The 276,930-nt window shown below is 49.0% G+C and overlaps 17 protein-coding genes and 2 pseudogenes across 37 annotated transcripts; 13 read left to right on the top strand and 6 right to left on the bottom strand.

Moving 5' to 3' along the window:
- Positions 1 to 15,779: 15,779 nt before the first annotated feature.
- Positions 15,780 to 16,915, top strand: LOC127225685 (glyceraldehyde-3-phosphate dehydrogenase-like; annotated as a pseudogene).
- Positions 16,916 to 28,206: 11,291 nt separating this feature from the next.
- On the top strand, positions 28,207 to 34,360 carry LOC127225680 (uncharacterized). The gene is given in 17 exon segments (XM_051189181.1): positions 28,207 to 28,504; positions 28,578 to 28,705; positions 28,950 to 29,078; positions 29,148 to 29,298; positions 29,367 to 29,409; positions 29,412 to 29,450; positions 29,693 to 29,901; positions 30,066 to 30,160; positions 30,291 to 30,451; positions 30,454 to 30,476; positions 32,289 to 32,432; positions 32,509 to 32,610; positions 32,895 to 33,188; positions 33,384 to 33,599; positions 33,702 to 33,786; positions 33,890 to 34,023; positions 34,126 to 34,360. Coding segments are annotated over 17 exon segments (2,295 nt in total). The 5' UTR covers positions 28,207 to 28,249; the 3' UTR covers positions 34,213 to 34,360.
- Positions 34,361 to 41,528: 7,168 nt separating this feature from the next.
- On the top strand, positions 41,529 to 57,124 carry Eppk1 (epiplakin 1). The gene is given in 4 exon segments (XM_051189178.1): positions 41,529 to 48,419; positions 48,421 to 49,362; positions 55,546 to 55,893; positions 55,895 to 57,124. Coding segments are annotated over 4 exon segments (8,838 nt in total). The 3' UTR covers positions 56,552 to 57,124.
- A 13,335-nt stretch (positions 57,125 to 70,459) lies between these two features.
- On the top strand, positions 70,460 to 76,224 carry Nrbp2 (nuclear receptor binding protein 2). Of its 2 annotated transcripts, none has more exons than XM_051189192.1 (18): positions 70,460 to 70,609; positions 71,062 to 71,184; positions 71,253 to 71,354; positions 71,450 to 71,539; positions 71,706 to 71,746; positions 71,846 to 71,940; positions 72,059 to 72,082; positions 72,158 to 72,241; positions 72,323 to 72,378; positions 72,457 to 72,552; positions 72,905 to 73,037; positions 73,150 to 73,252; positions 73,342 to 73,392; positions 73,467 to 73,602; positions 74,229 to 74,282; positions 74,366 to 74,429; positions 74,515 to 74,570; positions 74,662 to 76,224. In XM_051189192.1, exons 1-18 carry the CDS (start codon positions 70,487 to 70,489, stop codon positions 74,728 to 74,730), a joined length of 1,500 nt encoding a protein of 499 aa, XP_051045149.1. In that variant the 5' UTR covers positions 70,460 to 70,486; the 3' UTR covers positions 74,731 to 76,224. The 2 variants fall into 2 exon arrangements, with proteins under 2 accessions (XP_051045149.1, XP_051045148.1); XM_051189191.1 differs by having other exon boundaries at positions 72,140 to 72,241.
- A 4,817-nt stretch (positions 76,225 to 81,041) lies between these two features.
- On the top strand, positions 81,042 to 92,043 carry Puf60 (poly(U) binding splicing factor 60). Of its 8 annotated transcripts, XM_051189188.1 has the most exons (13): positions 81,107 to 81,194; positions 82,533 to 82,652; positions 84,439 to 84,540; positions 86,657 to 86,752; positions 86,858 to 86,947; positions 87,828 to 87,878; positions 89,912 to 90,073; positions 90,156 to 90,248; positions 90,384 to 90,597; positions 90,681 to 90,871; positions 91,007 to 91,142; positions 91,272 to 91,507; positions 91,599 to 92,043. In XM_051189188.1, exons 2-13 carry the CDS (start codon positions 82,650 to 82,652, stop codon positions 91,896 to 91,898), a joined length of 1,674 nt encoding a protein of 557 aa, XP_051045145.1. In that variant the 5' UTR covers positions 81,107 to 81,194; positions 82,533 to 82,649; the 3' UTR covers positions 91,899 to 92,043. The 8 variants fall into 8 exon arrangements, with proteins under 8 accessions (XP_051045141.1, XP_051045146.1, XP_051045145.1 ...); XM_051189184.1 differs by lacking the exon at positions 82,533 to 82,652 and having other exon boundaries at positions 81,042 to 81,194; XM_051189185.1 differs by lacking the exon at positions 82,533 to 82,652 and having other exon boundaries at positions 81,113 to 81,194; positions 84,442 to 84,540.
- A 350-nt stretch (positions 92,044 to 92,393) lies between these two features.
- On the top strand, positions 92,394 to 114,806 carry Scrib (scribble planar cell polarity protein). Its single transcript, XM_051189195.1, has 37 exons — positions 92,394 to 92,992; positions 94,160 to 94,277; positions 94,371 to 94,449; positions 94,545 to 94,634; positions 94,724 to 94,780; positions 94,856 to 94,919; positions 95,004 to 95,078; positions 95,147 to 95,291; positions 95,687 to 95,805; positions 96,628 to 96,827; positions 96,901 to 97,067; positions 97,152 to 97,282; positions 97,378 to 97,503; positions 98,247 to 98,411; positions 98,932 to 99,300; positions 100,237 to 100,299; positions 100,817 to 100,906; positions 101,416 to 101,493; positions 102,316 to 102,639; positions 102,743 to 102,823; positions 102,904 to 103,161; positions 103,546 to 103,656; positions 103,752 to 104,045; positions 104,115 to 104,303; positions 110,138 to 110,248; positions 110,325 to 110,381; positions 110,530 to 110,604; positions 111,908 to 111,970; positions 112,693 to 112,791; positions 112,904 to 113,063; positions 113,138 to 113,285; positions 113,367 to 113,552; positions 113,634 to 113,776; positions 113,852 to 113,889; positions 114,014 to 114,088; positions 114,289 to 114,340; positions 114,430 to 114,806. Exons 1-37 carry the CDS (start codon positions 92,834 to 92,836, stop codon positions 114,573 to 114,575), a joined length of 4,905 nt encoding a protein of 1,634 aa, XP_051045152.1. The 5' UTR covers positions 92,394 to 92,833; the 3' UTR covers positions 114,576 to 114,806.
- Positions 114,807 to 114,992: 186 nt separating this feature from the next.
- Iqank1 (IQ motif and ankyrin repeat containing 1) lies at positions 114,993 to 153,000 on the bottom strand. Its single transcript, XM_051189161.1, has 13 exons — positions 152,886 to 153,000; positions 149,903 to 149,989; positions 128,294 to 128,427; positions 127,915 to 128,079; positions 127,657 to 127,848; positions 127,463 to 127,588; positions 116,533 to 116,672; positions 116,390 to 116,444; positions 116,201 to 116,293; positions 115,818 to 115,926; positions 115,610 to 115,706; positions 115,400 to 115,534; positions 114,993 to 115,329 (listed from the first exon to the last, which is right to left on the bottom strand). The coding sequence occupies exons 1-13, from the start codon at positions 152,968 to 152,970 to the stop codon at positions 115,026 to 115,028; spliced, it is 1,722 nt and encodes a 573-aa protein (XP_051045118.1). The 5' UTR covers positions 152,971 to 153,000; the 3' UTR covers positions 114,993 to 115,025.
- LOC127226235 (uncharacterized) lies at positions 125,632 to 125,777 on the bottom strand (annotated as a pseudogene).
- On the top strand, positions 151,067 to 162,674 carry Fam83h (family with sequence similarity 83 member H). Of its 2 annotated transcripts, none has more exons than XM_051189159.1 (5): positions 151,067 to 152,030; positions 157,371 to 157,832; positions 158,630 to 158,794; positions 158,865 to 158,989; positions 159,170 to 162,674. In XM_051189159.1, the coding sequence occupies exons 1-5, from the start codon at positions 151,401 to 151,403 to the stop codon at positions 161,952 to 161,954; spliced, it is 4,167 nt and encodes a 1,388-aa protein (XP_051045116.1). In that variant the 5' UTR covers positions 151,067 to 151,400; the 3' UTR covers positions 161,955 to 162,674. The 2 variants fall into 2 exon arrangements, with proteins under 2 accessions (XP_051045116.1, XP_051045117.1); XM_051189160.1 differs by lacking the exon at positions 151,067 to 152,030 and adding an exon at positions 154,728 to 154,873.
- A 1,988-nt stretch (positions 162,675 to 164,662) lies between these two features.
- Mapk15 (mitogen-activated protein kinase 15) lies at positions 164,663 to 169,997 on the bottom strand. 6 transcript variants are annotated; one of them, XM_051189156.1, is made up of 14 exons: positions 169,890 to 169,997; positions 168,599 to 168,697; positions 168,457 to 168,486; positions 168,250 to 168,340; positions 167,670 to 167,800; positions 167,424 to 167,587; positions 167,111 to 167,250; positions 166,517 to 166,574; positions 166,064 to 166,201; positions 165,866 to 165,971; positions 165,543 to 165,747; positions 165,345 to 165,448; positions 165,141 to 165,269; positions 164,728 to 165,058 (listed from the first exon to the last, which is right to left on the bottom strand). In XM_051189156.1, the coding sequence occupies exons 1-14, from the start codon at positions 169,956 to 169,958 to the stop codon at positions 164,855 to 164,857; spliced, it is 1,668 nt and encodes a 555-aa protein (XP_051045113.1). In that variant the 5' UTR covers positions 169,959 to 169,997; the 3' UTR covers positions 164,728 to 164,854. The 6 variants fall into 6 exon arrangements, with proteins under 6 accessions (XP_051045110.1, XP_051045111.1, XP_051045112.1 ...); XM_051189157.1 differs by having other exon boundaries at positions 164,728 to 165,040; XM_051189153.1 differs by having other exon boundaries at positions 164,663 to 165,269.
- A 5,336-nt stretch (positions 169,998 to 175,333) lies between these two features.
- Ccdc166 (coiled-coil domain containing 166) lies at positions 175,334 to 176,818 on the top strand. The gene is made up of 2 exons (XM_051189152.1): positions 175,334 to 175,771; positions 175,859 to 176,818. The coding sequence occupies exons 1-2, from the start codon at positions 175,337 to 175,339 to the stop codon at positions 176,816 to 176,818; spliced, it is 1,395 nt and encodes a 464-aa protein (XP_051045109.1). The 5' UTR covers positions 175,334 to 175,336.
- A 9,240-nt stretch (positions 176,819 to 186,058) lies between these two features.
- Positions 186,059 to 196,786, bottom strand: Znf707 (zinc finger protein 707). Of its 2 annotated transcripts, none has more exons than XM_051189150.1 (4): positions 196,602 to 196,786; positions 189,031 to 189,187; positions 188,573 to 188,686; positions 186,059 to 187,623 (listed from the first exon to the last, which is right to left on the bottom strand). In XM_051189150.1, the coding sequence occupies exons 1-4, from the start codon at positions 196,704 to 196,706 to the stop codon at positions 186,788 to 186,790; spliced, it is 1,212 nt and encodes a 403-aa protein (XP_051045107.1). In that variant the 5' UTR covers positions 196,707 to 196,786; the 3' UTR covers positions 186,059 to 186,787. The 2 variants fall into 2 exon arrangements, with proteins under 2 accessions (XP_051045107.1, XP_051045108.1); XM_051189151.1 differs by having other exon boundaries at positions 189,031 to 189,190; positions 196,602 to 196,659.
- A 9,591-nt stretch (positions 196,787 to 206,377) lies between these two features.
- Positions 206,378 to 209,134, bottom strand: Znf623 (zinc finger protein 623). Its single transcript, XM_051189096.1, has 4 exons — positions 209,103 to 209,134; positions 208,855 to 208,861; positions 208,590 to 208,616; positions 206,378 to 208,215 (listed from the first exon to the last, which is right to left on the bottom strand). Exons 1-4 carry the CDS (start codon positions 209,132 to 209,134, stop codon positions 207,046 to 207,048), a joined length of 1,236 nt encoding a protein of 411 aa, XP_051045053.1. The 3' UTR covers positions 206,378 to 207,045.
- Positions 209,135 to 221,533: 12,399 nt separating this feature from the next.
- Gfus (GDP-L-fucose synthase) lies at positions 221,534 to 226,236 on the top strand. Of its 3 annotated transcripts, none has more exons than XM_051189148.1 (10): positions 221,534 to 221,711; positions 222,058 to 222,172; positions 223,602 to 223,730; positions 223,816 to 223,889; positions 224,048 to 224,181; positions 224,307 to 224,371; positions 224,612 to 224,678; positions 224,810 to 224,889; positions 225,100 to 225,199; positions 225,911 to 226,236. In XM_051189148.1, exons 1-10 carry the CDS (start codon positions 221,566 to 221,568, stop codon positions 225,964 to 225,966), a joined length of 966 nt encoding a protein of 321 aa, XP_051045105.1. In that variant the 5' UTR covers positions 221,534 to 221,565; the 3' UTR covers positions 225,967 to 226,236. The 3 variants fall into 3 exon arrangements, with proteins under 3 accessions (XP_051045105.1, XP_051045104.1, XP_051045106.1); XM_051189147.1 differs by having other exon boundaries at positions 224,810 to 224,918; positions 225,081 to 225,199; XM_051189149.1 differs by having other exon boundaries at positions 221,562 to 221,711; positions 222,021 to 222,172; positions 224,810 to 224,918; positions 225,081 to 225,199.
- A 3,153-nt stretch (positions 226,237 to 229,389) lies between these two features.
- Pycr3 (pyrroline-5-carboxylate reductase 3) lies at positions 229,390 to 233,698 on the top strand. Its single transcript, XM_051189145.1, has 6 exons — positions 229,390 to 229,490; positions 231,284 to 231,348; positions 231,691 to 231,870; positions 232,113 to 232,325; positions 232,845 to 232,937; positions 233,089 to 233,698. The coding sequence occupies exons 1-6, from the start codon at positions 229,400 to 229,402 to the stop codon at positions 233,269 to 233,271; spliced, it is 825 nt and encodes a 274-aa protein (XP_051045102.1). The 5' UTR covers positions 229,390 to 229,399; the 3' UTR covers positions 233,272 to 233,698.
- Positions 233,699 to 238,192: 4,494 nt separating this feature from the next.
- Positions 238,193 to 240,539, bottom strand: Tigd5 (tigger transposable element derived 5). Its single transcript, XM_051189144.1, has one exon. The coding sequence runs from the start codon at positions 240,500 to 240,502 to the stop codon at positions 238,577 to 238,579; it is 1,926 nt and encodes a 641-aa protein (XP_051045101.1). The 5' UTR covers positions 240,503 to 240,539; the 3' UTR covers positions 238,193 to 238,576.
- Positions 240,540 to 246,224: 5,685 nt separating this feature from the next.
- Positions 246,225 to 253,532, top strand: Eef1d (eukaryotic translation elongation factor 1 delta). 4 transcript variants are annotated; one of them, XM_051189140.1, is made up of 9 exons: positions 246,225 to 247,321; positions 248,823 to 248,946; positions 249,371 to 249,442; positions 251,777 to 251,833; positions 252,158 to 252,257; positions 252,331 to 252,431; positions 252,548 to 252,769; positions 253,069 to 253,263; positions 253,432 to 253,532. In XM_051189140.1, the coding sequence occupies exons 1-9, from the start codon at positions 246,225 to 246,227 to the stop codon at positions 253,468 to 253,470; spliced, it is 2,007 nt and encodes a 668-aa protein (XP_051045097.1). In that variant the 3' UTR covers positions 253,471 to 253,532. The 4 variants fall into 4 exon arrangements, with proteins under 4 accessions (XP_051045097.1, XP_051045099.1, XP_051045098.1 ...); XM_051189142.1 differs by lacking the exon at positions 249,371 to 249,442; XM_051189141.1 differs by lacking the exon at positions 251,777 to 251,833.
- A 1,328-nt stretch (positions 253,533 to 254,860) lies between these two features.
- Positions 254,861 to 258,070, top strand: Naprt (nicotinate phosphoribosyltransferase). The gene is made up of 13 exons (XM_051189138.1): positions 254,861 to 255,120; positions 255,280 to 255,407; positions 255,493 to 255,575; positions 255,670 to 255,800; positions 255,886 to 256,001; positions 256,359 to 256,555; positions 256,629 to 256,769; positions 257,000 to 257,084; positions 257,179 to 257,259; positions 257,335 to 257,437; positions 257,513 to 257,667; positions 257,753 to 257,860; positions 257,955 to 258,070. Exons 1-13 carry the CDS (start codon positions 254,901 to 254,903, stop codon positions 258,015 to 258,017), a joined length of 1,611 nt encoding a protein of 536 aa, XP_051045095.1. The 5' UTR covers positions 254,861 to 254,900; the 3' UTR covers positions 258,018 to 258,070.
- A 97-nt stretch (positions 258,071 to 258,167) lies between these two features.
- Positions 258,168 to 266,745, top strand: Mroh6 (maestro heat like repeat family member 6). Its single transcript, XM_051189139.1, has 14 exons — positions 258,168 to 260,256; positions 260,490 to 260,642; positions 260,805 to 260,959; positions 261,538 to 261,655; positions 261,835 to 262,019; positions 262,106 to 262,243; positions 262,374 to 262,488; positions 262,570 to 262,713; positions 262,793 to 262,966; positions 263,193 to 263,360; positions 263,602 to 263,721; positions 263,929 to 264,031; positions 264,127 to 264,192; positions 264,320 to 266,745. Exons 1-14 carry the CDS (start codon positions 259,969 to 259,971, stop codon positions 264,547 to 264,549), a joined length of 2,157 nt encoding a protein of 718 aa, XP_051045096.1. The 5' UTR covers positions 258,168 to 259,968; the 3' UTR covers positions 264,550 to 266,745.
- The last annotated feature ends 10,185 nt before the right edge of the window (positions 266,746 to 276,930 follow it).

Below are 276,930 nucleotides of genomic sequence, written 5' to 3'. Positions count from 1 at the left end.
ACACAAATAAATGAATATTAAAGAAAAGAATATTTAACTGAGCCAGGCCTGGTAGTACAGGCTTATAATCCCAGCTACTTGAGAAGCTGAGGCAAGAAGATCTCAAGTTCAAGATCCTGTCTCAAAAAAAAATGAAAAAAAGATTAGGGGTGTGGTCCAGTGGTCAAGAGATTAGCTAGCAAGTACAAAGCCTCTAGCACAGGAAAGAAGGTGTTTGCAAAGCTCTTTAGGTATCACCCTGGAGGTTAATCTTAGTGAAACAAATATACTTGAATTGTTTTCATTGCTCAAACATTGTTGTTCTGAAACAAGTTGATGTTAATTAGCTGAATTTGGTCCCTAATAGCTTGACATGGGTTTCTCTTCTGCAACAGTGTCAAGATGTTAGAGTTTTGTTGTCTTTTAGAAAGTTCATGGAGGCCAGGCATGGTGATCCACAACTTAAATCCCAGCATCTGGGAGGCTGAGGCTGGCAGAGCTCTTTGAGTTTGAGGCCAGCCTGGTTGAGTTCCAGGACACCAGGGGGTATATAGCGTGACCCCATCTTGAAATCCCACTTGCACTCCCAGAAAAAAGGAAAAAGAAAGCTCAGTTGGTAGAGGATTTGCCTAGCATTCAGGAAGCCCCTGGGGTTTGATCCCTAGCAAGGTACAAGTCAAGCATGGTGAAAGACACCTGTAGTCCCTACACTTGGAAGGTGGGAACAGAAATAAAAAAAGAAGTTCAAGAGCATCCTCAGCTACATAGGGAGTTTGAGGTCAGCCAATGACACATGAGACTTTGAAAACAAAAGCAACAGCAGCCATAAAATAAGATTAAAAATATAGTGGTGAACACCTTTAGTCCCAGCACTCAGGAGGCAGAGGCAGGCAGATCTCTGTGAGTTCAAGTCCAGCCTGGTCTAAAGAGCTAGTCCTGGGACAGGCTCCAAAGCAATACAGAGAAAAAACCAAAAATAAAAAGAAAGAAAAAGGAAAAGAAAGCATGTGGCATGATCATTGTATATTAATTTGTATCTTAAACATATTTTAATGGGACATGGAACTTTATACAAATACTTATTGATTTAGGTGCCACAATCCCTGAATTGCTTAGATTACATGTGTTTTGAGAACTTGTGTTAAAAATTGTAGAGAATAAAAGGTTGGATTTTTTTTTTAAGTGGGAGGTAGGTAGGATGGGGAAATGTCATTATTCTTGTGGATAATACCAGGAAAATGTGTATTTGACCTTTGCTAAATATGAGTTACATCATTTGGTAATTATTTATTTGAAGTAACTTTTTGTTAAGAGACAAAACTTACTGAAGAAAACCCGCAACAAGCTCATATTTTAAACAACCTCTGTAAGCCGGCTTTTGACAGTTATGTCTCCTTTAGAGTAGTCTTATAGACATAGGTGAGATGTGCCTGCACTTGCTGCATTCCTGGGATATGGAGTAAAGCTGGAACGAACTCCTAGAGCCTGTGTAGCTTGGTGGTTTCCAGCAGGTGAGCTGTTCCCACAGGACTAGGCAGGGGTTCTGATGAAGACAGGATCTGGGTTGAGCACACAAATGCATGTGAATTTTTTTTTTTTTTTTTTTTTTTTTTTGAGGCACAGAAAGTTTCTGGTCAACTCTGGATTTCGTTAAACGTTCATGTGAAAAATATGAAAGTAACCTTTACAAGAATGAAAGGACAATATGCCAGTCAAGCCAGGAAGCAACTAGCTGAGCTCAAACAAAGGCAGCATTATAAAGCCATGGGCAGGCAAGGCAAGCTCTGGGGAGGGTGGTGTTCCAGACCTGCCAGCACTTGTAATTGTTACATCAGGCAGATGGAGTGGAAAATGCCCATCCCTGCCAGGGTGGGGTACCTTTCTCTTTTCTCTGTTTCCAAGGGTGTTTTATCTGCTGTTTATTTTCCTGGTTCTATAAAGGCCTCAAGTGACAACTTAACATTTCAAACTTGATCGCCCAAATGAATGTGTGGTGCCTGAAGTTCTGAAGACCTGGGGCTGTCTTCCTCATGCTGTGGCTGTGGCTTCTGCACTCTCTGGGCTGTGAGGAAGGTGATATTCAGTGTTGCAGATAGATGTACTGTGCTCTGGGATAGGCAAGTGGCCATGGTTCAGGGACAGTCTCTGGTGTCCTGGTCTGAGGCCTGTTATGTTCCATGTCTGCTGTGGGTAGGAGGTGGCTTCCTATGCCTGCTGAGCACTAGCCCTGCCCTTGGAAGACTGGCTTAGCACATATTACTGCAGCCCTGTTGTTCACATGCAAGCCAGCAAGCTCACAATCCCTCCTCGGGCTTCACATGGATGGCCTGACCTTGATCTTCTGGTGCCTTGTTGGACCCTGGCTGGACATCCCACAGCCCTGGAAACCTTCCTGGAACCATGCTTCTCCACAATCAGCTGCACTTGTAGGCCTCAGACAGATGGATGGAGTATAGTAGAACAAGCAGAGGCTGGCCTGCTGGAGTAGGGATGGGAGGTGTCAGGCCAGCCACTAGGGAAGATTTTGAGGCAGTAGAGCCTCTCAGCCTCAGTGTGTCTCAGTGTCTGACACAGTAGGGTGTCTTGGAGGCCTCCATCTCCTGGAGTAAAAAGGACCCAGTGTAACTCAGGAAGCTCCCCAGTTCAAGGAACACCCATGGCCTCATTAGAGTGTCAGTCAATGGTTAGTTTCTACTTTATTTTTTATTTTTTTGGGCTAAGGTTTCTCTCACCATATAGCCCTGGTGGTCCTGGAACTCACTGCGTAGACCAGGCTGAATTTGAACTCAGAGATCTGTCTGCCTCTGTGGAGTGCTGGAGTTAAAGGGGGCTATTTCCCATGGACATCTCAGGAGGATGGCATTTCTTGCTCTTGTGTTCTCCTAGAATGGAAGCTTTATAGTGTGGAAATACACCTGCAAGATGGGACTTGAGCAGTCCTCAGCCCAACCTCTTAGATCTGAGTTTCAAAGACAACTGCTCATCTTCAGGACTCTTGGAAGCCAACCTGAATCTGCAAGCTGGCAAACAAGAAAAGAACAAGTCATTTATGCTTCTTCTTCTTCCTCCTCCTCCTTCTTCTTGTCTTTCCAGGTTGGCCTTGAACTTAATCCTTCTGTATCAACTCTCCTGGGGCTGGGATTATAGTCTTTTGTCACCAAACCTGGTTCATACTTCATGTTCCCTTCACTAACTGGGCCTCTAGTACCCAAATACTCTGACAGGAACATTTCTCTCCGTGAGAAGGTAACAGGGAATGTCAGGCATATGTTGCAGAGTTGGTGGATGATCCCTGTTTCCATGGGAACCCTGCCTGCTAAATTCACCGGCCTTGATTCTTTTTCACACACTCCAAAGGCTGTCAGGGGAAAGTATGAACACTGCCCTACCATGACAAGAGTCAGTAGGATGTCCAGGAAGGTGAGACATCATCAAGAGGGGGGACTTGCTAGGGATGATGATGGGACTTTTTAAAGGACTTGGTCAGAAATAATGGATGGGAGTCATCAAGGGCCCTAGGCTTTTCTTCCCCTCTCTGGGCTCCTCTTTCAGACTGTGTCAGAGGATGTGGGTCATGGGGCAGTGGGGACAGTGGATGACCAGGACTGCTGTCTATGTCCGTCTTCACCCTCACTTTCCCTCAGCTGAAGCACTGCGTGACCCTTCTCAAGGACAGAACTGTGTGGGGCAGATCCCTGGCCATCTCAGAGCCATTTCAGCAAGGAACGCTGGGCTGCAGAGCCACTCCTAAGAGGCACTGTTGTATCATGACTTCTCTCTTAAGACAGTTATTTCATGTGTTCATGCGTGGATTTTAACGAAGCAGCAATGGGCTGTTATGAGATTCTTCCAGCAGATGGCACCATAGGGTCTTGTTTTCACAAGATCAGAGCTCATTCCTGTTGCAAGAGAAAAAAGAGGGTATTGTGTTGGATCTGAGAGCAGCCACCTCAGCCCCTGCAGGACCAAAGGCCTGGGCAGCCTGACATCATCTCAAACAACCCATGCCCTTGACACTTGAGCACACAGCTGACCAGGGCCTCTGAAGAGACATCGCTGTCTTGGTCCCAGAACTTAACCACCCCAAATGAAGAGTACTAATCTCCAAAACTGTAGCCACAGCGAGAAAGCTTTAGGAAAATCATTGAATATGAGTTCTTCTAATTAAGGATTTTTCTTTTTGAAGACAGGATGTCACTGTGAAGATCAGACTGGCCTTGAAATCACCTGCCCCTGCCTCTTGAGTGCTGGGAATCAAAGGCATGCACCACCACACCACACTGCCACACACACTCTCTTTTAAAATATTTTTTTAGATTTATTTTTCTTTTGTGTGTATGAGTGTTTTACCTGCATGTATGTCTTTGTATCACATGTGCACCTGGTGCCTATGGAGGCCCAAGGAGAGTTGTCAGGTCCTCTGGAACTGGAGTTAAAGATGGTGCAAGCCTCCATGTGGGTGCTAGGAGTCAAGCAGTCAGTGCTCTTACCATAAGCCATCCCTCCCACACTGAGGATTTTTTAAAAAGTTGATCCTGGCCAGGTGGTGGCAGAGACAGGTGGATCTCTGTGAGTTTGAGGCCAGCCTGATCTACAGAGTGAGTTCCAGGACAGGCTCTAAGGCTGCATAGAGAAACCCTGTCTCAACACCCCCCCCACACACACAAAATAGATCCTGGTTACTTTATGTAATATATAAAAGAAAGGATTATGCATTTTGTTTTTGTTCCAATTTCTTTGTAGAGACCAAATGGTGAGAGAAGACAAGTGAAAATCCTGGCATCAGTGGGTGCCTCCAAGTCTCAGCCAACAGGCCAGATTTGCATGTCATAGCAAGATTAAACAGGGGAAATGGCAGGGAGAGATGGCAGCTTGCAGTGTAGAGCACACTCCAGGCAGGATGGGGGCCTTGCTGCTCTATGTCCTTTTCACACCTGACCCCTTAGTGCCAGGTCCTGCCTCTCACGGATCAGCCATTTCCCTTTGCCAGTGGTTGTCAACAGCCCTAATGCTGAGAACTTTACTACAGTTCCTCATGTTGTGGTGACCCCCAACCATAAAGCTATTTTGTTGCTGCTTCATAGCTGTAGCTTTGTTAGCATTATGAATGTAATATTGGGGGGTTTTCTGATGGCCTTAGGCCTCCCATGTGAAAGGTGTTCAACCATCAAGAAGGTCGTGACCCACAGGTTGAGAACCACTGCCCAGTGCTGTCATCTGTTGAGAATATTTCAGATGAGAGAATTTATGTGACTAAGCCCGTGAAAATGCTTGAACGTGAATTGTGAACTTCACATGTGCTGCCTTTGAGCACCTAGCCTCAGCCCCTGCCCTGCTCACCCAAGCACTCCTTTGTCTCCCTCTGGCTATGCAAAACTGCCTTGTGCTATCATGACAGTGTAATCTTTGTTTTCAGAAGGTAACAGAAGGCTTTCCACCACGTGGTCTTATTAAAATTATTTTATTGATCTGTGTGAATATAGAACTAAAATGTCCCTATGGAAATTCTGCTAAGACATGTGCTGAGACACACACACATTTCCTGAAGTTTGAATGCAGGAGAACTAACTCTCTTGAAGGTGCATGAAGTGAGGGGTGGTCACTGGGACTATTCACCAGTGCCTCTGCATCCCTGGCTCATGGCAGAGGGAAGTATGGCCTTGTCCTCCAGTAGTCCGAGAGGCTGTGTAACCAGTATTAGCCAGTGAGGTACAAAGGAAGTAACATTTAGTGCCAGAATATGTCATTGCCAGGCTAAGCTCCCCACCCCACATTCAGCCAGGATGAACTACGATGTTCTAGATAGTTGACTAGGTCCTGGAGGAAGGATGGCAGAGCCCAGTCTCAGCCAACCCCTGCAGGCAACATGAATGACTTCAGTCTCAGGGACACTGGGCATGATGGTTAGTTCTGTCAACTTGGCACAAGGAGCAATCACTGGGACGAAAGGCTCAATGAGGGGATTGTCTCTATTCGGTTGTCCTGATCTTTAATTGGTGTGGGAAGGTGCAGCCCATTGTGAGTGGCACCGTATAGAGATCTGAGTACTAACAGGTATACAATTGTTTGTTTCTCCCTGTTTTTGACTGTGAAGATAATATGACTACCTGCCATCTGGATTTCCCCACAGTAATGGATTGTAACCTGGAACAGTGAGCTAAAAGTAACCTTGCCCTCCCCTAAGGCTCTTTTGTCAAAGGCTTTTACAAAGGCAACAGAAATGAAACTACAATGGTGGGGTTGTTGGTGAGTATGGGACAGGCTTCTTGTCCCAGTATGATGGAGATTAGTACCCGACATGTGACACTGCAGCAACCAACCCCATATGACTTTGACATCAGGATTTATCTCCAGGCACCTATCTTCAGCAGTTAGAGGGAGGGGATTCATGTAACGCAAAACACTTGGCAAGATAGCAAGGAAGTGGGCTGAATATCTCAAGACGTTGTGACCCAGGAAAAAAAGAGTCTGTGTTTATCTGCTGGGCACTGGCAGGGAGAGCTGTGCTCGATTATAGTGAATGCTAGCAATGACAAGCCTTGGGATGGTGTAGTCTTATTGTTAAAATCACTGTACTTAGCTGGTCAGTGATGGCTGTACTTAGCTGGTCAGTGATGGCGCATGCCTTTAATGCCAGCACTTGGGAGGCAGAGGCAGATGGATATTCTGTGAGTTTGAGGCCAGCCTGGTTTACAAAGCAAGTTCTAGGATAGCCAGGGCACTGTACTATATTATCTTAAATATCTAGTTTTGGGGCTAGGGGGGTGGCTCACTGGGTAAAACTTAGTTGCTACAGAAGCATTGCAACTTTGTTTAGACCCCAGCACCTTTGTAAACAGCAGGACAGTGCATTGCTCACCTGCAACCCTGATGGCTTAGGAGGGAGACTTGGGGTCCCCAGAACAAGCTGGCTGGATTGACTAGCCATATCTGTAAGTTATTTTCACTCTTTTTTTTTCCTTTCCTTTTTTTTTTTTTTTTTTTTTTTTTTTGAGACAGGTTTTCTCTGTGTAGACCTACCTGTCCCAGAACTAGCTCTTGTAGACTAGGCTGGCCTTAAACTCGCAGAGATCCATGTGCCTCTGCCTCCCGAGTTCTGGGATTAAAGGCATGTGCTGCTACCATCTGGCTATATCTGTAAGTTCCAGTGAGAGATGTAAGTGTATAAGGTATATAAGATAAGAGAGTGAGAAATATCCACTATCAACATCTGGTCTCCACATGTTGCCATATACCCACACATGTACTCCCCACATGTGTACACACATACACATATTTGAACATACCATAAACATATACATAAAATACTTACTTTTCCTTTATTGTTTTTTGGGACAGGGTCTTACTATGAATTTATCTAGTGTGCTGGCCAGTTTTTATGTCAACTTGACATAAGCTAGGACCATATGGGTTGAAGGAATCTTAATTGAGAAAAATGCCTTCATAGAATTGGCTTGTAGGTAAGTCTTTGGGCATTTTCTCAATTGATGATTTTGATGTGGGAGGGTCCAACTCACTATGGGTGGTGCCACCAATTGCCTGATGGTCCTGGTTGTTATAAGGATTAGGCTGAGCAAGTCCTGAGGAGCAAGCCAGTAAGCAGAACTCCTCCATGGCCTCTGCATCAACTCCTGCCTCCAGATTCCCAGCCTGCTTAAATTTCTGCCCTGACTTCCTTTGATGAAGGACTGTGTTGTGGAAATGTAAGCAAACTTTGTCCCTATTCCCTGTCCTCACCTCGATGTGTTCTGACTGCAAATCACAATGTCTTGAGCCTTCTGTGAATGGGCAGCTACAGGCTCTTCTTAGCAGGCTTGGGGCCAAGCCTGGGCCTGAAACATTTCTAGGCACTAACAAAATTATCTAAGCCATCACTCAGGGAACTGAAAGAACCAGCTGTGTCCTGACTCATGTTCTTAAGCCTTCATATAAATGTCATCCCCCTGTCCCATTCCTTACTGGGGACATGCCAGGTAGGAGATCTTTTCTTTGTGTTGTCATTACAAGGGTAAAACAGCTAAAGGTGTGGGTACCTCTGGTATATGCTTGGGCTCATCAGCTAGTGGTTGTTTAATGAATTTTCCTTTGATTCCCACTTGGCCCCATTTTAGGTTGATTGGGGGCCCTCAGTTATGGGGTTTACCTGCTGCACCTTTTGGGAAAACTTGTAATGTGGGAATGACAGGAAAAATACCGAAATGTTCAATATAAGGAAAAGAAAAAAAAATGCAAGTGAATGGAACCTTCAGAACCTGTGATGCGCCTGTACACACAACATGTTCGAAGTGAGTGCCGCAGAGGCAAGGAGACAGTGATAGGAAAGGTACTAGACGAGCCAATAGACAGAAAAGTCTTGACCAGGCAGTGATGGCACATGCCTTTAATCCCTGCACTCAGGAGGCAGAAGTAGGCAGATATCTGTGAGTTCAAAGCCAGCTAAGACTACTACACCAAGGCTATGAAACCTTGTCTCAAAAAATGAACAAACAAAAAAAAATCGAGAAAAGTCTCAAATTTTGATACACTACATTAATCCACACATCCAAAAAGCTCAGCTCCAAATAGGGATAAATTCAAAGGCTGCTGCAGCAAAGGTAATCACCATAAGCACATCTTTTTCCTTTCTGGTTTGATACTTTGAGACGGTTTCTCTGTGTGGCTTTGGAGCCTGTCCCAGGCTGGAAGCAAACTGGTACATAGCCCAAGATGATCTTGAACTTCTGTTTGCCCTGCCCCTACCTCCTGAGTGCTGGGATTATAGGAATGCCTGTTAGCTTTGATTCTTTATCTACAGTATCATACCTTGTATAAGCATGATGTTCTGCCTAGCCAAGGTCAAAGTGTCTACTGCCTATTTGATTTAAAAGGCAATTGCATAATAAGTAATTATAAAACTGTGTTGATGACATTACGATGTGTGTACGATTTGTGACAATGATTACATAGAAGAGGTGGAAATAAAGCTGCATATGAGTGAATTTTTTGTTTATTATTTAAGTACAGTTGGTTCAAATAATAATCCGAAGTAAATTTTTTTTGAGACAGGATTTCTCTGTATTGCTTTGGAGCCTGTCCTGAAACTCACTGTGTAGACCAGGCTGGCCCTGAAGTAAATTCTTATCAGTTAAGATACTAATTGTAAGTCCCATGGCAACTAATAAGAAAATATTTCTTTGAAAAGGAGAGCTGAGATTCAGCTTGATGTTAGAGCACTTACCTAAACTATGCAAGACCCTGGGGTCTATCCTCTAGCAACACACACACACACACACACACACACACACACACACACACACACGCCAGGGTGGCACATGCCTAGAATCCTAGCACTTGGAGGTGCAGGCAGAAAAAGCAAGAGTTTAGGGTTATTCTTGCCTATATAATGACTTTGAGGGCCAGCCTGGGTTACATTAGACCCTGTCTCAAAAAAAAACATCCATCCATCCATCTATCCATCCATCCATCCAACCAACCAAGAAACCAGACACAATAGCTGTGTGTCATATACTTCTATTAATATGGAATGCTCAGAGAAGGCAGAGCTATGGGGACAGGGCATAGATCTCTGGTTTTCAGGGGTAGAGAGTTACAGTTAAAAGGTATGGGAGTGCTGGGCACAGTGGCCCCACTTAGTCTTTGGTGACTGAGGTAGGAGGCTCAGCTGAGGTCAGCCTGGGCAGTTCAGCAAGACCCATTTTAAAAAACAAAAGTATAGAGTTTCTTTTTGGGCAATGAAAATGTTTTGAAATTAGATAGGGATTTGTGGTTGCACAACCTTATCATTGTACAAAAAACCATGGAGTGGTACACTTTAAAAGGGTGAATTGAATGATACCTGGAGAGTGGAGGAGGGAAAAAGAGAAAGAGCCAGGGTCTCAAGAAAGAATGGGTTGGGCACTGGAACAAAGAGAAGGGAGCCAATATATAACGTCAGTGGCATAAACTTGGAAGAGACAAATGAGTCTCATTCCCAGGCACGGATGTGTTGAGTGAGAGCACCCTGTTGTATCCTAGCCCTAAATCAAGATCTAACCAGAACAGGCAGCACACCCATGGCTAAGTCTCTGCAGGCTTTCTTTGGTGGATTAGGGAGGCACCTGGGTAATCCTTCCAAGAACCAAAATGGCTCAAGGAAAGGAGACTAAAGGTCCCGGAGTGACTGAAGTATTTAGGATTAAGTCAAGAAAAAGAACTGTGAATGTGCTAAGACCAGATCTGTACATTCTCTCTGAAAAAGAGCTGAGGCATGGCTGTTGGCATGCTGAACTCTGTTGGAACAGATGGATGAGAAGCCATCTTTCTTAGAAAGTTTTCTAGTGGAAAACTGAAACACAGACTATAGATGGCTCAGTAGTTGAGAACACTGGCTGTTTTCCCAGAGGACTGGAGTTCAGTTCCCAGCATACACACAATGGCTCCCGACCATCTGTAACTACAATTCCAGGGATCCAATACATTCTTCTGGCCTCCTGGGCACTGCATGCATGCAATGTACATACATGCAGACAAAAAACTCATACAAATAAAATAAAAATAAATAAGTTTTTAAGCAATGAATACAGACTTCTCCCTGGCCAGCAGCTTCATGATTAGGGGTTTTGGTTGCTTATATTGTACTGTAGACTGAAGACATTAGGTGGGAAATTTCAGAAACAGAAGTCTCCTGGGTTTTAAATTGTATAGTATTCTGAATAACAGGTTGAAATTTCATACCATCATACCCTGTCCTGTCATGATAATAAACAGTTCTCACTTTATAAGTGTACTGGAGACTGTAAGTAGTGAACTTGAGGCAGTCTGTTTTATAATTGTGCTTAGGCAGGCACCAGCCTAGAATGGCAGGTTTGTTGGTTGAGCAGAGTCATCTTCTCTGTTTTGGGTAGTCAGGAGGGTGTACTCTTATGTGCCATCTAGGTCATAGCTCCCTATCACTTGTGTTTGTTCTTTTCTCAGCAAAAACATACATGGATCCATGCTAAATTTATGTGTATGGATATTCTGCCTGCATGTATGTCTGTGTGCCACTTGTGTGCCTGGTGCACATAGAAGAGGATGTTGGATCCTCTGGGGCTGGAGTCACAGACAGTTAATAACACCATGTGGGTGCTGGGAATCGAACCCAGGTCCTTTGCAAGAACAGCCAGTGCTATCTTAACCTGTGATCTGTCCTTCCAGGTAGCTTCATGTTTCCTTTTAAGTTTTCTTTTATTTTTAATTATATACATCTGGGTATTTGTGTTTATGGGTGTGTGCACATGATGGCAGTGCCTGCAGAGGCCAGAGGTATCATCAGTTCCCCTGGACCTAGAGTTACAGGCAGTCATGATTTGCCTCATGTAGAACTCAGGTCCCCTGCAAGAGCAAGTATGTGCTTTAACCTCTGACCCATCTCTCCAGTCCATCATCTCTGGGTTCTAAACCCTGTTTATTTTAAGCTCATTAGACACTTGACCTTGCAGAAAATCTTGACTGTTTTAAACTTTTAGTTTGGGGGCCTGGGGGTATCTTAGCAGAGAGACAGGTGTGCGTATGTGTTAGTGGATATGTGTGGGTGCCTGTGGAAGTCAACTTTGCAGTGTCTTCTTCAATCACTCTTTTGTTTGTTTGTCTTTTGGAGACTGGGTTTCTCTGTAGCTTTGGAGCCTGTCCTGGAACTCACTCTGTAGATCAGGTTGGCCTTGAACTCACAGAGATCTGCCTGTCTCTGCCTCCTGAATGCTGGGATTAAAGGCATGTACCACCACCATCCTATTGCATGGGAAATAAGATTTTGGGACACAATATAGGCTGATGAATGTTATTTGGGGAGAAATCCCCCCCAGAAACAGATGACCACTGCAGGTTTCAGCTCAAGGATGCCTCTGGATGCTCTCTGTCTCCGATCAGGAGGTAAGAGAGCAAGCTGGGCCCAGACCTAGCCCCCACCAGTCACTTAAGCATCTGTCCCCAATGGGTGTGGTCATTGCAACAGGAGCAATTGGGGTAGATATCTCAGTATCCCAGCCTTCAATCACTCTCTACTTTGTTTTTTGAAACAGGCTCTGTCTCTGTCTTTCCCTCTCTTTTCCATACTCATACCACAAAACCTTGTAGTTTCCATTTTAAATGATCCGAGCCTAGAGTTTTTAAAGAGAGAACTGTTTTATTATTTTAAACCCTCTAGTTCTTTTTTAAAATTTATTTTTTGTATATCTCTAGAAATGTGTCCATTGCCTCTAGAATGATGTTTGAATGTCTTATCTAAAAAGTCTTGTTTTCAGACCCCATGCCCTCAGACCTAAAGGGCATGCTGTCTACCCATTTGATGTCTATATTTGAGTACCTGGTACTGCATGATGAAGGGGCAGCCAGATCATCTAGCCGTCTACCAACCAGAGCCGAAATCCAGCCACTACCAACCAGAAAGAATTTGAGCATGTCTTCTGAGGCAGGTACTAGGGCTCTTAGGTTGGTGGTAGATTGCTTCCTCTGCTATGTGACTTGCATGTGACATGTGACATGATGGGATGTTTGAGATTTTTCTCCTCCTGTACATATTTACTCCCCACCCTGGACACTGGGAGCAGCTGCCTGAGTGAACTTGAGTGGCGTATCGAGTGTGAGACATGAAGGGTGCCAAGGCCAGCCTTCCTGCCCCTCTCTGGAGGGTCTCAGCTTGGACAGGAAGTGAGGTGGGAGAGGCTTACCCACTGTGACTTTCTAAGAACTCCTTGCACAATGGAAGGAGGGCACAGGCCCTTCACCATTTCCAGCCCTGCCCGGAGATGAGAAATTTGAGAGGCAGAGGCACCTCAGAAATGGGCTACTTTTGGCATAGACCTTGAGCATGGGGCTGGTGAGAACTCTAGGTTTCTTCAAAAGGAGAATTTTATTGTGTTTGTTTAGTTCAGAGACATCCCTGAATGCAGTTTGATTGATTAAAATTAAAACATTTTTTCCAGTTAAAAAAATCTTTATACTCACTCTTGCTCCCCGATTTTATTGTTCTTAGATTTGATTTTTATAATTTATTTTTTACTTTATGTGCATCCATGTTTGGCCTGTACATATGTCTGTGTGAAGGTGTCAGGTCTCCTGGAACTGGAGTTACAGACAGTTGTGAGCTGTCATGTGGGTGCTGGGAATTAAACTAGGTCCTCTGGAAGAGCAGCCAGTGCTCTTAACTGCTGAGCCATCTCTCCAGCCCCTCTAATTTTTATAATCCTTCTTGCCAACCATTTTCTGGTTAACCTCCAAAGAATTAGCTTTTGGTTTAGTCATTCACTTTGGCTTTGAGGTCATGTTTCTTTGGCTTCCATCCCTGTTCCTGTTTTATCTTTGTTTAGTTTGCTCCATGTCGCTTTTATCTGTCATTAGTTTTTGCTTTTAACTTCTCTTGTTTCCTGATAATATGTTTCTAAATCACCTGTACCTCATAAAATACATGCGATATTTTCATTATTTGGTCCTTAGTATTTAAAATTTTGCTTGCGATTGTCTCAAAAATAAATTAATAAAAATTGCTTTATAATTGCTATGATAATGCAAGAATTATCTAGTGAGATTGTGTCTAGTTAATTTTTTTTTTGAGACAGGGTCTTGCTATATATCACTGACTGATCTAGAATTTTATGTATAGACCAGGCTGTCCTTGAACTCACAGAAATCCATCTGGCTGCCTCTGCCTCCCGAATGCTGAGATTAAAGGTGTGCACCACCACTGCCCTACTGGTGGCTAGCATGTGATATGTGGGAGGGGGATGGGCTGCACTGATGATACAATGAGACTCTGAGTGTAGGAACCAAGTCTATTCCTCTATCATGAAGCCTTCAAAACAGGTGTGTAAGGAAGTGGGGCTGCCCCTGGAGTACCTCAGAATCCCGGCCTCTGTTCTGTTGCCCACTCCCTCACTGAGTTGCTCTCCTCCTGACACACTTAAAGCATTGGCCACTGCTGTGCTAGTGTCTTAATTAATGGGCTGGTGAGAAAGAGTCTGAGGAAAGTGGGTGGCAAGCGAGAGTTTGACTCACACCTAGTTGTATTTCTACAGTTTACCATGGGAAGTGTGTGCCCACACACTCAGGCTGCCACTCCTACTAATGAGGGAAGAAGAGATATGTGAATGCCATCATTGCTCTACAGGTTTTCTTCTTAGAGGTTATTCAGATTAATGTAACTCGGCTGCTGTCTTTTTGTTGAAGGTCAGTCAATGGTATTCACCCTGTGTTCTAGCTGGCCTGAAACTCACTATGTAAAGCAAGCTGGCCTCAAACTCACAGAAATCTGTCTGAGTGCTAGGATTAAATGTGTACTTCCTTCCCTCAGTTGGTTGTGACCTGTTGCGACTGAAATGTCCTCATGACCTAACAAATGCGCAGAGGCAGCAGCATGCGTGCTGTGCCTATGGAGTGTCTTGTTGGTCCATTGGCATCTGGGAAATCCCATGATTCTCCCAAAGCTCAAGTGATCAGTGTGGCTCTACTTTTACATCCTGAGAGAGCGGGCTGTGAGTACTGCTCTTTTATCAGCCATATGATACCTCTCCTTTCCTTTAAGACCCCTGGATCAAATACATACCAGTCTCTGAAGAAAATGAGGTTAGTCGGGAGGGTGGTACCTGCACATCCTGGATGATTACCATGAAGTCACAGAGCATGGGCAGAGGATGGGGCAAGGAGCTGCCTTTAAAGCCAGGAAGGAGCTGTCTGTGAACAGCTCTGAAACAAAGCTCCTTAGTCCATTTCAGGACCCCATGGCCACTCATCACTGACAGCTTGTTGCTGAGAGCTGTCTCCAGGGAACTGCCTGGCTGGAGTTTCTCTTGTTTTCAGTTTGCATAGTAGGTTCTCAGCAGAACACAGACGCATCAGGACCCACAGGGTCTGTGATAGCCAGAAGTTTGAGCCCCCGTCTTGTTCTTGTGGATCCCCCCTCTCTCTCTCCCCCTCCCTCCCCCTCTGTCTCTCTCCTCTTTCTGGCTGCTCAGCAAGCCCTTCTCTCCTCCTGGGATCCTTCTGTCCCTGCCTCCCTGAACTGGCATTCTCTGTGGGTACTGGAGATCAAAACTCAGGCTTACACTGCAGGTGGTTTGTTGAGTGAGTCTTCTCTCCAACCCTATTATTTTTCTTTGTTTGCCTTCTTATTTATTTTGAGTCAGGGTCTCACTATGTTCCTCTGGCTGACCTAGAAATATATATTAGTCCAGGCTGGCCCAGAACTTACACTTACAGAGATCCATCTGCCTCTGCCTCTGCCTCTTGAGTGCTATGATTAAATATGTGAACCACCATAACCACTTTTTAAGTTTGATTCCAATAACTCTCAAATCTAATTGATCAGAATTAGCTAAGGGGACAGGAGAGATGACTCAGCAGTTAAGAGAACTTACTCTTCTTTCAGAGGACCTGGGTTCAGTCCCCAGCAACCACATGGTTGTTCACAATTATTTGTAACTCTAGTTCAAGGGGGTATGAGGCCCTCTTCTGACCTCCATGGGCACCAGGTATGTACATGGTACACATACATACATGTGAGCAAAACAGGCATACATATAAAATAAATCATTGGGCAGTGGTGGCATACACCTTTAATCCTAACCCATGGAAGGCAGAGGCAGAGGCAGAAGCAGGCAGATCTCTGTGAGTTTGAGGCCAGCCTGTCTACAGAATGAGTTCCAGGACAGTAAAGGCTGTTATACAGCATGTTGTGTTATACAACACAACATATGCTGTGTTGAAAATCCAACAAATAAGGCTCTCTGCTCCTCCCTGTTCTAGAGACAGCCACATCTTTTCATGCATTGCCAGCCTCATTTCTGAGACACAATGGTGAAGGTCGGAGTGAATGGATTTGGCCGTATTGGACGCCTGGTTACCAGGGCTGCCATCAATTCTGGCAAAGTGGCAAAGTGTTGCCATCAATGACCCCTTCATTGACCTCAACTACATGGTCTATATGTTCCAGTATGACTCTCCCACAGCAAGTTCAAGGGCACAGTCAAGGCTGAGAATGGGAAGCTTGTCATCATCTTCCAGGAGCGAGATCCCGCCAACATCAAATGGGGTGATGCTGGTGCCGAGTATGTTGTGGAGTCTACTGGCATCTTCACCACCATGGAGTAGGCTGGGGCCCACTTGAAGGGTGGGGCCAAGAGGGTCATCATCTCCGCCCCTTCTGCTGATGCCCCCATGTTTGTGATGGGTGTGAACCATGAGAAATATGACAACTCCCTCAAGATTGTCAGCAATGCTTCCTGCACTACCAATTGCTTAGCCCCCTTGGCCAAGGTCATCCATGACAACTTTGGCATTGTGGAAGGACTCATGACCACAGTCCATGCCATCACTGCCACCCAGAAGACTGTGGATGGCCCCTCCGGGAAGCTGTGGCGTGATGGACGTGGGCTGCCCAGAACATCATCCCTGCATCCACTGGTGCTGCCAAAGCTGTGGGCATGGTCATCCCAGAGCTGAACGGAAAGCTCACTGGCATGGCCTTCCGCATTCCTACCCTCAATGTGTCCGTCGTGGATCTGACATGCCGCCTGGAGAAAGCTGCCAAGTATGACGACATCAAGAAGGTGATGAAGCAGGCATCCGAGCGCCCACTGAAGGGCATCCTGGGCTACACCGAGGACCAGGTTGTCTCCTGGGACTTCAACAGTGACTCCCACTGTTCCACCTTTGATGCTGGGGCTGGCATCGCTCTCAATGACAACTTTGTAAAGCTCATTTCCTGGTATGACAATGAATTCGGCTACAGCAACAGGGTGGTGGACCTCATGGCCTACATGGCCTCCAAGGAGTAAGCGCCCATCCTGGACCATCCACCCCCAGCAAGGACATGAGCAAGAGAGAGGCCCTGGCTGCTGAGCAGTCCCTGTCCAACAACCCCCGACACTAATCTCCCTCACAGTTTCCATCCAAGACCCCCAGAATTAAGGGGCTTAGGAGCCCTGCTCTCTTGAGTACCATTAATAAAGTTCACTGCACCTGTAAAAAAAAATCCAACAAATAAATCTTTAAAAATACATTTTAAAAGATGTAAGGCCATTTCCTTTCTGTTCATATGCCTTTTTTTCATTTTAAAGGTGTTTTTGGGACTGGATATGTAGCTCAGTTGGAAGAATGCTTGCTTACTCTGCAAGGCCCTGAGTTTGATTCTCAGCACCACATAAAGCAGGCATGTAGCTAGGGAGGCAGTAAAATAAATCTCTTGCCACACACACTGGAGTTCACATCCCCAGAACCAACACATAGCAGGCTGCTGTACTATCTGTCTACAGTATACACACACACACACACACACACACACACACACACACACACACAAACTAGCACAAGGTCATCCTTGAAACCAGCTTGGGCTACAAGTGATATTGTCTCAAAATAAACAAGTAAATAGAAGTAGGCAACATGTTGAAGGGTATTATAAATCATTTTTCTTGACTCGGCTCTACAACCTTACTGTGTGATTTTACTTCCTCCCCACTTTCCTTCCCTGTGGATTTATCTTATTTTCTCTTTCTAGTTTAGTAATGTATCACCTTCTGCTTGACTGCCCCTAAGGCTCATTCATATACCTATATGTTTCTCTATCTTCACCTCTCACCTATGTTTATGTCTCATGTTTCCCTAGAGAGGAAGATGGCCACCAAACTTAAGGCTAGTCTGTGTGAACACTCATTTCTGCTGTTCAGTTTCTCTGTCTCTTTTCCCTCCAGTCCTATGAGGACCCATCCCCAGAGTCTCTCATGTCTGCCTTTTTCTCCTCTTGTCACCTCTACAATGCTCTCACCATGGGAGGACTTGGAGTCTGGGGGTATTGTCATTATCCCGACCTTGCATTGAATGATGTCTGAATGGCTGTGTATAGATGGCTAAGGCTGGAGTTCTTTCCTGTCTGTGCCTCAGAACAGCACTCTATTGTCTCCCACGCTCAGTGCTGTTGCTGTGAAGCCCTCCATGGAGCCTGCCCTGGCTTTCTTCCTTTGACATCAGTGCCCATACAATTTCCCCCTTGTCCTCGATGCTTTTCAGCTTCACCATGGGCTCAGGGTGCAGCTTCATCTTTCCTGATCCTCCCAAGACTTCCTCCAATGCTGGGAAGCAGGGTTCCATCCTTTGCCACTCTTTGGGGCCGTGTGTTCTTGTCTCTGTGACACCTCTCACCTGGATGTAACACAATAAAAGACCCAGAGACTGATACTGTGGTTTAAGCCTCAAGCTGAATATCAGAAAAGCAAAGCAGCCAGCCACTAGCTTCTTACTCTACCTCAGGCTGATCCTGTCTCCAGGAGCTCTCACCAAGCCTCAGATTATAACCTCTCCTCAGTGTGGCTGGAGAATGAATGCCCCACTGAGACCTTGCTTCTGTCTTATATATATAATGTTGGGATTAAAGGTGTGATCTATAATTCTCTTTTAGATTGATTCACTCTTGGGTGAGGCAGGACTTTGCAGCTGGGCAGGACACTGCAGGGGAGGCAGGACTCTGCAGCTGGGCCAGGGCACTGCAGGTGAGCCCAGTGGTTTCACTGAACAATCAACATTCAGCTACCTTGTCTTCAGCAAATCTGAGGATTGGGTTCAAAAGCAAATGACACATTGGAGCTTTTAAAAATGAACACTTGTTTGTATTTCCTCCTTGCAGTGAGTGGTCTGAATGTTGACTCCAGGTACGTGGGGATGTTGTCTTACTTAGGAGAAGTGTCTTTATAATTATAATTCGTGGGTAGCAGATGAAGTCCTGAGTGAATGTGTGTTACTGACACAAGTAAGGCCATGTTAAGGACTCCAGTACCTTAGACCCATGGGAACAACAAGGCTTCTGCCGGTCTGTGAATGTTGACAGTGTGTACTATCAACTTCAGCTTCCTCCTCCTAAATGACAGCATCCTGAGACTGCTCCCCTACACAGGCCCCCTACTGAGATGAACTAAGCCAACAACTCCTTGTTCATGCTGTATATAATCAATAAGATGAGTTTGCTGGTGTGACTCCATCAGAGCCTTACCGCCCAACCCATCCCAGCTTTTCCATATGTGTGTCTGTCTGTCCTCTCTTCATTCCCCATAGTCCCAGTCCGGTCAATGCTTAAGTGGTACAGGTTGCAGAAGTAATTAGATATCATGTAGAAAACTGTGACTTACCAAAGGACACTGGTGGAAGAGAATTGTGAGGATGTGGAGCCCGGACTGGAGCTAGGCTCCCATATCCCAGGAACTTTTAGATCCACTAGGAGCCAGAAAAAAAAGCAAAGAGGTGTCCCACCTCAGAGATTTGAAGGGAATATAGCCAAGGACACCTTGATTTTGAGCTGCTGGCTTCCAGAGACATCAAAGAATATATTTCAGTTATCCAAGGTTATGGCATTTTAGCATCCACAGTGAAGAAAAGTGCATTTCCTTTCCCAGAACTGTACAAAACATGACAGTTCTGTCCTCTTTTTCTTTAAGGATCCAAAACTTGGCCAGCATTCTTAAGCTGCTTTTAAGAGCCCTTTCTCCCTCTGGCAGTTGCCTAGAGTTTGGCTATGTGGCGGCTTCTACTACTACTACTACTACTACTACTACTACTACTACTACTACTACTACTTCTCCTCCTCCTCCTTCACCTTCTTCTCTTCTTCCTCTTTTTTTCTACACAGGGTTTCCCTATGCAGCCTCGGCTGTCCTGGAACTCACTCTGTAGACCAGGCTGGCCTAGACCTCAGAAATCCACCTGCCTCTGCCTCCCAAGTGCTGGGATTAAAGGCATGTACCACCACTGCCTAGTGAGTTATGTTGGTGTCGGTGTGGGTTGTTTCTAGTTTCCTTTACCAACCAGGATGCCTTGATAAGCCATGCTGCAATTTTGCTAGCTTAGTGGTCTGAATGCTGATCTCTGAACTCGCTGAATTTTCATCAGTCCTGCCAAGTTATACCCTATGTTGTTTCCCTACCTCACACAGCTGGAGGGAGGTTTCTTTTCTTCCCATCTGATGTATTGACATGACAAGAAGGCATGTGTGGAGCCTTCTTTTGACCAATAGCATTGAAGCTAAACTAAGAATGGCAGATGAGGAGCACAGACAGGGGAAACTCCTAAGCACCCCCCCCCACACACACTTCATCTAAAGGTAGGGAACACCTTATACAGAGCCCTTGAGTCACATGGGGAGTGCCCTCAGAGAAATCACTGCTCCATAAGAACGCTTAGGCTGCAGCCTCTGAATAGAGTCCAGGTGAACAGTTCTCATAGTGCTCTGGTGTCCTGCAGAGAAGGGTCTGTGTGGGGCTCCTAACGCTTTTCAGGTAGGAGCCTAGAATGTCCATCTCCTGCTCCTGGACCTCCGTAGAGATGAAGGAGATAGCCGGGAAGCTAGGTCAGGCTTCTCAAGCCACCTGTCACAACCTTGTGTTTATAAAGTTGGGTGGGGTCAGGCAACAGAACTCTAGTATATACAGAAATCAGCACTGTGGGCACCAGTAAGTCCTAGGGAGCTTACCCATTTAGATAAGTGGTTTTGCTGTCCTTTCTGAACTTTCACTGGAGACTCAGGGCATAGACACACCACCAGGTGATGAAAGATGCCAGTTCAAGATGTCTCAGCCCAAGGTATCATTCCCAGATGGAAGGATGGCCCCTATTATCCCAACAGGGGCCACCAAGCACATTCACCCAACCAGCCAGCAGCATCTGAAGCAGTGTGTCTGGGTGTCCGCCATGGCTGCAGTGTGTGCTCAGAAAGAGTACAGAGAGGATGGGACAAGTGTGCAGGGGTTGGGAGGGCAAGAGGCTTGTAACAGTGAACACTTCAGTGGACACAAGTGTCCTATGCTCTAGTTCCAAGGAGCTAGAGACAAATTTCCATGACAGGCTATTACCCAGTGGTTGCTTATGAGATAATGAAACGGGTAGCTGTGGTGCCAAGGATCCAGGCAGGGACCTGTTGTTGAGTTTGCTGGGCCTGCTTCTGCTCTGGCAGAAACTGAGAAGACCCAATACAGCACCCTGCCAGGACCAAGCAGCACCCTCTCATGGCATATAGGATGGAGGCCTGAGGGGAAGCTGTTGTTTCTGAGGCTCTGAGCCCAAGAACTGTGTTTATTGACTTTGAGAAACCTCAGGAGCCCATGGAGATTCCTCAGCCCTTGCCCCAGGACCTGTATCTGGGGCAGTGTTGAGGATGGGGAAGGTCTAAAGGAGGTTAAGGCCTGGCCTATACTGATGAGATTTCTGCCACTGACTGAAAAACCTGGTCCAGAATTTCAAGTTCATGGTCTCATGCTGGTAGAATCAGGCAGCTAGACCCAAAGTTGGGCCCTGCTTGTTCAGGTACTCGAATCTTACTCTTGTCTCCTTGGAGTCTCCTGGAAGTGATCTGGTTCTATTGGTGTGGAAGAACATCAGCCTCCCTGCCTGACTTGGGCTCTGGTCCTCAGGGACCATTTAAGGAAACAGAAGAAAAAACAAGAGATCCTTGGTCTTGTGAGCAGCTCAACTCTCCTCATTGTTTGCTGGTCTGAGGAGGACACAGGAATGGCAGAAGAAGCATGTCCCATGCTCTTTGATTATTTGCTAACTGGAGTAAACTAACAGTCACTACTCACAGGATTTAGCTCACCACTGGGTTTGACTGTTTCTTGTGATTTTTCCCACCTCCAAGTGTCAGCTCTAGCCAAGGGTTTGGATCTATCTGTCATGGTCAGCTGCAGCTCTAGCCCTCTTCTCTGGATCTCCAGTGCTATTCTGAGGCCCATGAGAACCTTGGAGCCCAGGTGCTCTTGGAGCCTTGTCCCAGGAGAAATTCTCCCTATCTTTTGGCTCGCCCTTGGAGCCTTGTCCCAGGAGAAATTCTCCCTACCTTTTGGCTCAGCAGCCTCATCTTGGGGAGGAGGCTCACCAGGTATGTGGGACTTGGTCCTGCTGTGGGATACCTAGGCAGTGCAGCATCTCCATGTAGTGGGTATCTCCCCAGGGAGGCTGAAACCACAACTTCACAGACAGGAAGCTGAAGCTTTGATGGGAACCTCTCCAAAGCCAGAATATTAGTGGTTTATTTGTTTGTTTGTTTTTTGTTTTGTTTTGTTTTTTTGAGATAGTATCCAAGCTATTCTGGAACTTTCTCCTCCTCCTCTTCTCTTATTTATTTATGTTTTACATTCCAATCCCAGTCCCCACTCCCTTCTCTTCTCCTGCTTCCCCCACTTCTCCTCCACCCCACATCCCATCTAAGCCTCTCCTAGGAAGTTACTAAATCTGTCCCATCATCTAGTTGCACCCACTTCCCATGCCTAGGCTGAGTAGGGTATCTCTCCATAGAGAATGTAGCCTGGAATTTTCTATGTCACCCAGAACCGCCTCAAACTTGTTACCGTCCTGCCTTATTGTCCCAATTATTGGGGTTACAAGTATGTACCACTATAATCAGCTCAAGGTTTTTTCCCTTTCTTTTGTTGGGCTAAAGACTGGACCTAGGTCCCTGTGGATGCTGAACAAGGGTTTTGCCTTTGAGCTACAGAGAGAGAGAGAGAGAGAGAGAGAGAGAGAGAGAGAGAGAGAGAGAGAACCTTTTTGTTTTGAGATAGGCTTTCCATAAATTGTCCAGGCTGGCCTTGAACTTGCAGTCTACTTGCTTCTGCCTCTTGAGTATTATGACAGGTCTGTGACAATATGCCTAGCATGTTTCTGTCTCCATGGAGCCTCTCTGAAGTGGGGGTGGGTGGGTGTGTTTTAGCCAAAGTGCTGTACAATTGGGGTAAAGGCGCCTCCCACAAAGCAAGTAACCCCTGAGCATCTGGCACCACTGGGGTGGAGGTGACCTGAAGAGCTGGATCTCAGTGAAAGCTCTTAGGAAGTGAAACCAGAAAGGCAGTGTCAGGGTGGGGACAAGGGCAGGGAGGCACAGGAGGGGTGGGGAAGAGAAGACAACTCAAAGCACCTGTTGGTTGAATCAGCTCCAGTCCAGGGCTGGGCAGGACTGGTAAATTCACAATCATGAGCTCTTTACCAATTGCCCCAGGGGACTTCCTTTTTTAAAAAAATTAAATAATTTTAAATGTTTAATTACTGTCTTTATTGTTGTATGTGTCAGTGGTTTTGCCTGCATGTATGTCTGTGTACCATGTGCATGCTAGTGCCCACATAGGCCAGAGATGCATGAGATCTCTTGGAAGTGGAGTTACAGATGGTTGTAAGCAACCACGTAGGTGCTGGATATCGAACCCAGGGTCTCTGAAAGAGCAGCCAATGCTCTTTCTCTCCAGCCCCTATTATTTATTATTATTGTTGTTGGTTTGAAAATATCTCACTACTTAGTCCTGATTGGTCTTGAATTACCTGCATAGACCAAGCTGTCCTCAAACTCATAGAGATCCTCCTACCTCTGCTCTCAAGTGCTGGGATTAAAGGCATATGCCACCACACCCATCTTTCTTCTTTTTAACTTAAATTTTAAAGTATTTGTTTATGTACAGTGTTTGCACATTTGTGTGGGTGACGTATGTGCACATGTTTGTTAAGGTCAAATGTGGACATCAGATGTCTTCATCAGATTTTCTGACCACCTTAGTTTTTGAGACAAGGTATTTTATTAAACCTGAAGCTTATCAATTCATCTAGATTGGCTGGCCATCAAGAGACCCAGGGTCCTCCTGTCTCTGCCTCCCCAGTGCTGGATTTTTTTTTTCAGGGCAGTAGGGGTAGTAGAGAAGGAGGGTACTGGGATTGAACTCAAGAACTTGTGCTTGTTTGAAAGCACTGTCCTAAACTCTATTATCCCCCAGGGACTTAAACTTTCTCGCACACTTTGTTACATCTGTATTCACCTGCCAAGCAAATCTCCAGGGCCTGTGGGTGTTATGGGGGGGTAGGTGTACCAGGAGACAGTGTGCACAACTCCCTGGATGGGAGAGTTGCTGCAGTGGTGTCCTGGCAATATTGGCAGGAGTTTATGCAGTACCCTCAGATCTAACTAATGATCACTGATTCTCCAGAACTGTGGCTACCATGATTTCTAGAAAAATAAAATTGACTTGTAAGTGCATGCAGGGGTGTGAGTGGGGGTGTGGTGTAGGGTGGGAAGAAATGGAGCTACAGGGACGTGTTGCAGCCACAGAGCTGCAAATGGGCTGGGTATTGCTAGCACACTTACCTTCTGTGCTCCAGCTCTCTCATTGTTGGAAGCTTATGTGCTGGTCATTGAGCTGGTTTGGAGCCTTGGGCCCTGACCTGCCAGGTGTCTGTGTCCCTGAGTACTGCCTTTACTTGGCTTTTTCTGGGGACCTCTCTCCTCTACCTGCAAATGAGCTGTATGAGGTGATTGTGGTGTCATACCAACCCCAAGTATGGCCTGACTTGGGCTAAGTCATCAGAATGTCACCTGTCTGTCCATCGTGACTGGCTCACAGCTATGCAGTCAGACTGTCTGAGGCTACCATAACGAAGAACCACAGGATGGGGGCTCAAAGCAAACAGTTCCTCACTTCTGGTGGTTAGTGCACGACCTCCCTGAACTCCAAGTTGAATACTTTCCACTCCAACTCTGGCAGTCACTTCCAAACCTGAGGCACCTTGCCAAAGCCTGCAGGTCCTCCCATCTCTGCTACTTCGTGGAATCATTTCTTACCAGTGTGTCTTATATTGACACAGCATTCTCTTACAAGGTCACATTCATATTGGATGGCAGCCCATTCTGATGACCTCAACTTGATGACAAATGCAAAAACCCCATTTCCAAATAAGGTCACGCTCCCAGATTAGGAGTTGAACATGGATAGCTTTTAGGACAGAGTTCAACCTGTAACAGCAGGTGCCCCAGCCAAAATTACTGAGGGAACATGAGAATTTTCTAGAACTTCTGGGTAAAGGTGATAACTATCTAGCATCTTGGTCAGCGTGGTCCTGGGGATCACCAGACTGAAGGCTGGGCTACTGCACCTGGGTCCTCATGCCTCCCTTTCCCTTAGGACTGAACATTCTAAGCTTCCCCTTTGTTTTTTCTTTTTCTTTTTCATTTTATAGCCTTGCTTGTTTCTATGACCAGTCAAAGCCTATGTCCTGCTTACCCCTCATGGGTCCACAGCACTTAAGACTTACCATCTGGCCAGCTATTTGTCCCTAACATGAAGAACTAAGGAGTCTCTGCTGCCCAGGTTGGATGTAAACCCCTGGGATTGAGTTTCCCCAAGCAGCCCAGGCTTTTCTATCATGAAACATATCCACTGATAGATATAGAAACTTTGCTCTTTGTCTTAGTCTATTGCTGTGAAGGCACACCATGGCCAAGGCATCCCTTAGGGAAAAAAGCATTTAATTGGGGGTTTGTTTACAGGGTTAGAGGCTTAGTTCATCATCATCATCATATTGGGGAGCATGGTGACACTTATTGTGCTGGAATGGTAGCTGAGAGCTACATCTTGATCCACACAGGTCAAGAGAGAGAGCTAATTGGTCCTGGGCATGGGCTTTTGAAACCTCAAAGCCCACTCCGAGTGACACACTTCCTCCAGCAAGGCCACGCCTCCTAATCCTTCTAATCCTTTCACACAGTTCCATTCCCTGGTGACTGAGCATTCAAATATATGAGCCTATGGGGACATTCTCATTCGAACCATTGCACTCTTTTATTTACTTTCTTTCCCAGAAGCTTTGTATCTTGCAAAGCCACTCCATGTACACTCTTGTCAAGAGGAACCTCCAAGTCAGCTCTGCTAGGGCTCTCTCCGTGCTCCTCCTCCTGATACCTGATACCTTGCATAGGACAGCTCCTGTGACATCCATCCCTGGGCCACAGTCCCTGGCTCAACTCCCCTGGCTGCCTCAGCCTTCTTGCCTAGCAGAGACTCTTCCCCCATGCCCCCCAAGCCCATCATCACTATTCACTAAATCCATGGTCCCGTTAGTGTATGGAAGATAGCTTATCCATATTGATTCTGTTCAGGCTGACCTCTGGCCACCATTAGAAGTACCATGAGTGTCCATCTGTGGGAAGTGGTCTGACCAGGACCAGTTTGGGCTGTATTGCAGACCTGCTACAGCCTGTGTTCCTCTCTGTAGTCTGGATCTATCTGAACTTCACCCCAGGTTCAGCCCGCAGTAAGGCCCTTTGTGCATCCCTGTGCTTGTGTCTGCTTGTCTTAGTGACAGGGCCATAGTCTCCCAAGGGCTGGTACTAGCAGGGCAGGGGGCACTATTTAGGGGGACCCTGGATGGGGTACTATGATCTCAGTGTGAATATACAAGGGAAGAGGGAGGCCCCAGAGGCAGTACCAAGGAGAGGCTCCAAGTCACACAGCTATGGGCTTTTGAGAGCCAGCTATCCTTGCTTAGATGTTCAGGGATATGGGCAACTTGGTCAGCACTACTTCTGCCTGGTTATCCACTTACCTGCTGCAATTTAGGAACTTCATGTACAAAGGAGGTCATGTGACCACTAAGCTGCCAGGATCTTTAGAATGTGGCCTTTGATTCAGAGTAGGGGTGACAAGAATGGAGGGACCTACTGAGGAGGTTGCCCACCATTGTTCAGCAGGTCCAAGCTCAGCATAGGACCCTGACCTGGGGCAAGGAGAAAGGTGGAGGCTATATCAAAAAGGCTTTAGAACATCCCCACACTTGGGCCTCTACTATCCCAGCCATGGGCAGTTACAGAGAGGATTGTACAGAGATTGACCTAGTTCTTCTGTTTTGAGTGGCAGAACAAGCCAGAGGCCAGGTATCAGAGTCAGGGGTCACCCTAGCTCCTCTTAGCTATGGAGGCCCCAGGATGAGTTCAGAGAGGGGGAGAGAAGCATTCCAGACTATGCACCCTATCTGGGGTAAGACCCAGAGACTGGATGGAGCAGCTGTTCCTAGTAAATCCACAGTCCCTTAAAGAAGCAGGGTAGACAGAAAGGAGTGAAGTCTGCATGCCAAGCGTGGGCAGACTTGTGCCAGGACATACCTTTCCAGCCCACTGAAGCTGCCCCCAGGAATGCACATACTTGATGCCTGGCCTGGTGTGGGGGCTGAGAAAAGAGATCAGGCAGGGTGTGAGACAGACAAGCCCTCCTGGGAGAGGCGTCCATCAGCCATCCACCCACTGTGCATCTATGGCCTGCCCTGGCCTGCCAGCCTGCCCACCTCACCCAACATTTTCCATGGAAAGTTCCCAAGGTAACAGCAACACAAACTTATGACAAAGATGAACCCAGGCAGGGGCAGGTCTCAGGGTGGGGTGGGGGTGGTCACAGGCCTGGGGTGGGTGGATAGGGCAGGGCTAGCTTTAGGCCCCAGTGCTCCCAAGCCACCTCTGTTGGCAGAGAGGGAGGGGCCTGGGACCAACATGACCATGGGCAGGTGAAGGCTTTTGGCTTGTCTGTTGAGCACAAATTCCACTCCTTGGTAGAAGAATCAATGATGGTGGAGTAGAGGGTGAGCAAATGGACTCACACTGAAGACCACAGTCCATGAAACATACCAGGCCCCTGCGGAAACCCCTGAGAGTCCACACCCTCTTGCTCTTCTATCTAGTGGGTATTCCAGGTTAGATGAAGGGCTAGCTCATTCCAGGCTCAGGTGGGGAATATGTGGCAAGTGTGAGGTTCCTGGAAACAGAGCCGACCAGTCTAGAGTGCCAGGAAGTCTTGGGTGGGGGTTGGCTGAGTCCCATGGAGTGGCCATGTGACTGGGAGAGGGTGTAGTCAAGTACTCCCTGGGGGCCACATGGCTGTGGAAATTCCTGTGACTCTCCAATCCCCTCCTAAAGTGAGTGTTGAGGCCCTCATTTCCTATAATTCCTAGCCATCCCCAGGGCAGGCCTGGTACCCATTATAGTAGCCCCCTTTCTTTGGCTTCCTAACCCAAGGGAATGCCAGCCCTATGTGAGCGGCCTATTTGGGGCTTGGATGAGAAGTGAGCTCCCTGAAACCCCCCTTCTCTCCCCCATACAGAAACTGAGGGGGAGGGGCCAGAAACTCCAGCTAGAAGCCCCTTGCTTTTCACAGCCCTTCCCCCTCCCAGATGACTGAGGATGGGCACTGGGTTTCCCAGGAAACAGTAGGAAGAAAAGTGCTGAGGCCAGCCTGGCTGGGGCTGGTGGAGCAGTGGCTTGAGGTAGGGTGGCTAGAGCTAGACAGAGCTGAGAGCTGTTTCCCTCTAGTCCCCTAGACCGTGGAGTCTACCGAGTCCCAGAGGGTGTCCCCAGCACCAGCCTGAGCAAGGGTAGGGTAGGTAGGCCTGTGGATCTCTTGGTCCTCACTTGGGTCCTTCTGCCCTTGTAGGGCTGCCCTTGCTATTCTGGACATCCTGCAACTGCTCAGCATCTACCATGGGGAACCCCGCTTCGAGGCTTGGCTGCTTGGGGGAGAGGAGGAGCCATTCACACACCAGCCCTAGAACCCACACTAGCCCCAGGACCCAAGGGGATCTCTCTCCATCTGCAGCTCCTCAGGGCCCACTTCCACCAGGGATCCCCTGGGCCTGGTGGAGCTCCCATGCTGTGCAGGTAACAGAGGTCACAGAGACAGTAGTGACAGAGGCTGTGGAGATGGGGCCCTGTAGGCCAAGAAAGCAGCCAGCCCAGGTGAGAAAGGACAGCTCTAGAGTGTGGGAAGTCCAAGTGGAGGCCAGATGAGGTGAGTACATCCTTCTTGCAGGCATCCCTAGCAACCCTGGACACATTGTGCAGCTGGCTGGATGGCATGGAGGAACTACAGGCCTCACAGGGACCCCTGGCTGCAGATGCCACTTTGGCTGCTTCCCAGTTGTGGGAACAAGAGGTACAGTGCCAGGTGATAGGGACAGGGGCAGGGGCGGGGGGGGGGTGGTGTCACTTTTGTCCTTTGAGCCTCAGGTCAAGCCACTGGCAAATAGTGGTGGTTACCATGTGCTTGAATACAATAGATCTGGTCTCTAAGGGTGGGCTGCATGCATATACCTGCTAATGTTCCCATGGCCAGTGATTCCCCTTGATAAAAAATGGGGACAGTGGTGGGAAGGTGGCCAGGGATCCCAGAACCCTGCACAAGCCTCCCCTCCAACCTCATGCGCTTGCTGAGGGAATGTGCACCTCACATGGAGCCAAGATTGCAAGAGGCTGGGAGCCCAGCAGCAATGTACACACAATGGTACCACCTGATACAACAGGCAGAAGCCAGGTAAAGCCACAGGTGGGAGGCTCTAGGGCAGGAAGGACACCACCGATAGCTCTTCCATCTCTGCCCAAGGTGGAGGCTCCTGGAGCAGCTTGTCCTGGCAGCACAGAGTTTTGAAACAGCCTACAAGGCTCTGCTGATGCAGCTGAGCCCGAGTGAACAGCTCATGGCTGAGCTGGAGCTGGGGCCCAAGTGCTCTGAGGAATCTTTGCAGGACTTGCAAGTACGGCCTAGGCTTGGGGTGGGAGTCTGTGGGCTATCACAGGCTCAGTGTCTTGTGTGTGTCCATAGGAGGTATTCAGAGGGGTTGTGGCAAGTGCCAAGGACCTGGAAAGGTTTTGGAGACTGGCCAGAGGCTGGCAGAGGTCCTCACAAGTAAGTGGACCTTAGTCCTGTCACCCCAGCCAACATGGGCTCATGGAGCCCATAGAAAACCCTATCCTCAGCCCCGGGTAGACATCTGTACCATTTCCCATGTCCCCAAGTCCAAGGCCTCAATGTCTTTGTCCTCGTTGATGGCTTCCAAGGACCCTTCGAATGTCCTCATCATGCTACTGGTCTCCCAATTCCCCTTGAATGTCAGTGTTTCCTCCCTGGCCTCTTGCCTTTGGCTGCAGACGACCAAGCTCAGCTGGTACGGCTACAGCTGGATCACTTCCAAGAGCGTGTGAGGTTGACTGAGTCACAAGTCGCCCGTGCCCAGCAGAAGCTGCTGTCTGCTCAAAGAACAGTGTCCCCCAAGTCCTCACCAACAGCAGGCTTGGAGGCCCAGCTTGAACTGGAGGGGTCTGCCTCAGCACATCCAGGGCTCAAGGATCAGAAGCAGGTGTTTGTACCCCCTCAACCTTACATAGAAGAAAGACCTCCAACCTACCTCATGCCCTCTGAGCAGACTACAGCCCACTGTACTAAGGAGCTAGAGTGGCTGGGAGTATGTACTCTCTGTCCCTGGCTAGGGCTGTCTGGAACATTGCTGGTTTCCTCCCGCAGCTGAATGTCCAGCTGGCCCAGCTAGCAGAGTGTCTTGAACAGTTGGCACAGTTGGCCACCCACAGTGACCATCTGGGATCAGAGGCCCTCGTCAGGTACACCAGGGCCTTGGGGGTACATGAGAGTCTTTGGGAAACCACTTCCAGCCCTGGGGCAGGATCAGGCCCATGCTCAAGGAATCAAGATGGGGTGAATGTGAAGGTCTTGCCAAGACTGGACTCTCAGTTGGTCATGTTTCTCCCTAGCTGTGTTTCAGGTGGACACGAAGCCCCTGGAAGGGCATTGGTTAGAGACTCAAGAGCAAGACACTGGGCTGAAGGCCATTTGGAAGCCAGCTGTGCAGATCTTGTGTGGCCTCATGGAGCAGGCAGCCATTGAAGAGCTGAGGGTGACTGGAATTCAGCCTTGCAGGTGCCTTGAAAAAATAGGGGAGGAAGGTATCACCAAGAGTCCCTTGGGAGGAGAGGTGACCACAGGGACACTGGACAGCTAGTCTGAACAGCTGTTTGCTGATAGGAGGAACTGAGGCAGAGGCCTCTGGAAATGAAGAGACTGTAGCATCAGGGAAGGGAAGTGGGGGCTGTGATCCTGCTGGAGAGATTTCTGGTGATGACTTCATGGCTCAGTTGCTTCCAACAGGCCCAAACCTCCATTTAAGGCCGCAGCTCTCCCAGTGGGGTCAGGGCCTGAGATCAGACCATCCCTGACTGCTAGGCAAGGACAACTCCTCTGACCAGCACTGTCAAGCCTCCAGGCTGTTTGGGTAGGGGTAGGAGCTGACAGATCTACATGCCTTTTTTAGCAAGTAGAGAGCTCTTAATTAAGATCGAAACACTGCTATGAATAAGTTCCATTTATGCAACAGCTGGAAAGGAAGTATGTCAGGAGCAAAATAGAAAGAAGTCGGCTTACTTCTGACACACAATGATGGTCCAGCATTTATTGCAACAAAGAGGCAAGGGTGGGCTCTGCCCCCCCCTTGGCCCCTTTTCTATAACGCATGAGACCCTTCTTGAGCTTTGCTGTTTGCCCAGAAGTTCTAGGTTCCTTCATTTGCTCTCAGATATTTCTCATTCTTGGGACTCTGATGGTTCCCTGGGTGGCTGGAACCAGTTGTCTCCAGCGGGGAAGTTGAAACTGTGGTTATACCCTAACTCAAAGTTCTGAGGGCTGCAAGTTTGAAGTGGATGGGGATGGCTCCTAAGAGCTGTGAGGAAGGGTCTGATTTGCCTCTTTCCTTGCCATGTACACAGTGTCTTCTTCCTGTGCCCTTGGTGTATTCTGTGTCCAGATTTCACTCCCCTTTTGTATGTATATTCGTGTGCACACACCTGTGTGTAGGCCAGAAGCATCTGATGTCTTTCTCAAACACTCTCTACCTTATTGGTTTTGAAGGTTTATTTTGTTTTTAATTATGCATGTTTGTGTGTATGTATGTACATATGTGTGAGTACCTACAGAGACTAGAAGGCCCTAGTTCCACTGGAGTTAGAGTTATAGGCAGTTGTGAGTTGTCTGATTTAAGTATTGGAACCTGAACTAGGTCCTCTGCATCAAGGGCTCTTAACTGCTGAGCTATCTCTCTGGCCTCCCACCTTATTTTATGAGTTGGGGTCTCTCTCCCTGAACCTAAAGTTCTTATTTGTCCCAGGAATCTTACCTCTGCCTGCCTGGTATTCGGATTACTGGCCAGTGTGCCATCATACTGATTTGTTTTGATGCTAGGAATCAAACTCAGGTCCTCATGCTTTGCAGCAAATACCTTACCAACTGAGCCATCTTTCCAGTCCCAAAATCGCCTCCTTCTTAAGGGCAGCACTCACAGGTGCCTATATTCTACTGTTATCTCCCCCTGAAGTTAGTTATACCTGCATCTGCCTCCGTCTAAGTAAAGGCTGGGACTTCAACATGGAAATGGGTGCTGATGGTGATGGCAGTAAATACAGTTCACCCACAGGGAGGATCTTGCTGGCTTTCTTCACCTTGCCCTGAACAGGGGCATAGTGCTGTGTATGGCTGCCCTCCTCTTATTGAAGAAGCCCAGGGGTAGAAGGGCTGGGCCAGCATGTGAGATCTTCTTGCTAATGTGGTTGGTAGTACATACAGGGTGAATGAAGTAAGAAAGAGGGCTCAAGATGTGAGGTACATAGAGGAAAACAGAGTCCACCCTTTAGCTTTTCCCACTGGGAGAGGCAACAGTCCACCAGGTTATTCTGATGGCAGGAGTTCCTGTGGGGAGAGCAAACCCTGGTGGTGTCATGGCTAAGGAGAGGAGACATTGTCTGTGGGAGCACCCACCACTTGGGCTTGCTGATGGACCTCCTGGGCTGCCAGGATGCCGTGTTTAGCTCCTCCTGTGAGAGGTGAGCCTGCTTGCCAGCTGCCCCCACCCTATTGGCACTGGCCCTATACCCTGCTCATATCTGTCCATCTCTTCTCCAAGATACATACCCTGGAAGGGATGCTGCTGCTTGTGGGCCACCTTGTAGAGAAGCTGGTCTTGTGCTCTCAAAGGCTGACCCAGGCTGAACACTTGGGGACCAAGGTGGGACCTGTGGCCAGAGGCTTTGACTTGCACAGTAACTATGGACCAATCCAGGGTTAGCCCAATGACACTGGCTCTAGTGCCACAGACCCTCTGTCCTTGAGCCACACCCTCTATGAGACCATTGGATCTCTAGGAGGAGCTAGTGGAAGGCCTGAAGTGCTGACAGGACTGCTGAGAGGCACTAGAGGGTGGAGACATTGGCTCAGGGGAGATGGTGGAGCAGTGGGCAATTTTGGGGTATGGGTTTCTCCAGTTCCCTAACATTTCTCCCTAACACATAGGTGGTAGAAGCCCAGAGCTGGGTGCTAGAGGAGCTGCCTGGGGTCCTGAGCCTAAAGTGCTGGACTCAAGCCCCAAGGCAGACTCTGAGGAGTCTTGACCAGGGGACACCTGGGTATCTTGGGAGTAGAGCTAAGGCTTGCCTCCTGGGGAAGATTTCAGAAGAACAGAGCTGGAGGCCTTGGTGGGCAGATATCATCATGGAGAGTTGGAGTCATAAGAAGCCAGAGCATAGCAAGAGGAACCAGGAGAAAAGCGACCAGTGGGTACAGATGGAACAGGGCCACCAAGAGCAGGTACGGGCAGACAGATACATACTCTGTTCATTCCTGGACACACAAGAGGGACTTGGCTTCACCTCACAGCAAGAAGCCAACATACACTTGGCTCTTGTGGGGGCACTACCTATATTGCCTTGGTCATAGAATAAAGTGGTGTAGGGTGTACTTCATACCCCAAGCCACGGACTACATTGAAACATTCCCCAATAGGACCTTGTGGACAGCTTCCTGGCAGATGAGGAGCAGGGCAGGGACGGACAAGGCTGGTCTGGCTATACCTGGGAGAAATGTGGGTCTGACTGCAAGCATCCTGCCGTGTTGGAGCCAGGGCTTCCCAACAGCCAACACGGTGTGGTCAAAACAAGGAACACAGAAGGGACAAGTACACCAGTGGCCAGAGGCAGGCCCAAAGTCCAAGGAGCCTTGGTGAGCAGGTGTGAGTGTGGGCCTGTGACAGTGGGGAGGACAGAGCCTCAGGAACTGCCCCCAACCCCTACATAGAAGGCCAGACACCCCTGTGTTCTGCAGGCTACAAGAGGAACCCTGATGGTTCATGTTGGAGGTGGTTGGGCAGCTCTAGAGGAATTTCTGGTCAAAAACAACTCAGTCAGAGGTGAGAGCGGGGTAAGAAAGGACCAGGGCCTGGGGGGGGGGAGGGGGAGGTAGGAGAGGTTTGGCATCTGCTTTGGGCTCAGCAACCTGGGATCTCTGAGCAGCAAAGGGCAGGACCAGCCAGGAGATCCATGAGAGGTTCCTATGCTGGACTCCTAGTGTGCCGGCCCCTGAAGTCATCACCCTGGGGCTCTGGACCTCTATCCAAATGGGCTCTAGCTGGCCCCTGTCACAGAAGGTGAGAGTCAGCCAGGGGTCAGCCCTTCAGATGGACTGAGGACCTTCTTTGAGTCAGGTGGAGGAACTGAATGGTGAGGTGAAGACTGGCCACTCTTTTCAGACAGGAAGGCAAACTGGCAAAGAACACAGAGACCCCAGCTCCTACAAGGTCAGAACCCCGGAGCAGCCCACTGAGGAGAAACCATGAAGACTCCAAGATCCAGCAGACAGGGACAAGAAACAGAAGCAGAACTTGCTCAGGGACTGAGCAGGAGCTGTGGCCACATAGTCCCTGCAGACAAGGTGGGGTTGTGGCTTCCACTCTGAGCAATAAAGAGGGGTTAGGGGAACAGAAACTCTCTCTGGTGGGTCTTCATTTCCCATGCAAACTCCATTCAAAAGCCACAGGGCTGAATGAAGCAGGTTGTTCCCCACCCCACCCCCCACCCAGTGCCTGCCCCACATTCTTTTTCAGTGACTTACAGTTGGGAGGGAAGAAGGGAGGGACTTTGCAATTCAGCAGCCTCTCCCAGCTTGAGTTGTTCAGAGGTAGCACTGCCAGGTGCCATAGTCTGCGCTCTCCTGCTCACTCCACCTGTCTTGTCTGTGTCCAACCTAGCCTTAGCCCCGCCTACCGCCCTCAATGGGGAAGGGACTTGGATCACCATAAGGAGGGGCCATGCAGATTTAAATACTTGTGGCGAGGGGCTCTGGTGCGGAGGGAGCAGAGAGATCTTGGACGCTGCACCAGCCCTTGTCACAGCAGGTGGGGAAATAAGGGCAGGTTGGGAAAACGAAACCGAAACACCTGTGGGAGCCAAAGGCCAATGGCCCCAGGTGGACATAGTCAGGGGCCCAGGGCCATTTACCACCCTGGGCAGTCTGAGCTCAGAATTGGAGGTGGGAAGTCCCTGAGCCCTTGGGATGGTGGAGAAACTGAGGCCCTTGCCAGGCTGCTGTGCAGTTGGTGAGTGAGTGAGTGTGTGTGTGTGTGTGTGTGTGTGTGTGTGTGTGTGCACGCTCACACGCTCGAGTCTAGTGGTTCCAGCAGGATATGTGGTGTGCTGTTTGGCCCTGCAGGTAGGATATACCTTGTACCCGTTGCTAGAAGTGAGGTTAGTGGTGAGAAATCCTATGACAGAGGCAACTGGGCTGACAATCAAGAGGCTCCTGGCAGCCCTGATTGGTTGAGGAAGGGACCTAATGAGGAGTTACCAGCTATCCAGGGCAAGTAGCCATAGAGATGGTCCCTTGGGTGGGATTAGGGCCCTTGGAAAGAAGAGGAAGAGAGCAGGACTGTGTCCCTACACCCACTTGTTTATCATGCCAAGCTTGTACAGGGTCACTGACTTCTGTCTTTTGGGCAAGGTACAGCTGATGCCCTCCTTCGTGCTGCCCACTATAGGGCAGAGGCCAAGTTTTCCGTCTCCATGTGCGTTTGGCTGAGTCTGTCTGGTCTTCTCGTTCTGTTCTGATCTACCTTAGTGCAGTAGCAGCAGTGGCTGCAGCGGGCCCTTGTGCCCATCTTTGTCACAGGCTTGGGTGGGGGCCCACCCTTCAATGTGGTGACAGGTAGTGTCTGATGCCCCAGGTATGCTGACCCACCTGGCTCAGAAATGACCCTCTTTCCTCTTGGCAGATAGGACAGCCTGTTGTGGGTCTCTAGGGAGGCAGGAAGCCTATAGCTCTCTACCAGGGAGTATGTACTGCCTGCCTTCGCCAACCCCTTCATGGATGACTTAGACTATGGTCTCAGACCTGGAACCCTGATCCTTTATTGATACTTCCTGGATCTCCTGCCCTCCTTGATAGAGCTCTGTATACCCCTCAAATTCATTTATGTATTTATTTCTATTTTATGTACATTGGTGTTTTGCCATGGGTGTTGGGTCCCTTGAAACTGGAGTTATAAACAGTTGTTAGCCACTATGTAGGTGCTGGAAATTGAACCTAGGTCCTCCGGATGAGTGGTCAGTGCCCTTAACCACTGAGCAATCTCTCCAGTCCCACCCTCAAATTCTTGACCCATGTGTTTGGTTGTCTTCCTAGGTGACTGCAGTCACCAAGTGTCTACTCCTCTACCCTCCTGGAAAGGGGCACAGCCCAGGGAGAGTCATACCAGGTCCAAGGTCACCCACAAGCCAACAGGGAGTGGCTGCCAACCACAGGCTGCATCTCACAGAACTCAGTCTCTCAGCCCCACCCCTTCCCCAGTGTCCCTGCTCTCTGGACCTTTGTCAGTGACTTCCCACCCTGAATCTCTCCTTTGTTCAGGGAACTTGAACAGCTACCTTAAGCTTGTGTTGGCTTCTGACTCTGGCCTTGCCGTTCTGTACAAAGCATGCCTGTTAAGCCTGGCTATCCATGACTAGCTCAGGAGCCACTCCAGACCATACCTTTCTGGCAGTCTCCGTCCCTACTGTAGTCCCATGTTTGCTGGGCAGTGAACTGCTTGTCCTGGATCCCACCCTCATCCAGCCATATGTCAAGGGACAGCTACCAAGCCTCCACCCTAGGGCCTCTCCCCTGTGCTTTGCCCTGTTCTGGGGTTCGAGAGACTGCTTGGTAGGTGGGCAACAAAGGTGCCTAAAGCAATGTTGGGAAGCAGAGTCTGGTATGAGTCATTAAGGGTGTTCTTAGAACACTCACGGTCATGGAGGGGACAGGTTGGTGGGAGAGGCTGGTCTGCCATGCTGTCTAACTTGTCCTTGAAAATAGACAAGTCCAGGCAGCCCTGTGTCTACCACAGTCACACTGTGCCTCAGAACCAGTCTCTTGTATGCCATTGTGTACCTTCTTGAGGAAGTGCAGGAGGAAAAAGTCTATGGGACAGACCGGGTCCTGTTGTGGCTTTCAGCTCATGCTGGTCATTTGTTACCTCTTCCAGTCATCTAGAAAAAAAATACCATTGGCTTACTACAACTGTTGGCTGGGGCCACAGGGGTGTGACCAGACCCTTTCCCTAGGAGTCTTCTTTTTTGGCCAGAGTAGTTGTACACTCTGTGTCAGCTGCCACATGGCTACGAGGACCGCTATGTAGGTGGCATAGTGGTTCCTCTCCCCTTGCCAGTCAGGTCTGCCTTCACAAGTGTTTCTTCTTCTGTGGATCCTGGCACTCACTCTCCCAGTGTGTAGGCTACTGCTCTTAGGCCTGAGAAGCTCTTCTGGGACTCAGAAATGTATGTTTTAGAATAGAAATACTATGTTCTAGGGATGATGCCTAGACTGCAGGCTGGGAGCCGAAGTCTAGGCCATGCCTTTAGCAGTTGTCCTACACCCTATCTACCAGCAACTTCTGTTGGACAGTGAAAAGGGCCATGGCCAGTTTCACTGACCTCTTGGCCTTCCCCCAGTGCATATCTCATCCTCCATGGCCAAGGAACTCCTTAATTTGTTCTCCCTAAAGACACGAGACAACCATAAATTAGCCCTGTGACCACACCAAGCTGATACAGAAGCCCAGTAACTCTTAGGCTGTAGGAGCTGGTTGGTATTCCTAGGGTCCATGTCATTGTCAAAGCATGGTTAGTGAGTGGCTGAACAGAGCTCTCCTCCACTAGAGTTGGGTTACCCTTGCTTTCTTCCTTGGACCTATTTCACATGACATCCATTCTTGCTCAGAAGTTCGAGACGGTGGCACCTGTACCCCAGGCACTGGGTTTGAGCAAGAGCCAAGGGCCTATCAATAGCCCTGCACCTGTTTTAGGGATACCTAATCTTCTAATTCTTTATGGGGCTCTGTGTGGCTAGACCCATCTAAGTGCCCCTCCAAAGGCTCTACGGGTCATCATCAGCACCTGGATTCTGCTGTTGTGTGTGGCCCTCACCACTCCTAATGGATAAGTCATGACTAGCCTGGGAGCCCTGGGATCAGTCCATGCCACAAGCAAACTGCCAATGCCTGGGCTGCTTTCTTTGGAGAGGCACAGCTGTCCACAACTTCAACATCAGCCTGGTAAAGGGTTATGTGTCCAAGGGTCCTTACTGCTGTATTCTTTCTGTCTTTTATTCTGAGAATGCCTTCCCTAGTCAACTTGCCTAGTCCCTGCCACCTTCTTGCATTGTTTTCTGATCTCCTTCCTGACCTCTAGGCTAAATTGTGGTAGACAAGAGGCACTGGCCTCTACAACATCTAGGTTGACTGTGAGGAGAAACCTTTTCACAGGTACAGGGGCAGCAAGAGGACCTATGGATTTGACAGTTTGGGGTGTTTTAATCAAGATGTTCACCCCAAGTTACAGTCCTAGCCACCCTGACTTAGGACTCAGCCTTGGCAAAGCATACTTCCTGCTCCATGTTGAGATTAATTCTGGTTTGGGGCTTCTAGTGTAGCTGCCTGGGCCTTCCCCCACAACTGTCCAGCTGGTCATTCCTGTCTTTTGTGTTAGCATGTGTCCTATATTCTTTTTTTTTTTTCCATGCTCCACACTGCCCTCTGGAAGCAGCTCCCACCCCTGAAGAACTGAGTGGTGGTCCTGATGCTGGGAGCCTGGGCTCTGGCTGCTTTGCTGCAGGTTGATGGTGGACACTACTCACCCTGTCCAGATGTCTGCCTGGTTGTAGGCCTGAGGCCTGAGACTCTGAGCAGCAAGTTAGCAGTAGGATACCTCAGAAGGCTCAGGATCAGCCTGAAGGCTCAGGATCAGCCTGAGGGAGGGGATAAAGGGTGACATTTTACCAAAGCTATGGCTATAATGCCATTTCAGTAGTATCCCTAAGGACCGTGACTTAGCCTGCAGAGTCTCCCCCAAATCATGTCAAGAGGCTGAATCTGTCACAGGCCCTCAGGTAGCACAATTTTTGAAGGGGTTGGTGGGACTATCTGCCCATAACCCTCCCTAAGTTGGACAGTGTCTATTCTAACAAATAATGTGCTTATCATCCACAGGACAGGCTATGAACCTGCCTTGACCATGCTACCCAACCAGCCAACCTCACTCTCATTTCTCTGCCTTCACATTCCACATGTGGTGTAGGCAATGGTGAGGACCCTTGAAGGTAGCTGATGATGTACATTGTTCAGAAGCCTAGGCCACAGGAGCAGGAAATCTGCCTGAGAAGTGACAGGATGAGCTTTGAGGTACCACAGCAAAGCCATGAAGACTTAGATGAGTGTGAAATGGACCAGTGGAGAGCCAGCATGCAGCTGTACCCATTGAAGCACCTTTAAGCACAGAATGTAAACTAGGCATCTGTAGAGCATGCCTTTAATCCCAGTACTTGGGAGGCAGAAGCAGGTGGATCTCTGTGAGTTCAAGGCCAGCCTGGTCTACAGAGTGAGTTCCAGGACAGCCATGGTAGTTACAAAGAAAAACCCTGTCTTGAAAAACTAAAGAAAGGAAATGAAGGAAAAAGAGCAGAACATAAGGGGGAATGTTATGTGTAAGGACACTAGATGATCTGTATCCAGAAAGACATAGAACATGTTATGACTTCAAGACTGGCTGGCTCAAACTGCAGGTGCAGAGATCTGAGGACAAGCCAAGAATCTCTTGATTCATTGGACGCATGAAGACAGAAAAATCCTGTTACAGAAAGAACCTGTCCTTGGGGACCAGATTCAAAGTCTGTCTGTTAAGTTCCACAATACAAATATATGCTCGGGAGGGGTAGGCAGGCCCCTCCCAAAGTTCATTCGAAGGCCAGCCTGGATGAACTTCTGGGTAGAGAGAATGTTTTGGCAATGCTGAGGCTATGGACTGAGAAGACACAGTGTGCAGGCTCAGTTTACAGGATGGTTGTCTTCTCCTTGAGCAGTCTGCCATCTTCTAGAGATGCCAGGTGCACTGGATTGGAGCCAGCAGTGTTCCAGGATGATCTCATCTTAATTATATTCACAGAGATCCTGCTTCCAAATAAGGTTACAGTCAATCCTGCAGGTTAGGACTTTGAGTTGCCTTTCTGGGCAATCAATTCAGCCTAGCTCAAAAGCTCCAAGCCTTGGCAGAAGCTTAGAGGCCTGAAACCAAGTGACCCAGGACCCATACAAGCTTGAAGACCCCACACACATCTGAGTCTAAGGCAGGACTGGGGGAAAGGGGTACCCAGAAAGGCCCCAAGGTTCACTAACTAGAACCCTGAAGGCTTAGAGTAGAGGCCAAATGATCCGCAGGGAGTCCTGAGAGTAACTTCTTGCTGGTTCAGGTTCCTGTATGTTATGAGTATGCTATGCCAGAAATGTGGACAAACATGTTTGTGTCTTTCTACAATGTCAGAATATATTGAATGATAACAAATTCACAAGGTTCAGCAGTTTCAAAATGCAAAGAATTTGTCACATAATCCCACTGACTCCAGTAATCTGGCCAAGGTGGAGGCAATCAAGATATTCTAATCTTAATTACTAAAGCAATCTTTATCACCTATCGCACAGCACACTGTAAATCTCCTTATATATTTTATGTATATGTGTTATTTATTCATTCATGTAAAGAATGAATACAAGTTAAAGAGACTGCAGCTGGATCCAGAGAGAGGTACTCAGAGTTCTGAGAGTCCTATTGATAAGATGCCAGATGCTACCAGGAAAGAGAGCTGCAGTCAGGGCTGTAGAGTCTGCAGGGGGAGCGGCCAAAGCAGGCTCCAAAATCAGGACATGGCGGATTCAGGTCCAGGTCCAGAGGGACAAACAGATGGGTGGGCATGGAGTCAAGTAGGGTGCATCAACAAGAGGACAGAGTCAAGCTAAAGCTTCAACAACAGTTGGGGAATCCTCTGCTTGCTGGACCTTGATTCATACACCAGGGATCAGGTGACTGTTTGATGTAAGGCCAAGCCATTGTGCAGGGTTAGGTGTCTGTGACTTTACAGGACCCACATGAGGGAGTTATACCCTTTTCTCAGATTGGTGTGTCTGATAAATTCTTCAGCCTGGTTTCCCTGGTATGGTTTTTTTTTTTTTAATGCACCCATGTGTACCTACAGGTATAAAGGTAACTTTATAAGATGCCTTCCTTTCTACTCTCAGGAATAAATCCTTTCCATCTGTGCAGAAGCTGGTACCTGACAGATGGTGCTGTTTGTGGATCTACCTGGGGCCTGCAATCTGCTTCCCTCAAAATGGCAAAAGCCACATTGTAAAATGGAGTCTCCTAGGGCAAGGCATGGCCTGAAAAAAACAAAAAACAAAAAACAAAAAAAACCAAAACACTGTTTTCTACAATATGCTGTAACTTAAAGTAGGGCACAGCCTGATCTCAAGATTGTGACCGTGCTGTCTCTTGTATTGTCTGTGTTCTTTGGGCAGCCTGTCTTAAATCCCTCTTGAAGGGACTTGCAGGTCCCCCAACAATGAGATTTGCTCATGCCCTTGGAGGGTCCTTGGCTACCATGAACCTCTGTGGTCCTCCTTCCTCACATCTGGATGTGGATTCAGGACTTTCTCAGCTTAGATGGGTCTGCGTCTGAACCCCATGATCATATCTTTCCCCCTGCCCAGCCACTCAGGGTCCCTGACTGAGTCTTTCTGTTCCCTACAGGTCACACGTGAATCTTGAGCAAATTCTGTGCTACCAGTTGTCCATGATGAATGGCCAACCACCTCCTGGTGATGTTTCGGTTGCCAATGGCACTGAACAGTCCATTGTTCCTAAAATCATGAAGCATCAGTTGGGAGCCAGCACCTGTTCCAGATCCCAAGCAGAGGCTGCCCCATCTACCACAGCCAGAAGTATTGCTGGGGTGTATGTGGAGGCCTCAGGGCAGACCCAGAGCTTCTATGCTGCCATGAAGCAGGGTCTCCTGCCTACTGGACTTGGGCTGGCTTTGCTTGAGTCCCAGGCAGCCACTGGGGGCCTTGTGGACCTTGCCCAAGGCCAGATGTTTTCTGTGTCTGAGGCTCTGAGGCAGGGTCTGGTGGGACTGGAACTAAAGGAGAAATTGTTGGCTGCTGAACGTGCAGTTACTGGCTATCCTGACCCCTATGGGGATGGAAAGCTGGCCCTCTTCCAGGCCATCAGGAAGGAAATTGTGGACAGGACCCTGGGGATGAGATGGCTGGAGGCCCAATTAGCTACTGGAGGCCCCGTGAACCCAACTCAAGGTGTGCGAGTGGCCCCAGAGGTAGCTTGCCAGCAGGGCCTTTTAGACCAGGAGACATGGCTCATCCTAGTGGAATCAGAGGCCGGCATGGGTGCCCCAGGGTTTTTTGACCCCAATACACTGGAACAGCTGCCATACTGCATGTTGTTAGATAGGTGTGTGCAAGACCCCAGCTCAGGCCTGCCCCTATTGCCCTTGAAGACCACCTTTCATACCCTGGGTGGAGCAGCCAGCGCCTCAATGCTGCTGGAGGCAGGAGTACTGGATGAGGAGACAGTTCAAGGCCTGCAGGAGGGCACACTGGTGGTATCAGATGTGGCCACTCGCCCTGAGGTGCAACGTTATTTGGAGGGTGTTGGAGGGTTGGCAGGGGTTGTCCTGTTGCCTGGAGGCCACAAGAAGAGCTTCTTCCAGGCTACAGTTGAACACTTGCTCTCTAAGGGCATTGCACTACAACTCTTGGAGGCTCAGGCTGCCACCCGCACCCTTGTGCACCCAGCCACAGGTCAGCGACTATGGGTGGAGGAGGCAGTCAGAGAAGGTCTGGTTGGCCCAGAACTCCATGAGCAGCTCCTGGTTGCAGAGCAAGCAGTGACTGGGTATTATGACCCCTTCAGCAGCTCCCGCATCCCCCTTTTTCAGGCAATGAAGAAGAAGCTTGTGGACCAGCCACTGGCTCTGCGCCTCCTAGATGCTCAGCTGGCCACAGGTGGGCTTATATGCCCAGCCCGCAGATTCCGGTTGCCTCTGGAGGCTGCCCTGCGCTTTGGCTGCCTGGATGCAGAGACTCAGCAACATCTCTCTCAGGCAATGAGCTTTTCAGATCCCACCACACATGATAGCCTTCACTATGAACAGCTGCTGGCCTACTCTGTCACTGACTCAGAGACAGGGCTTGCTTTCCTGCCTCTTCCTGGAGGACCCCATGCAAAAGAGTCCCAAGGACCCACATTTATTGACCACTGTACTCGGCAGGCCTTGAGCAAGGCCACAACCTCTGTCTCTCTAGGGAAGTTCCGAGGCCGGCCTGTATCCCTCTGGGAATTGTTCTTTTCTGAGGCAGTGCCTGTTAAACAGAGGGCAATGCTTGCCCAGCAGCACCAGAAAGGGGCCCTATCAGTGAATGAGCTTGCAGCTGAGCTGAAGGCCATTGTTGAGCAGGCTGCAGCCACTGCCAAAGTCACCTTTGCTGGGTTGAGGGACACTGTGACATCAGGAGAACTGCTGAAGGCTAAGATAATCAACCAGGACCTGTTTGAGCAGCTGGAACGTGGACAGACCTCAGCCCAGGATGTGGGCAGCCTGGACTCAGTGCAAAGGTACCTGCAGGGCACAGGTTGCATTGCAGGCCTACTGATGCCTGACTCCCAGGAACGCCTCAGTATTTATGAGGCCCGTAGCAAGGGGCTTCTCAGGCCTGGTACTGCCCTGATCTTGCTTGAGGCCCAGGCTGCCACAGGCTTTATCATTGACCCAAAAGAAAATAAGAGATACTCTGTGGAGGAAGCACTGAGGGCTGGTGTCATTGGGCCTGATGTCTATTCAAAGCTACTGTCAGCAGAACGTGCAGTCACAGGCTACACAGACCCTTACTCTGGGGAGCAGATCTCCCTCTTTCAAGCCATGCAGAGGGACCTTATTGTTAGAGACCATGGCATCCGCCTGCTGGAGGCCCAGATTGCCACGGGTGGGGTAATTGACCCTGTGCACAGCCACCGTGTGCCCGTGGACGTGGCCTATCAGCGTGGCTACTTTGACCAGATGTTGAACTCTATCTTGTTGGACCCATCTGACGATACCAAGGGATTCTTTGACCCCAACACACATGAAAATCTCACCTACCTGCAGCTTCTGGAGCACTGTATACACGACTCTGAGACAGGCTTGCACCTCCTGCCACTTAGTGGTACACGACCCCAGCTGGTAGACTGCTCCACTCGGCAGGCCTTTCAGAATCTACTGCTGTCCGTGAGGTATGGACGGTTCCAGGGGCAGAGAGTTTCTGCATGGGAGCTGATTAATTCAGAATACTTCAGAGAGGACTGGAGGAGGCAGCTGCTGCAGCATTATCAGCAGCGCAAGGTCACACTGGAACAGGTCACTCGGCTGCTGGAGGAAGAGATGAAGAAGTGGGCAGACATCACACTGCCTGCACTATGCGGCCAGGTCACTGCCTACCAGCTCTTAGAGGCACACATCATCAACCAGGAGCTCCTGGACCGTGTGCTGATGGGGACGGTCAGCCCAGATTCCCTTCTTCACATGGGTGATATTCACAGGTACCTTCAGGGCTCAGGCACTGTGGGTGGTGTGGTACTACAGCCCTCCAACCAGCGAATCAGTCTCTACCAGGCCATGAAGCAGAAGCTTCTGGCGCCAGGTGTAGCCCTGGCCTTGCTGGAGGCCCAGGCAGCCACTGGAGCCATTACAGACCCCTGTAGTATGGAGACCCTGTCAGTAGATGAGGCTGTGTGCAGGGGAGTGGTGGGAGCAGAAGTATATGGCAAGCTAAAACGAGCAGAGCATTCTATCACTGGCTACAGAGACCCCTTTTCTGGAAAAAAAGTGTCCCTGTTCAGGGCTATGAAGAAGGGCCTTGTCCCTTTGGAGCAGGGAACCCGCCTATTAGAGGCCCAGGTGTCCACAGGAGGTGTCATTGATCCCATAACCCACCTCCACCTCCCCATGCCTGTGGCAGTCCAGCGTGGCTGCATTGACCATGACATGGAGGTGGTCTTGTCCAGCTCTCCTAAGACCTTTCCCACACCTGATGGCCAGGGACACACCAGCTATGCCCAGATTCTGGAGCAATGTCTCCAGGACAAAGCCTCTGGGCTTTACCTCCTGCCCCTGACAGAAGATGCTCCTGCTATTCCCACTGATACCCAGATCCAGGAGACCCTACAAGCATCAGCTGCCACTGAGGATGGTGTATCCCTCTGGGATCTGCTCACCTCTTGCCACTTTACTGAGGAGCAGCGCAGGGGCTTCCTTGAGGATGTGAGGGTTGGGAAGATTTCAGTGCCAGAGCTCCAGGACACTGTGTGTAGCTGGGTGCACGCAGCTAAGCTCCTGGCCCTGGCCCACATCACTGTTCCAGGCCCACGGGGTGAAGTCCCTGCTGTTTGGCTACGAGATGCTGGTATTATTACCCAAGAGACACTGGAAGCATTGGCACAGGGCACACAGTCACCTGTCGAGGTAGCTAAACAGCCTGCTGTAAAGGCCTGCCTCTGGGGCACAGGCTGTGTGGCTGGTGTGCTTCTGCAGCCCTCGGGGACTAAGTTGAGCATTGCCCAGGCCGTAAAGAATGGCCTCCTGCCCACAGGCCTGGGCCAGCAGCTTCTGGAAGCCCAGGTAGCATCTGGCTTCCTTGTCAATCCATTAACCAACCAAAGATTGTCGGTGGAGGGTGCAGTGAAGGCCGGCCTGGTGGGCAGGGAGCTGAGTGAACAGCTGCGGCTGGTGGAGCTGGCAGTCACAGGATATTCAGACCCTTATTCAGGAGGCTCCCTTTCTCTATGGCAGGCCATGGAGAAGGGGCTTGTAACCAAGAGTGAGGCCTTTCCTCTCCTCCAAGTCCAGCTGGCTACTGGTGGTGTTGTGGACCCTGCTCATGGAGTGCGCCTGCCCCAGGCAGTGGCCTGCAGGCTTGGCCTCCTGGACGAGCAGACAAGCCAGTTGCTGACTGCCACTGAGAAGGAAAGCAAGCTCTTCTTTGACCCAAACTCCCATGAAAAGATGACATACCAGCAGCTCAAAGAACTCTGCGTTATGGATGCTGCCACTGGCCTGTGGCTGCTGCCACTGCCCCAGGACACTGTGCTTGAGGTGGATGACCACACTGCAGTGGCACTGAGGGCTATGAAGGTGCCCATCAGCATGGGGAGGTACCAAGGACACAATGTGTCACTCTGGGATCTGCTACACTCTGAGTATGTTGGACCTGAGAAACGGCGAGAGCTGGTGGCACTTTGTTGTTCCGGGCGGGCTGCTGCCCTGCGGCAGGTCATCAGTATGGTCACCACCCTGGTGGAAGCCACAGAAAAGCAGCCCCCACAGGCCACCTTCAAAGGACTCAGGAAGCAGGTTTCAGCTGGGGACTTGTTTAGGTCCCAGCTGATCAACAAGCAGACACTGGATGAACTCAATCAGGGGAAGAGGACAGTCCAGGAAGTAACAGAGATGGACAGTGTGAGGAGGTCCCTGGAAGGAGGCAACTTCATCGCTGGGGTCCTTATTCAGGGTACAAAAGAGAAGATGAGTATCCCAGAGGCCTTGAGAAGGCACATTCTGAGGCCAGGCACAGCTCTGGTATTGCTGGAGGCACAGGCAGCCACCGGTTTCATCATCGACCCCGTGGAGAACAGGAAGCTAACTGTAGAGCAAGCCTTCCAAGCAGGGATGTTTGGCAAGGAAACCTATATGAAGCTGTTATCAGCTGAGCGTGCTGTCACTGGTTACACAGACCCCTACACAGGGGAACAGATCTCCCTCTTCCAGGCCATGCAGAGGGACCTCATCGTCAGGGACCATGGCATCCGTCTGCTGGAGGCCCAGATCGCCACGGGTGGCATCATCGACCCTGTACTCAGCCACCGTGTGCCTGTGGACGTGGCCTACCAGCGCGGCTATTTTGATGAGGAGATGAACCGTGTATTGGCTGACCCCAGTGATGACACCAAGGGATTCTTCGACCCTAACACACATGAGAATCTCACCTACCTGCAGCTGTTGGAGCGCTGTGTGGAAGACCCTGAGACAGGCCTGTACATGTTGGAAATTGTAAAGAAGGGACAGACCTACATGCATATTGATGAGGCCACAAGGCAAGCTCTGAGATCCAGAACTATGAAAATGTACATAGGGAAGTTTTCAGGCCAGACAGTGTCCATGTGGGACCTGCTCTCTTCTCAGTACTTCACAGAAGGAAGGAAAAGAAAGCTTTTGCAGGAGTACAGAGCCCAGAAGATAGGCCTAGAGAAACTGGTAGAGGTTATCATCTCCACTGTGGAAGAAACAGAGAAGCAAAACCAAAGATTCAAGATGGCAGGCATCCGTGGTGACGTGACTGCTGCAGAACTGTTCAACTCTGGGATCCTTGATAAGAAAACCCTGGATATGCTTCACAGTGGGGAGAGAGGGTGCCAGGATCTCTGCCAGCTGGGGCATGTCAACATCTACCTGGAAGGGAGCAATTGCATTGCTGGGGTGACTGTACCACTCACCCAGGAGGTAATGAGCTTCTATGAGGCCAGCAAGGAAGGACTAATCCCAGCAGGGTTTGCAGCTCAGTTGCTGGAGGCACAGGCTGCCACTGGGTACCTAATGGACCCCCATACCCACCAGAGACTACATGTGGATGAGGCCATAGCAGCCGGGCTGGTGGGTGAAGACCTGAGAGAAAGACTTGTGAATGCAGAGAGGGCAGCAAAGAGCTACAGAGACCCAGTCACAGGAGAGACCATCCCACTATTCCAGGCCATGGAGAAGAAGTTAGTCAGGAAGGAGGAAGCACTGAGGTTGCTGGAGGTACAGGTGGCCACAGGTGGAATCATTGACCCACTGCACCACCACCGAGTTCCCCTGGAAACAGCCTGCAGGCGTGGCTGTCTCAGTGATGACACAGTTGTACTCGTTGCTGATCAGAAGCATATGAGGAAAAGGTTTGTGGATCCCAACACACAGGAGAAGGTCACATACCAGGAGCTGCAGGACAGGTGCCAGAGGGAGGAGAAGTCAGGCTGGGCTCTGTTCCCAGTGGTAAAGGACAAAAAGGACATGGAGTATGTTGATGAGGCCACCAAAAGGGCTCTGGAGGCAGAGCAGGTGGAGGTGACTATGGGGAGGTACAGCGGCCAGAGGAGATCTGTGTGGGAGCTGCTGAACTCAGAGTATGTGACAGAGGAGAAAAAGATTGAGTTAGTGAGGATATACAAAGGTGACACATACCGGGCACTAAAAAGAGTGGTAAAAGTTATTCTACAAATGATAGCAGAAAAGGAAGGAAAACACAGACAACTATGGTTCAGAGGATTGCGGACACAAGTCACTGCGGAGGAATTAGTAAACTCAGCTATTATTACAAGACAGACACTGAAAGATCTGGAAGAAGGCAGAACCACTGTAGATAAAATTGAAAGCAATGAAGACGTGAAAAGATATCTCCAGGGCACCGGATGCATTGCGGGTGTCCTGGTGCCCGTGCAGGGGGAGCCCGGCCGGCAGGAGAAGATGAGCATCTACCAGGCCATGTGGAAGGGCGTGCTGAGGCCCGGCACAGCCCTGGTGCTGCTGGAGGCGCAGGCGGCCACCGGCTTCATCATCGACCCGGTGCACAACCGCAGGCTGTCGGTGGAGGAGGCCGTGGCAGCGGGGCGTGGTGGGAGGCGAGGTCCAAGAGAAGCTGCTGTCTGCTGAGCGGGCCGTCACTGGCTACACGGACCCCTACACTGGCGAGCAGATCTCCCTCTTCCAGGCCATGCAGAGGGACCTCATCGTCAAGGACCACGGCATTCGGCTGCTGGAGGCCCAGATTGCCACGGGTGGGGTCATTGACCCCACGCACAGCCACCGTGTGCCCGTGGACGTGGCCTACCAACGCGGCTACTTTGATGAGGAGATGAACAGCATTCTGGCAGATCCTGGCGACGACACCAAGGGCTTCTTCGACCCCAACACACACGAGAACCTCACCTATCTGCAGCTGCTTCGTCGCTGTGTGCGGGACCCAGAGACTGGCTTCTACATGCTGCAGCTGGCGGGAAAGGGCTCCACCGTGCACCACCTGAGCGAGGAACTGAGACGTGCCCTCCGAGAAGCCCGAGTGACGCCAGGCACGGGCGACTTCCAGGGCCAGAGCATCTCTGTCTGGGAGCTTCTCTTCTACCGTGAGGTGCCCGAGAGCCTGCGCCAGGACCTGCTGCGACGGTACCAGGCTGGCGGGCTGACCCTTCAGGACGTGAGCTCTACCCTCACCTCCCTGCTGGCCCGAACCAGGGATGGGAGCCCAAGTGTAGACGCCCAGGGGACCCTGGGGAAGGCCACCATGGAAGTGAAAGTGGGCCGTCTCCGGGGCCAAGAGGTGCCGGTTTGGGACGTTCTGTCATCCAGCTACGTGAGCAGGGACACGAGGAAGGAGCTGCTGGCCCAGTTCAGCTCTGGGACGCTGACTCTGCCCATGCTGACCCGGAGACTGACCACCATCATCGAGGAAGCCGAGGAGACCCAGGAGTCCACGCCAAAGCTGACTGTTGCCTCCCTCGACCAACAGGAGACCCGGGGCAGAAGCTCGGGGACCCTCGCGGACAAGGGCAAGGTTGAGGACGATGCCGCAACTGCCAGGCAGAATCAGGAGCAGGCTCTGCGTGCTGCCACCATGCGGGTCCAGCGTGGGCAGTTCCGGGGCGAGCCAGTTTCCGTGTGGCAAGTCCTGTTCTCCCCGTACCTCAGTGAGACCCGCCGAGAGGAGCTCCTTGCCCAGCACTTGGCTGGCACCCTGGGTCAGCGTGAGCTCATCACCATCCTCACGCAGGTCGTCGAGGAGACGGAAGAAAGGCTCAGCAAGGTGTCTTTCCCCGGGCTGAGGCGCCAGGTAACTGCATCTGAGCTGCACACATCCGGGATCATAGACCCCGAGACTCTGCGGGATCTGGCACAGGGGACCAAGACCCTGCGGGAGGTGACGGAGATGGACTCTGTCAAGCGGTATCTGGAGGGCACCAGCTGCATTGCGGGTGTCCTGGTGCCCGTGCAGGGGGAGCCCGGCCGGCAGGAGAAGATGAGCATCTACCAGGCCATGTGGAAGGGCGTGCTGAGGCCCGGCACAGCCCTGGTGCTGCTGGAGGCGCAGGCGGCCACCGGCTTCATCATCGACCCGGTGCACAACCGCAGGCTGTCGGTGGAGGAGGCCGTGGCAGCGGGCGTGGTGGGAGGCGAGGTCCAAGAGAAGCTGCTGTCTGCTGAGCGGGCCGTCACTGGCTACACGGACCCCTACACTGGCGAGCAGATCTCCCTCTTCCAGGCCATGCAGAGGGACCTCATCGTCAAGGACCACGGCATTCGGCTGCTGGAGGCCCAGATTGCCACGGGTGGGGTCATTGACCCCACGCACAGCCACCGTGTGCCCGTGGACGTGGCCTACCAACGCGGCTACTTTGATGAGGAGATGAACAGCATTCTGGCAGATCCTGGCGACGACACCAAGGGCTTCTTCGACCCCAACACACACGAGAACCTCACCTATCTGCAGCTGCTTCGTCGCTGTGTGCGGGACCCAGAGACTGGCTTCTACATGCTGCAGCTGGCGGGAAAGGGCTCCACCGTGCACCACCTGAGCGAGGAACTGAGACGTGCCCTCCGAGAAGCCCGAGTGACGCCAGGCACGGGCGACTTCCAGGGCCAGAGCATCTCTGTCTGGGAGCTTCTCTTCTACCGTGAGGTGCCCGAGAGCCTGCGCCAGGACCTGCTGCGACGGTACCAGGCTGGCGGGCTGACCCTTCAGGACGTGAGCTCTACCCTCACCTCCCTGCTGGCCCGAACCAGGGATGGGAGCCCAAGTGTAGACGCCCAGGGGACCCTGGGGAAGGCCACCATGGAAGTGAAAGTGGGCCGTCTCCGGGGCCAAGAGGTGCCGGTTTGGGACGTTCTGTCATCCAGCTACGTGAGCAGGGACACGAGGAAGGAGCTGCTGGCCCAGTTCAGCTCTGGGACGCTGACTCTGCCCATGCTGACCCGGAGACTGACCACCATCATCGAGGAAGCCGAGGAGACCCAGGAGTCCACGCCAAAGCTGACTGTTGCCTCCCTCGACCAACAGGAGACCCGGGGGCAGAAGCTCGGGGACCCTCGCGGACAAGGGCAAGGTTGAGGACGATGCCGCAACTGCCAGGCAGAATCAGGAGCAGGCTCTGCGTGCTGCCACCATGCGGGTCCAGCGTGGGCAGTTCCGGGGGCGAGCCAGTTTCCGTGTGGCAAGTCCTGTTCTCCCCGTACCTCAGTGAGACCCGCCGAGAGGAGCTCCTTGCCCAGCACTTGGCTGGCACCCTGGGTCAGCGTGAGCTCATCACCATCCTCACGCAGGTCGTCGAGGAGACGGAAGAAAGGCTCAGCAAGGTGTCTTTCCCCGGGCTGAGGTGCCAGGTAACTGCATCTGAGCTGCACACATCCGGGATCATAGACCCCGAGACTCTGCGGGATCTGGCACAGGGGACCAAGACCCTGCGGGAGGTGACGGAGATGGACTCTGTCAAGCGGTATCTGGAGGGCACCAGCTGCATTGCGGGTGTCCTGGTGCCCGTGCAGGGGGAGCCCGGCCGGCAGGAGAAGATGAGCATCTACCAGGCCATGTGGAAGGGCGTGCTGAGGCCCGGCACAGCCCTGGTGCTGCTGGAGGCGCAGGCGGCCACCGGCTTCATCATCGACCCGGTGCACAACCGCAGGCTGTCGGTGGAGGAGGCCGTGGCAGCGGGCGTGGTGGGAGGCGAGGTCCAAGAGAAGCTGCTGTCTGCTGAGCGGGCCGTCACTGGCTACACGGACCCCTACACTGGCGAGCAGATCTCCCTCTTCCAGGCCATGCAGAGGGACCTCATCGTCAAGGACCACGGCATTCGGCTGCTGGAGGCCCAGATTGCCACGGGTGGGGTCATTGACCCCACGCACAGCCACCGTGTGCCCGTGGACGTGGCCTACCAACGCGGCTACTTTGATGAGGAGATGAACAGCATTCTGGCAGATCCTGGCGACGACACCAAGGGCTTCTTCGACCCCAACACACACGAGAACCTCACCTATCTGCAGCTGCTTCGTCGCTGTGTGCGGGACCCAGAGACTGGCTTCTACATGCTGCAGCTGGCGGGAAAGGGCTCCACCGTGCACCACCTGAGCGAGGAACTGAGACGTGCCCTCCGAGAAGCCCGAGTGACGCCAGGCACGGGCGACTTCCAGGGCCAGAGCATCTCTGTCTGGGAGCTTCTCTTCTACCGTGAGGTGCCCGAGAGCCTGCGCCAGGACCTGCTGCGACGGTACCAGGCTGGCGGGCTGACCCTTCAGGACGTGAGCTCTACCCTCACCTCCCTGCTGGCCCGAACCAGGGATGGGAGCCCAAGTGTAGACGCCCAGGGGACCCTGGGGAAGGCCACCATGGAAGTGAAAGTGGGCCGTCTCCGGGGCCAAGAGGTGCCGGTTTGGGACGTTCTGTCATCCAGCTACGTGAGCAGGGACACGAGGAAGGAGCTGCTGGCCCAGTTCAGCTCTGGGACGCTGACTCTGCCCATGCTGACCCGGAGACTGACCACCATCATCGAGGAAGCCGAGGAGACCCAGGAGTCCACGCCAAAGCTGACTGTTGCCTCCCTCGACCAACAGGAGACCCGGGGGCAGAAGCTCGGGGACCCTCGCGGACAAGGGCAAGGTTGAGGACGATGCCGCAACTGCCAGGCAGAATCAGGAGCAGGCTCTGCGTGCTGCCACCATGCGGGTCCAGCGTGGGCAGTTCCGGGGGCGAGCCAGTTTCCGTGTGGCAAGTCCTGTTCTCCCCGTACCTCAGTGAGACCCGCCGAGAGGAGCTCCTTGCCCAGCACTTGGCTGGCACCCTGGGTCAGCGTGAGCTCATCACCATCCTCACGCAGGTCGTCGAGGAGACGGAAGAAAGGCTCAGCAAGGTGTCTTTCCCCGGGCTGAGGCGCCAGGTAACTGCATCTGAGCTGCACACATCCGGGGATCATAGACCCCGAGACTCTGCGGGATCTGGCACAGGGGGACCAAGACCCTGCGGGAGGTGACGGAGATGGACTCTGTCAAGCGGTATCTGGAGGGCACCAGCTGCATTGCGGGTGTCCTGGTGCCCGTGCAGGGGGAGCCCGGCCGGCAGGAGAAGATGAGCATCTACCAGGCCATGTGGAAGGGCGTGCTGAGGCCCGGCACAGCCCTGGTGCTGCTGGAGGCGCAGGCGGCCACCGGCTTCATCATCGACCCGGTGCACAACCGCAGGCTGTCGGTGGAGGAGGCCGTGGCAGCGGGCGTGGTGGGAGGCGAGGTCCAAGAGAAGCTGCTGTCTGCTGAGCGGGCCGTCACTGGCTACACGGACCCCTACACTGGCGAGCAGATCTCCCTCTTCCAGGCCATGCAGAGGGACCTCATCGTCAAGGACCACGGCATTCGGCTGCTGGAGGCCCAGATTGCCACGGGTGGGGTCATTGACCCCACGCACAGCCACCGTGTGCCCGTGGACGTGGCCTACCAACGCGGCTACTTTGATGAGGAGATGAACAGCATTCTGGCAGATCCTGGCGACGACACCAAGGGCTTCTTCGACCCCAACACACACGAGAACCTCACCTATCTGCAGCTGCTTCGTCGCTGTGTGCGGGACCCAGAGACTGGCTTCTACATGCTGCAGCTGGCGGGAAAGGGCTCCACCGTGCACCACCTGAGCGAGGAACTGAGACGTGCCCTCCGAGAAGCCCGAGTGACGCCAGGCACGGGCGACTTCCAGGGCCAGAGCATCTCTGTCTGGGAGCTTCTCTTCTACCGTGAGGTGCCCGAGAGCCTGCGCCAGGACCTGCTGCGACGGTACCAGGCTGGCGGGCTGACCCTTCAGGACGTGAGCTCTACCCTCACCTCCCTGCTGGCCCGAACCAGGGATGGGAGCCCAAGTGTAGACGCCCAGGGGACCCTGGGGAAGGCCACCATGGAAGTGAAAGTGGGCCGTCTCCGGGGCCAAGAGGTGCCGGTTTGGGACGTTCTGTCATCCAGCTACGTGAGCAGGGACACGAGGAAGGAGCTGCTGGCCCAGTTCAGCTCTGGGACGCTGACTCTGCCCATGCTGACCCGGAGACTGACCACCATCATCGAGGAAGCCGAGGAGACCCAGGAGTCCACGCCAAAGCTGACTGTTGCCTCCCTCGACCAACAGGAGACCCGGGGGCAGAAGCTCGGGGACCCTCGCGGACAAGGGCAAGGTTGAGGACGATGCCGCAACTGCCAGGCAGAATCAGGAGCAGGCTCTGCGTGCTGCCACCATGCGGGTCCAGCGTGGGCAGTTCCGGGGGCGAGCCAGTTTCCGTGTGGCAAGTCCTGTTCTCCCCGTACCTCAGTGAGACCCGCCGAGAGGAGCTCCTTGCCCAGCACTTGGCTGGCACCCTGGGTCAGCGTGAGCTCATCACCATCCTCACGCAGGTCGTCGAGGAGACGGAAGAAAGGCTCAGCAAGGTGTCTTTCCCCGGGCTGAGGCGCCAGGTAACTGCATCTGAGCTGCACACATCCGGGATCATAGACCCCGAGACTCTGCGGGATCTGGCACAGGGGGACCAAGACCCTGCGGGAGGTGACGGAGATGGACTCTGTCAAGCGGTATCTGGAGGGCACCAGCTGCATTGCGGGTGTCCTGGTGCCCGTGCAGGGGGAGCCCGGCCGGCAGGAGAAGATGAGCATCTACCAGGCCATGTGGAAGGGCGTGCTGAGGCCCGGCACAGCCCTGGTGCTGCTGGAGGCGCAGGCGGCCACCGGCTTCATCATCGACCCGGTGCACAACCGCAGGCTGTCGGTGGAGGAGGCCGTGGCAGCGGGCGTGGTGGGAGGCGAGGTCCAAGAGAAGCTGCTGTCTGCTGAGCGGGCCGTCACTGGCTACACGGACCCCTACACTGGCGAGCAGATCTCCCTCTTCCAGGCCATGCAGAGGGACCTCATCGTCAAGGACCACGGCATTCGGCTGCTGGAGGCCCAGATTGCCACGGGTGGGGTCATTGACCCCACGCACAGCCACCGTGTGCCCGTGGACGTGGCCTACCAACGCGGCTACTTTGATGAGGAGATGAACAGCATTCTGGCAGATCCTGGCGACGACACCAAGGGCTTCTTCGACCCCAACACACACGAGAACCTCACCTATCTGCAGCTGCTTCGTCGCTGTGTGCGGGACCCAGAGACTGGCTTCTACATGCTGCAGCTGGCGGGAAAGGGCTCCACCGTGCACCACCTGAGCGAGGAACTGAGACGTGCCCTCCGAGAAGCCCGAGTGACGCCAGGCACGGGCGACTTCCAGGGCCAGAGCATCTCTGTCTGGGAGCTTCTCTTCTACCGTGAGGTGCCCGAGAGCCTGCGCCAGGACCTGCTGCGACGGTACCAGGCTGGCGGGCTGACCCTTCAGGACGTGAGCTCTACCCTCACCTCCCTGCTGGCCCGAACCAGGGATGGGAGCCCAAGTGTAGACGCCCAGGGGACCCTGGGGAAGGCCACCATGGAAGTGAAAGTGGGCCGTCTCCGGGGCCAAGAGGTGCCGGTTTGGGACGTTCTGTCATCCAGCTACGTGAGCAGGGACACGAGGAAGGAGCTGCTGGCCCAGTTCAGCTCTGGGACGCTGACTCTGCCCATGCTGACCCGGAGACTGACCACCATCATCGAGGAAGCCGAGGAGACCCAGGAGTCCACGCCAAAGCTGACTGTTGCCTCCCTCGACCAACAGGAGACCCGGGGCAGAAGCTCGGGGACCCTCGCGGACAAGGGCAAGGTTGAGGACGATGCCGCAACTGCCAGGCAGAATCAGGAGCAGGCTCTGCGTGCTGCCACCATGCGGGTCCAGCGTGGGCAGTTCCGGGGCGAGCCAGTTTCCGTGTGGCAAGTCCTGTTCTCCCCGTACCTCAGTGAGACCCGCCGAGAGGAGCTCCTTGCCCAGCACTTGGCTGGCACCCTGGGTCAGCGTGAGCTCATCACCATCCTCACGCAGGTCGTCGAGGAGACGGAAGAAAGGCTCAGCAAGGTGTCTTTCCCCGGGCTGAGGCGCCAGGTAACTGCATCTGAGCTGCACACATCCGGGATCATAGACCCCGAGACTCTGCGGGATCTGGCACAGGGGGACCAAGACCCTGCGGGAGGTGACGGAGATGGACTCTGTCAAGCGGTATCTGGAGGGCACCAGCTGCATTGCGGGTGTCCTGGTGCCCGTGCAGGGGGAGCCCGGCCGGCAGGAGAAGATGAGCATCTACCAGGCCATGTGGAAGGGCGTGCTGAGGCCCGGCACAGCCCTGGTGCTGCTGGAGGCGCAGGCGGCCACCGGCTTCATCATCGACCCGGTGCACAACCGCAGGCTGTCGGTGGAGGAGGCCGTGGCAGCGGGCGTGGTGGGAGGCGAGGTCCAAGAGAAGCTGCTGTCTGCTGAGCGGGCCGTCACTGGCTACACGGACCCCTACACTGGCGAGCAGATCTCCCTCTTCCAGGCCATGCAGAGGGACCTCATCGTCAAGGACCACGGCATTCGGCTGCTGGAGGCCCAGATTGCCACGGGTGGGGTCATTGACCCCACGCACAGCCACCGTGTGCCCGTGGACGTGGCCTACCAACGCGGCTACTTTGATGAGGAGATGAACAGCATTCTGGCAGATCCTGGCGACGACACCAAGGGCTTCTTCGACCCCAACACACACGAGAACCTCACCTACTTTCAGCTTTTGCAGAGAGCCTCTGTTGAGCCAGAGAGTGGATTGCTGTTTCTCACCGTGTCTGAATGCTGATTGTTTAATTTAGGTTTTGATAGGTCCTACAGGGCTTGCACTCTTCATGATTTCGATTGTTATACTCTCTTTATAGAGATAATCTGAGTTGTCTTTTCAGGTTTCAAGTTTGGTTTATGTTTTCTTTTTCCTATCCTAAGTGCTTTTATTTTGATCATTGTTTTACCATTTATGTCTTCTGTTTCTTTTTTTTCTGCATAAATTTTTCATTTTGTTTTGTTTTACTATATTCAGTTGTTGTTTTGGTGCAAACCTGGACGTGGAAGGAGTGATGTTTTCATATGGCCTCTAACTCTATTCCATACAATGCCATGTTTACTCACCATGGTGTCCACACTGCTCCTAAATCCACTGGTGATCTTCCTTCCTTTGTCTCCTAAGCTCTGGTTTATAGGTGTAAGCCACCATGCTTGGCAAAATACTTCAACATTTGAAATATGGACACTTTTCACCGATGTGTATCAATTTCCCTTGTGCATTTAGCATAGTGTTTCTTTTTCCCTCTCCATGTACCACATTGCGTTTTAGTGCATTCATGTCTTTGATAATAAATGAGTTTCTGACAGTAAAATGGATTTGTAGGCACTCATTTTCTGTCGGCTAAAGTCTGTTTTATTGGCAGTGACTGCACTACTATCACCTGTTACTGTGTCCTTCATTGTGTGCTGGCCAGCCATCACTATCTTGTGATCTGCTTTGTGAAGCTCAGTCTTCTGGGATAACCTTCCCCACCCCAGTAAAGACCAGCTAAGCAGCAGCTCTGGCAGATAATTTGTCAGGATTTGTTTATATTTGACTCAAATTCCCATTATCCTGAATAATTTGAGGCTTTGCTTTTGTTTTGTGGAGAATGTTTATTTTGACTCCAAATTTGGAAGATTCAAGGGTCTATGGTGATTATACTGTTTATGATTTAATAATGCCTGAGGGTTCTGGATGCAAAGCCAGCCACACTAATTAGCTATGGCAAGTAGGTGGTGGTGGTATACACCTTTAATCCCAGGACTCAGGATTTAGTTTTGGATGTATATCTGTTAGTTCAAGGCCATGCTGACTATGTGATATTGATCCAGTCCTAGAAGAAACAGCATACACAAAGGTGATCTCAGCACTTGGTAACCACATGCCTTTAATCCCAATTTTAGGGAGGTAGAGACAGGAAGATGTGGCTGGGTAAAGAAAGGATTAAAAGGAGGAGGAAACAGGAACTGAGAGCTTTTGCCTCTGAGGATTTGTGGAGACAGGATTGCTATTTTAGCTGGGTAGAGGTAAGATTTACTGGCTTGGCTGCTTTGCTTCTCTGATCTTCAGCTTGAAGCTTGAACACCAATATCTGTCTCTTAGTCTTTTATTAATCATGCTACAAAGGTCTTCTTCTGGTCATGGCTTTCCTGCTGGCAGAATTTCAAAGAGGTACAGGGCAGCCCAAGAAAACTACAGGTTGTTCTTTTAGAGGACCTAGGTTTGGTTCAGCTCATGGTGACTTATAACCATCCACAGTTCCAGTTCAAATAGGTTCAAACCCCTCTTCTTATTTCCAAGGGCACCAGGCTCACAAGTAGCACACATATTATGTATGTAGATAAAACACTCATAGACAGAAAGTGAAATAAATCTAAACCCAAAAAAACCCAAAACTAAAGCTCTTGTTTTTATTTTAATTTTACTCATTATCATTTTTAAATTATGTATCTTTATTTGCTTTTATTGTATGAATGTTTTGCCTTGCATGTATGTCTACTTGCCATATGTGTGCCTGGTCCCTGAGGAGATCAGAACATCCAGAATAGGAGCCATCTCTACACACACATACACACAAACACACACACACACACACACACACAGCTCTTATTTTTATCTGAGGTGTTTGAAGTTCTTCATTCACCAAACTTTAATCCTCAAATACAGAGATTAAACAAGAGGATCAAACAACCTGTAGTTTGGGCTATGTAGACTGTGGTAGCTAGAAGTGCCTCAGGATGATGCAGGTTATAGTAGGTCAGGTGGTAAAAGAGAGGCTGCACTGTGGTCCCTTCACCCATTCAGTAGTGTGGATGTCTGCAGTGACCTTGGCTGCCTCCAGATCTGCAGAAACATCCACATGCCACCTGCAATGGTTTCCTCTGAGGTGATCCTATTTGGGGTGCTGAACTTCCTCGTTCTAGGAATATATAGATTTCATCAAACCAAGGACATTTTCAGCATTATTGTTTCAAACTGGTTTTCTGTAGGCCTGTGTTTCTTCCCTCCTTTCAGAACTTAGCACAGTGACCTTAGTTCTCCTGATGCTGTTTCACTGGCCTTTGAAGCTTTGCTTGTCCCTTTGAAGTTCTTTTCCATATTAGATTGGAGGTGTCTGTGTGTGTGCTCTATAAATAATATAAATTTATATAATCCTATAAATATAATAGCTTGTCTGGTGATGGGCTGACATTTTTTGGTGGCACTGAGCAGTAACTGTAGCCTGCTATTTTGGACCTTGTCCTGCTAACTTTTTTTTAATGATAATATTTTTTATTTGAATTTGAAACAAACTTGTTTTATATGTCAATCCCAGTTCCCTCTCCTTCCCTGCCTCCCAACCCCCATCCCATCCCCTTTCTGCTCCCCAGGGAGGGTGAGACCTTCCATGGGGGATTTTCAAAGTCTGTCACATTATTTGGGGCAGGGCCTAGGCCCTCCCTCATGGGTCTAGGCTGAGAGAGTATCCCTCCCTGTGGAATGGATGCCCAAAGTCCATTCATATACATATACTAGAGATAAATAATGATCCACTACCAGAGGCCTCATAGATTGCCCAGTCCTCCTAACTGACACCCACGTTCAGGGGGTCTGGATCAGTCCTATGCTGGTTTCCTTCCTAGCTATCAGACCAGGGTCCATAAGCTCCCCCGTGTTCAGATCAGCAGTTTCTGTGGGTGATGTCCACCTATTGAGATGGTGGTCTCCATATCTATTCTTTTCTGAAGCTTTTGCTGTGCTGTGGGGACACTTTCTCCATAGTGTCTCTCAGTCTGGATGTGATCCTGTGCCTTGGGTAAGCTGTGTGAAGAGCAGAGGGCCTCTCCTCTAGCTCCAGCTAGGTTGCTTGGCATCCTCTCCCCTGCACACACATACTCTTATGATCCTCCATTTAGATGCCCACCTTTTAATTCCCTGTGCTGCCAGGAAATTTCATATAACCATGCTCAGAACAAAGCAGCCAGAGGAAAGAGGGGCCCTGCTACACTGCTCTGGCCTACCAGACTTGGTATCTGGATCCCCTGTCCACAAAGGTAAAGTTTCTGAAGGATCTTGGCTCTTTTTAATGACACCCATGCTGACACCACAGAGTTGGGAAAAATGAAGGAAATGGGGATTCCTGTTATAATCTAGATACAGGGGTTCTCAACCTTCCTGCAACCCTTTAATACAGTTCTTAATGTTGTGGTGACCCCCCAACCATAAAATTTTTTCTTTGCCAATTCATAACTGTAATGTTACTACTGTTATGAACTGTAAATCTGATATGTGACCCCCTCCCCCAAAGGGGTCTAACCACTGGGTTAGAGCTTGTAGAGAAATGAGTAAGTTTCTCTTGGGACGTAAACTCACCACCCACTGTGGCGCTCACAATCCACCTTCCTCTGGTCAAGGTCATAAACACAACAGAAGAGTAACTGAGCAGACTAGCTACCCTACCCATTGTTCCCTGCCACCACCTCTGTCAGCATTCCAGTCCCCGAAAAGAAGGAGCTATTCATGTTTTATCCAGAGATGCTAGCTATGAGATCTGGACTGAGGTACATTCCTTCTCTGTGGCCAGGCATGGGGTGGGAGACAGGGAGGCCAGTGATTACTATTCTGATTTGAAAAGTAATGCTATGCCAGGTTCCAGTGCCTGGCTGGAAACTTGCAAGCACCAACTACAAGCTGCTTGCTTCCTCACCCAGCAAGCTCTTGTCTGCCATTGAAAGGGTGACACTGGCTATATCCTGGTCTAGGAAATTCAGGATCCTAAGATGAAATCCAGGTTTGAACAATGCATGCTGGGAGCCCACCTCTGCTGTCTGGGTCTAATGACTTTTGAATGTTCTGACAAGTAAGCATGAGGTGTTTCAGGATAGTCATCAGGCAGCATTCTGTGTCTGGAAAAGAGTTGGGGTGAGTGGGGTCAGAATTCAAGAGGCACAGCCACCCACCTGTGTGTCTGTTAGTCTTTTACCACTCATCAAAGCAAATCTTATAATTCTGATATCTCTTAACAAAAAGTCTCCCAGCCTTGGATATCTACACTCACAAACTGACCATGGCTTCCAAAAAGAGTGTATCCGGCTGTAGGCTTCAGCTGCTGCTTTCAACTCCCAGCATCACCTTTGACCACCATCCACCTACTCTTTGGTCAGTTCCTGATTTCCTGACATTATAGTTTCCTTTTTTCTTTTTCTTCTTCTTCTTCTTTTAATTGTCAAAGGGGCATAATAACAGCACTTGAGTCAGAGGTGGTTGTGTGTACAAGTCCAATGTATCCTGGAAGTGATCCCAAAATGTCCATAATGATAGTTCCATGGAACAGCTTTTTACCATGTTTGTAGTTTTTCTCTTCTTATTAATAGAAGACCCCCCCACACACAAAAAATCAGGTCAAGGCATCCTTCTAGCTAAAAGGAAATTAGAGTTGCTATATAAACTATTCAAAGGCACAAATTAGTTAATAGCTTGTGTTCAAAACTGACTTAAATTTAGGCGAGGAGACATGTACCTTAAATCTCAGGACCTGGAGGCTGAGGCAGGGAGATCATGGGTTTGAGTACAACTTGACCATGAACAAGCCTCATAATAACAACAAAACACCACACACACACACACACACACACACACACACGAGAGAGAGAGAGAGAGAGAGAGAGAGAGAGAGAGAGAGAGACTTCACAAGAAGGCTGAAGGCTGAGTGCCAGGTATGAAGTGGGTTCTGGCTGCTTTATTTCCTACAGGTTAGACCCAACTTCTTGCCCAACTGCCAACATACCATCATACATATGTATTTCTTTTCCTGGGGACATGGACAGATTGGGGCAGTCCAATGTCTGGCATCTTTAACTCACTTTGCCTACTGTTCCCTGATCACTCCAGGCCCAAGAAGAGCTGTTTGACAAGCCTAGGAGGGAGGGGAACTACCCAGATCAGAGAATACTGTGGCAACAAGGGTGAGAGAGAAAGAGAAGTAAGCTATCTAGCTGTGTAAAGCCCTCCAGGTTCCCTTGTGTGGTGAAGGCTGGTGTAGGAGCTGACTCATCTGATGCAGGGCCCAGATGGGGACAGATGGCTTCATAACAAAACATACAATGACCTTCCTCCCACACCAGGGCTGAGACACTGGGGTCAGGAGGCACCTAATTCCTAGGTGTCCCAAGGACCTGCCACAAGTCACATTTGCAGCCATTTTAACTGCATTTTAACAGAAGAAGCTGAGACTCCTTAGATATCAGCAGAGATGGGAAACTGAAGAGACACCAAAACATCTTTTAAAAGATGTGGTGGCTCACAATAATAAGTTCAGGATCCAGGAAGCAGAGATAGGTATACCAACTCACCTCTTGGACATACACCCACCAGTGGTCTTCAGAAAATAAGGTTTTGAGCTCAACTGATGTGGCTCCAGATGAGTGACATTCAAAGTTAAACAAATTTCTCTGGAAAAAGAGGTGTCATGTGAAACTTTCAGTTTACTCCTGTAATTTTCAAAGCAGTATCAGCAGGGCACAATGGTACAGTTTTGTTTTGTTTTTCTTGCCTTCCATAGGGAGTCTAAAATGAGAGACTCACTTTTGAGCCATCCACAAGCATCCTGGACAATACATTGAGATTCTCATCTCAAAAACCACAGTAAGTAGAATTAAACAGACTTAACAACAGGCAGGTTTAAGGAGCATGTCACAAAACTGCAGGCAGATGTGGGAGAACTTCAAGACAGTGCAGCAAGCCTTGTGGAAGCACAACACATGGTGAGGGAGTCATGGAGTAGAGAGGAGATAGGAAACAAGGCCCACAATAAGATCTTCTAGTGTGCACCAACCGATTCCTGAAGAGAAAGGGCTGGAAATGGGCAAAGGATGTATTGGAAAGGGTGATGAAATGGAATTTTCCAGATGTGATCAGACATTAATGTCTACTTTTAAGAAGTTTCAAGGAAGCTGGGTGTGGTGGCACACACCTTTAAGTGCCTCCAGCACTTGGGAGGCAGAGTCAGGCAGATCTCAGAGAGAGAGAGAGAGAGAGAGAGAGAGAGAGAGAGAGAGAGAGAATAAAAAAGAAGTTCCCAGTTCTCAGAGTACCTGCTTAATGTATGCAAGATGCTAGTCTTGCTCTCCAAAGCCCCAGCTAAGACACAATGACCTTACAGACATCCGAGAGCCTCTGAGAAGCAAAAAGTAGTTGGATAGAGAATTAAGCTCTCCAAAGCAGCAAGAAGTCATGGAGAGTAGGTCCCAGAGAGAGTCAAGGACCCACACATAGATACAGAATTTTAATAAGAGATTGTGTATGCAATGCCACCCTCAGTCCAGTAACTCTGAAGATCACTTACCAGGGTCTGTTTGAATTATTTGAAGGATTATTACCAGGTATGGCCTCTGCCTTGACAGTCTACAGCAAGGCTTGTGAGTCAAGCCAAGTTGATTAGCAAAGTCTGCTTTACTATGGGGGCTGGTAGATCCCTAAACTCAGGATCCAGAACTGACCCCTCTCCTCAGCTCACATGCTGCCCTTGCATAGGACCCTGTTCTCGATTCTTCAGTCTGAAAACCTTCCACATGTTCCTATGGGCCTTCTGGGATATTTGCATGTTGTGGGGCAGTCATTCCTTTATAAACAATGAGGCTGTTGCTGCTGAGATACTGGCTGGAGTGATACCCATAGCTGCACTATAGTCCCTGACATAGGCAAGGTGTTCTTTATACCCAGCCCATACCTGGCCATGGGTTCTTACCGCATTCCCAGGAGCATTTTCCTTTTATTTCTTTCAAGAAATTAGGAATTTAATGCTGTTCTGACTTCTTGTTATAATGAAAAGAAATAACTCTGTTCAATTTTAAATTATTTTATTGTGTTTAATATATATTAGTATCCTGCCTGCATGTGTGCTTGTGTGCCACATGCATACCTAGTACTCAGAGGTCAAAAGAGGGCATCAGATCCTCTGGGTGGGATTGGAGTTACAGATGGTTGTGAGCCCCAGTGTGGTGCTGGGAATCAAAACTTGTTCCTCTGGAAGAACAGTCAGTCTTTTAACTTCTGAGCCAATTCTGCAGCCCTCTATGTTTAATTATTTTGTTTGTCTTTAAAGCCCTAGCCTTGTGTAGTTCAGGCTGGCCTGGAATTCCTAGTGTAATCATGTATGACTTTGAACTTCTGGTTCTCCTGGCTCCACCTTTCAAGTGCTGAGATTGCAGGCATATACCAACATACCATCTTTCTATGTCCAAAATTTAAAGATCCTTCTAAGGCTTGAGAGATGGCTTAGCAGTTTGGGTGCTTACTATTGCTCCAGAGGACACGAGATCAGTTCCTAGGACAAGGATCAGGCAGCCCACTGCCACATGTAATTCCATCTTCAGCAGATCTGGCGCTGTCTTCTGGTTTCTTCAGATACCTGGCACACAGATGACATTCATTCACACATACATACAAATAAAAACAATAAAAATAAATCTTTAAAATAAAATAAATCTGGGGCTGAAAGGTGGCTTAGCAGTTAAAGACTAGGGTTGAAACAAACAAAAAATCCATCTAAATAATAATTCATAACAAAACATATTGATTTTTAAATTTTTATTTATTTTTCTTAATTTACATATTGATCCCATTTTATTTTTATTTATTTATTTTTCTTACAGACCATACTGATTTAAAAGTAACTAGCTATGAAAATAACTCTAAAAAGTTCAAATATAGACATTCTAACTGTTAGGTTGAATGTGCTTTAAAATGTGACTATTTGGCTGGATAGTGGTGGCACATGCCTTTAATCTCAGTAGTTGGGAGGCAGAGGCAAGCAGATCTCTGTGAGTTTGAGACTAGCCTTGTCTACAAAGTGAGTTCCAGCACTGCCAAAAGAATACAGAAAACCCGGTCTCAAAACAAAAAGCGGGTAGGACTATTTGGAGATAGGATCATTAAGTTCAAATTAAGGTATATTGAGGTCACTAAGCTAGCCTAGAGCTTGCTATGTGACTCAGGATAGCCTCAAATTCCCAATCCTCCTACTTCAGCATCCCTAAGTATAGAGATTGCAGTGTGACTGGTAGATTTAAGGGAGAGGAGTCAGGGCCTGGAGAGATAGCTTAATAACTAAAAGCACTTTCTGCTCTTCCAGAGGACTTAGTTCCATTCCTGGCACCCATGTGGAGGCTCACAACTCCCTGTAACTCCAGACCCTCTCTGACCTCCTTGAGCACTCCATTCACATAGCACATGTAAACACATGCAGTCAAAGCATTCTTACACATACAATAAAATCAATAAATCTTATTTTAAAGGAAAAAGTTAAGACATAGTTACACACAATAAGATAAATGTTCAAGGACATGGGGTGGGGATGCTATCCACATATCAAGGAGGAGCTTTAGGAGGGACAAGCCCTGTCTCACTATGATCTTAGATTTCTAGCCTTGGGCTATGAGATGATTAATTTCTGCTATTCAAATCACCACATCTGTGGTATCTGTTATGACAGTTCAAATAAACAATATGATAACGACTCTCTGTCTCTCTCTTTTTCTTTTTGGTTTTGTCTTTTTGTTATTTTGCCCCCCACCCCAGCTGAGGACCAAACCCAGGGCCTTACGCTTGCTAGGCAAATGCTCTACCACCACCGAGCTAAATCCCCAACCCCTCTTTTTGGTTTTGTTGAGACAGGGTTTCTCTGTGTAGCCCTAGCTGTCCTGGAATGGGCTCATATAGACCAGACTGGCCTGGAACTCACAGAAATCTGCCTGCCTCTGCCTCTCGAGTGCTGGGATTAAAGATGTGTGCCACAGCTGCCCAGCTTCAACAACTCTCTTAATAAGAAGGAAAATGTTACAATGTGTCCCTTATTAAACAAGTTACATTTTGTTTTCAACTTCCATCGATTTTTAGTCAATAATGAAAAATAAATAAAACTCCCCTGTAACATCTAGTAAGTCATCTCAAGAAGAGAAATAACTTGTATCTTTACATCAGTTTCCTCCTCCTCCTCCTCCTGTAAATGCTGCTGAATGCTGTAACTACCGACAAGTCCATGAAGAGCTTGAAGCTCATCCAGAGAGGAGTGCCCACTACATGGCTTCATATTTATCTGCTTCTACTGTTCAATTGATCAAGTGCAATTTGATCTTTCTGGTACATTTTGTTCAATAAAAATGTAAATGTCCAAGGTGTTCTTGATGGCGATTTGATGGGTATGGTGGTGAGGTTTCATCACTGAGGGCCTTGTACCAGAGAAGCATTTGGCTATAGGATCCTTTGCTTCCATTTGGCACTGCTGCCTCTGTTTCTTAGTAGTAATTAATGATTCGATATTTGTGTATTTCCCACGCAATATTCTGAAATCTCTTGAAACAGCTGATCATTTTTTTTCTTAACTGGTCACTTTCAAACATACACACTCACTAGGAAATCAAACTTGAGAAATTGAGGGAGGGTGGTTTGTCCTCACTGACTGATGTCAGTAAGTTTCCTGTCACACTGGGTTCCCCAGAGGAGCTCAGAAGATCGATGTCAGCTTCTTCGGAGCAAGAACGGAAACCACAGTTTAGCCACTCATCCCAAAGGGGCCAGCCTCTCACCACGCTGCTCTCCCCAGGTCTTAGAGGCAAGTCTCCAAATCCAGTCTGCTGTTCTGGAGGGTATTGCCTAAGAGCATAAAGCCAAGTGGCAGGGCAAGGCAAGGAGCCTCCTGGCCTCCTGTCTGTCTACCTGGAATGTTTGGATTCTGGAGATACCTGCCTAAGCCCCAAGAGACACCTGATGGGGGAAAGAAACAGTCAGGAATTCTGAAATTACCCTACATCAAGCAGGAAGAGGCTCAGAGACACCCTTAAGGGATACCTAAGGAGTCATGGTAGATCCATGAGAGGCAGAAGAAAAGCACTAGGTGCTAAAGCACAGGGCAAGATGTCACAGAGGTAGATGATTTCTGAGAAGGGGTAAGCCCCAAGAACATCTGGTAAACTGCAAGAACTTGGCAGAATGTGAAGATAGACAGGAGTGGAGGCAGGGACTGGAGGGCAGTGGCTGAAGAATGTGACCAAGAACATACCTCAGGCTTCAGCCCCATGCCAAATACTGGATTCCCTAATTCCAGTAAGAGTTGTCTCAAAAAAGGTCATTTCCCAGGCAATAGGTTAGAATGCACACATCTGTTTGACCTGTGACTTGTTATAGGGCAGAAAAAAGAAAGAAAATGCACTGAGGTTAGGCTCACATGTTAACACTTCAAGACTCTACCGCTTCGAGTATACACACACACACACACACACACACACACCTGCACATCTAATCACTTCATTGATGAGGGCCTGGTGTGTGCTGAACACTGTCCTTGGTGCCAAGAACAGACACTCTACCCTTACCACATTCCAGATGGACAGATGAAGCAAACCGACACATACAGGTCAAGTGCCAAATGTCATGGAGAAGGTACTGAGGCTAGGAGAAAAGGAGTTGTGCAAGGATGGAGCTCAGGAAGGTCTTGTTTGAGAGAAAACACCTGAGTCAAGACCTGAAGAGTAACAGAAAGTGTATTCTATGCATAAGACACAATTGGAGAAAGAGCCTGCAGGAATGGGCCTGTCAAGTGCAGCAGTCAGAGTCCAGGCAGGTTATGAAAACCAGTGGGGAGACCAGACATGGTGTCACATGCCTTTGATCCCAGCATTCAGGAGGTAGAGGTAAGCAGATCTCTGTGAGTTCAAGGCCAGCCTGGTCAACAAAGTGAGTTCCACAATAGCCAGGGCCTCAAAAAAACAAACAGAACCAACCAAAAAACAAATGAACAAAAACCTTGGTGGCAGAGGTCATGTGGGATGGACCCAGGGAAAGCCTGTGTGGGCATCCAGATGTCCTGTCCCTGATGGCACATGTGTTTCTGCAAGCAGTAATGCGTAAATACCACTACCCTTGGTGTTATGGTTACTTTTAAGATTATATATATATATGTATGTATGTATGTATGTATGTATGTATGTATGTATATATATATATATCATGTATGTATATTAGTCAGGGACTGTACATATGTACATGTAGCACTGTGTGCTTGATACCCATGGAAGCCAGAAGAGGACATCAGATCCCCTAGAACTGGAGTAACAGGTAGTTGTGAACAGTCTTGTCAGTACTGGAAATTGAGCTTAGGTCCTCTGCAAGAGCAGAAATTTTTTTTTAGATTTTTTTTATTAATTTATTTTTTACATTCCAATCCCAGTTTCCCCTCCCTCCTCTTTTCCTGCTCTCCCCTCTCTTCCCCATCTCCCATCTGCTCCATGGAGAGGGTAAGGCCTCCCCTAGGAAGTCTACTAACCATCTTGTTGAGGCAGGACCAAAGCACCTCTCCACCTCCACATCCCTGTCTCTAGGCTGGGCAAGGTATCTCTCCATATAGAATGGTCTCCACTAAGTCAGTTTGTGCATTAGTGTTAGATCTTGGACCCCCTGCTGGTGGCCTCATATATTGTCCCAGTCAAACCATTGTCACCTATATTAAGGGAGTCTAGTTCGGTCTTCTGCAGTTCCCCATTTGTCAGACCTGAGTCAGTGATCTCTCACTAGTTTGGGTCAGCTGATTATGTGGGTTTCCCCATCATGGTCTTGACTCTTTTGTTCATATTATTGATCCTCCCTCACTTCGATTGTATTCCAGGAGCTTGGCCCATTGGTTAGTTGTGGATTTCTGCATCTGCTTCCATGTTTCTGGAAGAGGGTTCTAGCTTCTCTGAGATTGTGGATTGTAGGCTGGAAATCTTTTGCTTTATGTCTGGTATCCATTTATGAGTGAGTACATACTGGGTCTGGGTTACCTCACTTAGGATTTTTTTTTCTAGTTTTGTTTGCCTGTGAATTTTAGGATGTTATTGCTTACTGCTAAGTAGTACTCCATTTTGTAATTGTACCACATTTTCTTTACCAATTCTTCTGTTAAGGGACATCTAGGTTATTTCCAAGTTCTGGCTATTACAAATAATGTTGCTATGAACATAGTTGAGCAAATGTCCTTATGGTGTGAATGTGCCTCCTTCAGGTATATGCCCAAAAGTAGTATTGCAGGGTCTTGAGGTAGGTTGATTCCTAGTTTTCTGAGAAACCACCATACTGATTTCCACAGTGGCTGTACAAGTTTGCACTCCCACCAGCAATGGAGTAGTGTTCCCCTTTCTCCACATCCTCTCCAGCATAAGTTGTCATTGGTGTTTTTGATCTTAGCCATTCTGATCGGTGTAAGATGGTATCTCAGAGTGGTTTTGATTTGCATTACCTTGAAGACTAAGGATGTTGAGCATTTCCTTAAGTGTCTTTCTGCCATTTGAGATTGTTGTGTTGATAATTTTCTGTTTAGATATGTGGGGTGGGTGAAGATCCTTTTCCATTCTTCAGGGAGCCATTTTGTCTTGTTGATCATGTCCTTTGCTTTACATAAGCTGCAGAAGTACTATTAACTACGAGCCCTCAATGTTGTAGGCTTTTAATTGTGTTCCATCTGTAGTCTATGAACCCTCAAGAGGCTCTTCTAGCACAGTGGTACAAGGCTCCTCATCATTTACATTCTCAGTACAGACTCTCCTGTGTGGCTAGGGCCCCAGTTAAAAAGACACAAATAAGTGGATCCAGGGAATTGGAAATTGTCTTCCAATCATTGGCCCTATTCTAGTTTCTGTGGCCAGCCCTTTTCAGATTAGGTAGACCACCAGGGCAAAAGGCAGCATTCTGAGCAGGCTATAACAGAAGTCAGGAGCAGAGGGAGCAGAGCTGGTCAGGGCCCAGCTGGTATTTAAATCAGAGGGCAGGCAGACTATGGTCTCTATATAGCAAGGGGAGGTGAACGTGGGTAGGAGGGCAAGTGTGAGAGTGAGGGAAGTGAGGGTGGGTGGATAAAGGTTTCTAGGCAATTCTGCTGGGTGTGGCAAGTGAAAAGGAGAGGGTCACATGTGGGGAGAAAAGAGAAACTTGCCATTATGCAAAGTGGGCTTATTCACTGAAAAAGAAGCATGGAATTCTGGGTCAGGGAGAGACAGGTGGTCAAGATTTGAAGTGCATCCTGACAGTTTGCTGATGTGTTGGTGTGTTCACCTGCCACCTTTAGTGGTGCTCTCCTGGTGTTCCCTTGGGTGCCGGAGGGGAGGGAGAGCTGGCCCCATTTCTGAAACCATATGGCCCCCTGCCACTTAGGTGCCTGCTCCCAAATGCCCTTGACCCTTGCTGCCCAATCCAGACTGTCAGACCCCCTACATTGGGTGGAGTTCAGGACATAAGTGATAGGAGCAGAATCGGGATGCAATGCAAGAACTGGCTCCAAGAGTGGTTCCCAAGGAGGCCAGCCATTGCGAACTGTTGCCTGGGGAAGCCTAGAAGAGGCCTCCGCAGAAATGGGCGGTGCCTTTGAGGGGCGCGTCTCTTCGGGGCGGAGCTTTGGTGGGAGCAGGCGTGGTCTGGGAGGATGGGGAGTGTCCGAGGCGGGGCTCTGTCGCCCATGGTCGAGCTACACTCCAGCACCTACCTCGCAGAGGCGGCTCCGGAGGGGCGGGGCAGCTCCTCCCTCGAGTCCGCTGTGAGCCCGCACCTCCCAATTCCCGGAGCCGAGAAGGGCTCGCGGTGGCTGCTCCGCTGGGCTCCAAGGTTGGGCTGCCGGGCGCCGGGCCAGGGCGAGCGGGAGAAGGACGACGGCTTGCGCCGAGGGCGGCGGCCTGGGCCCGCCGAGCCATGGCGGCCCCGGAGCCGGCGCCGAGGCGAGGCCGCGAGCGGGAGCGGGAGGACGAGAGCGAGGACGAGAGCGACATCCTGGAGGAGAGCCCGTGTGGCCGCTGGCAGAAGCGGCGGGAGCAGGTGGGCATGGGTGCGAATGACACCGCAGTCCTGTAGCCTAAGGCTGGAGGCCACGGGGGCCCGTGGGGCCGGGGCAACCTGACGGTCTCCCCTGACGCCCTGGCCTCTCGAGGCCCTCGATCTCTTTGGCCCCACGCCTGGTGAGAATCGTCCCCCCCCCCCAATTCCTTGAACGCCAGTGGCATCCTAAGACCACCTCCTCGTGCCTTTTGAATCCCCTGTTACCCCTCTGGGGATGGTCTCCAATCTCTAAAACCTACTTAACGTCCTGGTCCACCACTGAACACCACCCCTATCCTCCTAGGGGGTAGGTCCCCAGCCTCACCACCCTCAGCTCTCCCACTGAGCTTGGCAGGGCAGGCAGCACATTCATGGTTGGGGAAAAGTTGTGGCAGGGACTACGTCCACAACCTGGTTCTATTCGTATCAGAACACACATCTTTCCCACCTAGGTGAACCAAGGGAATATGCCGGGAATCCAGAGCACCTTTCTGGCCATGGACACGGAGGAGGGGGTAGAAGTGGTGTGGAACGAACTCCACTTCGGTGATAGGAAAGCCTTTTCGGCCCATGAGGTGAGCCCTGCCCAAACCCCCTTTGCTCCATATCGTGATTGCTCCCACGACCATCCTCCTTTCCCTAGGAGAAGATCCAGACCATGTTTGAGCAGCTGGCGCTGGTGGACCACCCCAACATAGTCAAGCTGCACAAGTATTGGCTGGACGCCTCTGAGGCTCGCGCAAGGGTGAGCTAGGGGCGGGTGTAGGGCGGAGTGAAGCCACAGGCTGGGTGGGGCAGCATTGGGACCCACCTGCAACGGCGGAGCCCGCCTGCCCGCAGGTCATCTTCATCACAGAATACGTGTCGTCTGGCAGCCTCAAGCAGTTCCTCAAAAAGACCAAGAAGAACCACAAGGCCATGAACGCCCGGGTATGGGGAGTGGGCTGGGGACTGAAGGGAGTCCAAAAGAACTTAGGGACAGTAATGGGGCGGGGTACTCAGAGTGGCCTCGGGACAGGAGCGGGATAGCGGGCAGGCTCCACAGGCTCAGCAGCCTTTTGGTGCCCACCTGACGGAGTCGTGCGTCCGCTGCCAGGCCTGGAAGCGCTGGTGTACGCAGATCCTGTCTGCACTCAGGTGAGGACCTGGGGTTGCCCACGTGCTTGCCCCCTGCTTTGCACCTTTCCGGTGCCCTCTGACCCGGTTCTTCCTGCCTCCCTTCCTCTATGCTTGCAGTTTTTTGCACGCCTGCAGTCCCCCCATCATCCACGGGAACCTGACCAGCGACACCATCTTCATTCAGCACAATGGCCTCATCAAGATCGGCTCTGGTGCTGGCGAGGCGGGGCGGGACAGGGGGCAGGGTTGGGGAACCTGCGGGAGCCCAGAGACTGTCCAGTGTGCCAGCCTGCTGACGCCTACTCTTTCTCTCCGCATTGGCCATTGCAGTGTGGTACCGCATCTTCTCCAATGGTGCGTGGGGCCTCTGGGGTATGGGGACCTCTGGGGTGGAGAAACTGGTCTGCTCAGCCCTACGCTCTTCCTTAGCACTTCCTGATGATCTCCGGAGCCCCATCCGCGCTGAGCGGGAAGAACTTCGAAACCTGCACTTTTTCCCACCAGAGTATGGTGGTGAGTCCTTAAGGAGCTCTGGGGTACCTGACCTGCTGGCACATCAGATTGACCAACCCTGCCTTGTTCTTCCCATTTCAGAAGTCAATGATGGGACTGCAGTGGACATCTTCTCCTTTGGGATGTGTGCACTGGAGGTACTGTCCACTCTGCATAGCCTCTTATCCTCTGGGCTGCATCCCATCTCACCATGACCAATCTGTCCCTGTACCCAGATGGCTGTACTGGAGATCCAAGCCAATGGGGATACCCGGGTCACAGAAGAGGCTATTGCTCGAGCCAGACACTCACTGAGTGACCCCAACATGCGGGTAAGCGGCTTACTTTGCCAGTGCTGTAGAGGCAGGCTAGAGATATGGCCTGGTCAGTGCATCTGAAAGTGTACCAACTGCTGCACTAAGGCCTACCTGGAAGAAAAGATTTCTGGGAGCTCACAAATTTCACCAGGATGAATGGAAGTAGAGCATGGGTATTTGGGGCTCAAGATCTGCCTGTCAGCTAATGGGATGCCTTTCTCTTCTGTGCATTGTACATGGAGGCTCTTGCAGCATTACTGAGGAGGGAGGATGTGGTGATTGGACCTGTGGGGTCTAGGGTCTTCAGGGACCTCCTCTAGAGCAAGGATCTTCCCACTAACCACCTGCTTTTCCCTTCTACACCTAGGAATTCATCCTCTCCTGCCTGGCCCGGGACCCTGCCCGCAGGCCCTCTGCCCATAACCTGCTCTTCCACCGAGTGCTCTTAGAGGTGCATTCGCTGAAGCTGCTGGCAGCCCACTGCTTCATCCAGCACCAGTGTAAGGGGCATACGTGCTTGGGTGGGCCAGGACCCTGGGGTCAGAACATGCAAGGGTCTTTGCAGGACCCTTAGTTTAGGCCCATATCCTTGAGCATTTTTGTGGTTCACAGACCTCATGCCAGAAAATGTGGTAGAAGAAAAGACCAAAGCAATGGATCTACATGCAGTCTTGGCTGAGATGCCCCAACTCCAAGGACCCCCAATGCAGTGGCGGTGAGCAGTGGCTACATAATACTTCCCCTACCAGCTACCTGGCTAGCCTTTGGCCTGACACTCCTCATGTACCTACCACCCCATTCTAGGTACTCAGAGGTCTCCTTCTTGGAGCTGGACAAATTCCTAGAGGATGTCAGGTGAGAGCTGGCATAAGACTGAGGAAAAGCACTGTCAGGCCTGAGCCTGCAGCTATCCCTTGCTATATCTCCAGGAATGGGATCTATCCATTGATGAACTTTGCGGCTGCCCGGCCCCTGGGACTTCCCCGTGTGTTAGCACCACCCCCAGAGGAGGCCCAGAAGGCCAAAACCCCAACACCAGAACCCTTTGACTCAGAGACCAGGAAGGTGAGTCCCAACTCCTGCTGCATTGTGCTGTCTCTCAGAATTGCCCACAACTGGATAATGGGTGCCTTTCTCTGTGGACCTGTTTCTCCCCCATCTCATTTCTCCTCCAGGCTGCCAGAGATCAAACCCAAGTTGACCCCTTTGTGGAAACTGTAACCTATTTTCCCCAGAGGCTTCTTGCTTTTGCAGCTCTTTCTCCGTCCTATTGCAAAGGCTTTGGCCACCTTTATTCCTCATCTGTATCCAGAACCATCACCCTGGTTTCCCTCCTCCTAGATTCCTTCCTTCCACAGTGTACCCTAAGTTCAAATGCTGGGAATCAAAGTGTCCTGGATCCTGGCTGCCCAGAGAGCTTGTAGAAGGCAGTGTGAGCCCCAGCCTCCTGGCTGCTCCTATTGTCACCTTACTTTTCTGTATAGTTACATCCTGGGACATAGTGTTCCCCTCTCTGTCTCTGTCTCTCTCCCCTTTTCAAGGTGTTCTATTTATCACTGAGTACCCAAACCGAAGAGATGAGTTCTCTGGACTTCCCCTGGAGAAGTTTACCATGTTTGGGTCTCTGCTGGTCCTTCTGGGCATGTTTGCTAAGTAGTACTCTGTGACTAATGCAGCTTCCCTGCTCTCAGGTGGTCCAGATGCAATGCAACCTGGAGAGAAGTGAGGACAAGGCTCGGTGGCATGTGAGCAAGGGCCTTGGGCAAGGCTAGGGAAATAGGGAGGAATCAACGCTGGTGCCACCCTGACCATGCCATTTCACCCACAGCTTACTCTGCTTTTGGTACTGGAAGATCGTCTACATCGACAGCTGACCTATGACCTGCTCCCAAGTAGGCTGATAGGAGACCTGGTATTGGGCTGGAGCTTGGGCGCTGGCTGGTGCTACAACTCACTTGTCCTATGTCCTCTCTTCAGCTGACAGTGCCCAGGACCTTGCCGCTGAACTTGTGCACTATGGCTTTCTGCATGAGGTAGGTGGGGTGCACTGTAGGTTTGGAAAGGTACAGGTTGGGCTGAGCTGCTTAGTACTCCCATGCATGCTTCCCTACCTATCCACTGCAGGATGACCGGACAAAGCTAGCAGCCTTCCTGGAGACCACCTTTCTCAAGTACCGTGGGACACAGGCTTGACCTTCTCAGTCCTGGCAGCCCAGCAGGGATACCAGGGCTTGGGGTTGTCCACTTGGCAAAGAGCCCCATACTGCTCAGAGCTGCCTTCTGCCTGTGTTCTGTGGAACCAATGAACACTGTGGAACCAATGAACACAAGCCCTGCTAGTGAAGACACCGCCCCCACTCCGTTTTATACAGCAATATGGGTGCCTGGAGTGGTGATGGAGCCCCAAGCCTGCATGAAAGTAGAGGATACAGGTCATTTAGGACAACAGCCATACCTTCAGATGATATAGACACCTAGGGAAGGAGTCTGAATTCAAAAGTAATAAAGCCTGTTCAGGTGTCAAACACAATCCTGGGCATCAGGCAGATCAGATGTGGTTGGAGAACCAGAGGTTAGAGAGCTTGGGATTGGGTCCATGGCCAGCAAACTCCTGGTCCCACCCATGCCAGTTCCAGTCCCATGCAGACCTTCCCTGAGCCCTTCCTCTAATCTTCCACATACTTGAGACCAGAACCTATGTCCTCCCCAGTGTCTTCCAGCAGGATCTTTTTGTTCTTCATTCCAGATCTGAGGGCTCAGAGGTCTGACATCCTCTGCACCTCCTCCCTGGGGAAGTTGTGTGTTGGAATTCTGAGACTGAGGGCTCCTGGCCCCCCGTTTGTCCCCAAGCCAACTTGTCTCAATCCTACTCATTGCAAAGTCTTGATAGAGTCTTCCCCTCACAACCACCCTGATTTCTTGGTTCTTGAACTGCCTGTCTTCCAACTTCAAATTTAAAGGTCTCCAATGTTTTTAAATGTATAAATTTAATGCATTCAAGTTCCTTTTGAAACACTTCTTCATCTGTGAAACCAGAAAGGCTCACTACTGTATTATTAATAGTTCCATATTGCTGCTGTCACATTTACCACAAACCTAGTAGCTTGAGACAACACAGATACTGTTCTGTACATCGGAAGTTTGCTTCAGGCCCTCACTAGACTAAAACCCAGGCATCAGTGCCTGTGTTTCTTTCTGGAAGGTGGGAGTGAGTTGTGGGTGGAGCTCACCTCCTGCTCCTTCAAGCTATTGGCAGAATTCCCTGCCATGGTAAGGCAGAAATTCCTACTTTCTTACAGCTGCCAACTAAGAGCGCTTCTCATCTTCTAGAAGCCACCAATTTTTCTTAACTCTCCTTCCACCTTCAAGACCAGCAGCATCAGGTTGAATATTTATCATGGACTAGCTGTCTGGTTTTCCACTGCCTGGAAGGTTGGGGCCTTTTGTGAGTAGGTTGGACCCACCTACATAATCTAGGATGATATCCCTCTCAGGGTCTGTAGAGGAGCCACACCTGCCAAGTACCTTTTACTATGGAGACTAATCATCCTGGGTTTTGGTGCTGTGGATACCATGGGCACACGCAGGGGTGGGGGTCTTGTTGTGTTGCCTACCATACCATCTTAACCAAAACCTTAAAAAAAGCAGATTTGTCATGGGACATCTAATAAATTGAATGAACACTGATTATGGTCTGATGTAGTTTATTTGGAAAATCCATAAGAGATTATACAAGTGATTTAACTGATCTGAAAGCATATACTTTATTGTCTCTGTTCAGCGTATCTTTAGAGATAAGATAGTCTTGCTATATAGCCCCACTTAGCTGGAACTCAGTATCCAGACCAGGCAGGCCAGTGATGTTTATAGGTGTGAGTCATCATGCCTTATTGCATAGTCTTTTAGAAGTAGAATTGTTGCAAGGGGACAGGGTCAATAGTAAATAACAAATAGTTTTCTACCCTGATTTTTCACAAATTCCAGTCTCTTAGCCTCAGACTCACTCCATAGACCAGGCCTGCTTCAAACTCACAGAGATCTGCCTGTCTCAGACTCCCCAATGCTGGGATTAAAGGTGTGTGCCACCATGCCAGGCCACAAGCTTGCTTTGGGTCCTGTTTATTGATTTTTATATGTTAGGTGTCCCCAATGGCAACTTGTAAGGCTAGTCACCTGCCCACCCTCTGACCCAGCATCATCCAAATTTGATGGACATCATGGATGTGTCTTACTGGTATAGGTCTCAGCAAGGAACAAGGTGTCCTAGGTTATATCGTCTTTCTTGCACAATTTTTTGTTTTCTCTGAAGTTAATAATTTTCTTTTTTGCTTAGTTTTTTTTTTTTAATTCATTTGGATGTGTGTGTGTGTGTGATAGCACAGAAGGAGGGCAGAGGGAAATCTGTGGTAGTTTTTCTTTCTACCATGTGAGCTCAAGGGATTGAACCCAGATTATCAGGCTTGGTGCCAAGCCCCATTGCCTACTGAGCCTCTCACCAGATCTCCTCCTAAGTTTTCTCTATGTGTTTGCCATTAATTCATCATTGGGATCCTCTCAAAAGGATCAAGGACAACTGACCACTATTTCTTCTTTTTCTGAATCTTCACTGAGAATCTGATGCCTCAGGCTGCTTGTTCTGTATTGTGGTTTAGTTGTATGTGTTGCCATGTGCCAGGGTTCTACTGCACGCTGTTCTCTTCTCTCTAGGTCCCACACATCCTTCTTCCTTCATTTACCCCACTTGCAAACGAACATCCTTCAAATTGCCCAAGAAAAACATATGGGAAATTATGGAATCTTTGCTTGTTTGTCCTTATTCTTTTGTTAGTTTGGTTTTGTTTTTTGTTTTTCAAGACAGGGTTTCTCTGTGTAGCTTTGGCTGTCCTGGAACTCTGTAGACTAGGCTGGCCTTGAACTCACAGAGATCTCCCTGCTTCTGCCTCCACCTCCCTAGTTCTGATTGAAAATGTAGGGAGGTACAAGAAGTTTGCTTAGCTGAAAACCCTTTCTCCTCAGGACTCAAGGGTGTCATGTTACATTCTTCTAGTTCCAAGAATCACCATGCTTCTGAATTCTGACCTTTTGTATAGGAGCTCTTCTGTCTCTTTTTGTCTAGTGTTTTGGAAATTACCAGAAATTCACCACTGTAAAAAGAAAAGAAAAAAAGAAAATGACATCTTAGTGAATTTTTCTCTATTTCCTAGTTGATTGAGATGAATATTTGTATTTTCTATTGTTTTACATTTATCATGTGTTTATGTGTATGCACATTTGTGCATGAGCTGCTCATGAGAGGGCTCAAGGGCAGAAATGAAGACTTTTTTTTATTTTGTTTTCAATACATCCCAACCACAGTTTCCTTTCCCTCCCCTCCTTTCAGGCTCCCTAGCCCCTCAGATCCACTGCTCCTCCATTTCCCTTCAGAAAAGAGCAGGCCTCTTGGGTATATCTGAGGGACATTGCATAACAAGATACAATAAGACAAGGCACAAACCCTCATATCAGGGCTAGGAGAGGCACCCCAGTAAGAGAAAAAAAAAAAAAGGTTCCAAGAGCAGGCAAAAAGAGTCAGATACACTCCCATTCCCACTGTTAGGAGTCCCACAAAAACACCAAGCTAACAACCATACCATATATGCAAAGGACCTATCACGGACCCATGCAAGTTCTGTGATGGCTACTTCAGTCTCTGTGAGCTGTTAGAAGCCCTGCCTAGTTGATTCTATGGGCCAAGTTCTGGTATTCACCACCTCCTCTGGCTCCTACAATTATTCTTCCCCTCTTCCTGGGGGGCGGGGTTCCCAAGATCCAAGGGGAGGGACTTGGAGATTTTCAATTTGGGCTCTCTTTGCCTAATGTTTGTCTTTGCATCTGCTCCCATCAGCTGCTTAGGGACAATTGGAATAGGCACTGATTTGGACTTCTGGCTTATGGTAGAGCAGGGAGACAAGACTTATTTTCAAAAGCAACTCCATGAAATTCTATGGTTTAGGAGTTTCACATGAGCAGGACTCAGAGGGACATTGCCTATTGGTAACTCTAAGAAGCTGGTCCAAGCTGGGTGGTGGTTGCACACACCTTTAATTCTAGCACTTGGAATGTAGAGACAGGAGAATTTCTGAGTTGGAGGCCAGCCTGGTCTATACATCAAGTTCCAGGACAGCCAGGGACACATAGAGAAACACTGTCTGGGAAAAACAAACAAAAATCCTGGTCCAGCTAACAATGGTGTTTACAGGCTGAACCACTCCATTAGGTTCTTCCGAGTGACAAAGGACAGGAAAATCAGGATGGGGGCAACTATGTTCTGGGCCATGCTTGTAACAGACATTCAGAAGCTGTTTTTTTTTTTTTTTTTTTGCTAAAAATCGTTGACTCTTCATTAACTCACAAGATATCTAAAGCAGCCAAATGCTGTCTCCATGTAGTCTAGCCTCTGGTTAGATCTAAAAAGGACAGATTTAACATCTAAGTTTTAAGTTTTTAGCAGCTTTCTAAACGGAAAGCTACTACCAGAGCATGGTACCTGGTTTCCCCCTGATGGTGGTTAGTAAGACCCAGGCCACTTAACACCTGGGGATGGGGGTGGGGTGGGGGGGTGCAAGGGTGGGGTGGGCTCCATTTTTAGAGGCTCTGGTAGACCCATCCTATTCTAAATCTTGAAGACTATTGACCAATGTATTACATTGGAGCCTTTCAACTTTTTAAATTTTTTTTTCCAAGACAGGTGTTCTCTGTGTTAGCCTTGGCTGTCCTAGAACTTGCTTTATAGACTAGGCTGGCCTTGAACTCATATTCACCTACCTCTGCTTCTTGAATGCTGGCACTGAAGGCATGTGCCACCACTGCCTGATTTTGTCTTAAGATAGGATTTCTTTATATCTGGCTGTCTTGGAACTTGCTTGGACTGCTTAGAAAGGTAGATCAGGATGACTTTCAACTCATAAAAATCCGTCTGCCTTGCCCCTGCCTTGAATGCTAGGATCAAAGGTATGGGCCACCACATACAGCTAAACTTCACTTTTCAATCTATTAACATGTTCATTTTCAGATTTGTTTGCCTTTTGAGACAGGGTTTCTCTGTGTAGTCCTGGCTGTCCTGGAACTCCCTCTGTAGAGAGTTCTGATGGCTGGCCTTGAAACTCAGAGATCTCTGCCTCCTGAGTACTGGGATTAAAGTGTGTACCATTACCACTGCTGGACCTCTTTCAGCTTTTATATTTCGAAGAAATCTCATTTGGTAGCCTTTATGTTCATTCTTGGGATGCAACAACTTTTGGGTTGATATTTCTTTCTGTTCTTATTCTTCTGTTTCCTTTATTGCTTTGGTTCCTTCTGTGTCTTGTTTTTTTATCCTCTTGTGAATGGTGATCACGGCTGGCTGATTGTGCTTAAGAATGAGATGCTAAACAGGGTGGTGGTGGCCCATACCTTTAATCTCAGGGCAGAGTCAGGAGGATCTCTGTGAGTTTGAGGCCCAGAGTTCCAAGACATATTCCAAAGCTACAGAGAAACCCTGTCTCAAAAAAGAACGAGATGCTAAGCTGGGCCTGCTCCTTTTCCAGAGTAGAGCTAAGTTGCAGCCACTGTTGGCAGAGCCAGACCTTCTAGCACCATGTAGTAGGGACATAAGAAGTCTTGAGGCAACTACATTTTTTTAACCTATCTGCGCTTTTTTAGAAAATTCCAGACACAACCATCACAAACAAAACTAAGTCAGTGCCCACCCTCCCCTAACTACCCAGCATTTCACTTCTCTGTTCTCTTAGGCTTTGTTTTCAATATAGCTCCTGTGGCATTAAAGGGGCTTCGAAAGGGGAGGAAAATATTCTGCCTTATTTTGCTAGGTATCTCTATATTAGATTCTAAAATTTTCAGTGTTGGAAAACAGAATGGCTGTCAAGGGCAGTTGAAGGTGCCTGAGCTTACAGATGCGGTGTGGTGTCTTGCTGAGCAAATTTCGAGACAAATGTCAGGGCAGCTCCTCCTCACAGCACAGATGAATATACAGATTTAAACATAGCTCAGGACTTGGGGTCCAGTGTGCACGATATGCCCACAGTACTGTAACCACGGGACTAGCTGGGGAGCCATCTCTGTCCACCGTTTTAAGAGGCTACTCTCTCACTAGGAAAGAGATTGGTTTTGTTTCAAATAAATGCGGATTCCTGACTTTAGAGATGGACAATGCATCAGTCCTTTTGTCTCGTCTCGGCTGTCTACGCACGGAGTCGAGAAGGAATCAGCCGCTCTTTCCCGCTGCTTTCTGCAAGTGGACTCAACTGAAATAAGGGTGCTGGTAAAATAGGGTGACTCAAGACCGCTAAGGGGCGAACACCACAGCCCTCTCTCGGCCTCCACTCCCGCCCCGTCCCGCCCCGCCCCGCCCCGCCCCGCTCCGCCCCGTCCCGTCCGGTCCCGTCCAGTCGCGTCCCAGCCACATCCGCTCCGCTCTGCTCAGTCCAATTCTGGTGCGTTAACTGCCTGCTCCGCCCCGGAAATGCATCCCGGTCTCCGTCCACGTAGCTAGGGAAAAGTCTACCGCGAGAGTTCCGCGTCCGGCGCCCAGATCGCGCGAGACTGTAGAAGGAGCTGGGGCTTGTGGCGCGCGCGGCGGCCGCGACGGACGCAAGATGGCGACGGCTACTATAGCTCTCGTAAGTGAGTCCCTCGCGGCTAGGAGCGGCCGTCAGCCGATGGGAGTGAGTCGGGGGCTGGGCCAGGGCGCCGAGGACCCATGGTTGCACAGCGGCGTGACCCGGCCTCACACGAACCCTCTTGTGGCACCCGGCACGCGGGGCGGGGGCGGAACGGGCGCGCGCGGCTACTGCCGCAACTATGGCTGTAGCTTCCGGCTCAAGGACTCCAGTTTCCGGCGGCTGGGCGGGGTGATCCAGCTGGATCCTCGCGGGGCGATTCAGGTCCTCGCCCTGCTGAGGCTGGGCGATAGCCATCTAGGTGTCCGGCGGCCTCAGGGAACTGTGACGCCTGCTCCGGGCTTCCACGTCCGGTGTTGGGGACGCGGAAGGGACGGACCCATGGCATTTGCTCTGCGCCGTGGTGCACAGAGAAGACGGTTTCCATTCTGTTATCCCTCGAAGGAGGGGAAGGACATCCTCCCACATCTTTCGAGCAGTCATTCTTCCCATCTCTCTGTTGAAGAAGCCGACAGTTAGTGCCTGCCTTGGTCGCAGGTCTTATGGGCATCATAAGACTTTGCTAACCCCATGTCTTGTGCGGTTGAGCCTCCGCCTGCTCTGCTCAGCGGTTTCCCTGTTCACTCAGGAATATTCCCGGAGTGTCTACCCCAGGTCCTCCGCACTTCTAAACCGCTTGTCTTTTGACCACTGCAACCCAGCCTTTTATTAACTGCCACCCTTACCCAGAGGGATGGAACAAGGTCTGAGAAGACTTACACGAAGGTGGTTGGAGGCAGGAATGGTAGAACCAAGTACTATACACAGGCTGCCATTGCTCGGCCCTAGCTGAGAGCTGTATCCTCATACTTGGAAATGGACCTTTGCCCCAGCTTGTGAGGGATAGATCACAAGCTAGTGTGTGCCACTCACATCATGGTTAACTTTTTTTTTTTTTTTTTTTTTTTTTTTAAATCATGCTTTGCTGCTTGAAGCTATAGGAGCAAATGGCCATTGTGTAAGAGGCGGGTTATTGAGTCTTTGGTGACCATCCTTAGGTGTCTGTGATATGATAGAAGATAGAAGGGCAAAGTATGAGATACTTTGACCAGCACTGGAGGACAGTGAAAGCCTCGTTTCTGAGTAACCTCCAAATGTTCATACAGACTGAAACGTTACCTAGGGGTCAGCGCTACCATAGCTTGGCGCCAGACAGGTATTGCCATTGTTGAGATGGGCTCAAGATGGGTGTGGGCAGTAAATCTCACCATTGAAGCAGTTGGAATAATCTTTGCTGTCGGTTGACTGTGAGGACCCTAGAGTTGTCTTTCTCTCTTTCTTGTTTTGCTGCATCCACAGTGCTCAGTACAAGCCTGGCTACCCAGGAAACAGCACTGCACCCTGTGAAGGGACCTGAACAGATGGAAGACAGCCTTCTACAGCCAGTCCTATTCTAGGGGCCTGTCACTGCTGTCGATGGTACTAATAACTGCTAGAACCTGTGACTTCCCAGAGAGTAAGGGACTTCATGGAAGTATGTAAAATTTTCGATGCTGCCTCAGAGATAGGCCCCCTGCACAAGAGGAGCTTAAGGCCTAGATTTTAGGTGATTAGCCTCGGGTTATTTAAAATGTCTTGTAATGGAAGTAACTCTTTGTTCTGAGATGGTGAAGGGTAGAGCTTGGCTTGTGCATCAGAGATGCTCAGCAACACTGTCCTTCAAGGGGTCTTTTCCTCTCTTGACTCACTGCTAGCTGGTGTTGGGGAACATTGTGACTGCAAGGCCTATCATTTCCATTGCCCAAGGTGACAGCATGTGACTGTTAGGTCTTAAACAGAAACAAATGGCTGAGATGCATATTAGTGACTAGCTGTGATAACAAATGATAGTTTTCTCTAGGGTCTCCCAGAAACTTATTAGAACAGAATTCTAGACTCTGTTGGAAAACTCTCCCCTATAGTAAATGAACTAAATTGGGTGGTTTTTGTTTTCCTTTGTACCTTCCATAGGTGAGCTTTCCTTGGAATGCTCATATGCATTGTCTGCTGCTTTCAGCACTATCCCTGTCCCTGGGTGGCTAGCAAGTTGGAGAGGCAGGAAGTTAACTCCTGCCCCAGGTTCAACCTGTCACTGGTGTCTGACTAGCATGCTTTCACTGTGGATGTTAGGAAGCAGCTTCTGTTCTGTGGATGCTCGTGCCATAGGAGTGGCCGCCATTCCTTTAGTTTTCTCTGGGATATCATTTCTAAATCACAGTGGAGCTGAACTAGGCAGTAGTGCACACTTAATTGGTAGCACCAGGAGTAGCTCCAAGTTCAGGCTGGGCCATCCATAGTATGCAGTATACTAGGCTGTGCTGTTGTCCCTCCTTTAGTAGTCCAATGACCTGAGAAGACCCACTTTGTCTAAGTTCGACAGCTTCTGGCTTTGTCTCTGAGAATGGGCACAACCATGTCACTGTCTTTTGATATTTGCGGAGCATGTTCTTGAGCTGATGGTAGCAAAAGCACATTCTGACTTCTGTTCACCCTGCAATCTCAGAGCAGTCAGGGTGGTTTTAGGACCATTCCATTACATCATCCTCTTACCACATTGCTCACCTCTGCCAAGGCCTGTTGGGTGGCAGGGGCTACTCCCCTAGGCCATGTTAAGAGTTCTATCTCCTGAAGGCTGTCTTTGGACCTCTGTGTCTGTCTCCTCTGGAGTGGGTCTTAACCAGTGTAGAGAGCTAAGTCCTCAGCTGTCTTCCTAGGACAGCTTTGGACTTTGGCTGCTGGATGAGGGAAGCCTAGATAGGACCAGAGCTTGTGGAATATAAAGGTTGAGCTTAGAGCCTGGCCCAAGTGTGTATAGAGTTTGATGGAAACAGTGCTCCTGCTGCCTTGGGAAGGATGGGAGAATACCGCCAGCTGGTCACCCTGTCATCTAATTTTGCTCAGTCTGTCAGCAGGAAAGGGTGGCTTTCCTTGGCCCTGGGCAGGACTGCTTGCTCTCTTTTTGTCCCTTCCCAGGAGACTGTCAACTTGGGCCTGTTTCAGCTGCTGCTCTGCTTTCTAACAGTACCCTAACAGTGGCTACTTATGTGCTGGCAGGGTAGAGGGTATACAGGCAGAACAGGTGGGATTGATGCTGGGAATAAATGATGCTGGCCCTTGCCCAGCCTGCCTTGTTCTAGATGGGGAAGGCAGCCTTCTGCTTTGTAAGAGGAGGGGCCTGGGTGATGGGTTTGTATGACTATTGGTTATATTTCCTTTCTGCCTGCAGCAGGTCAATGGCCAACAAGGAGGGGGGTCTGAGCCGGTGGCGGCAGCCGCGGCAGCAGCGGCGGCAGTGGTGGCAGCAGGAGACAAATGGAAACCTCCACAGGTATTAACCTTAAACATCTTTTCCTTCAGGCCTGCCCTTGCATCCTTGAGCCTAGAGAGACCTGACTGGCAAGTTGGACATGTGGTTGGGGGAATCCAGTAACAAGCCTCTGCTTTCTGGCAGACAGTGTCCACAGGACTGGGGCCTAGCCCTGCCCCTTCCTCAGCCTGCTTCTGTTTTGCATCTTGTCTGTGGGAGTCCATCTAGCCTAAGCCTGGCAGGGCCTGGCAGTTGGCTAGCCAAGCAGAAGGGGGAGGAGATGGAGATGATGGGAATAACTACAGCCTAGCTCTCAGTGCTGCTGGCTTGGAGCCATTAGGATTGTACAGAAGGCTAGGCCCTCTGTTTCAGAATGGCAGTATTGTGTCTAGAGCCAGAAATAGAGATTTCCATTTTAGCTGTTTGTTTTCATGTAAGTAAAACAATAAAATAACATGTAAGTCAAAGCACACGTGTCTTGGGAGACAACCCCCCCCCACACACACACACACTTGCTTCTCTGGGCTTATGGGTGATTGTGGATGGATTTTGTTCTCTAGTCATGGAAGTAAGTCTTCTGGGATGTGAAGCTGGGCTCTGTTGTTGCTAAGTGATAGGTTCTTTATTCCCGCCTCCACAGAATCCCACAAGGCTTCAACAAGATAGTGTGTTAGCCTCTGTCTAGGCCTTACTGGTGGTGGTGGTGGGGGGTACAGACAGAGATGTTGTTATGCAGCCTGGATCTTGGGAAGTTGTGGGGGCTGAAGCTCTCTGTCCTGACTGGCTGGCCAGTATGCCATTGTATGGTTGGTGGGAGAAGGGCCTTTTGTTCACCAAGACAAAGAAGAGATTGAAAAGTTTCTAGGGGGCTGAGAAGAACTGGCATTTATTTCCATGGTGACAGCCTACTCTAATGTCATAGCCTCATAGGCCTGGAGCCAGCTGAGAGGGCAGAGGACAGATCTAGTGTGAGCCAGACTACAGCCCTTGGTTCCATCTATTGCCAGCTCTTGAGAGAGAGACTTTGGGGTCTCCTTGGGATTCTGCTCCAGAGGGGCCTTATAAGCTTCCTGCCTTTTGACCTTTGACCAGAAACTCAGCACTCTGGCATCCATAATGGGGTTCATGAGGTTTGAGTCCAGCCAAACCCTGCCTGCCTACTTTGTACTTCAGTCCTTGCCTATAATCCCATGCTGAGGGCTTCCTCTCTACTATTGCTCTCAAAGGTTGTGGCTGAAAGCCTAGAAGAGTCACTAGAGGTATTTTGAACTGGTTAGATACGTAGACTGGCTTTGTCCATTACTCCCAGGGTCTGCTTGTTCTGGCATTGGGCTTTTCCCTGTTTACATGCAAACAACTTGGAAATGGCTTTGACAGGAGTAATGTGAACACAATTCTGGTAGCATTCAATTATGTGTGCAGCAAGTGGCGAGCCCTCCCCTGGCCAGTACCATGTGTTCTACATTCATTTGACTAGGGTGCTGCTCTATACCTGGCCTCTGGTGTGTTGAACACATGCCATACAGGAGTGTTAATGGAAGTGGGCTATATCCCTTGTAGAGCTCATGAACTGAGGAATAATATTTACCCTCTCTGGGAGGCATATAAAAAGAATGTCTTCAGGGCCCAAAATAGGCATTTTTGGAAGGAGGCCCCTTGCTTTGTTCCAGGGTGGCCTGAAGCCCTAGCAAGGGCTATTGAGGAAACCAAGAGGCTAGAGTACAAGGTAACCTGTAAGTAATGAATCTTTGATCCTGGTTCTGCTGTCTGGGCTCTGGAGGACAACAGAGGTTGGCTGTTCCACAGTTCTTGGGACAGAGACCTTGGGGTCAAATTGTCAACAAGGAGTGGGCACACTGCTCTCCTAGTTGCAAGAGAAGGCCATTATGCTGCTGTCCTTACAGGATACCTGCCTGGTTTAATGTATCCCACCCCTGAGTCATGACTGACAGAAGCCTAAATAGGGATAGCAATGTCTGGAAGGAAGACCTGTATCCTAACCAAGCTACAAGTAGCTTGTACTGGGGCTTGTACTTTATTTTGGTTTAAGAGTCTAGGGATATAGGGCCTGTGGGGTTTCTGGGACATGAAAAATTTTGGGTTTGTTGATGAAGAACTCCCCTGTTTCCTACTCCAGGGTGCAGATTCTATCAAGATGGAAAATGGGCAAAGCACAGGCACCAAGCTGGGGCTGCCTCCCCTGACGCCCGAACAGCAGGAGGCCCTCCAGAAGGTGAGAGTGCACCTCCTGAGCACAACTGCTCAGCCAAGATTGGTGAGGCAGACCATCCCCTTGTAGGCTGGGCTCCCCAGTGCACCTCACTGCCATCTCTTGCAGGCCAAGAAGTATGCAATGGAGCAGAGCATCAAGAGTGTGCTGGTGAAACAGACCATCGCTCACCAGCAGCAGCAGCTCACTAACCTGCAGGTGAGCCCCACCACCCTCCTGTACGCCACTGCCACTATCTTGGGGCTGGCTCTGCTGGAGGCCCTCCTGCCCAGCCTGGGCCAGGAAGCCTTCACCACCCCTCCCCACTACCTCCACCATTTCCTCCTCTTCTCTGCCTCCTGTGCCTGTGGCCGATTGCCCCCAGAAGGTGTTATCACTCTCAGACTCTCAAGATTCATTCTCTGGACCACCAGGGTCCTCTCTGAGGCATGAGTAGCCTGGCCTTTCCTCCTGTTGCTTGTTAAGGCCCCATCTCCATCCCCTCCCCACTCCTTCTCTGTAGCTCTGCCCAGTTCTCCTTCTTGGTCTTCCCACTGGTGCCTCTGGGTCTCCACCACACCCTTGTCATCCAGGCTGTGCACAGCCATGGTGGCAGCATATATGTAGGTTGTGATCCTCCCTACCCCTATGGTCAGGCCTTTATCCCTGGGGCCCTCGACTAAGGGGCAGTCTAGTGGTATGCTCCACTAGGCCCTACACTAGGCTGGAGGCTGTGATATCTGTGGGAAGAAGCCTATGTGAAGCTGACAGGTTCCTGGGCCTTGAGCCTTCCCCACCCCCAGGTCCAGCCCTCAGACATTCATACTGGCTGTTCACTATGCTGTCCATCCCTCTCCTCCCTTCCTTCTGCCCTCGCCGGTCTTGCTGCAAAGGCTGTGGGGCGGGGCACCTGGGGCTCTGAAGCCCCCCCTGGGCAGGTGCCAGTGACCAGCCAGAGTGGCCAGCAGTGTGGGAAGGCAGGCGGGCCTCCCTGGCAGGGCGGGGACTCCGTGCCTTGCTGCTGTCTGCGTGAGGTGTTGACAAGAGCGGGAGACTGCTCGGCTCCAACAGACTGAACTCTGTCTTTACTGTCTTTCAGATGGCAGCAGTGACAATGGGCTTTGGAGATCCTCTCTCACCTTTGCAATCGGTCAATAGAAATGCTCACTTCTTCTGGGGCTCATGTCCTTAGTCAGGGCTAGAGGGGGGCAGTGCAGCCCACTGCTGGGGACCTTGCTCCCCTGGCTGGCCCTGCCCGCCAGCTCTGGACGAGCACAGCAGAGCGCCAGGCATGGTGGGGCCAGTGGTGTGGGCACTCACCCCGGGACCGCCCCTGGGGAGGCCTCCATCTGCTCTGAGGGCCCACCTTAAAACTAACCGGCCAGGTAACTGCGGAGGGCAGCCGCGGCAGCCAGCCAGGGAGGGTAGCTGCCAAATACCAGGCTCATCTGTGCCTTGCCTCCCCATGTGGGGGATGTACCTGTGGGCCTCCAACTCCGACAGTTTCCAGGCTGCCGGGGCTCTTGGGTTGGGGTCAGGCCCCTGATAAGAGAGGGGTCCTAACTGTGGCCCCATCATACTCTGGAGGGAGGATGGATGGGTGGGTGGGGGCTGGGGCCCTGAGTGAGCAAGAGAGGGAAGGGCAAATAACAACTTGGGTCACAGACCTAGCTTTCAGCAAGGGGTAGAGGTTATGTGGCCATGGCTGCAGTAAGCAGAGGAGTTTGGGAAGGAGATGGCTTTTTCTTGCCCAGAGGCAAGTTGAAGTGGTCAGGCCCTATCCTGGAGAAATCCTGTGGGAAAGACATGGCCCTTTGTCTGGGGTATCCACTTGGAGGGCTATCCCTGGATGAGTTGCCCTCACATTTGAGACATACTTTTATCTACTCTGGGAAATATGTGTCTGAAATGGAGCTGTTGACCCTCTGAGGAGTCCTGGGAGATGTGGTCAGAGACCTGTAATTGGGCAGTTTCACCTAGAAGGGGAGACTTAGTACTCTCTTGTCAAGTGTGACCTGAAGGACAGATGTGGCTTCATGTCTGTGGGGCTTAGAGAAAGGGTGGCTCTACCCTTGAGGCCCTTCATTTGGGCAAGGGCCTGAGGCTTGTCAGGAGCCAGTCTGAGAGAATAGTCCCAAGTTCAGGGTGCCCCTTATGTGAGGAAAAATAAGACCCTACCTGGGTGAGTCCTATGTTAGTGGACCTTTTAGTCCTCTCTCTTAGGGAGACTGGGCCTGCTAATGTCTGAAGAAGTAAACTGGTCTCTTGCCCCTGGGACCTTTGTTAGGGTGAGAGAAGCCCTTGTTTGTGTTATGGAGTAAGGCCCTGCATGGCCCATGGGGCCTACCTGTGACTCTAGAACCCCCTGCCTTGTACATCTGTAAAATGTTGGAAGGAGCCTTTCCCAGGGCATGGGGAGGTCCCTCATTACAGTGGCCCAGCTCACTGCTAGTTCTGCCAGCTTCCCAGCCCCAAGGATCCCTGAGACTTCTTCATTGGGTTCTCTGCTGCCTTGTGATGCTCTTACCTGGGCCATCTCTTGTGGCTTCAGTCATGTGCTCCAAGCAGCTCTTTTTTGTGGGTGGTGTTGGTATAGGAGATATATATAGAGCACATTGAGTCCTCACCTATGTTTCCCTGCATGAGCAGCTTGCTCCTTGTTCTCTCCAGAGAGCCCCTGTCTGGGCTCCCAGATTCCTTCCCTGGGATCTCTTCTGGGCAATGCCTGCCCTGTCTTCTGCCACCCTCTCTTCTGGCCTCCATGCCAGTAGGTGTATCTGGCTTGGACAGCTCCTCCTTCCCTCTTCTGTCCCAATACTTGGCTAGATTAATGGGAGGATCTCCCAACCTAGCCCAGGTACCTGGCCCCCAGACTGGAGAAGTGGGCTGAATTACAGGGCATTCAGCCTTGGCTTCTGACCACCTGTCAGCTCTGCTGGCATAGTCTGTCTGGGACCTGGGTGGGCTGGGCACTTCCATGTCCTGCTGTTGGGCCTGGCCTTCCTTGGGGTGGGGTCCTGCTGACCCCGAAGCCCTGAGTGCAAGAGCCCAGCCTGCACTTCACTGCTGTGTGGGGAGCCCTTCCCACAGCAGAGCTGGGAGGGTGGGCCAGGATGGGAGAGGGATGCTTAGTCTCCTGCCTTCCTGACAAGCCAGTGGCTCTCTCCTTCTGTCCTGCTGCAGATGGCAGCTCAGCGGCAGCGGGCACTGGCTATCATGTGCCGGGTCTATGTGGGTTCCATCTACTACGAGCTGGGGGAAGACACCATTCGCCAGGCCTTTGCTCCCTTTGGCCCCATCAAGAGCATTGATATGTCCTGGGATTCTGTTACCATGAAGCACAAGGTAAGTAGACTGGAGCTACTCCAGTGTCCTAGCTTGCCCTTTTATCTGCTTTCCTGGCCTGATAGCAACTCCCTATGTTTAGGGCTTTGCCTTCGTGGAGTATGAGGTCCCAGAAGCTGCACAGTTGGCTTTGGAGCAGATGAACTCAGTGATGCTTGGGGGCAGGAACATCAAGGTAAGGACAAGAGAGTCTTGGTCTTGGACCTCACCTAGAGCTGAAAAAGCTGGAGTGCCTTGTGTACTCACATACAAGTAGGCAACACAGGCCTAGGCTGATGGAACACTTTGTTCTTGGCCTCTTTATTTTTAGGTGGGCAGACCCAGCAACATAGGACAGGCCCAACCCATTATAGACCAGCTGGCTGAGGAGGCTAGGGCTTTCAACCGCATCTATGTGGCCTCTGTACATCAGGACCTCTCTGATGATGACATCAAGAGTGTGTTTGAAGCCTTTGGCAAGATCAAGTCTTGTACACTGGCCCGGGATCCCACAACTGGCAAGCACAAGGGCTATGGTTTTATTGGTGAGTTTGGGGAGAGCCAAGGAGAAAAGGGAACCCACTTGGTATTGGGGCCGGCCTTCCTCACTGCTCATCCTGCCCTGCAGAATATGAAAAGGCCCAGTCGTCCCAGGATGCTGTGTCTTCCATGAACCTCTTTGATCTGGGTGGCCAGTACTTGAGGGTGGGCAAGGCCGTCACACCCCCCATGCCCCTGCTAACACCTGCCACGCCTGGAGGTCTTCCGCCTGCTGCTGCTGTGGCTGCAGCTGCAGCCACAGCCAAGATTACAGCTCAGGTGAGAGCTGGTGCAGTGGTGTGGGTTTGACAGTGGGTGGCAGGCCCACTGATCCGTTTGGGAACTGGCTCTTCAGGTGGTTTTGGGTGGAGGTAGCCAGACTAGAAACTGACTGTGGTTGCCTTTTGGTTGCAGGAAGCAGTGGCTGGAGCAGCAGTGCTGGGTACTTTAGCTACACCAGGACTAGTGTCCCCAGCACTGACACTGGCCCAGCCCTTAGGGGCTTTACCCCAGGCTGTCATGGCTGCCCAGGCCCCTGGAGTCATCACAGGTGAGTGTGAGTGGTCAGGTTCTCCACCATTCCTTACCCCTCACCTTGAGGCTGGCTATAGCTGACCAGCTCTCTACTACTCAAGTAGGATATATGTATGACTGTTGAACTTGGTTGGTTTTGTTGTAGGTGTGACCCCAGCCCGCCCTCCCATTCCAGTCACCATCCCCTCTGTGGGAGTGGTGAATCCCATCCTAGCCAGCCCGCCAACATTGGGTCTGTTGGAGCCCAAGAAAGAGAAGGAAGAGGAGGAGCTGTTTACTGAGTCAGAGCGGCCAGAGATGTTAAGTGAACAGGAGCACATGAGCATCTCTGGCAGCAGTGCTCGTCACATGGTCATGCAGAAGCTACTCAGAAAACAGGAGGTAGGTGGGCCAGTGCCAGTGCAATGGCCTCTTTAGGGTAGTGGGGGTACTGTGGTTGATATGCCACAACACTCAACTTCCGTTCTTACAGTCCACAGTGATGGTTCTACGAAACATGGTGGACCCCAAGGACATCGACGATGACTTGGAGGGAGAGGTGACAGAGGAATGTGGCAAATTTGGTGCTGTGAACCGGGTCATTATCTACCAGGAAAAGCAGGGCGAGGAGGAAGATGCAGAGATCATCGTCAAGATTTTTGTGGAATTTTCAATGGCTTCAGAGACTCATAAGGCCATCCAGGCCCTCAATGGGCGCTGGTTTGCTGGCCGTAAGGTGGTTGCTGAAGTGTATGACCAGGAGCGTTTTGATAACAGCGACCTCTCTGCGTGACTTTGTCCTCTTTTCCTGGACTTGCACTTGTCCCTTATTTCCTCTGGGTTTTGTAGAGTGTTAACAGTGGTGTCCCTGGGACCAGGCACTCTGCCCAGCCCATACTGTAGTGTACATAAAGGTGCAGATACTGCTGGCCCTAAAATCCCTGTCTGAAGTTGGTCCCTTGACCCAGGACGGCTGTGTGTGGATGTGTGTGTCTTGTCAGTGTTGACAAGGCACCAATGACCAGGAGGGTGTTAGGCATACTGTGCAGGCGTAAACGGAAGGGCCGGGTATGGGAACAGGCGTTGCTTTATCTACTTCACTGGCCAGTGCTGGCTTGCAGCACTCGCTCACATGAGTAGTGCTGAGAAAAGTGTAGTACTGACAAAGGTTTGAACCCTAGAGCCATCGCATCCAGGACCCAGGGTTGGCACGCCGTCGGCCTGGATCTATGTTCTTATAGCTGTAATGTGTCGCGCCGGAGCGGGACGGAAGTCCCGACATGCCCTGCGCGAGACCGCTACCGGTCGTCGGAGGCGCCACGCCGCGGGGCCTATTGGGAAATGCAGTTTTGAGTCGTGAGGGCGGGCCTAGGCTTCCCGGCGGGCTACGCGGCTGGGCGGTTGTCGCGGGCAGCGGCGGCGGTTCCGGCTGCGGTGCTGCGGGCAGACGAGCTGTGTAGGTGAGCAGGCCGGGAGGGATGAGGAGCCGCCGCCGTGCCCCCAGCGTCTGAGAAAGCGCTGCCGGATCAGGCCGGACCGCCAACTGGGTGCCGCCGTCCGAGACTACATCTCGTACTGAACGTGGGCCGAACCTAGTGCCGACCCCGGCCGCAGTCCGGGTCCTGGCGGCCCGCCCCACCCCCGCGCGGGCCGTGCCGCTGCTCCGGCGCTCATGCGGGCCGAGCCCCGCCCCCCGGCCTGAGCCCGCGCTCACTGCCCACCCGCAACATGCTCAAGTGCATCCCGCTCTGGCGTTGCAACCGGCACGTGGAGTCGGTGGATAAGAGGCACTGCTCGCTGCAGGCTGTGCCGGAGGAGATCTACCGCTACAGTCGCAGCCTCGAGGAACTCTTGCTCGACGCCAACCAGCTGCGCGAGCTACCTAAGGTGAGCGGCCGCCTCAGCACCTGCTGCCCTGTCCGCGGTCCCGTGCTCAGTTTTCTGAGCAGTGTGTGATTTCTGGGGCAGCCAGCTGGAGCGAGACCTCAGCAGGCGCTGCCCGGGCTTGGTCGGCACCTCAACCTCCAGCCGGCCCTGCTGGTTCCTACTAGCCAGAGCCCCGCCCCAGCCAGCCCCACCTTCCTCCAGTAGCCTGTGTTGGCACCTGGTGGCAGCCTCTCTGGGGACCGGGTGGATAGTGAGCCTAAAAGGGGAGCCAACAGGTAAACCCGTGAGAGCACAGGAGGTGGGTGGGACCAGGGTGCGAGGTCAACCTGGGCTAGCAACAGCTTGCTGGGCTGCTTTAGAGGTAGGAGCCTGGTTTTCTTTCACCGTGTTCTGCTCCCTTATTTCCCCTTGGGTTCAGAACTGAGTGGGACCCTCCTAAGACACTTGCAGTGTCAGATCTATTCTGTCATCTCTCAGAGGAGGGCCCAGCTCTCACTGCCTGTGTTCTTTCCTGTCGGTTTGTTGTTGGTTTTGTTGTTCCTGAGGCCACTCCAGAAAGAAGACCAGAGGAAGCAGGTTATGAAAGATTTACTTTTCTGAGATGGGGGTCCAAGTGGTCTGACATTCTTGAGGGCTGGTGGCATGGGATATGGCCCCAGTCTAGGTCTGTTCTTCATGGGTCTTTATAGTATCTATGTGTGGATCCTAAAATTTTTGTACCTGTGTTTCTCAATGGTGTTTTTCCTACAGTTCTCTTGATAGTCTTTGTCGAGGTTTTGCTGTTCATTGCTGAAGAGTTTATCTGTGATGAAAGAAGCAGTTTGGGTAGTGGGTAGAATCCTAAGAATGACCCATACAGTAGAGGGCAGGGACTATCCAGACAGGAACTGATGATGTTTCAGTTATCTGGGAAGCAGAATAGTAGTGGTGAATATGACAAATGACACAAGGGAGACCAGGCTTTACAGGAGCAGGGATGTGTTGTGCATGCTTCTTTGCCTGGTTTCCAGCACACTAGGTGCCATGGCAAGACTGCCAGGACCTTGTGTGATGTAGGACACATAGGGGTTCAGGGACCATGATCCTCCTGGTCTAGAAATTTCTTTCTACCCTTAGAGCTTTCACTGCAGAGCTTGTTCACCTAATCATGTCTTTTGCTACCCACAGCCCTTCTTCCGGCTATTAAACTTGCGAAAGCTGGGCCTCAGTGACAACGAGATCCAGCGGCTGCCTCCTGAAGTGGCTAACTTCATGCAGCTGGTGGAGCTGGATGTGTCCCGGAATGGTGGGCAGGCAGGCAGGGTGGAAGGAGGGTGAAGCAGGGAGGCTCCTGGGATCTCCTGAGGCTGTAACATGGCAAACCCCTCTCCACACACAGACATTCCTGAGATACCCGAGAGCATAAAGTTCTGTAAGGCTCTGGAGATTGCAGACTTCAGTGGGAACCCCCTGTCCAGGTAAGTGTCACTACATACTCAGGATTGGCTTTGGGTCTTGAGAGGTTCTGTAACCCTTCCATGGGTATGTAAGGTCTGCTTCTTCCTTTCCCTAGGCTTCCAGATGGCTTCACACAGCTACGAAGCCTAGCTCACCTGGCCCTGAACGATGTGTCCCTGCAGGCACTGCCTGGAGATGTGGGCAAGTGAGTAACCCCTTGGTGAGTGGATCTGAGTATAGGGAGTACTTGTCTTGGCCCTGCCTTCCTCAGCCTTGGCCCTTGGTCTCTTTCAGCCTGGCCAACTTGGTAACCCTGGAACTCCGGGAGAATCTGCTTAAATCTCTCCCTGCGTAAGTTTGGGGCATTTACCTAGACTCTGGTAAAGCTATGCTGGGGCTTGGCCATCAAGACTTTTTCTTTCTCAGGTCCCTGTCTTTTCTGGTCAAGCTAGAACAGCTGGATCTAGGAGGCAATGATCTGGAAGTGCTGGTACAGTGAGGGCTACCTGGGGAAGAACAGGTGGGGTGTGGTGGGTGTCACACTGGTTTACCCTGTCTTTGTCCCTTCTTGCAGCCTGACACTCTGGGGGCTCTGCCTAACCTTCGAGAGTTGTGGCTAGACCGAAACCAATTGTCAGCACTGCCCCCGGTAAGTGAGGGTGAGACTGGCTTTATCCCCCTACCTGCTGCCCTTTGACATCCAATGATTGTCCTCAGGAGCTAGGGAATCTTCGGCGGCTGGTATGCCTGGATGTGTCAGAGAACCGGCTAGAGGAGCTACCTGTGGAGCTGGGTGGGCTGGCACTGCTCACAGATCTGCTGCTTTCCCAGAACTTGCTTCAGCGGCTGCCAGAGGGCATCGGTCAGTGAGCCCAGAGGGCCCTGGGAACTGTATATTCTAATCAATGGCCTTATGAGGTGCCAAACGGGGTCTTGGGTTAGGACCTGCCTTTGCCCAGGCTAGAGGTGTCTGGAGAGGAAAGATTAAGATGAAGCTGGAGTTAGATAACCCACTATCCAATTAATACCCCAAGAGTCAGGGTCACTTGTGGTCACAAGAGTTGAGAATATGGACTTACAAGGATCAGTGGATGGGAAAGAGCTGGGAGGGGGGTTGTTAGCATAGGGAATCTTAGAGTTCTCAGAGAAATAAGCTATCACTGGAATATGGGGCCAGTCTGTGGCCATTCTGAGGACCCACATACTCAAGTGCCCTTGACCTGACTCAATCTAGTCACCATGACTTCTTGATGCCAGGTCAGCTGAAGCAGCTGTCTATACTGAAGGTGGACCAGAACCGGCTGTACGAGGTGACCGAAGCCATTGGGGATTGTGAGAACCTCTCTGAGCTGATACTCACAGAGAACCTATTAACGGTAGGGCATTCCTGAGGCACCAAGCCCTTTAGGGTGTGCTGAGTATAGTCAGTGCTAATATGTAGCAGGAATACGAGCACCTGTGGCAGTGGCATGTGCTGATGGTGGCTTATTCTAAGGGAAGTGCTTGCTAGGATACCCGTGGAGTCAGGAGAAAGAGCTCACTAGCATATGAAATGGCCTAGGACCTATGGGATCCTGTAGGATCTGCCAGTTAAAGCGTTCAGGTTGTGTTTTTCCAGACGTGTGGTGCGATGCCAGGGAGGATTGGAAAGAAGGCAAGGATGGCTTTGGCAGGAAGAATACTGCCCTTCAGTATGTGTGCCCCATTGTAACCAGGGAGAACAGATGCGGTAGCCCCAAAACTAGAGGTATCTGCCATAATGTTAGCCTGGAGTCAGGCTGAGAGACAGACCAGTGTGTGGGTAGTGTGGAATGTTCCTGTATGTGGAGTACCCAGAATCACAGTAGTGAGAGAAGAGAGTACCCTAGAAATGAAGTAGCAGGTGTGAACAGTAGGCACCTGGGATAGTGAGGGGTCACAAATACATGGCCTCAGTAGATTGAGCTAGGTGGCTGTAGGATAGGACTAGAGAAGACAGTCTGGGGTCTTAAGTGGCCTGGCAGGATGTGTGGTGTCCTTGAAAGTAAACAAAATAAGACAAAAATGGGTGTGCAAACTGGTTCCATGTCCAGCCATAGTTCCTGAGGGCTATGGGAACCCTGGCAAACTAGGGAGACCTTTACTTCCCTGAGGCCTCTCTCTTTCCTCCTACCCCAGGAGGTTTCTATCAGCCTCAGATCCTTCCTTTTCCTGGCCAGGCCTTACCCCGCTCTCTGGGCAAGCTGACCAAACTGACTAACCTTAATGTGGACCGGAATCATCTTGAGGTGCTGCCACCTGAAATTGGAGGCTGTGTAGCCCTCAGTGTCCTTTCCTTGAGAGACAATCGCCTGGCTGTCCTTCCCCCTGAACTTGCCCATACAGCTGAGCTGCATGTGCTTGATGTAGCTGGGAACCGGTGAGTGTCTGTGTGGCCCCTGGGGACCAGGCTGCATCCCTATGTATGCTGACCATGCTTGACTGGCCTCCAGGCTGCGGAGTCTGCCGTTTGCGCTCACTCACCTCAACCTCAAGGCATTGTGGCTGGCTGAGAACCAGGCACAACCCATGCTCCGCTTCCAAACTGAGGATGATGCCCAGACTGGTGAAAAGGTGCTTACCTGCTACTTGCTGCCCCAGCAGCCCTTGCCAAGCCTCGGTAGGTTGCTGATGGCTGGGTCTTGAATGGTGGGTGTTTGAGGCAGGGAGACTAGCATGTGTCCCTGACTCTTGCCTTCCACAGAAGACCCTGGACAGCAGAGCAGTCCCTCAGAGAGCTGTAGTGATGCCCCTCTGAGCCGTGTCAGTGTCATCCAGTTCATGGAGACGCTTGAAGGTGACGAGGAAGCTGAGGAAGCTGCAGCTGAGAAGCGGGTATGGAGGGGTGGGGACTCTGGGCGGTACACGTCTATCCCACCCCTGCCTGACCCCTTCCTGGCCTCTGTTCCTCATCCCTGTCCCCATGGCAGGGCCTACAGCGTAGGGCTACACCTCACCCAAGTGAGCTCAAGGTGATGAAGAGGGGCATTGAAGAGCGCCGAAATGAGGCCTTCATCTGCAAGCCTGATTCCGGCCCACCCTCACCTTCAGAGGAGGTAGGCATGAAGGGATTGGGATCCCTGGATGTCAATCCCTCCTGGCAGTAAGGCTGTGAGAGCAGAGGCTCCATGGAGGAAGGGGGCTGGAAATAATCTGGTGAATAGGTCTGGGGCTGCCATAGGCAGGCAGCAGCTGGGGGTTGGGCAGGGCAAAGGGTGCAAGTGGGTGGGTCTCACCTAGTGCATACCTGTACAGTCAGAATAAGGCATAACCAGGGTTGGGGTTTTCCAGGACCAAGTGCTAGGCATGCCATGGTGGCACAGGAGGATGTTGGCCATGGGTCAGACTTAAGGAGAACTCTATTATCTTCATTCTCCTATCTGTACCTGGGAAGGAGTTTGGTGCCAGAGCAGGGCAAGGCACTTGCTTATTAAGAAGCTTCTGTTGTCTGGGCTGTGGGATGATTCTGGGTACCTGGGTACAGTGGCTAGGCAGAGAGGGCATGCAATGGCCTTGCATGGCTACTTCTGACTTGGGTAGCAATAGGGCTCACTTCTGGCTAATGTCCTCCTGGGATCTTTTGTGTTTGTTCTCCTGAATCTTGGAAAAGGCATTCCTAAGGTCTGGGCCATAGAACCATGACCTTGCATGACTCTGGAAACAAACAGGGAGTGATTGCAAGAAATGAACCTGCTGGGGATATTATGACCAGGGCAGCAAGAAGCCTAGCAAAGGTCTGTCACTTGGGTGTACCCTTTGTTGACCTATTTCCATGCAGCCTGACCCCACTCCTCTGCAGGAGAAGAGGCTGAGTACAGAGTCTGGCCTGAGTGGAGGCTCTGCCCCAGCAGCAAGCACAGCCTCAGAAGGTGAGCCTGAGACCCTGCTGGCTAAGGGACACGGGCTAAGCCAGCAAGAGGTCTTACCTGGACAGGAAGAAGACACAGAAGAGGACTATGAGGAGGTAAGGGCAGACAGGAAGGAAGCCTGTAGGCCAGGAGAAGAGCTTTCTAGAAAGGGTCTATTACCATCCTCCTTTATGTCTTCCTGAGCCAGATGTGATTGGAGCCATGCCAGGTGCTGCCTGGCAACAGTGGGATGTCGAAGGGCTCCCTCTGGCAGAGTTTGTGCAAAATGTGGTACTGGGTATTGGTCCTGAGGGCTCCAGGGTAGGGTAAAGTTCCTTTCTCAGCCAAACTCAGTACTTCACCTATATGCTTTCCCTAGATGGTGTCCCCACTTTGCTGGCCTCAGTGTATGCTTCCACCTGCTATGTCTTTACCTGTTCTTAAGTAGCCCCTTGTATTACTATGTGTATCTTGAAAGAGAAGTGTCCTCTGGTCTTAGCAGCTGAATTTTCTATGTACGTCTACATGCACAAGTCTCAGGCTGTTACCTGCAGGGCTCACCCAGTTATCCCCATACCTGGGCCCTGGGAGGAGTGAGCTGGGGCCTGGATGCCACCCTATCTTTTTACCACTTAGCCCACAGTGCACTTCGCAGAGGACACACTGATGCCCAGGGAAAATGGTGAAAATGAAGAGGGGCAGCCTGAGGCTCCCTGGCCTCTGCCTGGTGGCCGGCAGAGGCTCATCCGCAAAGACACACCCCACTATAAGAAACACTTCAAGATTTCCAAGCTCCCACAACCCGAAGCTGTTGTGGCCCTGCTGCAGGGGGTGCAGACAGACAGGGAGAGCCCCACAGGAGGTTGGCACAATGGCCCCCATACACCCTGGGCTCCTCGAACCCAGGAAGAGGGAGAGGAGGAAGAGAGGGTTGAAGAAGAAGAAGGTGAAGCCACCATGGAAGAAGACAAAGAAGAAGCTGTGGCTTCTGCTCCCTCTGTCAAGGTATGTCTTACTCAAACCCCTGCCTGACCCAGGCTCCACTGGCTTAGTAGGCTGCTTTGGACCCTGGCAGGTGACAACATGGAGGACATCCAGCCCCAATCTAGCAGGCACACAGATCAGGCCTTGGTCTACTGACACCTTGGTTGTCAGAAGGAGAGTAATGAGTGTGCTATAATTGGGATTGTTGTCAACGTGTACTCATCACTTAGTTCCAGGATTCCCTGCCATTAATCTTATTTGAAGTTCTTGGCAGCTCCCTGGGCCCGCCTGGTGGAGTGGGAGGCCAAGGGCACTTGGAAGCTGAGGGCCCCTCTGTGTCCTGTTTGTTCAGGAACCTTGGACAAGGTTCTCCTCAGGAGCTGCTGGCTCTCCCAGGGTCCTTCCTGCCTCAGGAAGTGACTAGCCTTAAGGCCTTGCTGCTGGCCTGTGGCCCACCCTGTGGATCTGGTAGAAGCTCTTGTGCCTTGTCCGGTCCTTCTGGGATCCAGGCAGGTCAATAGAGTAGTGGTATCTCCTCTTTATCCTCATGTTTGTGATGGCTCAAAAAGAACCTACCCATTTATTGGAGGAGACTCCTCAAGGCCCAGAGAAAGCCCTAGCTACCAAAAGTCCAATCCTTTTTGCACCTTCAATGCTCCTACCCTGAGAGGCTGATGATATTATTATATCTGGGACAGTTTTGGGGCCAGTCAGGAGCATCCAGGAATAGAGTTGCCTCTCTGGAGCCTTCATCCCAGGCAGTCATATAAGTGGTCTGCAGCATTTGTCATGATGTTACAGACTGGGGGTGATCCGGGTGGGAAAGGGCTGACTTAGTTCACAGGAGCTTGATGGGATCTTCCTTCTGTCCTGCCTACTCATGGTGAGGGCTGGGTTAGGTGGTGGCAGTTCCCAGCGGTGGCTAACCTGCATGCCTCGCTGCTCCTGTCCTAACAGGGGGTGTCGTTTGACCAGGCCAATAACCTGCTGATAGAGCCTGCTCGCATTGAGGAGGAAGAGGTCTGTACTGCTCGCTGCTGCTCTTTGCTCTGGGCCCGGGGCTCCTGCTGACTTTTGCTTCCTGGGCTGCGGGCTCTCACTTCTCCCTGCCTCCATGGCTCAAACTCAGACCCTCTCCCTGAGGAGTTCCTGACAGCTGCCACAGAGCTGGGGTTCTGGTTCCACTTCCCCCAGGGCTTCCTGGTCCCCTGGCAGGGCATGCATGTCTCCATAGTGGGGCAGCCTGCCTTGTAGGGGATAAGTGGAAGTACTGGGCTTTCTCATATCCTACTGTGTACCCTTAGGTACAGAAGCAAGGGCAAGCTTCACTTTCTGGAGAACAGCATGGTCTAGCTCAAAAAATTGTGCCAATCCTGGGATCACAGGAGCCTCCTTACTTCCCTCTACTTCCCAAGTGGGCACAGATACCCAGGGATGAGCTAGATGGGGTTATCTGCAGCCAGCCAGCTCTTCCTGCTGCTACAAGCACCTGGATATCCCAGGTCTTTTCAGATATCCATGTCCACTCTGTTTCTAGTTGACACTCACCATCGTGCGACAGACAGGGGGCCTGGGCATCAGTATCGCAGGGGGCAAAGGCTCCACCCCCTACAAAGGAGATGATGAGGTGAGCAACTGCTTTGTCTCCATGAACTCTCTCAACCACACCTGCCACTCAAGAGACTTCCTCTTTCTCTAAGGGGTGTCAGTGGTCACTCCAGATGTCCTTGTCACCACCCTCTAGGAAGTGTGCTGCATAGGTCAATCCAAGGCACCAAACAGATCCAGGCAGGGTGGTCAGGTAGGGTGTCAAAAGAGTCTGAGAACAGCTTACAGGGCAGCTGAGTTGTTCTCTCTATGGACAAGTTTTCCTTCTCCATTTTCTCATGCCAGCTCTGGGGTCAAAATCTCTTCCAAGATTGACTTGTATATTCTGGCTTCTTGTGCTAGAGCCTTTCCAGTAGCTGAGTACAGCCTTTCTGACCTCGAGAACTGCTATTCTCCTTCATGAATATGGGGTCTTTGCATCCTCTCCAGAGGCAGGCCAAACTGTAACTGGCCTCTGTACCTTTCACTGCCGTGAGAAGGTGCTTGCCTCTGCTTGTGCTCTTGTGAACTAGACCCCACTTGTCCTAGGGTATTTTCATCTCTCGAGTGTCTGAGGAGGGCCCTGCGGCCCGTGCTGGAGTCCGAGTGGGTGACAAACTCCTTGAGGTAAGTAGTGACCCCTGCCTTGCAGCAGGGACAGCTGTGCCCTTGAAGGTCCACATAGTCCTGATTATCAGGCTACTTGGCTATTGCTATCAGGGAGTGGGGACTCTGTCTTCCCCATCCAGAAGCCTAGGGCCCAAAGATAATTAGGTAAAACTATTGAGACCTTGAACAGTAGGCTTAGAAGCCCTCCATGCCATATCACCATAACTTGGTGATAAGTCACTAGCCTACCATGTAAGACATAGTGGGTTTAATCCCTAGTACTGTAAGAGGATTGGGTGAAAAAAATAAAAAAAAGCAGCCCTCAGCCTTGAGAAGAGGCATCAGGTAGATCAGAAATAGCCTAGTAGGGTCAGACCTCAGCATCCTGGTGGGAAATTGGTCCCTCTCTGGGAGTTCTGGAGTGTTTCTGCCTGGGTTCTTGGCCATTGGAGATCTCACAGGAGAGCTTTGACCTTCTTGTGGGAACAAAGATAAGTGGGGGTTGAAGGCTCTGTGGTTCTAGACCAGGTGAGCTTGGGGGAGAGGGGATGCTGGTGCCCCTCATGCTTTCATGCTGCAGCTCCAATCCCAGCTTTGTCTAGAAGCATGTGGAATTGACAGCCTAGTAATAGCCTTGCATGTTCTCTGCTAGGCAGGTGACAGTTTCTGAGTGAGGACACCAGTGTAGAATGGCCACAGGCATCTGCCTATGCCTCATGGCTAGTCTGCATCCTGGCATAAAGACAAACATGAAAAGAGCCTAAGTGTTCTGTCAGAATGTCGGGGTGGCTATGCCTGGGTGCTGATCTTTGCTGCAGCTTTGCCTTTTATTGCCCATAGGTGAATGGTGTGGCCTTACAGGATGCAGAGCACCATGAGGCTGTGGAAGCACTTCGGGGGGCAGGTGCTGCTGTGCAGATGCGAGTATGGAGGGAAAGAATGGTGGAACCTGAAAATGCAGTCACCATCACCCCCCTACGCCCTGGGGATGACTATAGTCCCCGGGAGTGGCGGGGTGGTGGCCTGCGCCTGCCCCTGCTTCAGCCTGAGACTCCTGTGCCCCACCGCCAACGCCATGCTGCCTGTCTTGTGCGCAGTGAAAAGGGGCTGGGCTTCAGCATTGCTGGAGGGAAAGGCTCCACACCTTACCGGCCTGGTGATGGGGTGAGGCAGTGGTCTAGGGTGGAAGCAGGGACTGTTCCTGGTGAGCAGAAGCATGTTAGGTCTCTGTTATTATGACTTCAGTGTGGTTTCTCTGTTTCTACAGGGCATCTTCATATCCCGCATTGCAGAAGGAGGGGCTGCCCACCGGGCAGGCACTCTACAAGTTGGCGATCGTGTCCTTTCGGTGAGTGGGGCCAGATGTGTCCTGACTACTGTCTTCTGTTTGTCCTGCTGACCCTCTCTGACCTGAGTGTGTCCCTGTAGATCAATGGAGTGGACATGACTGAGGCAAGGCACGACCATGCTGTCTCCCTACTGACTGCTGCTTCCCCTACCATCTCCCTGCTTCTGGAGAGGGAGACTGGAGGGACTTACCCACCTAGCCCCCCACCACGTTCCTCCCCAACCCCTACTGCTACTGTTGCTGCTACCATGACCACTGCCATGCCTGGGGAACCTATGTTATCTAGGCTGTCCCCTAGCCTGTTGGCCACTGCCTTGGAAGGACCATACCCTGTGGAGGTGAGACACCTGCCTATATCCTGCTCAGCCTCCATTCAGATTCAAGTGTAGAGTAAAAAGCCACCCAGGATCCAGTAGTCATAACTTGTAGCAACACTAGACAGGAGGTAGTACACAGCCTTTCTACATGTGCCCAAGAAGCTAAGGTTAGCCTCCATGGTATTACCCTAGTGCCCTAGCATAATCTGCCAGTAGCTTGCTCTGCTACATGCCCACAGTCTGAGGATGTGTAGATGTCAGGCTGTGTACATACTGGGGTAGCGGACTGTCCCAGATGCAGGTGGTACATCCGTCCTATCTGCACTCCTTGCAGAGCCCATGACCAGTACATTAGCACCTTTCACCCTTCCCCTGTTCTGACTGAGGCCCACACTATGTCCTTAGGAAATCTGCCTGCCCAGGGCTGGTGGTCCACTGGGGCTCAGCATCGTAGGAGGTTCTGATCACTCCAGCCACCCATTTGGTATCCAGGATCCTGGTGTATTCATCTCCAAGGTAAGTAAGCCTGGAAGGCAACACAAGCACCCACCCCAGCCACTCTGGGAAGCCATCAGTGCAGCCGGTCTACTGGATGTTGTCCTTCCCTATAGGTGCTTCCTCGGGGCCTAGCTGCTCGCTGTGGCCTTCGGGTTGGGGACCGCATCCTGGCAGTGAATGGGCAGGATGTTCGGGAGGCCACACATCAAGAGGCAGTCAGTGCCCTTCTCAGGCCCTGCCTGGAGCTGTGTGTGCTTGTGCGGAGGGACCCACCACCCCCAGGCATGCGGGAACTATGCATTCAGAAGGCTCCTGGTGAGAGGCTGGGCATCAGCATCCGAGGAGGCGCCAAAGGCCATGCGGGAAACCCCTGTGACCCCACAGATGAGGGCATCTTCATCTCCAAGGTGAGGGCTCTTCCTTCCTGGGACCATGCATAGGTGCCTGGTGGCAATCTCACACTGTTCTCCCTACAGGTGAGCCCTACAGGGGCTGCTGGACGTGATGGAAGGCTGCGTGTGGGGCTACGGATGCTGGAAGTGAACCAGCAGAGCCTGCTGGGCCTTACACATGCTGAGGCTGTTCAGCTGCTGCGCAGTGTGGGCGACACCCTCACCGTGCTTGTCTGTGATGGCTTCGATACCAGCACCACCACAGCCCTGGAGGTTAGTGGCCTACCCTGGGGATTAGGTGCTGTTTTAGCACTGACCTTTATAGTCTGTCAGAGTCTCTCTACTTGGTCTGGAAAGTACTTGCAATTATGAACCAACTGTGTGTGGGAGTGGTGACACTGTTTTGCAGGCCCTTTTCTGAGCCCTCATCACAGTACTGCCTGAAGGCTATTGTCTGGATGGGCAGGCAGTGTAGAGGTGGTCTGAACCTGTGTGATCAGGTCCTGAGAAAAGAGCTGTAATAGGGTTCTGGGAAGGCAGTGCTTGAGGGCATGTGGCAGCTAGCAGGACAAGGAGCCCTGCTCATAAGTCCCCTTATACCCTGTCCCCCAAAGCAGGATGGCAGCTTCCTGGCCCTGCTGGTCCTTAGGGTGTCCCTCTGACAGTCCCATTATAGAGCTTACTCCCATGTTACTCTGTTGCTTCCTGAGAGTAGGACAAGAAAGAATACCCAGCCATCAGAACTAGGCCTAGGCCTAAGAGGCAGGCACCCTGGACAAGTCTCACCCTAGCCTCATTGTTCTACCTTCTCCTTGCTATCCTTGGGACCCTCAATATTTTCACCTATAGTCCAAGTAAGCCTTCAAGGGACCTTTATGTGCACTGGCTGTGTGCTGTTCTGGACATCCTTGCAGTGGATCTTTGGTTTAGTGACTTCCTGTCAGATACTGGCAGAATGATACCCTTTGGCCAAAGACCCTGCACCTTGTCCCAGACCAGCTGTGAGGGCCACTGGATGGGAAACAAGTTAACCTGTCTTTTAGCATATAGATGGGTTTTAGGCTACAGTCTGTGTGAGGTGCTACTCCCTGGCTTAAGGTTGGCCCTTGTCTAGCTTTTCCCCCAAGAGAGTCTTGTGTCCTGGAGTTTTTTGTGTGGCTTATCTCTGAGTGATCTAGATCCTAGAGGAGTCCTGCCTTTTGTGCATTAGCACATATTAGCACGTGTTTAAAAACGTTGCTTCGTGCACACACTTTAAACTTTTAGTTCAGAATGGAGCCCTCTGGAAATATCATGAACTTACGTCTGCAAGGGCTGGTGTGGTCCCTGCTATTGTGACCTAGGCTGTTCTTGCAGTACCTGGGTGGCTCATGAGTGGAGGGAAGTGTATCTATCTGCACATGCATGATCCTGCCAAAGCCTGTCTCGGCCGGATGTTCCTTTGTACTCTGTCTGGGTAGCAAGACAGGTTTCTGTTAGCCTAGTTAGTGAGAAGCTCTGGGCAGTAGGCATCTCACCAAGGGCTTTGGAGGAGCCCTTTCCTGCCCACAGAGCTGTCTGCGTTGACCACTGCCCCCTTTAGCCTTTGTCTCATCAAGATGCCTTAGCTGCTCTTAGTTTCAAGTGTACACCACCTTCATGTAGTGTTTACTGTCTGCTCCCCCACCCTGGGGAGCATCCTGGGCCTTGGACATTCTAGGAAGGGCTCCACTGTACTCTACTCCTAGCCCTGGAACCCCTTTTGTGCTTCCCAGCATGAAGCTGTTTCCCTTGTTCCACTGAGCTTATTTCTTTCTTGATGCTTCTGGCTTCAAAGTTTGTTTGTTTGTTAGAAACAAGTCTCGCTGTACAGCCAAGGTTGGCAATCCCCCTGCCCTCTGAAGTTAGAATTACATCTGTGTGCCACAGCATCCATCTTGTGTTTGTTTCCCTTTTAGGATGGGATCCTTTGTTGGAAAATTTACAGATTTTATGAATCAAGGCTTCTTTAGGGCTGTGTGTGGGGTTTGGTTGTTTTGTTTCAAGACAAGTTTTCTCTGTGTACCAACCTTGGCTGTCCTGGAACTTGCTTTATAGTCCATGCTGTTCTTGAACTCACAGAGAATCTGCCTGCCTCTGCCTCCCGAGTGTTGTGATTAAAGGTGTGTGCCACCAGGGTAGGCTCCTTGTTTTAAGACAAGATCTCACAAGTAGCTAGCTCCAACTGTTCTGAAACTTATTATGTAGACCAGACTGACCTTGAACTCACCAAGGTCAACCTGCCTGCCTCCGAAGTGCTGGGATTAAAATCGTGTGCCACCACATCCAGCTGTGTTTTCCAGTACTTGATATCCCACACACACACACACACACACCCAAGCTATCCTGGAACTTGCTCTGTAGACCAGGACTTGAATTTAGAAATCCATCTACCTCTGCCTACAAGAAAATGCTGGGATTAAAGACATGTGATTTTTAAAATACTTGTCAATTGTCCCCACAGTGATTAGTGAAAAGATTTTACTACTCTACTGCTGAGGGGTGGGCGCATGATTTGGCTGTGTGGTAGGTCCCATGCAATCTAGTGCTTGTTCTGGACTTGGCCACAGTGAACTGTGAAGCTGCCGGACAGTGCCACATTGTGCAGAGGCAGCCACTTTATAGTGTGTTCTGTTACTGATCAGTTACATCATCCACTCTGTTTTGTTCTTTTGAAGTTTTTTTGGCTGTGTGTTCTCTTCTGAACAGCTATGCCACATTCTATCATAAAACTAGTTGAGACTCTGGGATTACTTTGTGAGTTTTTCTTGAGCCTCTTTCAGGCTTTTCTCATTTCCTGTTAGTATCAGGGACTCCTTGTTGGCTGGCTTTGCTTTATCTCCTGGAAAGGCACTGTGGCTCACAGCCATCACACGGTGATGGTAGGGCCTCTTCTGGGGCTTCCCTCTTTGTCTGTTTTCAGCCTGGAGCTTTTGGCCACCAATGGTGGTCTTGTACCCAACTTTAGCAACTGTTTGTTGTAGTTTCTTTAAGACATTTTCAAACAGAAGGGGCTGTCTTTGCTTGTAATTGTAAAAACAGCCATCTCAGGTGGACATTGGGTTTCTTGAAGGGGCCTTACATATATGCACAGTGAGATGACCTGGTCCCAGAGGCTCTAGCAGCATGCTTGGGAGAAAAGAACCAACCTTTACCTATCAGGACTCTTTACTGCAATGTATGATTCTTGACTTCTCATAGAAAAGCTGAGGACCTGGCACTGGTAGCTTTTGTCCTCACAGGATTGCACATTCTGAACCCTCTTGGCATGGGAGAGCATACATACATCCTTACTTACACTCCACTTTAAAAAGGAAAAAATCATTACACTTATTTATGTGAGGAAGGGGTTATGTGTGCTATGGTACCTGTGTGGAGTTCAGAAGACAATTTGCAGGAGTTCGTTTTCTCTACCATGTTAGTCCTGGGGATTGGCAGCAGCTGCCCTTCTCCCCACAAGCCATCTTGCTGGCCCAGCACTTCACTCAGACTACCCACTTGAGTCATCTGGGCTTGTTTGACCTGTGGGATCAGTTTGCCAGCTCTTTAGTGGCTTTGACCTGCATCTTTCTACCTCCCTCGGGCTTTTGGGTGTAGTGGCAGGTGGGAGGCGGGGTGTGCTGGCTATATCCTGCTTGCCCTGTGCTAAGGACTGATTCTCAGGGTTCCTGCAGGCTCTCCAGTGATGTAGGCACTTTCTTATTGTCAAACCTGCAGCTGCTTGGACTTCTCGGTCTCTTCCTACAGTAGCTAGTGGGTCTTGAAAAGGGGTGTCACAGGTCATCTTAGCACATCCCACCTCACTACTACCTGAGTGGGCCTGAATCATTGTGGTCTCTCAAAGAAAACTTTTTGATTTGCTTCCCCATGTGTTTTGGTTTAAAGAGAATGTTTTCTGTTGCTTCTCTAATTCACCCCCTACAGATCATGTGTTCATCTTTATCACAGTGGCCCATCTTTCCAATCCAGATGGTGCTTGACTTGCAGTTGTTGGCCTTAGGGCCTTTTGACTTCACCGTGGTGTGGCAGTGATACCCACACAGTAGAAAGTGCTTCAGCACACCCCACCCAGCTAGAACTATCTTGAACACCTGACACTCTTGTTCTTGTTCTCTTCACTCCCAAGTCAGCCTGAGCACCTGTGTTGGAACCTCAGTGAGTCCTCACACCTTGCTCTTGCGCTTGTCCCTGAGCATTTTTGCTATAAGGACTGGCTCTCCTGGTGGCATCTTTGTTCCCATTTCCTTACCCATCACCAGCACAGACTTTCCACATATTAGTTATGGTTTTAAGATTTATTATTTTATGGTATGAATATTTTGCTTGCATGACTATATTTACTGTGTGCATGCTGGAGCCCATGGAAATCAGAAGAAGGTGGAGGATTCTCATATAGAACTAGAGTTTTGGACAGGTGTGAGCAGCCATGTGGATGGTGGGAACTGAACCCATGTCCTCTGCTGTTGCTTTTACTGCTGAGCCATCTCTTCAAGCCCAGTTACAGTTATTGTAGTGATCAAATTGTTCCAATATTGCCTCATGGAAGGGGCTTTAGGCTGGGCCTGGGTCATTTTGATACTACCCATCTTCTAAGGATTCCTGACCTCTGATGAACTCATCTCACACTTTCCTGCCCAGCTGTGAGGTTAGCCATTTTCTCCAGGAGTATTGATTTCTTTTAGAAGCAAAGGTCTAGTGTACTACTCTTGGGTATCATGGCCGGAGATAAGGACAGTGTATGTATAGTTACTGTCTGCTTATTTCTAGAGCCATAGGAAGCCTCAGGTTACTTCATGGCATTATCAATCTTTCCAACCAACACCACAGGTCAGCCCTTCTTACTCGAGTGGCCTTTTCTGACGTGGGAAACCAGGCTTCCTCATCCTTGCTGTTTTTGCTTTCTGCTCAGTCCCTCTGTATGACAGTCCTTCCCACCCTGCTGAGCCTGCCTCTCTTGGGCCCCCCCACTGCCTTTTTGACTAAATTATTCCAGAAGTGAAGAAGGTAGGCACCTTGTTTATTGTGTATCTAGTAATGTTGTCAGCGTCCGAAAGAGAGATTTGTCTACCATTGTGATTGTTTTTATCCAGCTTTCTTATTTCTAATGATCTTTGCTTTTGTGTGTTTAGCTGTGCATTTGTTTAGTGTTTATAGTTTGTGATCATTGTAAATTTACTTTCTGTTGTTCATTGTTCCCTGCTCCTGACCCCAAGTTCCATCTTCCCAGGTGTGAGCAGCTGCTCCCTGTTTGTTTTCTTGAGATCTCTCATCATGTCACTGGTCTCTGGATTAGCATTACATAGCTGGGTTTATGTCTGAGGCCACATCTGTGCATAGAGTAGGAAACCTGATGGTAACCATGGGGCAGTTATCTTGCCTTCCGTCTGCTGTCCAGCTCCTCTGGTGGTAGAGGCCTGACCTGGTCCTTTTTGCTTTGTGGGATAGAAGGTAGCTTGATGCTGCATTTCTATCACCTGTTTTTAACCTTCATCTAAGCACATTTTAGGCCATGTGCTTTCAGGTGCTCACTCCCTGCCCAACACGCACACGCACACACACACACACACACACACACACACACACACACACACACTCACTCATGTACATTCATACATGCTCCACCCCAGACATCCAGTCACAGAGGTAGTTGAATTTCCCCTTTCAGAATACACATTTTAAATGCAGCCTATCCATCTGCCAAGCTCATTGTCTTCAGTTATTCCCTTCCCAATCCCATCTTATTATCCATTTCTCCTTTGTTCCTAGAGAGGCCACAGTCAGCTTGCTTTATCCCCATGCCAAGCATTGTGGCTAAACATGGCTGCTTCACATTTCTGTCTAGTGAAGATATGACATACACCCACAGTGACCCCCCCCCCCTTTGAGCCTAGAACCACAACTACTTACTCTTTGTCCCTGGAAAGCTGGGGTCAGGTACACATGTCATACATGGACCAGCAGGGTTGTCCACAGAGCCTTGAGTGGCCAGCTTGTCAGGATATGGGGTCCCGGGTCCAGACCACAGCCTACCCCAGAAGCGGGACCTTGCCAGCAAGTTTTTTTCTCTCAGCCCACTCCTTTCCTTTCAGGTGTCTCCAGGTGTCATTGCCAACCCATTTGCAGCAGGCCTTGGCCACCGGAACAGCCTGGAAAGCATTTCATCCATTGATCGGGAACTGAGTCCCGAAGGCCCAGGCAAGGTCAGGATCAAAGTAGCTAGCAGCCTGGGACTGACTCTGAGCTACTAGTTCTTGACCACGTCTGCTCTGCTTACAGGAGAAAGAGTTGACCAGTCAAACTCTACCATGGGAGCCTGAGTCTACAGAGACTCTGGTAAGTCCCACACAGGCCCAGCTTTGAGCCTGGGTAGCCTCCCCTGCCAGGACATTACATTGGTGAACACAGCCCAGGAGTGGGGGGTGGGCAGTCACATTCCTGAAACAAAGATTCCCTCTTAGCACGGATCCACTCTGTTCTCTAGGGTCGGAATCTGGAGCCCCTGAAGCTGGACTACCGTGTCTTGGCTGCTGTGCCCAGTTCTGGGAGTTTGCAAAGAGTGAGTGGTGCATGCTGGGTCTTACTCCATTTGGCTTGTCTGCCCTACCTATCTGCCTGTCTCCCTTGTCTTAACTTCCTCCTTCCCTGTGGCAGCCACTGTTGCCAGCTTGAGTGCCAAGGTCACCATTCAGAGAGAACTTTTGTCTTAGATCGGGCAGGGCTTGTAGATGTCTGAGCTGGAGCTCTGCCTCTAGCTAGGTGACATTGGGATTTTGTTGTTTGGCAGTGCTGGGGATATAGGATGGAGCCTCATGAATAACCAAACATCCTACCACTGACCTGCATGCCCAGCCCTTCTGTAAAGCTTTGACCTTATTTGTGGCTGTTGCTATCATCGCCTCTCCTAGGTGCCAAGCAGTGCCTTTGAAGTCCCTGACCTCTCCTTCCCCATTGTCTACCCCCAGATAGCTGGATAGGACAGAGCCCTGCTGCTGCAGGCAGACTGCTGGGAAGAGGCAGCTATCACTCCTCTCAACCATCTTGGTGGGGTTTCATGGAGAGGGTGGGTTGAAGCAGCTGCAGCCAGCCTATGGAAGGAGGGCCTTGTGGGTGTGGAAGTTGTAGCACTAACAGCTGGTCTGGGAGTGGCCATTCAGGGGTCTAAGCTAGGGTGTGGCCTTTGAGACAGTTGTGGGCCTGGGGGCAGTCAGAAAGGACATTTTGTCATTGTTTTCCTAGAGGTATTTAAAACTATCACTCCCAGAAGATGATGGGAGACCATTGCCTGAATGTGAGTGCCTAGGGGGTGGGCTTGGCTGGGACATTGCTTTGGGGGGGGGTTGTCAGGAAGGGCATTTGGATTTTTGGGTACCATCTCTGCCCACTCCAAACAGCCCTAACAGAGAAGCCAGCATCATCTGAGGAACCTATAGTTGGGTTGCTTCTCTGACTCATATATGACTGAGAAAGAAGCTTGGGTCAGGGACTGGTGGTAGGTAGGCTGTTGTGTCCCAACTGTCTGGCTTCAATCTGTTCTTTTATGCCAAACTTTCTTTGTAGATAGGGTTGTACCCTTGGCAGTAGTGTCTTGCTGTGAAGAGGCACCTGGCTGCCTCTCCAACATAGGCCCTGGGGAGAGAGAGGCTGAGGGCCAGGACCACCTGTGTCCAGCCTTGGGGAAAGAGAGCCCTTTGTGGAAATCTCACTGTCGTCCAAGCCTGTCTGATGGCATCCCTGGGTGGTGGTCAGGTTAGGGCACAGGGCTGTCTCTATGCTGCCAGGATAAATGCACAGACCAATTCCTGGCTGGGATACTGCTAGGCTAGCTGACCTCCTTCCCAACCACCACTCTCTTCCTCAAGGGACCATCTGTGACCACTGGAGAGAAGATGACTGAGGCCCCCTGTTCCCCTGGCAGCCAGCAAGTAAGCATCCTGGTCACGGGTACCCCTCTGTGGGCACCTGTGCAGGTGGGTCCTGGTGTGCAGGGTCCCCTTGGGGTATTGCTTCAGAATGTGTTTTTTGTCCAGGGACATCTTCCTGATTAAAGCTTGCCTTGGTGAAGGCAGGGACCTTGCTGGAGGAGTTCAAGCCTTCCAAAAACTGAGCATAAGATCTTTTCTGGACACTTGTCCTACTTGTCTGTGGGTTCCTCCTAGTCCCCACCTTCCTCACTGCTTGGAGAGGGCCAGATTTCTAGCATTCCTGACAATGCATTGCAGGGTGGGGGTGGGCACAGGGTAATTCCCAGCCTAGCGCCTAGCCTTAACCCTTCTAAGACAGGTATTTGGATTAGTGTCCCCTCATAGCCTCCCTTGTCTCTATCTCTATCTCTCTCCCCTATCCTTCCTTACTCCCACTCCTGGACCTCAGATACTGCTCTCCTCTGCCCTTTGCACCTCCTTCCCCTTTGCAGACAAAACCGGGGGTGATCCAGCCATTGGCTCAGGCCTGGCCAAGGGGCTCCCCGGCCCCCAGGGGCAGAGATGGTCCCTGTTCTGTGAGTGTCCCGTTCCACAGTGGGTGAGGGTGATGAGCAGGATGGTGGGTATGGGTTAGAGGCAGTTGGAGGGTACAGCCGTTGGCTCTTTGGAAAGTGGCTGCACTGGGACAGCTGCCCCAGCCTCATGTACAGCTATTTCCCCAGCTGTCCTCCCCTGATGAACTGCCAGCCAATGTGAAGCAGGCCTATAGGGCCTTTGCAGCGGTGCCCACTGTGCATCCTCCTGAGGACAGTGCTTCCCAGGTATGTGCATTGGTGCCCTGCTGCTTCCACTGCATGCCCTGTAGGGTGGGTGCCCAAGGTGAGTGCCCCCAGAGAGACACCAGCCAAGTCTGAGGGCCTGCTCCCCCTCTAGCCTCCGACACCTGGTCCTGCAGCCTCCCCAGAGCAACTGTCCTTCCGGGAACGGCAAAAGTACTTTGAGCTGGAGGTCCGGGTGCCTCAGGCAGAGGGTCCCCCCAAGCGTGTGTCCCTGGTAGGTGCTGATGACTTGCGGAAGATGCAAGAGGAGGAAGGTGAGGAGCCTAGACTTGAGAGGCCTGGGTGGGATGATGACCTGGCCTAGTCTGATATGTCTGCCTGCCTACAGCCCGCAAGCTGCACCAGAAGAGGACACAGATGCTTCGGGAAGAGGCAGTAACCTCAGGGCCTGACATGGGGCTCACCTTGGACAGGGAGTCCCCAGATGATCAGGCAGAAGCTGAGCAGCTCTGGGCTGGGCCAGGCCACGCAGGAGGGTAAGTGCAGGAGGCTGAGCCCACTTCCTGGCTTGTCTACTACATGTCCTCTCTCACAACATGCCCTGTCTGTTTCTCTAGCTCCAGCCCATCTTCACCCCCACCCCTGGGAGGCAGTGCCCCTGTGAGGACAGCCAAAGCTGAGCGACGCCATCAGGAGCGTTTGCGCATGCAGAGCCCTGAGCTTCCTACCCCAGAGCGAGCCCTGTCTCCTGCAGAACGTAGGGCTCTAGAGGCAGAGAAGCGAGCACTGTGGCGGGCAGCCAGGTGAACACCTCCCTAACCCCACCAGACCCTGTCCACTGTACATCAGGTCCACTCAGCAGCATTTACTCTCTGCCTCCTCAGAATGAAGTCTTTAGAGCAGGATGCCCTCCGTGCACAGATGGTCCTCAGCAAGTCCCAGGATGGCCGTGGCAAGCGAGGACCCCTAGAGCGGCTGGCTGAGGCGCCTTCACCTGCACCCACACCATCACCCACACCATTAGAAGGTATGTGTTTCATTGGGGCCAGCAAAGGGCTCTGTCTGCTGAGCACTTCTTCCAACACTTTCTTCTTGTTCCCAGACTTGAGCCTCCAGACCAGTCCCTCCCCTGGACGCTTGGTAAGGATCCTGCGTCTAGGGCCCTTCCTCCCACAAGTCCCGTTGTCTGCAGGGCTCTGGTCTCCCCACCAGCCCCTCACCTCCCTTGTGCTTTCTGCCTTTCCCTTCATGCTGTCCTTTCAAGCCCCTGTCTGGAAAGAAGTTTGACTACAGGGCCTTCGCAGCCCTGCCTTCTTCCAGACCTGTCTATGACATCCAGGTACTGGAGGCCCCCTGGCCTGTCTGCATGTTCCTACTACCCCTCTTCTGCCTGTCACCTGCCCTCTTCCATTCCTTTCTGTGTTTTCCTGTGGGGCCTCTTGGCCCAGTCTGCTCTGGCCCTGCCCCTGACAGCCAAGCTTGCAAGTGTAAGTTCAGGCAGGTGTGGGACCTTCCCTGACCAGCCTGTCTCCCCACCAGTCACCAGATTTTGTGGAAGAGCTTAGGACTTTGGAACCATCTCCCAGTCCTGGTGAGTTGACACCTGTCTGGGGTGAGTGCCCAGGCACCCAGAGTTCTGGCTACCCTTGCTCATGGCTTTTCTATCCCTGTCTATACCAGGCCCACAGGAAGAAGATGGTGAAGTGGCTCTGGTGCTTCTTGGCAGGCCCTCACCTGGCACTGTGGGCCCTGAAGACATGACGCTGTGCAGTAGCCGTCGGGCCATGCGGCCAGGACGCCGGGGTCTGGGCCCTGTGCCCTCCTAGGGCCAGGTTCCTCCCCAAACTTAGGGCGGGAGCCTGCCAGCTTCATCACTTCCCTTACCCAAAGTCTTTTAGCCTTGGTGTTAGCATTTTAAGAGACCCCCTCAGGAGTTATGGCTTCTGACTAACTTCCCCCCTTAGCCGGGATCTCGTGGCGAGACTGTAACTAGTGATGTTTGTACAACCAAAGACTCTATTTTGTGGTTTAAGGAGAATAAAGTTAACTACATTTTACCCTCTGTTGTCCATTTACCCCTCCACCTACTTGTCCTGATGCCTCCTGCTCTGTAAGATGCCAGTGCTCAAGTCTGCCTTCCCACACCCTTCTCCCTTACCCTGACACCTGTTCCCCTGTGGCATTTGAAAGCCACCTGTCCTGCTTGGGTCCAGACTGGCTGGGGACGTGGACTTACTCACATGATTGCCTGGGGTGCATGCTTTATTGGAGTATGACTAGAAACCTCCACTGGACAGCTGCACACGCACTGGGAGCAGGGTCTGCAGCTGGTCAGCTGGTGGCCACTGAACTCGGGTGACAAAGAAGAGACGGAAGTGCTCTAGGCGTGCCTCTTGGAACTGGGAGGGGTCGTACTCAGGTCCATCAGTGGGCCGGAGCAGTGACAAATAACCTTCCTGTGCCAGCAGCCCACGACTCAACAGCGCCTGTGCCAGGCCAGGCTGTACTGCCTCCAGCTGCTGCTGTACAGCTGGGAACAGGTCCACTTCACGAAGGTCGAACACCAGTGGCTTCCCATACCTGTAGGGGTGTCTGGTGAACAGGCAGGTGAGACCCAGGATGGGGCTGTCCTGGGCCCTGCCTGCCATACCTGAGTGCCCCCAGCAGAGCCAGTCGGATTGTCTCAGGTCTCAAGTGCTCTGGGTTTACAGTGTCCACATAGTTGGTATCCTGGTACCTCAGGAAAGTGGCTGCCTGGCCAGAAGGGTCGATGACAAGAGGCCACCTGAAGGCAGCCACCTGGTCACTGCAGTCTGTGGGCACCTCTGACTTGTACCCACTCCCCAGCCTGGATACTGACCGTCCATCAGCTCGGATTCGGTCACCTACATCCTTCATCAGGACGTCATGAAGCTCTGTGACCTTGCACTGCAGTCCAGGTGCTGCCATCTCCTCCTCTGTGGAGGGGTTAGTTTGCAGAACATGGGAAATGCTAAATCCCACTGCAAACCCCCTCCCTGGCATCACCTCTCCAAGTCCCCCAGCTGCCCCATCACAACCCTGCCCACCCTCCTGGGTCTGCTCCCGCAGCTCCAGCCTGGCCATGGCCAGTGTCTCTTCAGCCTTTTGTGCCTCCTGCCGCAACCTGTCCACTTGGGCTTCTGCATCCTTGATGGCCTAAAGAAGGGGCCACGCTGACCATTGCTTTCCCCATCCCCTCAGTCACCACCTACTTTGTGGGAGGGTGGGGGTAGGATTGGCTGCCCAGATACAAGAGGTCAGCCTACCAGGACCTGCTGGCTCCACCCATGGCCCCAAGGAGGCCACTGTTACTAAGTGACACCTTAGGTCTGAAAGGCAAAGGTGCCTGAAATTCCCTGGAAAGAGAACCCCCAGACTGGTGTGAAGCTTGGGGAGACCTAGAAAAAGCACAGTATCAGTGAGAGCCCACCTGCAGTGTGAGCTCAGTCTTGCCCATGCACTTCCTCTCACACTTATCATGTTCCATGATCCTCCGATTGAGCTCGCAATAAGCCTGTTGTAGCTGTGGGCAGACAAGGTTTAGAGACCCCAGCAACTTACCCCCACCTGACCCTCCCTTGGTTCTTCTTCCTGGAGAGAGGCCTAGGTCACAGCTCACCTCCTTGTGACACCGCTGTTGCTCCTTAGCCAGCTGCTGCACCTTGAGGTTGATGCTGCAGTAGGAAGAAGCCAGCTGGTCAGAATCATCCACGTCATTGCCATTCCCCCATCCCCCCATCCCTCCCAGCCCCCTTGGCATACCGCTTAGCCTCAGTTTCCTTGTGCTTCTGGACCTCCTGGGCCCTACGCTGCTGCTCAGCCTCCATGTTCTGGAGCATAGCCTCTGTGAGGCTCAGGTCCCACGAGTGCAGCACACTGGCCACTGTGGCCAGTGAGGCCACCTAATGACAGGGTATTTGGTGCTTAGAACCAGGTGTGTTCTGCTAATCTAGGAAGGAGGCTTTCATTTCAGAGAATTGGGGAAAGCTGGGGGACCATGGCTGGATACTGATACATCAATAAGCCACTGGTCCCCTGGGCTCCCTATCCGGACCCAAGCAGACCCAGCTCCAGTGGCAGAGCCTCCAGGGTCACTTTTGCCCCTCTCCATCTACCCACCAACCAAGTTCCGTGCTTCTGTCTACCACTCATGCAAAGCCACCACGATCTCTCATTTACCCACATGACTCTCATCCACTGTCCACCTGCCCCTAAGAGCCACAAAGACCTGGGTGTGATGGTATACACCTGTGACCCTAACACTCTCCTCCTCGCCTGGCTGTGCAGAGCCAATGTGGTGGTGCTCATGAGGTCACAGTGAGAATAGGGATGATGAGGCCTGGCCAATGTGGCCATCATCTACAGATACTGGAGGAGAGATGGAGAAGGGTCTACAGAGACTCTGTAATTACAGAGTGTGGACACGGCTGACCCATTTAAGGTACATCTCTGTCCAGCCCCTTCATGCTGACGGTCAGCCCCTGTCTGTTGGGCCCATCTCATTTGCTTCACGTTAGCTCAAAGCCCAACAGAGACAACCACAAAATCTAACAGATTCAGCTGCTTTACATGCAGGACAGGTTTAGTTTTAGAAAATCAGAGACTGCCTGTTTTTCATAGCTTAAAATCAACACCCCATTGCTACAGGCCTCAGCCAAGACAGCACCAAGAGTTGCCTGGGCCTTTCACTGCCAGCATTGCCCTCCACAGCTCTGAGCTCCCTTGGTGCTAAGTGGCATCAGATGGCACTGGTCCACCTCCTGCAGATGGTACACCACTGACACATTTGTCCCGTGTCCTCCTTGATCAGCTCCATCCTTGGACATCATAGCTCCCATGCCTTCACCTCTAAATCCCTCCTCCATGACACTTCCTTGGAGGGATCCATCCTGGGCACCTCTCTTAAAATCACCACTACCTGCCTGTCCACCCTAGTGACACAGGCCCTAACCCTGGCCCCATGTCCCATATTTCCTCATAGTATTTATACTATGGAGTGATATCCATCAGGAACTTAGGAACTTAACCAAGAAGTTTCCCCCAAGCACCTAGAATGTTGCCCAGCACAAAAATTTTGTCAGTCCAATGGCTGGGTGAAGTAATGAATGATCTATTGGTGTGCGTCTGAAAGTACTGACATGAATGGGTAGATAGGAGATAGGAAATGTGGCCATGTGGGAAGACTCACTGATAATGTATAGAGAAATGCATAGATGGATAGACAGCCAAGCAGATAACCGAAGAATTTATGAATGAATATGTGATTTTTTGAGATTATTTATCCCTTCCCTTTCTTTCCTCCAAACCCTCTCATTTGCCCCTTCTTGCTTCCTTTCAAGTCCATGACCTCTTTTTTCATTGACTTGTTACATGTATGTATACATATGTATATACACATATATTCCTATGTACAATCTGCTCAGTATGAATGTTACTCATAAGCATGTTGCAGAGCTGACCATTTGGTGTTGGATAGCCAGTTGGTTTGCTCTTCTCTGGGGAAGAACATTCCTTAGTTGCCTATAGTCCTTGTCCCCTATTGGCGTGTCTATTATTCTTGTTCAGCTCTTACTTGGCAGTCATGTTGTTGAGATTGTATATCTTCTGACATTCCTAGGAGACACAATCTCGGAGCAAACTCCCTGATCCTGTGGCTTTTACAATCTTTCTGTACCCTATCCTAAAATGCTGTTGCCTGAGCCTTAGGTGACTTTGTAATTTAATTTAATTTAATTTAGTTTTATGTGTATGGGTGTTTTGCCTGCATGCATATTTGAACACCATTTGTATGCCTGGTATGCACAGAGGGACTCAAATTTCCTGAGACTGAAGACTAACAACTGATGGTTGTGTCATGATATGGGTGTTGAGAATTGAACCCAGGTCTTCTGGAAGAGCAGCCAGTGATCTTAACTGCTGGGCCATCTCTCTAGCCTCACTATATGCCCTTTTTTGAAATAGGGTCTTATATAGCCACGGATAACCATGAATTTCTCGACCTCCTGCCTCCATCTCCTGAGTGCTGGGATTGCAGGCATGTGCCATGCCTGGTATATCTGGTACTGGGAATGAAACCCAGGGTATCATACATGCTAGGCAAGAACTTTGTCAACTAAGGTCCCTCACCCAGCCCTTAAATATGTAATTTTAAATGCTTACTTTGTTTTGCTTTGCTTTGAGATAAGATCTTGCCATGCAGCCCTGGCTGTAGTCTATGTAGACAAGAACCCACAGAGATCCACCTGCTTCTGCCTCCCAGTGCTGGGATTAAAGGTGTGTGCCACCACACCCAGCTTAAATGCTTGCTTTGGATTGCATCCACAGAACAAGGTGACCCAGAATTGGGTTCTCACCGGGACTAAAACTGAACTTCAAAGCCCTGAAGCTGACAGGGTGGCCTCAGGCTGCCAGGATCCTGGCATATGGCAAAGCAGTGCTGAACCCTCCGTGAACTATGGTACGGTTTATTTATTTATTTATTTTTGTTTTTTCAAGACAGGGTTTCCCTGTGTAGCTTTGGAGGTTGTCTTGGTACCATCTCTTGTAGATCAGGCTGGCCTTGAATTCACAGAGATCCACCTGCCTCTTCCTCCTGAGTGCTGGGATCAAAGGCATGTGCCACCACTGCCCTGCTAAATATGATATGATTTAAAAACAAACAAAATACATAGGAAGAAACAAACAAACAGAGCCAGATAGTGGTGGCACCAACAACACACACCTTTAATCCCAGCACTTGGGAGGCAGAGGTATGTGGATCTCTGTGAGTTCGAGACCAGCCTGGTCTACAGAGTGAGTTCCAGGATAGCCAGATGACAAAAACATCCACAGGGACCTGGAAACTGTAGCCATCAGCTCAAGGGTAGACACACTCTCAGCATGAATGAAGCTCTAGGTTCAATCCTCAGTGCTTCAAAAGCCACATGTCCAAGGTGAAGACTGGATTAAGAATTCAGTAAGGAGCCAGGCGGTGGTGGCACACACCTTTAACCCCAGCACTCAGGAGGCAGAAGCAGGTGAATCTCTGTGGGTTTGAGGCCAACCTTGTCTACACAGACTACAGCCAGGGCTGCATGGCAAGATCTTGTCTCAAAGCAAAACAAAACATACAGCTGAAGGAAAAAACTAGTAAAATAGAAGGCATGTCAGGAGAAAATATCTGTGACAAACCAAAAAAAGCACAGAGAAAAGGTTGAAAACCGGTAGTTACTAGTGCTGGTCACTGCACACGTTCCCTCCCACTTTCTAGACAGGTCAGAGAATATTCTTTCTGATAACCCAAAGTCAGGAGGGACCAAATGGCCAGATCTGTTTAACAAGCAGCAGGTGGTATGCACTAAATGTTTTGGAAGCCTCTCCTCTGGGACAAAGACAAGTGATATTCAAGACCATGGGTACTTTGTTCACCAGGCTCCCCAAAAGACAAAAATAAATAGAAGCTCCTGTGATCCCTGCAGTAGACACAAACTCATTCTGCTTCAAGCTACTGAGCAGCACTAACTGTGGACCAAATATTAAATTCATGAACCTATGGGGACAATCCTCATTCCAACCACATGATTCCAACCAGTATGATTTTAACTTGCATTTCCCTGTTAATATTGTCGAGAAAGCTGTCTTATGCTTTTTGGCCATTTTGATACTTTTGTTTTTTTATCTAGGCCCTTGCTCTAAAACTCTGGCTGGCCTGATACTTGCTATGTACCCTAGGCTGATCTCAAACTCATGGCAATTTTCTTGCCTCAGCCTCCTGAGTGCTGGGATTACAGGCATGTGGCACCATGCATGACCTAGATTTTTTTAAAGTATATTTGTATTGCATTTGTTTATTTTAGTGTGTGTGTGTGTATGTGTGTGTTGTGTAGTGTGTATGTGTGTGTGTTTGTGTGTGTAGTGGTGGTGGTGTGTGTGTGTTTATGTGTGTGTGGTGTATGTGTGTGGTGGAGGTGTGTGTGTGGTGGTGTGTGTGTGTGTGTGGTGTGTGTGTGGTGTATGTATGTGTGTGGTGGTGGTGTATGTGTGTGTGTGTGGTATGTGTGGTGGTGGTATGTGTGTGTGTGTGTGGTGGTGGTATGTATGTGTGTGTGGTGGTAGTGTGTTTGTGTGTGGTATGGTGGTGGTGTTATGTGTGTGTGTGTGGTGTGTGTGTGGTGTATGTATGTGTGTGGTGGTGGTGTATGTGTGTGTGTGTGGTGTGTGTGGTGGTGGTATGTGTGTGTGTGTGGTGGTGGTGATGTGTGTGTGTGTGGTGTATGTGTGTGTGTGTGGTATGGTGGTGGTGTTATGTGTGTGTGTGTGGTGTGTGTGTTTGTGTGTGTGTGGTGGTGTGTGTGTGGTATGTATGTGTGGTGGTGGTGGTGTTATGTGTGTGTGTGTGGTGTGTGTGTTTGTGTGTGTGTGGTGGTGTGTGTGTGGTATGTATGTGTGGTGGTGGTGGTGGTGTGTGTATATGTGTACGGTGGTGGTATGTGTGTATGTGGTGGTGGTGATGGTGATGGTGTGTGTGTGTGGTGTATGTATGTGTGTGGTGGTGGTGTATGTGTGTGTGGGGGGTGGTGTGTGTATGTGTGTGGCGTATGTATGTGTGTGGTGGTGGTGTATATGTGTGAGTGTGGTGTATGTGTGAGGTGGTGGTGTGTGTGTGTGGTGGTGGTGGTGTGTGTGTATGTGTGGTGTGTGTGTTTGTGTGTGTATATGTGGTGTGTGTGTGTGGTCAGAGGACAGCCTGTGAGAGTTGGTTTTCTCCTTCCATCAGGGATCAAACTTACGGTGTCAGGCTTGGTGATGGTAAGCATCAGCCCATAAGACATCTTTTTAAAAGTCTTTTCAAGTAAGTTTCTACTGCTCTCTTGGGTTGTTTGATTTATTTTCCTCCTGGAGGTGTGGGCATTTGTAGCTCCCTCTTATATAAGATATATATCTTACCTTTAACTCTCAATGTTACCAGTAGCTAAGTTGAACTTTCTCACAGGACATCTGCAAGCTTTTTTCCCCCTTTTAGATAGTGCTCCAAGGATCACTTTGAACCTTTTCATAGCCAGACATAAAGACCTTTCCTTCCCTTTGTTTATTTATTGCTTTTGTTTTGAGGCAAGGTTTCTCTGGGTAGCCCTGGCTGTCCTGGAGCTCACTATATAGATCAGGCTGGCCCCAAACTCACAGAGATCCTCCTGCCTCTGCCTCCTGAGTGCTGGGATCAAAGATGTGTGACACCCTAGCAAACCCTAGAATTTCCCTTTAAATTCACAGTCCACTGTATTTGGTTTTATGTGTCATTTCTGTTTTGTGACAGTCATTCATCGAGTTGTATAACTATTGTTAAGCATGTTTCTCTTCCGTGATTTGAGAGCTGCTGAGGCCTAGCAATGCATGCCAGGATTGAAGTCCCTGCAAGGGAGCTTCGAGAAGCCGATGAATGAAGCCATGACGGTGAAGTCTAGGTTGCAGTGGAGACCCAAGGATGTAGGAGATGCCAACGCCATGAGACATTTGCCAAGGAGAACTGCATATATGGAATGGAACCAGCCTGAGAGAGAGATGTGTGTTGCAGTCAGCAAAGACGGAGGAGTCATCCAAGCCTCTGATATTAAAGTTCCAGAAAGAAGACACAGAGCAACAGGACTTGTCTGTTGCCCTGCTGGCTTCCAGTTTTGCTTTAGCTCAGTATTGCCTCACTGTGCTCCCTTTCCTCCATTTTGGAATGGTGATGCATAGTCCTTACCATTGTATAACGGAAACATGTCATTTGTTTTTGTTTTGTTTTTTGATTTTACAGTGGGTCATGTTTAGAATTTGCCTTGAGTCTCACAAGAGATTTTGAACTATTTCTGTTTTTACACAAGAGGTTTATTTAAACAACAAGATGCTTGGGATGAAGTGAAAACTATCCAGGAACATTTTGTTCAAGAATAATTTCCACCTACTCAAAGACAAATTACCCTACATGTAAAAGCTCCATACAGAAAGGTTACAAAATGTCCTTGGTTTTATGATGGTAAATGAAGAGCATTACAATTCTCCAACTAAAGAAGGTGTGCAAGGAGTTTTATGTTGTTGTTTGTTGTTGAGTTATTTTGTTAAAACAATAAGAGCAAAATAACTCACTGGACTGTAAAGGTAAGAGCTGAGGGAGCATGCCACTAATGGAGAAGGGGATATTTTCACAGTTCCACTATGTTCCAGCCCATCTCCATCTGAGGTCAACCAAAAGAGAACATTGGCTGTTTAGTTTGAGGGGAAAAAAAAGTGCAGTGTGTTTGTGCATATACTTTATGTTCAAGAAAGGAATAGGGACAGGGAAAACTATGGTGTAGTTGTCAGAGTGTGCAGGAACCAACTTCCAGCTTTCTAATTAAGAATGTTTCTTGGTTTACAACAAAATTCTGGAATAAAGTAGCAGTGACTGGAGCGTGTCCATCAGACCTTCATCCTCCATTTCGATGATTGTTTGCCCATCCATCTGGAATCTGATCTGCCTTATTGGTGAGCTGTCATTCACAGTGGGTTTTCATTAATTCAGTGAATGGTGTCTGCTTCCTCCTCCTGTCTACCACCTTCAAATTAACATGGTTGTAGTTCTCAGCCTTGACTTCTCCCTTGGGTTTCTTGTTGGCCATGGGAGCCTCCCCAGCTACCACTTCACAAAAGATGCACCAGGTTCTCACTGCAGGAGACTTTGGGCTTTTGAACAATGTTGGGATTGTGAAAGACTACAGGTAGTTTTGAAGTTGGAATAAATGCATTTTGCATCATGAGATGCCCATGAGCCTCTGGGGCCAGAGGCGTAATGCAAGAGAGTTGTCCTCTATAGGTTCATGTTTTTGAACACTTGCTCTTTAGTTGGTGGCATTTCTTGGCACTTCTAAGGAAGTTGAGCCTTGCTAGAAGAAGTACATTACTGGGGGTGGGGGTGGGCTTTATAGTCTCTTCCCACTTCCTATGATCAGCCAGCTTTTGGCCATGGTATTTTATCACAGCAACAGAAAAGCAACTAATATAACAATGGTATCTACTGTAAGTCTTCAAATTTTTACAGTAATCACATCATGGGAATGAATATTTAGCAGTGGGACTGCAAGGCACTACTTTTGGAAGTGAATGGGCTGCTACAGCCACGAGACAGTGTGGGTATGTATGCACAGGACACATGGCTAGGATGCATGCAGCAAGCTGCAGCCATATCTGGAACTCAAAGCTCAGCACAATTTTGCTCAGCAGCAAATAACTGAAAATTCATGTACTGAAGTTCTCTATATCAATGAAAGGAGATAAACTACAGCTCTGTGCAAAAGACTGAATCTCACAAACAGAGCAAGAGATGCCAGAGGAGCAATGCCACATAAACTCATGTGCTTAAGGTACAAAACAGTAGGACTAAGCTATAGTGTTTAGACACTTGGATCTAAAGATGGGCAACTGAATGGGTGAGTGAATGAATGAATGGATGAGTAGTGACTTAAATATAAAGTAAATGGCAGAACAGGAGAAACAAGGAAAGTATTCCTATAAAATCCACTCTGTAGTTCCCTGGGCAAAGAGAGTAGCACTCTGGCAAAATGGCATTCCTTTATATTGCTTCTGCTGGGCATTTCTTGGGGTAAACCACAAAGCCACACACACACACACACACACACACACACACACACACACACACAAGTTTGATTCATTCAATGCCCAGCTTATGACACATATTTTATAAAATAAGGTCCAAGATGTGTATAGATTCAAAGAGTTGGTAGAGAAGTGGATGCATGATAATCGAAGGGATTATCAGATAAATGTTTGTATACGTGGACAGTCATCTGGGTGAGCCAGGAAGTTCAGATCTTAAATAAATCATGGATACTTATCTGAAAGGATATTTGTTGAGAACTATGTGCCAAGATTTTGCCAAGGAACTAGATGGCTATCTCTAATCATGCAGAGCTGGGCTGGTATGCATGTGGAAACAGCTCACAAACTTGTGAGGGTTGGCCTGTGGGTGGAAGAGCTGTCATCACCGGAAACCAAAAGAGCACAAGAGGATGACGTGGTGAGTTGACGGCTGTCACATGAGCAGATCAGTAGTTTAATAAGTTAATGAAGTGGCAGGATAAAGACTGAGCTAATCGAAAGGAAGACATAACATACAGCATGTGGCTAATTACTGCAGTTTGCTGATACCTGCAGCAAACATAAGAATGAGTTGATGAATTCACTCAGTGAAAGCTTCTGGACCCACCACCTCAGCATGCCACTGTCCCCGCCACTACCACATACACTCCTCCTCTTTTACTTCCTGTAAAAATCACCACATTGTCTTCCATTTTTTGTCATTTTGCCAGTTTGAGATGGAACTATGTACTGTGAGAGGGGGTTTTTCTCACAGTTCCCTGGAGTTATTTGAGACTCTGCCTCCATCCTCTGTGGCTAAAAGGTAGTCCAAGCTATGAGTGTACCAACTTTCACCATGAAAGGTTATCACTTCACTGGGCTAAGTGCCCAAGAACATAACGTCTTCCAAGTCTGAGAGGGAGGAGCCCGTGTTCCTGTCTGCAGAGACTCTGGTTTGTCTACAGCCTTCCAGCACTGGTTTACCCTCCCATCACCAGCTGTCACAGTGTGTGCTGACATAGGACACCTTTGTTCTGTGCTGCTCTGCAGACATCTTGTCCTCTTCAGGAAACTCCTCTCCCTGTCTGTCACAGTTGGACATTTATTTGCTGTTGAGATAGAATTTCCTTATAAGCTCCAGCGAAGTGTCTGTTGTCAGGTACATGATTTGTGACCAGTCTCTCCCCATAACTGGCCATTGCTTCTTATCAGGGTCCTGTGAAGGCACATTTTCCTTACTTCCCTTGTCTTCTTTTTTCTTCAGGGGGAAAGTGTGAACTACTACTACTAATTATGCCATCCTGTTTCCCACATTTGGGGAAACCGCAGGGGTCAGCACATCCAGAGTGCAATGGCTAGCCTCGCCCTGGAAAAACACCTTTGTGACCATGGTGTCTTCCCTGCCAGGTTAGTGTGCTTTTCATCTTGGTGAAGCCCAGCTTTCCTTTCTTTTGTCTTCTTGGTGTGGTATCTAAGAATGCTCCAATGTGCTCTTAGGCCCAAAGATCTTTCCCTGTGTCTAAAGAGTTAGTGGGTTCCTGTTCATGCTGAAATCTCAGATCTGCTGAGTTGACTTTGTGTCAGGATGAGACTCAGGTCAAAACTCATTTCTTGGCCTGTGGGCACCAGGGGCTCTGGTACCATGGGTTGAGATGAGTGTCCTTCTGACAGCTAAGATTTAGGAACCTCCCTGTCACCAAGGTTCCCCAGTTGCCAGCCCTGTGGCTGCTGGACGGTCCTCTAACCCTCCATGGCCTCCAGGCACTGGCTCTTTGGACACTCTCTGGACTCCCAGAGTCCTGCTGTACTGCAATTTTATCTGTTTGCCCAGGAGGTTAGGTCCACAGGCAGCAAAGCTGGGAGTGGGGCCTGAGGTGGGCAGCCCTTTAAGGAGTGCAGAGGCAAACGTTTGCCAAGGGGCCTGACACCCACCCCACCATTTCTGGCAGCACTCTCAATTTTAGGTGTGAGATACGGGGCAACTAGCTTTAAATTAGGTTACTTAAAGGAAATAAAGGTAAGGTGTTGGTAACTAACACCTGTGACCCCAGAACTGTACAGGCTGAGGCAGAAGGATCAGGATTGTTCCTGACCAACCTGGGCTATGAAATAGGTGTGTGTGTGTGTGTGTGTGTGTGTGTGTGTGTGTGTGTGTGTTCTCTGTGTCTGTTTCTGTGTGTGTGTGTGTGTGTGTGTGTGTGTGTAAACAAACAAATAGAATGTAGAGGCACTTCCTGGCCTGACTTCTTAGAGCTGCCCCCACGCTAAGGGAACCTCACCAGTGACCTCCTGGACCCACAGATTCCCAGTGGTCAGCATGGAGACCACAGCATTCCCCCCAGCTGAGAGACAGTTCCACTGACTGACCAGAAAGAAACAGGACTGAGAGAAAACCAGCCAGTGCATCCCAAAGTACCTAGCACCTGTGATACTTGGCCAACCTGTGAGGCCAGGGGACTGTTTGCTAATCTATCACAGCAGTTGCATTCTTGGGTAGCCAGACCACTGAAGGAGCTAGGAGCTAAAGCACAAAAGGTATCCCCTGGCAGACAACAACCATTGTTCAGAAATGGTTGGTGGGATGGAACCAGATGCAGAACCTAGGGATCTCTGTATCTTGTAGACATTTGTTTGTTTTGCTTATGAGACAGGGTCTCTCTCTCCTCTCTGTCTCTCCTCTCTGTCCTCTCTGTCCTCTCTCTCCTCTCTGTCCTCTCCCTCCTCTCTGTCCTCTCCTCTCTCTCCTCTCTCTCCTCTCTGTCCTCTCTGTCCTCTCTGTCCTCTCTCTCCTCTCTCTCCTCTCTGTCCTCTCTCTCCTCTCTGTCCTCTCTCTCCTCTCTGTCCTCTCTCTCCTCTCTCCCCTCTCTCTCCCCTCTCTCTGTCCTCTCCCTCCTCTCCCTCCCCTCTCTGTCCTCTCCTCTCTCTCCCCTCTCTGTCCTCTCCTCTCTCCCCCCTCTCTCCCCCCTCTCCCCCCCCCCTCTCTCTCTGCCTGGCTTCTGGCCTGGAACTCCAGTCAATCCACTTGCCCAGTCCTGGGGTTACAGATGAGCACCATCACATGAGAACCTTTGGAGAAGGGATGTGTATGCCAGGGCCACACCTGCTCCGGAGTGCTTCCGTCATCCGCGTACACCCGAGGGTCTGCTCCGAGCTTCAGAAGCACCTCCACGGCTTCCAGGTGACCCCCAAAGGCTGCCCGATAGAGCGGTGTGCGGCCGAAGGCGCCCTGCAGAAGGAGCTCTCTGAGCGCGTGCGGGGACCAGGACATTCCGCCGCCGCGCGCACCGCGCCCACCTTGCTGTTGGGGCTGGCACCCAGCTCCGCCAGCAACTGGATGGCCAAGGGCTGCCCGCCTGCTGCCGCCTCCGATAGAGGCGTGTTTCCGTGGCTGTCCTCGCACTCCACAGTGGCCACGCGCCTCTGCATCCGCCGAGCCTTGCCCGCCTCGTCGTGGCCCACGCCCTCGCGCGTCAATAGCTGATCCACCTGGGCGCAAGGCAGTGTCACCCTGGTGCCCACCCCTTCCCGCCCACCCGCTGCAGCCGCACGGACCTCCTTAAGCACTGCGCGGATCTCTCCCAGGTCCCCTTCGAAGGCGGCCTCCAGCAGGCGGTGGCGGCGCTGCAGCTCCTCCCGCCTTGCGCGCTCTGCTGCCTCCTCCTGCTCGCGCTGCCGCCGCGCCGCCTCCTGCTCCCGGCGCACCAAGGCCAGGTAGGCCTGGAAGACATGGCCTATGGTCACCATCCCCAGCAGCCCAGAACACAGCCGCAGTGTCCGCAGATCACGGCCACTGTGCAGTCCAGACAGCATGTCCACAACCTTGAGGTCCCGGTTTAAAACCCAAAGTTACTGCTCCCCTTCACACTCTGTCCAGACCTTCCCTCTTCCTCGGGTCCTGGCACCCAGGGTCTTGTGGCTGGACCCTGCTCACCTCTCTCTGCAGCTTCTCCATTTCATCCAGGTACTCCTGGCGCTCCTGCTGACGGCGAGCCAGCTCCTTTCGTGCCAGATGTTGCCGGAAGGCACACTGGATGATAGTAGCGGCTTTGTCCTCCGCGGTTGGGGCTGGAGGAAGGAGAGTAGAGATTTGGACCCCAGTCTTCCTTGTTAGCCACCATCTGTGGAGCTACTGGGATCATACAGAGGACCTGAAGGGCTCTCAGAAAGCACAAAGGCCGATGCAGTGACCATGCCTGTCTCCCAACACTCAAGAGGAGCCAGAGTTCAGTAGTTTGAAGCCAGACAGGGCTATGTGGTAGACAGTGTGTCAACAGCGATAAAAATTCCTGAACAACTGAATCAGAATAATGCTGCCTCAGTAGAACCAGGAAAGGTGTGTGGTCCAGGCTAGAGCAGGAAGTCTGAAAATCCCTAGTAATCAGCAGCTGGAAAGATGCCAACTGAGAGAAGTGGAGGGACGCCCAAGAAAGGACAGAAAAACTGCCACTAGTCCTCAGAGATCACACACCAGAGCCAGAGGCCCAACACATTCTTGAAGGCTGGTAGTTGCAACTAAGCCACAACTGCCTTAAAAGGGGAGAGGTCTCAAGTTGTCTCAGCCCACAGCCCAGGACAGTCAGAAAAGGGTGTGGGTCTAGAACTTGTCACAGCCATGCACATATTCAGGCCATTTTGCAGGGGTCTACAGGCTGGCCTGGCACAGCAGCTTCCAGGAGCAGGGAGTGGGGAGGACACCATGCAGTCCCACCTGTCACTATCACTGGCGAGTAAACTCATGGGCACTACTATATCCCACTGGGTCTCTTTGTCCATTCCTGTGTGTATGGGGGGGCACAGCAGCAAGATCAGCAGCTGAAGTGCTAGAAGAATACAAGCAAAAGTGAGATGTACCTATTGCACAAAAGATAGATGGAAATCTTATCTAACAGGGACTCCAAGACAGACTGGGTAGACCGCCAGGATGAGTGAAAGATAAGTAAGTCAGTTAGTGGAAAGAAAGAAACAGAAGACAAGATTCAGAAGCAACAAGAATGTGCTGTATGGTGTTGCTCTGTTGAGGGGAGGTTCCAGGTGACCCAATTGAGGAATAGTGTAGAGCAGAAACCAGGCAGAAGATAAACAGCACAGCAAAGACAACAAAGTCATGACATAGGCAGAATGTGGAAGGAAGAGACTGCTTAAGTGTAACCGTGTAAATAGAAAGAGCTAAAGGTAGAATTAGTAACCTCCAATAGAATATAAGTAAAATATTCTGAAAAAGAGACAAAAGAAAATGCTAATGGGGTTATAACTGGAGTAATGCACAGATCATCAACTTTGAAAGACAGTTTTTTTTTGAGACAGTTTTTCTGTGTAACATCCCTGGCTATCCTGGGAACTCAATTTGTAGACCAGGCTGACCTTGAACTCACAGGGATCTACCAGCCTCTCCTTCTTGAGTGCTGGGATTGAGGGTGCTTTGTTTGGTTGGAAGAGTTCTGAAAGCTACCAAAAGACATCAAGTCACAGCTCTGAAATGCATTTTGAATCTCAATAATGGTAAATACAAAAGTAAGCAAGTACCCAAACCACAGAGCAAGAGAAAAGTGCCAAAATTGAGGGGGGATATAGTCAAAGAATCAATAAATGTAAATAAAAAGCAAAACAAGTAGCAGTAGTACATATATGTATACTGTATATAAAAGACAGGCTCCAGACAGAAGGAAGCTATAGCAGATTAGACTCATAGCTCCACGAAAAAATGAAATAAATAAAAAGGCAAATTTGTGAATAAAAGGTATAAGACAGTAATGCAACTATCGGATTATATGAGAATTAAAATTAAAATTCACACACACAAAAGTAACATATGAGAACAACACAGCATCCCACAGTATTCCACCCATCTCATGGCTCTTATGTTCCTTCTGCCCTCTCTTCTATGATGTGCCCTGAGCCTTGCAGAGGCTGACATAGGCATTTATGGCTTGAGCATTGGGCAACCACTTTCTCAGAATTTTGATCAATTATGAGTTACTGCTGCCCACTACAAAACAATGACAAAAACTTTTCTTTCATCTTGGCAGTGATGGCACAAGCCTTTGATCCAAACACTCAGGAGGCAGAGGCAGAGGCAGATGGATCTCTGTGAGTTTGAGGCTAGCCTGGTCTACAGAGTGAGTTCCAGGACAGGCTCCAAAGCTACACAGGGAAACCCTGTCTCCAAACAAAAGAAAACAAAAAACAAAAAAACCCACCGTTCTTTCTTTCTTCCTTTTCTTTTTTTCTTTTTTCTTTTCTTTCTTTCTTTCTTTCTTTCTTTCTTTCTTTCTTTCTTTTAGGAAAACTTTTCTAATTGTGGTAGTTTAAACAAGAATGAGCCCAATAGGCTCCTATATTTGGATACTTAGTCACTAGAAAGTGGAACTGTTTGAGAAGATTAGAAGGATTAGGAGGTACGGCCTTTTTGGATCAGGTGTGGCCCTGGTGGAGGAAGTGTGGGCTGGGGGTGAGCTTTGAGGCCCAGTGTCTCTCTCAGCCTGCAGATCAGGATGTACTATGTACCATGTCTGCCTGCTTGTTGCTATAATTCACACCATGATGATAATAGACTAACCCTCTTAAACTGTAAGTCAGCCCTCAATGAAAAAAAAAAAAAAAAGAAAGAAAGAAAGAAAGAAAGAAAGAAAGAAAATATATATATATATATATATATATATACACACACACACACCTTGGTCATGGTATCTCTTCATAGCAACACAACTGTGACAAAGACACTAACTAAAGCCGACAGCAGCACTCATCTATGCATAAACATAATCACTTAGTCATATCACACCTATTTACAAAACAACATCAGTGTCTTCCCAACTAGTATCCATGACCTCAGAAGCCACAGCTTTTGGCAAGGTATACAGTACTAAATGTGAGCTTTCTCCAGTGAAGCAGCCCTCAGATCCTACCAGAAAGCAGTTGGTTACCCCACAACAGGCTTGCCACTATCGTACCAATGAACGCATCTTTCCTGGACAGTTAGCCATGCTATAGTTAGTGTCCACAGCCGTGTTAGACTATTGGTGACAATTCTCCCTAGCAGCCTGCACAGCACCTTCCAGAAAGCCAGCAGGGAGGGAGCTTCCATGCCAACTCCAGCTTGATTATCTATATCCTTAGAGAAAATACATATTTTCAGCGATAGGTTCTCACTATCTATTTCCAGTGGACAGTCAGCTGTGTGACATTTGTATATACTGTTGTGGGGGCCTCAGGGGTCTCCCTAACCTACAAGTCATTCATTGCACTCCTGGCACCAGAATTTTCATTTAACAATCTATAGTTTCTGGAAGCACATTTAACCACCTGGGGAATCTCTATTCAAACTCTTAAAAAAAAAAAAAAAAAAAAAAAAAAAAAAAAGGAAATGATGGTCTTAAACTACATTACCAAGTATTGGTTTTCTTGTTGGCTTTTTCTCTTTCTTTTCTTTCTTTTTTTTAGACTAGGTTACCCTGCTTTTTTTTTTTAATTTGTTTTCATTTTATATACCAACCCCATTTCCCCCTCCCTCTGCTTACCCCATCCTCCGCACCCTTTTCCTCCCCTCATTCACTCCTCAGAGGGGTAAGGCCTTCCTTGGGGAGTCAACAAAGTCTGGCATACCAAGCTGAATTCCCTCTTCCCCCATCAAGGCTGACATAGGGAATGGGCTCCAAAAAGTCAGTTCATGTACCTGGGATAGGTCCTGGTCCCACTGCCAGGGCCCCAACAGATCAAGCCATATAACTGTCACCCACATTCAGAGGGCCTAGTTCCATCCCATGCAGGTTCCCCAGTCCTGAGTGAGTCCATAGTTCATGGATCCATTAACTTGGGTCAGCTGTCTCTGTGGTTTTCTCTACCATGCTCTTGACCCCTAGCCTTTTGTTCATATTATTCCTCCTCCCTCTCTTCAACTGAACTCAGCCCAGTGCTTGCCTGTGAAACATTGTATCTGCCTCCATCAGTTACTGGGTAACAATTAGGGTAGTAACTAATCTGATTAAAGGGGAAGACCCATTCAGGTACCCTCTACACTATTGCTAAGAGTTTTATCTGGGGTCATCCTTTCCAATTCCTGGGAATTTCTCTAGTACCAGGTTTCTCCCTAACCCCATAATGGTTCCCTCTATCAAGACATCCAAAAAGGGGGATCTCAAAAGAGGGAGATGCAAGGAGGGCCCCAGGAAGGGAAAATAGTTAAGATCTAAGAAAGGAGGGGATGGGAGGGGTAGGAACATGAGGGATAGAGAAAGCCTTGCGGCTTTTTCATACAACTTCAGTTTTGGTTTATCCTCCCTTACTCCCTTCCTGTCCCCTCCCCATTTAAGTTCCTCCTTTCATTTTCATATCACATGTGTTTTATTCCTCTCTTCCCCACAACCTGAAGTCTCTCTCTCTCTCTCTCTCTCTCTCTCTCTCTCTCTCTCTCTCATTGTTTTTTGTTTGTTTGGGGTTTTTGTTTTGTTTTGTTTTTCCAGAAAGAGCTTCTCTGTATTGCTTTGGAGCCTGTCCTAGAACTTGCAGAGTTCCGCCTACCTCTGCTTCTTGAGTGCTGGGATTAAAGGTGTGCACCACTAACACCTGGCTTCATGGACCCCTTTCTAGTTTCTTGGCTTTAAATAGTCACTTCCACATAAATGTGTATATATAGGTGGGGACTATAGAGATGGCTTAGCAGTTAAGAACACTGGCTGCTTTTACAGATGATACAGATTGGGATCTGAGCACCCACATAGTGGCCCACAGTTCCAGAGGATCTGATGCCCTCTTTTGACATCCACAAGCACCATATGGTGCACAAACATATATGCAGGGGGAACGTATATGAACACAAAAATAATCTAAATTCTTTTTAATTAGTAGGTAGAAGAGAATATACCTGTTTCTGAACCTGGGTTAGCTCACTCTCTTATAGATTCCATTTTTCCTTATAGCTGAATAAGATTCTACTGAGTATATGACCACATTTTCATTATCTGTTCATCATCTAATGGTCATCTAGGCTGATTCTATTTCCTAGCTGCTGGGAATAATAGAGCAGCAGTGAGCATGGCTATGCAAGTGTCCCTGTGGTAGGACAAGCCTGGAGTGATATGGCTAGACAGAGGGTAGTTCTATTTTTAGTTTCAATTTAGTGGCTGCACTAGTTAGTATTCTTGCCAGCAATGAATAAGAGTTCCATTTTGTTCAACTTCCTCCCTAGCATTTATCATTTATTTTCTTTTTTGTTTGTTTGTTTTTCCAGACAGGGTGTCTCTATGTAACAGCCCTGGGTGTCCTGGGATTCACTCTGTAGACCAAGCTGGCCTCATACTCACAGAGCTCTGCCTGCCTCTGCCTTCCAAGTGCTGGGATTAAAGGCATACTCCATTGCTGCCTGGCTTTTTATCTCAGGTTTGTAATTTCATCAGGTATACTTTAAACTTAAAAAAAAAAAAAATCTAGCTGGGCAAGCAGAGGTAGGCAGCTCTCTGAATTTGAGGCCAGCCTGGTCTACAGAGTGAGTTCCAGGACAGCCAGGGCTATGCAGAAAAAGCCTGTCTCATGGGGGGTGAGGGGGAGGCAACTAACCTGTTGGAAACTGTTAAAGATAATTAAGACATACAAGAAGTTAATTATCAGTCACTTTATAGATGATCAGATTCTTTAATGTGCTCAGAATATACTCATAGACATCCTAAACATAAATGTAATTAATTTACAGGGACAAGCATTATTTAGCCTCCTGTATATCTTTTCAAGGTTAAACCTAAAGCAAGTAACTAAAAACAAGTAAAGTTTGTTTAAAATGAGGTATAATTAACAGATGGTCCTTTACACCCCAGAGATTTGCCGAATGTGGTATTTAAAGTGTTTAATATAAAGGCTTCCCGCTGTGCAGTGGTGGGCACACAGCTTTAATCCCAGCACTCAGGAGGCCAGAGGTGGCGGGCCTGTGAGTTTGAGGTCAGTCTGGCCTACAGGGTGAGTTCCAGGACAGCCAAGGCTACACAGAGAAACTCTTGTCTCAAAAAAAACAAAACAACAACAACAACAACAAAGCTTTCCACAATAAATAAATGCCAACACCTAGTGGCTACCCTCAGGTCTCCAAAGAGGACTTCACCTGGGTTGTGTGAAAAGAACTGCCTACTGCCAAGGCTCTGCCCACACTGTAGTCACTGTAGGACTATAGGCTTCACCTAGCTAAGTCAGTTTTCCTGAGTTCCTTCGCCACAGGTAAATCTCTCAGACCGGCTGGGTTTGGCAGTTAAAGGCTAATACCCTCCTATGTAACAGCCAGACTGACAAACTGTCCCCAGTGAAACCACTGACTGAGATTACCTTGAGGGAACCTAGGGTAATTGCCTGGGTAGCAGCTAAGTCTCTGTTATTTTAACTGACACAGAGACCATTTGAATTATAATTCTTGCTTTAATTTATTCTTCTCAGATCTCTAATGATGTTGATGGATAACTGTAGCTTTATCAGTTTAATATCAACAAGCACCCAGCTCTCTACTACCCGAGATCAGTCCATTTCATATGTAGAAATAAGACTCATAGACAGTCCACAGTCTTCACAGGAAAAGGGATAAATTCCCTTTTTTTTTTTTTTTTTTTACCACTCCTTTGTGTAAAGGAGCTTGCTTTGCAATGACTGCTCTCAGTAATCAACCACTTTTGTCTCCTGGTAAATGACTGAATGGAAAAAGACAAGGGTTGAGTTTTATGTAAGTAGTGATGGTCTAAGAAAGTGATTTAAGAGTTGTAAATGCAAGTTGTAAAAGTCTGAGGATGAGAAAGCTTAAGTTGTAAGGGTCTAAGAGTGACTCAAGATGTGCAAATACAAGTTATGAAGGTCTAAGGAAATGATTTAAGTATGTGAAAAATGAGAAATGTTTCAGATTTCTTTTCCTCTCTATGCTATGGCTATATTAAGACTTCATAAGTCCAGCATTGTAATATTAATCAATGGAGTATAATAAGTTATTAATCTAGTTCTAGCAAACACTAACTATGATTATCATAGTCACAAGCTCAAAATTTTAAATTCTCTTTGGTTGTTTTCTAAATACAGCCATGAAAGTGCTTCTCTGGGGGGCTCAGCAGTTAAGAGCACTGATAGGACCTAGGTTCATTTCTCAGCATCCACATGGCAGCTCACAACTGTCTGTAACTACAGTTCCAGACACAGGCAAACCACCAGTGCACATTACAAGAAAAAAGTAAGAGCTAGGTATAGTGGCACAAGCCTTTAATCCAGGAGGCAGATGCAGGTGTTTCTCTGAGTTCAAGGTCAGCCTGGCTGTTCTGGAATTCACTACAAAGTGAGTTCCTGGACAATCAGGCTACCCAGAGAAACCCTGTTTTGATAAACAAAACAAAACATGCTTCTCGTCATGTTGAAAACATATCTGTCTAATCTATATACCCAACCCTCTTGATGGAGGAAAAAGGGCTCATGATTTTAACCAAGAACCATTTATGTGAGCCAGGCTTTTGCTGTGGCTCAGAGGTGAGTCTGCTCCAGTGGTTTACAGACATTGATAACTACTTTTTCTACAATGGGGATTTCAATATATTGGTGATGCTAATATATGATGGGGGGTGTCCTTCTGTAGACTGTGAATATATGTTTCTCTTATTGGTAGATGATTAAAGCTGTTTTAGCCAATGGACAGGCAGGATTTAGCCAGGTGGGAAATCCAAACAGGGACAGAGAAAGAGAAAAGTAGTAGGTGGAGTCAGATGCCATGTAGCTACCAAGGAAGGAAGCAAGACAGCCAGGCATCACCAGTAAGCCAAACCCACATGGAGATACACAGATAATAGAAATGGGTTAATAATTAAGAGAGAGAGCTAGCCAATAAGAAGCCCGAGCAATAGGCCAAACGGTTTATAATTAATATAAACCTCTGTGTGTTTATTTGGGACTAAATGGCTGTGGGGCCTGGTGGGACAGAACCTCTGTCTGCAAATATATCTAAAACTTGGGGGCTGAGAGATGGCTTGATGGTTAAGAGCATTGACTGTTCTTCCAGAGGACCTGAGTTCGATTCCCAGCACCCACACCACAGCTCCAGTTCATATATATATATATATATATATATATATATATATATATATATATATATAAAACTTTCATTGCTTTTTGTAAACTTAAAAAACTCATGTGAGCTTCAGGGAGTCACAACTTGGATCCACAGTGTCACAGGTCAAGCAGACTCCAGATAAGTATTCCTGTCAGTCAACAGTCTAAGCTTTGCCACCTACTGCCTAACCATGAGGAAGGGATTTCTTTCTCAATTTCTACACTCCCAACTATCAAGACCACAGGCCTGGAAGTTTCAAGTGTATACACAGAGTAAAGATTTTTTTCCTCTAAGCTCCTTAACTTTACCTTCTGTCCCTAGTCTATGTCACAACAGATTTCCAATAAACTGCAGCCTGCAAACTGTTCCAAAACTGCCTGCAGCCTGCCAGCTCCACAGCATTCCTGCCCCATCTCTTCCACCCCCTAATTTCAGCTAAGAAACAGGTAAACAAAGAGGCTGCAATGTCAAGTCCACAACTGGCTAACTGTGGTATCTATTAGCATAGCAAAGCAGGTGCTGGCCTATGGGCTCTCTCAACATCTCAAAGCCCATGCTGATATCTTGGTTCCTCTCACTTCACTCCCCACTCTAAACTTCTCCAGCTCACTCTTACCTTGCTCCAGCTTCTCATTCCTACATAACTTGCCATTTCAGCCATGTTCTCTCTTGGCCCCTCTCTCTTCCCCTCTCAGTCTCCCTGTCTCTCTGTCCTCCCATGGCCTGGTCCACTCTGCAGGCCGTGTTCACTGTACCACTTTCTCTCCCTGCTCTGCACGCTTCCAGATGCCTCCAGCTGTGCTCTCCCTCACAGCTACAATCAAAACCTTCCCCTCAGCCATCACTTTGTACATTTTCATCCTTTTTGAAATAGTAATGTATATTCTATGCCATTGTATGTTGGAAATATATAATTTGCTTTTTGGTTTTACAAGGGTTACAATTAGGAGATTGCCTTGAGTCTCAGAAGAGACTTTGAACTTTTTGTGATGTTGTTGGTATTGTCTCTCTGTGTACTCCTGGCTGTTCTGGAGCTCACTATGTAGACCACCAGGCTAGCTTTGAGCTCAGAGGGATCTGCCTGACTCTGCTTCCTGAGTACTAGGATTAAAGGCTTATGCCTAGCTCCAATTTTGGAATTTTAAGCTATGAGATTATGAAAGACTATGGGGACTTTTAAAGTCAGGCTAAATACATTTTGCATTATGGGATGGTCATGGGGGTCAAGTAGACATTTGAATGAGAAATGCTTCCCATAGGCTCATTTATCTAAACACTTGGTTCCCAGATGGTGATGCTGCTTGGGGAGGGTTAGGCAGTACAGCCTTGCTGGAAGAGATACATCCCTGGGAGCAGGCTTTGAGATTAGATGGCCTTGCCTGCTTCTGGTTCCCTTTCTCTGTTTCATGCCTGTGGTGGAAGATGTGGTGAGCTCTCAGCTTCCTGCTCCTGTCACCATTTCTCCCACGTGCTGCCATGTCTCCCTGCCATGCCTATCCCTCTAGAATGGAAGCCAAAAGAAACTCTTCCTTCTGTAAGTTCCCTTGCTTGTGTGGTACTTTATCACAGTAACAGAAACGTAACACACCTTTTAAAAGTTTGTATATCAGCTTTTCTGTTTTTTTTTTTTTCAATTTGTCCCTATTTATTTATTCTGTTTGTTTGTGACAGTGTCTCATTCTATAGCCTAGCCCCTGAAACTCTTGATCCTCCTGTCCCGGCCTTCAGAGTGCTGATGTTACAGGCTTGTGTCACCACATCCAGCAAATGACAGAAAATCTTGGAAGAAAGTGTGTTTAAATGGATTTATATCATTTAAACTCATGTCATTAAAGGGTCACATGTACAAATGTAAATGGAGGATTGGGGTATAGTTCAGTGGGAGGGAATATGTAGCCAGTGGGGGGAATAGGTAATCAAACTCTCTAAATTCTCTAAGCAAAAGATACAACTCCGGAACAGCACAGGGTGATCTTCCAGAGAACTCAGGTTCAATCCCTAGCACCCAAACAGCAACAGCAGCTCCCAACTACCAGAAAATCTAGTTCCAAGGGATGTGACACCCTTTCTGGACTCCATGGGCACTGAATACCTGGTGCATGGTTATACATGCTGGCAAACCCTCAAACACATAAGAGGTTGAGCTAACATGGACCCCAGACTGATAGCTGGGGAACCAGCATTGGACCAACCCAGACCCCCTGAATGTGGGTCTCAGAAAGCCTGGGCAGTCTAGGGGACCTCTGACAGTGGGACCTGGTACACAAAAGGACTTTGGGAGCACAATCCCATGGAGGGACACTCCTTTAGGCTAGAGACAGGAGGGAGGGCCTAGGCCCTACTCCAAATGACTTGACAGATTTTAATGATCCCTCCTGGAAGGCCTCACCCTCCCTGTGGAGTGGGTGGGGAATGGGATAGGATGGGGAGGGGGTCAAAAGGCATAGGAGGGTGGGAGGGAGAGGGAACTGGGATTGATATGTAAAATAAGAAATAAAGAAAAAAAGAAAAGGTTGAGCTAAGCATGATGGCATATGCCTGTATCTCCCAATCTCAGGTGACCAAGGCAGAAAGGTGATAAGTTTGATTATAAGAAGATAAAAGTACATAGTCCAAATATATATCAACAAAAGACTCACTTTAATACACAGATAGGTGAAAGTAAACTGGTAGCAAAAGGTGTCGTGTCCTGAATGTCCTTCACACACATTCAGAAAAGCTAGGGTCACATGAGCAGTTACTCTGATAGAGCTGCAACCTAGACATTGGTGTGTTTATTGTGTTTATTATGTACAACACAGGTAGGAGGGGTTAGCTAGCCTCAAATGGTAAAGACCAGAAGCTAGTTTTACACACACTGACCAATAGTGCCTTTGTACACACACACACACTCATACACTGAACATAAGAAGAAGGCTTTGCCTAGTCTGACCCACATGGGGGCAGGCTTTGTCAATTTCCCATGGGTCTGAGTCCTTGGTTCTTGTCATGGATGTGTTCATGCCAACAACAGACATCCATTTAGAACTTCACTTGCTTAAAGCTTCCTCCATTTCCTACAAAAAGGTATTTCAACAACAGTAACCAAAAGAAAGTGCTATTGGGGCTGATAGTGAGATAGCTCAGTGGGTAAGGGTACAAGCCCAGGATCCAAAAGCACTCAGTGTAACAAGAGAACCAACTCCCTCAAGTTGTTCTCTGACCTCCAGACCTCCACACATGCACTTAGGAAAATGTGCTTGCTTCCATGCATGCATGCGTGCATGCATACACACACACACACACACACACACACACACACACACACACACAAATAAAATAAACAGAAATGTAGTATTTAAAAAAACACAAAGGCCTATGATATTAGAATATGAAACAAACTTTAAATTAAAAAAAAATAATATAGCCACCAGGTAGTGGTGACTCACACCTTTAATCCCAGAACTCAGGACGCAGAGGCCGGTGGGTATCTGTAAATTCAAGCCCATCCTGGTCCAGAGAGTAAGTTCTAGAACAGTCAGGGCTACACAGAGAAACCCTGCCTCCTACCCCACCACACCCCCCACAAAAAAAAAAAACTCTTATGTGGCCAGTGATAAAGGGGCTTGACTGACAATCTGAGTTTGATCCTAAGAACCCAAAATAGTAGAAGGAGAGAATTAACTTCTACAAGTTATCCTCTAGCTTCCATATGTGGGCTGTGGCATGCACGTACCCACATACAAACAGGTTAATAAAATAATAAAAAATTAAAAACCTGTTGCTAAAGATACCATATATTGTGGTCACAGGACACAGAAAAACCAAGCTGGAACTGGACTGAAAACTCCCTCTCCACTGGCTTGCCCTCTTAGTGCTAGAAGGTGCTGCGCAGGATGCTGGGGAGGATTGTCAACAATAGTCTAACATGGCTGTGGACACTATGTTATGAACAAATATTCATTGGTGTGATAGTGGCAAGTCTGATGTAGGGTAACCTACTGCTTTCTGGTTGGATTTGAGGCCTGCTCCACAGTAAGGAGCTTATATCTGGTACTGTAAACCTGGCCAAACACCACAGCTAGTGAGGTCATGGACCCTAGTGGGGAAGATATTGCTGTTGTTTTGGTAAGTGGGTGTGATGTGACTAAGTAATTACAGATGAGTGCTGCTGTCAGCTTTAGTCAGAAAGCTGTTTTGTAGTGGGCACCAGTAACTACAGAGACTCATAATTGGTCAAAGTGTGGAGTGAATGCTCAGCCATAAACAGGGCATCTATCTCAATCTCTGCAAGGCTTGGGGACACTGCGGAAGAGATGAAAGAAATAATGTCACCAATGAAAAGGGGTAGACTATTGTATGATGCTGTCTTCCAGGCAGGACATAGATATTATAATCTGTTTGTTTGTTTGTCTGTCTGTCAAGATAGGGTTTCTCTGTGTAGCCTGGCACTCACTCTGTAGACCAGGCTGACCTTGAACTCAGAGATCTATCTGCCTCTGCCTCTACCTCCTGAGTGCTGGGATTAAAGCTGTGTGCCAACAATGCCTGGCTAGTATATTATAATCTTAACTCAAAGTAGTGATTACATACACAAGACCTGCTCAAGATTGGTCCATCAACTCCCTGTTGTGCAGTGTAGGGAGGGAACTTACAATGTTCCACTCTGAAACCTATGGTCAGTTCATGGTTGCTGGGGAAGGAAGAAACATTTTATTTATTGGTGTGGCCACTAGTAAGGTGCCCCAGCTCCTGTAAATAGTTCCTCACTCACATTCCTATAAGCAGCCCTAGGGAAATGGCCTCTTTATCTTTCTCTAACACATGTGCCCTCGAATACACACTCTCTCTCATACTCATGCACACACATACTCATGCACATACACAATATGAGAGTAGAAGGGGACTGGTTGGAAAGAAGATGGGGGTTGCTGGAGGTGAGAGGGGGAACAAGACAGAGTAGTAAGAGTGAATATGACCAAAGTACAAACTTATATCTATATGAAAATGCCAGAATGTATAATCACTATATAATTATCTATAAATAATATATACTAATAAAAATATAAAAAAGGCTTAAAAGAGGAAAAATAGAACACTATATAATCAAAATATATAGTAAATGTCAGTCCTAAGTATGCATGCATGTAATGATGAACCATTAACATTCAGAAAAAAATATCAGAGTCAAGGAAGAAACAACTGTACAACCGTAAATGGAAGTAAGAGGAGAAATAGAGTTCTTAACATAAGAAAGCATGGGACCCAATGCTGTGCTACCCATCACCCATATACACATGATGCCCAAGTGCATTGGGGACATTAGATGGGACATGGGGCAGGCTACAGACTCCTAGAAGAACATGTGCTCTACCACTGAGCACCACTTGTTCTCAGAGGCAGACTTGATACAAAGCATCTGCCCAGACCGCAGTGTGATGAAGTAGAGGCCAATGACATAATAGAATAAAACTGGAAAAAGCCCAGGATGAGAGAGTAGCAGTGCCTCCCCGTCAATCCCCCCACCCCACCCTTGGCTTTGGTTTTTCAATATAAGGTTCCTCTGTGTATCCCTGGCTGGCCTGGAACTTGCTTTGTAGACCAGGCTGGCCTCAAACTTAGAGACCTGCTTGCCTCTGCCTCTCCTTCTGGGTGCTGGGATTAAAGTCATGCACCATACCACCACTGCCCAGCAAGCTATGCCTTCTTAAACAAGGTATCAGAGACAAAACCACAAGAGAGATTAGGAAATGCTTAGCAATAGGTGAAAACAGCACACCAAAACCTACAGAGTGCAGCAAAAGCAGCGCCAAAGGGAATTAGATATTTAATATTACATTATTAAACAAGATAGATCTCAAACCTGCAGCCCACCCTTACAACTTAGAGGACAAGAAAAGGGAAACTAAACTCAAAGACAGTAGAGGGGAGGAAAATCAAGATTAGATAGAAACAAAATGGAAAAAACAAAACTCAATGAGACCAAAGATTTTGAAAATATCAGCAAGTTATGTGTGGTAGCGCATGCCTTTAACCCTATTACTTGGGAAGCAGAGGCAAGCAGATGAGAGAGTTAGAGGCCAGCCTGAGTTCTAGGTTAGCTGGTTATGTTGTGAGATCCTGTCTCAAAAAGTCAACAAAATTAATAAACATTTCACTAGATAGACAAAGAAAAAGAAAAGATGCAAATAGTAAAATCAGAAATGCAAATAGAGTGTGGCTGGACAGCTAAAGAGAACTTGCTGCTTGCCAAAGACCTGGCTTCCGTTCCCAGAAGCCACATCAGTCAGACCTCTCACAACTGCCTGAAATTTCAACTCCAGGGGGCCCATCGCTTTCTCTAGGCCTCTGTAGGTACCTTCATGCACAATGTGCATTTACACACATAAACAAAGAGGTTCATTCACATAACTAAAAATAAAGACAAACCTTTTTAATAGGAAAAATGAAAGGGGACCATTCTCCTGATTCTACAAAAATAAAAATTACTATAAGGGAGTGGGTGTAAGTCAGGATAATTCTCTCTTCTAGCAGGGTCTGGAGAGGTATTTATGTAGTTGGGAGCACCTACAGATCTTCCAGAGGACTTGGGTTTGGAGGAGTTCATAGCTACCTCTGGCCTCTGTAAGCACCACACTTACCTGTTCACACCGCCACCACATTTACATAATTTTAAATAACAAAAATAAATTCTTAGCCAGGGCATTGGTGGCACATGCCTTTAATCCCAGCACTGGGGGGGAGGGGGCAGAGGCAGGCGGATCTCTGTGAGTTCAAGACCAGTCTAGTCTACAGAACTAGTTCCAGAACAGTCTCCAAAGCAATACAGAGAAACCTGTCTCAAAAAAACAAAACAAAACAAAACAAAAAAAAAAAAAAAAAAAAAAAAAAACCAAAACAAAAAAAAAAAGAAAGAAAAAAAGAAATTCTTAAAAGGTAAGGGACCACCGTTAAGAGCTAACACTACTCTTCCACAGGAACCAGAGCTATGCTCTTAGCACCCACATCAGGCGCTTTAAAACCACTCACTGTATTCTCAGCTCCAGGGGACCCAATGCCTTCTGGCCTCAGCAGTCAGCTGCATGCACACAGTGCACATTAAATATATGAAAATAAGTAGATCCTAAGAAGAAATTATGAGGCCAGAGTCCCCTAATACTAAAGCAGGCAAAGAAACCACGAGAAAGCCAGATCAGCACCTCTTCAGAACACGGATACAGAACCCCTGGCCAAACTGAAAGGTCTTTCTGGAAAGCCCTATGTGTACTCCTGGCATCCAGCAGTAATGCCCCAGTGTCCTGTGTCTGGCCTGTCCAACCACTGAAGGTCTTCCTAGGACATGAAACATTGAGAGGTAATATAGGGATGGAAAAATACAGCCTAACTCTCCAATGACCCCATGAAGCTAGAAGTTTAAAAATACTAAATACCTTAAACTCTAGACCCTGTCCTCAGCTAGTAAATAGGTGAAAGATCACACTCCTTGCCACTCATCTGACTTTGTAAACTGCTGGTGAACCACCACCACCACCACCACCCCAGTGACCTTCCTAACTGCCATTTGTCACCCCACCTAGGAGCCCACACAAATACAGACCTCCAGGGCTATAGGAAACTGATCAGTCTATAAAGCACAGGTTTGGATGGTTTAAATTGATTGGCCTGCACCACCTGGGCTCTGGATGCTATGAGATGATTGGTTTATGATGTGCGGCTTTGTTGTAACCCTATAAAAGCTGTCTTAATTCTATACTCAGGGTCCTCAGTCCCCTACCCCTGTGTGGCATATGACTATGGACCCCAGTGCACTTGGAATATAAAAGACTTCATGCTTTTACATCAAGACCACTTCTCCTGAGTGATTTGGGGTGTCCCCTTTCCTGAGTGGGAGCGTGAAGGTCCATGCTCTGAGGGTCTTTCATTTGGTGCATTGGCCGGGAATCTGCGACCACCCCTCACACTCGAGAACCAACTTGGAGGTAAGGGGTTCCCCCCGGTGTGTGTGTGTGTGTGTGTGTGTGTGTGTGTGTGTGTGTGTGTGTAGGTGTGTCGGCTGGTGTCTTTGTTCTGAGTATCTGTTTTCTGGAACGCGCGTTTTAGGTTTCATTTTGCAGCTGTCCCCTTGGGCTGTAAGGACCAGAGGACTGTGATCAGCAGACATGCTAGGAGGATCACAGGCTGCTGCCCTGAGGGATGCCTCGGGAGGTCTTGGAGCCTTGGGTCTCCTGTCAGTTGGTAGGACCGAACTCTGTTGTTGAAGTGGAAGCTTCCTCCGCAGCTGTCTGATTCATTTGTCTGCTTGTGGAAGATGTGGACGGGTTGCCTGTGTCTGTATCTGTTAGTCTCTGTTTTGTGCATGTTTGTTCTGTGTCTTTGATGTCTTTGTCTGTAGCTTTATCATGGGACAGATGGTGACGACTGACGACTCCCCTTAGTTTGACTCTTGCCCACTGGATTGAAGTTAAGTCTTGGGCCCATAATTTGTCAGTTGAGGTTAAGAAGAGATCTGGCAGACTTTTTGTACCTGAGTAGCCGACATGGCCACCAGAGGAAACCCTTTTAATTCTGAGATTATCCAAGCTGTTAAGGCAACTGTTTTTCAGACTGGACCTGGCTCTCATTCTGACCCGCTCCCGTGAGCACTTGCGCAGGGCCATCTTCAGGGCAGGGAGACCCAGCGAGACCAGGAGCACACATGTCCCGCACCCCCAGGAGTGCAGCAGGGCAGTAGAGGTCAAGCTGCAGCTGAGAGGCCCGTGGGCTGAGGTGGCGGGTGAACTCCAGGCTCCCTCACTGCTCTGGCCCCCTTGAGATGACTGGCCAGAGAATACCACTCTCCCTCCTCAGTGTCTCTCAAAGTCATTCTTGATACAGTTCTGATATGAGCTAGAGACCAGGGTGCTACAGAGGGACCTTCCGCCCCCCTGAAGCTCAGGCTCCAGTGGCAGCAGGGGAGAAGCCACGCTGGAGTGGACCGATGGGGTTATGACCCTGCCACTGTGCACATTTGGCCCCCCAGTGTCAGGTGGCCAGATTGCAGCCTCCAGTTCTGACCCTTCTCAGATCTTTGTAATTGGAAAACTAACCATTCCTTTTTCTCAGAGGATCCCCAACGCCTTACAGGGTTGGTGGAGTCCCTTATGTTCTCTCACCAGCCTATTTGAGATGACTGTCAACAGCTGCTGCTAGAGTCTAGAGAAAAATGTCCCTGGGGGCCGATGGGTGACCCACGCAGCCCCAGTTGGGACTTCAACACCGCTAAAGGTAGGAAGAGCTTGAAAATCTATCACCAGGCTCTGGTGGCACTCTGAGGCGCCAGGAGATGGCCCACCAATTTGGCTAAGGTAAAGAGAGCACACTCCTTTTGACCCTACCTCAGAAGCCCAGAGAGCTTCGATGGCTCTGGCCTTCATAGGGCAATAGGTCCCTGATATTAGGAGGAAACCCCAGAGACTGGAAGGGTTACAGGAAGCTGAGTTACATGGTTTAGTGAAAGAGGCAGAGAAAGTGTATTACAAAAGGAAGACCGAGAAAGAAAAGGCGAGACAGAGAAAGTGTACTGAAGGGACAGAGAAGAGGAGAGAGACAGAGAAAAGAGAAGAGAAAGTCTATTGAAGGGACAGAGAAGAGAAGGAGAGAAAAGAGAGAGGATAAAAACACGTGACAGAAGAGAGAAAAGGAATTTGACTAAAATCTTGGTTGCGGTGCTTGAAGGGAAAGATAGTAGAGAGAGAGAAGTTAGAAAATTTAAAACAGAACCTGGGCAACAGGACCCCACTCGACAAGGACCAATGTACATATTATAAAGAGAAAGGACACTGGGCAAAGGACTGCCCCAAGAAGACAAACAAGGGATCGAAGGTCCTAGCCCTGGGGAAAGATAAAGATAAAGGGAGACAGGGTTTGGACCCCCTCCCTGAACCCAAGGTAACTTTAAAAATGTAGGGGCAACCAGTTAAAATTTTGGTGGATACCAGAGCAGAGCATTCTGTGCTGATATAGTCATTTAAAAAATTAAAAGACAAAAAAATCTTGGGTAATGGGTGCCACAGGGCAACGGCAGTATTCATGGACTATCTAAAGAACAGTGAACCTTGGCGTGGACCAGGTATCCCACTTGTTCGAGGTTACGTTCTACCAGCCAACAGCTTTTTGCCTTTGAATGGAGGGACCCCTGAAGAACTGGGCAGCTCACCTGGACCTGGCTACCCCAAGGGTTTAAAATTCCCTGATCATCTTTGATGAGGCCCTTCATAAAGATCTGGCCAGCTCCAGGATCCAACACCCTCCAGCGACCTTCCTCCAGTATGTGGATTACCTACATCTAGCGAGAGCCACCCAACAGGACTGCTTGGAAGGAATAAAAGCACTGCTGCTGGAATTGTCTGACCTAGGCTATTGAACCTCAGCCCAAAAGGCCCAGATTTGCAGAAGAGAGGTAAAGTACCTGGGATACAGTCTACTGGATGGGCAATAGTGGCTGACCGAGGCTCAGAAAAGAACTGTAGTCCAGATACCAGCCCTAACCATGGCCAGGCAAGTAAGAGAATTTCTGGTGACATCTGGGTTTTGCAGGCTATGAATCCCAGGGTTTGCGACCTTAACAGCTCCACTCTACCTGCTGACCTAAAAAGAAAATATCTCCTGGACCTCAGGAGGCATTTGATGCCATTAAAAAGGCCCTGCTGAGCGCACCTGCTCTAGCCCTCTCTGGTGTAACTAAACCTTTTACCCTCTATGTGGACGAGCGTAAGGGGTCGCCCAGGGAGTTTTGACCCAATCCCTAGGGCCATGGAAAAGACCTGTTTCTTATCTGTCAAAGAAGCTTGATCCTGTAGCCAGGGGATGGCCTGGCTGTCTAAAAGCTATTACGGCCATGGCTGTACTGGTCAAAGATGCTGACAAGTTGAGTTTGGGGCAAAAAGTGACTATAATAGCCCCCTATGCATTGGAGAGCATTGTCCAGCAGTCCCCAGACCGAAGGATGACCAACGCCCACATGACTCACTACCAAAGCCCGCTTCTCACTAAGAGGATTGTGTTCACTCCACCAGCCACCCTCATCCTGCCACTCTTCTGCCTGAGGAGACTGATGAACCAGTGACTCACGACTGCCATCAACTGTTAGTAGAAGAGACTGGGGTTCGCAAAGATCTTACAGACAATCCGCTGGCTGGGGAGGTGCTGACCTGGTTCACTGATGGGAGCAGTTGTGTGGTAAAAGGTAAAGGATGGGTTGGGGCAGCGGTGGTGGACAGAATCTGCATGGTTTGGGCCAGCAGCCTGCTGGAAGGAACCTCAGCACAAAAAGCTGTGCTCATGGTCCTTACTCAAGCCTTGCGGCTAGCTGAAGAAAAATCCATAAATATTACACGGGCAGCAGGTATGCTTTTGCAACTGCACATGTGCACAGGGCTATCTATAAACAAAGGGGGCTGCCTCAACAGTGATGGCTAAAAAATTACTGAAGAAAAATTTCCAAAGATTTAAAATACCTAAGGTACTAAGATCAGACAATGGTCCAGTTTTTGTTGCCCAGGTAAGTCAGGGACTGGCCAAGACACTGGGGATGGATTGAAATTACATTGTGCATACAGATCCCAAAGCTCAGGTAAAAAGGATAAATAAAACCATTAAAGAGACCTTCACTAAATTGACCACGGAGACTGGTGTTAATGATCAGATAGCTCTCCTACCTTTTGTGATTTTCAGGGTTGGACTATTTGGGCTGACCCCCTATAAATGGCTCTAATGGGCCCCCTCCACTGGTGGAAATTGCCTCTGTACATAGTGCTGATGTGCTATTCTCCCAGCCTCTGTTCGCTAGGCTCAAGGTGCTCAAGTGGGTAAGACAGTGAGTGTGGAAGCAGCTCTGGGAGGTCGACTCAATGGAAGGAGACTTGGAAGCTCCACATTGCTTCCAAGTTGGAGATTCAGTCTACATTAGATGTCACCACACAGGAAACCTTGAGATTCTGTGAAAAGGCCCACTTTGGGGCCGGTCCAGAATATGTCCTCTTCCCCTGGACCCAGCCCCACACCACTTGAGGTTATAGGACCCAGGGACAGCCTCTTACAACTGCTCATTTTTATCCTTGCTTGTTGCTTTACTGTTATTTTTGTTAGGAAACGAGTGAGTACGAGATTATGGTACTTAGACAACAGTACAAGAGCCTTCCGAGCCAAGAGGAGGCTGCCATTTAGTCCTCCCAGTTCTAAGATTAGAACTATTAACAAATGAAGAAGTGGGGAATGTAAGGATGGAAAAATACAGCCTAACTCTCCAATGACCCCAGGAAGCTAGAAGCTTAAACCTTAAATTCCAGACCCTGTCCTCAGCCAGTAAATAGGTGAAAGGTCACACTCCTGGCTGCTTATCTGACTTTGTAAACTGCTGGTGAACCACCACCACCCACCCTGCCCCAGTGACAACCTAACTGCCATTTGTCACCCCACCTAGGAGCCCACGCAAATGCAGACCTCCAGGGCTATAGGAAACTGATTGGTCTACAAAGCAGCAGGCTTGGATGGTTTAAATTGATTGGCCTGAACCATGCAGGCTCTGGATGCTATGAGATGATTGGTTTATGATGTGTGGCTTTGCTGTAACCCTATAAAAGCTGTCTCAATTCTGTACTCAGGGTCCTCAGTCCTCTACCCCTGTGTGGCATATGACTGTGGACCCCAGTGCACTTGGAATATAAAAGACCTCATGCTTTTACATCAAGACCACTTCTCCTGAGTGGTTTGGGGTGTCCCCCTGTGGGTCTTTCAATAACGCAAATGGTGCTACAGTATGAGAAACAGCACTGGTCCTTCTGAAGGATGCCAATTCCTCTTATGTGGCTTCCTGTGTGGTCTGAGCGTCTTCTGGGGACTATGTCTCCACACATCTGTCTCTGTTCGAGTCTCAGGACTGTTTGACTCTGAGCTATACAGAACCCATGCCAATGTATCAGACTCCAAAATAATACAGGGAACCCTGTCTCGAAAAACCAAAAAAAAAAAAAAGACAACCAAAGGGGAGTTACAAGGTTGAAGCACTGGCGGTGAGATCTTAACCTAATTGTTAGGTTGGGAACTTTAGGATTATCGTGCAGAGCTGAGGCCAGAGCCAGGAGGCAAGCAGGCGGGACAGATCCAGTCCTGTCCATAGGCACTTGAGCCCAGGAAGCAGGCACATGACTCCAGACTCATGGTGGGACTCCCCAAGTGCTGCCTATAGCTGGATCATTTTACTACCGCTAGAGGGCGACCAACTCAGCACAGGAGACTCATGCTCCTTTGGGAGGCAGACTGGAGCCATGGACTTCTGTGTGCTTCTGGCCTACTGCACAGACTACATGCACACACACACACACATGCATACATGCCCCCTGCACATTCATGCATATACACACACATTTGTAGACACACACACTTGTGCATACTGTGCATGTCTGGACCCAGGGAAGTCTCTTACTGCCAGCTGACCCCTTAGCAGAGATAGGACATCCAGGATCTCACCTGCAGGGACCTTGGGGTTCTCAGAGTAGGACCCTCTGGCTGGCTGGCCTGTCTTTGTCTGCAGCTGGAGATTCTCTCTTGGCTTCCCTGAAGGAAGGTAGCAGAAGTATTAGGATGTGAGTTGTCCCTCACCCCATCAACTTCAGGTGGCATTTATGGGACACCAGCTAGGCTTATTCTTAGGCTATTAGGGAAGGTCTCACGAGGCCAGCACATACCACAACTTTAATGAGCAGCGTCTTCCAAGAGCAAATACATCTTAGCCTGGTAATATTAATAACCAACAGACACACCTATCCCTGTACCTGGAGCTAGAATCCCAGGCCTGGGCATGTGGAAGCCCCTAAAAAGTGTACCCCTCATTGTCCTGACCATTGTCTCCCACCCAAACAATCCCTCTGCCATTCTCCACACCCTTCATCCAAGCTCTGCTCTGTCCAGCCCTGCTCCAGACTGGGGCTCTCTGTCTGCTCTTGAGATTCCTGGGCAAGGGCAGGATGGATGGGGCTATGTGCTGGGCAGGGTTGGGCCAGGCAAACCAGTCTGGCCAGTGAAGCAGAGCTGGCTGGGATGAGGCCCTGGGCAGGGGTGTGAGTCAGCGGGCTGGGGCTGAGGGAAACCACTGGGAAGGATGTCACCTGGAGTGACGCCTCAAAACAGGAGGCCTGAGAAGGAAGGCTCAGATGGACCCTCAGCTGCACCCCTGGGACTAACAGGTGGGGCTTGGAAGGGTCCTTTGGGCCTTGTTTTAATTCAAAGGGGGAGCTGGACTCCCAATCACAGCAGTAGTCAGGTCCCAGACCCATACTAGGAGAAAAGCTAGACTCTTCTTTCTAGGCTTTTGAAGTTCAGTGTCTACCAGCCCACAGTGTGGCCCAAGTGCTTCACACTGGGGCTATGGTGGCCTTTCATCTCTGGCAAGTTCCCCAGGCAAACTCAAGCTCAGCAGAGATTATCTGGATAGGCTTGGGGATCCAGTGGCCAGATGGGTTGGAATGGTCTATGGTCAGTGAGGTTCTGAGCATTCAGGGCTGGTGCATTTGAAATGCAGCTCTTAGCTCTTCAGACAGTTTGAGTTTCCTGCCACCGAGGGGGAGGGGGCTTGGTGACGTTCAGGCAGGACCAGGCATGTCATCAAGCATCAGTCTAGCTACTGAGAGCCGCCCCCAGTTTCTTAGTCTCCCTCCCAGTCTGGCAGGTGAAGTCTGTGGTCTGTAAAGTCCCGCACCCTGTGTCAGCATGTTAGTCAGCCTCCTTGGTTAGGGTGAGCCACTGTGCCGCCAAAGTCCCTATAAACTCCCTGGTGTGGCCCAGTGCCACAGAGTGGGGCCTGTGGGGCCTATAGGCAGAGCCAGGGCCTTGTGCTGTGCTGAGGACAGCAGGGCAAGGGGTAGCACAGCCACCTGGGACAGAGGAACAGAGAGCAGAGCCTGGCTGAGAGCAAGCAGCATACTATGGCCTCTGGGATGCCCTCTGAGCTCCCCAAGAAGGCCAGTGGATGAGCCAGGACCCCAGGCAGCAGACATCTGGTGAAGGAAGTACTGGATCCAGGGCCATGTCTGGGAAACGAGGTCGAGCTCGAAAGCCCCGAGGCAAGAGGGTGGGCAGGGCCCAGCGGGCAACTGGGCAGCAGCGCCCTGAGGCTGAGCCCCCGCCCCCCAACACAGGGGGCCCTCAGGACCAGGTGGGGGTGGCCCTAACGGGCCATGTGACCAGCACTCAGCCAGCTCCTCAGGGACACTCTAAGGCCACCAGACCAGAGCATCTACAGGCAGCCTGGAGGCCAGTTCAGGCCACTGTTGTGGAATCCAAGCTGGTGCTGGCCCCTGAACACATGGAGGGGGCCCCCATGCCAGCCCTGGGCCCTGAATTGTTGAGACTCCATGAAGTCCAGCTGTGCCTAGCCCAGGAGCAACTGCTTTTGGAGGATCGGAGGCGGCAGGTCCAGCTGCAGATGCAGCTCTGGCAGGAGGAGCAGCTGTGGCTGCAGCAGCTGCAGGAGGAGCAGCTGTGGCTGCAGCAGCTGCAGGAGGAGCAGGCCTGGGTGCACATGGAGGGGCTGCAGCTGGCTGTGGCCCTGGAGCAGCTCCGGAGTGGGAGCCTCGAGGCACTGCAAACCCAAGGCCAGGTAAGGCCTGGAGGGCTATGGGCAGGGGCTTGGGCAGTCTGATGGTACAATTGACACTCAAGCATCTTATAGATGTGTGAAGGCTGGGAGGCCAAGTTTGCTGCAGAACCTCTGTGGACCTGTATGACTGGAGGGGCTTGTGCCCACTATACAGAATGTTGCCCAGACAAAGGACAGCAAGCCTGCCCAGACCACACAGTGCTTGGCAGGCAGAGGCCATTGAGGGAGGGAGCTTGTTTGTGGATGGTGGTGTCAGGGGACCAGGACAAGTAGGTAGAGGAGCTGTCCAGGGCAGCAAGGTGAGGGGTGAGGGCTGGGTGCACAGTTGACAGACAAAAATACTGAGGAATATCCCCTCCCCAAGTATCCTGGACAGCTTCTTGTCCAGTTCACCTGAGCTGCCCACTATTTACTGCAGCTTGGTGCTCAGGACTTGAGATCACAGAGGCAGCACGCAGTGCTGGTGCCCATTATCCTCATTCCAGAAGGAAGACTGGCCTCAGACGCAGCTGGGGCTAATTTGGGCAACTAAGACTTCACCCCAGCATTGTGTGGAGTCACCATCACCTGCCAGCTCCAAGGAATCTGGCACTGCCTGGTTTCAGATGCAGGGCTGCATCTAGGTCTGGGTGGGCACTCTTGCAGCAGGGCTCTAACATTGTGCCTTTCTGAGTCATTTGCCCACTCCCCGCCCCAGCTTTGAAGGTCCAGGTACAGTGGATGTCTGAGCCCAAGCACAAATGAAAAGCCCTTGAGACTACTTGGAGAGAAGGGTTTCTCAGAGGAGCCCTATGTACTTAGTGGTCTCAAGGTCAATGATGGGGCAGTGCCCTGGAGGTCAGAGGATGCACTCACCAGCAGCAGCTCGAAGCTTGGACCCAGGGAGGGGTGCCTGCCTCTTCCCTGGTGCAGCTTTGGGGCCCCCCTTCTTACTGCTCATTCTCCTGGGGGTGGGAAGGAAAAGTCCAGGAAGGGTATGTTCAGGAGGGTAGAGGACAAGGCAGTGAACATATTGCCCTGGTCCTGAACCTCCAGCGCACTTCCCAGCCAGTGCCTGCCCTAGTTATTTGAGTATGTGCCCAGTAGCCTGGCAAGAAGATGTCTCTCTCCCTTTATTCTTATGTGCCTGTCCTCTACAATTGTGGTTCAGCCCACTCTGCTGGAGCCCACAGATCTATATTCTGATACCAGTTTTTAAATCACTGGGCTACCTACCAACTGAACAGCTAGCCTGTGTACGAATGCCTTCAACTGTCCTCAACCTTGTTCTGCTGAGCCCAACCCTCCCTACTCTCAAACCCCCTTTCTCCCTGGCCTTGGAAAACTCTGTTGTCTGGTTCTGGAAGCAATGCCCTTACTTCTAGTATACAAGGCTGGTCCTCATTCATTCCCTTAGGAAGAGTCTTCTTTCCACTTCAGCCTGTGTTAGGGTCTTCCAGTGCCTTAGAACCCTTCACATGGCACAATGAATAGGAAACCCAGGTCATGCAATTGCTGACTCCATACACCTATTGTTCCTACCCCACGCTGGTGCCACAGGAACTTTTATAAATAGAGTTAATGAAATGTTATCCTGGAAATAGGACCAGAAAATGCTGAAGGCTGTCTTACAGAAAGTGTTCAGGTAGGTGGCAGACATTGAGAACTTGGGGCAGGAGAACTGGTAAGTGGGGAGTTGGCTTGGACACAGGACTGAGTTCAGGTCAGGGCCTAAGTAGGGAAGTGAGTTAGAGGGAAAACTGGGCAGACTAGGGATCTAGGAGGAACTAAGTGTTTAGGTGTATGGATGATGTGTGGGTTGATACATGCATGAGGTTCCCTGTCTATAGAGGATTTGGTACTTGCAGCATCTTGAGTTGCAAGCTCTTTAATGTACATGCTTGAAGATGGGACCTCTGTGCCTTCAGTTGATGTGCGTGAAGACACGATCAGTGGGTGTTAGGACCACTGTTGGGACGGTTCAAGGCATGATCCTCTATATGAAATGAGCTTTGTTTGTGGAGTCTGTGTGGCGGAGGGGCTTCTGCTTATGGGTCATCCGAGGTCCCCTTGTGCCTGAGGAGTCCATTGGTACAGGGTTGTGTGCGCAGGACCCTAATGTGGTTGGCATAAGGGTGTGAAAGCCCATGGAGTTCCTAAGCCATCGGTTTCATGTGAGAGGATGGGCCAGCAGGGAGTGAAGTGGGGAGACCAGAGGTGTGTCTGCGTGCTGTAAGATGGTCACCTGAATAAGCGGGGTGCGGGGGCTGGCGTCTGCGGCCTCGCCTGCCTCACCTGCCACTTGCAACGAACAGAAACCAGAAGCTCCGCCCCTCACGTTGGGCTGGCCAGTTTCCTAGCGACTAAGCCGCCGGAAATTCCGAGTCACCCCAACTTCCGGGGCGAGGGTCAGGGGTCGGCAGTAGGGGCTTCGAGCTATGGGTTCGCAAATAAGTTCAAGGGGCTTCCGGGTCTTGAAAAGGAGAGGCTCTGGCACTACGGAGTAGTGTTGTCCAGAATCCGTGGCGCAGTTCTGGAGCGCCACCGGAGCGCTCGGGGGTCGGGGATGGGGGTGTGGGCTGGGGGCACCAGAGAGACCAGAATGGGAATCGGGGTCGCGGCCGGGATCCAGGCTGCGGAGGGCGCAGGAATGCGAGCGCGTCGGGGTGGGGCCGCCCCGCCCAGGTGCTGCCCCGACAAGCAGGAGGCAGAGCGCGGGCGGGGCGGGGGCGGGCGCGTGAATCAGGCCGAACGGGCGGGCGGGCCGCGGCGGGGAGTGGTTGCTGGACGGAGCAGACCGCGAGGCCGCTGGGCGGCGGTGGGCTCCTGCTGCCCCTCTGCCGAGAACCCGCTCACCTGGCCAGGTAGGGTCCCTTCCCCAGCGCGGGCTAGGCACGGCGCAGCGCGCAGGACGGGAGGCCGGAGCCTCCGCGCGGCGGTACCTGGGTCTGGTCTCGGGACCTGGGCTGGGCGGTGCAGTGAGCGCGTGCGTGGGGCTGGGTCGGGGACAGGGTGACTGCTCTCTGGAGTACTGGGTAAGGGGTTTCCGAGGTGCATGCTGGCAAAGAGGAGGCAGAAGAAAGGGTGCGGCATACGACACACTCTCATCCTCGCGGCCTACATGTTAGCTGGGCATGTCCTGTACCTTTCCCAGAGCCTCTTCCCAAGCCGCCATGAACCGGGGTGTCCAGAGCTGGATACCTGTGTGGAGGTCAGGGAAAGCTGGGGTCTCCTAACTCCTGATCCCACATCCCTTGACTGGATGGGCAGACAAAGACACCTGGCTGGGTAGCGGCTTACTTCCTGGGGTACAGTAACACCCTTGGGCCTTTTAGTGCCTAATCCGCAATCTATAACTCATCGACTTCCGGTCTTTGAGCTCCATCCCACGTATTCTCACCTTTCAGTTTCACGTCCCCTACCACCCCACCCCTATTTGCTTCCCATGGATTCCCCTCCCATATGTGGGAACACTACCTCCTGTCAGGTAGGAGGGGAATGGTCATTTTCTAGTGCTGTTAATGGTGAAGGGCTTGGAGAGTGGCTTCAGATCAGAGGTCAACAAATGATTCATGCTGAGTCATTGGTTTGGGTGGGATAGCCTTCCTTAAACAGGGCCCCACTTGAATACGCAGATGTCCTCAGGTGGACTCTTGGGGTTCATTGCTGATAAGAGTGGTCACTTACAAGTACAAGGTCAAGGGGGATGTGTGTCAGTGAAAGAGCATAAGGGCATTTGAGGTGATTGCTTTGTGAGTCCAGGTCTCACAATGGGCAATCGGGACCAGGGCCCCTATCCAACCAATAGTATTTTTGACGGTTCCTCACCAGAAGTCCATAGGCTGGACACTTTCCTTATATCAGGAGTTCCCCTCTCCCCCCTCAGTGACAGTGCCTCAGGTGGTGTGAGCATACTGTCTACAATGACTGGGTAGGGTGCTTCGTGGGGTCTATCCAAGTAGATATGCCAGCATTCTTAGTATAGGTGGTCTGCCTTAATCTCCCCAGAATAGTGTGCCACATCTCACTCTGCAGACAGGAAGGAAAACCAACAGCCTACAATCAGGGCAGTGCACTTTTCTTAGAGCAAGTAGACATAGGAGTGTCCCTACCTCCAAGCTCTGTCGCATTTGGACTTGTCAATGTGTTGCACCATGCCCCTGGGATGGCAGACACTATAGCTCCCTGGGTCACACACAGCAGAGGCCTGACCCCCAGTATTATCAGACAAGTGTCTCCTCATTACAACAACATCATTGACACTCCATTTCCTGGGCAGAATTACTTTTCTTGGTCCAGACTAACATCCGGGAACAGGTATGCTAGGCAGGGCAAGAGTCCCAAGCCATTCCAAACCTAAGGAGCAGTGGGGAATGGGGTAAGACTGCCCTAAGGCAACTTCCAGGGCCAGAGGTGCAGGTTTCTAGGTGTCTGGTTATTTCTAATGCCTTTCTCAAGCACAAGCTTCTGCTACCTCTGCCCCCCCTCCCCAGCCACTGAAGAACAAGAATGGTTGTGCTGGGGCACCCATAGTAGTGGATGCTGACAACTCAGCTTTACCTTCATTCTCAGCAAATTGGGGAGAGGGTGGTGACCCAGGGTCTTGGGAATGTCTATTACCCTTAGGATGGGTGGGTCTGGGATGGTATAGAGACCCTACAAAGGAAGTGGCTGACCCCCAAGTAACTGAGGCACAGAGAGGTTTTAGCTGAGATGAACAGTAGCAAAGTGTGAAGTTTTTAGAGAGGTGAAACATTTAGGAGTTGGGGCAGGTAGATCAGTAAAGGGGCTGTGGGAAGATAAAGGTGTGGACCTAGGGAAGAGGTGTGGGTGTGGCTTAAGGCCATCAGCCATGGATGAGTCAGTCTCCACTCTACTGTGCTCACCTTGGGCCAGGTACAGTGTCTCACCACCCTCCTAGGTGTGTACAATGAAGGTAACAGGCCAGAGCACTGCCCAGAGTCTTCAGGCAGCAGCAATAGAGCCAAGGGGCCAACAAGACCAATCTCTTGGGGTCATGGGGAGTAATAATCTCATCACTGGACTGCATTTGTGTCTTAACAATTTATAGGAAAAGAGGGTCACAAAGTAAATAGGACATGAGTCTCTCACCTGTATGGAATGAGGCAAACACTAGCAGTTCCTGAGACCCTGATGAGAACAAGGTCTCGGCCCCAGGAAGGGGTCATGCTATAGCCTCTAGTGCTGTTTCTGAGCCTGTCTTGGTTGGGTCCTGGAAGACCTCCCAGGCATAAGCTAAGCCCAAGATCTAGCAGCTCCATCTGCTATGTGTGTCTACTTGTGAGGTTAAGGTAAATGGTTCCCACTGCCCCTAGTTAATGCATCTTCCTGCCCCTCCAGGCCCCTGGCCCCAACATGGCCCGTCGCTCCCAGAGCAGCTCACAGGGGGACAACCCACTGGCACCTGGATACCTGCCACCTCACTACAAAGAATACTACCGACTGGCAGTAGATGCACTGACTGAGGGTGGGCCAGAAGCCTACAACCGCTTCTTGGCATCTGAGGGGGCACCTGATTTCCTGTGCCCTGAGGAGTTGGAACATGTGAGCCGCCACCTGCAGCCCCCACAATATGTGTCCCGGGAGCCCCCTGAAGGCAGTCCTCCTGATGTGGACATGGATGGTTCCTCGGGCACCTACTGGCCAGTGAACTCAGACCAGGCTGTGCCTGAACTGGATCTGGGCTGGCCCCTGACCTTTGGCTTCCAAGGCACAGAGGTCACCACACTGGTACAACCACCGCCACCTGAAAGCCCCAGCATCAAAGACGAAGCTCGGAGGATGATCCGTTCTGCCCAGCAGGTGCAATAGCATGGGCTTGATGGATGGTGAAGGACAGCCTGGGCTGGGTCTTGAAGCATGACTAGGAGAGTGTGGGAAGAATAAAAGCATTCCTAGTGCTGGGGATGCCAGGCAGGACTGGTCAGCCAGATCTCAGCAGGAGGGTCACATTGTAGAGTTTGTCCATTGTCATCTGGGACCTGATTACATTTGCTTGCCTAGGATAATGGCCAGTACCCAGAAACTTGGGGCCACTGTCGTATTGATCTCTCCAGACCTTGCCCAGCTGAGAGCAACCCACTCTCAAAGCAGTTGGCAAACTGCAAAAAAAAAAAAAAAAAAAGGCTGTTAAGTCAGGAAGACTGGCTCATGAATGTAATCCTAGCATTCAGGGAGGTTGAGGCCAGCCTGGACTACATAGTAACCATCCAGCCTGTATTAAAACAAACAAATCAAAACAAAAAAAAACCCACTACCACAAAACCCAGGAAGATTAGGTAAGGTGGCAGGACCTAGCTTTCCCCCCTTTCCTTATCAAGCCTGAGGTTCTGATGCCTGTCCCAACAACCTAGGATGTGAACACACAGAGCCAGGTTGCAGCTACTCCCCGCACCCCACCCCAAATAAACACCCCATTATGAGCTGCCAACTGATTTGTGTCCCTCTGCTGGGTCCCTTTTACTGCCCTCCTATTTATGACTGCTCTCTCCTGAGGTGAATGCTTATTTTACAGTGCTTATGGGTGAAAGTGTGGCTACAAACAGATAGGATGGCTGGACCCTCTCTGTCTGCTGACCTGATATCCATCTACCTCCCAGGTAGTAGCTGTGGTGATGGACATGTTCACTGACGTGGATCTGCTCAGTGAAGTGCTCGAGGCTGCTGGGAGGCGAGTCCCAGTCTACATTCTGCTGGATGAAATGAATGCTCAGCACTTCCTAGACATGGCTGATAAGTGTCGTGTCAACCTGCACCACGTGGATGTGAGTGACCAAAGCCAGGGGAATAGAGGGAAAATACCTTTGGTAAAGACCTGACTCCCGTCTCTTCCAGTTTCTGCGTGTGCGCACAGTGGCAGGGCCTGCCTATTACTGCCGCACTGGGAAGTCTTTCAAGGGCCATTTGAAGGAGAAGTTCTTGCTGGTGGACTGTGCTGTAGTGATGAGCGGGAGTTATAGGTATGTCCAGTGGGTTTCCCTCAGCCCTGGCCCCTCCCCCACTTCCTTCCCATAAAGCCCTCCTTGTCAAAGCCCGCCAGCCCAACTCCATTACACTCCCAATTCCCTGATCATTCCACTGATGCTTTTGGCCTTTGTGGCCCTACTTCCTCTCCCTGATTTACACTATCCTGTCCACAGCTTCATGTGGTCCTTCGAGAAAATCCACCGCAGTCTGGCTCATGTGTTCCAGGGAGAGCTGGTCTCGAGCTTTGATGAGGAGTTCCGCATCTTGTTTGCACAGTCAGAGCCACTGGTGCCCTCAGCTGGGATGCTAGCTCGCATGGATGCCTATGCACTTGCTCCATACTCTGGGGTTGGGCCCCTGGTGGGCGTTCCTGGGGTTGGAGCACCAACACCCTTTTCTTTCCCTAAACGGGCACACCTCCTATTCCCACCACCCCGGGAAGAAGGCTTGGGCTTCCCTTCTTTTCTAGACCCTGACCGCCACTTCCTATCTGCCTTCCGCCGTGAAGAGCTGCAGCGTATGCCTGGGGGTGTATTGGAGCCTCATGCAGGCCTCCGGCCACTGGCGCGTCCAGGTGAGACTGGGCCTATGGGAGAGCTCACAGGCCCCAGGGGCTTCTTCCAAGCACGCCACTTAGAGATGGACGCCTTCAAGCGGCACAGTTACACAGCAGCCGATGGAGGAGGAGCAGTGGAGAACTTCGCAGCTGCACGGCAGGTGTCGCGACAGACATTCCTCAGCCATGGTGATGACTTCCGTTTCCAGACCAGCCACTTCCAACGTGACCATCTCTACCAGCAGCATTACCAGTGGGACCCACAGTTTGCCCCCACGCGCCCACAGGGCCTCTTCGAGAAGCTTCGTTCAGGCCGACCTGGCTTTGTGGACTCAGATGACTTAGCTAGGCCCCGCTTCCCAGAACTTGGTGGAGATGTGCACCAGCGGCTGGAATATGTGCCATCCAGCGCATCTCGAGAGGTATGTCACGGCTCAGATCCTCCCTTTGGAACTGGCCCTCGTGGTGTAGAGCCTAATGGGGCCTTGCATCCCAACCTGGGCCAGCGTTTTTCATGCCAAGCATCACTGAGGCAAGGCCTGGACACCACTATGGAAGTGGAACCTGAGCGCAGGGGTGGACCCGAGGGACGGGCCGGACTACGTCACTGGCGCCTTGCCTCATACCTGAGCGGCTGCCACAGCAATGGTGGGGAGGAGGGTCTGCCGATGGAAGCTGAATCCTATGATGATGAAGTGCTGACTCCTGGAGGCCGGGACCTGCTCCCCTCTGCCTTCCGCACTCCTGCACCCTTCCCAGCCAAGGGGCCAAAGCCAGGCTCAGGAAGCGGTGGTGGCGACAGCTTGGAGCACGAGGGCACAGAGGAGACAAGCCTGGCTAAGCAGGACTCCTTCCGCTCACGCTTGAACCCACTCATTCAGCGCAGCTCCAGGTTGCGCTCTTCACTTATCTTTGCCTCACAGGCCGAGGGTGCTAGTGGCACCACGGCAGCCACCACAGAAAAAGTACAGCTGCTACACAAAGAGCAGGCAGTCAATGAAACTCTGGGTCCCAGTGGAGAAGCTGTTCGTTCCAGCGCCTCCGCAAAAGTGGCGGAGCTACTGGAAAAATACAAGGGCCCTGCCCGGGACCCTAGTGGTGCAGGGGGTCCCATCACTGTGTCCCACCACAGCAAAGCTGTAGTGGCCCAGTCCTGGCAGGAGGAGGTGGCAACACCAGGAGGAGCTGGAACTGAGCGCCGCAGCCTCGAGAGTTGCTTACTTGACCTGCGTGACTCTTTCGCGCAGCAGTTGCATCAGGAGGCAGAGCGACACCCAGGGGCAGCTTCAATGACCGCCGCGCAGCTGCTCGATACCCTGGGTAGTACAGACCGCCTGCCTTCACGCTTCCTCTCCGCCCAGGGTCGCTCCTTGTCTCCACAAGGGCGAGATAGTCCTCCACTAGAAGGGCCTGGAACAACACACCAGTTGCCTTATTCTGAGCCAAAAAGGAGCCCCACCCCAACTTACCCTGAGCGCAAGGGGAGCCCCACATCTGGATTTCCCAATCGGAGGGGCAGCCCAACCACAGGATTGACTGAGCAGAAGGGGAGCCCCACTTCGGCTTACCCAGACCGCAAGGGCAGCCCAGTGCCACTACCTGAGCGCAGAGGCAGCCCGGTGCCCCCAGTGCCTGAGCGCAGGAGCAGTCCAGTACCCCCTGTCCCTGAGCGTAGAGGCAGTCTCACTTTTGCTGGGGAGCCTTCGAAGACTGGGCCTGCAGAAGAGGTGACTGGCGGCCCCATGGAAGTCCTGCGAAAGGGCTCTCTCCGCCTCAGGCAGTTGCTGAGCCCCAAGAGTGAGCGGCGTGGGGAGGATGAGGGCAGCCTTCCAGCTCCACAGGAAAATGGGCAGCCTGAGAGTCCCCGACGGCCCTCGCTGGGTCTGGGTGACAGCATAGAGGCTGCTGCAGATGAGAGAAGCCCAAAGGTACGCCTGGCTTCTGCTACCGCCAATGCCTTATACAGCAGCAACCTGCGAGATGACACGAAGGCTATTCTGGAACAAATCAGTGCCCACGGCCAGAAGCACCGCGGAGTCCTTGCTCCAGGCCCTCCTCACAGCAGTCCTGAGCTAGGTCGCCCAACAACTACAGGAGACTTGTCTCCAGACATGTCCGACAAGGACAAGTGTTCAGCCATCTTCCGCTCAGACAGCCTCGGGACACAAGGCCGGCTCAGCCGCACACTGCCTGCCAGCGCAGAGGAGCGTGACCGGCTCCTGCGCCGCATGGAAAGCATGCGTAAAGAGAAGCGTGTCTATAGTCGCTTCGAAGTCTTCTGCAAAAAGGAGGAAGCCAGCAGTACTGGGGCAGGAGACAACCTGGCAGATGAGGACACCAGGGACAGTAAAATGGGCAAATTTGTTCCCAAGATTCTGGGTACATTCAAAACCAAAAAATGAATCTCCTGGCTTGGAGGTCAGGACTCTGTATCACTGCCACATAGCACAGTACCCGTCTGGTACTGATGGCGTGGTGGCTGCCAGACTGGTGTCAAAGCAGTTTGGGACCTGGCTGACAACCACCTGTACTGAGCTCCGCTTGACAGCCACACTGCTGCTCACCCTTGGCTTGGCCCTGCTAGGAGCTTAATCCCTCCACCCAGGGCATTTTCTTCATCACCTCCTTCACCATGTCCTAGGCTCAGGTCCACTTTGGGGCTTAATTCACCTCAGGGATCCATATCTCTGCCTTACTTGACAATTTTTCAAGGACTTATCACTATGCCTCAGTTCCCACTTAGGGCCTTTTTTATCTCAGGGCTTTTTCTCAGGGTGTGCATCTCACTGCCTCCTGGATTCACTGTCCCCCTCTGGAGACAGCTTCCTTCCATCCCCTCACCTCAGATCATCTCTCTCTCTCACTCTGGAACTTGCCTTCACTGCTTCCACTCTTTCTCCTCATTGCCTCCTAGCACTTGGCATCTGTCCTCTTGCTGTGGGGAAGGCAGGGATGCTAGACAGGGCAGGCCACTGGGAAGTAGTTGCCAAACCCTACTGGGGCTGCCTTAAGTCACCTCTGCCTTCTCCAGCAAATCTCTGGGTAGCACTTGAAGAGGAGCCAGAAGTGGGGAGTACTGGATTTTGCATTATAATAAAGCAGTCTGGACAGACTTTCTATGACCCTAGCTTCAGTAAGTTCCTAAACCAAACCTGGAAGGAGGTTGTATGTAGTGTTTAGACCTCAGCAAAAGCCAGAAAATGGGGTACAGTACAGCCTAAACCCCCAGCCACCACTGAGGTACAGCAGGACCCTCCCCCCTTCCCCAATCCACACTAGTCTTGGTCCTTTCCTATTTGTCACCAACAAAAAGATCTGTCCAAAGTCCCTGGTTACTTTTATCTTTTCTTCCAAGAATTTTGATTTGAAATGATACCAAATACATAGAGCCCACACACACACACTGTTAAGCATTAAGAAATAAGTTCCTGCTGTCTACTATTCTTTCCAAATAGTTCATACCTGTGTGTGAGAGTATGTGTGAGTGTGTGAATTCATCATATGAAATCCCAAGAGGGCAAAGACATGAAAACAAAGCTACTAAATATTTTCTTCTGACTAACAGCTGGAGAAAGGAGGGCATTGGAACTTGGGCAGTGACTGGATTCCCACTGTCAAAAATCCCAAATTCACACACACCCCAAGAACTAGATGAACTGGAGTCTTTCCTAGTCTTGACATGCTCACTGCTTAGCTTGTCTTAAGGTCCATGGTCTGGTGTCCTGTGCGTCACTGCTCAAGTTCAGACCTGTTGAGCTCTGCAATGAAAAAGTGGAGGCTGGCAGTCCTTCCTGGGGCCCTCTGACCTCTGGCTTCACCCTTCACACCTTTCTGAGAAGGACATTTCCTGAAACAGTGTCTTGTATTCTCACATTAACAGTAAACACGATGCACAAACTCCAACATAGCCCAGTGCTAGGGAGGCAGTGGTAAGCTGGGGCAGCCTGAAACAGCAAGCTCCAGACCAGCCAGGGCTATGCAGTGAGATCCTATGCAAAGAGAAAAAAAAAAAAAAAAAAAAAAAAGCATGTCCCCAAATGGTTAACTGTCCAGCCTTTAACCCTGTGGCCTTTCTAGCTTCCTTTTTAGAAAGCCATGAATCCCTGTGGGGTACTCTTAATCCACCATGCCTGTATAAACACCTCTCCCATCCCTGCAAACTCCTAGCTCTTTGGGCCATCCATGTAGTCACTTATCTGGGTCTGCAGTCTTCAAGCCCTGCAGACACTTCTCAGTCTCTATCTTGCAGCTCTGGTCCTGTATGAACCCTTCTCTGATAGCCAGTTCTTAGCCTTGCAGGCACACTGGTTTGTGGTATTCACCCTCACAGATTCCTTTGTTCTGTTTTTCAACAACTTGGAGCTATGCCTCAGACTCTTGAAACCATGCACTGACCACATTGGCAGTCAGCCACCTCAGGAAACAAACCTTTTAGGTCCAGTTCTGACTGGCTCTCCGTCCGACATGTTGGAATCATAACCATCCTCTTCAATACCCAGTTATGTTTTGCTTTCTGACTGTCTCATTTCACCCAGTATCATTGCTATACATAAGGCTCTAACTTCTGCCCAGCTTCTCTGACACATGCCTTGTCCCCTTTGTCATTTGCCCTACTTTGGGCAACAGACCGAGACAGCTCCCCTAGCCAGGTGGTGGAGGAAAACGGCTTTCCGGTGTTCTCCAGCCCAGTTTCAGAGGCTGTGTGGAATTTTTGACTGCCTACACAAGTCTGGTCTGAACTCACACTAAACCCTTTGCACAGCAGTGCCCCCACAAGATCTTCAGGGTGTCTTCCTGTCCTGTCGGTCACTGTGTGGTTAGAGCATAGGCTGCTCTAACCAAGAAAAGGTAGCAAGAGTCTCAGACCAAGAGAAGTGCTGCAAACCCCTTCTCTTTGTGGCTCTTAAGCAGTCATTGGTAACCTGCACCTGGGTGGGAGTGGATCCACAACCCTGTCCAGGAGGACTAGGCTGAGTGGGCAGAAACCTTTGAGAGCAGACATGGCTCTCCACTTTGTGCTAAGCATAGGATTCAGACGTGGAGCACTCAGGGAAAGGTTTGGGACCTAGGAAGGGAGTCCTCGGATGGAAGTGGATGAAAGATGGCTTAGTTGGGCTGGGGAAAAATATGGCTTTATTGGAAGAAGCTGGTGGTGGTGGAGTGGAAACCGCCATCTACTCCCCCTTAGGGGAGAGAGGCTCAGAGAACCCTCCTGGAACTCGAATGCAAAGGGTCAAAGGAGGGAGATGCACTGGGGGCTGGGGAAGGGCGCCAGGTTGCCGCAAGGAGGCCAGTGGGCGGCTCATGCACGCGGTCCGGGGAGCAGCGGCAGGCGGCCCAGCGCCGAGTGGCACACGGTCCCGTAGGCTTGGGAGTAGCCGCCAAGTGCAGCTCTGGCTGCGCCCTGGGCCCCCTGTGAGACCGAGGTGCCAAACATCCTTCGGCCGGGTCGGGGTTCCGGGGCGTCCCGGGGCAGGCGGGAAGGGACCTGCACGCAGGCGAGGGTCTTGTTCAGGAGGGAGAGGAGTGGAGCAGGGCTCTGGGGGGTACAAACCGCACTGGAGGGAGCTGGGAAGGGCCGGGCTCACCCGTCGCGCGCCGGCCGCCCTCGGCCCACCGCCCCGGATCGGGTCACTGCGGATCAGGGCCTGATTGGCCACTTGAGCCGCTGCCTGTGAAGTCAGGGAGGGCGCCACCACCCTAACTTTAGTCTTCACCTGGAAGGGTTGCGCCACAGGGTCACGAAAAGGTACTGTAAAAGGCTCTTCCATGCCTACCCAACCTCGACTTACCCCTGAGGGTACCGAGGGTGGCTCCGCTGTGGCCCCTGGGGGCCTTTCCCCCCTGCCTGGTGGCGGAAGTTGGAACAGGGGGTCTGAGTTCTGCCTGGGAACTTCTGTGGAGTATAAGAGCAACCCCAGTTCCCGATGTGAACTTTGGTGGCCCTACAGAGATGGGATCTGGGTGCGTGGGAGGCAGGCAAAACTCACCCACGGGCTCGGGGTTTTGACCAAGGCTACTCTGAGGTCTGGGTCCGCGTTTCCGCGCAGGCGTCTCCGTGGAGACCTGGGGGAGGACTCCGGGCTTGAGGGATTGAGCCCGGGCCTGGGAAGCCCTGAACTCTGTCCGAGAGGCCGCTCCCCCCAGGCCTTCCTCTCGAGGGCTGCGGGTGTTCCCCCTCCGCTCCAGGATCATCTGCGGGATGGGAGGGGCGCTCAGAGGGGGAGGGGATGGACCGCACTGAGGTCGTTGCGTTAAGAGGCTTCGAGGGTGCCCGTGGAAAACAGGCGATGGGAGTCCGAAGTTCCAGCACCTGGTACAGGCGGTTGCGATACTCTAGTGCAGTGAGCTGGTCTCCTTCGTGCACCGGGAGGCGCACATCGGATCCCCGTGTCCACTCGCGGTCGGGGCAATGGAATCTGCGGAGTCAGAAAGGTGGATGCTGACATGGCAGGACACAAGGCTGCCACCCCTGCCCTTTACTCCGAGGTCCGTTCTCTTCGAGTCTCACCTCTGCACGTAGGGGTGCTGCAGCGCCTGCTCTGCACTAAGCCGCTTGTCCGGAGCAAACGCCAAGAGTCGCTTGAGGAGGTCCAGGGCTTCTGGCGGGGTGTCTGGCGGCAGGAGGGCGTCCAGCGTCTGCCGTGGCCTGCGGGCAGCTGCCTGTTGTCTCCTCTCTAGGGCCCCACCTCTCTAGGGCACCTTTTGTCTGTGGCCTGACCTCCACTTTTCTGCTTTGTGTTAATCCCATTCAAGCCCCCCTCCCGAGGTGGTCACCTCTCCATACCCTTGTCCCTGCTCAGTGGGATCCTCTCTCCTTTTCTAAGGCTGGATGTTCTCATTTCTGGGGGATATGTCTTGTTTTTCATCTCTCTCTCTCTCTCTCTCTCTCTCTCTCTCTCTCTCTCTCTCGTCAGTCTCCTGCGACTTGCCACCTTTCCCCACACCTAAGGGTTCCACTCACTTGGACCCAAGGTTCTGCAGAATCAAAGCACTGTAGTCTGAGCCAAGGCCCTGGAGCTCTGTGGGTGGGTGGAAGACAGAGGTATGAGCAGGTAGGCTAGGGCAAGGGGCAGCCATCCCATTTGGTCACATAGACAATAAATAGCCTCTCACAAAGTCCGTGGTCTAAAAAGGCTCAAACCCCTAAAAAACAGCCATTTGGTCCAGGTGAGTGCCCATAGCTGTGCCTTACCTGGAAATCACACACACTCAACATGCTCACATAGAGGATGCTGGGGCCACATCTCCCTTTGATCCTACCCAAGGGAGGACATGGCACCCTGCTGGGCCTTGAAAGGTACTTCCTCTTGCCATGCCCCTCTCCACAACCACTGCTCTCTGCTATATCAGTTGGCTTACACTATCCTGTGACCAATTCTGCCTCTCAGCACCAGCCCCCAGCAGCTGTTCCTGGGCCCTCCCTCCACAAGGCCATTTTCAGTTTTCCTGGGTCAAATGATTCTCAGAACACTCTCCCCAGCTGTGCCCTCTGACTCTCATTATCCTATGCCTAGTGACAGGCCACCAAGGTTGGGACCTGAGTGTACATGCTCACCCTCCATGGAGGGCAATGGAATGGTCTCCAGGATCAGCTCCAGCTGGTGGAAAGTAGATGTGCCAGGGAACAGCGGCTGTCCCCGAAGCATCTCTCCCAGTATGCAGCCCAGGCTCCACATGTCCACCCCTGGAGTATACCTGGGGCAGGAAGGGGTATGTGCAAGGGCAGGGAGCACAGAGGCAGTGGCAGAGACAGAATGGGAGTGTAGGGAGAGGGCATTGAGTACTCAGGTGGGCCCAGGCAAGACCAGGATACAGGGTACCCTAAGGGACCTGAAGGGTGAAAGGTAGATTGGGTCTCCAGATGTTACCATCGGGAGGAGAGAAGAACCTCTGGAGCTCTGTACCAGCGTGTGGCCACATACTCCGTCAGAGCCTGGCCCTCAGGCCCTTCAGAAAGGTCACTCAGGGAGCGTGCCAGGCCAAAGTCACAGAGTTTCACCCGACAAGCAGCATCCAATAGAACATTGGCTGGCTGGAGAGAGGGAAGGGCTTGAGACCCAAAGGACTGGGTGCTCAGTGGAGCCAGGGACCTGTGGGCACAGTGTGGACCCAACCTTCTGGTCCCGGTGGATGACACGTCCTGAGTGGATAAACTTGGTGGCCCTCAGGAGCTGGTAAAAGATGCAACGCTTGTGGATATCCTCCAGTAGTTTGCCCTTCTGGATGACTGCATTCAGGTCGGTGTCTGGGAAGAGGCAGGAGCCGGGGAAGGATACGCAGGTCAGTCTGGAGGGTGAAGAGGGAGGTCTGAACCACTTTGAGTCTGCACCAGCCCTCAGGCTATCCTGGGCTCTCTGCCTGGCTACCAGCCATCACATCTGTCTTCACAGTCAATACAACCAGAATGCCCTATATTATTTTCATCCTATTTCATGTTTTTTTTTCTTTCAATCTGAGTGGGAAGAAGGAGAACACAGCAAGTGAGGGCAGGGCAAGAATCCTTCACAGAAGGGACAAAATGGGGGAGTCACCATCAGGCCAGTGCGGGCAGGGTAAGGGGAGGGGGTCACTACCAATCTTGAAGGTCAGACCTCATCAGCTCTGTGCTCAGGTTCAGGAGACAGAAGAGAGTGACAGATACAGTGTGAGCTAGGCACCAGAGGACCATAAGAAGGGTGCCAAGGCCTCACTCACCCATGGACTCAAACACCAGGTAAATATCCCTGTCATTCTCTGCTGGGATCACATCAAGCAGGCGGATGATGTTGGGATGGTCCCCAAACTCCTGGGAAGAAAGACTGTTGCTGCTGCAAAGCCAAGTCCAGTGGTGCCAGCTTCCCTCTTGTCTGTGGGGACCTGTGCCCAAGGAAGGGATGTGGCAGGATGGCCTGAGCCACTTACCTGGAGAAGCATGACTTCCCTGAAAGTTCTCTGTAAGAAACAGAAATACCCAGCAGGCTGACCCGGAAATGCCAGGAAACCTGCTGTGACAGGCCCTCCCACAGCTCACCAGACTTCCCCATACTTCCCACAGCTCATTTACCTGAGCATCTGTCTGGTCCCTAAAGGCATCAAAGATTTTCTTGATGGCCACTACATCGCCAGTCCTCCGATCCACTGCCTTCCACACAATGCCATAAGCCTGGGGAACACATGGTCAGCTTGCTGAATGCAGGAGTATTCTGCCATATACACACACACCATCCAGCCAGGCTGTCCCATCTAGCTCTGGATCCTGGGAGGGATCAAAGTGTGGCAAGACTTGGAGTGGCAGAGCATGCAGCATCTTCTGGAATGGTGAGAACGAACTGGAGTAGTCCCTACCAGGATATGAAGCCACAAGTGGGTACTCCTTACTGGCAGGACCTGAAGCCTGCTGTCTCTGGAATGACCTTTGACCTGTTCAGCTCCTCACACATTCTGACTTTGTCTACATCCCCATGCCATCTGCTGAGCAAATCCTGTTGACTTGACCTTCAGAATGTATCCAGGGCCTGTATGCTGACAGCCCTTCCATCTCTGCTGTACACTGGCATATGCTTCCAGCATCACCTGTGGGTTGGCTATCTACTCTTTGTGCCACTCCCACCCATCCCCACCACCACCAAGTCTCACCAGAATGGAGGGGGGTGAGCTTTGTAAAGGGAATATTACAAACAGCTTGTCAATTAGAGTAAAAGCCCATGTCTTGGAGGTGTCCCTTCCACACAATGGAACCCATCACTGTTACTATACTCTATCTCTTCCTGGTTCCATACATAAAAATGTAGTGTGTCTCCAGCAGCCAGGCAGGTCTTTGCCTTAGGGACTTTGCAATTGCTGTTGGCTTGTTCCCCTCCACTATACACAGAACACACCTACACAATCACACACGTTCACACATATGCTCAGACCCAATCACAGTCACGAATACACCCGAACTCACACACAATTAGTTCCTGTTCTCAGTCTGTGTATTCACACTCAGACTTCCTGAGCCTGGTATACATGCTCCTGAACCATGCTGGGAGCAGCCTTTCACCCTCAGAAACAGGAATGGCCAGGCTTCATCAGAACAATCTATGGGAACCCAGAAAGTTATCGGAAGTGGGTAGAGCACCAATACCACTCCTCCTGCGACCTGGGGGTCCTGGTAGTCACCAGCCTTTCCAGGGCGAGGTCCCTGAGGGTTATCCAGTTTCCTTATGGAAAGAGGAGTACAGGAGCCTCGGAGGAGGCAGGACAGGAACCCAGAAGCCAGTATCCCGTGTCAGAAGAACTGGACCTTGACGGGGCTAACCAGGCCCCCAGGTGACTGCAGTGCCCCTCGGATGGCCAGGCGTCCCTGCGCTCACCCCTTTCCCAAGCCTCCGCTTGATCAGGTATCTCTGGGCTACGTGGCAGTCCACCTCGGCAGCACACATGAAGAGAGGCAGGCGCAGGCTCTTGGAATCCACTGATTCCTCCTCGGAGCAGGACCTGTTGATCCGTTGGCTTGGGAACCGGCAGGGGCGGTGTTCCGCCCTTGCGCCTGCGCCAATGGGCGGGGTCTGCAGCCAGCCCCACCTGTACGCTTGGGTCCCCTGGTTAATGCTGCTCGCGGGTTCGGGAGGCTACCCCGGAATGCGCTGGGCACAGTGGCAAAACAGGTTGGGCACGTCTTAGGGTGTAGAGGGAGTAGAGCGTCGAGGATTCAGAGCTGGGCTCTCTCAGGAACGAAATTGTGACCCTGGTAGAGGAGCACTAGAGCTGGTGACTGAAAGGCTCCAAGTGAGAGTGAACCGGATGTGTTTGAGGCTCCAGGCTTACTCATCTGGGGAATTGAGTGGAAATCAAAGGTATGGGCCACCCAGAGGGCCGAAGCACTGGGCCCACTGATGTGAGGGAGGAGGTTACAAGAGGCAAGGAGGTCGCGATTGTGTTGGGCCGGGGACACCACACAAGAGCAGGCAATACTGTATGAAAGTGGATTGAGGCTGCTGGAGTCTTTGTTTGGATGTGGGAAAGTTGACTTAGGCTTAGGCTGACCAGAGAGACCCAGAATGCAGGATATATAGGTCAGTGGCAAGAAGCTTACCTAACTTTCAGGAATCCCAACATTCCATCCCCAATACCCCAACAAAACAAAAACCGAGAAGAGGCCAATTATGCCTCCCTCAGGCTCCTCCACCTCAGTTTCCATAAGGAAACTGGGTGACACCCAGGAATCTCATCCCCGAAGGTAGGTGACCACAAGGGCCCCCAACAGACACAGGGAGAGTGATTCGTTATTTAACCCACTTACCAGTCACCTACTTCTAGGATTCTTCCCTTGTTTTCACCAGAAACTCTGGAGAGGGAGGCCTGGCCCGCTCCAGACAATAATGAAGGGCTGTTTACAGCATGGTTCAGGGCCACATAAGCAGGGACCATCGAGATCTGAGTGGTATATAGACTAAGGGCAAAATTTAAATCTGGTGTAAATAAATAATTAACACCTCTGACATACAAAAGAGATCATCATCGTCATCATTTATTTACTGGATTGAGTAGTTAAATTACCCTGTGCTACACCTTTTGAGTCTTGCCGCTGAGGAGGTGGCTCAGCCATTATGAACATTTGACAGCTCTTCCACAGGATCTAGGTTCAATTCCCAGCACCTGCATGTTGGCTCACAACTGCCTGTAACTCCACACAGACATACATGCAGGCAAAACCCAAACATTTAAAAAATTATAATAAAAGTTTTTTTCTTTTTCAGATTTTCCTGTCCTTTCTGCCTTGATTCATTGAATACTTGCCATCAATGACAGCAGACAAGTCAGGCCTGTGGCAACAAGTAGCCAAAGTATTAATGAATATCAGGTAGCACTGTGAGGTCTGACCACACAATTGCTGAGATGTCTACCATACCACTGACCCCTGGCAGGGACAGTGTGCTCCTCTTGTGTCCTGGAGAGGGATAAATGTTGCTACTGGGGTTAGAGAGATAGATAGCTCAGTAGGTAAAATGGTTGTGATGAAGGGAAACTGGAAGTGATGGACTGATATTATAAAGGATTTTCCAGTAAACATTCTTAGAAAAAATTAATAGCACAAAGTGTAATTTGGAGCTGGAAGCTCAAAGTGATTTCCAGGTAACTTCAAGTGTGAGATGACCTAGCTTAAAAATCTATGTTAGCTGCAAAGAATTTCTGTTCAAGGCCAGTTTCTCTTTGGAGTTAAGCCAGAACAAGATGCACACAATTGTGAAAAAGGGTTTTATTCATCATTATTCTTCACTGTTTGAAGAAAAATCTCACAGACTGCCTCAGTCACTGTGTAGGTCTGGGAACCAAAGGACCTGAGTTCAATCCCCAGCACAATTCTATGAAAGTGAACTCTGGGGAAGCACTGGATTTATTGGGCTTCCTGACAGAGCATGGATGAGGGGTGATTTAGTGGCATGTAGGTGCTCCCCTCACCAAAAGGCTGCACTGGAAAGCCTTACCCAATGGGAATGGCGGCTTTCCTACAGCCCTTAGATGGAGACCTCTCCCCTAGTCCTTCCCTCCCTATCGCCTCTAATCCCTTCCTGAGGCCAGATTAAGGCAGAGTTGCAGACTCAGCTGAGGATCACATGACTGTCTTTGTACCTCTATGAGGGGATGTAGACAGTCACAAAGTCCTACAGCTAGAGTGATCTTTTGCAACTGAGTGTGACTGAACTCCTGAAGATGGCAGTTGTTTGATGGAGTTATATATAACAGACCCAGCATAGATGGAGCATAGACTGATTACTTACCCAATATTTTTTGTTTGTTTTGGTTTTTTGTGTTTTCCCAGTATTATGTAACAGATTAGGTTCTGCTTTCATATTAAAAGGTAGGTTTTTTTTTTTTTTTTGAGACGATTTCTCTGTGTAACTTGGAGGCTGTCCTGGAATTCGCTCTGTAGACCAGGCTGGCCTCTAACTCACAGAGATCCTCCTGCTCTGCCTCCCAAGTGGTGGAATTAAAGGTGTGTGCCACTGGCACCTGGCATTAAAAGATAGTATTTTAACACCAAAATCTAGTTACTTTACAAGACTCCCATAAAGAGCCAAGTGCTTTAAATCTCAATACTTAAAAGAGGTTCTTCATTGTCTTTAAATTTGGTATGTATTTATGTGTATTAAATGTGAGAAAATACAGGACAACTTCCATCATGTGGTTCTAGTGATCAAACTCTGGTCATCAGACCCAGTGGCAAGTGCCTGAACCCACTGAGCCATCTCACCAGGCCCCAAACTTACGATCATTTTATTTTTACTTATTCATTTTATTGAGAAGGGACTCATGTAACCCAGACTAGCCTTGAACTCTTTGATCCTCCTGCTACCAACTTTCAAGTGGTAAGATCACAGGATCAATGATGTCAAGCTGTATTGATGTTTTTACCAGGAGGTAATGCCTCAATTATTCTGCCATGCCTACCCAGCCAGCCTAACTAATAACAGCGAGTTCTCAAAACATTAAAAAATGCTTGTTAATATATCAAATACCACAGAATTGAAATGTTCCCTCTTGGAAGGAGGGCTGCTGCTGAAGCTTAGTGTCTTAGTTAAATTTCTATTGCTGTGAAGAGACACAATGACCACAATAATTCTTATAAAGGAAAACATGGAATTGAGGTGGCAGCTTACAGTCCATTGTCATCACAGTAGGGAACATGGTAGCCTGCAGACAGACATGGTGGTGGCTGCATCTTGATCAGAAGGCAACAGGTAGTGGTCTGTCTCATTGGGAGTAGCTTGAGCATATATGACACCTCAAAACCCATCTCCACAGTGACACACTTCGTCCAACAAGGTCACCTGTATGCCAACAAAATCACACTTCCTAATAATGTCACTCTCCATGATCTTGTGAGGGGCAATTACATTCAAACTACAACACTCAGGAAGTAAACAAAACTTACAGGTTCCAGAAATTTGAAATTTACAAGATTCACAGTGCTTCTGCCAAGGTTACTCAAATCCCATTGCTCATTCACAGTGAGATGCCCCTTTCCCAGGTTATACAAGGCCCCTTTGTGCCTTCTCTCAGAGCCGGAAGATTCTCCTATTAAGCTGCCTGCAAGTCCTGTACAGGCTTTCAGGGATGCAGATTTCCTGAGTCTTCAGCCTTGCTGGCATGGGCTTTTTTGGTGATGCAGTTGCCTTTGTGTGGTTCATGTTCTATTAGTAACTCCAGGAAACTCATTGGTTCATTATGCTAGACTTGGGTAGGACAGTTTCTGTGGTCCTTTAGTCATGTCTCCCTAGGAAGAGTGACACAATTGGGGGTTAGTAGTAAAACCTTTGTTTAAATGTGGTTTCACAAATTCAAGGATGCTCAAATCTGTCCATACCTAACAAGTATGGACAAACCTGAGCAGAAATTCTAGTAAGAGATTACATGAATCTCAGAAGAGATTTTGAACTTTTAAACATTTTTAAGACTGTGATACACTATGAGGACTTTTGAAGTTGGACTAAATGCATTTTGCAGCATGATATTGTCACAAGCTATGGGGGCCAAGGAGTGGAATGTGGTAATTTGAATGTAATTGTATCCCCTCATAAACTCATAGAGAGTGGCACTATTAGGAGGTGTGGCTTTGCTGAAGTAGTTATGGCCTTGTTAGAGGAAGTGTGTTACGGTGGGGGCGGGGTTTGAGGGCTCCTATGCCCAGGTTATACTCAGTGTTTAGTTCACTTCCTGTTGCCTGTGGATCAAAGATGTAGAATTCTCAGCTCCTTTTCCAACACCATATCCTGCCATGTCCTGTCATGATGATAATGGACTAAACCCCTGAAAATTTAAGCTTCCCAATTAACTGTTATATTTATGAGTTGCTGTGGTCATGGTGTCTCTTCACAGCAACAGAAACTCTAAGACAGAAGTTGGTACTGGGAGTGCACACAACCAGTGCAGATATAAGCTGTCTCTCCCAGATAATTGCAGCCCAAACAGAGCTATTGTTTCCCCCAGAAGAAGTTATTCACTCAACTTATCCCCCTGAATGATAAATTTTTAAAACATGAGTATGCTTCTAGAACCTGGCAAAGCACCACCTTAGGGCTGTGTACCTGTTTCACTTCCTGTTAAAAACCTCAGCCTGCAGGACAGCTCTGATAATCTGCCTCCCAGAAATTCCATTCCAACAAAACCTTAGATACCAGAGTCCCCTTAAAATTGTGCAGAGGGGGCTGCATTCTAAGTGTATGTAGACTTCATAAGCACAGGTGGGGAAAGACTAGCTCAAACCTGAATAGAGGGAGCATGGGAAATAAGTCCCCTTATGTTGTGGGGACCTGAAGCCCCTGGTGGAGTCGTAGCAAGAGCACTAAGACCCTTGCGGGTGGAGGACAGAGACTTGGATGTTAGTTCAGTGTTTTGAAGCTGAACGTTTTGTTTGCCTGACTATACCTCTGCAGAGTCAAGCAAGGATATAAGAAACAGCAAGGAATGAAAGATTGAAATCAAGCTGTTGCCAGAGCAACGGAATGGGCTGGGTGGGGGACAGCGACTAAGTTCGGTCACCATAGAGTTTGCTGCGTAGGCTGGACATCAACATTCCTGGACACACGCTCCAGGATGCGACAGTCGAGGTCCGGAGGGAACCTTCAGATACAGGTTGGCCACAATGCTTCTGATCTCTAATCCTGCCTGTTCTGAACCTTATAAATCGAAGACACATTCTTGAACCTAGAGTGTAGTTCTCCAGAATTTTCGGGGTAAGGAAGGGGGGAGTAGCTGAGTTGAGGGAGCGGGTGGGGCACGATGGTCTCCTGAGTCCTGTTGGTCCCCATATCAAGCCATGGCGCCCAAGAAGAAACGTGGGCCAAGTGCCGGGCGCAAGCAGGCGGGCGACAGTGCAGAGGGCCTGCTCTCCGAGCGGGCGCAGTATCTGCAGCGCGAGTACTCGCTACTCTCAGAGAAACTGGTGACCTGTGAGCAGCGGGTAGATCAGGTGCTGCAGAACAATGCGTTCCTGGACCGCGAGGCACAGCGCTTGCGCGAAGAAAACCGGCTTTACGCCAGTTATGTGAATGCACACGCGCAGCGCTGCGCCAACACCATCGTGCGTCTCGAGGACCAGAACCGCATGGACCTGGCACAGATCCGGTGGCAACGAGCTGAGCTGGCGTCGCTTTACCACGGGCGCGAGGATGGAGTGCGTGCACAGCTACTGGAAATGAAGATGCGCGCTGAAAACATGACACAGCAGGTGCAGGAGCTGCAGCCCTACAAGGCCAGTGCTCGCGCTTCCGGGGACCGGGTGGGGTCGAGAGGGGTGGGCGCGCTCCCACCCATGCGCTGATCCATGCTCCCGCTGCAGGAACTGCAGCTGGAGCAGCTGGCGCGAATCCGGACCCTGGAGCGCGAGCTCCTGCACATGCGCGTGGAGCATACGCAGCTCCTCCACCGGGTGAAGCGACGCTTCCTGGATGACAAGGCTGCTTTTGAGCGTGAGGCACGCCTGCACGTGCAGTCCCTGACGCGCCGCTCAGAACGGGAGGCGGCCCGTGCCCTCATTTCTCACACACAGGCCATCAAGGCGGACAACGGGCGTCTCCGACATGAACTCCTGAGACTTCTCCACCGAGCCCACTTACTGCAGGATATGAGACAACAGCTGCTAGAGCAGCGAGAGCAGCTGCGCGGGGAGCACAATGACATGCGGAACCTGGAACGCGTTCATGGCTGGCTGCACAGGGGACTCGGGGGGCCACCACTTTGGCAGCCGCCCCAAACTCACCAGTCCAACCTGCGCATTGGGTCACTTGATACCCTATCGGAATCATCCTACACAACTTTAAGTGCCCAGGCTCTGGCCCAATCACATGCGACCTCCCGGGCCTCATCAGTGGTCCAGTCACACCGAATCTCCCAGACTCCTTCTGTAATGTCCCAGGAGTCTTCTCTTGTCCCATCTCTAAAGGCTGGGTCTGTGATTGCTCCCCTTACTCCATCACATCCGGGATCCCGAGTCCCATCTCTGACTATCTCGCACCGGGGCTCTGGGATATCGTCCCTGACCCAGTCACGAATGGACTCCAGGGTTACATCCCTGACTGTATCGTCCAATACTTCTGTCTTGCTACCGCGATCACGCGAGGGCTCTCGGATCTCTCCACAACCCTCCTTGCGTGAGTTCTCTCAAGACACTGACACCTCTGCAAAGTCTAGCTCCAAGCTTCTCTCAGTTCTGTCTCAGGATCGAGTCCCTCTCAACCCACAACTGGAGGAGACAGCAAACACTGAAGATGCCACAGAAGTTGCCTTGGGGCAAGCCTGAACTCACAGTGGAGGGGGGGGGCAGGGAGGGAAGCGGGGAGGAGGAGGCCAGTAGGGCCACGGGGTGGGAGAAATAACCCTGAAAGCTTTCTTGGTACATAAAGTTGTTAATAAAAGTGTAAAATAAACCCCATGATGCTCTGGCACCTGCCTGTTTTGCTGCCCATGTATTTCAGGTGTGCAGAGGCCTGCAATCCAAGCTATGAAGGAGCTGATGTCTCCTTGTTTGGTAGAATTCGATGTCCTTCCACCAACAACCAACCTGGGTAGGGAGCCAGCAAGCTTGGGCTGTGTTCAGGTAAGTTTGGTAGAGTAATTTCAAGGGAACTTCTGCAAAAGAGAACAGATTATGTCATCACCTCAATCATTTAAAATATGTTATTTTCCAATTTAGGGAAGACCACAAGAATTATCTGGGAATTCCCATTGCCACACATTTGGATGAACAGGGATGTGGGCTGTTTGGTTCTTTGAGTCATCTGGGATTCTGCTGGAGACAGTTTTCCTCTTTTTTTTTAGGGGGTGGGTATTTGGAGACAGGGTTTCTCTGTGTAGCTTTGTACACCAGGCTGTCCTCGAACTCAGAGATCCGCCTGCCTTTGCCTCCTGAGTGCTGGGATTAAAGGTGTGCACCACTGCCCAACTTTAGTTATGTCTCTTAATTTTAAACATATCCCTTTGTGTTTACTAGATAGAACTTTGACCTCTTTCTTCTGTGCAGGGGTTGAGCCAGGGCCACCTTTGTGATAAACAAACCTGAGTCACGTCCCAGCCCTGTCTAATACTTCTTCAAGACACATCAAAATTAGAAAATTCACCTTGAAGAAAATACTGTCAACAAAATCGTACTGGCCAATCAGAATTTGTCACTTGTCCCAGTGGTGTCTGTAGCCAGCTATGCTCATTTTCTGTCACATCTTGCAATCCATTGTTCTTTATATTTGTTCATTTTTTTGTTGTTTTGTTTTGAGACAGGACCTCTCTATGTAGATTAGGCTGGGTTGAACTCAGAGATCCTCTTGCCTCTGCTTCCCGAATGCTAGGGTTAAAGGCATGTTCCACCACCTCCTGGCAATAAAACTGTATCTAAAAAAAAATTAAGGGTTGGAGAGATGGTTCAACAGTTAAAAGCACTGATTGCTCTTCCATAGGTCCTGAGTTCAATTCCCAGCACCCGCATGGTAGCTCACAGCCAAATACAATGGGATTTGATGCCTTCTTTTGGTGTGCACATGTACATGCAGACAAAGCACCATAAACATAACATACATACATACATATCATGCCTAGTGCCTGCAGAGGTCAAAGGGGGTAGCTGATCCCAGGAACTGGAATGAGCCCAGGTGTGGATTTGGGGAACAAAACCTGGGTGCTCAGCAAGAGCAAGTGCTTATCTTGGTGTCATCAATCCAGCTCCCTACATATAGTCTTGTAAGATCTAACAGTCAAGTTCTAGGACCTACAGACTTACTGAGCATATAGGCTACAAGGGAACATGCCCTACTGTTGAAGAACAGCCTTGTAACCTCTCCTCTGTCAGATCCAACATCAGCCACTGAAATCTAACTTGTATGTGCTGTGTATGTTCAAATGCAAGTTTGCATACATATGTGTGTGCTTGTTTAGGCCAGAGCCCAACATCATTGTGTCTTCCTTGAGCACTCAGCTATATTAATGAAACAGGGTTTCTTGCTAAACCTAGGCTAGTCAAGCTTGTCCCATCAGTCCTGTCTCAACCTTCCAAACTAGATTATGGGTGGGCCACATGCTCATGCAACCCTTCATGTGAGTAGTATTCAAACTTGGGCCCTCATGCTTGCACAGCCAGGGTTTCAAACAACAAGCCATCACCCACACCTCAGATACTGCAAATACAGTTTGAAATGCTGCTAAATATTATGCCTGTCATCTGAACTGACTGCCCAGACACCCTCACAAAATCAAGCTTGTAAATGGAATTCTTAATTGGTCTAAATAATAAAAACACAGAGTAAGATATAAAAGAAAATGCTGAGAGATCCAAGAGAAGGAGCAAACCAAAGCCACTTTTACCTCCTTAGCTTCTCAGCACAAAAGAGAATGAGTTCCTGTTTCCTCCCACATACATCCTCTCTCATCCTAGCCATCACACTTCCTGTCTGTCTGTACAGACCTCCACACCTCTATGGTTAGCTAGTAGCAAACTTCACCCTCTGATCTTCAGACAGGCTTTATTTGTACAAGGAGATATCACCCACAAGCCTATTAACATTCCTTCTAAATGGGGTGGGTTATCAGCCACATCTAAGATATGGCTACTCCCTACTGCCCCAGCTGCAAGCTGACTCCAGAAGTGCTAGAGTATAAAGGTGGGGTGTTAACTGAAGGTGGGACTTAGCGTGAAGCTTTTTCATTATGCAGTTGCTATAAAATAGGTTAAATAAATATTGGTTCACTAGGCTGGACTTGAATGGTTGCTTTCATCTTTCAGTGGTTGCTGATGTCCAGTGGGGTGATTTGGGTGCTTGGTCCCCAGTTGGTGGTGCTGTTTGCTTGCTAGAGGAAGTGTGCACTGGAGGCATGCTTTTCCATGAGTAGCCTTTGCATAGTGATCACAGTTGAGGATGTGAGTTCTCAGCTTCCTGCTTCTGCTGCCATGCTTCCTAGACATGATGGGCTCTTACTACTATGTCCACTCAAAATACACTCTTCCTTTCATGGTTTGATTTTAAAAACACAGCAACAAAAAAAAGTATTTAATACAGCTTCCCAGAAAAAGTCACAAACCACTCAGCTACATTTTCACATTTTAAGTACCTCTGGTAGTGGTGGCACAAGCACTTAGGAGGCAGAGGCAGGCAGATACCTGTGAGTTTGAGGTCAGCTAGATCTACAGAGCGAATTCCAGGACAGCCAGGGCTACACAGAGAATCCTTGTCTTGAAAAACAAAAACAAAAAACAAAAAAACAAAAGTATGGTTTCTCCTCTTGTTTTGTATGGGGTTTTGCAGTTTTCCACATGCCTGTGGACTGAGGAAGCATGGGGGCTGTGATGGACATGGGACAGTGAGCAGACAGCAATAGTTAGAAACAGCTTCAGGACAATGCAGCTGGCTATGGTGGTGCAGGTTTTGATCCCAACACTTTGAAGGCTGAGGAGGCAAAAGGATCAAGTTCAAGACCAGCCTGGTCTACATAGTTAGACACTATCTCAAACAAGCAAAACAAAATGGCATTGTAGTTGTAGATAGGGTAGAGTGTGTGGGAGACATGGGGGTGCCGTGTCTCCCCTCTAATGAGGATCCCCTCTAGTGAGGATACCTCAAGCCCTGACATAGAACGTACAAGTCATTTTGTTACCGGCACTTTCCTGCCAGAGTCACATCAGTCCCAAAATAACAGTTATTTTATTAGTTATTAGTTATAAAGCTGTTGGCTAATGGCTAGAGCTTCTTATTTGTTAGCTTTGTCTTAGCTATTAACCTATTTCTATTAATCTAAGTGTTTCCACGTGGTCTTACTGCAGAAAGGGTCCAGACCTCTTCTCTCATCTTGACTCCACTCTACTACATCTCCCAGATGTAATCCTAGACCCGCCTATCTTGCTTTCCTAGTGTATTGGCCAACAGGGCTTTATTCATTAACCAATAAGAGAAGCATATATACAGAATGACATCTCCCACCATCTCTTCTTTTCTATCTAAAATAAAAAAGAAGGGTTTTAACTATAAGATAGTATATAACAAAACAGTTATCAAATAAGAACTATTGTTAACAATATTTAGTTCATTAACATTATCAGGAATTAAAGAAAATATTCTATCATCTGTCCTATCTTTTTGAGTCTAAAGTTTTATATATAACTTATCTTTAATCTTAACTAAGGAAAACTATAACCATAACTATCTGTCCTCAACTCCATCGAAGATCACAGAAGAATAATATATAAACTCTAGAATTGACAGAGAAAACTAACTCACTGCCAACGGAAGTTCTTCTGTAATGTTCCATCTTGAGCCTATAGGCCATAGTCTGTCTGGCAGACTCCTCAGCAAAGCAGGAAACTTTAAACTTTCCACCAGTATTAGCAGTTACTCACTTTTCTCTGTGTCCTGCAGAATGTCTAGTAGACTCTTCCATGAAGCAGGAACCCTGTAGCAATGTCCATCTTGTTTCAGCAATCACTTTTCTGTGGGTCCTGCATGTCCAGTTTATATGGCATAAAATCAAACGGTCCAGACAAAAGTTTCTTGCCCAAATAGCTAGTCTTGCCATATTGGGAGTAAACTCCATAACGAGTTTCTTTAATGTCCATCTTCCTTTGTATTGCAGGTGTTATTGACAGGAGCAGTTCTGTCTCACTGTCAAGAAAAACCCTAAACCATTTTAAGTGTCATATTCTGTAAGTCTTTGAAAGATTTGAAGAATGCCAATCCATTTGAAATATATCTCTCTCTATATATATCTATAAAATCCTAACAAACCTATAGGTAACTATGTATACTTACATTTTTTAATGAGCTATATAAACACAATACTTAAACAAGAGGAGAAATATACACATCACAAAGCTGACCTTAAATTTGTTATCAATAAATAAAAGCCCATTCCAAACCAAAGTATTCACTTCTATACCATAATCCCTTTTTACCTACTCTGGCTAACAGGTAACTGTGGTGATATATTGTTTATGATCCAATAAAGCTACTGGAGATCAGTTTGCAAACCCAGCCACACTAGTTATAGAAACTAGGCAGAGGTGGCACATACCTTTAATCCCAGGACTCAGGAGACAGGCAGATGGATCTGAGTTCAAGGCCACCCTGACCTACACAAGAGTAAAGAGTAACAGGGCTCACTCCTTTGATTCTAGGACTAGGGAGGTAGAGACAGGAGGATATGACTGGGTGGAGAAAGGAATAAAAGAAGACAGGAACTGAGAGCTTTTGCCTCTGAGGACTCCTGGAGTAAGGATTGCCATTTCAGCTGGGTAGAGGTAAGATCTACTGGCTTGGCTGCTTTGTTTCTCTGATCTTCAGCTTGAAGCTTGACCCCCAATATCTGTCTCTGGGTTTTTTACTTTTTGTGTTACGGACAACAATCAGCAAGCAGCTCACAGTTCACTGCCAAGTTCTGGCATAGTTAACATCACACAACTATCATGAAGTAAAAGCATTATGGAGGGTCAAAGCCAGGTTTGTGGCCCCAGGGCAGTCAGTGGGGAAAATGCTTGCTGCTCAGGTAGGACAACTTGAGTTGGCATCCCTCAGCACCCACATAAAAGCCAGGCATTGTGGCACAAGCTTATCAGATCAGGGGAAGGAGAGTCATAGAGGAGTAGATAGCCTCAACTTCCTGGCTACCCATTCCAGCAATTAGTGAGCAGCAGGCTTGTGAAGACTCTGCCTTAAAAGGGGTTAAAAGGGAGAGTGAAGAGGACCACTTATGTCTACCTCTGGCATTCACATGCATATACATGCACCTACTTGTGTGCACGCACACACGCATGCAAGCAAGAGGCCAGTTGGTTCTGGAAAGACACTCAAAACTCAAGTCTGTAGGGCCTGGTGTTACAAATTTGTAATCCCAGCTATTTGGGAGGCTGGGGCAGGAGAAGGGAAAGTCTAACTTCAGCCTGGACAATGTGAGGCTGTCTCAAAGAGGGCTGGGGAGGCAATTCAGCACTTGCCTAGCTCTGGCTAGGTTCAATCTCCAGATCTCCAAAACTGCAAACCACTCAAGTCGAAGCGCCCAATCACCACAGACACAAGGCATTGCACTCCAACAACAGGTTATTCTATGACCACACCCACCTCTGAAAGGCCTTCCCAACTCCACCTACTGGACATGAACAGCTGGCAGCCTCTAGGTGGAAGGTGAAGATGCATTTTTGTTTATCTAGGTTTGTATTGTGTAAGAACAGGAAATGTCATCTGCATTCTAGAAGGTGCACAATTGGTTCCTGACTACAGAAGCCCAGACAAATTTTTACGATGGAACTACAAACTCAGTGGCATGAATGCAGATGCCAGATCTGGAGGAAATGACCCAGCCTGAATGAAATCAAACAGGTGGATTCCCCAGTGGGATCAGCAACTTTGTAAGAAGAAAAAATAAGATTCCAGCTCCGTTCCTGTCAGCCAGGAAGAGTTCTCAAGGGAAAGTAAGATGCTACATTCTGATCTCTGAGCCTCCAGGTCTGAGGAAGTGTTTCTGTTTAAGCCACTCTGGTATTTTGTCATGGCCTCCAGTACAGGCTAACTTTGAATAATGGTCAGTATGTACAAATTAACTTAAAATAAGGAATTACTGAAACTTCAAACACATTCATTCAGCTAATATCTTCCATTTCCTTCATACAACTTAACGCCCAAGCTGTGTTCACATTGCCATAGTTGAAAAATTGCTTTTTCCAGGGCAGAGGGTGTAGCAGAGTTGGTATAGTGCCTGCCTAGCATACACTAAGTACTTGATTTGACCCCCAGCACTGCAGAAAGCCAGGTGTATGTGGTGCACAACAATAATCTTAGCATTCAGGAGTTGGAAGGAGGATCTGAAAATCCTGATGTCCTTCCACTTTACAAGTTCAAGGACAGGCTTGGCTTAAGTAAGTCTTTAAAACTGAACAATGACTCAGGGGTTAAGAGCACTTGCAGAGGATGTGAGTTCTGTTCACAGCACCCATGCTCACAACCATCTATAAATCTCTCCTAGGGTACTTGAGTCTCTTCCAGACATCCGTGAGGAACAGGTACACAAATCCCATACACATAAAACATTTAAAAATCTTTCAAACTTAGAAGCCTGGCATGGTGGCACATGCCTTTAAACCCAGCACTCAGGAGACAGAGGCAGGCAAATCTTTTGCCTTTGAGGCTAGCCTGGTCTACAAAGTGAGTTCCAGGACAACCAGGATTGTTACACAGAGAAACCCTATCTCACCCCACCACCAAAGAACAAAACCAAAAACACAACTTAGATTAGTTTAAGATCAAGGCTGTCTCACAGTTCCACCTGATTTACTGGGTTCAGCTCAGCACTTTCTCAGCAGAATTTGATCTTCTGCTTCCTTTTCCTTTAAACTCTTTCCAACTCCATGTGCTTTCGTTTTGCTTTGTTTTTTAAGACAGGGTTTCTCTGTATAGCTTTGGAGGCCATCCTGAAACTCATTCTGTAGACCAGGCTTGCCTCAAACTCAGAGATCTGCCTGCCTCTGCCTCCCAAGTGCTGGGATTAAAGGCGTGTGCCACCAACACCCAGCCCCAGATGTACTTTTAAATAAGTTATTCTTTTAAATTCCAACCAGTTCTCCCTCCCACCCTTCCTCCAGTCTCCCTCACCTCCCCCTAGCCAACCCCAGTCTACTCCTTCTCACAGATAAGGGCTCCCATGAGGAGTCAACATGGTCTGGCACAATAGATTGGAGCAGGGCCAAGCCCCTCCTATGCAGTAAGGCTGAGCACAGCATCCCACCATAGGGAATGTGCTCCAAGCTAGCTGGCTCATGTACCAGGCTTGTATCATGGTCCCACTGCCAGGGGACCCTCAGGTAGTCCAAGCTTCACAACTGTCTCCCACATACAGAGGGCCTAGTAGGGTTCCCTGTAGTCTCCAAAGCTGTTTATGTAGAATTCATGTGTTTCCATGAACTTGATTCATACATTCCCTCCTCCCTCTGACTGGATCCCCAGATCTTGGCATCTGGTTCCATCACCTACTGGATGAGGGCTCTATGATAGTTGGGGCATTCACCCATCTGACTACCAGGGTAGGCCTGTTTGGGCATCCTCTCCACTATCCACTCTAGCTAGGAGAGTCTTAGCTAGAGGTCATCCTTGTAGATTCTTGGGAGTTAACCTAGCACCAGGTTTTGTCCTAACCCCATTGTGGTAGCACTATATTACCTTTTTCTTGGTTCTTCCACTGTATCCCTCCCCCCTACCCCCTACTCAAATTATCCCTTAGATCTCATCTAATTTCTCTTCCTAGGGTGAGCCATGTGTCCCTTAGGGTCCTTGTTACCTAGCTTCCCTGGAGCTGTGGATTGTAGTCTCATTATCCTTTGCTTATGACTGCATATTATGTTTGTCTTTCTGAGACTGGGTTACCTCACTCAGGATGGTTTTGTTTTCTATTTCCATTTTTTTTTTTTTTTTTAAACTGGAACTTTGAAACAGGGTTTCTCTGTGTAGCTCTGATTTTCCTGGAACTCAATCAGTAGACCAGCCTGGCCTTGAAATCACAGCAATGCTTCTGCCCCTCAGTGCTGGGATTAAAGTTGAACAACACTACCATCAGGCAACTAACTGGTTTTGACTGCATATACATCTGAATACTACATTCATGCCTGGTGCCCAGAGATAGAAGAGAGTTGTCAAATAATCTTTTTGTGCACTGTGAAGATGTGTCTTTGCCAAGGTATTGTCTGATTGATTGGTTTAATAAAGAGCTGAATGGCCAATAGCCAGGCAGGTCTTCCAAACAGGAAATAGGAGGTGCAAGATGGATGAGAGGTAAATAGCCACTAGGCAAAACACAAATTAGTATAAATGTATTAGTTAAGTTATAGGAGCTAGTGAGACAAGCCTAAATTATAAGCCCAGCTTTAATAAGTCTATTTTTTTGTGAGCTGGAGGCCCAAAGAAAATGTTATATAGGGTGTTTTATCCCCTGGAACTGGAGTTACAGACTACTGTAAACTGTCATGTGGGTGCTGTTATTTAAACCTGGATTCACTGGAAAGAGCAGTCAATACATTTAATGGCTAAACTATCACTCCAGACTCCTGGAATTCTTTCAAAGTATAACCTACAAAGCTAGGAATAACCTGATTTCCATGAGACAAGTGCTTGATCCCTTGATTCTTTTCTGAATACAGACCTGTATTCTGAATATAGACATGAGATCCACCTGGGAGAATGAGGAACCTGCCCAACTCCATTTTGATGTTGTGAACCATTTTGCTGTATATTTAAAAGTATGTTTCTATTTACCATGAGTGTTGAGTTTTTCTGTTCCCAGGAACAAGACCTTTTCCAAACCATGACTTGATTTATTTTACTCCTTAAAAGGGATCCAAGAGATAGATTCAGGGCTACTCTCTTTATCACAACTTAAAAGGAAGGCAGTAACTGGTCAGCTCTTGGATGCAACCCAACTTTAAAAAAAAAAAAATAAGCTTGCTTCAGATTTGGCTCAAATTGTGGTAGTGATCAATGTGAATTGACATGCTGATTTAAAACACAGGGATCCCACACCATGGGAAATAACCTAGTTATACTTTAATGAAACCAAATAAATACAACTAAAGATCCAGTATCTCTAGCTGAATAAGCTCCTAGGGAAACGGTGAGTGATGAGGATATCTTAACAAACTTCTACCACCCATGTGCTTCTGTGCAATTTGTTGTTGCTGCTTCCACACATGCCCAAATACTAGGTACCCTAGTATGAATCCAGGTCTTTTTATAGCCCTTTAACAAGGGTGTTTGTTTCTATGGCCATCTGTTGAGGTTGAAGAGGATTTTAATTTTCATTTATTTATGTATCTATCATGTGTCTGTATGCACACATGTGCTGTGGAAAGTCAGAGAACAACTTAGGGCATTTGGTTCTCTCCTCTGACCATGTGGGTCCCTGGGACACTTGGGTTCTTAGGCTTTGCAGCAGTGGCTTTACCCACTGGGCCATCTTGCCAGCTCCAAGAGTAAGCTTTACTTCTGCTCAAGCCTCAAACCTCCTTCCCACAAACAGACAAGGCGAAAGAGCTAGAAGAGAAAGTGCACACAAGTGACACTAAGGACAGCTGTGACCCACTCTGACTGCATACTTCAGGTCCCCTTCCCCGTGTTAATTTCCTGGCAGAACTTCCGCTAACTCGGGAAGCTACAAACAGTTCATTCAAGGACTACATGGCTTCTAGGCTTGAGAGCACCTGATGCAGTTCTTCCAAGGTCCAGAACAGGGAAGGCCCAGTTGCCCACAAGTGCATCTATACTTCTCCACGCCCGTGAGTCCTCTGATGCCGCGTGAAAAAGCCCAGGTGGCGGAAGCCCTTCCCACAGTGCTCACACTCATAGAATCTCTTCCTCAAGTGCAGCCTCTGGTGGATGCTGAAGCCCCTGGGCCACCTGAAGGCCTTCCCACACTGGCCACAGGTGTAGGGCTTCTCTCCACTGTGAATCCGCTGATGGTGGCTGAGGTTCTCTTTAGTACGAAAGGTTTTCCCACAATTGTCACAGTAGAATGGCCTCTCCCCAGTGTGAACAAGTTTGTGCCGGAGGAGGTTTGACTTCTGTTTGAAGGCTTTCCCACAGTCATTGCACACATATGGACGGTGTTCAGTGTGGATTTTGCGATGCTGTGCCAAGCGGTCCTTCAAGCTGAAGGCCTGTCCACATAGCTCACAGCAGAAGGGCTTCTCACTTGTGTGATTCTTCTGGTGGCGAAGAAGGTTTGAAACCCAGCGGAATGTCTGGCCACACTCAAAGCACTCAAAGGACCTAGTTCCAGTGTGCACTGTCTGGTGAGCAGCCAGGCGGCTGTGGCAGCTCAGTGCCTTCCCACATGTGCCACAGATGAAGGGATGTCCCTGTGCACCACTCTTGCACTGCTCCTTGAGGCCTAGCTGCTTCCTGCAGGATTTCCCACACAGATGGTTCTGGAAAGCTTCCTGTTTGTCCACTTTCTTCCCAGAGGTGGCTCTGGGTATGAGAAGAACACTCTTCTTCAAGGTAGCCCCTCTCTCTGCTCTTGTCCCAGAATGAGCCCTCTCACGAGCTGAAACCATGTCACCAGGTCTCTTATGATCTATGGACTTTCTGCCTCCTGTGGTGAACAGACACATTTACACAGAACTGGCCCAGGAATAAGCAGCTATCCAACAAAGAATGAAGAAAAATCTATTAAGTGTCAAATCAACTTAATCTCCTTAGGGAATCAAAGAAAAAAATGGCATAAAATTATGAAGCAAATGTGTTCCATGTACACAGATGAGCTAAAACTAACAAGACGTAAGGTGAACCCTGGTGTTCACCTGACCCAGATAGAAGAAAAGGGCCTGGTACTCCGACACAAAAGAAATCACAAGTGTTCATTAAACTTGTGTCAGTTCCTACCATGGAGGTAGATCTGGGGCAGGTATTGAAAGCTAGCTCTCTGCAAATCAGAACCACCCACCCTTTGAGCCATAAGCTTCCTGCAAGCAGAGGCCTGATACACTCTGCAGCTGGGCTCCACATAATGAGCAAACACCTGTCAAACAAGAGAACCCACCCTGGTATGACAAACCTGCAACATGTTAGCCTCTCTCTCTCCCCTGTCAATGGCTATCAGTCAAATCTCAGCCGCCAGTCAAATCACAGTGCTAGGACACTGCCTCCTTTTCTCACCACCAAGGGCCCACTGACACATGTACACATGCTTCCCAACAGAGCTTAGTGGCAAAAGTATGCCACGCATGTACCCCCAAAGTCCCTAATTAGGGCACTCTGTGGAATGGAGAGATGACTCACAGGATTATGAACACTGGCTGTTCTTCCACAGGCCTTGAATTCAACTAAATGGTGGCTCACACACCATCTTTTAATGAGACCTGATGCCCTCTTCTGGCATGCATGCAGATAGAACATAGTAAGTAAATAATCTAAGGGGGAAAAAATGGTGCTCTGCATCCACTCTCTACCAATGTCTATCTAAATGTATGAAAAGTGGCCTTAATCAGTGTGGGGGAAATGGGACAGCCAACCAAGAGCAGCCCACCTTCCATCCTGCTTACCTGGGCAGATACCTTTTTGTGCTTCTAGAAACTCAGGTCTGTCCTGATCTTCAATCCATGGTTCATCCCACTGTTCCAGGTGAGAAATAAGGTCTGGTCTAGGGCCATAGTATCCTTTCCAAAAAGTGAGAAATGGTATCTGATTAGGCCAGGACTCAGACTAGCTCTGGGCAGCACAAGATGACCCCAGCAGCCCTATCAGCCCTTGCAGATCCCCTGGAGAAGCTGCTGGAAGTAAAAATGAGGAAGACAAAGGCTTACAGGAGGGAGAAAGGAGTATGCCTGCCTGAACATGAACACATACATGCTGATACCAAGCCCTTTGCAGGGACCTAGGGGTTTGAGGAAAGATGTCAGGATACCTCCAGAGGAGCCAAAAGAGATGCCCTTGATCAGACACAGCTCATGGCACCTTATCTAGCACCTATCAAGCTCCAAAAACTAACATAAGCTCTTACCCACTTCAGTGAAGTTCTTGAAGTTTTCTAGCATCACATCCCGGTAGAGGGCTCTCTGGCTAAGGCTGAGACACTCCCATTCTTCCCTGGAGAAGTACAGGGCCACATCTCTGAAGGTCACTGGCATCTGACACACAGATGGCTCCAGGACTGCCTGCTACTGAGTAAGAATGAGTCAGAAAAAGCATGGTAAAGCCTGTTCACTGGACACGAAGAAGGGGTAGGGTGGGCAATGATCTCTGCAATGACTAATATTCATTGAGAATCACCTAGGAGATGCCGGGAACATAAGCCTTAGAGATTGCCAAGTTTTTCTTAGAATAGCCCATTGAGGGGGCTGGAGAGATGGCTCAGAGGTTAAGAGCATTGACTGCTATTCCAGAGGTCCTGAGTTCAATTCCTAGCAACCACATGGTGGCTCACAACCATCTGTAATGAGATTTTCTCCCTTCTTCTGACCTGTAGGGATACATTCAGATAGAATACTGTATACATAATAAAAAAAAAAAAAAAAAAAATAGCCCATTGAGTTAGAAGATTGCTCCTTCAGTCCCAATCTACCTTCTCTTCCTCCCCAACTTCCTGAGAAGTAGAATTTAGGGCTTACAGGAATGCAGTTAGGTAACCCCTTCTTATGCAGTTATTTAGCAACTCCAAAGACCTCTTCCCCTGCTAACAACTTGCTTATCTTCATGTCCTGCTCACCTTCAGTGACCTACAATGAAGAACACCAGGCAATGATCTCCCCCACTGTGACTCCTTGCCTTACCTAGCTTCCCACCTAACCACTATATAACCCTGCACTAAGCCACCTCGACCTAAGAGGTTAAGGGCAGGCTTGCTACAGATCCTTGAGACAGATCCGAAGGAATCAAGGCGAAGGCAAAGCAAGGTAAAATTTATCATGGGACAGGCATTTAGTAGACAAGATTGGTGGAGTCAAATAGGCTTTTCAAGGCACGACAAGGGTTAAGAAAAAGGATTTAAAGGGATTTTTAGACTATATTGGGGACATTTGTCCCTGGTTCCCCCAGGAGGGAAACACTGATAAAAAGAGATGACAAAGAGTTGGAAATTGTATCAAGTATTATTATCAAACCTTTGGGCCAGAAAAGGTCCCTGTTTCCGCCTTCTCTTGCTGGAATCTCATAAAATGAGGTCTTCAGAACTTATAACCATTATCCTGATATTCAAACCCTTATCCAAGAGGGAGAAAAGACCCTCAAGGAGAATTCCCACCCTTACAAATCCCCTGCCCTACTGCCCCCACCCCCCCCATGCTGCTCCAGGGCTCGGGGAAGCATATGCACTAGATCAGCAGGACTTGTGGGTGCCAAGAACTCAGAGTTGCTACAATGGTGGTTGTTTACTTTTCAAGCAGCTACAGCCACAGATGAGCTGCAGCAGGCCAGCCCAGGCCCAGAGAGCAAAGGCAAGACAAGACCTAGAAGCCTGCAGTCTTTGGAACTGCTGCCTTGGCTAATGCCCAGTCAAGTGTATGGAAAAACTAATGCATCCTGTCTGAAACTGTTTTAAAGACCAAAAGGAAAAAACAAAACTAAACAAACATTACAAGAGATTTCAATTAAGGATGTCTTACTTCAACAAACTAATCTTGTCCTAGAGAAAAGGGGGGCTAAAAGATCTATGTATGTTCTATATGTATGGTGTGGCCACACTTGCGTGTCTGAAGTGTGATTGTGAATGTGTGAATCTCAACAATAGGTACTACTTAATTTGCTTGGGATATACAAAATAAAAGACATCAGGTCAGTGTCTTAATTGGAAGAGTTGGCAATCTGTGCCTCCCAAGGCTGGCCCCCGAGCAGATCAGTGGGAAATGGCCAAAGTCAACATGGCCTGGAAGTCATAGGAGCCTCTATGGATGGTTCAATAGAGTTTAACAGAGGAGAGAATACACAAATTCTCTTATTTTTGTGGTTAAAAAAGAAATTGAAAGAATGGAGGTTAATGTAAGATTTGAGAAAAGCTATTGAGAAGAAGCCTCAGGAAACTGCAGCCCTGTCAGGCCCCACCTAGAAAGGTGTCAGTGAAATGCAAAAGAGACCACATCAGCTAATGAAAGCTTTACAGGTCAGATTACAAAAAGAATTTTCAAAAGTATTTGGGACGTATGTTACAGCCTAAAGAAATTAGGTCTCAAAAATTAAGAATTAGAAAAGATAGCTTTCGATCATTAAATGATTTTCAGAAGTTATTGAGAAATATTCAATGGTTACATCCTTTTTAAAAAAGCATCTACTGGCGATTTAAAACCTTTAAGCGATATTCTGAAAGGAGATAATGATCCCAATTCACTTAGACAGCTAAAGAAGGTAGATAAGTTCTCCTACAATTGGAGAATGCAATCCAGCACCAGCAGATATGCTATAGAGTATGCAAAACCATGGGAGGCTTATGTGCTTCCCACACAACATAGTTCAACTTCTATCTTACAGCAAGTGACACCATTGTTATGGTTGCTCTTACCTGTTTCCCCAGCCAAAGTGTTAAAGCAGTAAGTAGCTTGTATGGTACAAAAATGCCCTATGGAGTCTAGGAGATATATTGGCAGGGAGTCAAGCATAATACACGTTCCCTATATCAAAAACAGCAAGGTTTTGGTTATTTCAAAACAGTGATTCATGGACAATTGCTTTTGCTCAGTTTTTGGAAAAAATTGATAATCAGTTTCCAGCTCATAGGCTGTTGTAAAAAAAAAATGCTATATTGGTTTTTACTGATGGTTCTTCTAATGGAAAAACAGCTTATGTTATTGATGGAAAATATGTAATACAGATCCACCTTCAGCTCAGATAGTTGAGTTACAAGCTGTTGCAATAGTTTTTCAGCTTCTAATAAATTATTCATTTAACTTATATACTGATATTCATTATGTTTTCAGAGCTCTTCAAGTTTTAGAGACAGTTCCATACATTGGAACTAGTAATCATCAGGTTAAATTACTGTTTGAGCAAATTCAGAGTGTCATTCATCAAATAAAGTCACTGTGCTTTGTGGGTCATATAAGAGCTCATTCAAACCTTCCCCGCCCACTGGCTGAAGGTAATGAGTCAGCTGATAGACTGACAAAAATGGTTGCAGTCACACAGCTTTCATCAAAATAGTAATTGTCTAAGAAAACTGTTTAGTTTAACTGGAGAGACTGCTTGGCAAACTGTCAAACAATATGATGTATGCCCACAATGTTTAACTAACTAATATAGGAGTAGATCCTCCGAGGCCTACTTCCTAATCATTTATGGCAAATGGACGTTTACTCATATTACAAATTTGGCAGATTAAAATATGTGCACATGGCAGTCAATACGTATTGAGGCTTCTTAATGGCTACTGCACAAACTTGAGAAGCCATTAAGCATGTGATAAGTCACTGTTTAAAATGTTTTGCTTGCCAGGTGTTGGGCACTCAGGAGACAGAGGCAGGTGGATCTCTGTGAGTTTGAATCCAGCCTGGTTTACAGAGCTAGTTCCAGGACAGGCTCCAAAAGCAATACAGAGAAACCCTGTCTCAAAAATAAATAAATAAATAAAATATTTTGCTTACATAGGAGTTCTAAGAATTATAAAGACAGGCAATGGATCTGGACATACTAGTAAAGCATTTCCAGCAATTTGGTGCCCAATGGAAAATTGAACACATAACAGGCATTCTTTATTACCGTCAAGGGCAAGGCATACTCATAGTTCTTTGAAAATACAACTAATAAGGAGAAGGGAGTAGTGGCCCCAGTCTCCACATGATACATTAAATCACACACTCTTCATTTTAAATTTTTTGAATGTCCATGAGCAATCTGCAGTGGACAGATTCTGGCACTAGACTATGAAAAGGTCTGAACCTGTCCTAATATGGAGTCAAGGGCATGTTTCTGTTTTCTTGCAGGAAGAAAATGAGGTCCAGTGGATGCCAGACCGTTTGATAAGATGTATGGAACAGAGGAAACCAGGACTGGAGACTGCAGGAGCATAATTATCTTCCCCCACCCCCTTCAGAGGTATTCCTCCAAAACAGGTGAGGTTTAGACCTATTGTTTTTACAACAAGGAGGAATTTGTGCAGCCCTCAAGGAGGAATGTTGCTTCTATACAGATCACACAGGAGTGAAAAGAGATAGTATGGCCAAGGTCAGAGAAGGGCTAGTAAAACAGAAGGAAACAGTGAGAGCAGGAACTAGGCTGGTTCCAAAATTGGCCCTCAGCCTCACTCTGGCTTACAATCCGAAATCCCTTCCATTTTAGGACCCCTTGCTGGCTTCATAATTCTGCTTGCCTTTGGCCCTCAGGGCCATTAAGCGGTTAACTGGCTTTATCCACCAACAAATGACTCCCTGACAGCAAAGCCCATCCAAGTACACTATCACAGGCTTGACCTCGAAGATAGTGGTCCGGGTGAGTCTTTAGAAGGTCACAACCCACAACCAAGGGGGCCACTTCCCAGGGAAGCCTCCTTCTCCTATTGACAAAACTAAAACATCTCCTACAGAGGTGAGCCTTGTATGAGTGCAATGGAGAGGCCACTAAAGGCGCCTGGGCTTCATGGGAGTATACCTGGTTGCATGAAGGTCGACAGAAAAACCCTTCCCTCTTCAAAAAGGCATTGAGGCAGGCCTGAACAATCTCACCTGCAAAGGCTGGGTTAGCTTGCTTCAGGATTTATGTCCCATAACCATCTAAGGGGACCAGGATCTCTGCTCCCACTTATGGTGAGATAATGTCAATAGCCCACCTTCTTACTTGGAAAAAAGGGAGGAATTGCCTGGAGTGATAGTGGCATAAGTCTTAAGAGATTGCCAGCTTTTTCTTAGAATAGCCCAATTGAGTTAGAAGATAACTACCTTGAGTCCCAATCTACTTTCTCTCCCTCCCCAACTCCCTGAATTTAGGGCTTACAGGAATGCAGTTAGGTAATCCCTCCTTATGCAGTTATTTAGCAACTCCCAAGACCTCTTCCCTTGCTAACAACTTGCTTATCTGCATGTCCTGCTGACCTTTAGTGAACTATAATGAAGAACACCAGGTGGTCCAGTTACCAGGCAATGACATCCCCCACTCTGATTTCCCACCTTACCTAGCTTCCCACCTAACATGCTTCAGAAAAAAATTTTGCATCTTGATCTGTCTTGCTGCTGGTTTCTTGTGTCTTCTGTCCTTCATTCCAGGCCCTTTGGGGTTTAGGCCTTCGTTGCAACGAGACACACCCCTGTAGATGTTTGTGAGGGTTTTTCCACAGAAGTCTAACCAACCCTGAATGTATGGATTCTCATCCCATGGGTGTGGTTCTAGTCTCATGGAAAGGAAAAGACCATCAGCATTACTTCTCTGCCTCCTGTCCAGCTGCAGTTCACACTCCTACCTCCACAATGGGCTGTGTCATTTCAAACTATGAGTCTAAACAAACCCTTCTTCCCTTGAGCTCCTTTTGTTACAGCCACTGAAGCAGAAAGCATCCTCACCATGCTGGTCCTGTGCCATTTGAAAATGAAATATGGAGTCATAGTGGTGATCACCTTTAATCCCAGCACTCAAGAGGCAGAGGCAGGTGGATCTCTGAAGTTGAGGCCAGCTTGGTCTACAGAGTGAGTTCCAGGACAGCCAGAACTATACAGAGAAACAAAAAAAACAAAACCAAAACAGAAAGAAAGAAAATGAACCATCATTAGGTGCTGCTTTTTGGCTACAGGTATAGCATGACCTTTCTTTCAGATCATCCATTTGCTATCAAGAAAGTGAGATAATCTTGATTCTGTATTAAGGACAACATAGTACTAACTAGGTGTACTGCAATCAGAGTGTTAGCTCTCTCTAGCAAAAGAAAAGGGGACACTATACTCACTAGAATTTGAACCACACCCAAGTTTGTTTGTGCTCAGCTGCCTCTCCTTTTCACTTGATCCAGGGTCCAGTTAGTAAAATGGGGTTACCACATTCAGGGTGGATATTTCCACTCAGCTAACCAATTAAGAACGCCATGTCCACTGGTCGGTGGTGGTGCACACCTTTAATCCCCACACTTAGGAGGCAGAGACAGGTGGATTTTTTGAGTTCAAAGCACTGATGAAAATAAAGTTGGGTTATGCTGGTATTGTGGTACACACCTTACAAGCTGGGTCCCTCTGGGAAGCAGCAAGAACTCAACCTCTGAGCCATGTACACACCTCTAATCCCAAGATTTGGAAGGCAGAAGCAGTGAGAGCTGCCAAGCTGATCTATTCAACTATTTCTGGGCCAGCCAAAGCCATACAGTAAGACCCTGTCTCTAAGCAAACAAAAACTCTTTAAAATTAAATTAATTGAAAAATTAAATTGAAGGCTGGGTTGGGCAGTGGTGGCACATACCCTTGGTCCCTGCACTCAGGATGCAATCTCTGAGTTGGAGGCCAGCCTGGTCTAAAGATTGATTTCAGGACAGCCAGGGCAATAGATGTTCTCTATAGCTACCCAATCTCAAAAACAGAGTTCAAGGCCAGGTGTCCCAGTATCATTCTGCTGCTGTGATAAAATTCCATTAATTTAGCTTACAATTCCAAGTAGCAGTTCATTGTGTGGGGAAGTCAAGGCAGGAGAGTTCAAGATAGCTAGCCACATCATAGTCAAATGCAGGAAGAATGAACAAATAAAATGTTTACAACTCAAGCTTGCTTTCACCCATTTTCCAGAGTTCATGGCCACAAACCTGTGTCTGCCCATCAAGCCAATCAAGGCAATGCCCCACAGACATGCCTAGAGGCCAGTCTAAGCTTAAGATCCCTCACACACACATTCTTCCAAACGATGCTAGATTGTGTCAAGTTGAGAAATCAACCATTACACCTACTTTGCCTACACAGCTATGTCAAAGACAGTTTGGGATGTTTAAAAAGCAAGCCAAATAAAACAAATCAAAGCAACAAAACTCAGTGGAGCCAACAAAACTGCCAAAGAACTAGTAATGTTCAGAATAACTTCTATAAACTAACGGTAAAGAGAGGAAAAAATTTTATAAGGGTAAAAATAAGCCGTATCCTCGCATTCAGGAGACAGAGATAAAGGGGTCAGACACTAGTTGGAGGCCAGCCAGACTACAAAAGTGAGATCCTGTCTATAACATGTAAATTATTTTTAACAGATATCATTAAAGTTGTGCTTAGGGACATTCAACCTTGTGACATTGTGACATGACTAGTCATTTTCTACAAACGCCCTGGTCTGCATTCTTATCTATAAACCACATGCAAGGCCACAAGTTGGGACACAACTGGAAGACCTGAACTGGAGCTCGGGTAACTCAGGTCCGGGTAGTGACTGCCAACCTCAAACTCTGGTTGATTAAAAGACCTTTGCCCTTGATCGGAACACCTGAACTGGTGCCACGAGCCTGGCTGGGTTTCGAGGCCTGAGAGTAGGGGAGTGGGAAAGTCCACCCAAAAAACAGAAGACTGCAACCCTGGAGGACAGGAGCACAGAGGGCTGCCCCAGTGCGGTACCAGAGAGAAGGAAACCCAAGCGCGAGCGCCGTGGGGATCCAGGTGGGCTCGAAGCCGGGGACTGTGGGGAGCGGTTCTGACTCACCGAAGGGGCCACGTGGTGAGCCCGCCCGAGAGGAGCGCTGCCCCGTCGGAAGCACTGCTCGCGTCGAGCATCCAGGGGAGCAGCGGCAGCAACATATGGGAGCATCTGTAGGCTACAGGAGGTGCCGGGCTCGGCTTTGAGCACAAGCACGGTGGCACAGAGCAGGGTAACCCAGACCTGCACGCCAAACTGGCAACAGACAACTGCCGAGCTTCCTTCAGTTCTCGGTCCGATTGCTCGCCGCCCTAACTTCAACTCTCTAGCGGAATTACGCCAGAAGCAGCTTCCGGCAACTCTAGGAGCTGCTACTCAATGGTCAACGCCATGAAACTACGGGAAGTCGTTTGCGCTGAGCTTCCCCAGAAGGCCCGCCCTCCGGAAGCCCGGCCCTTAGAGACGTTTACCAATTTGATGTACACCTGTGTGCTTCACTTGCTTGCCCTTGTCCTGCTGTCCCTCCATCGTGGAGGCTGGCTGCTTTGTAGTGCTCCTGAGCCCTCTAGGAGGTTTTTGGGTTTTTGTTGTTGTTGTTTGTTATCGTGGAATAATAAGGATGGGGGGAACAGGCTGAATAGATGCTTATTCAGGGAGAAATAACTTACAATAGACACAGATGAACGCCAGCAGGTTCCTGGTCCCAAGGATGCCTCTGGATGCTCTCTGTCCTCAAGTAAGAGAGCAGGGGGGAGGCTTCCCCAGACTTCGTTCCCCAGGTAAAGTGGGCATCTGTCTCCACCCCCAATGAGCATGGTCAGTGCAACAGTCACAGACAGAGTGAATATCTCACTATAAATTCCCCTTTTAGTCTAAAAAAAAAAAAAAAAGATTTAGGCTTATAAAAAACTATATACAAAACAGTGAATAACAAGTATGCTCTAAAAGGAAAATTGAAGCTGGGCATTGGTGGTCCATGCCTTTAATCCCAGCACTCAGGAGGCAGAGGCAGGTGGATCTCTGTGAGTTCGAGACCAGCCTGGTCTACAAGAGCTAGTTCCAGGACAGCCACAGAGAAACCCTGTCTCGGAAAAAAAAAAAAAAAAAAAAAAAAAAAAGGAAAATCGAGAACATCCAAACTTAAAATCTACATGTCTAGTCCTAGGGTGAAGGCATAACAGAGTTTACAACAGAGTTGTCCTAAGATGGAAAGCTTAAGTCTAGTACCTAGTATTTCTAACTAGGAGAGAATAATAATTATGATATTCTAATCTAATCTTCAACCTCGTCAAAGACCTGAGAAGGAAGATAACAATACTAGGGTAGGCAGGAAGTGCAGATGGGCAACTTCCAAATTGTGCAGCCAGGACAGAAACAGCAAGCTACCTAGACAGTGTTTTTGAGACACAGTTTCTCTGTGTAGCTCTGGCTGTCCTGGAACTCAGATCCGCCTGCTTCTGCCTCCCAAGTGCTGGGATTTAAAGGCATGTGCTACCACGCCCGACTTCACTTTTAAATATGATAAAGTACAAGTAATAACACAACATCCATTTCTAACCTGATGAGTGTACCCGCAGTTTTTCTGTTTGCATCTTGAAAGCATGTTATCATGCAAATCAGAAATGTTTCTACCCAAAGAACTTTCCTCCAATTCCTCTCGTTCGTACAGTTTGGAATTTGTCCTAGGACCTTCTCAATCCGATATTTGCCAGGTTCATTCATGTGGCGGTTTGAGTCAGGATTTCATACATCATTCTATTCAGTCATCGGTCAATGGACACTTGGGCAACCATGATGCTAAATTTAATTCTAAAGATCCAAACGTTGTAATTCTAGTTTAGGCAACACTTCATTCCAGAAAATCATATAGTCCCATGAACTGAGTAGATGTCTGTTTTACAAAGAGAGAAATTAGGTCTAAAGGAAAGAAAGAAAATGGCAGAAGCAGGTTGGTCTTGTTAGAGTTACTTACTTTCTAAGGCAGAGACTGACAATAGGGAAAAAAAAAAAAAAAAAAACAACTGCAGGGAAAATGGGTTAGTCCAGGTTGCTTTTCTGCCAGGATTAAAGCAGAGTAAACTCCACTATCATGCTCACTGAAACCCAACCTCTTCTGATTTCCCAAAAGGTCAGATAACAACCTAGTTTCCTTTGATGCCTGACATTTTGCTGGGTCTGGTCAGCTAAGGGTCCAGTGAAGGAGCCTAGTGACAAACAAAGGGTTTCTGTGGATTTTGTTGAACAAGGGTGTTATGAAGATAGGTGTACATTATCTGTTTGCATTCACTTCTTTGGGCTATGTATTCAGGAATAGCATTTCTGGAATTTTCTATGGTTGACTTGTTAAGGAATCGGCACTGTCTCTACATCAGACGAACCTGTGCTCTGAGCAGCAGACCTGAGATATTCAAATCCTTCATCCTTATCAACCATTTCTTATTTGGAGTTGTTTCTGGGTTTTTTGTTTAGCTTAAATTGTAACCATCATACTTGATTTAAAGTGGTATGTTGTTGGAAACCCTTATCTTGGTGTTGCACAAAGTAGTAAGAACAAAGCCAAAGTAGTTTGGCAAGATAATTTGTTTTTGTAAGAAGGGTATGCCAGAACCCAAATCCAACTAGTATAGTAAGTAGACCTAGGCAAGAAGTTTACCTGGTAATTCTAATGCAGGTGGTAATTGTGTCTTTTTTCTATTGGCTGGGATCCACCTTACAACCTTTTGCAATTGGTTTGTCTTAAAGGAATCAGTGCAGAGGAAATGAAGTGAGAATAATCAGCCATTTCAAGATGCCAAATTCCCAGAATGCAGCAGGGCCTTTGTGTAAATATGTTTTAACAGGTAGGAGAAACGAAAATGTTTGCATAAAAGTTTTACAGGGTAAGATTGAAGGTAAAGGAGAAACCCTCTCTCAAAAAACATAACAAAACAAAGAGATCTGGAGAGATGGCTCAGTGGTTAAGAGCACTGGCTGCTCTTCCAGAGGTCCTGAGTTCAATTCCCAGGAACCAGAAGTGGCTCACTACGATCTGTAATGAGATCTGGTGCCCTCTTCTGTCATGCAGGCAAAACACTGTGTACATAATAAGTCTTTAAAAACAAAAGAGCCAGGCATAGTGGTGCAGGTCTTTAATCCTAGAATTTGGGATGCAGAGGCAGGTGGATCTCGAGTTTGAGACCAGCCTGGTCTACATAGCAAACTCCTGGACAGCCTGAGCTACATGATAGAAAGGCCTTTCTGGGGTAAACAACAACAAAACAAAACAAAAGAACCCAGAAGATATGATGATGAAGACTTTAAAAATATTATCTGAGGACTGGAGAGGTGGCTCAGAGATTAAGAACACTAGCTATTCTTCGAGTAGAGGTCCTGAGTTCAATTGCCAGCACACATGTAAGGAGTAAGGTTTTTCCTCCCGCCGCTGGTCTGGTCCTGCCGCCACGCCAGCCCCAATTAACACACTGAGACTCTGTATTTGATATAATTCTGTTGGCCCTACTAGTTTCTTATCGGCTAGCTCAGTCTTAATTATTAACCCATTTCTATGTATTTCCCTGTGGTTTCACCTACCGGGGAGTGGGGCAGGCATCTGGTCTCCTCTTTCCTCCTTTTCTTCTAGTCCCTCCTATCTTCCTTTCCTATTGGCCAACAGTGCTTTATTCATTAACCAGTATGAGAAATATATACAGAATGACATCTCCCATCATCTCTTTTCTGTCTAAAATAAAGAGAAGAGTTTTAACCTTAACATAGCAAAATATATAACATAACAGTTATCAAATAAGAATCACAGTTAACAATATTAAGTTCATTAACATTTAGCAAGATTTAAGAAAATATCCCATCATCTATTCCATCTTTGTGAGTCTAAAGACATATATGTAACTTATCTTTAAACCTAACTAAGGAAAACTATAACCATAACTATTTGTCTTCAACTCCTTCAAAGACCACAGAAGGATAGTATATAAACTCTAGAAATGACAGAGACAACTCACTGTCTGTTCAGTCACCCGAAGTTCTTTTGTAATGTTCCATCTTCAGCCCATAGGCCATAGTGTGTCTGGCAGACTCTTCAGCAAAGCAGGAAACTTTAAACTGTCTTCTTGTATTGGCAGTTTGTCAGTCATTTTTCTCTGTGTCCTGCAGAAGCTCTGGCAGACTCTTCCATGAAGCAGGAACTCTGTAGCAATGTCCATCTTGAATCAGCAGTCACATTTTTGTGGGTCCTGCATGTCCAGTTTATACAGCATAAAGTCAAACAGTCCAGACAAGAGCAGTATCTTGTCTAAAAGGCTAGTCTTGCCATATTGGAGGCAAACTCCATAACGAGTTTCTTCAATGTCCATCTTCCTTTCTGACGAAGGTCGTGTTCCCAGGAACAACTATGTCTCACTGTCAAGAAAAACCCTAAATAATTTTAAATGCCATATTCTGTAAGTCTTTGAAAGGTTTGAAGAATGCCTATCCATCTCAAATACATATCTGTATATCTAGAAATCTTAACTAACTTAACTATAATATCTGGCTATCATAGGTACTATCTATAATCTGTATTGAATTATACATTACATTTCTAAATGAGCTATATAAACACAATACCTAAACAAAAGGAGAAATATACACATCATAAGATTGACCTTAAATTGTATCAATAAATGAAAATCCATTCCAAAACAAAGTATTCATATCTATACCATAATTCCCTTTTTACCTTTAAAAAGATTTGGCTGTGATCATTAACCATTTATAACCAACCCCATTTAAATGAAAACAAACATTTATAAACAATATTTGGAATTTGGGTGTTGTTCTTTCCAAACTACTTCCTGCTGGTAAAGGGCAATGTCATGGGGGAATCCTAAGAAGACACAGAAATCCTGGTTGTAGTGTGCAAGGCTGCTTTGTCCAAGCTATTTTGAATGTTGGATCACCAGCGACTCTGTTTCAGGGGGCCTGGCTTGATCAAACCACATTAGTCTGGAAGGAATCCACAGCTTTTCATTTTCTGTGGAAACAAAAATAGAAATCCTTTTCCCCAGTAACTTGTCCTTGAACTTAAATTTTGAAGTCAAAGCATTTTTAAAATATAGAAATTGAATTAATCCAGCAGTATTTCCTTTGACAGTTGTTTCCTCAGTATAAAGACAATATAATGCCATACCGTTATACAGATTCTCTCTGAGCTTTTCATTTTTACGTGGCTTTATTATTACTCTCTTTCTTCTATTTTTTCATTTTTTGAGACAGAGTTTCTCTGTGTAACTTTGATCTGTCCTGGAATTCACTTTGCAATTACAGAGATCTGCTTGCCTCTGTCTCCCGAGTGCTGGGATTAAAGGCATGTGCCACCACACCCAGTTCCTCTTTGTCTTTTTAAAACCATTTTATTTTTTTTTTCCTCCCATGACTAGGTATATTTTAAAACACACTGTAAACCTTTAGCGGGTTTTCTTAATGTGAATCTGTCTTTACTGTAAATCTTTATCTTTTTTTGGCCATGAGTCTTTTATCTGGTAAACAACATTGCTAAAATGGAAGTCATTGTTGTTTCTGCCCAGGTTTATCAAAGATGGTGGCAGCTATTTTACCGCCAGCAGTGAGAGCTGTGCTTACTGCCTTGGTCTGCACTGCCATCCAGCCCCATGCTGCTGACTTGGAGATGTGGTCACTGCCATTGCAAGCTCTCGTACACACCAATAAATTGTTAGCAGTGCTTCTTAAAAGCCTTGTGTTTTTTTTCTTTTCTTTCTTTTTTTTTTTTTTTTGCCGCTTATGCTGAGTCAGGAATCTCCCTTAAAGGAGCCGTGCAAATATCTGCTTGCCTCTGGCAAAGCAGAGTCCAACCGAGAAAAATGCTGCTACCAAGAAACCTTGCTTGTCTGTGTTCTTTTGTTTCTAAAACCCCCTTTTTAAAGCTTCTGTTAAATTTGAAGTGGAAGTTCTTACTAGCCACATGGGCGCCTTATGTAAGGAGTAAGGTTTTTCCTTCCTCCGCTGGTTTGGTCCTGCCGCCGCGCCAGCCCCAATTAACACACTGTGACTTCTGTATTTGATATAATTCTGTTGGCCCGTTACTAGTTTCTTATCAGCTAGCTCTGTCTTAATTATTAACCCATTTCTGTTAATCTAGTATTTCCACTTGGTCTTCTCTTACCTGGGAGCCAGCCGGCATTCTGCTTTCTCCAGACTCTCCATCTTGACTCCTCCTTACTCCTTCCTCTTTCCTCCTCGTCTCATAGTTCTGCCTATCTAGCTTTCCTATTGGCCAACCAATATGAGAAACCAGTATGAGAAACATATACAGAATGACATCTCCCATCACACCCACATGGTGACCACAACCATCTGTAATGAGATCTGGTGCCCTCTTCTGGCCTGCAGGAGGAACAATGTATACATAATAAATAAATTTAATTAAAAAAAATTATCTGTTGGCAGGCAAGCTATTTTTTCTTTTGTGAGATAAGGTCTCACTATGTAGTTCTTGTTGGCCTGGAAGGTAGGCCAGACTGGTTTTGTCTGCTTTATTCATTTACCAATAGTGACTTTTAAAAGAGTTCAGTTTTAAGGTTCAAGGAGGACACTGAGATGAATTATCCTTTTATAAAAGATTAGAAGAAAGATTAATGCCATAGACAGACAAACCGTAGCATGTAAGGAGCTCTGTGGAGCATTCAGGCCTATAAGGCCAAGTAGGGTCCCTTTCTTACAGGTGTCAGAGGGTGAGAAGTAGATTAAGTTTCCTTTATTTATTTATTTATTTTGGTTGTGGTTGGCCATTTTTTTAAAGTTTTTAAAAATTTATTTAATGTGTATAGGTGTTTTCCCTACAAACATGTCTGTGTACCACATGCTTGGCTTGTGCCCAAGGAGCCAGAAAAGCTGTCAGAACTAGAGTTACAGATGACTGTGAGCCATTATATGATTGCTGGGAAATGAACCCCCAGTTCCTTTGGCAAAGTAGTCCAGGCAATTAACCTGAACTCAGGTTTTTGTTTTGAGTGCTGGGATCAAAGGTGTGCACCACCACTGCCTGGCCTCTGAATTTAGCTTTAACATGCATACACACACAGGTGTGGGGAAAGGGACTTTTGAAGTATGTTAGCTTTTCATTGCTGTGGCAACGTATCAGAAACCGACATGAGGATTTGTTTTTGCTCAGTTTCAAAAGGTTTATTTAGTCTATGGAGTTTGCTTCACTGGTGTGAGGTTGTGGTGAGACAAAACACCACTGATAGCAGGAACAGGTAATGAAGAGGGCTGCTCACATCATGGCAGCCAGGTAGTAGAGAGACAGTAAGGGGGAGGGAGATAACCCTCTCTCAAGACTTTCTCTAACCCAGCTCCACCTAGTAAGAGCCATTCAGGTTTTAGGTGGGAACCACCCTGCCCAGTTTGGAAAAGTCACTTTAATTTTTATTTATTATGTGTATGGGTGTTTTGCCTACATATATCTGTATATCACATTCATTTCTGGTGCCCATGGAAGCCAAAAGGCATTGGATCCCCTGGAACTCAAGTCATAGACTGTTATAAGCTACCAAGTGGGTGCTGGGAATCAAACCTGGGTCCTCTGGAAGAGCAGCCAGTGTTCTTAACCGCTATCTCTTCAGCACCTTGGTAAGCTGCTTTGCAAAAGACCTATATAAAGGTTAGGCATGGTGTCACACACCTTTAATTCCAGTGTTCAGAAGGAAGAGACAGGTGGATAACTGTGGGTTTGAGTCAAATCTAGTCTACATTGTCAGGTCCATGCCAGCCAGAGCTGTACAATGAGACTCTCAAAAAACAAGCAATAAAACTAAAACTGCACAAGTTGGGCATAGTAGCCCATACCTGTAATTTCAAGGCTGACACAGAAATATCACTTAAGACCAGCTGAGCCACATGGTAATACCAGCTCAAAACACAAAACAAAACAGAATCAAGAATGACTGACAATATCAAGTATTGGCAAAGACAGGGAGCATACACATACTAGCAGGAACATAGGACAGTATACATGAGAGTTCTGTACAGCAACTTCTTATAAAACTAGAAAAGTACTTATTCCAACAGACTGAAATGTGCATCCTATTTTGAAATCCCCAAAGGCGAGGCTTTGGGAAGTGACTGAATTTTAAGTGGAAGCTTCATGACTAGGACTTCTGCCCTTACAAGAGGCTAGAGAAATCTCCCTACCTCCGTTCTGCTATGCTAGGGTGCAAAGAGAAAGCATACACCCATGAATGCCTCATTAGACCTTGGGTCTCGCAGACTCCAATACTTTGCAAAATACATTCCTACTGTCTATAAGCCACCCACTCAATTTACATTACTTTGTTGTAGTCACCTAAGACTGAGATACTTATAACCTGTGATAAAAGTTGTTTACTGGAAAGAAACACACATATGTAAATGAATGTTTTTACACAAATGCTCATAGCAGTTTATTTTTGAGTTTGCACACTGGAAACCCAATTTCCATAAGCAAATGAATTAGTGAGCACATGATGACCTAGCCATACAATGGGCAAAGAGAACTACTAATGCAAAGTTATTTGACAGAGTTTAAAAACGCTTTGGTCTCATGCCAAGGTGATCAAAGTCGGATACAAGGGCACCTACCTTACCAGTCCATGTGTAGGCGATTCTAGGACAAGCAAGGCAATCCTACAGTTACAGGAACTGGTTACCAGGACAGGGGTTGGAGTTACTTTGGAAAAGGAGACTTTCCTGATGTAAAAGAAATAATACTTTTCTTAAATGTGGTATTACTACAAGGGCAAAGGAACTTCCAAAACAGTATAAAGTAGGTACTGTATTGTGCTGAATGAAATGTCCTGATAACATTTATGTCATGTGATGCTGAGTTTTCCAGAAAATGGGTATCATGTCCTCTTTAACTTATCTGCCCACTTGAAGCTTTTGGGTTCACTGGAATTTGTTAAAAACTCAAAAATATGCCCTTTAGAACAAAAATTATTTTCATGTTGTCTCAGAACTAGTTATTGTGGTTAATGCTCTGATCAAAGGAATCCAGAGACAGAAACAAAAACAGTTGCTGGCTGGATTTACTGTGTACTAACTCTGAGCAGCAGCACAACTGTGTTCTGCCTGTCTGTGGAGACAAATTCCCAAATTTCTGCTTCCAGGGTGACAGATGTCCACTGACTTCTCTGGATCAGTTAAAATACCAAGTACACTATGGAGCCTTCCTAGATCTACAGTGACACTAGTTATCGCCTTGTCTAGAGCTCTTACAAGGCCTGGCTCTGGGATCTGTCTGGCTTCCCCAGCACATTCCACACAGGATGCATGGCACCTTTTTACTCTCATCTTTCAAACAGCTGAAACTGTTCCTCAAAGATCTTAAAACATTTTCAACAAGTTATATTAGAAAGACACAGCTGAGCCTGGGGCTGCTAAAATAGAAAAAGGGATGTAGTCATGAGGGCACTGCCCTCAAAGGACAGTGGAAAGCTCTGAATGAGGACCGTGCCACATCTAGTGGGCAGTAACTGCAGACATCAACTCTTAGCAAGAGCAGGTATCAAGGGGAAACAGTACTTCATAGTAAAACAGAGCACACTGACAACAAACAAACAAACAAACAAACAAAAAACAGCCCAAAATTTTAAAATAGCAATATAGAATAGAGCAAGGTATTGTACACACCTATAATCCCAGCACTCAGGAGGCTGAAGGACAACTATGAGTTTGAGGCTAGCCTGGGCCACATGGTATGAGGCTAGCCTAGCCTGGGCCACATGGTGAGAATCTGTCTCTTCCCACCCCACCCCCCAAAAAAAAGAGCAGACAAAGGACATGCCAATTGTAGATTTGGGTTTTTGTTTTGTTTATTGTCATGTGCTAGACACTAGGGTCATAGGAATCACTAACACAAGATCACTCGGGGAACAGAGCACAATGAAAGAATTTAAAATTGTGTAATTTAAAAGCAAATACAGTAGCAGAGGCCAGCACTGAGAAACAGAAGCACAGGGCACAAATCTAGCTCAGTACTAAATAAGCATGGTGCCTGAGAGAGGCCTCACATAGTAAACAGGAGCACCTGGGAGAAGGGGGGGGGCATCACAAATAGAACTGGGGGCAGCCTGGAGGACATAGGCAGAGGCACACATCAAATGTGTCACCAAGAGTCAAGCAGTCGTGAAAGCAAAGGTCAGGGATTAAATCCCATGGCTTGGAGTTCAGCATGTGAAAAGCCCCTTTCTTCAACCTTTCAGATAGGCAACCACCTCTTAAGCAACACAGCTCTGCCCTGAAAGGGTTTAAATCAATGGTGTTCTGGAACTTCAAAGAAAACCTAGAAAATTCTCAGTGTTCAGCTCAAAGTCAGCTGTCCAGTCCCCCCAGCTTTCTTGTTCTGGTGACAGACAAGAGATTTAACCAAAAGCAGCCCATCTGTGACTTGAGAAATGTGACTTGGAAAACCGTGACAATCCACATCTTAGATATACTAAGTATCTCCAAGCACCACTTACTGACTCCGAGAATGAATGTCTTATAAATTATCTGCATGACACTCCTGTTCTATAGATTTCTCTCCTAAATGAATGGAAGTCTCACTCAAGGAAAGATCCTCCTGGTGGACAATATCTGGGGGTGGGGTAAGATCTTTTCCATGTTGACTGTACTTGTAGAGCTTCTCTTCAGTATGCATCTTCTGGTGCTGAAGGAAATTGGACCTCTGTATAAAGCCTTTCCCGCAGTAACTGCACACATAAGGCTTCTCTCCAGTATGGACAATTTGATGTAGCAACAGCTTAGAGCTCTGGATGAAGGCTTTCCCACAGTCTTTGCACTCAAAGGGTCTGTCTCCAGTATGGATCTTCTGATGCTCAGTGAGGTGGGCCTTCTGCAGAAAAGCCTTGCCACATTCTTTACATTCATATACCCGCTCACCAGTGTGGATTTTCTGGTGTCGTATAAGGTATGAACTCAGAAAGAAGGCTTTCCCACACTCATTACACTCATAGAGCTTTTCCCCTGTATGGATTCTCTGATGCTGAGTGAAGTTGGATGTCTGACTAAAACGCTTCCCACACTCATTGCAGACATAAGGCCGTTCTCCAGTATGAATTCTCTGATGCTGAATGAGCTTTGAGCTTCGAATAAAGGCCTTCCCACACTCATGACATTCAAAGGGTCTCTCTCCAGTGTGAATTCTCTGGTGCTCAATGAGATCTGAACGGTGTCGGAAGGCTTTCCCACAGTCTCTGCATTCATACTGTTTTACCTCTGTGTGGATCTGGTAATGCCGAATAAGGCTTGAGCTCCGAATGAAAGATTTTCCACACTCATTACACTCATAGGGTCTCTCTCCTGTGTGAATTCTTTGATGGCGAATAAGTAAGGAGCTCTGACTAAAGCCTTTCCCACACTCTTTGCATTCAAAAGGCCTCTCTCTGGTATGTACCCTCTGGTGCCGAAGCAGGTCTGAACTGTGACAAAATGCTTTTCCACACTGTGCACACTTGAATGGCTTTTCTTCTGTATGTACATGTTGATGTTCAACTAGGTTTGTATAGTGAATAAAGTCTTTCCCACACACATTGCATATACAGAGTCTGTCCCCAGTGTGGCCTCTTTGATGTTCAGTGAGGAGGGAGTTCTGACTGAAGTCTTTGCCACAGTGATCACACTGATAAGGCTTCTCCCCTGTATGAGAAATCTGATGTGGGACCACATTTGAATTAAACGGGAAGCTTTTGCCATCAATACCACAAGAATGGGCCTGCCCTTCTATAAGTTCTCTTTGAAGTATAAGAAGATTTGAGTTAAGAGTAGGACTCCTTCCTGACTTACTACACATCTGGGCAGTTTCTCCTGTTTGAATTTTCCAGTGGGTCACTGTCAACTGTTTGAGGCTCCCCTCCTGAGAGGGGGGACTCTCTAGGATCTTCCTTTCTGGATTCCCCAACAGCTGCACTAATCTGTCTTCATGAAATTCCCCGGGCTCAGAGATGGTGGCCTCCAGCACTGTGAGTTTGTCTGACATCATATTATGTGAATTTTCATCCCCAGAAATTCAGGCTTCAAGATCACCTTCTTGTCCCCAGCACCTATAGTAGACTGTAAAACAAGAAAAAAAGATGGTCTGTCCCTGCTCGACAGGCAGAAGGTATAAAACTAAACTCCCATACAAGTGAGAGAGGAAGCATCTCCTCTGCCCAGACTTTGGACCCTTCACTGTTACCAACTTTCCCCTTGCCCCAACCGTCAACATGGGAAGGCTTCTTGGGGCTCCACCTCTCATACATCCAACCCCAAGACAAACAAGACTGTGCTGTCTAAACAGCACTAATCTAACTTGGGACCTGTGTGGGACACAAGAGAGGTAGGGATATAGGCAGGGCTCTACTTAATTACAGACATGTAATTCCAAACACCACACAAATAAAATCTATCAGTCCCACTAATTTCCACCCTCATGGCTATCTTGTCCCTAGCCAGTGTGCATCGCATGGTCCACAGTACTGCACCCACTTTAGGCTATCTGTAGCACGCCGGGCTTCAGTGCCAGCAGCAGGGTAGCATTTCTGACCTACAGAGACTGACCTTGACGCCAAGAACCCAGTTAGGATCTCCATACTTCCAATCTTTCACTCTTTTGGTGACCTTATAACCTAGTCCCCTCAACGAAATCCCTTGGTGATTGGAATGGCTCCAGTGGTCCTGTTCAGAGCCTCACTGAACAATTCTCAACACTTTATATACTTAGCCCTATAAATCTAAGAATTAGCCCATCTCAGCTAAAAAATAGAAATTAACAACAAAAATCCTACATCTGTACTGAACATGTACACACTTTTTTTTTTTTTAAATGCCATTGCTCCTTGAAAACAGCATACTTAACTAGCTGTCACAATGTATTAGGTATAACATTATACTTTTTTTAAAGGCAGGGTCTCACCATATGGTACTGGCTGAGCTAGAACTCACTATATGGAACAAGCTTGCCTCACACTCACAGAGACCCACCTGCTTCTACCTCCCCAGTGGTGAGAGTAAAAGTACTGGGAACTCACAACATTTTGGGGAAGAGACTCAAGTAATTGCAGAGTGAAGAAAGGTATATAATCCTCTTTATGCAACTCAACGCCCTTTTCTTCCTATCACCTTGTATGAGCCCCAGCTGTGGCTAGATTTAGCCTGTTCTGGATCTGTCTGAACCACTTGCTGGCCAACTGCTCTCTACATCTACAGCTCTGATGCCCAAAGGACTGTCACCCAACTCCCCTTCTTCTTCTTCTTTTTTTTTTTTTTTTTTTTTTTTTTTTTTTTTTTTTTTGTTTTTTGTTTTTGAGATGGGTCTCACTCTGAAGCTGTCTGTCCTGGAACTTGCTCTGGCTTCAAACTCAGAAATGTACCTGCTTCTGCCTCCCAGATGCCAGAATTAAAGGTGTGCATCACTGCCTGGCCACCCTGTTCTTCTTTTTAAAAATTCAACAGTGGGGCTCTAGAGATGGCTCAGCAATTAAGTGTCCTTGCTGTTCTTGCAGAGGACCCAGATTCAGTTCCCAGCACACACAATGGCAGCTCAAAACTGTCTGTAACTTCAGTTCCAGGGGATCTGATACTGTTTTCTGAATTCTGTGGGCACCAGGCCCACGTGTGGTACACATACACACATACAGGTAAAGCATTCATACACATGAATTAAATATTTAAAATGTCTAGCACTAAAATTCTATCCCTTAGCTGCTGTGGGATAGATAATCCTTCTGTATGCTGTGAAAATGTATTACTCTCAATGGCTGATAATAAAGCTGAATTGGCCTATAGCAAGGCAGAATAAGGCTAGGCAGGAAAGCCAAACTGAAAATACAGAGAGGAAGAAAGACAGAGTTAGAGAGATGCAAGCAGCCACTGGTGAAGCAAAATGCAAGAGGACAGGCAAAGCCATGACACATGTGGCAAAATATAGATTAATACAGATGGGTTAACTTAAGTTAAAAGAACTAATTAGTAATAAGCCTGAGCTATAGGCTGAGCATTCTGCAATTAATAGAAGCTTTTGTACATTTATTTGGGACTGAGCAGTTGGCATAAAAGAAAATCTCCACCTCTGTTTATACTTAGCCCTTGCTTCAATAAGAAAGCAAAGGCAGTAAGACATGAATGTCCATTCCATTACCTGTGTTTACCTCTCTCCTGTTTCATGAGTCAAGCTGTATTTGACTTGAGGGAAGGGTCTCACCTCCCCCTGCTCTAGACTCTCTCCCATTCCATCTCATCCAGCCATCATTCCCTGCCTCTTGAGATGGAAGCTTCTCTGCCTCTCTAGCCTGCCATTCCAAGCAACATACAGCAATGCTAGCTCTTCCATCCACTTAACTGGGGAAAGAATTGCCAGATTTGACATAGTAGGGAACAAGAGGGCCTTGGCATCTTCTAGGTAGAGTATCAAAATCTCATTCAAAAGCTAAATGGCACACACACACCTAGTCTCTGAGATTCTTAAAGCTGAAACACTTCAGATGATTAACTACTCTGGGGAAACACAGCAACATCCTATCTCAAAGAACAAGAATACGAACCTAAATTCCTGGACTCTATTTCCTCTCCAGCTACTACCCTACCTCTCCTTTATAGTGACACTCAATGGACACTGAGTTTATTTATTTATTTATTTATTTTTTGCATCTCCTTTGCTTTCTTAAGTACACAATAGTCTACTACATCACCAAACTATGGCCACTTACTCAACTCCACTTCTGCCAGTACCTGACACCCACTGACTTACTCATGGAGTCATCTTGTCACAGTACTCCCAGGACAGCCTCTACTAGTTTTCTCTCTCAGCAACCACCTCTTCCCAGTGTTCAGTGATGACAATGGAGCCTTGCCATGATCCAGGCAAGACTGCCCTTCATCTCTACTGACCTAGCTCAGCAGAGAGATGCTATCTGCTGCTGAAAATGCCTTTTCCTCCTGCAACTGGGCTCTTTCCCAACTTCCACATTTGACTATCTTTCAACCTGATGTCTTCACGGGTTTTCAAACCTCAGGTGTTGACCTTCTGACTTCTGCTAAATCTGTCCCTTATATACTGAGATCTCCATCAACTTGTATTTGTTCAGGCCAGAACTGTGCAATAGTCCTAGATTCCCTTTACTTTTTATTCATTCCCCACATCTAATCCACCAACACACCTGTAGGCCAGGCCCTGATCCTGTCTCAAAACCCCACTGCCATCCTCTACTATTATTCTTAACACACAAGGGTGACAATCTTCTAAACTCTATTGCTTTTCTACAGAGCCAGCAGGATGACTTTCTGATGGGAGATGTCATTCTGTATATGTTTCTCATACTGGTTAATAATAAAACACTGTTGGCCAATAGGAAAGGAAGATAGGAGGGACTAGGAGACAAGGAGGAAATAGAAAGTAGTAAGGAGGAGTCAAGATGGAGAGTCTAGAGAGAACAGTATGCGGCCACAGGCTCCCGGTAAAAAAAACGCGTGGACATACATAGATTAACACAAATGGGTTAATAACTAAGACAGAGCTAGCCAATAAAAAACTAGTACCTGGCCAATAGCATTGTATCAAATACAGAGTCTCTGTGTGTTATTTGGGGCTGGCGCAGTGGCAGGACAAGACCGGGCGGCAGCAGGCGAAAAAACCGAACTCGATACAGATGGCGCCCAACGTGGCTAGTAAAAACTTACATACACTTAAAATTTAATAAAAGCTTAAAAAAAAGGGTTTTAAAAACAAAAAAACAAAGACAAACAAAGTTTCTTGCTACAACATTTTTCTCAGTTAAACTCTTTGCTAGAGACAAGCAGATATTCTCGCGGCTCCTTTAAGGAAAGATTCCTTACTTTGAATAAGCGGGGAAAAAAACACACAGCTTTTAAATAACTCTGCTAACAATTTATTGGTGTGTATGAGAGATGGCAATGGCAGTGACCACATCTCCAAGCCGGCAGCATGCTTTCTGGCGTGACTCGGACAGGAGAGAATCGGGTTAAATTTCCTGGTGTTCATCTGTCTAGGTTGTAAGTTATTTCTCCCTAAATAAACATCTATTCGGCTTATTTGTTTATCCTGATCCTTATTTACCGCAATAACTTTCTATTTAAAAACCTTCAAGACTCTCCTATCCCCCTACAACCAGCATTTTCTCCAAGTAGGCAGATGAATTAGCAGGAACACTTGAGTCACTTACTAGGCATTTGAGGCCAACTTTTCCTACCACTTCTTCTAAGAGCCAGCTATTTCCAGGGGCCACTGCTCTACTCTGCTTCCCAAAAGCTTCAAGCTTCAGAACTACTGAAACTACAGCAAAGCAGTGCTGCCAGTCTGCTGTGCCAGAGTCTAACTGGCACCCAGTCAGCCATGGTGCATCATGACACATGTTTGTCACAGAGTAAATGGCTGCACTACTTACAGAGTGGAAATAGACTAGAAGAGAAAGTAAATCAGAAGATCACTAGCCCAGTCAGGAGGGAAGTAAAGGTTCAAATTCAGACATGTCACCCACAGAGTCCATTTCCTGCTTTGGGAGACTTTATCCTTTGTTTTACCCTGTAAAATATGTTGGTTTTACAGGGTATTTTGCTTAGGGATAGTCAGGATTAGTACTAAGAGAAATTTGCATGTTGAAACTTAATGTCTGAAAAAAAGGGTAAAATGGACAGGTGGTTTCTTGTCATAGAAATCACTGATACCAACAGGGCATTGGTAGCACACACCTTTAATCCCAGCACTCGGGAGGCAGAGGAAGGCAGATCTCTGTGAGTTCGAGGCCAGCCTGGTCTACAGAGCAAGTTCCAGGACAGCCTCCAAAGCTACACAGGGAAATCCTGTTTCGGAAAAAAAAAAAAAAAAAAAAAGAAAAAGAAAAAATAAATCATGGATACCATCTGATTTTAACTATTTTATGTAGCACTAAGGATTTTATGCATTATGTAGAATTTAGGGTATTATGCATGTTAGACAAGTAAGTACCCTACCAATGACCTACACCTCCGCCCCTGATACCATACTTAAAATGACTATGCTACCTGGAAACAAGCCTGCATCTGTTTACAAGAACAGCTTAAAAACATTTGTGCCTCTTGGTGACTTTCAAAAGTTCGATTTTTTTTGTTTTTTTGTTTTTGTTTTTGTTTTTGTTTTTTGAGACAGGCCTAGCTGTCCTAGAACTAGCTCTGTAGACCAGGCTGGCTTCGAACTCACAGAGATCTGACTGCTTCTGCCTCCCAAGCTCTGGGATTAAAGGTGTGTACCACCACGTCCAGCTTATAAATTCTTGTTTTAAGAGAAGTTTCTTAAATAAAATATATCTGCTAGAAGAAATGTTCATCTCAAAATCATCAAATTGGGGGCTAGAGAGATGGCTTAGCAGTTAAGAGCACTGGCTACTCTTCCAGAGGACCTGGGTTCAATTCACAACAGTTTATAACTCTGTAGTTCCAGGGGATCCAATGCCCTCTTCTGGCTTCTGAGGGCACTGGTACACAGACAATGGACAGACTTATATACAGATAAAACACCCATCCACATAAAATAAAATAGGAGTAGGAAAGCTTGCATAGATTCAGCCTTTGGAATAACCAGTCAAGTGGACCTCAACACCTGCCTCCTTAGAAGCCTGTGGAGGTGCCTCTGTAGCTGTGCAGGTAGCTGGGTGCCATGTGTGCACAGCAGGTTTGTATCATGTTTCCCTCACAATCATCCATACTTTCACCAGAGGCAGCTTACTTGAGGTCAAAAAAAAAAATATAAATATATATATATATATATATATATATATATATATATATATATATATATCCAGTGGCTGGCTGACCTCTTGGGGCTCTTCTTCTGATGGCTGCCCCTAGAGCCTGCACACAAGGTTTCCTGCTGACAAGAACAAGCTTCTTTTCCCAACAAGTCCAGGAGCCTTTTAGCAGCCATCCTCCTCCACAAGTCAAAAAAACAATTAGGAGGGCTCTCTGATCCACCTCAGGACACCATTCTGCTCTGGCTGCTTCTCTGGCATCCCTTACACCTCCAGATTAGATCATAGTCTCAATGGGGCCTTTGCCATCTCTGCTCTCTCTCCATCATCCCCCAAATTATTCCAGAACCAGGAGTGTCCAAAGCTAAGTGTACCGGCTTGTGAAGTTTCTCTGTACCTCCCATGAAGTATTAAAACAGATGCAAGGCCTCATTCATGACAGAAACAAAGTTCTGCTCCCTGGGAGTGAAGCAATGCCTTAAAACTTGGTGTGTAAGTAGGGCATGGTAGCTCATGCATTTAAACCCAGCACTCAGGATCTCTGTGAGTTCGAGGTCAGTCTGGTCCTCAGAACAAGTTCCAGGACAGGTAGGGCTACACAGTGAAACCCTGTCTCAAAAAAATCACCACCACAACCAAAATCCCTCAGTGTGTGTGTAGGGAGGTGCTCACTTCTGATTTCTTTATGAGCAGAAGACATTTCTTTCTTTCATTGGGATGGGTCTCAGAAGGTGTCTGTGAGTGTACAGGGTAACTGTAAATACCAGCTTCTCCTGGAAACTGCTTGAGTTTAGAGCCCTACTCCTGTTAAAACCCACAGAAAAGCTTTAGCGTACTACTCAGGCCCTGGGGACTCCTGAACCAAAGTGGAGCAGGATGCAAAGTGGGTTAAATGTCCCTAGCATCATAACAGATATCACAGATGTTGACTCTCACACTTCTGACTGAAAAGCTTCGGGGGAAAGCTAGGACAACTTGGCTGACACTTGACCCCACCTGGAAATCCTCCTTCAGGTCATACGGAGCTGATTTTGCCCAGCACGCATTCTCTGGAACCCTGAAGCACTGGGGTTCCTGGAGGGTTTCTCCTCCAGCAGAGGCCGAAAAGCCTGCGGGAAGGCAAGGTCCAAGCACAAGGGCAGATGCGCGCACCTGCACTCCATCACCTGAACAGCCAGCCTTATAGCAGCTAAAAGGAAACCTTAGCTGCAGGCGCTGGGGCTGAGTGTGCAACCCGAGGGCCTTTATGTCCTCGGGTGACCGGTCTAAGCATCTACCACACCCAGCTCAGCAAGGAAAAGATGCAGCTCTCGGCCGGAACCAAGAGAGGAGCTGCGGATACCTGCGACAGCGAAATGCATTCGGGCCCGGAACACCAACGGAATCGCGAATCCCGCCATGAACCCGCCCGCCTGCCCGCGCTAGGCACGACACTCTCACCCAGAGCCCGGCAACGAGAGGACAGCGCAGAACCAAACCAAGCCACACCCGGACGCGCAGTCCCGGGCAGCCACAAAGCCCACGCCGCAGCTGCACGCCCCGGCCGGAAGCTGCTGGAGGCCCCGCCCGGAGGACGTCCATAGCCGCTCTAGAATGAGAGTGGAGACCAGAGCCTTCTCCATGCCAGACTTCCGGCCGAGACCACAGCGTCCAGCCAAAGGACCCAGTACGCAGACGCGGCGGTGAGGAATTGTTTGCTGCACAAGTAGGTGTGGGGTCAGCGGCGATACCCACCCATAGATGTCGCCATGCTTCCCTGGAAGAGCTGGGAAATGGGAAAGGCAGGCCCTCTAGAGAGATTGTCATGAAGGTTTCTTACTGTTTGTGGTGGTGTCGGTTCCGTTTGGGGCTTTTGGTTTTAGTTTGAGGGGGGATTTAAACCAAATTTATTATTATAGTATGTGTACGCGCGTGGTCGAAGGACAACTGAGCCACTGTGTCTGAGAAACAATGATCTAACTTTGTAATAACCCACTGGAGACTCAGAGTAGTGAAATCAAGGCAGTATATTTTATGACCTTGCCAAGTCAGGTGAAAGCCTAGAATATGTAGCTCACTGATCAAGGCAGGGAGCTTTATTTATTTATTTGTTTGTTTTTATTGTGCATGTTAGTGTTTTGCGTGTGTGTGTGTGTGTGTGTGTGTGTGTGTGTGTGTGTGTGTGGTTTGCGCGTGTGCACCGTATTTGTGCTTGGTGCTCATGGAAACAAGAAGAGGGCACCAGATCCCCTGATACTAGAGTTTTAGACACAGGTGTTAGCTGCTATGTTGGTGCTAGAAATCGAACCAGGGTCCTTTGGAAGAGCAACTGTAAAGAGTCTTTTCCTGTCCCTCCAGATAGCACCCAAATAATGACACAGAGACTTCTTATTGAAGGGCCCAGACCCTCACGCAACACCCTGCTTTGGCAGCCATGCCAGCCTGCAGAAAAGATCCAGCAAGATGTAGATCCCTGACTCAGCAGTATGTGCTGAGCCCCCTGACCCTGTCCAACCTTACCCTAATTCCTGGGAAGAAACAGCCAGATACCATCCATGGGTAAGGAACTAATCAGCAGTTAGCTGGTGGGTTTTGGATGTGCTTTACTGATAATAGTGGAATGTAATAGGTAGCAACAGCCCTTGGATGGCCTCCAGGCATAGCAACATTCCTGCAGCTGACCAATCAATTCAGGACAGGTTGTCCCAGCCAGGAGGTACACCAATCATGAGACTTGCTATGCAACTAGCAGATTCCCAGAAACCACCCTTGCTCTATTCCCAATATTACCCTGCCCCACTGTTGTTCGGGGTCCCTCCTACTCCACCCACTGTGACGGATGGATGGAGGACCCGAGGTAACTCTTAATTAAGACTATTTGATTTTGCATAGGATCTGGTCTCATGATGGTTTTGGGGGTTGAGTCTGGGCACAACACTTATTATGAAAGCCCAGCCTGTATCTAAGGCTTGTTCCTTACTATCTCTTATAACTTAAACTAACCCATTTATAGTAATCTACATTATTTCATGTAGCATTACTTCTCTTCTATCTTGCATCTCCTGTTTCTTCTCCATATTCCTGGTGCCTCCTGCAGGCCTCCATTCCTCCTCTTCTTCCTTTCTCTCCCCAGAAATCCCACCTATACCTCCTGCCTAGCTGTTAGGTAGTCAGCTTTTTATTACACCAATCACAAGAACTACATCTTCACACAGTGTCCAAATATCCCACAACAAGCAACGAGTGTTCTTAACTGCCGAACCATCTCCCCAACAGAGCATGCCTTTTTTGTTATAGTGTGGATATTTTGCTGGCATGTATGTCATTGCCCACAGATGCCAGAAGAGGATCACTTCTTTAAAAAGCATGGGCTCAAACTCCATCCACTCTTTGTGCCTCCAAAGCAAGCACTTTACTGACTGAGCTACCTCCCTGGCCCCAACCCAGACTTTCAATGGCAAAAGGGTGGTTGCAAGCTTAGAAACTTGTGGTAAGTAATCCAGTGCCTTCTGAACCTGGACTTGTGCTGTGGTCATAATGTAACTTCCTCAGTTATCTGAGATCTTTCAAGTATTTAAAAAGCCCCACAGTAGCCAGGTACTCAGGAGGTAGAAGCTGGAGGATCTCTGTAAATTTGAGGCTAGCCTGTTCTACAGAGTTCCAGGACAGCCAGGGCTATACAGAGAAACCCTGTCTCAAAACTCAAAAACAAAAACCAAAAAAGAAGGAGGAGAAGCAGCAGCAGCAGTAGCAACAACAGAAAAAGAGAGGACTGAAGACATGACCCAGAGGTTAAGAGCACTGGCTGCTCTTCCAGAGGTCCTGAGTTCAATTCCCAACAACCACATGTTGGCTCACAGCCATCTATAGTGACATCTGATGCCCTCTTTTGGTGTACAGGCATACATGTAGATAGAGCACTTGTAAACACATGAGGTAAATAAATCTTTAAAATAAGAAAAAGAAAAGCATCACAGTTGCCACAAGTGTAATCTGACTGGCTGCCTAAAAAGGGCTGTGTGGCTAAAAGTTCTCCACTCCAGGAAGCTAGCACTATAATCTAGCACTTGCCAATTAAGAATTCAACCCAGGAACCAGTTTCTTACCTTATTTATAGGAAAAAATAAATATTAATTAGGATGATTAGTAGCTGGGTACATGCCTTGAGTGGATCTCTGTGAGTTCAAGGTCAGCTTTGTGTACATAGGTGGTTCTGGACCAGCCAAAGCTACATAGTGACATCCTGTTTCAGAAAAAAAAATTGTGTGTGGGGGGATGATTACAGTAAAGCTTTATCATTATAAACAATATGGTAACAATGCCAAGCTTGTGCCCAAGACATTTTAGATAGGTTCTGGGACTAGATCTCTGTTCTAGAGATAACCAGCCCTGAAGCTCCCAGCACATCTTGCCAGTCAGGACCAAAGACAACCTTTTCTCTGAAGATGAGCAGTCCAGAAGCTGCAGCAGGCTCAGCATCACCCAGCTAAAAGTGTTCTAAATTCCCCAGGAATTTAGGTAAGGGCTTTCCACTTTGGAGGGATCTTTGCAAAGACATGAATGCCAATCCTTTCAAATGTAATCAGCAAAGATGGGTTCCAAGTCTGCCCATGCTCCAATAAATGAACCTACACCAATACTTATGCAAGCAACCCTAATTATATTCAATGGGTCACTAAAAAGACACAAAATTGGGAGAGGCTTGTTTGGAAGAAGGGGCACAGAGAGTAGAGGGGGAAAAGAATTAAATAAAAATACATTGTATACATGTATTACATCATCAAGCAGTAAATAAAAGATGTTGACATATTCCACTCTAGAAAGAGTCTTCTTAAGACTTGGGAAGCAAACAAATCACAGGTCTCAAGATGTCCCTAAAACCAAATTCATAAGTTTGTATAAGCAGTAAGGGTAGCTGAGGAAGGGAGACCTGCCCAACTAACTAAAAATCATACAAAAGCTCCAGGGTTTCAGCTTTCCTGAGTCATCACTCATGCTGAGGTGAGCTTTGTAGTAATGTACTCCTGTAAGTAACTCCAATAAACTCATTGGTTCTCAAAGTTGAAAAGGATTGTCACAGAATAGTTATGAATTTGACTCCTACCCACACTTGTCATTCCTATCAGCTTTCTGTTTCCATCCTTCCAGCCATTTTGGAACTCCTTGAACTCTGCTGCAGCCGCTTGAACCCGTAATAGACATTCTATAGCCTACATGCAGGCAGATTCACTGTGTGATGTATAATCTATAACCTCAAAGTTAATAGTCATAGTTAAGGTTAGAATAAAGTAACTTGTGTTTACTTTAACTCGATATCAAGGGAATTAGGACTACTTGGCATACTGCTCCCAGTGAAATTACTATTCTTTTTTAATTTATTATTGTTTGATAAATTCTGATATTGTGGGAAAACACAAGTGGGCCAGTTCTCTCTTTCCACAATTTATTTGGGTTTGGGGGTTGAACTCAGGTCATCAGTCTTGTTGGCAAATGCCCCTGCCTGTTGAGCTGTATCCTCAACCTATCTCTGTATTTTTAAATCAACACTACCAACCCAGTTGATATACATATAATTAGCTTAATTCATTCATCTGTTGTCCTATTGACATCCTCATAACCAATATACATATTTATAGATATTTACATTTTTATATGTACATATATGCAAGCACATAATATATTATGCATCTCAGATATGCATAACTTATAGATTGTGCACGCGCGTGCACGCATGTGTGAATGTGTATGTATGTATGTGTGTGTGTGGTTTTTCGAGACAGGGTTTCTCTGTGTAACAGCCTCAGTACACCGTCTTTTGTTTGTTTGTTTGTTTTTTATTGTTCCATAAGAATCAACATCATCTTAAAAGTTTTTTCCTTCCTTCCTTTCTTCCTTCCTTTCTTCCTTCCTTCCTTCCTTCCTTCCTTCCTTCCTTCCTTCCTTCCTTCCTTCCTTCCTTCCGACAGTGTTTCTCTGTGTAGCTTTGGAGGTTGTCCTGGAACTAGCTCTGTAGACCAGGCTGGCCTCGAACTCACAAAGATACATCCACCTCTGTGCCACCATCGCCCGGCGGTAGGAGAGGTTTTATTCACTGCTTTAAAATACTCTATTCATGTAAAAAGAATGCGAGTCTTCTGTAAATTCTTAGCCAAAAACACATAACTGACTTAGAGGCTTGGTGGTGCATCAGGATGCTGGCTCAGGCAGGAGGAGGTGTGTGGCCACTCAAAGACATGCAGAAGGGCCCATGGGAAGTGGTCTCGTTGCAGGATAAGAAATTAGAGATTCCTGCTCAGCCCACTACTGCGCTGCGGGACCTGTGTCGGTATAACCACCAGAGTGTGTTTGAGTGGGTGGCTCATCTTCAGCGATACAGTGCCTATGGCCAAAGCAAGCCGGAGCACCCCTGCCACGCCCACAAACCTTGGTTTCCTAGACTGCTGCCAGGCCCGGAGGACATTTCCCAGAAACTCCCGCGCTGCACTGGTTCATGACGAAGACTCCATTTCCCAGAGTTCCCCGGGAAGGTCTTGCCCCCTCCACCTGCACCGCGAGTAGCTGGAGAGTTGTGCACCGGAAGCAGCTCTCGGACTGGTGAAACCAAGGCAGGTGAGGCTCCAGGGTGGAGGCAGCGCAGCAAACTAGGAACCCCATAGGATGGTTAGTCGAGGCTGTAAGAGTGCGAATGGCATCGGAGGGCTCCGTGGACTTGGGCTGGGTGACCTGCAAGATCGGGAACCACGGGGTGTGGGGGCCGGGCCCTTGCTCTTCTGGGTAACTGTGGAGCCACAGGGCTGGGCCTGAGCCATCCACAGAGGCCGTAGCATATTTTCAGCGTCTCGAGGCCTTCCAGGGGATGCACCCTGCCCTAGAAAAACTAGGCTTTCCTAGGCTATTGGCTGTCAGCTCAGCACTAGTGGGTATCAGGCTGCAAGCACGAGCACCGCCCCCCACCCCCGTCGGTCTGTAAAGAGTGAGCCTTGGGGAGAAGCAGCCATTACCATATGTGCTCAGAACTTCCAGCCCTAATTTTCAGTCATAGGGATGAGATATATCTTTCCTCTACCTGGTAGGGTCACGGGTTGGAACTAAGTTGCTTTGGTTTGGATAGCAGCCAGCAGGAACCTCTGACGCCCGGGGCAAAGGGAAACAGCTGGGTGTGTCTGGCCGCCCTGCCGGTAGTTACTCCTGCTTGGGAGTTTGATTTTGTGCCTGTTGCCCATTGGCTCAAGAGAATGGGGTGGGGAGAACAACACATCCTATATTCTTAGCTCACAACATTTGGCCTTGCAGGTAAAGCCACAATGGGTGAGCCCCAGGGGTCCATGAGGATCTTAGTGACAGGGGGCTCTGGACTGGTGGGCAGAGCCATCCAGAAGGTGGTCGCAGATGGCGCTGGCTTGCCTGGAGAGGAATGGGTGTTCGTCTCCTCCAAAGATGCAGATCTGACGTGAGTTGGAAACATATTCAGACCCAACCCCTACTCCTAGTTCCCTCACCAGGCTGAAGAGTGTCCTGCTGGGTCTGTTCCTGAGTCTAGCAGTGGCCCTCTGTGAGTCTGGGTCCTCCCTGCCAGATGACTGATCTGGCTGTGTTTTCTGCCTGTACTAAGCAAACATCCTTCTATAGTTACGGGTGCCCACGCCCAACACCTGCTAAAGCCCTGAACTTGGCTACCTGTCCTTTTGGCTGCCTTCTAGCCTTAGACCCATCCAGTTTTGGACCCACTGCCCCAGCTCCTAACTTCTTATTTCCTCAGGCCTCACTAGGCCCTCTGATATCCTGGCTTCCCTCAGGGATGCAGCACAAACCCAAGCCCTGTTCCAGAAGGTACAGCCGACCCATGTCATCCATCTTGCTGCAATGGTAGGAGGCCTTTTCCGGAATATCAAATATAATTTGGATTTCTGGGTAAGTTGGGGTGCTGGGGACAACAAGCATTGGGAGCCAAGAGCTCAGACTCTTGGAACTTGCACAGATTTACCCCCCCCCCCCAAGAAGTCCCTGAGGACTGGTTTTGCACGACCCTGGAGTCATTTGGCTAACTGCTAACATGCAGGATTAGGAAGCTAAAAAAAGCCAGAATACCATATTATGTAACTGGAGGCAGGTCCCTACTTACTGAGCCTGCTTGGCTGCCAGATTCTTGAACTCCCAGGCTTGGTTCATTCAGTTCCCTGAATCTACCAACCATCCCAAGTGTTGGAATGTCTCTAGCATGTACCATAGGAGGAAGGGCAAAACTTAAGAGCTCTTCTTCTGTTGACCATGCTCCTCAGAGTTGACCTGTGCACCTCTGTGCAGTAGCTTTGTCCTGGCTGGCCTAACCTAGACCCAGCAGCATGCAAAGGTTCCTACAAGATTTTGCCCACAGACTCTGATACCCAAAGCTTTCCTTGACTATCCCAGTGTTTTCAGCAAACTGCTTGGTCACTACCTCTTCCCTGTTCTTAGACCAGTATATCAATTTAGGGAGGAACACTGGAGAGGGGCAGGACGAGGGACAGAAAGAAGAGCTGGGTATGATTACTGTGGAGTTAGGAAGTTGGAGGAGGGCTTCTTCTTTGTAGTGGGAACCCCAGCTACAGTTTTCCTTGTCTCTACCACCTGCCCTGCACTGTGTAGCCCTGGGAATGCCACTCTGGCCTCCACACCCAGGCAGGCAGAGCAAGACTTTTCTGTGTCCCTACAAGCTGAGAGCTTCTATAAGGTCAGTGCTAGAAGGCTTAGGTTTCTCCAGAAGCACCTCATAAATAGACACACATAGTGCTCATATCTGAGCCAGGGTATGTTCCCATGTCTCTCCCTAGAGAAACAGCAAAGAACTTGGGTCATTCATAGATAGCCTAACTGTAGTTGGTTATTTTGCTCTTTGGGGGCCATCACCAAGCTCCCAAATAAATGCATGGAATCTTGTTCTTACTTATGAATGCCTTAGCTTAGTTTGTTTCTAGCCAGCTTTTCTAACTTAAATTATTCCCTTCATCTTTAACTGTGTTTTGCCTCTGGACTTTTCTTTATATGTCTTTCTTTCTTAATCCAAGGCTGGCTGGGTGGCTGGCCTGTGGTATCCTCCTCTTCTCCTTTTCTTGCTTCTTCGCTCTTTTTCTCTTCTTTATTCTCTCTGCCTGACAGCCCCGCCTATCCCTCTCCTGCCTAAGTATTGGCTGTTCAGCTCTTTATTAGACCAATCAGGTGTTTTAGGCAGGCAATGAAACACAGCTTTACAGTTAAATAAATGCAGCATAAAAGAATGCAGCACATCTTTGCATCATTAAACAAATATCCTATAGCATAGACGAATCCACAACATCTAACCCACCTATGCTACTCACTGCAGAGGAAGAACGTGCACATCAATGACAATGTCCTACACTCAGCCTTCGAGGTGGGCACTCACAAGGTGGTCTCCTGTCTGTCCACCTGCATCTTCCCTGACAAGACAACCTATCCTATTGATGAGACAATGGTGAGGGGCAGAGCCTCCTGGGGTAGGACCTGAGGGTATGGGCAGAGTCAATTGAGGATTCTCAGTGCATCTCTTTCTCCTCCAGATCCACAACGGTCCACCCCACAGCAGCAATTTTGGGTACTCGTATGCCAAGAGGATGATTGACGTGCAGAACAGGTGCTCCTTCTTGGTCTTGCCCAGGCCTCCTTGGAGAGGGGAGATGGATCCTTGGGTTAATGAGGCATTGTTGCTGCCTCATTTATACAGTTTCAGAGGGAATTGGGGACTCTAGGGGTACATTCTGGGAATGAGGTCAGGAAACACTGTCTCTGCAGGGCCTACTTCCAGCAGCATGGCTGTACCTTCACTGCTGTCATCCCTACCAATGTCTTTGGACCTCATGACAACTTCAACATCGAAGATGGCCATGTGCTGCCTGGCCTCATCCATAAGGTGCACCTGGCCAAGAGTGAGTGAAGCTATCCAGCACACGCCTGGCCGAGGTTACCTGCCTGAAGGGGCCCTGGGCTCAGCTGTGGGGTGGCTAGGGAGCTGGCTCTGGCTGCAGAGCTTTGACACCTGCTCCATCTGTAGGTAATGGTTCAGCCTTGACTGTGTGGGGTACAGGGAAACCACGGAGGCAGTTCATCTACTCACTGGTATGTATAGGGACATGGCTGTCCCAGAAAAAACTGTGTGGGAGGTAATAGAATAAGAAACGGTCCTTGAACCTTGCCAATCCCCCAGGGAATCAACTTTGGTTCAGTAGGAGAAAGTGTGGCCTGGATGAGGGACCTCCATCCAGGGTGAATCCTGGCTGTTCCCTCAAAGGAGCAGAAACAGCAGTACCACCTTTCCATTAGGAACATTTGCGATTTGACCTACCTTTTGACTTCTAGGACCTAGCCCGACTCTTCATCTGGGTCTTGCGGGAGTACAATGAAGTGGAGCCCATCATCCTCTCAGGTGGGCACTTTGTAGGTGTCATTTCCTATAGCAGGGCTGACCTGTGTCTACCCTAAGGAGTGGGAGCAGACATCCCCCTAGGGATCTGGACAGAGAGGTCTGACTGACTACTGGCCTGTGGTTCCCCACAGTGGGCGAGGAAGATGAAGTGTCCATCAAAGAGGCAGCCGAGGCTATAGTGGAGGCCATGGACTTCTGTGGGGAAGTCACTGTATCCTTTGACTTCAGGGATGGGCTGAGGTAGGTACTGTGGCTTTCCCTTGTAGGATGGCCAACATAACACCATTTTGTTTCTGGTGGTCCTTGCCCAGGCAGCAGGAGGGGATGTGTTGTATCCCAGACCTGTCCCAGGAAAGGACAGGTTCCAGGTAGGGAAAATGGGTAATGCTCCTTCTGCTATAGCCTTGACCAAGGTGTCCAGTTTGATTCAACAAAGTCAGATGGGCAGTATAAGAAGACAGCCAGCAATAGCAAGCTTCGGGCCTACTTGCCTGAGTTCCGTTTCACACCCTTCAAGCAAGGTAAGCTCCTACCTATCCCTTTCAAAACCCTTAACCACCTGATCTATGCTTCAGGCTCCTTGCTGGATAGCCCTTGGCTTCAGTGTCCTTATTCCCTGTTGTCATCTCAGCCTCCAAATGTGACCACGGAGGTCTGGTGTCATGTAGGCTTGGTCACCAGACCCTTATCAGAGCCTGTATCCACTGGGAAGCAGAACATTGTAGCTTGGTGCTGTATTTCATTCTGGGAGTTGGTGTTCATTCATACAGGTTGGGGAAAGAAGTAGAGAGGCACCTCTCTGGTGAATTTAGCCTTCCTTTGCCATTGCATCGTGGGTTCACCTCTACAGACTGAACCACTTTTCCTTAGCTCAGGGCTTCACTATTGTTCTCTGGTTTACACCTTAGCAAATTGATTTCCATATTCCCCAGAACATCTTAATTAAACTTCCAAAGGGATAATGCCAAATGCAGATTCTCATCAGAAAATACTGTGGTTTTCTGGGTTGTCTCCCAACCAAGTTTTCCTTAGGATTTGTTTGTATCTTTGGGAAACTCTCATACAGGATTCACATATATTAAACAGAAGATGCTGAAAAAGCAGATTAGGAGCTGGCTGGTGTAGGAGTTCCCCCTTACAGTTTAGGGTGTATGTGGGGATCCTCAACCCTCTCTACCTCCTGGGGATGGGAGGCAATGGCATCACCGACTCTCATTTGTCTGCCTCTGCAGCTGTGAAGGAGACTTGTACCTGGTTCACCGACAACTATGAGCAGGCCCGGAAGTGAAACATGAGACAAGCAGGTGCTCAGCTTGGCAATGCCCAGTCAGCAATTACCACCCTCAGACCTTGCCAAGAACTGAGGATAATATCCAGCAACCTGAGCCACATGCTGGTCTCTCTGCCAGGGGGCTCCATGCAGCCATCCAGGATGTTTGTCCATCCTCAGGGGAATGCCAGACCAATACCTTGCTTGTCTGCTTCTGCCCCAACCTCAGTATATCCATGCTGGTCTTGCTGTCCCTTAACTAGAAACCAATAAAATGGATTTTCATAATTCTGGACTCAGATTCTGGGTCCAGCTTTCCCCTCTCTATAACACAGCCTTCTTAACTTGTCCAGTCCTGGGACACACTGTCCTGCTGTGTGCTACTTAGCTCCTAAGAGCTGGTAGGCCCAAGACAAGAGTTCCCATATGAAGAACCAGAGAGTGGAGATGTGGATATCAGGAAGCAGGCAGAACAGGTCAGTTGTGAACTATCAGTGGGCTCAGGTATACGGCAGGGTATCTCCCCAACAGCCTGACCTGGATCTTGGTCATGCTTAGCCCTTCCATTTGTGGTCACACACAGGCATCTCTGCCTCAGACTTGAGGACCTTGGTGGATCTTGATTTGGACTGATTCACTTTGGGATTGTTTGTCAAGTCTTTGCCACTGCAGCTCTGGATCATTTTCAGGTTCCCATCCTAGATTCCATTCACCTAAGAGTGTTAGGATTTTTCCTTTTCCATGATGACATGGGGTTGGAAACTACAAGCTCCTCAACTCCTCAATGTTGGAATAGAGCTACCATTATCCCTGAAGACTGGGGAGAGCAGAGATAAGCATTTACTCCTAAGACTCAAGAGACATAGCTGCAGGCAGGCAGAGGTGACAGTTGGCACCTCTGTAATACATTGTGTCCCAGGTGTTGACTTATGAGCACCAGCCACATAGCTAAAACTGACACCAGGCTGCTGGACCAGTCCTCTAAAGGAACATAACTGTTATACATACATGTATGGTGATTTATAGTCTGGCTTACATGATGTGCTTTGGATAGCCCAATAATGACTAACATTGGAGAAGCCAAGAATCCAGTTGTTCAGTCAATGAGTTGACTGCATGCCTCAGGAATGCCAGCCTGTCCTAGAGGACTTCTGGATAGTTGATGTGTACATTGGGATCCTAGATGGACTTCATAGGCACAAGAGTTTCCTTCCATGTCCTGTTATCTGAGCTGCCACCAGAAGGTGCTGCTTTGATTGGGGTGGGTGTCTTCCTGCTTCAGATAGTCTTAAGAAAGTTCTTTGAAGGCTTGCCCAGGCACTTGTGTTTTAGTTAATTCCAGATGCAGAGTTGACAACTCTGACCTCCATGTCCCTTCCCCCCAGAAACCACATCTATTCCACCCCACTCACCTTTTCCCAGGTAATAAGCCTATTGGATGCAGTCTCATCACTTGCTCAGATTTTCTCATCCCAGCCCAACCGTCCTATACATTCTGCTGCTCACCTCCCAGAAATACTAAAGATATCCAATTATTTCCCCCCATCTCACTAACCCTTGGTTCTCAGCCTGCATCTGAGGCCTTTTGTCTTCCAGCAGGACAGTGCATGGCCTGCCTGATCGTTCACCTTCTAAAAGCAGCATCTGTTGGCCTCTCCAATGTTGTCCTGCCCAGTGTCCTTCCCACCACCACCCAGCCCCCATCTTCAGATTCCCTTTAAGCCTAGTCTTCTGATGAGAGTCCATAGAGGGAACTCTCCAGCCTCCAGCCCCCAGAAAGAGCTGAGCCGAGCTGATCAGAACCTGCCAGACACTCAGTTACTGTCTAGGGCCCACCAGTCTGTGCTAACTTCATCATCATGTCAAGGAGCACACAGTCAGTTCTACGAATCAGAATGCCTTAACAACTGACCAGGCAGCATGTATTTTCTGGCTGGCTTGAGGCCAAGTCTCAATCTTGAACATTTTCAGGTGCTGTTGGTTGCAGCCAAGAATGCAAAATTTCCTTACACTTGTGTTCGTGTAAATGTTCCTTGTCCCCCACCTCTCCATGGACATTCCTGGGTAGTTTTTTGTTCCTGTATATAGCAAGGGTTCTGCAAGTTCCCTGTGACATCTTTCTGCTGCTACCTAAGACAATTAACTTGTAACAAGGGAAAGTTTTATTTAGTTTTAGTTTTTAGCTCCTGGTTTTACAGGTTTCCATCCATTATCAAGCAGACTCATCACTCTTAGGCTTCTGGTAGGGCCTGGGGAAAGATTGGGGAATACAACTCATAACCTCATGCTATACAAGAAGAAAGGACATCACATTCCACCTGTGGCAAGCAGAGGACAGGCTAGCCTTAACGGTAAGACCTCACAGTCCATGGAGAGCACTGCCCTTATAAACTCAGTGTACTGTGTTCTGTTTTGCCTGACTTCACACATTAAAACAAGAACAACAAAAACAGCCAGGCAGTGGTGGCACATGCCTTTCATATGAGCACTCAGGGATGAAGAGGCCAGCCTAGTGGTCTACAGAGTGAGTTCCAGGTCAACCAGGGATACACAGAAACCCTGTCTTGGAGAAACTACCAAAACAGCCAGCAACAAGCACCTTTACCGAGTTTGTAGGAAGTCTGTGTATACTTTTGACTCAAAGTTACTTTAGGAAATTAGGTTGTTTGAGTTGGTAATTTACATGAGGCAGGCTGGTGCCCTGATGATCTTGTGAAAGCCTTATGCCCTTATTTTTTTGGGCATATGCTTGTTTTGTTTGCCTTTTCTTTCCTTTGCTCTTTCACTTCAACTAAGACATATATGTGAAATTAAATAGATAATTATTCTGGTGAAACACTAAAGCAAACAAAAGGTTTTTTTTAAAAACATAAAAATAGCAGGGCTGTGATGGCAAAAGCAGGCGCATCTTTGTGAGTTTGAAGCCAGCCTGGTCTACAAAGTGAGTTCCAGGACAGACAGGGCTGTTACACAGAGAAACCCTGTCTCGAAAACAAAACAAAACAGCTGTGTACTGGTGATTCATTAGTCAGTGCTTCCATTAACCTGGAATACCAGAACCGACACCGAGGATAGAACCCAAGGCACACAAGTTGGAAAGAGCTGTACCAGATTGTCGTACCACCGTACACTCCCAACCCCATGGTGGAGTTTTTCTTCCAAATATCTCTGCACGAAATTTGGGGAGACTCCAGCTTCGGATTTTCCAGGTCGAATGAGACTACCTGTTTAGGACTTCATCTTTTCGCCCTTTACCCTCAGCAAAATCTCCAGCTGCTTTTTCCAGGCTTACAGGAAATCCCACCTCAAGCAACAAAATGCAGCCGTTAGCTCGCCCAACCCGGACACACCCCGCCCCCTACTCCTCCCCGAACCCGCCCAGTCGCTTCTGCCCATCAATGCGGCTCTAGTGGGCGGGGCCCTCTGCCTTAGGAGCGAGAGAAGGCGCACAATGGCGGCTGCAGGGTCTGAACATCTGCGTGTGGGCTTCGTGGGCGCAGGTCGCATGGCGGAGGCCATCGCCCAAGGCCTCATTCGAGCAGGTGGGGAGGCGAGGCCTGGTTGGGCGGCTTTCCAGTGGGAGTCCTTAAGCCTCGGCGGAAGGGGCGCAAATGGTTCGCCCCATTCCTGGGTGAAAACCCTACAAAAGTCTTCCATCAAGGTCTCAGGGGTCCCTGGGTGAGCCGACAGCCCTTTTCCCAGGAAGGTGGGTGGGCGAGCCAGGTGTGGTGTGGAGGAAAACACAGCTTATTGTATTTAACACTAATTGTATTGTTGAATGATATTTCTTTAAATGTAGTAAATTAAAGAAAATTACCATTAACTTCATTTGTGTGGGTTTTGCTTGTTTAGTTGGTTTTTGTTTTTCCAAGACAGGGTTTCTCTGTGTCGCCCTGGCTGTCATGCAATTCGCTTAGTAGACCAGGCTGGCCCTGAACTTAGAGATCTATCTGCCTGAGTGCAGCTATTAAAGGTGTGGGCCACCACCGGCAAGGCTCACTTTTGACTTACTTCCTTACTATGGCTGTGATTTTATCGTTCCATATGTGGCACAAACCAATTTTGTCTTAAATTGGACTGGCTTAATGCCAAGTTAGTGCCCAACTTCCTGGCCGCCTCCTCCTACACCTCTTATTGCATCATCTCTACTCTCAGAGGTGGGCAGCTGTGTGTACATATTTGGGAAGAAGGGGACTGGCTCTCTGTACTGAAGAGTGTCTGCCATCACTGGTTTGTCATCTCTTCATGCCAACAATACCTTGAGTGTGAAGGCCAAATTACAGTGCCACATGTCTGCTGCCTAGGAGCTGGAGGTGGGGTGGGGGGGGTAGGCTGAGGAGGGAGGCAAACTCCCTGACTGAGGACTGCTGTTCTATAACAGGAGCTGTCAATATGGGCCTAACTGCTATACAGTGTTTAGAAAACTTTATTTACAGACTGCAGGTAGAGAAAGTTGGTTACCTTTGGCTTTCTGCTATCAACAATACTTGAAAGTCCAGAGGGTCACGATCATTAGAGATTGGCTTCCTACAAGAAGTCTCAGGTAATTTAGAGGTAAAACCTGGCAGTTCACCTGCCTCTTGGTGTTTACCAACTGTCACTGACATGATTAGTTGCCTCTATGTTCAGGTTGCACTTTAATCTGGCCCAGGCTCTCTACCTCTTGCAAAAACATAATTTCTACCAAATGTGCACATGTATCTCCCCCAAGACATTCCAGCACATTTGCCCTGTTTCAAGAGAGTTTGTCCCATTAAGTCTTATCAGATAGGCTATTTTTTTTAAAGATTATTTTATATGTGTGAGTATTTTTGGCTGCTTGTGCAGTGTGTGTGTGTGTGTGTGTGTGTGTGTGTGTGTGTGCGCGCGTGTGTGTGCGTGCGTGTGCGTGCTTGGTGCCATTGGAGGCCAGAGAGTTGCACTGGTTCCATTGGAGGTGGATTTATGGACGGTTGTCCTGGGTTATCTGCAAGAGCAGCAAGTACTCTCCAGACCCTTCACCAGCTATTTCCCTATCCACCATGCCACTCTAGGCCTGCTGTTTCTGCAGAGATTTTTGCATTTTGGCCAATAGACATAAGTGCTCCAGTCAGTTGACCCTTCCCTGAAAACAGAGTACCTTGGGCTCTGTCTTGTCAGGATCAGGGAGGTTCATGGTCCCAGTGTCCAACAGCAGAGATGGCAGTGGCATTCAGGTAAAATTGAATTCACTTGATTGCTCAGCACCAAGGACAAGCATCCCCACTATGACCCTATGGAGCCTTATGCTAACAGTGGGCTAAGCAAGTTGTTTCCTTTCTTCCTAGACCTTACCAGATTTTGCCTTTCTATTTAGGCAAAGTGGAAGCTAAGCAAGTGCTGGCCAGTGCACCAACAGACAGGAATCTCTGTCACTTCAGGGTGAGTGGGACTTAGGGTCTTGTCCTTCTGAAGCATTTTTCAGGGGCAGGTATGGCTGAAAATTTGAGATCATTTGCTTTGTCCTGGAGAAGAAGAGGTTAAAGGCCAGGAAGAAAGTCAAGCTTCTGGAAGCTTGTGCCTATGTGAACACTAATTAGGAAGGTTCTAGAAGGTAAATCTTGGAGTCTGTGAGGAGCAGGGCCTGTTGGATTTTTCTTAATACAGGCATTTGTAAAAACAGAGACCTGAGGGAACCCATGGGATGCAGGATGATTAATGGTATACAGGTGGGTTATAGGAGGCTTCCTCACACAGCCTCATTTCTCTCCCTGGTGTCTGCAGGCTCTGGGTTGCCAGACTACTAACTCCAACCAGGAAGTGCTGCAGAACTGTTCACTTATCATCTTTGCCACCAAGCCTCAAGTCCTCCCAGATGTTCTGGCAGAAGTGGCCTCTGTAGTCACTACTGAGCACATTGTGGTATCTGTGGCTGCTGGGGTCTCTCTGAGTTCCCTGGAGGAGGTGAGTGGTCTATGGCATGAACAAGGCCTTAACTATGAAATAGGCTTTGTTGGCTATACTGAGGAGGCAGATAGCATCCCAGACAACCTCCAGGAGTAGTTAGCCAGGGTTGGATGACTGGGGTAGTGTTTGGCCACTGTGCATGAGAAGTGGGAACTAGAGGCTACGTATAGCTGAGGTGTTTGCCTAGCAGGCCCAGTCTTATAAGCTGTGTGACACTAACTAAACTCTCTTTTGTCCAGCTGCTGCCCCCAAAAACACGAGTGTTTCGAGTCTCTCCCAATCTACCTTGTATAGTCCAGGAGGGGGCCATGGTGATAGCACGGGGCCACCATGCTGGGAATGATGATGCTGAGCTCCTACAGAACTTGCTGGAGGCCTGTGGACAGTGCATAGAAGTTCCTGAGTCCTACGTAGATATCCATACTGGCCTTAGTGGCAGTGGTGTGGCCTTTGTGAGTATTGTCTTAACCCAAACCCTTGAAAGCAAGGCCTTAACTTAGCAAAGGCCTTGCTCGCAAGGTCTCACAGTCAAGCCTTGGGGACTCAAGTGGTCCATGGGCCACCAGTGAGTTCTGCGGCATCTCAGAACATCACACTTTATTGAACCATCGAGCCTGGCCAGTTTAGCTGGCCCTATAGCCCTATACATCCAGGGTCTGGTTTCTTATGGTTCTGAGCCATAAGGTTCTTATGGTTCTCAACCTTCCAAATGCTGCAACCCATAGTTCATGTTGTGGTGACTTCAACCATAAAATTATTTTTGTTGTTACTTCATAATTAATTTTGCTGCCATTATGAATTGTAATATAAATATGTTTTCTGGTGGTCTTAGGTGACCCCTGCGAAAGAGTTATTCAATTCCCAAAGGGGTCACGACCCACAGGTTCAGGGCAATCTCTAGCTGGAAGCTGTGTCCAGCAAAATGTCAGCTTTGACATTCCCCCTCCTAACTCCCAATGCTATTGCTACAGGTATGCACATTCTCGGAGGCCCTGGCTGAAGGTGCCATCAAGATGGGCATGCCCAGTGGCCTGGCCCACCGCATTGCTGCCCAGACCCTGCTGGTGAGTGAAGGATTCCTCCAGAGAATGTTGGGAAGATCTGAGTGTGTGCTGTCTCCAGCAAACAGGAAGACAAGCCTGCAAAGTCCAGACATGAAGGGGAAATATGTAGCTGCCCCACCCCTCTCAACTCTCTCTTAACTCTTCTCCCTAGGGGACTGCCAAGATGCTGCAGCAGGAAGGGAAGCACCCAGCCCAGCTTCGGACAGATGTGCTCACACCAGCTGGAACCACCATCCATGGGCTTCATGCCCTAGAGCAGGGCGGTCTTCGAGCAGCTACCATGAGTGCGGTGGAAGCAGCTACCTGCCGGGCTAAGGAACTCAGCAAGAAGTAAGCGGGGCTCCAGGGTGAGACTATAGGCTCTTTGCCCAGCTACAGTCTTTGAGTAGTGATTACAGTCCCTTGTGGGTGTTGTAGTGTGCTGCTCTCCACACTTCACGGCCATCATTTTCATCAGAGAAGCTGTGACTACTTATAAGAGACCCTTAAGATTGGGCCTGTTACCTGTGACATTCAGTGAAGGAGGCAGGGATTTGACCCTCATCTGTGATTCTAGCTCCTCCCTCTGCACCTCTCAGCCAGCTGTAATTGTATTCCAATTGCACATTGCCTCATGGCCTCAGGAGGTGGTAGACTATATAGCCCGTGGAAGACTAACTGAAGAAGGAGATGTTTCCGTCTTTGCAGATATGGGGGACATCATCATCCATGCTGGCATGAAATATTTTCATGATGTGGCTGCTCCTGTAAGCCCAATAAACTCACTTGGTTCCCCAAGTTGGACTTCGGTGGAATTTGTATTTTGGTTTGTCCTTGGTACCCTTTAAGGAGGGGTAGATGTTTATATATCCTTAGGGAGAGTATCTACAACACTGGGTAACAGCCTCCTTGCTTGCCTTTCATCTTTCCCTTGTCCCACCTCTAAGGACAATGGTTGTCTGTCCATCACACACAAATGTTTTCACTTCCTCTACACTCAGAAAAGTATCTATCTCTACAGGCCTCCTCGCCACCCCACACCCCTGCCTCCCCAGAGTAGCAATAATCCTACTTCTAAAGAGACATAATAGGCAATGTTGGTTCTCAAGTGCCTGAAAGCTGGCCTGTTTCTTTTTTGGGGGGATGGGACATGGTGGTTGGAGTCTATGACACCTGCTAGCAACAAGAGCTCCTGAGCCTGGTTTAGAGCCCTGACCCTTCTCTGAATTTCCATGGAAGTGCTCAAAAGCTAGTGGTCACACTTATTAGTGGAGGATGGCACCTGCCCAAGAAGCTCCAACCCTCTCCATGAAGCCAGAGCCTTGGCCCATAGGAGGAAAGAGTCCCCAGTAGAAGCTGAAGAACCCACCTTCCCTGAGCAGTTAGCAAGTGGCTTACCCTTCCATAATTGAGCAGGAACTGCACTAAGAGATCTCACACTGCAGACCTATGCTGTCCAATTTGCCCTTGTGCTCAGGTTATACCAGTCAAGTGGAAGAGCTGTTTGAAGTTTCAAAGGTGTGTCCTAACTAGCTCTGGAAGACTAGACCCCTGCCTCCAACTTCACTGAGGCAGGTAGACTTGAGCCTGGTACAACAACTACAGGGACTTAAAGAAAACAGGACTTAAAGAAAAGTGAGGCTATGGGATTGAGAACCAATGCTCTGAGGCTACTGCATAGGAGAAGGACTTGGTATGGCTCTGATCTCCCACCCCAGGTACCCTCTTCCCCAAAACTTTCCTGGCCACCTAGACTCCCAAGGTGCTGACTCCCTCATGTTTACCCAGCAGCCTCCTGAGACTTGAAAGCATTCATCAGTGTGGCTTGGGGCAGATCCCACAGTGGCATCTGCTAGCTTGGTGATACCAGATACCTATCTATCACGCAGGACTAATGGTATACCCAGAAAGGAAGAGGCTGTCCCCTCCCCAGTCCCTGTACTCCAACATTGCAGCCCTTTCTTCTCTCAGCTCTTTGCCTTGGATGACCCCATTTCATCCCATTTCCAGTGAGTGACTCTTCTCAGCCAAGGGCTATCTGATTGGCATTGTTACTTGTTAGAAAGGCCATCCTGAATTCAGTCCACGCCCTTATTCCCTCACTTGTTAGGATTTATAGAAGAACAGCTCACCTGTTGTGTTTATACAAAGTGCTGAGTGAGCTGACCAATGAAAATGAGAAGGCAGGCAACAGACAGCAGAGGGTTCCATCTCAGCAGCAGGCTCACTTGCCTGTGTTGTGCAGACACAAGATAATCAGCTTCCCTGGCTTCCAAGCTATGCAGAGTCTAGGTAAGATAGAGTCCCAGTGTCTGGTATAAGGCACCCTCTTATGAGAACCCCTTGGGCAGCCTACCTGCCAAGAGAATCACTGATGGTGAACCAACAGATGTTTATCTTTGGGACCAGGACTGGGAAATGGAACACACCCTTTCATTGCCAAGTCATGGTCCAGAGGGGACAGGCTGGGAAACGGGCTGTTGGCTATTCAAAGAGGCAGTTTTGGGGCCATACAGCTGTGATACTATCATCCAGGCCTCCTCCTATTATATGCTGCTCACCTAGCCACTGCTTTCTGTGATAAAAACTGGTAGATGCTCATGGTATTCTCTGTATTCAGTAAACTGTCCCACTTTTATGCCCCTCCTCCCACATCCTATGGAATGTTCCAGATCCAAGCATTAGAACCAGTCACAAAAATAAGACTAAAACAGGTGGCTGATGAGGTTAACCTGCTTCACCTTTATTATAGAAGTGCTATTAGACCATCTGGCCAGGTGAACTTAGCTGTGACAAGGTTGAGGTTCAGAGAAAGGGCCCTACAATAAGGTATGAAATCTACAAGCCCAAGATCCTACTGAGGATAGCTGACAGGGTCAAGATGCTCTTTTAGGCACATTTAGAAGAGGCTAGACTGTACCAAGTTCCAGCTGGGTGTCCCATAGGCAGTCCTAAGGAGATAGTGTGTAAAAGGCTCAGTCTTCAGACAACTAACCTTCTAGCTTGAGGTGCTCCCTCTCATACCATTTTGTTTCACCTCTAGATGTGTTGCTTTCAATTTCCAAACACGTGGACCACTGCAAGCTCCCAGCCCAAAAGCAGTTGGTGGTGGTTCCAACAGGACCCTTACTCACCCATCTTTCTGTGCTGGGTACCTTCTCCAATTTGTTTATGAATCCAGTGCAAGACCACTTAGCAGAAAAGGCTGCCTATATTTCCCAGACCAAAAATCACTACACTTTGTGGGGCACAGACAAATCTCCGGGACAAGAGACCTGGGAGTCCTTCATGATGCTTAGTACATAGCAGTTGGCAATGGCTACTGAAGAAAGGAACTACATTTTCACCCTTCTTACTAGTTCATGCAACTCAGTGACCACAGCAGTGCAACACAGATGGGTACACAATGAGAGTATAAGGCTCTCCTAATGGGCCCATGAACCCCTAGGGAGCCCCATCACACACTAAGTACAGAAAAATGAGGTGAGTGCACATCTTGGCTCAGCTACCACTGGGGCCAAAGGCCCTGTGCAACAGAATATGCAGTACTGCAAACCCCAGAGTCATAGGACCTACTGCTGGGACATATGGGCACCTGAGCAAAGCAGCCTCTTCCACAACTAGGACTCAGCCACCAGAACCTCTGTTTATAGCATGTAATGAACACCAGCATATTCTAGTCTAAAAAAAATTGTACTTTTTTTTTTTTTTTTTTAAATAGTGCTGTTGTTTGAACACAGAGCCTTTGGTATCCTAACAAACAACCTAGCATCCCTAGCCTGAGATAATACCTTTGCACGTTTTCATGGGTGTTTCCCTAGCCCAGTTAATGATAGTATACAGACACAAACCTGACAGGAACTCTCTGTGACCTACTCAACTGATCGTTTATAAGGTAGCAGCAATATGGGGCCAGAGCAACCTCCTGGACCTTGTGTCTCCAGCTAGAGAGGCTGGTGAGATGTCTCACTCCTGAACCCTAGTCTCTGCCAACTCCCGTCTACCTTAGGCCCAGGCCAAAGAGGAAGCACAATAAAAAGGACAAAGACAGAAACTAATGGAAACCTCTCTAAAAGGTAGCCTAGGCTGGAGCAGTTACTAGAGGTAATTCAGGCTTGATGTAAATCCAAAGCCTAGGCAGGTCTGCCTCTCCACAGACTTGGAAACAGGTCTATCAATGCCTGATGGCAGCTCCTAGTGTAGGTACCTGGCTGACATGGAGGCTGCTGGTACAAACACATTAGACTTCTAAAACCCTACCTAAGTTACTAGTGCTGGAGACCGTCAACAAGGTTTTTCTAGGTCTTTAGGCTTGAGGAGGCCAGGTACATAGGTGACCAGATGAGCTCCTGTGTGAACAGAGAGAGTCTGCTACCTGAGCCTCCATTCTCTTGTTTCATGTTATCCCTCAGCTCTTATATTTACTTAGAATTTTGACTGGGTGTCGTGTGGTTCCAAGAACTGTATTCTTGAACTTACATGGAGATTGTTTTTGGATACCTCACCCAAAACTCCATCCAATGCCAAGCTCTTGCATCCTTTGTCCTTCCGCACTTCCTGTTTTTAGGGCTCACACTATGAGGAGAGAAGTGAAGATAAGGGGAGAGTACTAGGACAAGGGCTCAGGATAATACTTCTGCAAAGGTAGTATTGTCCCTCCCTAAGACACAGGTGCCTCAGCTCTAGACCACCAGGAACAATCTGAGTCCAGTTGGACAGAGAGCAGGGTGATGCAGATGGGACATTCCTTTAGTCTCTCTCCTTCAACCTGGGCCATCTAGCAATAGTTCCTCACCAACACACTTGGCAATATCAGGAGGCAGATGAGCCTGGGGGTGGGGCTGCAGAGTTCCCAGATAGTTGCAAAGGCTATGACCTGTTTTCAGGTAGATCAGATAGCCCTAGAGCTAGACAAAGAGGTTTGTGGTTTGTCCTGCCTTTGGTCAAGCCACCTGGGTCCAAATCCAAACACTAGCCAACATCATGAACAGGAGATCTATCCAGAATGAAGGTTTTTTTTTTTTTTTTTTTTTTTTTTAGGACTAAAAATCCAAGTAGAACAGAATCTACTCTACTCTGCTGCATCCAAAACCCCACCAAGCACTGGGCTTCTGTTTCCCCACTTCCCAGTCTCTTGTGAATATACCACCCCAGGGACTGGGGCCTACACTGGGCTCGGATCCAGCACTACAGGGGCCTTCAGTTATCAGAGCAAGGGCAAGAGAGCACAGAGACCATCTCACTCTGCAAGTACTCATGGTTCCCTATAAAGAACATCTTTTAAAACAGGTTTAATGTATTTTTGTTTGTTTTTAAAACAAAACCAAGTGCTTCCCCACTGAGATGAGGCCAGGCAGCACCAGGGAGGTGGGTGAAACAGAAGCAGCAGCCTCATCCAGTGCACATGGGGGAAGGGGTAGGGATAAACCCCATAGGGGCCAGAATGGAGGTACAATCAACTGTTCTCCAGTAGGTGCTGTGCTTATGTGCCCACATGTGCCTATTCAGCAAAGAGCATTTGCTTCTTTGAGCCCTTTCCCCAAGATGTTGTGGATCATTGGGCAGGACATCCTTTACCAACAGAACTCCACATTGTGTTGGGAGAAAAGGTGGAAGATGGCAGACTGGATATGCCCCTCTCTCCCAGTGGGCCATGGCAGTCACACACTGTCATGAGAAGCTACTGGTGAGGGCCCAACACCCCCAAGCCTTCGTGCCATGGTAATGAGGGAACGTAGCTGCACTAGCCTCAGCGGCTCCACTTCTCTAGGATCCTGGCTCTCCAGCCACCTCAGAGCTGTCTCGAGACCCCAAACAGCTTCCCCAGCAGTAGGTACCAACATTCCTCCTTGCTCAGTGGCCTCTTCCTCCTCCTCTCCAGCCCCCATGCTAGAGGGCAGGCTGGCTGGGGATGGAGGAGCTACAGGGACCACCTCCTCTCTGCAGCCCTCAGGGAGACTTCCATCATCGTCCAGGTGCAGCCACTCTGCCACCTCTTCAGGTGCCAGGCGCTTGTAAACCAGAGTTGCCAGATGTGTGAGGTCACTGAGCATCCTGCTATGTTCAGCAGCCTCCTCTACCTGGTGGGCTGGCTGCTGCCCAGACTCAAAGGCTGCCCGAAGACCCAGTAGCCAGCAGCGCTCTATGCTGCCTGCCTGGACCAGGTCCCAAGAGAGGCCAGCCAGGTATAACATATCCTTGAGCATGAAGCTTCTCATAAAGTCCAGTGGGGAGCCACTGGCACAAGACACAGCAAGCCTCAGCAGCTCTCGTTTGTACAAATGTTTGAAGGCTGCCACCACACCATGCTCCAGTGGTGCAGGGATGTGTGCTCTGCTGTTGCCCTTGGACAAGAAAAGCACTCGAACTGCACCATCAGGTGTCTGCAGCATCTCTGGGGACCCAAAGAGCTCAGGCTGGCACTGCCTAGGAGTCTCCTCACTCTCCTCCAGAGCAGGCATCCTAGCGGCCCGGCTTGGACAAGGTGGATGGGCCACCAGCAACACTGCCTTCTGTTGTAGGCAGCTTCGTCTCAGGTAGCGCTTGACACCAGGGACGAATTCCTCAAAGAACCAGCCCTGAAGAAGAGGGCGACTGAGCCAGGCATCCGGACTGTAGCGGTAGGAGGCCGGGAACTTGTCCTGGTTGTGGTGACGCAAGCTGGGTGGGTCAGGAAGCTGCCCAATAACTAGTGGCTTCAATTTGTGGCTGCCCGTCAGGTTGGCGGCCAACAGTACTGTCACTCGGTCACCGGGCCAGCCCCGGCTGCACCCACCAGGCCCAGTGGAGTTCCCTGCGCCCTGAGTTGCTGCCTGCTCAGGAAGTAACCTCCAGTAGAGACCAGTAACGTTTGCGTTGTAGATCTGCTCGTCACCATAGCCGCCCTCGGAGTGGGGTAGAGTGGCCAGCGCATGGTCAGGTAGGAGAACTGTGCCCGGTGGCTGTGCGGGTTCTTCTTTGACAGGAGCAGGGCCTGAAACAGGTGGTTCAGCCTCGCCATAGATGCGCTGGCTGGAGATGCCGTGGCGCTTCTGCCAGCGCCAGAACCACCCGTGGCTAGCCTTGAAGGTACACTCGGGGCCATAGATCTGGCGAGCAAAGGCCTCGGCCTGTGCTTGGATAACAGGACCGGACAGCGGCACGCCGTGCTGGCGCAAGGTGAGGAACCACGAATAGACGGCGCGGTCGATCTCCTCCTCGTTGGCTAGACGCATCTTCTTGCGCTGCGTCCCCACCTCTCCACCAAGCTGGTCCAGAAACCAACGCAGCTTGGGCTCGTCCTTGAGCCAGCCGCGCAGAGTGCCGCCCGGTACGCCGAAGTCGCGGCACACGCTGGCTTGCCGCTCACCACCCTTGACGCGCTCGATGGCCTGAAGCTTGTCTTTGATGGAGTAGGCCTTGCGGAAAGTCATTTTTACTGCCACGCGGGGCCGCGACCCGGACGCGGTGGGTGGCTGGCGCGCCGTAGGACCCTGGCCGGGAGCCGGCGGTCGCGGAGGCTCGGCAAGGCGCCGGGGCGGGGAAAGACGAGCGCGATGAGGGACCGGGTGCAGGGCCGGGCCGTCCGGTGGGCTAGTGGGGTACATGGCGTCGGTGTCAGGGACCACCAGGCGAGCGAGCCTGACACCCCACGCGGGCCGCTCAGGGCGGGGCTCGGAGGCGGGGCTACCCGAGTCCCTCCCTTTTGTCTCGCCAGCCCTGCCAGCACAGGCGTACTAGTCTCGCCCCCTTCGTCTCGTGGCGCCTGCGCACGGTCTGGACTTGGGCGCATCACCTGCGCGTGCGCACACTAACTCCGTTTCGTCCAGCCCTAGTCCGACGGCTCCACTCTTCGTACTGTGGAGGGGTGTTATATGTTGGGACGTCGGGTTCTCGGCTGCTTGTGACAACTCCTCGGATAAAGCACGGTACCCGAAGTAGTTGTCCCTTGGATTCTGCCACAGTGGTTCCTGCATACATCGTGGTGCATGCTCCGCGGGTGAGGCAGCGCGTGCTTAGAGTTGTTTCCCCCGCCGGGCCTCTCGTGGTCTGTGCCGCTGCGTTTTCCGGGAGCTGCGCGGTCGATTTCCCTTTCCTTTGCAGTCCTCCCAGTTCCAGATTTTGGTTGCTGTGTCCTTGGCTGGCGTGTGAGTACAACGGGCCCCGCCTTGAGGAGCGCACGTGCGGCAATGGCTGGAGTGTTCAGGCCCTGCGCCGTTAGAGTTGGCGCCAGTGAGGGAGGGCTACGGGCGTTGGATCCTGTGTGGGGCTGGGCCGGTGGCCACATGGTTGGGAGCTTCCTGAGCGCAGTTTCAAGCTGGCCGCGTCTGCCCCGGCCATGACCGACACCCTTGGCGGGCCGGCGTTCGTCTGCCCCAGCTGTTGCCAAGGTCCTAGGTCTTTGCGGTTAAGCACCGAGGGCATTCCAAACTCAAGGCATAGAGGGAACTTACTTCGGGTGCAGCCTCATGGAAATTAGGAGGCCCACAAACACAGGGTAGAGAAAAGGCACGTGATGCCGACAGGTTCAAACGTTAATAGGGCTGATTTGAAAAAGGTGGTTCTGGACAATTTTCTTGGGAAAGGCTCATTGAAGGGTACGATCGTTCTTTTTCTAATATATGAGCGCTTTCTCTCCCGGCACCATGGTTTTCAAGAATGAAAGGCTACCTCACAGCAAAAGAACTTGTTGAAGCTTATCTTGGGGTGCAACCCTAGGGATGCTTCTGAATTGGCCCTGTCACTCAGGGATAACTAGCCCTTAATTCAGGCTTATCCTCGTGGATGAAGCAAAGGATGGATGTGACAGGACCACCAGGTTCCCCCCCCCCCCCGGGGCCAATCCCAGGGGCCTCAAGAGTGTTCTGCCTGGCTTTCTGCCCTCTCTGGAGGAAGCTGTTACAGGGCTAGTTTTCCAAACTCAGCTTTGGGTAGCTGAGGCTCCAGGGCTTACTGCAAATAAGACAAAGGTGCTTGAGAGGGTTTGATGGTCAGAAAGAATGGCTCTTGGAGGCTGAAGGCAGGACATAATGGCATTAAACATTTCTGCTGTGTGCTTGTTGAGGGTTGGAGTCAATGAGACATTTGTGTGAAGTACTGGGATATTCCTTGATCTCTAGATCCACACATCACTTAACTCAGTGGATTTGGGGGGTTATATCAATCAGCCTTAATTTTTCTTTCTGGGTTTAAGATGTCACACAACCATCCCCCCCACACACACACACACATACACACAGTGTTACCAAGTATAAAGGAAGAGCTAAGAAACCAAGAGCTGTCTAGCAAGCCCCAAGTCTTGTGTCAGGTCAGGGTACCACAGGCTGGAACAGAAATAGAAGTAACCGGCATTTGGGGCAAGGTGATTGGAGCTGCCTGGACTTAGGCAGGGCACTAGTCTTTGGGTCTCAAGGTTGGGCAAACTGCACAGGACAGTGTTTCTTAGTAAGACTGGGATATCCCAGAGGCAGAGAAGCAGGGTGGGAACTTGGAGGTATAGAATTTAACCTATGAAAAAAGACCAAATGCATCATCGCTTCAGTGTCTAGATAAACTGCAATGTGACTACCTCACTGTGTGTCTGTTGTGAGTAAAGAGCTAGCCTTTGCTCCTGGGTCCTCCATGTTCCAAATGCTGCCCCTTTGGAGACCAGACACAACGTTTCCATAGGTAGCACTGGTTCACAGATTCAGACTAGGTGAGCCCAGAATGTGTTGCTGTTGGGATGAAGGGGTGTGAGTTGGGCGTCCTGGCAGACCTCATTCCCTATCCTACTCATGAGGACAGACAATATTGGGAGCCCATCAGTGATGGAACTTATGAGGTAACATGCTATTCAGAATGTCCAGAGGACAGAGGGAAATTTTTCCTATTGTTCCCAGCACATTGAACCTTTCAGGTGTTTGCTGCTGTGGTGGGGCACACCTGTGACATACCTATTCTCATCTTCCTCAGGATCCCAAGTCAGAAGTGTTCTTGATGGGGACCATTGCCTGATCCAAAGTAGAAGATATGAAAGCCCCAGACACTTGTGTTCTTCTTTGCAGAGCAGATGCAGGTTGGCCTCAGAGGCTGCAGCTGGCCAGTAAGCTCTTTTGGTGCAAGATCCTTTTGAGTGGTGCTAGGTCTGGGTGCTAGGCTACATGGCCATATTGAACATATCTCAGGACCTAGGACCTGTCAGGCCTTTTTGCTTAACACATGAGCTGCCTGCATCCAGGACCCCCAGAGCTCAGGCATTATCCGTCTTACTTACAAAGAGCCTTGACAGCTCACCTCTGGTGGCCAGTCTTGCATTCTGGACTGCAACCTATATCCAGGAGCAGGGCAAGAGCTGCTTAGGCCACTTCTTTCTAAGTCCTTTGATGTAGCTAAGCCTGTTTCTCTGGAAGTTGGCTTTCTTTCTGGTACTTCAGTCTCTGGGATGTTTCTGCCATTGCCCAGATAAAACCTCAAGGGAAAGAAAGACCAGCACTGTTGTAGGGATGTGGGTATTGACAAACTTGTCCCTGGGGGGGGGGGGAAACAGACTTGAGAAATTCACTACTTGTTTCCGGGCTGTTTTTCTTGGACAGCTGCAGGTTTGCATATGTGTGTCCTTCAGGGAAGCAATGGAGTTCAGGTATGCCCAGTCTGAGTGCAAACTGGCTAAAGTTCTTAACCTATTGTGCACCTATGGGGAAAGCAGGTTGGGGATGACCTTGTCCCTTGGAAGTCTTAACAAACTATTGCTAATGTCTTGGGTTGACATTCCTGCCTGCTTGATCTCTATCTCTGCAGCCTAGAGGGGCACCATTTCCATAAGAGGCCCAGTACCAGTGTGCACCCAGGGCCTGGGTGCCAGCAGAACCCACAGCTTGGTACTATCTGGTCCTGGACCATTTCATTTGGTCCAAGAAGTGAGGGAGTTTCCTTATCTTCCAAAGCCTTGCCAGTGAAGGAGAGACTCTGGCTTCCACAGCTAAGGGAGCATCCATAGGTGCTAGGTCACCTTGATTGCAGATTGTTGTAGACTTAGAAAAGGACAAAGGTGGGAGCAGGCACCATCCATAGTGGCTTCTATTTGTCTCCTAGGTAATAGGAACCCTAAGAGCTACATATCAGGGGCTAAGGGAAGAGTGCTGCCTCTCAAGAATGACGACCTGAGACTAGGTGTATCTCATTTTATCCTATTGCCATGCCACCTTGACAAGCAGCTTCTGAAAGGCCACCCAGGCTGTCGGAGCTGCTGTCTGGCATGGGTGGCCTTTCCCACTGCTCTAACCTTGCTGCTTTTCCTTCATGCTGTCCTAGGAGGCCAAATCAAAAGTAAGTACACCTGCAAAGTGTCCTGTGTCTTCCTTCACCTGCTCTAAGGAGTCCCCAGCCCTTGACTGAGGGAAGCATACCTATGCAGAATTGAGCTTGCTGGGACAGGGCAGTGGTGTGGTTAGCTGTTGGCAAGTAGATACCCATGTGGCCCTCATACCAAATAGGTCAGCACATAGCCCTATGCCATATGGAGAAGTGATGGCAAACATGAAGATGTGGCCCAAGGAAATATCTAGTTTCAGCTGGCCCTGTCCCTTCTTGGGGAAGCACTGGAAGTAGCTGTTTCCTTCAGGGGGGTTTTAACCTAGTCTGTTATGGGGCCAGCTTAGTGGGTATTGCTGAAGGGAACAGAGTGGGGAGTGCGGTTAACCTAGATCTGTAGTGCTCTACAGAGTAGCCTTGTACTGAAAGCCAGGAGGTTGGAGTCAGTCGGGTCCTGCTGTGATGGCATGCACTGCCCCCTTGGTGACAGTAGGTGATGTCACAATGCTTTGCCTCCTGGGATCCTCCTCAGTCCCTCCCTACCCCTGCCCCTGCTACTTGCCTTGGTAAGTGAGGGGGTGGCTTGGAGACCTCTCTTCATCGGGCCTCTGTGGCTTCTGGTCCTGGCTCTTCATAGTGGAAAGAGCTTGGGTGGACTGCATTAAAGAACTTTAGCTCTCACTTAGAGGTAGGCTTTGGGGTATGACAGTTTTCCAAGGTCTTGAGCATAGGTGACATTTGGATAGCTTAACACTCTTCTAGTCAAGCATTTTGCTGGGTGTGTTAGGAAGAGATTCTAGACAGTGATAGGATGGTTTGCTGTCCAGCCAGGGGGTTCCCTTCCACTTCATGAGAGCCCAACAGATGGCTTGGGTGTTATTGAGTCCAGACAACAAAAATTTTGATGGGGCTACCCTTCTAGGGCAAGGCAGTACTAAGAGCATTTACCGGTGGCCTTCTGGGCTAGCTGGTAGATCCAGGAGCCTGTGTTTTCCATGATGCCACATTCAGCTTCAGGAGTGGTGGAGGCAAGTCCTCCCTTGTGGCTGTTGCTGTTTGCTTCAGAGCTACACCCTGCTGAAGGAGCAGATAATTAAAATGCAGGGCTTGAGGTAACATCATGTCCAGTAAGGAAGCTGAGGTCCCTGAGGCACTGTCCACTAATTACAATTGCGAGTGGGATATGGTATCCAGAGACTCTGAGATCCCCATGATGACTCTTTGGTTCAAATGGAATCAGAGTTGTAGGCTGGTGACCTCCTGGTGAGGAGGTGGGGACAGTTGATTAAGGATCCCTGCTGACACTGGTACTCAATCCTTGACCCATCCCCATGAGATCAGTCAGGGTCACAGAGACACTTATCGCTTTCCTAAGACTGTCAAGGCACACAAGTCTGGGTAGGGTTGTGGTGTTGTCAAGGTAGGTGCAAGTGACTTTCAGTGATGGGCTGTTTGCTGGTGCTCCAGCCACCTTGGCAGTCACAAGTTCCTGTCAGTGAACTGGAAACATCAAGGAGGTGTCAGGCTCAGCATATACAAAGCACAGCCAGTCTAAGTTTGATTTCAATAAGCCAAGTGTAATTTAATATAAATAAGCTTAGAACATCTCATGGGATGTGTTTACACTACAAAAACCACCCCTACTGATTGTTTATATTAAAGCCCATTGTCAATGAATATGGCTGTTTGCTTTATTTGGCACCCTGTCCAGCCCCTTGAGAAAAGGTATCTGCTGAGTTTGGAGGTGTTGTTTAGATCCCTTTGTGAAGCTGTGGGCTTAATGGGTTAGCAAAGGCAACATACACAGTGATAAGATGTGGGTGAGTGCATATATTTTTGACTTAAAAAATTCCTGGTATGGAATTGAATTTTGTGCCCTTGCATGTCATCTGGTGAAGCCCCTTTGGCTTGCCCTTTCCTTTCCCCAGTCCTTCCTGCCCACCCTTGCCAGCCAGACTGAGGAGGGCAAGGGAGGCAGGTGCCTCTGCTGTGTTGCAACTGCCTTCTTGTGCTTGCTTTTTAATGCTGCGCCGGAAGATGAGGAGTGGGAAGGCCTCTTGTGCGCTGGAGACCGTCTGGGAGGACAAGCACAAGTATGAGGAAGCCGAGCGGCGCTTCCATGAGCATGAGGCCACGCAAGCCGCCGCCTCTGTCCAACAGCACATGGCCAAGGTGCCAGCTGTGAATGGGCCCAGCCAGGAGGACACAGAGGACACCGACGAGGCAGAGGCCCCCAACACCAGCAGCAGGAGGAGTGATCCTAGGAAGAGCCATGAGTGCAAGAAACCCCTACAGAAAAAGAGGAAGCGCTCCCCCAAGAGTTGGCTTGGCCAGGCAGACCTGGCCCTCGTGGGCCTCTCGGCTGACCATGTATGGCTGGACAAGCCCCTGTTCGACCAGGCAGAATGTTCCTACCGGCAGAGGCTGGCAGATGTGGCTGCCCAGCCAGCCCAGCCGCCTGTTCTGACCCCTCGGGGCCCCTGTACACATGGAAGTCATGTGGCCTGCCACCATGTGACCTGGGGGATCTGGGTCAACAAGTCTTGCTTTGATCAGGCTGAGCGGGCTTTTGTGGAGTGGTCTCAAACCTTGCTGTTGGCGGTAGAGGGGAGCTGCAGGCAGGGGACTCCTGACACAGGCCAGCAGGCTGTCTCTCCTGACCTGGCCTTGGCCTGCCAGCCTTGCCCACCAGCTAATGGGCAACCTCCTCTGGGCAGCCTGCAGGCACTGGTTCAGGAGGTTTGGCTGGAGAAGCCCCGGTATGATGCAGCTGAAAGGGGCTTCTATGAGGCCCTATTTGATGGCCACCCCCCAGGGAAAGTACGACTGCAAGAACGAGCCAGTCAGGCAGAGGGTGCCCGGAAGGGCCGTAGAGACCGGCGGAGTCGCAATGCCATAGGAAACAAGCGAGCTGGGTCAAAACGGGCCGATGGGGAGGCACCCTCTTCTCTGCCCTACTGGTACTTACACAAGGATGCAGAGGCCCCCTGGCTCAGCAAGCCTACATACGACAGTGCTGAGTGCCGCCACCATGCTGCTGAGGCCCTCCGCATAGCTTGGCGCCTAGAAGCTGCCTCCCTGGCTCACCGACCCACACCCCGTTCTGGCCCGTCCATGTCCAGCCTAAGACCCAAGTAGGAGAAATGTGACTGCAGGTGTCAGGACTGACCTGGGCTACAAGCATAATAGGAATAGCTGTCTCTAGGCTGTGAACCTTTCCAGCTTGAATGTAGGGGTGGGGTGGATACCCATAGTGCTCTGTTCTTGAGGGTTACAAAGTCCTGAGTTGCTGGTATTGGTGGGGGAAGGTTGGTTCTGCATGAGACAGAGCCCACTATCAGGGAGCGCAGAAAACAGACTGTTGGCAGGGTGAGTGGGAAACCTATACTTGGCAGGTGTTGGCACCGCAGGGTGTGCTCATTGAAGTAAGGTGAGTGAGTGTTGAATCCAAGAGCATATGGCTGATCCAGCAGTTTCTGAAGGGTGCTTGTTGTTGGCCTCCCTGTGAGGAAAGAAATCTGCCTTTAGCCCAGGCTCCTCAAGGGATCTTGGTTCAACACAACTGAATGGAGTCCTGACAGTGGTCTCTGAAGGCCAGGGAAGGACTTTGGGGGATAATATGTGAGCATGGGAGGTGGCCCCTGGGCAGATGGGTCTGATAGATAGACATGGATGGTCTGGGAAATGGGAATGGAACCCAGTATTCTGTGTGCCACCTACCTGCCCTGTGTTCACAGTGGCCTGGCTCCTCACCAAGCCTGGGAAAGGAGCACAGTGTCAGGGCTCTGTTCTTGTTAGAAGACACCACACAGAAAATTGGCAGAGGAAATTGGTCTTTCACTAGGCAAAAAGGACAGGATGGTGATTGGTGGGTTCTGTGGACACTGTAGCCCCTAGCTCCCATACTGTGCCTGGTATAGGAGCTTTGTGCTGGGATATGACTTGCAGAAGGTGGTGAGCTGGGCCCTGGTCTAAAATAGCAGTTCTCAGACTCTGCTGTTAGTAGCCATAGAGCTTTCATTGCACCCTTATCTTTTTTTTTTAATCATTTAATCAAAACATAAGTACTAAAAGTATATATTGAAAGAGAACAACAAACTTGTCGCATACTAGGATGACACATTTTTGTGAAAAACAACTTTAGGGGTAGACTTGTTTCATTGTTAAAGGCCTATTTGGCTAAAGGGTGGGTAGGTGCCTGGCTGCTGATCTTACATTTTGCTTTGCTGCTCTACCTGCTGGTGTGTGTTATGGTTGGATTGTATGGTTAGAAAAGTTGGAGCCTGGGTGCCTAGTGGTCTGGAGGACGGGCCTAGGGATACCCTCTCACCCAGGCTCTGGTAGGTGAACCCACTGGGGGATGGAAGGACTGTTTACTCTTACTTTTGTATGTGGAAGGGGCTTGGTGTTGAACACCATGGTCTTAGGCAGCAGAGAGGCAGTTCATGAGCCAAACGGGACTATGAACTGGCCCAGAATGTCATAGCCTTCGAGGGATCCCTGTTTATTAACTCTGGCCTGGTCCCAGGGTACTTGGCCAGGGTAAGCCTAGAGCCTGTGGAGAAGGTGATGCCAGAGGTTTTCCAGCACACGTTTTTCTAGTCACAGTGACCAAGACACTTTTTCCCATCTCAGCAGAAAAATGGCTACAAACTTTCTGGTGCACGAGAAGATCTGGTTTGACAAGTTCAAATATGATGATGCAGAAAGGAAATTCTATGAGCAGATGAATGGGCCTGTGACTGCTGGTTCCCACCAGGTGAGAGTCTACAAGTGGCTGGTGGAACCAACTGGGTGGGCTGGAGACATGCTATTAGGGCCAAATGACCTTGTTAAGGAATCTTTAGAAGGACTTTGACAAAATCCTGGGGTGCTTCTGCCCTCGGCACTCTTGCTGCTTCTCAGGCTGCTGGGGCCAGCAAGCTGACAGGTGTCTAGGGGTGGTGTGTGGCCAGGCCTCAGCGTGTATGGCTACTTGCATGCAGACTTTGTGGTTGTGGCCTAAGTCACCTGCTTCTCGCTGTTCTGAGAGTTCTCATTCTGTGTAATTCATTCATCTCTTGGCAATGCATTCTTGCATTTTGAGTGAGGGTTCTTAGGGATTTGTGTGTGTGTGTGTTTAAAAAAAAAATTTTTTTTTAAGCCCAAACAAAAAAGACTGGTTCTTTCTGCACTGTCTGCAGGAGAATGGTGCCAGCGTAATCCTCCGTGACATTGCAAGAGCCAGAGAGAACATCCAGAAATCCCTAGCCGGAGTGAGTACCCACGACTCATGTATCCATGGGCTCGTGCTCAGCTAAATAGCATGCCTGATGTTTTTTTGTTTTTTTTTTTTAACCTTTTAGTACTGCTGACTATTTTGGTCTTTGGAGCAAGTTAGGGCACAGGATATGGTATTGTGCTCTTGTAAAACATGAGTACTGAGATCTTTGTATGTCTCCCTCTCATGCACATTGGAGGTCACTCTAGCTGTTTGCAGTGCCTGCCAGGAGCTGCCTAGGTTAAGTGGTGCATTTTACACTGCATTATGTAAGCACATGCCTTGGAAACCTGTTCTTTCTTCCTGATTATCAGGAGGGGCCCTTCATGGAAAGGGGTAATTGATTGCTAGTTAGCATCAATTTGGACTAAGGCCCAGAGAAGGACGCTGCAAAGCCTCCAGGTCTCAGACTAAGGCTGGATATGCCCCATCTGGTTCTAGCATTCTGGACTAGCTGAGGAAGGTGTGCCCTTAGACACCAGGAACATAGGCTTGCTCTATGTTCCTTATTCCAGAGAAGTCAGGACCTCAATCTAGAATGGGTTTATTCCTTGTAACAGGTTTCTAATGGGTTACCACAACCTTACTGCTTAAAATGTGAATTTATCATCAGATGGTTCTGAAGGTCAAAGGTTGAAATAGGGTCACAGGCAAAGAGTTGGGTTCCTTCTGAGGCTCTGAGCATCCATTTCCTGCCTGTCTCCTTTTCTTGGGGCAATGCATGTCCTTTGGTATCTCTATGTGTACTAAATAGTATTCTTGAAGCTAAAATTTTAACTTCCTTTATCTCATCCTGAGTTGGGTGTTGGCAGGGCATGCCTTTAACCCCAGCACTCTGGAGGCAGAGGCAGGCCTGGTCTACAGAGAAGTTCCAGGATAGACTCCAAAAACAATACAGAGAAACCCTGTCAGAGCGGGGGGATTTCATCCTGATACCCTTTTTGGTCTAGATGCAGGTGTATTTTGTCACAGAAATCTGTGCTTTTTAATCCCATCACATTTCTTAGCATCTGTCAAGATGGCTCTGGGTGTTCACAGGTCAAATACCTATACCTAGTCTCTGGCCTTTCAAGTCCTTGCACCTTCTACTCCTTCCAAGGTTTTCACTGCTCTCCTGACAGTGAATTTATGGGTTTTTTGTTTTGTTTTGTTTTGTTTTGTTTTTTTTACACTCTAAAGAGGCCAAGAATTTCCCCAGCCATCTGACCCTGGTTTTTTTCTGCTCTGCAGTTTTTCCCTTAGTTTCTTTTCTCCCATAAGTAGCAAAAAGAAAGCAGGCTTTGCCTTCCACACTTGGCTTAGAATTCTTAGCTGCAATGGGACTTGCTGCCTAGCTGTGCAATCCCAGCACTTGGGAAAGCTGAGGCAAGAGGATTGTCCACAACTTTGAGATCTGCACCATACAAGATCTTTGGGGAACAAACAAACCTCTCTGCTGAAGATCAAATTTTTCTCACTTAGAGGTCTTGGAAGCAGTGAGACTACACTGTGCCTCTTGCCCCTTAAGGCCTGTGCCCACTGCTGTCCCCACATCTTTAGGAGTTTGTTCCAGCAGCACCCCATTTCCTGTGGCCAGGATCTGTGTTGATTCCTAGTTGCTCTGTCAGATTACCACAGGTAGTGACCCAGATCTTCCATCTTGTAAGAAGGAAGTTCTGTAGTTCTGGAGGTCAGATCTTTATAGGCATCTTGTGGAACAGGACCAAGGTGTTCCCATGGAACAGGACCAAGAACCCCATGGGGTTCTTCAGAGGTCTGGAGAAAATTCTCTCTCAGCTTTTCCACCTATCTAATCATCCCTGCCTCTATTTCTGTTGTTCCTGCTGCCATGCACAGAGCGTCTAGAACAGTGATTCTCAGACTTCCTAATGCTGCCTCCCTCTAATACAGCTCCTTATATCTGTATTATGTAATGGTCTTAGGTGACCCCTGTGAAAGGGTCACAACCCATAGGTTAAACACCACTGTTCTAGGTCCTTAGTTCCACCTATTAGATCTGCAAAGAAAAGAAAGTTAACATTTGTTGTCAGCTCAAATGCTGCTGTACCCTCTGTTTGGCAAAGGCCTGTGTCTTCAGAGGACATCCTGCTGAGATCGGTTTGGGTTAGGACTTGCATGCAACTATTCTTTTAGAGCCAGTAACTCTCCTACCTGTGAGTGGAACTAACATCTGAGAGCATGAAGCTAGATGCCTATGTTTCCTGCAAGGGGAGCCTGCCCTGTGCCCTCCTAAGCACTTCTGGGGTCACCTCAGGAGCAAGATCACAGGTGCCAGCACCACCTGCATACTCCTTCTAGCCCTTTAATTGCTTTCCCCTCCTGTTTCTAGCTCAAGGTGATGCTGCCCAACTCCCCTGAGGCCCTAGGCCAGGCCACCCCTGGGACTGTAAGTCCTGCTGCTTTCTCTGTTTGGCTCCCTTGTCCTATCCCTCTGCTTTGAGAGTGTCACCTTTGGCTGCACAGCTATTTTCCTTAAGACAACAAGTCTTCACTGCTTGCCCTAAGCAGGAAGTCCGTCTTGTAGTTCCTCACCTACCTACGCCTTTCTGTGTTGCTTCTCCAGCAGATTCTTGACCAAGTACTATAGGGGACCCATTAAGACTGAGCCTTTGCCAAATCTTCAGCTCAGTTTGGGTTGTGCTCTCAGTGGCTATAAGGGAATCCAAGAAGCAGGCTAAAGTACTAAGACCAGTGTTCCCCTCCCTTACAGAGCTCAGGCCCTGGGGCTTCCAGTGGACCTGGTGGAGATCATAGTGAGCTCATTGTACGGATTGCCAGTCTGGAAGTAGAGAACCAGAACCTTCGAGGTGGTGAGTGCCTGGGCCTGATGGGTGGGGCTCCAGCTCCAGTCTCTGCTGACTAGTGTCCCCCTTGTGTTCACAGTGGTACAAGATATGCAGCAGGCCATTTCCAAGTTGGAGGTTCGGCTGAGCACTCTGGAAAAGAGTTCACCCACTCATCGAGCAACAGCCCCACAGACCCAAGTGAGTACCCTTCCCAACTTGGGAAGGCGCCTGGGACTGGTTCTGGCATGGTCATCCTGAGGGCTGGCTTTTCCTCTGTACAGGGCAATATATGATTCTCCCTACCTCTTTGGCAGCACGTGTCTCCTATGCGTCAAGTGGATCCCCCAACCAAGAAGGCAGCCACACCAGCAGAGGATGATGAGGATGATGACATCGACCTGTTTGGCAGTGATGAGGAGGAAGAGGATAAGGAGGCGGCCCGACTACGAGAGGAGAGGCTTCGTCAGTATGCAGAGAAGAAAGCCAAGAAGCCCTCACTGGTGGCCAAATCCTCCATCCTCTTGGATGTCAAACCTGTGAGTGGTGGTAGGATGGGCCTCTGGGAGACCAGGAACAGAACTTAATAGCTAGATATGGAGGAGGGTGGGATGTTGTGTGGCCTGCCTACAGGGCTCTGACCCACACACACCCTCCTGGGTCTTTTAAGTTTCACGACCTTAACAGAAATGTGGACTAGGACACATATAAACTTGGGACTGTTCTCAAGGGCTCTTTACAGAAGCATAATTGTGTCTTGTTGGGGAGGAAGTGTAATGGGTGTTTCGTCCTAGAGGTTTCTGAGATGGCTCATTCAGCCCCCACATTTCTCCCTCAGTGGGATGATGAGACAGACATGGCCCAGCTGGAGACTTGTGTGCGTTCCATCCGATTGGACGGGCTGGTCTGGGGGGGCTCCAAGCTCGTGCCTGTTGGCTATGGTATCCGGAAGTTGCAGATCCAGTGTGTGGTGGAAGATGACAAAGTGGGCACCGACTTGCTAGAAGAGGAGATCACCAAATTTGAGGAGCATGTGAGTGGGTGGGCATGGGCACTAGGGGTGGGAAGATCAGGTAAACGCTGAGACACTGGCCCCTGCTGCTCCACATCCATAGGACCAGATCCCTCTGCAATCCCACTGTGGAGCATGAGCAGGTGGACCCTTAGGCAATCTGCATCAACCTTTTGTCTCCATCCACAGGTGCAGAGTGTTGACATCGCAGCTTTCAACAAGATCTGAAAGTCCAAGAGTGTGGTTTGTGTGTGTGAGGACCTGCTGAGATTAAAGACTGAAATCCAGCACCCTGTCTCTTGTGATGTTATTGGTGTACAATACTCTGCCAGGCTCTATCCATACTTGTCCCAGCCCAGCCCACCTCTTGCCTCTTCAAGCTTTTTGGGCCAGAAACAGAATTCATGGAGCCTACATGTCTATTCTGTGCCTCTTGTCCCTGCTATTTTGACCATGTGGAGTACACCTAGGCCTGATCTACATGCCTCTTCACTCTCCTTAACCTCTGGAGGGGCACCACAGTTAACTGGAGTGGGCACATCTTTTATGTTCTGTGATGGTTGGAATATGGACAGCTAACTATACACTGTGGAATTTTGCCCACCCATTCCACTTTGTGTCAGTGCTTGGGTATTGGATGAAATAGTGTGGACATCTAGGTGAGAGGTACCAAAAGTTCTCCTGTTGGGCCTGAGATGCATTATTCAATAAAAGCTGTCACTTGAGGAAGGATGGCTTAGCTAGTTAAGAGCACTGGCTGCTCTTCCAGAAGAGGGAGGTTCAATTCCGACTTTCTGGAAGAAGGAGCATGGGCACTAGGGGTGGGAAGATCAGGTATATGCTGAGACACTGGCTCCTGCTGCCCCACATCCATATGACTAGATAAATCCCTCTCCCACCCCACTGTGGAGCATTAGCATGTGGGCCCTTAGTCAATCTCCATCAACACCCAGCTGTAATGTGATCCAGGGGATCTGATTCCCATTTCTGGTCTCTGGGCATTAAGCCTGCCTGCAGTACAGAAACACCATTCCCTCCCCCAGTCTTTTTTTTTTTTTTTTTTTTTTGACTGCCCTGGAACTTGTTGGGGATCCTCCTGCTTCCCCTAAGGCTGGCATTAAAGATGTTAACCACCATGCTCAGCATAAACTGCCCTAGCTAGAACATGGACTAGCTAGGCATCTGGTAGCTGGCTTAAGCCAACATCCCTGTTGCTGGTGCTTGAGATCCTTGCTCAGGCCTTTAGGGTTCCCTGGCTTTACAAGCAGATGCTCACAGTTGCATAGGTAACCCCAGCTGCCCATCCCTGGTCTGGGGCAAGAGGCCAGGGTAAAGTCCAACCTGAGCTAGCATTCAAACCCTGTTTGGAGTTGCTGTTTTGCATTTGCCACTGCTAGTTACAGTCCACTGTCCTGTAAGAACCATTCACAGGGGCAAGCTTCTAGCTGGAGTCAAGGAAGTTGGGGTAGGGGTGTGCTGGTGGGCTATCTTTGTTGGTTTGGGTCCATGTAGCTCTAGTAGTGTAGTTGGTTCTCCCCGCCCTCTGCTGCCGGGAAAGGCCCCGCCCCTGGGTCAGTTCCCTGGACCAGTGCCCTGAGGGGCGGAGTAGGCCGCCATTAGCCAGGCTTGTGACGCTGCATATACCGTGTGGAATTGCCATGGAGCTGGATGACGAGGGGCGTGCGGTGGTACGGCCACTGCTCACTGACCTCTACCAGGCCACCATGGCTCTGGGCTATTGGCGTGCAGGCCGGGCATGCGAGGAAGCGGAGTTCGAGCTCTTCTTCCGCCACTGTCCGTTTGGAGGCTCCTTTGCCCTGGCTGCAGGACTGCGGGACTGTATGTGCTTCCTGAGAGCCTTCCGTCTGCAGGACGCAGGTAGCTCCGCACCCCACACTGGTAGTTCTCTGGCTGGGAGAGAATCCCACTCCTTCCCCCTCACCCATATCTTCTAGATATGCTCTTGACCTCTGAGGGGACCTGCACTTGCCTGGTCAAGTCCTTCCCCCAGACCACATGTATTCTTTATCGCCCCAGATGTGCAGTTCCTGGCTTCAGTGCTACCCCCAGACACTGACCCTGCATTCTTCGAACACCTTCGGGCCCTTGACTGCTCTGGGGTGACGGTGCGGGCCCTGCCAGAGGGTTCCCTTGCCTTCCCTGGTGTGAGTGTCCTGCAAGCTGGGTGGGTAGAGAAAAGGTGGGATGGTCCAGGAGGTCTGGCTGTGGAGCTAATCACCTGTCCTGCAGGTGCCGCTACTGCAGGTGTCTGGGCCTCTACTTCTAGTACAACTACTAGAAACTCCTCTGCTGTGTCTGGTCAGTTATGCTAGGTGAGCAGAGTTCCTGACCTCTGTGGCTAAGTCTGTCCACTGCGGTGACTTTGCAACCCTCACCTGGGCTCTCTGGGCCTGCCACCCTCCACAGCCTCGTGGCCACCAATGCTGCTCGGCTTCGCCTGATTGCAGGACCAGATAAGAGACTGCTAGAGATGGGCTTGCGGCGAGCTCAGGGTCCAGATGGGGGATTCACAGCCTCCATCTACAGCTATCTGGGCGGTGAGGCCAAAAAAAGGCATAGGTTGGGGAAGGGAAGGTACTGTTTTACCCTGAGTTCCCTAAGCCTGCCTGCCTTTTCACCCAGGGTTCAACAGCAGCAGCAACACACTTGCTGGACAACTGAGAGGTGTGCCAGTGGCAGGGACCCTGGCCCATTCCTTTGTCACTTCTTTTTCGGGTAGTGAGGTGCCCCCTGACCCGGTTAGTACTGTTTTATTTTGTGTCATGGACCCATGTAGCCCAGATTTAATCCTGAAATCCTGATCCTCCTGCCACTGTCTCTGTGTACTTTCATGCTGGGCCTAGTCAGTCAGTACCTTTCTCAAGCCACCTTTATTCTAGAGGACAAGATCTCAAAACCAATTCTTAACCCTGTCAGGGGTAGGTTGGACCCTGCTAAATACACTGGCAGATACTGTCCTGGACACTTGGGCCAAGGCTGCACTAGGAAGCTGGCATTACATGGCATCACCTTTGCTCTCAGGCCATGGTATACTGGCCACTCCCAGGTTTAACACTGTACTCTAGAACCATCTTTTAACTAATCTTTTTCTACAGATGTTGGCTCCAGCTTCTACTGAGGGCCCCACAGTGGACCTGACAGTCAGTGTAAATTTGTGGCTGAAGCGTGTGTGCATCTACCTGGGGCTGAAGGTGCAAGAGCCACATCCGGGGGAACGGGCAGCATTTATAGCCTATGCTCTGGCCTTTCCCCGGGCTTTCCAGGGCCTGCTAGATTCCTACAGTGTACACAGGTGAGCTGTGAGCATTTGATCAGGGCAGCCTCAGTAGAGCAACTGAGCTCCTGATCCCTTTTTTTATATGCAGGAGTGGTCTTCCCAACTTTCTGGCAGTAGCCCTGGCATTGGGGGAGCTGGGCTACAGGGCAGTGGGCGTGAGGCTGGACAGTGGTGATTTGCTTCAGCAGGCTCAGGAGATCCGTGGGATCTTTCGAACTGTTGGTACCCAGTGAGTTACCCATGAGGGGTGTGGCATGCCTGCTAGAAACTCCTTGTGGAAATCCCAGGGAGATGGGACAAGGAGGCCATGGACCTATTTCAGGAGCAACTGAAAAAGCCCTGGAAAGGGCTTCTAAGAAAAGGGGTGGGTATAGGCATGGCTGATGGGGACCAAGGAAAGAGGCTAGGGTGAATCAGGAGCATCTGAAGGGGTGCTACCTGTGAACCCATTACATGCAGGTTCCAGGTGCCCTGGCTAGAATCTGTTCCCATTGCAGTCAGTAACAACGTTGATGAGAAGGAGCTAGCACGACTGGCCCAAAAGGTAGAGTGGAAGAGGGATAGGTGGATGGTAGTCTAGAGGGCCCTGGCACCCTACAGGTGGCAGCTTGGCTCAGTGTCACCTCCTCTCCACACAGGGCAGTGAGGTGGACATCATTGGCATTGGCACCAGTGTGGTCACCTGTCCTAAACAGCCTTCTATGGGCTGTGTCTACAAGGTAAAGAGAATGTTTGGCCCCAGGTGAGGCAAGCTGGGACAGGGGCCCAGCTATCTGAACAGCTTGTCATTACAGCTGGTGTCTGTGGGAGGCCAACCTCGAATGAAATTGACAGAGGACCCTGAGAAGCAAACCCTGCCAGGGAGCAAGGCTGCCTTCCGATTTCTAGGCTCTGATGGTGATTTCCCTCTGCCTTTCCCTTGTCCTTTTTCAAGTCTCCAGCCCATATTTGATTATTCTTGCCTTTGCTCAGGGTCTTTCCTACTGGACTTACTGCAGTTGGCAGAAGAGCCCCCACCCAAGGCTGGGCAGGAACTCAGGGTTTGGCCCCAAGGAGCCCAGGAGCCCTGCACTGTGAAGCCAGCCCAGGTGGAGCCATTGTTGCGACTCTGCCTACAACAGGGCCAGGTGACTTCCCCTCACCTGCTCCTTCATTTGAGCTGAGCTCTGATCCCCAGCCAGCATCTCTCCCTTCCTTTTCCCTTCCCTGCAGCTGTGTGAGCCACTTCCATCTCTGGAGGAGTCCAGAACCTTTGCCCAGCAGTCCCTGAGCTGCCTCAACCCCATTCATAAGCAGCTTCAGAGCCCTACAGTGTATCAGGTAGGTCTTTAGGTGGTCTGCCCTGTGTGTCCTATGTGTCCCCTGCCCCACTCCCCAGCTCCAGCTGCCCAGATCCCTCTTTTTCTCTCTACAGGTTGCACTGTCAGAGAAGCTTCGGGCACTAATAGACAGTCTGAGTGCTGGAGGTCCCTTGTAAAACTCACAGGGGTAGTGAACTACCAGAAATAACATGACTCACTGTCCCTACAACTTGTCGTGTGTCATTAGTTCACAAATTGGTCCTGCTTACTTGACTTCTAGACTTCCAGAGCTGGGCTGGAATTGATTTGAGGTAGCTCAGGGACTGCTGGGCAGCAAAGTTTCTGGACTCCTCCACAGGTGGCACTGGCTCACAAAGCTGCAGGGCAGGGGAAAGAGAAGGGAGAGATGCTGTCTCAGGATCAGAGCTCAGCTGGGCTGGGAGTCAGAAATATGAGTTGGCACAGGCCCAGCAATGTGGGAAGGCAGCCATGGGGCTGGACTGTGGGGACCAGGTCTGGGTGGAACAGCATGGCCATAAGACACTGATGACTTACATTCACCTCTGTTTTGAGGATGTTATTGTGAAGGCCCTCACCTACTAGAAGCAGATAGGGGGTTCCTAAGGTTGAGATGAGGTCTCAGAATCTAATAGCCTCCAGCTCCCATATCTACTAAGGGCAATGTCCTGCATCAGTTGAGACATCTCAAGCTACCCACTCCAGCCCTGAATGATCTGTTATAGGCCAAACAGGGGTCTCAATTTCTCACCCAATAACCAAGGAAGGAGGAGGGGATTGAAAAAGCTGAGGCTTCAAGGAGCTGGCTTTGTGAGGGCTGGAAGTGCCTGGGCACAGCAAGCTAGGCAAGGCTCAGAGGAACTGCTCAGGAAGGAGTGTCTTAGTCACTGATCTATTGCAGTGAGAAGACACCATGACCACAACAACTCTTACTAAAGAAAGTATTTAATTGGGGGCTTGCTTACAGTTTCAGAGGTTAATCAGTTACCATCATGGTAGGGAGTTAGGTGGCATACAGGCAGGCACTGTGCTGGGAATTCTGTATACAGAAGGAGACACTGGGCTTGGCATGGGTTTTTGAAATCTCAAAGCCCAGCCCCAACGACACACTTGCATCAGTGAATCCACACCTCCTAATCCTAATCCTTTCAAATAGTGCCATTCCCTGGTGACTAAGCATTCAGATGTATGAACCTTTGGGGGCCATTCTTACTCAAGCCACCATGGGAGGTTCATGGCTTGGCAGGAGGCCGAGTTGGGGCTTGGACATCCTGAGGTACTTGAGTTGAAGAGCCCACTACTTGGAGCACTTGGCACATGTACTTCTGCCATCTGCCCAAGGAGACTGCCAGACCAGTTCATCCAGCTCCCTTGGCTTAGTTCTTGGGAGTGCCTTTAATGTTGGGTGTAGAGTGGGGATTTAGGGCAGAGGCTGGGTCAGCTCTGGGGAGCATGAACCTGGAAAGGGATGCAACTGGACACACAGTACACATACACACTGCGCAGGCAGCCAAGGGTGGAAGATGTATAGGGCATGAGACATAGCACCTCAGAACTGGCAAGGATACAGAATGGCTCACATCAACAACAGTGGGCACTTGCAAAAGTACTTAAGGAGGCTTCACCTGCCCTCACCTTATTTGCTCCACACCCCAAGTATCTCAAATTCAGAGATGATGACAGCATCTGACCACACCCATTCCTAGGATGTCTAGACCAGCCCCTGACTCTGCTATAGCCTCTTCACAATGATCTAAAACTGCCCTGGATCTCTCCCCCAAATAAGAGGGACAGGCAGTTGTGTTAAAGATCTTTCCTCCTCTCCATTCATAGTTCATTATCTTCAAGGTCACTGGTGGCCAGAGCCAGTCTTGACATTCCATTTGACTCCAGCAACCTGGGCAGAAACCCTTCACAAGCCCATGCTAGAGTACCTCTGTGATTCCCCAGTCAACCACTGGCACATGCTCAGACACGTATGCATGTATATGCCCACGCCACCACACCTGTCTGTAGGCCCGCCTGTGGGCCCTCCCAGGGCCTGATTCTAGGTCAGGTCAGAGCACACTTCACTGGAAGAGTGGTGGCAGGTGCTGCTGGTAGGACACCATGGCTGGGTGTGTGTGGGGTCGGGGCAGGGATGGCCCTGTGGGGTCCCTAACTCTGACAGCTCTAGCTGAAGAAATCCAGGTTAACCAGGGGCAGCTTGTGGGACCCTCTTCTACAGGCCCTCAGGCTGAGCCCCTGGAGCTTAGACCTGAGGCTGAGACCTACACTCAAACGCTTATCCCTGCCTTGGAGGCCCAGCCTGGGAATGAAGTGATTGCTCCCACAGCTAGCAGTGAGAAATGTTCCCCACAGGATGCCCAGGAATCAGCCCCTGAGAGACCCTACCAGGTGAGTACTGTGGATGGATGATGCAAGGTTTGGCTAAACAGTTCACTTGGGCACTAGAAAGCAAGAGGTACTGGAGCTGGGGAAAGTGCTGAGGGTAAAAGAGGAATGGAAAAGGTCACAGGGGAAGAAGGTGTGTGGCCATTTGAGGGATGATGAGGCTGGGAGACCGAGGAAGATAGCTGAGATAGGCTTGGGGACTTCATAAACTCCATTCTCTACTCTACCTTCCCTAGGCCTCCCAGTGTTCCTGGGAAGAAGGAACCCTTGCAGACCTTGCATTGTATACAGCTGCCTGTCTGGAGGAGGCTGGCTATGCGGGGACCCAAGCAACGGCATTCACTCTGTCCTCAGCTCTGGAAGCCCAGGGACAACGACTGGATGATCAGGTTAGCATTCCCACCCCCACCTGGAGAATCATGAAAGCCTCTCTTCTGGATGGGAGCCTCAACCACACTCCCCCAAAGGCTGCTCTTACTGAGTTGGAGGTGGTGAGAGTTGCTGGTAAGAGTTTCCTTTTGAATTAAAGGGACCCTGACTCATTTGTCCAGGTCCATGATCTGGTTCGTGGGCTGCTGGCACAGGTGCCTAGCCTGGCAGAGGGGAGACCCCGGCGCGCAGCCCTACGGGTGCTGAGCGCACTGGCTCTGGAGCATGCACAGGATGTGGTGTGTGCACTGCTACCCAGTTCACTACCCCCGGACAGGTAACCTGCCCTGCCCGGCACATATGTGCAGCCCCATGCGGCTTCCTTCCTTGCCCTTTTCCCATTTGATTGCTTGCTCACAGAATCTGGCCCCAGAAGCACCAGGCTGTAAGGGAGCAGGGACTCGGAATCCCCTCCTCTCGACTGTTGCTGCTGCCCCTGTCCGTACCCAGGTTTAGTTTATCACACACACACATCCTTCCTACAGACGTTGGCGGGATAAGTAAGCAGGGTGGTTTGGGAACTTGGAAGCCTCTGGTTCTTTGGGTCATTTACCCCAGAAGTTACCTTTGGTTTATTCTCTACAACAATAACAAAAATAGTAGTAGTAGCAGTAGTAATAGCAGCAGCAGCAGCAGCAGCAGCAGCAATAGTCATCAGGTCTGTTTCCTTGTTCCTGACCTAAGAGGACTCAGCTGCTGATTTCTGGGACTGGCTCTGTTGTGGTCTGCATTTATTTTGTCTGGGATGTGGGCCAGTGGGAAGATGGTTTACTTCTGGAGGGTTTTCCTAGAGTCACAGAGTTTTCCTAAGGATTCCATGCAGCTCCTCCTCATGACATAGCCCTTCACCCCCAGGGTGGCTGCTGAGCTGTGGAGAAGCCTAAGCCGGAATCAGCATGTAAATGGGCAGGTGCTGGTGCAATTACTGTGGGCACTGAAGGGCGCAGCAGGTCCTGAGCCTGAGGCACTGGCAGTAAGTGGCTCCCCACCCCCCAAGTGCCATCAGGGGGTGTGGCCCAGCCACAAGCAGCTAAAGAGCAGCTTTGTGATGGTGGGACTGTGGATTAGCTCCTGAGACACATTTGTGTGGGATGTCCTCCACACATTCCAAATCTGACAAGAGTTCTAAGAGTGGGCTCACTTGATCTGCAGGCCACACGTGCTCTTGGGGAGATGTTGGCAGTCTCTGGCTGTGTGGGAGCCACTCGAGGCTTCTATCCTCACCTGCTGTTAGCACTGGTCACACAGCTGCATGAGCTGGCTCAAGGTGTTCACTCCCCTGACAGCCCTAAGGTTTGGGAGCCTTTTCACCGAGGGCCACCTCACAGTCATGCCAGGTGAGAAGGTACGCTTGGGTAAATGATGGGTGGGCCAGGCTCTTCTTGCCCTTACTGCCCAACTGCTCTACTTTTCCCACCTCCAGCTGCACAGTGGAGGCCTTGAAGGCCCTGCTCACAGGGGATGGAGGCCGAATGGTGGTCACATGTATGGAGCAAGCAGGAGGCTGGAGGAGACTGGTAGGAGCCCACACGCACCTGGAGGGTGTCCTGCTGCTGGCCAGGTGAGGAGACACCCTAGGACAACACAACAGGAGGAGGCTCCCTGCTGGCCAGGTGCGGTAGTGGCATGGAGGAGGTGGTGGGGGTGAGCCCTTCCAAGGGAAGGAAGAGCTCTCTTCTACCCTTCTCTAGTGCCATGGTGGCGCATGCCGATCACCATCTGCGAGGCCTTTTTGCAGACCTGCTTCCTCGGCTACGAAGTACCAATGACCTGCAGCGCCTCACAGCTATGGCCTTCTTTACTGGGGTGAGCCTGCTTCCCAGAAGGGTAATGGTGTGACTGCCTGAATAGACACCGAGAAGCACTGACTCTGTGCCCCTTGCCTAGCTGTTGCAGAGTTGGTCCACGGCACGGCTCTTACGGGAGGAAGTCATCCTGGAGCGACTTCAAACTTGGCAAGGTGACCCAGAGCCCACCGTGCGATGGCTAGGCCTACTCGGTCTTGGCCACCTTGCAATGAATCATGGAAAGGTGCCAATCTGGTAGTGTCGGACCGGGTGGGTCCTAGGCAGAGTCTAGAAGGGTCCAGCCACAAGTCCTGTCTTTACAGATAAGGCATGTGAACACACTGCTGCCGGTGCTCCTAAGAGGGCTGAGCGAAGGTGATACGCGGCTTGTGGGTGCTGCACTAGGCGCTCTAAGGAGACTATTGTTGAAGCCCGGAGCACCTGTGAGGCTCCTTAGCTCTGAGCTGCGACCACGCCTTCCACCGCTACTGGACGATGTGAGCAAAATCCTGCCCTGTGGTCCTACTGTGTCCCACCTGGAATTGTCCATAGATGTGCAATCCCACCCACAGGCTCTCCCTAGGGTGCCCAACCAGTTGCCTGTGGTCCTGGCATCAGATCCAAGGTTAATCTGAGGCCCTGATCAGGCCCGTCCCTCCTTACTCTGCACTGACCTCCTCTCCCACTCTCACTTCCTTGAACTGACTATATTTTCATATGAAGGCTCGGGACTCTGTCCGTGCTTCAGCAGCGGGACTCCTTGGAACGCTGGTGCGGCGTGGTCAGAGAGGGCTCCGGTTGGGGCTTCGGGGACCCCTGCGGAAATTGGTGCTACAGAGCCTGGTGCCGCTGTTGCTGCGCCTACATGACTCCAGCCGGGATGCTGCTGAGGTCAGTGTTCTGTCCCTATCTGTCTCGTCCAGTACTTCTATTCCTACCTTGTGGCCTCTCTGAAGGTTTCAAGCCAGGAACAAGAACCCCATGGACTTTTAGGCCCAGGTCCTCTTCCCTTGGGCTGCTCTACTAAGTACCTCACCCTTGATTTTGCCAACCTTTTTCTGGTCACAATCCCCTTTTTCCTACCACTTGCCATCTTCTGGACCCCTAACCCTGCTTGCTTCCTCCATTCCAGAGCTCAGAGTGGACATTAGCCCGCTGTGACCAGGCCCTTCGATGGGGCCTGTTGGAGGAGATGGTCACTGTGGCTCACTATGACAGCCCCGAGGCGCTAAGCCGTGTCTGCCACTGCCTGGTGAGTAGAGGAAGTACCATGATGGGGGAGAGGGTAAGGTCAGCTGCTCACTTGTCCCAGGAGTCTATAGGCCATCCCCCTCAAAACAGTCTCCACCTGAGCTAAGCATAATCACCAGCCCCTAGCCTTTGTTCACATTGCCTGCTCCAACCTCTTTTTCAGGAAGAACTGATACTTCCTTGCTGTCATGAGCATTTGTGTTCCTAGGTACAGCGATATCCAAGCCATGTTAAGCATTTCCTGAGTCAGACCCAGGGCTACCTGCGGAGCCCTCAGAACACCTTGCGCCTGGCAGCCACTGTGCTTGTAGGTGAGGCAGTCTTATCCATATGACTAGGGCTCTGAGAGGTGAGCCAGCCTCTTTTAGGGTTGGTCCAGACCTCACTGGTTTGCTTTGGTACACAGGCTTCCTCGTCTATCATGCTAGCCCCAGTGCAGTCAGTCAGGACCTGTTGGACTCTTTGTTCCAGGGTGAGGACTAGATCTACCATGGAGTAGAGTACTGGAGAGATGGAGGGTGTTGGAGAGGAGTGGACAAGGCAGAATGGGTGAGGACCCAGGCCCTTCTCCTACTCATCCTAAGTGCCTCTTTATACAGACCTAGGACAGCTGCAGGGTGACCCGGAGTCTGCAGTTTCCGCGGCAGCGCACGTATCTGCCCAGCAGGTGGCGCTACTTGCCCGGGCGCAGGCCCAGCCACGCCGCTCCAGCTTCTTAGGCTTCATCCGACATCACTCACACCCTACAAGGCCCCATCCTTTCTATGATGATAGTCCATTCCTACGCCGGAGCCTTGCAGGCCGATGGAACTGCCCTGAACCTCGTTGAGCCAGGCCTGGTATCCAAATTCATGGGCACACACTATCCATGCTGTCACCAATCCTTACTATAGCAGATCTGCAGAAGAGGATCTCTTCACAGGTCACCCCAGGCCTAGTGCTGGACACTAGCACCCACTGCCCTGTAACTATTTTCTATGGACCCACCATGTGACAGCTGTGTCACAGATGGCCCATTCCATCTCGAGTCCCTCTTGTAGTCTTGGTCTATTTATTCTCTGCTGGGACAGTTCTGTCAACTCCCTGGAGTGTGCCCTCTGCTCTAGGTTAGATCTGGCACCTGTCCTGGATAGCATCTGCTTCCCAAGACAGTCTGATGAGGGCACTGAAGTTGGTGCCACTGTAGGCTGCAATGCCCTCTTCCTAGGGCTCAGTATGCCTACCCATAGTCTTACTGTCATGATCTTCATAGCTATGTCAGTAGTCCATCAATTCTGTTTCTTCTTTCATCCTGTTCCTTACAGCTATCCTGGGTTATGTTCCCTATGTCCTTGAGGTTATGTCCTCAGGAAGCATTGACTTGCTCTCCTGTCCATACCCGCTGTCCTTACTCCTTTGGATAACCAATCCATTTCCTACCCCCACTCATGTCAGAACCCACCTGTACAATGGTGTTCTCTAGAAGGTATCCCTAAGATCCCTCTGTGCAGGAGAGCCCCAGCCAGGATTATACCCGTGGGTTGAAGTATGGGGAGCAGGCACTCCACACCCACCAGACTGTGAATGGGTATGTCATTACCCAATGTCCTGTACAGGGCTCAAATGGAAAGGTATAGCTGGACAGACAGGAAGAGTCAGCCACAGTTGTGATCCCACATCTCCAGGCACTCACAATAGGTAGCTTCCTCCACTTAGAATGCCTACCTTAGAATGTCCTGCAGGGAGGTCTCCTCACAACACAGGATATGCACAGGGTAGTAGGTAATGCCTAGGGATTTGTTTACCCACCCTGGAGTCTCTTTGGGACAAGTTCAGGATCCTATTTACCTAGCACCTTCATAGAAGATGTTCAAAATAAACATGAGTGAGTGGCAGGGGTTGGACAACTGTCCCAGAAAGTGGTTGTGATAAGCTGGATCCTGCACAAGATCCAGCTTGGCTTGCAATGAATAAAATAGTATGCAGAGGACATAGCACTTGCTGCTATAGCCCCAGTCCCCAGGACCACCAACTTCTGCAGAAAGCCCTCCCATTGCAAGTCTGGCAGCTAGGGACTTGGGTTTGACCTATGTCCTCCCTTTCTTTTTTTTGTTTTGGGGTATTTTTTTTTCCCCAAGACAGGGTTTCTTTGTATTGTCCTGGCTGGCTTGGAACTTGCTAGGTAGACCATGCTGGCTCAAACTCAAAGAGGTCCATCCACCTCTGCCTTCCTAGTGCTGAGATTAAAGGCAACATCCACTGCCCAGCTTTGTTTATGTTTTGTTTTGTTCTGTTGGTGCCCTCCCTTTCCACATAGGGTCTGTTGCAGGCCCAGCCAGTCTCCTGTTTCCTTTCACTGGAGATCTCACTGGATCTTCCACCTGGGCTTTGGGTGTGGATGACAAGACCTGCCTATGTTCTGCCCTCCAGGACCTAAGGGTCCTGGAAGCATTGTGGTGGTGCTATGCTTTCTGGGATCTACTTCCATTCCAGGAGTTTTTCAAGAACTTCTGGGTAAGATGGCTGTCCTTGCTAGTTTTATGTTAACTTGACATAAGCTAGTCATCTCATCTGAAAGGAGGGAACCTTAATTGAAAAGATCCAGCTGAAGGGTGCTGTCTTAATTAGTGATGGATGGGGGGAGGGCCCAGACCATTGTGAGTGGTGCCATCCCTGGGCTTGTGGTCCCGGGTCTATAAGAAAGCAGGCCAGGCAAAACACGATGATCAAGTCCATGGCATCTGCATCCCCTCCTGCCTCCAGGTTCTTGCCCTGTTTGGGTTCCTGCCCTGACTTTCTTCAGGGATGGACTGTCACCTGGACATGTAATCTGAAATAAACCCTGTAGTGATAGTCCTTCTGTGGCACTGACCACGCCCATTGGGGGGTGGGGCCATGGGCGGAGTGACCTGTGGAAGGAGGTCGGAAGGAGAGGAAAAGCTCTCTTGCTGGCGTGACTCGGACAGGAGAGGATCGGGTTGAATTTCCTGGTGTTCATCTGTCTAGGTTGTAAGTCATTTCTCCCTGAATAAACATCTATTCGGCCTATTTGTTTATCCTGATCCTTATTTAACCGCGTTAAAACCCTTTCCTCCTCTAAGTTGCTTTGGTCATGATCTTAGCAATAGAAACCCTAATCAAGACAATGGCAGAATAGTGACTGCCTCTGTGAGAGCTGATAGAAAAGGAGTCAGAATCGGAAGAGAAAGGGAAAAAAGATTGTCAGAAACAGAGACAAGACTTCAGAAATCCACAAAGGCAGTGAGAGGATGGTGGAGGAGATCATACATGCTACACAGAGGAGCACACCTAGCACAGGCTCAGCTGCATGGTTCTGGCTGGGGCAGGGGACTGAGAAGCTACTTCCAAAAGGTAAGGCAGTCCAACTCCCAGGAGTTCACAGCACTCAGGAGCCTCAAAGCCACTTGCAATTTTTGGTGTGGGAACTGATCTCTCTGGTGAATGGTGTGTAGCTGAATGAAACCTCACTTTGTTGGGCTTCTGACTCCAAAAGCAGCCATTTTGAGGATCTGATGTTAAAAACAGCTAAGATAGGGAACATCCACAGGTCAGGTTTAATTGGCCCACTGCATCTGGGAGAAGGAAGGCCTAGAGAAGCCCATATGGAGAGTGGGAGGACCAGACACTACCTGGCAGAAATGTGCAGGTGGGGTAGGAGACTGGTTCAGACCAGGAGATGCATAAGGAGGGATGAAATGAAACCTCTTACTTTTTTTTTTTTTTTTTTTCTTCTGAGACAGGATTTCTCTATGTGCAGCTCTAGCCATCCTGGAATTGGCTCTGTAGACCTCCAGCTCACAGAGATGTGCCTGTCTCTGCCTTCCAAGTTCTGGGATCAAAGATGTGTGCCCTTTTATTCATCTAATTTTGTTTCTGAATTTTTCACTATTTGGAAATCTTGGTTTTTGTCTTTGAGAAATTGTTTCACTATATATCCTTGACTTCCTAGATCTACCTTCCCCTGCCTCCTGAGAGCTGGGATTAAGCATCCAGCTAAAACTGTCTTTTAAGATGGAAATAAAGACATCCTAAGGCAAGCACAGGCTAAAGCAGTTCAGTTCATGATCACTGAGCATCTCAGAAGACACTTAAAGGACACTATACACAGAGAGGGAAGAAGCAAACCTCAATTACAAGAGCACAGGAAAGAATATATTTCATGAGAGGAAGAGGCAAGTGGATCTGTGAGTTTGAGGCCAGCCTGGTCTACAGTGCGAGTGCTAAAACAGGCTCCAAAGCAATACAGAGAAACCCTGTCTCAAAAAACAAACAAACAAAACACAACAACAAAAAAATATGTAGTAATTTTATATATGAATGCAGCAAATGTTGTGTTTTATAAGATAAACACTAATGGACATATAAAGTCAGATAGGGCCAGATGTATTAATAGTGAGTGATTTCAATATCTTACTCTAATCTCTAGATAGGGTATCCAAGCTGATAATCAAAGGAACCTCAATGTTGAACTCTACAGTAGAAAAATGAACTTAATAAATATTTTATGGAATGACAAAATAGTTCATCCAACAGATAAAGAATATACACTTTTCTCAGTATACTTCTCTAAGGCTACAAATCAAATCTTTCCAAATAGAAAAGGATCAAATAATCTTTTGTATTTTATCAGATTATATATTAATATATTAATTAGAAATCAGTAACAGGAAAAACTACAGAATTTGCACAAATGTATGGAGATTAAGTAACATCTTTAAATGACTAGTGGGTCACTGAAGAAATCAGGGAAGAAATTTGAAAGTTTCTAGAACTAAGTGAAAATGAAAGTACAAGTTACCAGAATCTTTGGACTACGCGCGCGCGCGCGCACACACACATACACACTAAATAACATATGTAATTTAAAAATAAAAAAGGCAATATCCTCAAACGCAAAAAAATTAAAAGCAAACAATAAAATGGAGAAAAATCCCATTTCCTTTAGCTCCAAAAATAAAAAATATCTTGGTGAAAGATACTAGAAGATGGGAGGCTCTCCTGTGCTCACTGGTGGGTAAAATTAACACTGAAAATGGCTACATCACCAAAGCATTCTAATCTACAGACTTAACACAATCCCCATCAAAGACTTAGTGACATTCCTAGAAATAGTAGTTCTAGAATTTATTTGGAAGCACAAAAGTGCCCAAATAGAGGAATTCTGAGCAATGGAGGTTTCATAATAATGGATCCTAAACTTTAGTACAGACTCACTGTAACAAAACAGATTCATAGGACTCATAGGCCAATGGAGTATAATGGAGGGCATAACATTAAAAATACACAGTTATGGACAACTAACTTTGATAAAACTTTCAAAAACATATATTGAAAAAAGGAGATAGCCTCTTTAACAAATGGTTCTGAAAAAACTATTTCTCTGTGTTAAAGAAGGAAATTAAAGTCTGGCATGGTGATACTGAAAGACCTGCAGAACATGGAACTTCACTCTCCCACTCAGGAAAGGCGACACCCCAAATCACTCACGAGAAGCTGTCTCGATGCAAATAGCATGAGTTTTTATTCCAAGTGCACTGGAGTCAACAGTCATATGCCACGCAGGGGTAGAGGACTGAGGACCTCTAGTGCCGAATTGCGGCAGCTTTTATAGGATTTACATCAAAGCTAACAAGGCCAGTTTCAAAGCTAGCCTGTTATTTTCACTAGGCCTAAAAGCAAGGTCATGGGATAGTTCAAAACTTGGATGGTTAGTAAGGTTTCCTAGGTTACAGAGATTTAGCTCACCTCCAAGGTTAGGGGGTTTTTCTTTCTCAAGAACCAGCGGGCTCAGGGGCTCAGTGGCCTTGTCCTTGAGCGGCTGTGAGAATGTACTTTCCAGTCAGGAAGTTATCTATATCTATTGGCAGAGGCTTTTGTTTTCTCTGTCTTTCCGTTTTTGCTCTGAGTTCCATCTTTTAGTTACTAATTTTCTTTGTGGACAGGATGACCCATAATAGTTCCCAGACTGTTGTTGTGGATAACAACATTCTTCAGAAACTAGGTGGTTATGAATTATTATTTCCAGAAACCAGTCATCATGCCCAAGCTATTTCATGTGTTTTTCTTTTTCCTGAGCTTTGCATGCAGCTAGGGTGATTTTTAAATACATGCTGATGGACTTTTTCTAAATTTCTAACTTTTAATGGTCATTAGAGAATTAGGCTGTATTTTCATCCTTTCAGTACATGCCTTTAAACCCACAAAACACAAACAAAATAATAAAAAAAAAATGGAAAAAGAAAATGTGGCACCTATACACAATGGAATTTTACCCAGCCATACAGAATAATGAACTCATGGAACTTCCTGAGAAGATGCAACTGGCAAGCATTATGTTAAGTGAGATAAACCGGACCCTGTTGGGGACTATAGAGGTGGTTTCATTTCATATTAACTTAAAGTCAGAGAATTCAAAACTATCTTTGCTCTTTCAAGGTTAAAGGCCTAAGGCCTAAAGGTCTAAGGCGTGGCTACTGAAGGTTGTTTTTGGCCTAAGGTGTGGATGTCTTACCTAGATAGCAGAATACTTGATCTAAGGTGTGGCTACTAATGGAGAGTTAAGGAAGTAATTAAGTCTGTTTGTTCCTTGTATTGTAGTAAAGTCTTGCCTTTTCCCTACTTTTGGTTGGGGTACATAAGGATTTTGAGCAATAAACTTAACGCAGATCACAGTATTCCCTGGGATGCCCTCCTGACTCTATCTTCTGTCTTTGGTCTGTTTCTTTCCTCAATCCACACTCCCCCTCTCAGGTATGGACTGGACAAGTCAGCTAGACCAGACAGATGTCCCTCTATGTGGGGTTACAAATGCTGTGTAACGTTGGGCCTGACAAGACTCAAAATACAAATAGATATTTCACTTATATGCAGGATAATGTTGCTTTGTTTCACTGTTGGTTTTCTTGATGGTTGTGGTGGGTTGAAGAATGGCTCATATATTTAATACTTAGTTGCCATGGAGAGACACTATAAATATTAAAAGGATTAGGAGGTGTTCCCTTGTTGGAGTAGGTATGGCTTCTTTGGAGGAAAGTATGTCACTGGGGGCGGGCTTTGAGGTTTCAAAAGCCCAAGCCAGGCCCAGTGTCCTCCTGTCACTCTCAGCCTGTGGGCCAGGATATAGCTCTCAGTTACTTCTCCAGCACCATATCTGCCTGTCTGCTGCCATACTCTCTGCCATGATAATGGATAAAGCTTCCAAATCTGTAAACAAGCCTAAATTAAATGCTTTACTTCATAAAAATTGCCATGGTCATGGTATCTCCTCACGGTAAAAGTGACCAGGATAGTGGTTTAATGCTCCAGCTACAGAGGAATGTTCAGTCTCTTCTGGTTAGTAAATCCTGAATGTTGCGTGTGTCTGTGATCTGCCAGGAAGGAGGTGCTGTTGCTTCAACCTGAGCTACATTGTGTGGGTGGTGAGGCCCCCTCCAAGTACCAACGCATTTCTCCTGGCTTTATCAAGCTCCCAGGGGTGGCCATAACACCTTGGCCACATCACTCAGGATCATTTCTCCTAGACATAGCCAGTGCCTCCTGATCCTTGTGAGGAATGGACCTCTATCCTCATGCCATGAGATCTGCTGAATTCCCAGAATCTGCCTGTCTAGAGGTCACACTTGTATGCTAGTGACATAACACTGTCACAAAGCATGGGTCTGCTACCTTACCTGTGTGCCCCAAGTCCCCTGAAGCAGAGTGTAACCCTAACCCAAGTATGGAGTTACTCCTAAACTGTGCATCTTTTCTAGGAAAGTATTTGAAGGCTTGACTATGTCCAAACACAGATGCTGTGTAACAGTTTCTGTTGTAGTTAGCTGTGGTGAGATGGATCACACCAGACAACACGCTTTCATGTTGGAGAAAAGGAGGAGAGGGAATTGGGATGTGCAAAGGACTGACTGCCTCTTTGGAAGAGCACTCAGATCTTCCTGGGTCTTTGGGCCCAGGCTCTTAGGAGAACAGTCAGGGGGCTCCTCATTTTAAGGAAATAAAGGGTGGAGAATTGTTAGAGTTAGAAAAGCAGAATGGTTCATATACCATGGAAAGACACATAAAAGAAGAAAGGTAGATGGAGAGGATTGGGCAGATGTTGGAGGCCAGCTTGCCTCCTGTGTCCATGGTGATGGAAGCAGTGAGAAGTAGACTGATGAGGGAGGTCTGTTTGCTCTGCCTCTCCCCCCTACCCTTATGAAGATGCAAGTACCATATGTGGGTCTCTGGTCCTACAGTAGCCAGAGTCTATGTTGATATTATGGCTTCTGTTGCCATTGAATGCCATGCTGATTCCAGTGATCTGTGTTGCCTCCTGGAGTCGAGTTTGGGTCCATGAGCCATGCTGCCACTGGGGCTGTATTGATCTGGGTGGCCTTTGCCATCACCTGGGGCACTGAAATCTGCTTTGTGAGTTTATCTCTTTTCTGAGTTTGGTAAAGAGGTAAATTATGTCTAGATTTAGTATTAGCTCTAGGAGAGTGAGGCCTGTGACCTGAATTTTACACAGAGAACAGAGAAGGCAGCTGAAGCCTTTGTTGCTGCTATTAGACTGACAAAGCTGTTACTAGCCTAGTCATCAAACAGCATCAGAGTTCTGAGAAGGATAAAATGACAGAGACTTACCTGCTGGTTACCTAGATAGCTACCTCAGGGTCCTCCATGGCCACTGAGAGCAGAAGTCTGACTGCCAGGCTCAGAAGATCTAACAGATCTCTGTGGAGTAGGAACTTGTGGGAGGTCCAGTCTACCTTGTCTAGGCAAAAGTGAGGCAGTCGATTCCCCAGTGTCCTGTTTTGTTCACGGTCTGAAAAGAGTCTTGGCAGCAGTTGAGGTAAAAGGCAGTTTTGTCAGTGGTTGGTGTTGCCACATTTGAAGCCAGTTCTGGGTGGAGGCTCTTCTTGGCCCATCCATCTTCTTTGGAGGAAACAGGTGTGTGTGTGTGTGTGTGTGTGTGTGTGTGTGTGTGTGTGTGTGCGTGCGCACGTGCGCGCGCGCCAGGCACTGGCATATCTATCTATCATGAAAAGCTTTTTGATTAAACATTTTAACATATTCTGCAGATCTCTGAGCATTTGAGGACTGTCTTTCTATTGGGTATATCTGAGTAAACAAATTTTGTTTCTAGGAACTTTTAATTTTAACTTTGAAAACATATATAGGGGACTAAGGAAAGCATCCCTGCAATTAATTAGATCAGCATTTAGTGTGAATACAATTGAAGAACTTGATAATTTATAAGGATGATAGACTATTAACTTCAGTATGTTAGCAGCTTTCATAAGACAAGGATTTAAAGTTCCATTTCTGTCGGGTTCAGTCTTAAAAATAATGATTTTGAATTGAAGCTTTTAGTATCAAAATAAAACCTTTTAATAATAGGTAATGCGCTCAGTAAAAAAACAAAATAGCCAGGTGTTGGTGGCACATGCCTTTAATCCCAGCACTCTGGAGGCAGAGGCAGGTGGATCTCTGTGAGTTTGAGGCTAGAGTCTACTGAGTGAGTTCCAGGACAGGTTCCAAAGCCACAGAGAAACCCTGTCTTGAAAAACCAAAAATAAATAAATAAAAAGAAAGAAAAGAAACCAAAATAGCCATTCTGTGGGTAAAAACAGAACAAGTTTATACCAAGTTGTTGTTAAGGCAGTCTCCTGGGAAGACAAGGAAAAGTGACAAGGGAAAGATCCCAGGGTGGAATGGGAACAGGAGAAAGGGGGACTGTGAGCTGGGTGGGGCCCATGAGCAGGACCTGAGGGAGTTCAGGGGCTAACCCTGCTCTTGACAGGCCATGGGGGCCTCTGCCCAAATGCCCAACTCAGGATAAAGGGCCATCTCGGGGAACCAGGCATTCCATTTTCCATTATAGAATGTAAATCTTATTTATCAAATACCTTATTCATTAAACATATGTTGTCATTTATTTAAGTTCTTTAGAAGCTTGGTGTTGAACATTTGGCAAAGACATAAGTACTTAGGTGTAAATCTCTAAGTTAGCTTTTTTAATCTGAATAGATTTTTTTATAACCTTAAATTTTTATCAACATATAACATATATTTTAAACCAGAGTTGAATCACATATATAATATGTTGTAACAAATCTAATATATTTTTTATCATTATACAGAAGTCCATACTAATCCAAAATATTTGAGACTTGTTGTTTCCTTGGTCTAGAGGGAGATACAATGAACAGAGCTCATTAGGAATAAGAAGTGGACTTTTTTTTTCCTTTTTGGTTTTTCTTTTTCGTTTTGGTTTTTCAAGACAGGGTTTCTCTATAATAACTCTGGCTATCCTGGAACTCACAGAGATCCGCCTGCTTCTGCCTCCCAAGTGCTGGATTAAAGGCAGCACCACCATAGCCCAGTTGAAGATGTGTACTCTTTAACCTTAGTAAAAGATGGCTGCCAGCCACGTGGCTGCCTACATTGTGATGAAGTCACCAGCCAAGATGGAGGAGAGCCACTTAGTTGCTGTTTAAAACATGGCTTTTTAAACAGTAGTTTACATGCACATATAGGCACAGTTGAATCTAAGTTACATATACATACACACAAAGAGTTAAACCTAGCTTACATTGAAAGACAAAAAAGTAAAGTTAAAGAAACCCCCCCACTTGAAATAAAGGACAGTCTGACCTGGAATTTGCTAACATCCCCTCACAAGGCCCTGAGATGGCAGGATACCAAGAATTCACACTGCCCCTCCTTTCCATGAGTCAGCAGGTGGTGAATAGGGTCCTTAAGAAACAGATAGCTGCCCAGACAAGATTAATTAGCACACCCTGAGGCCCTAAGGTCTGCTGACCCTAACAGTGAGACCATCCTGCTTCAAAGAGTCACTCAATGGACTCAAATGGACTGAGGGTCACACCTCCTCCCTAAACTTGTGGGTTTTGCCTATAAAAACACCTGTACTGGGGGGGGGGGGGATGGGGCTTCTCTCTAGCCTGCATGCTGAGGGAGCCTGTTGGAGCAAAACGTTTCCTGTTCATTAAAGCCTCTTTCGTGTTGCAGCAACTGGACTGGACATTGAGTTCTTGGGGGTACCGACAGAAACTGGGAGACTCCTCATTCTGAGGGTCTAACAACATTCACATATATAGAGTTAAATCCAAGTCACATATGCGTACACACACACACATTGAAAGACCCCCACTATGCTTATTGCCTGTTTGAATTGCTCTTGCTAATTTGCCAAGGTCAAGTTATGAGAAAAGTACAGGAGGGAACCAGGTGCTGCTCTCATCCAACGCCAACCAGATATCTGTGGTCTGCAGCTTGGACCAAAGCAAGGTCAGCAGGACGGTATTCGGGATGCTGAGAGAGTCATAACTGAATTCTTTGTATTCTTTGTGCCCAACCCGAATAACCAACTGTTCTTGGTTAACTACAACTGCTACATTTAGATGAAACAATGAAATCCCTGTAACCATGCTTCTGCTTCTGTAAGCCTGCTTCTTGCCACCCCAACCCTATATAAACTGCCTGAGTTTTAACCTCAGCACGCTCAGTCCCCGAAAGACTGAAGCGTCCACAGGTACCTGTGTAAACAATAAATAACCTCTTGCACTTGCATCCAGTGGTCTGGTCTCGTCTCTTGGGGGCAAGGGCCTTCCCCCCTGACAGGCTCCAAACTCTTGGGGTCTCTTGGGGATATATATGGGAAAACTGGTGGGTGCTGAGCCAGATGAAGCTGGCTTTGCCACCTCTGACTCCCATGTTGTAGCAGACCTAGACAGGACATTTATAGAGGGAGAACAGATAGACCGAAGCAGGTTTTGGAGCAAAGAAGAAGAAAGAAAGTGGAGAATGCTTTCTCAGTTCCCCAACTGGCTGATCCAAGGAATACTGAGGCCAGTCTCACATCCAGGGGAATGGTCAGAGATGGGTATCCCCAACAGAGACTCAACTGCCAGTATTGAATCAAAGCCATCGATGATCAAGAAAACAGATTTGTTGCAGGTGGAAGAGAGTAGAGATCTATTGTGGGTGGAGGAGGTGGGTAGGGTCCCTGCTTCATAGCTAGCAGTTGCTGAGCAGAACAGGGAGAAAGAACAGAGGAAGAGCTTGGAGCAAAGATAAGATAAAGCTTGAAAATAGTGCACCCACCCTCCCATCTATTGGCTCAATGGCTGAATGTTGCCAAGGTCCCATAAACTATTGGGCTATAGGGTGACAGGAAGTGACCATTTGGATTGATCTGTAAGGGTTATTTGGGCCATGTCTGACTGAGAAGGTGGATGAGTTTAGAAGCCCTTAAGAAGGGCACTAAGCATAAAACTTTGAGGTTTCCAAAAGGCATCTCAAAAGGGAGGTTAGGCTTATGCTGGTAGGTGCAGTCCGCATGAGTGAGGCAGAAAAAAACGAGATCCAAAGGCCTGGAAATTATTAGTGTCCCAATAAATTCAGGATGGGTCGATTGAGAAGGCACAGGCTGCTCTGTGATTCATCACACACAGAGCAGGAGCCAGGGATCTGAGCTGGAGAGACATGTGGGTTGTCAAGTACGGGCTGAGAGATGAGGCCTCACTCATGGGGAGTGGCATTGGGCCAGATCTGACATGTCTGAGGTTTTCTAAAAGGCATCCCAGGGGAGTGTCTGGAGGTATAGTGGAAGTTCATAAGAGTGAGGTAGAGAAATAAGATCCAAGGGTCTGAAATTTCTAGTGTCCCAGGAATTCAGGGAGGATTGAATTTGAAGAGGCACAGGCTGGGCAAAGGTCCAGTGGCCATGGAGTGCTGAGTCCAATGGTTGATTGATACCAGGGCTTATTCAAGAGGCAAGAAACCATGGCTAAGAAAGGAATCCTCACTCACGGGAAAATGGCCAGAGGTGGAGAACTCACCAATCATGTGGATGTTGAATGGAGGGGCCCAGCTACCGTTAGTTGCAGAAGCAAGGCTGTTGTCAGACTGCCTGGCCGGCAGGAGGAAGTGCCAGGAGGGCCTGCTGGGTTTTTATGATAAACAAAAGGGAGGGATGTTAACATTCAGGCATTATGCTGGCCTGCTCCTTGGGGACCTGGCAGAAAGGGCTTGCCAATACTCAGGCAGTACTCTGACCTGCTCAGTGTCCTGACATCATCCACCACATTGAAAGAGCACCTGTTCTATGATACCTCATAAAAGGCGACCTTGTCAGCCCCTTGCCTCTCCTGTCTCCAGAGGCTGGTCTCCAGCCCTTTCCCATTCCCTTCACCCAATGAAACTCTCC

The sequence above is a fragment of the Phodopus roborovskii genome, unplaced genomic scaffold (genome assembly GCF_943737965.1).
Source record: "Phodopus roborovskii unplaced genomic scaffold, PHOROB, whole genome shotgun sequence".
Taxonomy (NCBI): Eukaryota; Metazoa; Chordata; class Mammalia; order Rodentia; family Cricetidae; genus Phodopus; species Phodopus roborovskii.
The sequence above is the reverse complement of the archived record's forward strand: the minus strand, read 5'-3'. Positions and strand labels throughout refer to the sequence as shown.

Bases quoted from the DNA above. Each gene is read 5' to 3' on its own strand.
- Pycr3 (XM_051189145.1), top strand. From the start codon at position 229,400: ATGGCGGCTGCAGGGTCTGAACATCTGCGTGTGGGCTTCGTGGGCGCA. The intron at 231,871-232,112 runs GTGAGTGGTCTA...TCTTTTGTCCAG, and splicing joins CTCTGAGTTCCCTGGAGGAG to CTGCTGCCCCCAAAAACACG. The intron at 232,938-233,088 runs GTGAGTGAAGGA...TCTTCTCCCTAG, and splicing joins TTGCTGCCCAGACCCTGCTG to GGGACTGCCAAGATGCTGCA.
- Puf60 (XM_051189182.1), top strand. From the start codon at position 81,171: ATGGCGACGGCTACTATAGCTCTCGTAAGTGAGTCCCTCGCGGCTAGG. The intron at 86,753-86,857 runs GTGAGAGTGCAC...CATCTCTTGCAG, and splicing joins AGCAGGAGGCCCTCCAGAAG to GCCAAGAAGTATGCAATGGA. The intron at 87,879-89,911 runs GTCAATAGAAAT...GTCCTGCTGCAG, and splicing joins CTCTCTCACCTTTGCAATCG to ATGGCAGCTCAGCGGCAGCG.
- Fam83h (XM_051189159.1), top strand. From the start codon at position 151,401: ATGAGCCAGGACCCCAGGCAGCAGACATCTGGTGAAGGAAGTACTGGA. The intron at 152,031-157,370 runs GTAAGGCCTGGA...CTGCCCCTCCAG, and splicing joins CACTGCAAACCCAAGGCCAG to GCCCCTGGCCCCAACATGGC. The intron at 158,990-159,169 runs GTATGTCCAGTG...TCCTGTCCACAG, and splicing joins GTGATGAGCGGGAGTTATAG to CTTCATGTGGTCCTTCGAGA.
- Naprt (XM_051189138.1), top strand. From the start codon at position 254,901: ATGGAGCTGGATGACGAGGGGCGTGCGGTGGTACGGCCACTGCTCACT. The intron at 255,121-255,279 runs GTAGCTCCGCAC...TTATCGCCCCAG, and splicing joins CTTCCGTCTGCAGGACGCAG to ATGTGCAGTTCCTGGCTTCA. The intron at 256,002-256,358 runs GTTAGTACTGTT...CTTTTTCTACAG, and splicing joins GTGAGGTGCCCCCTGACCCG to ATGTTGGCTCCAGCTTCTAC.
- Tigd5 (XM_051189144.1), bottom strand. From the start codon at position 240,502: ATGTACCCCACTAGCCCACCGGACGGCCCGGCCCTGCACCCGGTCCCT.
- Eef1d (XM_051189140.1), top strand. From the start codon at position 246,225: ATGAGGAGTGGGAAGGCCTCTTGTGCGCTGGAGACCGTCTGGGAGGAC. The intron at 248,947-249,370 runs GTGAGAGTCTAC...CACTGTCTGCAG, and splicing joins TGACTGCTGGTTCCCACCAG to GAGAATGGTGCCAGCGTAAT. The intron at 253,264-253,431 runs GTGAGTGGGTGG...CTCCATCCACAG, and splicing joins TCACCAAATTTGAGGAGCAT to GTGCAGAGTGTTGACATCGC.
- Znf623 (XM_051189096.1), bottom strand. From the start codon at position 209,134: ATGGAGATCCTAACTGGGTTCTTGGCGTCAAG. The intron at 208,216-208,589 runs GTGATCTTGAAG...GTCCCACATCAG, and splicing joins TAGGTGCTGGGGACAAGAAG to ATTTCTCATACAGGGGAGAA.
- Iqank1 (XM_051189161.1), bottom strand. From the start codon at position 152,970: ATGAGCAGTAAGAAGGGGGGCCCCAAAGCTGCACCAGGGAAGAGGCAG. The intron at 116,673-127,462 runs GTGTGGCCCTGG...CCCTGTCATTAG, and splicing joins ACGGAAGCACTCCGGAGCAG to GTGGCCTCACTGGCCACAGT. The intron at 115,330-115,399 runs GTATGGCAGGCA...ACACCCCTACAG, and splicing joins GCTCTGCTGGGGGCACTCAG to GTATGGGAAGCCACTGGTGT.
- Mroh6 (XM_051189139.1), top strand. From the start codon at position 259,969: ATGGCTGGGTGTGTGTGGGGTCGGGGCAGGGATGGCCCTGTGGGGTCC. The intron at 262,714-262,792 runs GTGCCAATCTGG...CTGTCTTTACAG, and splicing joins TTGCAATGAATCATGGAAAG to ATAAGGCATGTGAACACACT. The intron at 264,193-264,319 runs GTGAGGACTAGA...CTCTTTATACAG, and splicing joins GTTGGACTCTTTGTTCCAGG to ACCTAGGACAGCTGCAGGGT.
- Mapk15 (XM_051189153.1), bottom strand. From the start codon at position 169,958: ATGTGTGCTGCCGAGGTGGACTGCCACGTAGCCCAGAGATACCTGATC. The intron at 167,251-167,423 runs GTAACATCTGGA...TTCCTGCCCCAG, and splicing joins GTTCTTCTCTCCTCCCGATG to GTATACTCCAGGGGTGGACA. The intron at 165,748-165,865 runs GTGCTGGAACTT...CCCATCCCGCAG, and splicing joins ATCGCAACCGCCTGTACCAG to ATGATCCTGGAGCGGAGGGG.
- Znf707 (XM_051189150.1), bottom strand. From the start codon at position 196,706: ATGCTCCCATATGTTGCTGCCGCTGCTCCCCTGGATGCTCGACGCGAG. The intron at 188,687-189,030 runs GTAAGAGCTTAT...CTTTTTGGAAAG, and splicing joins CAAGAACTTCACTGAAGTGG to GATACTATGGCCCTAGACCA. The intron at 187,624-188,572 runs GTAAGCAGGATG...TGTTCACCACAG, and splicing joins ACAAAAAGGTATCTGCCCAG to GAGGCAGAAAGTCCATAGAT.
- Nrbp2 (XM_051189191.1), top strand. From the start codon at position 70,487: ATGGCGGCCCCGGAGCCGGCGCCGAGGCGAGGCCGCGAGCGGGAGCGG. The intron at 72,553-72,904 runs GTAAGCGGCTTA...TTCTACACCTAG, and splicing joins TGAGTGACCCCAACATGCGG to GAATTCATCCTCTCCTGCCT. The intron at 74,283-74,365 runs GTGAGCAAGGGC...TTTCACCCACAG, and splicing joins AGGACAAGGCTCGGTGGCAT to CTTACTCTGCTTTTGGTACT.
- Scrib (XM_051189195.1), top strand. From the start codon at position 92,834: ATGCTCAAGTGCATCCCGCTCTGGCGTTGCAACCGGCACGTGGAGTCG. The intron at 94,920-95,003 runs GTACAGTGAGGG...CCCTTCTTGCAG, and splicing joins GCAATGATCTGGAAGTGCTG to CCTGACACTCTGGGGGCTCT. The intron at 101,494-102,315 runs GTAAGTAGTGAC...TATTGCCCATAG, and splicing joins TGGGTGACAAACTCCTTGAG to GTGAATGGTGTGGCCTTACA.
- Gfus (XM_051189147.1), top strand. From the start codon at position 221,566: ATGGGTGAGCCCCAGGGGTCCATGAGGATCTTAGTGACAGGGGGCTCT. The intron at 223,731-223,815 runs GTGAGGGGCAGA...TTTCTCCTCCAG, and splicing joins ATCCTATTGATGAGACAATG to ATCCACAACGGTCCACCCCA. The intron at 224,182-224,306 runs GTGAGTGAAGCT...CTCCATCTGTAG, and splicing joins TAAGGTGCACCTGGCCAAGA to GTAATGGTTCAGCCTTGACT.
- Ccdc166 (XM_051189152.1), top strand. From the start codon at position 175,337: ATGGCGCCCAAGAAGAAACGTGGGCCAAGTGCCGGGCGCAAGCAGGCG. The intron at 175,772-175,858 runs GCCAGTGCTCGC...CTCCCGCTGCAG, and splicing joins AGGAGCTGCAGCCCTACAAG to GAACTGCAGCTGGAGCAGCT.